This window comes from Aulostomus chinensis, chromosome 20 (genome assembly GCF_037954235.1).
Source record: "Aulostomus chinensis isolate RoL2024-O1b breed Wild chromosome 20, RoL_Achi_v1.0, whole genome shotgun sequence".
Classification (NCBI taxonomy): domain Eukaryota; kingdom Metazoa; phylum Chordata; class Actinopteri; order Syngnathiformes; family Aulostomidae; genus Aulostomus; species Aulostomus chinensis.
The window spans coordinates 7,806,806-8,095,163 of record NC_141339.1 but is presented as its reverse complement, the minus strand read 5'-3'; the positions used below and the strand labels follow the sequence as shown (position 1 = coordinate 8,095,163).

General features: G+C 40.9%; 2 protein-coding genes, 2 long non-coding RNA genes and 2 pseudogenes across 8 annotated transcripts; 2 read left to right on the top strand and 4 right to left on the bottom strand.

Moving 5' to 3' along the window:
- Nucleotides 1–50,118: 50,118 nt before the first annotated feature.
- On the bottom strand, nucleotides 50,119–53,901 carry LOC147242709 (uncharacterized). Its single transcript, XR_015110666.1, has 3 exons — nucleotides 53,829–53,901; nucleotides 53,038–53,485; nucleotides 50,119–50,436 (listed from the first exon to the last, which is right to left on the bottom strand). It is a non-coding gene; the product is annotated as an uncharacterized LOC147242709 (long non-coding RNA).
- Nucleotides 53,902–68,151: 14,250 nt separating this feature from the next.
- Nucleotides 68,152–215,573, top strand: LOC147242704 (leucine-rich repeat and fibronectin type-III domain-containing protein 2-like). Of its 4 annotated transcripts, XM_086188830.1 has the most exons (5): nucleotides 162,800–162,895; nucleotides 163,005–164,934; nucleotides 165,444–165,521; nucleotides 196,588–197,981; nucleotides 211,151–215,573. In XM_086188830.1, the coding sequence occupies exons 4-5, from the start codon at nucleotides 196,594–196,596 to the stop codon at nucleotides 212,112–212,114; spliced, it is 2,352 nt and encodes a 783-aa protein (XP_086044956.1). In that variant the 5' UTR covers nucleotides 162,800–162,895; nucleotides 163,005–164,934; nucleotides 165,444–165,521; nucleotides 196,588–196,593; the 3' UTR covers nucleotides 212,115–215,573. The 4 variants fall into 4 exon arrangements, with proteins under 4 accessions (XP_086044954.1, XP_086044956.1, XP_086044955.1 ...); XM_086188828.1 differs by lacking the exons at nucleotides 162,800–162,895; nucleotides 163,005–164,934; nucleotides 165,444–165,521 and adding exons at nucleotides 68,152–68,541; nucleotides 144,340–144,436; XM_086188829.1 differs by having other exon boundaries at nucleotides 162,808–164,934.
- On the bottom strand, nucleotides 80,278–80,897 carry LOC147242708 (uncharacterized; annotated as a pseudogene).
- Nucleotides 115,955–119,580, top strand: LOC147242707 (uncharacterized; annotated as a pseudogene). Its single transcript, XR_015110607.1, has 3 exons — nucleotides 115,955–116,199; nucleotides 116,668–116,783; nucleotides 116,960–119,580. The product of XR_015110607.1 is annotated as an uncharacterized LOC147242707 (transcript).
- LOC147242706 (uncharacterized) lies at nucleotides 120,255–122,250 on the bottom strand. The gene is made up of 2 exons (XM_086190514.1): nucleotides 121,054–122,250; nucleotides 120,255–120,581 (listed from the first exon to the last, which is right to left on the bottom strand). The coding sequence occupies exons 1-2, from the start codon at nucleotides 121,882–121,884 to the stop codon at nucleotides 120,255–120,257; spliced, it is 1,158 nt and encodes a 385-aa protein (XP_086046640.1). The 5' UTR covers nucleotides 121,885–122,250.
- Nucleotides 132,650–140,226, bottom strand: LOC147242705 (uncharacterized). Its single transcript, XR_015110703.1, has 6 exons — nucleotides 140,085–140,226; nucleotides 139,778–139,949; nucleotides 138,976–139,139; nucleotides 138,570–138,649; nucleotides 135,323–135,393; nucleotides 132,650–132,825 (listed from the first exon to the last, which is right to left on the bottom strand). It is a non-coding gene; the product is annotated as an uncharacterized LOC147242705 (long non-coding RNA).
- Nucleotides 215,574–288,358: the final 72,785 nt, after the last annotated feature.

Sequence of the window (288,358 nt, the reverse complement as noted above, 5' to 3'; positions counted from 1 at the left end):
GCACCCCTAGAGCTGGTACATACTGACTTAGCAGGTCCCATTGAGCCAACCTCTCAAGATGGATATAAGTATGCCATTTCATTCACAGATGATTTTTCAGGTGCTGTGTCTGTTTACTTCCTTAAAAACAAAAGTGACACAGCCCTTGCAACAAAGAAATTCCTTGCAGACAGCACACCATATGGTACGGTAAAGTGTATAAGATCAGACAATGGTACTGAATACACAAGCAATGTTTTTCAGTCACTGTTAAGGGAAAAGAGCATAAGACATGAGACATCATCTCCCTACTCTCCACATCAAAATGGCACTGCAGAGAGACAGTGGAGAACCTTGTTTGAAATGGGAAGATGTCTCTTAATAGAGAAGGGATTACCAAAAGTACTGTGGCCCTATGCTGTACAACATGCTGCTCATGTTCGAAATAGGTGCTACAATGACAGGACCAAAAATACCCCATTTTTCATGTTAACGGGAAGAAAGCCAAATCTGGCTAAAATGTGGGTGTTTGGATCTGACTGTTACACCTACAATCATGACCATAAGAAACTAGACCCCAGAGGTGAAAAAGGAATATTTGTTGGACACAGTAAGAACAGTCCAGCATACCTGATTTACAACCCAAACACAGAAAAGGTGTCAAAACATAGACAGGTGAAATTTATCAGAAGGAACAGTGTTGATCAACAGACACAAACTGAATGTGATTCAGAAATCCAAAAATGTAGTCCTAGATAAAAATGAAAACAGTGTAGATCTAGGACCTTCTCATAGTCAATACCAACATCAAAAGAGAGAAAGGAGAGCACCAAAATACTTGAATGACTACATAACAGATGTTGATGATAAGGATGAAACCCATGTAAGTGTTGATTATTGTTACAAGGCGGTAGGTGAAATTCCCCAAAACTACAGAGAAGCCCTGAGGTCACCCAAGGGTCCAGGATGGGAACGCGCTATGAAAGAAGAGCTCGACTCACTAAATGAAAATGACACATTTGAACTGATCTCTCTACCCAAAGGTAGAAATACAGTGGGGGGGAAATGGGTCTATGCCATTAAAGAAAACGCTGAAAAAGGGAAAATATTTAAGGCAAGATAGGTTGCAAAGGGATACAAACAAACAGAAGGCATAGATTATCACGAGACTTTTGCTCCAACAGCAAACCTTACGTCAGTGCGAGCAATGATGCAGATAGCAGTCCAAAATGACTTAATTGTCCATCAGATGGATGTGTAAACAGCATATTTGCATGCTCCAATAGATGAAGACATTTTCTTAGAACAACCAGAGGGTTTTGAAAAGAAATCAGAGACAGGAGAAAAACTAGTATGCAAACTAAAGAAATCCATTTATGGACTAAAACAATCAGGAAGAAATTGGTATAAACTTCTAAATGACCATCTAGAGGAAAACAACTTTGTGAGAAACCTATCAGACCACTGTGTATATAAAAAGCAGATAGGAAATGAGACTATTGTACTAATCTGGGTGGATGATATTATTATTGCAGCCAGCAATAATGATATACTTAACGTGTTCAAAAACAACATGAAATCCCAATTCAAAATGAAGGATCTGGGAAAAATATTGAACTTCTTGGGCATTGAGTTTGAACAAAAGGAAAAGGAAATCAAAATGACTCAGAAAGGGTACATCCTAAAAATGCTGAAAAGGTTTGGAATGTCAGACTGTAAACCTAGAGCTACTCCATGTGAGCTAAAAACGGAGAGTGACAGCATGAAGGAGAGCGACAGAAATGATGTTGCAAACCCTAAAGAATATCGGGAAATCGTAGGCAGTCTGATTTATGCTATGACTTGTACCAGACCAGATATTAGCTGGATAGTGAGTAAACTGTCACAAACGCTGGCAAAGCCAAAAGCAGAGAACTTAGTGGCTGCCAAACATGTCTTGGGATACTTAAAAGGTACATATGACTTTGAGCTCTGCTTCACTAAAACTGATGAGAACTTAAAACTAATAGCTTTCAGTGACTCTGACTGGGCGTCCTCGGTGGAAGATAGACATAGTACTACAGGGTACTGCTTTAGCTTAACGAAACAAGGACCTGTAATTTCGTGGAAATCAAAGAAGCAACCCACAGTGGCATTGTAGATTTGTGAAGCGGAATACATGGGCATGGCAAACACCACTCAAGAAAGCATGTATCTAACCCAATTGTTAAATGGTATGGATAATAGAGTTTACAGTTGCATTAAGATTCATGGTGACAATCAGGGTGCCATTGCACTGAGTAAGAATCCAGTGCACAGACAGAGGTCCAAGCATATAGATGTGAAATATCACTTCATCCGTGATGCACAAAATGACAGAAAAATACACATTGTATACTGCCCATCAGAAGACATGGTTGCAGACATATTGACAAAACCTGTAACTAAGATTAGAATGGTTAAATTCAAAAGGTTCTTCTTTGGAAATTAAAAGGTGTGTGGACATGGGATATGAGTTGAGAAAATGAGAACAAGTGGGGGTGTTAAATTCTGTGTTCTCATATTATGTTTTTAGTTGCATATTCTCATAAAATAATGTGCTCTCATATTGTTATTCCTGCATGTATTGAAAGAAATATACCTCGACCACGTGATTGTTTATTTTATTTTGTTTTCTGTTGTGGAAATGCATTGTGGGTGATTTTTTTTTTTTTTTTACTTTGAACGGAGCACATGCCATGGCTACTGATGTTTTTCCAGAGCTGTGATGAAACAAATAAAACCACAAAGAAGACGGACCTACTGTGTGATATTTCAGTAATATGGCAAATGAAAATGAAAACTCAACAACTCTTTAATATATCACTCTAAAGTACAATTTTCTGCCCACTCGAAACAATAGAAAGGTATTAAGTTAGTGCAACTCATTTATGTTGGGAGGAGCCGAGTGGACTTGCCCATGCTGTTCTCCCCAGAAGGAGGGAAAACGCAATTTCACACAGACTATTTTGAAGTCAATTTACTCAGTGAGTACTTGTTTGCTTTGCTATATTCACAACAGCTAGTAACTGTATTAACGCACAATCCAAGAAAACGTTTGTTCCTATTGAAATTTAAGCTTATCTTCAGCTAATTCAGCCATTCTATTGCTAAACCTGTAGGTAGTTTGCTGTTAGCTGGTAAATTTAGCTAGCTCGCTGTAGTCAGCCCTAATTTTTTCATGTTTTTTGTTGTGCAGTGGCAGCCAAATTATATCTACTGGCACGGAACCTCTGTAAGGGAACGTGTGACACTGCAAAGGTGAGAAAAAAGGTGTTCTGCTTCATCCAAGTTTAGATTTGGTAAAACTTTGATGCAGGTTTGGTTTGCATGCAGCTGTTCATACATTCATGTTTAACTTTTAATAAGTGAAGGGTTGCTACGCTCTATAGTTATTATGTTTTGGTTTTAAAATCTATGCAGGTTGATGTTTAAACCCTAAAGTTATTTCTGTGTGAGGTTCAAGTTCATTTTCTACATTAACAGATTGTGCCTTTTATTTGTGTTTGTGTTTTTACAGCTAAACCAAGAATTCAGACGGATCACCACTATTGACCTGGAGACCACTTTCATGGCAAAATTGAACCAGTATACCCCGAAAATAATGACCTTGAGGTCCTCAAGAGGAGGGGCTGCAAAAATGAATATTCAGCGCATAAAGAACATGCTGCTGGAGGTATGAATAAATGCAACATGGCTCATTTCAATCAGGGAAATCCACTTTTTCAAGTAGTTGAATGTTTGGTGTATGGTTTATACAACATCTCAGGCTCACAGTAGAGGGAATTTTGGGTTTAAAGTTGTCAGTGGGCTAAAATTACAATTTAAAATGAATACTAACATTGCTCATTGTCTCCTGAATGTGTTAAAATGCTACTGTTTGCAACCCAATACTTACAAAGGGATAATATTCTCACCGGCCACTTCAAGGTAAATGAAAAACAAAACTTTTAATACTTAAGCATACAACAAATGAACAGCGAGGAGATCATAAAAACAAAAGTTAAATTTAAAACCCTTATTAAAATGAAATTTGCTGTCAAAATCGTCTTCATTCGGTCATCAATCAACACTTGTGCCAATAGAACAAAGAAACAGAATAGTGGACAAATGATTTGAAAAATAGGTGTTTTTTTTATATATATATACTTTTCTTTTACCTGATGTGTTAAGATGTATAATTAAAATTTATGATCTGACTTATAACTTTCTTTAAAACTGTCAATATATTATTTGATAAGTAAACACAGTAGAGAGCTGTAATTAGTTTAGTCCTCATAAACTTCATCTTCCAGGCTTTCCCCCCCTATGATGTAATAAAAAACATCCTCATGGAAGAGCAGTTTAACATTTTTCTTCCTCTTCTTAGGACAACTCTGTGGACAGAAGAAGGGAGGTGGCTATCCGTACCTTGGTGGTGTATTCAAGAGAGAAGGAGGAGGACCTCTTCAGAGAGCAGTTGGTACATTAATCAGACAATGAAAGCTACCATAGCCAACTCTGGACAAAGATAGTAGATGGTTGATTCTGATGTGTCATGAAATAGTGACGACCAAAATGTTATATTTCACAACCAGGGGCCTCATGTATCAACGCTGTTTACGCAAGAAAACTTGCATACGCCAGGATCTGCGCTCATGTTCAGATGTATCAACACAAAAAGTTTGTCGATTCTTGTGCTGTTTCATGACAACTCTGGAGCTGCCATAGAAGTTGGCAGAAAGCCGATTCTTGAGTTGACTCACTGCACTTTGGTCGGTTGGCGACACTGTGTGACGGTGTTTAGTAACTGATATTATTTGACAACCACACATACATCGGGCACAATGTTGTTGTTGTTGATGTAATGAATGTGCAACTTTCAACAATGACAGCACTTGCGCTGTTGGAGGACGTGGTAAACATACAAACTTACATATGCCTGCGTTAGGCTACTGTATCACACTTACTTGAACAAGTCCTATTCATAACATAATCACAGAAATGGAATTATTATACCAGACCCCACCATCTATCTGAGCCCATGGCATGTAGGCCTACTAAGACACACAAAATTTAATTTGATCAGTTTTACTGTACACACGCAGCTGTTTACTCCATTCTTCTCACTAACACACATCAACACACACACACACACACACACACACACGAGTGTTGCCTGCCTGTCAACTGGTGGCACCGAGCGGTTCACACAGGCAGGCATCCTGCAGACACACTGCATGCTGCGCAAACAGAAACAGAAAAATATATACATCTGCCCTTTACCGGGGAGGCTGGGACAAACGATGCCCCATACGGGATGCGCCTCTTTTAGCTCAAATACGGGGTGTCCCAGCTAATACAGGACAGTTGGCAACCCGAGGTGCTGAGCACGTTCGGCTTCTCAGCCACTGGCTCCTTCCAGCGGGATGAGTCAGTCGACCCTCAGCCGGGCCATGCCCTTGGTGGTGCTCCTGATCATCTGCCTCTCCCGCAGGTATATTAAATTCCTGTACGGTGCGGTTGCAGCAATAGTCGGATTCTCTAATGTAATCGGAGCATTGACTGCACTCATGTTGCAATAAAAGCGCCATCCCATGAGGAATGCACTTACGTTCATCAAGGGTTTCCACTCATCAATGTGCAGATTCATCTCTGATGCGCAGATGAATCTACTCAACATTGTTGCGAGGTGACCTGGTTCAACGTACGACTCGCACATTCTGTCCAACAGCACTGTTGGAGAGAGGCTGCAGGCAGGTGCTGGCTGCCACTCATCCGGAGGGCAGCTGTATGCTGCTTGACCTCCACCTTGAGGTCCAACCACTTTAATTTATTCTCTACGGGGGTGCGTTGCTCCGAACCCACCGCGTTCACCCTCTTGCACACCTTATCCCACTCACAACGCTTTTTTTTTGTACTGACACCACTGGACAGGCTGTCAAACAAAATCTGCTGTCTCTCCTCCATCTCCTAGACAAGCATCTCCAGCTTGCAGGCTGTGAACTTCTTTTTCTTTGACATTATTTTGCGATTGCAGACCCTATTTAAATAAATTTGCATATTTATAGGTGGGTGTAACGGGGCGGGCCTGGTCACTCCAACATCTGCGCTGAGTTCCACGCTGATTGGGATGTATCAAGCTAACCTGTGTGGATTCCGGCGCTCGCACAGATTGATACATCCCGATTTTTTTGTGCGTACGCAACTTTCGCGATTCTTTCGTCGGCAGTTTTTTAGTATGAGATCCACGCAAGTATTGATACACGAGGCCATAGGAAATGAGTATATGCTTTGAGAAGTATAGGGGAAGTCTACTCAGGAAATGAGAATATACGTTGTTCCTATTTTTAGATATGGTTTCTTACGATACTGATATTGATTCCTATTTGTGGAGGGATGGTGGTGGAGATACTGCCAATGATGTCATGAAAACTGTGGTAACCAGAGGTGCCACAACATCTGACCCAGCCAGTGCAACAATTGTAATCGAGGGAGCAGCAGTCCTTGAGGTCCTGGATGTCCCAAGAGCCTGTGCCTTGCTGATGGGGCTAATTTATGCCCTCAATCTCAGCTACCCAAAACATCTGAGAAACACTTGATGGTCTTAAAGCCAGTCCCAAAGTCATGTCTCTGAAAAGTAAACTCTTGTACTAAAGTGTTGAATTCAGTGTTAATTGTCATTGTGACATATTTTCAGGGGTTTTAGTTTTATGGTCATTCTGGAATCTGTGATGTTGTAGTCCATTGTGTGATATTGATAACTTGGCCTTAGTTACATTGATAACATTGATAATTTGGCCTTTTCCTTTCTTTCCTGTGATCAGTTCCTGAGTTTTTGTTAGATTTTATTCCTTCACATGCACTTAAAGACCATCCAAAACTCCCTTTAGTAATTGCAATATGTTTGTGTTGTGTTTGTTTTATCTTGTTTAACTTGTTTATTTTAAATTAATCTATTTTTGTTTTGTTTAGAACTAATTCAGTTGTGTGTTTATTTATTTATATGGAGGTGGGCAATGTTTATTTGGTGCACAAAGTTGTTAGCATAAACATAACAAAAACTGAAATTTATAAACAAAAATAAACTTTGTTTTTGAAACATATATTGCTATTCTTGTAATTTATTTTAACTGAAGCAAAATAAGTTGATTTGCATGGACATTTCTGAGTAGAGTGGAAGTTAAACAAATAAGTTGGACTAAAATAAATCAATTTAGCTACTTTGTTTGTTGAACTCAGCACTTCACTAAAACTGAGTTATTATAACTATAAAAACCTCACGGAATGAACCTAATAAAGACCAAGTTGCCATGACTTAAAAAGATCCATGCAGATTTTTACCTCCATTTTTTTTTAAGTTGAGCCAGTGTATTCTTTTTTGGAGTGTAGTATCAGTATGGGTATGATAAATGACATGAAGAGCAGTGGTGTAGTGGTCCCTTGAGAAATGGGTATACTCCAAATTTTCACATTTTTTTTTCAAGTAGTACAGAAAAAAGGAGGGTTTTAGAACCAGTGACATGTAAGACTACTCTATTTATCCAAAAATCTGTCATTTCTACTCGCTCACTATTATAAAATTATCATGACTTAATTAGGAGCAGTTTGTAGTTATTACTGGCCACACAAGCAGAATACATGGATGTGAAATGTATTTATCATGAGGTAAACATGTTGTTTCGGTTATTTTTTGGAGGGTCCGACATAAAAGGTAGAAGAGAGGGTTCGACTTTGAATTAATCAGAGTGAGGGTACAATATAAAATGTTGGAGTGAGGGTCCAACAGAGTGACACAAACGGCACTAGTAGGTTTGAGGTCTGGGCATTAGAGTCCCCCGAATATATGAATTGGACAGCGGTAAATTGGCGCTACGGGCTCGGCAGGCTTCTGTGTCGGAGTCCATTGAGTTAACAACTCATGAAGAAGAAGTCACAGAAGAATAAGAGAAGAAGAAATAAGAGAAGTAAAAGATGTAAAAAAAACCAAAACAATAATTTTTTAATGTGCACCGGGAATTGTGTGGGTGATTTCTGAGGCATCCAAAACAGACGAAGTGGGAAGAATAAGTAATGAGACTGTTGCAGTGAGTATCATCTGCCCCTCAGTAAAATCAAGTGGTCGAAGCTTGTTGGGAAAACTGCAACCTCTCTGATTAAAATTACTTACCCAGTCTGTGTGTCTCTGGGGTCTGTGGGAATTTTGGGATTGGACACTTGGTGAGGAGTCAGTAAAATTCTCAGACTTATGTTTCCTCATCGTACTATCTTCGGATAGAAGCATATGAGGAGAGATAACTGAGGAGGACAAGATCCACTGACACCTCTATAAGTGTGTGTGGCAAAATTTTGAACTGTATTGTGTGATTATAATTGTGAAAGACCATGGCAAACAATACTGAAGTAAATTGTGAACAGTGGGAGTTGTGGTGCAAAAGCGTAATATCGCAGGCGATATCTGGCTATTGTGGTGATGAAAAGGGAAAGAAAACATTGAGACAGAACATTGATGAATACACTAAACAATGTAAAGGACAGAAATGGTGGGGAGTCAGTGGACTCCAGTGTATTAGGGACAGATTGTGTGTGGATGAGAAGATGGCGTATGATGAAGTGATGGATCATGACAAACTGAAACCGGGCAGATTGAGCCGGAAGAAGCATGCTAAAGCAGGTCAGAAGAAAGATGAGTGGAGAGCAATGTTGCATTTGATGGCCATGGCAGCTGGAACCAGGTGTCACATACAGACACTGAAAGGGATGCAGGAGAAACTTCCTCTGTAATCATGTCCGTCGGCACCTCCAGCGCCTGCGGCAATGTTGCAGATGCCTTTTATCTCGGTGAGGGGAGATGTACAGGTGGAGTTTGAGGAAGAGGAGGATGAGGCCTCCGGTGGACAGGGACAGTCAGAATACAATGAGGTGAGAGAGCAGTTAGAAGAAGCCAGAAGGAGACTAGAAGAAGAGAGACTGAGAAATGAATGTGGAAACAGGGAACGTCGAGAGGACAGGGAGAAGAGAGAGTGAGATGAGCAAGCATATAGAGACATACTGTAGAAGAAGAAGATGGTGGTGGACTACTACAGAATAATGGTGACAAACCACAGAAGGACAAGACTGACCATGACGCAGCTGAATAAACCCGCTCCTAAGAAAAAGAAAAGCAGATCTACAGTAGAACCCAGACTGTTTGTAAACCCCCTACTGAGACCTGAGTCCCCTAAAAAGTGGAGAAAGATGGATGTCAGTCAGAAAACTACAGACAAGAACAGGAGTAGAATATCATTCGCCTCACTCCAGAGGATGGGATCCCAGAGAGATGCTACCTGACAGACCTCCACTGACACCAAAACCATGTGATAAAGATCAGAAACCTATGCCAGGAAAACTAAAATGTGACATTGTGTTCGAGCGCGAAGACTCTGATGATGACGTGCCAAAACGAAAAAGCCGCCCACCCAGTAGAGCACCCAGTAGACCAGGAAGCCGTTCCGCTAGCCCCGTGTCTGATCACACGCGCAGTAAATCTAAAGGCGGGAGTAGCAAAACAACGACGTTTGCTATGCCGCTGATACAACAACCACGGGGTGGGGAAGTGATATACAAACCGTGGCCACTCGCCAACAGAGACACATTGGTCAGACGCCTCCCCAGTTTGTGGGATGAGGGTGCAGGACCCTGGCTGACAAAGTTACACTCCTTGACAGCGGGAACCACACACTCCATAGGGGACATGAGAGCCCTGGTAGGAGCGTGTACTTCGGTATCACGTGTACTAGACATCGACACAGAAGCTGAAACTAATGGTGCACCTGATAACATGCCTTACACACAAATAGCGAGAGTGTGGGAAAATGCGCTGAGAAGGGCATTTCTGGCCTCATGCACAGCCCATCACACAGTGTTTTCCAGGCAGCCTGGTGAGTCTCCCTCCTCCTTCATAAACAGATGCGAGGATGAGTGGGAGAACAGAACAGGTGAAAGACCAAATCATTCCCCACTAGCAGCCACTCAATTTAAAATGGCTCTGCTAGCAGGAGTGTCACAGGAGGTGCGCAGTGAGATGGAAAATGATCCTCATTGCTGTGGAGATAACTTGGCACAGTGGTGCAGAGTGTTTACTCACAGACTCAGACAAGAAGACAGTGACTCAGCTAAATCTAATAAAGAATTAGAGGACTTGAAGATGCAACTGACTAAACTCCAACTAGGACAAGCCAGAGAACAAGCAACCGGTGCTAAGAAGTCTGCCAAAGCAGAGAAACAGATGGTGCAACAGCAGGCCGTAGGCACCAGTAATGCCTGCACCTGTAGTACCAGCCTTACCATACTACAGTACACTGCAGTACCAGTGGGCTCCACCTGGACCCCAGCCTCAGTACTATCAGGCCCCTCCCCAATGAGGAGGAGGCAGAGGGCGTTGTTACTCTCAACAGAGAGGAGGAGGCAGTGGTTGGGGAGGTGGGAAGGGTAACCAGGGGCCACTGCAGGGGGAGGGATGTTATGTCAGCGGAGCACTAGATCATTGGGTACGAAACTGTCCTAATCAACCTTCGCCTCAGAGGGGACGTGGGCGTGATCAGGGAGGACCACCACAGGGTCATCCGGCACCACAACAACACCTGACTCCACAACAATACCAGATGCCTCAGTGGGAGAGGGAGGACTGGTACCTGCCGCCACAATAGGGGTGCCCAGTTCCAACTGCAGGGGGATTGGCTGACCTCCTGTTAAGAGTGAGAGTAGAGGGAGTAGCTGTTTGACATGTTGGTGGACACAGGAGGAAAATATTCAACTATAAATCATAGCCTCCCAGAAGCTCTTACCTCTTACAGAAAAGTGGAACTAGTGGGTTTTAATGGACAGCCAACTGCCATCCTATTTACCCAGCCCCTCTGAACGGCAGTCAGTGGACAAACTTTGCAGCATCAGTTTGTACACTCTCCATCCTGTCCCCTTCCCCTGATGGGAAGAGACTTGTTGACTAAATGCAATGTGTCTTTTTTGTGTGGTGAAATGGGACTGGAAATATCTTTCCCTAATCGAATAAAGATGACACCTACCAACTCGGTGCTGGCTTCCTCGGTGCCTGGACAATGGTTGATGCATGAACCTGAAGTTAAAGAGAATGTTAACGCTACCATCTACTGGGCAGAACAGTGTCTAGATCAGGGGTAGGGAACCATGTGCCATGGAGAGCTGTGTGTATGCAGGTTTTCCTTCCAACCAAACACTTTCACAGGTGATTCCACTGATTAACACTCTTCTGTGGCTGAAGGTGTGTTAATCAGTGGAATCACCTGTGAAAGTGTTTGGTTGGAAGGAAAACCTGCATACACACAGCTCTCCATGGCACATGGTTCCCTACCCCTGGTCTAGATGAACCTGGTCCCCAAAGTCTGATGACTCTTTTCCATCAATGGCACCCATGGATTAACTCCATGCACCCCTATGATCCTCCTGCTGATCCGTATCATTGTACTCTCATCTATGATCGATATCAGACGAATGAGGTATATGAGGAGGCGTTTGGTCAAGTGAATGGGTCACACTGGATGCTGCAGTTGGATTGTATATATGTAAATAAAACAGGAGTGACAGCCCATGTAGTGTTGACGCCGAACAAGATGAATGGTTTCAAATGTCAGATACCTCAGTCCCCCATATCTCACTGTTGGTGGGAGCAGAGTGGTTGCTAAGGATCTCGGACCAATGACCAAAGCGGCCCATTTAGCAACCAACTGGAAACAGACACAGGTGGCAGGCTTAAAATATTCAGCCTTCCTAGAGACTTATCGCATCACTCATCACACTGTGACCCCATTGGTGTTGCAACAGTGTGAGTTGACAAGACAACTTGGACATGAAAATTCAGATAGTGACATGACTACAGAACTCCTCAGTACCATACCGCCTTCAGTGTGGTCAGAAGGAAAAACAGATGTAGGACACTGTGACCCTGAAACACCAGTAACATTTGAAGTGTCACCCGGACTGCCCGTTTGGATATCACAATATCCACCTAAGCCTAAGCTGTCGGGCCCATCACTCAGATTATTATGGACCTTGAACAAAAAGGTGTTCTGGAGGCTTCCACCTCTACTTGGAACACTCCTATTCTACCTGTAGGGAAACCCAACGGAGATTGGAGAATGGCTCATGACTTGAGAGCTGTTAATGCACGTGTAATTACGCCTCCTATCCCGGTTCCATATCCGCACACTGCCCTGTCTCAACTATCCCCAACACAACAGTTTTTCACAGTGATTGATCTAGCAAATGCATTCTTTTCAATACCTCTGCCAGTTGAACTGCGCAAGTACTTTGCATTCACGTGGAATGGACACAGATATCAGTACACTGTTCTACCTCAGGGATTCTCTTTCTCACCTGGCCTGTTCAATGGTGCGCTACATGAACATTTATCTAAAACCCTCCACCCAGGTTGCATCTTACTACAATATGTAGATGATCTTCTCATTGCCGCACCCAATGAATCTGAGTGTCTACAAGCCACCCAGGCGTGCCTAAAATCCCGAGCCTTAGGAGGCTTTAAAGCGTCAAACTCCAAATTACAATGTGCGTGCTCCTAAGTAACATTTTTGGGAAGATTAGTCGTTGGTAACGCCACTTCCATTTCTGCAGAGCAGCGAATCACCATTCCGAGATATCCCAAGCCTCAAACAATTCGTGACATGATGTCATTTCTGGGCCTCACAGGCTACAGCCGTCATCATATTAGCGACTACACTCACAAGACAACACCGCTTCGCCGGCTAATTAACGAACAAGGACTGAAGAATAAATTTAATCCCTTGGTGTGGACACCAGAAGCAGGGGACTCATTTGTTTGAGTGAAACAAGAACTAGCAATGGCAGCCGCTCTTACAGCACCAAGTTACTCTCAGACTTACACCCACGAGGGGATAAATATGGCAGATCACATGACAGAAGGGCAACCGCACAAGTGCGCCCCGAGAGCCATACAAGACTCGAAACTGAGAGAGGACCTGATGGCAACACCCAATCATGATGCAACATGCACATTGTTTTCTGACGGATGTTGTTTTAGAAAACATGATGGTTCACTCTCTGCAGCATGGGCGGTAGTGAAACTATCTGCAGATGGAACCTATGAAACCCGAGCAACAGGGCAAGTGATAGATGGCCCCTCAGCACAGAAGGCAGAAATTGTGGGACTCACTGAGGAATGCAAATTAGGGAAGGGACAGAGAGTGAAAATATACACGGACTCAGCATATGCGGTTAACGCAATACATGTGCAACTCCCAGAATGGAGAAGAGGAGGCTATTGCATCTCTACAGGCACACAAATCAGAACTGAGACCATGATGAGAGAATTAGAGGAAGCGCGAATGCTCCCGGAAACGGTTGCAGTAGTGAAGTGCAAGGGACATGATACAAGCAGAACTATAGTGGCGAAGGGAAATCAAGCTGCAGATGCGGCTGCAAAGAAAGCAGCAGGATATTCCCCGACATACCAAATGATGACAGCAGAGACCAACACGACTGACCTAAAACCCTGATGGACAGTGACTGAGTTGGTTGAGCTACAACACAAAGCCGCACCAGAGGAGAAGTCAATGTGGGTGGGTAGAGGAGCCAGGAAAGGTATAGACAAAATGTACAGACAGGCAAATGGTTGGGAATGATCAAGAGTGTTCTCTCTGGCATCTTGGTGGCATTTGCATTATTGATTATTGTTGGTTGTTGTTGTATCCCACTAATCAGATCTATGTGTGAGTGTGTCATTTCAGCAGCAGTGGAGAAGAAAGTTAATATGCAGAATGAGCCTCCTCCAGCATACCAGATGTTGTCCACCACTGAACCCTCAGCTCCTCTCCTGGATGAGTATGAACCTGAGCTTGTCTGGGTAGATGAGTATACTGATGAGACCCCACAACTGGACGATCAGCTGTAAATTTATCCAGCTGAAAAATGAGCACTTAGTAGTGCTCAACAGGGGGAAATGTAGATAAATTTATACATATATTTGCTTGAACTGTAGATTAATCCATACATATATATTTGCTTAAACTGTAGTTAAATTTACACATATATTTGCTTAAAACAGAGTGCAGGAAACACAAGGCAGTGAAGCACAGACCAGATTGTATAAGAGTGGACACAGGTGAAAGGTCACAACAGGGAATAGCAGGAGTGTAGCTCATGGCATCACTTCCTCAAGCTAATCAGGTCAGAAGAGAGTCCACAGAATTTCTACGGTACTATGAAGGACTCTCGGCGGGGCAGGAGTTGAGCCAGCCAGGATCCTCAGCGCCGGAACAGGAGTGGGACTCGAGGACCCGAGGCGGCGGAGAAGGTGTAGCAGCTGCTAGGGTTGGGATGAGGGCTGGACCTGGCTGCCTAGGAGCATGAGGGCGACCAGCCTTTTCATCTCCGTGGGGCCGGGAGCTCCTGGGCCTCCCGGATGGGGGCCAAGCTGACCTGCGGGCTCGCTGCACCGAGTGAGGACCCCCGAAGGCCAGCCGGGTGCCTGTGAAGTCCTCCTCCCTATGTGACTCTCTATGCAGAGTCAATCTGGCCTTGTACGCTAAGTATTCCAAGAGAGTCATCATCCGTGGAAGGGAGTTAGTCCGCTGGGTCTCTTTTGATGGTTGAGTCATTCTGTCAGGAATTGAGGGTTGAGGATGATGGAGACCCAATTGCAGACAGTGAGGGCGGTGCACAAAAGAGGTTTATTGAGAGGGAGGAACGGGAGACGGGGGAACTTGACCACTGTAGACATGGCGTGAGAGCGAAGGCTGGAGACGTGGCGTGAGGGCGAAGGCTGGAGACGTGGCGTGAGGCTGGAGGCTTGACGTGAGGCAGGAGGCTTGACGTGACAAAAACTATAACTGTGACGATGACACCAGCAAATGACGACAATGACCCAACACGAAACAAGACACAGGTGGTGCTATCACCCAGGTGAGACACATGAGGTAATCACAGGAGGGAGGACAGGAAGACAGGACATGACTACAAGATAAAACAGGAAACACGAGACAGGGATCGTGACAGCACCTTGGTACAATTCAGAAACCAGACAGCTTAAACAAAAAACCCAGAAGTTGGCGCTCCTCCAAACTGGAGAAGTCTCATATAATCTGGCAAGACAGCCTGAAAAGTTATAAGAAAGCCCTTCGTATAGCTAGAGCAGCCTACAACTCGGCACTAATCGAGGAGCAAAAGAACAACCCGAGGTTCCTCTTCAGTACTGTAGCCAGACTGACAGAGAGCCACAGCTCTACTGAACCTAGCATTCCTGTTTCCCTGGGCAGCAAAGATTTCATGGATTTCTTTAATGACAAAATTGTCCTCATTAGAGAGAAAATTCACCTCCTCCTGCCATCAGCTGACAATATGGCACCTATAACCTCAGAAGCCTTAGAGGCAGCTATAGAACCAGACATACATTTTGGATCAGGTCATATTTACTAGGTCGATCTCAGTTCGTACTAACGAATGATAACCCCTCGGAAACCACTGTAGTCACATAAGGTGTTCTACGAGGCTCTGTGCTTGGACTAATCCTCTTCACCCTTTATCTGCTTCCTCTCGTCACATTATTGGGAAACACTTGATTAATTTTCACTGCTATGCAGATGACATGCAACTGTACCTTCGTTATGAGTCCTCATGCTTCTCCTGTCCCTGCTGTGGCGCCGCCTCAGGCTGTGCCCAGCCGAATAATGCCCTTTGATCATGGGGATTCATCGCAATCAGCTCCCTCTTGGTTCCCAGCTGACCAGCCCAGTAGCAGTCAACACTCTCTGCGTCGAACCACTCGTCCTACTGCTGGCAGTCATTCCAATGACCACCATCTTCCTCGGTCAGCTGGCTCCCAGGGCCATGCAACTGACCGACCCCCAGACCTTGTGTCTAATTCTCAAATGGCTGTTTTTAACCCTGATGTTAGTTAACTGGGATTCTTGTCCATTGTCGGCTCGAGGATTCAAAAGGGCGGGGTAGATGTGACCAGTGTGTGGTTCACTCCTCCTCACAGTGGGGCACTGTCTTTTGTATGCGTACCTATGGGCGGGGAGCACACCTCCTATATAGGGGTCCGGTTCCACCTGACGCACCCCCTCTTCCTCTTCCTGTCTGCTCGGTAGTGGCTGGGCCTAGCGCGGCAGAGCTGGTGTGCCTTGGAGTGCGCTGGCGTTGGAAGCGTACTTGGCGTGTAAGCCATTACGGCACATGCTTTTTTACGCAGGAACAGGTAAGACACAGTAATGCATGCTGCTGCCTCTTCATCTCGCTCGTGTGTTTTGGTGACATGTTTGTTTCGCTGCAGTGTGGCGGACTGCTGGTGCTTGGGGGACTGGGTTGCCACACTGGGAGGCCTTTTGGGGCTGTTATATGACGGTCCCACGTGGTAAGTCGGCGTTGTCTTGCTGTCATCCTAGATTACGTTTTCCAGCGCTCTGTAATACCAGGCCGGTGAGGCCTCCCCTAATTATTAAGGTTGTCCCATGGACCGACTGGTGTTTTGGTGGACTGGAAATGTGGACTTGCTGCAGACTCTTGTGGAGCTGGTGTCGGGGCTCGTTGTAGCCCCAGGAATTTTGTTTGGTTTATTAGTTGTTTATGTTGAAGTGAACAGGATTTATTTTGTATTTATTTTGTGAATTTTGAGTACGTTTATTTACTTTTTTGTTGTTTATTTGGGTTGATTTTTTGTCCTCTCTCACTTAAAATATATTGCTTTGGTGTATGTGTGTGTGTGTGTGTGTGTGTGTGTGTGTGTGTGTGTGTGTTGCGGCGATCTGCCTGGAGGTGCAACAGCATACACAGGCATGTGACGGCCGCCGTTCTGCTGTATGCACGCCTCAGCGTGCGCGATGCCCTGCGGCGCGCCTCAACAGGTGAGCGCAGGTAAACTAATTAGCAGCACATGGACAGAACAATAAAAACAATGCACCAGTCATTTGGTTGTGTGCAACGGTGCTGAGGGCAGTGGAAGACAATCTACAACTCATGGGAAAAAGGACTCAAAATTAAACGGACTACCGGTGAGCTCACTTTTTGCTCTTCTACTTCATCTCTTCACTGGACTCTGTTTGATAAGTGCTGACTGTTTGCATTCATATATATGCATTTCTACCGTCTGTTAGAGTGGAACATTTGTTTGTTCAGTTTAAAAATTAGCAGTTATGGCAACTGGCTAGAATCTTTATTTTGGATATCAATTTGTTAAGATGCGGGTACAATTTGTGCTTGTTTTGGTTCTAAAAATTATTATTAATTTTTTGTTATTTAAATTGTAAAACAATTAGATTGCTTAAAACTTGTAATCTTTAAGTGTAGAAATGGCTATAGTTAAAATATAGCGAGTTTTGCTTATTAAAGTGCAAAGTAAAAACATTTAATTTGTTTAAAAAGAGGTATTTCTGTGGAAAATGTTTGTTAAAATGTACAGTAAAATCAGTTTAAAATACTTGATTGCATTTAAGTTTAAAAATGAGTGTTTAAGTTAAAATTGTGATGTCAAGTTTAAAACTGGATAAAATAATTAAGGTTAAAACTTAAAATGGTTCTAAAAGTGGACCTAAAGTTCTGTTTATTTAATGCCTAATTTGCACCTTATTTATTTATTTAACATTTATTAAAATGCTTAATGTCTGTTAACTACTTACCTTGTTGATGAAGATGACGATGCTGAGTTTTATATTCACATTGGTTTTAATTTTGTGTGTTTTTAAAGGTTTTTCACCTTCCTGATTTCTGGTATAATAAACCGGAAACAAGTGAATCAACCTAAAACGAGTGAAATCGTAAGTCTTGTCAAGTTCTTCCTTTTCAAGTGTGGGAAGCCGTGACGTTTTAAATACACTTGACAGTGTGTGTGTGTGTGTGTGTGTGTGTGTGTGTGTGTGTGTGCCAGAAGAGTTTGTTTGTGTATGGGCTGTGTTCATTGGAGGCCTTTCACAATTTTCTGCTCTTTCTTTGTGGACAGGTGCTGTAGGCCAAGGGGACAACCTAAATCCCTGGTGGTGGTCTTTTTCTTCTTCACGGGCCCCTCGTGTGCGTGTGTGTGGGTATGCAGTGCCACAGGCGTTTTTTTTGTTTTTTTGTTAGTTTAATCCTCCCATGATTTGAGTTTGGGCCGCCATGGTGAGCCCCCAGGCCTGTTCACCCCCTTCACTTTGGCCCCAGTTTCGGTATTATTCAGCCAATGTAAATGAATGTATTTTATTGATTTGACAGTGAAATAAACTATATATATATATATATATATACATATATATATATATATATATATATATATATACTCGTGAAAAATTTCACTTGCAAATGGTAATTGAACTTGCAACTGCCTTTAATAATCCATAATCCATCAAGGCTTTGTCAGATTATTTAACTATTTCCCAGGGCGAAACTCCCCAGGTGGCATTGTCAGCATTAATTATTTCCACCTTCCTCATGCCACATAAACAACTCTGTCTTTCTCCACAGCAACAGTTTATTGAAGGATTTCCAGTCAGGATTCATCATAGCACAGAAACAGCACTAATAAAAGTTACCAATGACCTCCTATTTGCATCAGATAAGGGACTCGTCTCTGTGCTGGTCCTATTAGATCTTAAAACAGCTTTTGATACTCTTGACCACCATATCATTCTACAGAGACTGGAACATGTCATTGGCATTAAAGGGACTGCACTAAATTGGTTTAAGTCATATTTACTACGTTGATCTCAGTTCGTACTAACTAATGATCACCCCTCTGAAACCACTGCAGTCAGTTATGGTGTTCCACAATGCTCTGTGCTTGGACCAGTCCTCTTCACCTGCTTCCTCTTGGTCACATTATTAGGAAACACTTGATTAATATTCACTGCTATGCAGATGACATGCAACTGTACTTAATGCATCCACATGATACAAATCAGCTGACTAAACTGGAGGCCTGTCTAAGGGAGATAAAAACTTGGATGACCCATAATTTCCTTCTATTAAACTCTGATAAAACTGAAGTCACTTTCCTGGGCCCAAAACATCTTAGAGATACCCTATCTAATGAGATAGGTACCCTGGAAGGTATTAACTTGGCCCCCAGCATGACCGTAGGAACCTAGGAGTTCCCTTCGATCAGTATCTGTCCTTTAACTCCCACATTAAGCAAATTTCTTGGACTGCTCTCTTTCATTTACGTAATATTGCTAAGATCAGGCACATCCTGTCTCAAAAAGATGCAGAAAAACTAGTCCATGCCTTTGTCACTTCCAGGCTGGATTACTGCAATTCCCTTTCTATCAGGCTGCGCCAGTCAGTCCCTTAAGACTCTCCACCTGGTCCAGAATGCTGCTGCACGCGTTTTGACGAGAACTAGTAGAAGAGAAGAGTATTCAGTCAGCCTAGTCTGCATGTCTTTGGACTGTGGGAGGAAGCTGAGTACCCAGAGAGAACCCATACAGGCACAGGGTGAACATGCAAACTCCACAGAAAGATCTGGTAACGCTTTATATTAAGGTCCTTGTTATAAGTGTTAGTTAATAGTAATAAGGCCCTGCTTAATAACATTATTATGTGTTTATAAGAATATATAAACATTAATAATGTCATTATAATATAGTTAATATTAGACTATAAGACATTTATTACAACTTATAAGAAACTTGTCAACAGTTTGTAGATGCTTAAGAACATTAATAAAAGCCTCATGAGTATCTTATAATTGTTCATAATAGCGTCCGTCCGTCCGTCTTCTACCGCTTATCCAGGTCCGGGTCGCGGGGGCAGCAGTTTCAGGAGGGAGGTCCAGACGGCCCTCACCCCAGCCACTTCCACCAGCTCCTCCGGGAGGATCCCCAGGCGCTCCCAGGCCAGGCGAGAGACATAATCCCTCCACCTGGTCCTGGGCCGGCCACGAGGTCTCTGCCCGGTGGAACGTCTGGAACACCTCTATCAGGAGGCGTCCAGAAGGCATCCTGACCAGATGCCCAAGCCACCTCAGCTGGCTCCTCTCGGCGTGGAGGAGCAGCGGCCCTTCTCTGAGCCCCTCCCGGATGTCCGACCTCCTCCCCCTATCTCTAAGCTCCTCCCCCAGCTGTAACCCCTCCCCCTATCTCTAAGCTCTTCCCCCTATCTAAATTACAAGAACCGGTTGAATAAATTGGTGTCCATTCGTTACATTCTGTCACCGATCCTAGCTAGCAGGTCATTACACTGGCCAGTCGTCATCCGAAAATACCGCGTGAAGCGCCAGTTATCCAAACGGAGCCCCTGAGTAGCCTAGTTTCTGTTATCTAACAAGCAAAATTTACTGTGTATGCTAACAGACCGGCAGATATAAGGACTTAATTTGTCACAGAAGATGTGTGCAGAGATGGATGCATATTTGTGCTCCATAAACAAATATTCGCAAACAAATCCAACAAGTTATTCATACATATTTAAAAAGTAAGCAATAAGTGTGAATGTGCTTGTGCACATCTGAAACACGTTTTCACAGCGCTCACAAGTATGTTATGTTGTCATCACATCATTAAGGAAACACTTTTAATTATAAAATGATGTAACATGGATGTGTCAAAAGCTCAGGTTGATGTCACATATAGGTTAACTACTGACACAATTTTCAAAAAGGAATATATGAATTAGTGATACATTAATTGGGACTAGTTTCATGACTACATAAATAATATCAGTCATGAGAGCATGGAAAGCAGCAGGGGCAGTCATCCGTCCAAAGGGCATGACGAGAGATTCAGAATCCCCCAAAAGAGTGTGAACCTGTTACGGACGGCGCCCTGTGACGTCCCTGCGCTGTCAACTCCTTCTCCCTTGCCGACCCCCAGAGCCAACCCTGTGCCCTGATTGGCTTCCTCCCAAGCCAATCCAGTCAGCCAGTGGCACCCGAGAGGAGTTAAAAGAAGAGCGGGGTCAGACGCCGGGGGTGACTCTGCGCGGTGGCGGACGTCGTCCATCATGTGGCTCCATCAAGCAATAAAGCAGCAGCTTAGCGTGATCTGTGTGATCCTGAGATCGAGTTACAGTGGTGTGGCAGTTGAGGTGAGGCTGTTGATCCCCTCCCATGCATTTTGGTTTTGTTTATGCTTTTGTTTCTCTTCTGTGTTGCCCTGCGTGGCTGGTCGCTCCGGTGGAATTGTTTTATTTTCTTGTGGTTCTGGGTTTTTGTTTGGCAGGTTTTGGCCCTGCGTGGCCGCAGTTCCTTTCATTTTCTTTTACCCTGACAACTCATGTGGCGTACCATTGACATTTGGAACTAAAACTGCCCGCTATAATAGCACCAGATCTTCCCGTGTTATGTCTCCTTGTCCCTAACCTAGCCGAGTCGTAACAGAACCGCACCCACAATCTCAATCAATCTCAACTGACACTGAGTCAATCAACTCAGCAAAGAACCCAGCTCAATAAACACTCTTCATCAGTGATGTAGTGGAGGGTATATGCCGGTATACGACGCATACCCACTTTCTTTTCAGTAAGCATTGCGTATACCCACTTCTAACCTCCCCCCGATGCGCACCATTCAGTAATATTTAACTGCCAGATTGCCCTTTTCCTTCAAGGCTGGTGAAGCCATGACCCACCATCCTCTCCCTCTAATTGGCTGTTACTCGCTGCCTTCACTGATTAAACTGGTTAACTTTAGGCATGGTTACTGATGAGCCAATCAGAAGCAGAATAGGGGTGCAGTCACTCTGCATCCAAGAGAACTGCTCCGTACACCGACCGTGACCGGACAGCCGGCTCGGGCGTTCATGGCGGCTGAAAGGACCAAGCTGGATTCCTCTTGATGCTGGATGGCTGCAGCTCCGCTAATGTTCGATGAAACTGATTATCTCAATGTCTATGAATCTTGTTTGTTCTTGGAAAGGTCTTAATTGTAATGTTTGACAAGTTACTTAGCCTTAACTAACCTACATGAATCCAGTGGAGAAGTGAAGCCTCACACACTGTGTGTGTGTGTGTGTGTGTGTGAGTATGTGTGTGTGTGTGTGTGTGTGAGAGAGAGAGAGAGAGAGAGAGACCATGCACAGTACAGCTGTGGATACATTGTTTGTTTATGCTGGTCTGTAGCAGTGTGAACTACATTGGGATCAACATGGAGCAAGGTGTATCACTCTCAAGAGAATGGATGAACTTTGAAATTCAAATGTCTGGCCAGGGAAGTAGAACAACAAATCTGTCAGTTTTGAGAAATAAAGTGAGGAAACATGCGTTGTCCAAGGCCCACGAAGGTGGCAGAGCAGCATCAAAAAGCTGCCATTGAGACTGCAATGGAGACTATGACTGAGTCCTACGTGAAGGAAACTGAAGCTGTGTTTCGAACAGCCTACCATCTTGCTAAAAAGAACCGACCCTTTTCTGACCACGAGAGCCTCATTGAGCTTCAGGAACTACATGGTGAAAAATGGGCACAATACTTCATTCACGTTACAGTGCAACACAAATAATAAAACATGGTGCTTGTGAGATGCAGAGCAAAATCGTCAGTAGCATTATAGCATCATCCAGTAAGTTAGCTGTCCTAATTGATGAGGCATCTTCTCTAAGTCGCAAACCTGTCATGACAGTTTCTATCAAAGCTTCAATTCAAGAAGAAAGTCCTGAGTTCATATTCCTGGAACTTGTTGAACTGGGAAATCAGAGAGCTGATGGCATAGTACAGACATTACTTACCTGTTTAACTTATGCTGGCTTCACAGAGGAAAGGCTTTGTGAAAACTGGGTAACATTTGTATCTGATGGAGCCAGTGTCATGCTAGGAAAGAAATCTGGAGTAGCAACCAGGCTGACTTCGAGATTCCCAAAGCTTTTTGTATGGCACTGTATGAACCATAGACTTGAAGTTGCTGTGTCAGATGCAGTTGATGAGGTGAACTCTGTCAATCACTTTAAAACTTTTGTCCAGAAGCTATACACTTTGTATAGTGTGTCACACAAAAACAAATATGAACTTGTAAATGCAGCAGCTGAAGTAGGCTCTCAGCTTCTTCGCATTGGCAGAATCTTGAATTTACGCTGGATTGCCAGTAGCTTTCGGACTGTTCGTGCTGTTTGGACATCCCTGGAAGCTCTTGTGCAGCACTTTAAAAATGCTTCCAGTGATGAGATGAGGTCTACCAAAGAGAGGCAGATGTACAGAGGTTTGTTAGACCATGTTCAAAGTCCAGAATTTATTTGTGACCTTGGGCTCATGTATGACACTCTTCATGAAATAAGTCTCCTGTCACAGGAGCTTCTGTCTCATTCTATAACTCTCCTCAGAGCAGAGCATCTGCTGAAACACTCAATCAGAGTGATTCACTCATTTAAAGAGAGTCCAGGTGAGAAATATGGTGAGGCTTTAGAAACAAAATAGACGAGGTAGTAACGGTCTATAGCCCTGAAAGCAAATGCAAAGTCAAGTCCATTTTATTTACATAGCACCAAATCACAACAAAAGTTATCTCATGACACTTTACAGGTAGAGCAGGTCTAGTACCACATTCCTTCAATGAATTTACACCCAACAATTCTCCATGAGCAAGCACATCCTGCAACAGCGGCGACGAAAACCTTCCTTTGAACAGGCAGGAACGTCGAGCAGACCCAGGCTCAATGGGGACGGCCTTCTGCTTTGACCAGTTAAGGGGAAGAGAGCAGAAGAGTGGGGCAGGGACAAAGACAGATGATGAAGGAAGACAGATATGCAGAAGGAAAGAGTGGGACAGAGATAAAGAGAGAGAGAAAGGGTAGAGACTGATGGACAGATGGGGACGTGAGCAGGTGGAGCTACGGGTGGAAGCTTGAGCCTCTTCAGGTCTGCAGCCTCCTCCAGCAGCACCCGGGATCTGGGATGAGGGAAGCCCGAAGGCTCCGGAGAAGAAGACGAGTGAGTTAGTAATACATATGAGTATGATTTATGGATGACACATACAGGAGGACAGAGGGAAGAGAGGAGAGAGAAGCACAGTGCACCATGAGAGATCCCCCAGCAGCCTAAGCCTAAAGCAGCATATCTAAGGGCTAGTTGAAGCAGCCCTAACTGTAAGCCTGATCAAAAAGGAAGGTCTTTAGTCTGCTCTTAAAGGTCGAGAGGGTGTCTGCATCCTGGACCAAAACTGGGAGACAGTTCCACAGGAGGGGAGCCTGACAGCTGAAGGCTCTGGCTCCCATTCTACTTTTAGAAACTCTAGGAACCACAAGTAACCCTTTATCCTGGGAGCGAAGTATTCTAGCTGGATAATAGGGGACTATGAGCTCTGTCAGGTATGAGGGAGCCTGACTGTTGAGGACTTTGTATGTTCAAAGGAGAATTTTGAATTGTATTCTGAATTTGACAGGGAGACAATGCAGAGAAGCCAGTACAGGACAGACATGGTCTCTTCTACAAGTTCTCGTCAACACACGGGCAGCAGCATTTTGGAATAGCTGGAGAGTCTTTAGGGACTTACTGGTGCAGCCTGATAGGAGGGAATTGCAGTAATCCAGCCTGGAAGTGACAAAGGCATGGACTAGTTTTTCTGCATCTTTTTGAGACAAGATGTGTCTGATCTTAGCAATGTTACGTAAATGAAAGAGAGCAGTCCTAGAAATTTGCTTAATGTGGGCATGAAAGAAAAGATCCTGATCGAAGTGAACTCCTAGGTTCCTTACGGTTGTGCTGGGGGCCAAGGTAATACCTTCCACGGTACCTATCTCATTAGATAGGGTGTCTCTAAGATGTTTTGGGCCCAGGACAATGACTTCAGTTTTATCAGCGTTTAATAGAAGGAAATTATGGGTCATCCAAGTTTTTATTTCCTTTAGACAGGCCTCCAGTTTAGTCAGCTGATTTGTATCATGTGAATGCATTGTTAAGTACAGTTGCATGTCATCTGCTACTGAAAGGAGGAACTTTGCAGATATGACCAGTGTATGGTTCACTCCTCCTCACAGTGGGGCACTGTCTTTTGTCTGCGCACCTATGGGCGGGAAGCGCACCTCTATATAGTGGTCCGGTTCCACCTGGCGCACTCCCTCTTCCACTTCCTGTCTGCTTGGTAGTGGCTGGGCCTGGCGCGGCAGAGCTGGTGTGCCTTGGAGTGCGCTGTCGTTGGAAGCATACTTGGCATGTAAGCCGTAACGGCACATGCTATGTTACGCAGCAGTAACATCCTGCACAAACTTCATTTCTTTGGTCTGTATAAAGGTCACAACACTATCATACAATTCTACATCAGGCTAAAACTTCATGACAATAATACATAAATGTAATAAAACATAAACGTGTCTACATATTTTCTAACAACACCACAAGATGAAACCTGGCAAAAAACATACATAAGAAATCAGAAATAGTTAGGGCGAGCAATTCTTTTTGAACGAGTTTCTGTGTATACATTTTTAGAATTCTGCCAGTTGAATGAGGACAGTCCTAAGAATTTGGGATTATTTACCCTGAATATCAAGAGACAACTGCCAGTCTTTCTCATGTCCCTCAAAGACGTTTGACTGATGGACAGCCCTCATCAACAGCCTCAGGTACTCTCTTGTTGGACTGCCTTCATCAATTGCCCCTTCACCATTGTCGTCTTCATCCACCAACACAACATTCAATTTTGGTTCAGCGTAGAAGTTCTTAAGTATGAATGTGTGCAGGCTACACTGTTAAATGTTATTCCTGCACACATTTATTTGGTTGCTTGTTGGACAGAAGCTTTCATCAACTTTGCTGACCAGTTTTTTCAATATGGTCTGTAGATCAATTCTGCAACCAAAGCAGTTCATGCATTTTATTCATATGCCAAACATGTACCATATTTATAACAGTTTCAAACACCTGATTAAATGTAACAAGAGAGATACAGGCATCACACTGACTATCGACTACTTTAGTTTAGAGAGAGTCCTTTTAATGGACTAGAAAATAAAAACAACATACAAAATAACCCCAAAACAGTCAAGTTAATGACAAACACACTCATCCACAGGTCCTCCGAGGTTATGTGTTGATACGCTGGACAGATTTTGTGAAACTATCTGTTACGTTCCTTGTGGCAACACAAGGAATAACATAAACAGCCAAGTGGAAAATTTTAAGTGCAAGAATTATTTATTTCACAAAAATAGAAGTGATCAAAAGAACAAAAGTTGTGTACAAAGTGGGAGGGAAGGTAGGCCGTGAGGGGATTGTGCCAAACAAATTAACTTAAGATAACAAAACAAGGCCTAACTGAAATCTTCCTGACACAAGAAACACAAGTAACAAAGGGCCTGCCTGTCTAACTAATAAAGGTTGTCAAAAACGTACAAGGATGGCACCAACCCATAAACTAGTGTGATATACAAAAGAAGACTACGTGATGTAAGGTGTGTGGCGTACCCCAATCTAACCTAAACCTACCACCTCCCACTTCCAAATAAGTTGACCTTACAAAGTGGTTTCTCAGAGTCTGTTGCTCAGCAGGCCGCCAGAGAGAGAGCCAGAACAAAGCAGGGGAGTGGCTTATAAAGAGGCCTCCCTGTAACCAGCCAGGTGAAGGGGCAACCAGGCTCCAATCAACTCCTCTCCCAGATGTCATGTGGGAGGGCAGAACAGGAAGCAGCCAGCGTCCCCCTGGATATTCCTCCTAAGAGCAGGAGAGGGAGGAGGGAAACAGAGAGAGAGGGAGAAACCATGCAGGGGCTCTCCTGAGCCAGCTCTACATGTCACACATGTAACACCCCCATCCATACATGGTCCAAACAAGGTTTGGACAGCCTCATTTTACAAACTCCTAAACAGAACGAGACAAGGCATCAGCAAGAACATTATCAGCCCCCTTCTTATTCACAATCTCCAGATTGTAGTTTCGGATGATCAGTGACCATCGTATTAACTGCTGGCTCTGATTGTACATTCTGGACAGAAATACAAGGGGGTTGTGATCGGTAAAAACCCGGACAGGTTTAACACCGGACAACAGGTAAACTTCAAAGTGTTGCAATGCATACAACATAGCAAGGGTCTCTTTCTCAATAGTTGAATATTTGAGCTGATGTTTGTCAAATTTACGTGAAAAGTAACTTACAGGATGATCGATGCGATGTGCATCCTCCTGCAGAAGGACGGCGCCAGCTCCCACAGCACTGGAATCCACCTCCAGCTTAAATGGCACAGAAAAGTTAGGAGCAGACAGGACAGGTTTACAACACAGCAAGCGTTTCAAACTCTCAAAAGAATGTTGGCACTCTGCCGACCAAGTGAAAGCTGTGGAAGGACTGGTCAGAGCAGTCAATGGAGCTGCCACTGATGAAAAGTTCTTACAAAAGTGGTGGTAGTAGCCAGCCATTCCTAAGAAGCGGCACAGCTCTCGCCTGGTGATTGGTACAGGGAATTCAGTGACAGCTGCAACTTTGGCATCCACTGGACACACTTGACCATGACCAACCCTCTGACCAAGATAGACAATGCTTCCTTTTCCAAACTCGCACTTGGGAAGGTTGAGTGTCAGTGAGATGTTCGCCAACCGCTGGAAAACTTCCTTCAATGTAGCAACATGAGAAGTCCAGTCATGCGAGTACACAACAATATCATCCAAATACGCCTTGCAATTTGGGACATCTCCCAAAACTTTGTTCACCAGCCTTTGGAAAGTTGCAGGGGCATTGCACATACCAAAGGGCATAACCCGATACTGGAGGAAACTGTCCGGAGTAACAAAAGCTGAAATCTCAGACGCACGTGGCGTTAAGGGAACCTGCCAGGAACCCTTTAGCATGTCCAACTTGGAAACATAAGTAGCTGGGCCAATCACATCAATAAGAGGTAAGGGGTACGCATCAGGAACAGTCACAGAGTTCACCTTGCGATAATGTGTGCAGAATCTTGGACTCCCATCAGATTTTTGCTCCAGTAGACAAGGCGAACTCCAGGGGCTGGAACTTGGTACCGCCAGTCCATGACTCAAAAGGTTGTTGACTTCCCCCTTCATCAGTTCCCTTTTGGCTGGATTAATTCGGTAGGCCCGCTGTTTAATGGGTCTTGGATCTGTTAGGATAATGTCATGAGCAATAACTGTGGTTCAGGACAAAACATCACTGAGCAAACAGGGGAAACTACGAATCAGTCCCTCAATGTCATGACGTTGAGCATCAGGAAGGTGCGACAAAAAGTGCGACAAGTGAGACAGCAGTTCAGAGTTGTGTAACCTGGCCCCCTGAGGTGTAGCACAACGCATCACCAGCCCATCATCAAAAGAAGTATCTTCAGGACGAATGGGCATGGGTGCAACCATGGCCTGCACAGCAGCAACTGCAGACACCTCCCCCCCCATCCCCCCGAGGGATGTACTGCTTCAGCATGTTCACGTGACAAACCCTGCTCTTTCTCCTGCGCTCAGCAGTTTGAATGGCATAGTTTGTGCAACTGAGCTTCTTCTCTACAATGTACTGACCAGAGAATTTGGCAGACAGAGCAGATCCAGGTACAGAGGAGAGTATCAGAACCCTGTCACCTGGTTGAAATGAGTGAGAGACAGCTTTTAAGTCATAATGCTGTTTCATCCTCACCTGGGAAGAAACCAGCGCATCCTTGGCCAAAGAGCAAGCATGCTGAAGGTGGGCTTTAATTTTGCCAGCATATTCGGGAATGCTGTGAACAGTCTCTTTTGGTAGAAGAAGCTGTTCCTTGAGCAGCTTAAGAGGACCTCTCACCTCATGCCCAAACACTAACTCAGCAGGGCTGAACCCCACAGACTCCTGAACAGCTTCACGTGCAGCAAAAAGAACGAATGGCACACCCTCATCCCAGTCTCTTTGACAGTCCAGACAGTACTTTCTCAGCATGGACTTCAAGGTTTGGTGAAACCGTTCTAGTGCCCCCTGGCTTTCAGGGTGGTAAGGACTAGAAGTGACATGTTTAACATTTAGTGCTCTCAATACCTGACCCAACACACGAGATTTAAAATTGGTGCCTTGGTCAGACTAGACCACTTTGGGAAGCCCATACAATGTGAAAAACTTGACGAGAGCCTTACTGATGGCAGGAGCAGTGACTTTCCGCAAAGGAATGGCTTCTGAAAACCTGGTGGCAGCACACATAATAGTCAACAGGAATTGATGACCAGACTTGGTTTTTGGCAACGGGCCCACACAATCTACTATAACCTTCTCAAACGGCTCCCCCATTACTGGTATGGGACAGAGCGGAGCAGGAGGTATTATCTGATTTGGTTTCCCTGCTACCTGGCAGACATGACATGAGCGGCAGAACTGAACCACATCAGACTTGAGTCCTGGCCAGAAAAAAATGTCTAAGAACTCTGTCATAAGTCATGGTGATTCCCTGGAGGCCAGACCATGGATTATCATGCGCCAAGGTTAATATCTGGGACCGGAAAGCTGTGGGAACCACAATCTGGTAGATCGTATTCCAGTCCTCTTCCTCCAATGTCTCACTGCTCCAGCAGCGTAAGAGCAACCCGCTGTCAGTTATGTAGGCCAACTTCTTTCTTTTTGCTCCTTCTAGGCTAACAACAGAGGACAAACACTTCGCAAGTGTTAAATCGCTCTGCTGGGCTGCAATAAACTCCCCCCTAGTGGCAGGTAGCTTTACTGCTTCTGTACCAAGGGAACCAGGCAGCGCAGTCACACTTAAAATCTCAGGCTGACTTTTAGATCCTGTCATTGTAGCATCAGGTGCCTGATCAGTAATCAAAAAAGAGTCAGCAAGATCAGGGCCATACTTCCTGGTTTGGGCCTGAGTGACAGCACAAGCAGGGAGGACTTCAGACTGAGCATCCATGGCCCAGTCAGATGCCCCTACAACTGGAGTGTCCACCACAATGGGAGTTGGATGTATTTCACCCCCAGCAATATCATTGCCGAGGAGAAAGTCTACACCTGAAACTGGTAATGCAGGGAGAACAGCCACCTCAAACCAACCACTAACTAAGGGACACTGCACATACACTCTGTGTAATGGCGCAACAACACTAACCATTCCCACCCTTTGAACAACTACATTAGAACTACACCAGGTTTCATGTGAGACAGGCAAGATACCTTCCTTAATAAGTGACTGGGAGCCAGCAGAGTCTCTCAGGATGGTGACTGATTTATTATCCTTTGGTATCCTTTATCCTTCTCCAGAAACAGACACAAATCCCTTTGAAATGAAGGGCCTGAAACAGGGATCAGGTTCAAAAGAACCTATTTTGTCAGGCAGCGAAACAGCAGCAGATGCCTGAATTATTTTAATCAAACTCACTTCTTTTGTCTGAGCCTGCTGTTTTATTTTTGGTGCTAAACAGTCAGCTAGGATATGGCCTCTTTTGTGGCAATAAAAGCACTCACGAGACTCCTGTGGTTGTGGCGGTGGACTCTTAGCCTGAAATGACAGACAGGCCAGAATCAGGTCGTACAGGACGTGACACAGGAGCCTTCTCTGGCTGCATGGAAGGCCAAAACAGATTCTTGTGGGTCAAGACAAACTCATCTGCCAAGACAGCAGCTTTAGACAGAGAAGAAACTTTCTGTTCATTTAGAAATACTATCATTTTCTCTGGTAGAGAGCCTTTAAAGTCCTCCAATAATATTAACTGGCGGAGGGAGTCAAAGTCATCTTTCACATCGCTCGCAGCACACAATTTATCAAAGAGAACTGACTTTTCACGTGCAAACTCAACAAATGTTTGAGCTGCACTTTTTTTATGACTGCGGAACTTCCGTCTGTAAGCTTCAGGCAAAAGCTCATAGGCACGCAAGATGGCTTCCTTCAAGATGTCATATTCCAAGCTCTCTTCTTCAGAGAGAGAGGGTGCAACCTCCTGGGCCTTACCAACAAGCTTGCACGATTTATTTAACCAACAAGATTTATTAGACATTAAAGAAAAACCAGAGGAAATTCTCAAAGCTTCATTTCAAGCTCTTTTAATCTAATCTGTTTGTCTGCTTCTATCTCCAATTTACGTATCTGCAGTCTGAAGTCAAGGTCAGCCTTATGTGCCATCTCCTTCTCTTGAGCCTCCAGCTGGAGATGGGCTAAGCGGACCCTAATCTTAGCGCTCATACTCTACCCCTCAAACTGTGGAGAAGATGGGTCAAAACGAGGCAAAGTAGCTGGAGAAACTCGTCGCTCCATCTGTAACCTAGGAGTGGTTGGTGCAGTTGGTTCCTCCACGCCACTCTGGAAGGAAACCTCTGCTGTAGTAGAAGGGAGATCAGCTGAAGAGCCAAGAACATTCATATTAACTAAGTGTTCCACAATTGTGCTCTTTATTTCCCTTTTCACACGATATTTTTGAACAGGTATATCAAAATGGGCCGCAACACACAACAAATCATCTTTGCGACACACATCAAGTTTTTCAAGTGTGGGATTATCCACAAAGTCCTGCAGGTTGAAACTCATGTTCACCTACCTACCCACTCCACAAACAATTCAAACACAAAAACTCACCATCTATAGCTGATTGAAAGGGATATTTAGGTATCCCGGACGAGCCCCCAATTGTGTTACGTTCCTTGTGGCAACACAAGGAATAACACAAACAGCCAAGTGGAAAATTATAAGTGCAAGAATTATTTATTTCACAAAAATAGAAGTGATCAAAAGAACAAAAGTTGTGTACAAAGTGGGAGGGAAGGTAGACCATGAGGGGATTGTGCCAAACAAATTAACTTAAGATAACAAAACAAGGCCTAACTGAAATCTTCCTGACACAGGAAACACAAGTAACAAAAGGCCTGCCTGTCTAACTAATAAAGGTTGTCAAAAACGTACAAGGATGGCACCAACCCATAAACTAGTGTGATATACAAAAGAAGACTACGTGATGTAAGGTGTGTGGGTTACCCCAATCTAACCTACACCTACCACCTCCCACTTCCAAATAAGTTGACCTTACAAAGTGGTTTCTCAGAGTCTGTTGCTCAGCAGGCCGCCAGAGAGAGAGCCAGAACAAAGCAGGGGAGTGGCTTATAAAGAGGCCTCCCTGTAACCAGCCAGGTGAAGGGGCAACCAGGCTCCAATCAACTCCTCTCCCAGATGTCATGTGGGAGGGCAGAACAGGAAGCAGCCAGCATCCTCCTGGATCTTCCTCCTAAGAGCAGGAGAGGGAGAAGGGAAACAGAGAGAGAGGGAGAAACCATGCAGGGGCTCACCTGAGCCAGCTCTACACGTCACACATGTAACACTATCTCATACTCATTATTGAGAATAATGATTGATTCAGTCAGGAAAAAAAGTCAGGATGTCTTGAGGTTGTGAGAACAGAGTGAGCATGGCTGAAGAGAGTTCTCAGATGGCAGAGGCTGGAGAGACTCAGACAGCGGTGGCTGGAGGTTGTGAGAACAGAGAGACTTGGCTGGGTGGAGGTCTCAGACAGCAATGGTTGGAGAGAGGGCACAGAGAGACTTGGCTGGGTGGAGGTCTCAGATAGCGATGACTAACTAGTAGATGTAAAGTGTCAAAATTGTTAACTTGATTTGCAACCACACTTTGAGCCTGGGTACCCTAAAATACAGGGGTGGTCTCATCTTGTACTGGAGCAGTTGAGGCTAGAGAGGGTAGTTTTATCAGGACAGACACCACAGAACACATATGATTGTAGTACGATATGAATCCTTGTGTATATAATTTCATACGTGCACGACAGTGGCCCTAGGCACCATGTATAGTCTGCTTTTTCCGACAGCTGCTTTGAGCTCCCTTACTGAACAGAATTCTAATTTCTTTAACTTGCGTCTTTGCCTGTTCTTGCCAATTAAAAACCAATAAAATTTAAGCTGATCTGGGGGTAGCTCTGGCAAATAATGTTATTTAATTCAGGTAAAGTCAGTTTAAGCCAATCTTTGACTTCCTGGGTCCAGCCTCGGTGAGTTTATGCCAGGGTTTTCCTGAAAATGGAAATGTAACCATGCATAATCTTTTTCTACTGCCAAAGTAACAAAGACAAATGACACAAATCAATGCATCCTAACTGTGTTGTCATATTTTCAGACAATCATTGTGTTGCCAAACCCCAGAAATAGACCTGTATGACTACCATAGTTAACTTACGATCTTTTGTGTTTCTACGACTGCGTATTTCTGTTTTATTTGTTTTATTGTTTTTAACTGTTTTATGTCTCTTTTGTTTTTTACTATTATGTACAGCACTTTGTTTTCAGCTATGGCTGCTTTTAAAGTGCTATACAAATAAAGCTGAGTTGAGTTGAGTCTACTAAAAGTCTTCAGCTTTAAAACTAAACAAACCCTACACTCTTAAGAAACTTGAATATGATCTGGTCTCACTGCCAGAGGCATCACACATTTGAGCCTCTGGACATAATTTGTGAAAGAACAGTAACATACAATATGTAGTGCAGCTTAGCCTCTGCAATGCACCACCCAGATCCTCACACTAAGCAAAACCGCAAATGACTAACTACCACAGATAGCTTCTAAAGAATTCATTGGGAGGTATTCCTGGTTGCTTTCAAAGTGATGCCTTGGAATGAGAAAGTGCTGGAAGGGCATAGGTCTAACTATGAAAATGGCTACATGGAGACTGTTATGAAAATTCATGAAAGAGTAAACAGCTCCACAAAATTTTTGATAAATGTATTTAACATCACCAGGCAGACTCAGGCTAACAAAATTCAAAGCAGCTCATTCCATAGTTTTCTTTGCTAGAGGGTTACGGATAATAAGGTGTAAAAGTTAGTAAAACAGTCAATCTCACATTTACCTAAACCAAGTTCGGCCAGTTCCTCCAGTGCCTTAGTGGGAGGCAGAAAAACATAGTCTGGACCTGGAAGCAATTAAAAAAAAAAGAAAATAACATTAGGCCTAAATATTCAAACATTAACAAGAGCAACACTACTCTGCCCTTGCAGTACGATGTCAGCTTTGTACGGCTCTAGACAGATAGTTAACAGCTAATGAAGAAGGGAAACTCCAGAAGTCATGTTGGGGATTGCTGTTTTATCTTTTGTTTTCTTTTCTTCCTCAGTTTTATTTCTTAAAGTTTTTGTCCATTAAGGTCTGTTAGACTGAAAAAATAAACAGAAAATAAACATTACAAAAGTATGTCTGTTGTGTCTTTTAGACCATAAAATATAAAGTCACACAGTAACTCAGCAAAGTTACACAGTAATCAACATATAAGCCGCATAGAAATGAGACAAACCACAATTCTGTTTCACCAAATTCACTGCGACACTGTCACACACATTATCCTCATGAATCGAGAAATGTAGACAAATCCACAGATTAAACTGAGGCGTAGCGCTGAGGCCCACTGGTGGGCAGATTCGGCTGTGTGTCAGCAAAACAGAAGGATTCAACCATGAGCATAACTCAAGAAAACAGATTATATTACACAAATGTAATAAAATGTGTTACATAAAGTAAACATGTATCACATTTTATTTTATGTTTTTTAAGTATTTTATTTTGATATAATTTATTTTATGTATTCCATCCATCCATCGTCATTTTCCGCTTATTCCTGACTAGTAAGGGTCGTGGGGGGGCTGGAGCCTATCCCAGCAGCTACGGGCGAGAGTCGGGGTACACCCTGGACAGGTCGCCAGTCCATCGCAGGGCCAACATACAGAGACGAACAACAATTCACTCTCACATTCATACCTACGGTCAATTTAGAGAATATTTGATGTATTCTAAGTATTTTATTTTTTTTACTTAATTTTATGTTGTTTGTGTATTTCATTTTGACATTTTATTGTTGTTCTGTATTTCATTTATTCTGTATCTTTTGTTGTATTGAATTCTGTTTATTCTGATTATTTTATTTTGTTGTCTTTATTTTATTTTGTCTTTGGATTTCATTTTGTTGTACTGTATATGTTTATGTTTTCTTGACTATTTTGGAATAGTTTTGTTTAATTTTATGCGTAAAGTCCTTTAAACGGCCTTACTGTAATTTTTGCGTCACCACGGCGATTTGTGGTTTGTTGTAAGATCACGGGCTCAGTAGAGAGCGTCATGCGGAGGTCGCCACAGGTGTCCACACAGACCCTCACCACCCACATCCAAGTTGATGGATTTGTGGCTCGTTGTAAGATCGCTGGCTCAGTAAATAGTGTTATGCAGAGGTCGCCACAGGTATCCGCACAGACACTCGTCGCCCATGGAATTATTTGATGTTTTTTTTCCTTCATTAGCCTGCGAGGACTACATTGCTCTGCCGAGGCTCTAGAGGAGGAGGAGATTCGCCGGCCGCCTCGTTGCCCCATCATCTGTCCGGAGAACAGGAGAACGCGAGCACATCTACACATTCTTCACACGTACATGCACACAAACAATTTTCTTGAACTATTTTTTGGGAGGGTTCGTTGTTTTTGCTGGCCAGCAGTATTTTGTGTTGAACAATTCTGGAAAAGTCCCATACCCCTTTTTGAATAGAAGACTTTGTTTGCTTGTTGAAAATACGAAAAGCATGTGGATATTGCTGTTGTGAGAGACCTGGGAACTTGTTAATTTTCTATGCAATTTGATTCTTTATAGAACTGAAATATCTGATAAAGTGCACTCCGGTCCAAGTATAAGTAAACAGGACTTGATGGTAAATTGCAATCAGGACCCTGAGTTATCTACTTGTTGGTTACAATTACTTACAAACATCTGACCAAGCTCTGTAATGAAGCACACGGGTCCAACTGGGAACTCTGGCTCAACGCCGTAGGGCAGAAGAACTCGGCCCTACCTTAGTGCGTTTCTAAACCGAAAATGATTTGTATACTACACAAATCATGTGGCAGTGCTATCGAGTGTTTATTTCGCGATCATTTCTTTTGCCAAATGATACACTTAGTTACAGTTATCAAAATTTTGGCAAACGATATTTTGTCCCATCCCTGACATTCTGTGGTCTGCGCGGCCTCCGGTCCGCCCCCCTGACTCTCCGTGGTCTGCGCAGCCTCCTGGCCGCCCCCCCTGATTCTCCGTGGTCTGTGTGGCCCCCTGGCCACCCCCTCCCCCCGACACTGTGTGTTTGTTCTCTCCACGGGTGTGGTGACTGTATGGTTTTGTTCTTTTTTTGCTTCTTGGTTGTTTTTGTCCCTTGTAGATATCTTTAATTGAATTAAAGATATCTTGAACTGGAATTATGACTAGTCAGAACCAAATTGTTGATATCTCAAACAGGAATTACTACTAGTCATAATTCAGTTACAGATATCTGCAATTCACATAGAGGATATCTGCAACTCAACTGTAGATATCTGTAATGATGAAGCCCATACACATGAATGGCAGAAGTGACGTCATTTGTCCTAGGAAGAATGTAGTTGTGGATATCTGAAATGAGAATTGTGGATAGGAAGAATGGAGTTGTGGATATCTGAAATGCTCTTTTTGACTAGGCAAATCTGAATTACAGATATCTGCAACACATATCCAGTCTGGCTTTAAATGTTAAATTGGTTTGCCATAGATTTGCTCTACTTGTAAAGAGTCATGAGAACTTTTGTTGTGATTTGGCGCTATACAATTAAAATTGACTTGACTTCTCAGGATGGGTCTCCCAACAAACTTGTGAAGTTTGGATCTGACTGCATAGAGTCCAGTTATTTTTCTGCTCTACGCAGGTGTCCTATTTTAGTGTAATCAGATTGGTCAAGTCTTACCTTTATTGATAGTCAGTATTTTGTGTGTTTTTTGTATATTGATCTACATTATCATTTGAGACATTTGATTTCATTTTTTCATAAAATTTAAACTAGTCTAAACTGGGCATAGACATCCTCCACTTTGTCATGGTGATGAAGACCACATCCAGATTGCCAGTTTGGGCTCCTAATTTCGAAGCAGCCTTGTCATCAAATTAATAAAACTGTATTTGGCAACACTTTAGATTATTGTAGGCAAAATTATGCAGATTCTCTAAGCAGCAAGTGCAAAACTAATCTGGAATGAACTGAAAAGGAACTGACAAAGCAGCTTGTTTGAACTGTGCAAGAGGCTGACCTCGTCTAGATCTTTTTTTTGTTTTAGGCAACCAAATATTTTTTTATTGTCAGCTCCAGCCATGGACCGCAGGCATTATGTTAGCTGTTTTTCTGTCCCTTTCTTACTAACATAACACCTCAAGAGTGGCTGGAGAGAATTTTATTAAATTTTACATTCATTTCTTGTAACTCAAGAAAAAATGTAAAGATTTTGGTGGTCAAATGCCACTATTACATCACATGAAGATATCTCAGGAATGCCTTGGAGAAATTTCTTCAACTATAGGACAAACATCTGTTGGTGCTCAAGGATGACCTGACAACATTCTGGTGGTCAAGGGTCATGGTTCATGTGACAGATACATCCCTAGCAACAATGTGGTATTTCTAGTTTGTCAGATGGTCTGTGAGAGTGTCCCTCCACAATATAACAGTACAAACACAGATCACTGTGGAATCAGGTCATGTAGGAAAGGAATTTATAAATAATCCGACATCATGTTCCAAAGCCCAGGTTTCAGTAGCTGCATACTGAATAGTATGAAGGTCAGTACCTCGGCAGTTGTCAGATGTTGTGCTGACAATTAAAGCAGTGGCTTTAATACTGATGCAGGATAGGAGAGGTAGGTATCTCCTATTTCAGATTGTTTGTGATCCAGATGTGAGAGGATTAAAGCAGCTGTCAATCATGAATATGTGAAAGATAAAGACTGCTGCTGTTTGCTGCTTCTCACAGTCAGTTTGACTGAGAGGACTGGCACCCCTTCTCTCATAATTACATCAAACCACAACAAAGTGTCTCTATCCAAGGAACATAATGTATATTGCATGTAAATTTCTGTTATGGTGTTTAGACTCATGTTGTGAACAAGCCTTACAAACATGACAAGCCTGTAAATTCCTCAGTGTTCTTCTATGTGACTTGTTTTTTGGTATAACCCCCCCCCCCCTCCAAAAAAAAAGTTTTCCTGAAACAGCCTAAAGTCTTTTAATGTGCAAATCCCTTTTCAAAAAGATAAGCTTGAAAGCAGAGTGTCAGCCTTGCATGACAATTAGGAGATATGGCTAAACTGACATGCACCAGTGACAAGCAGTGAACCCTCTGATTACCATGGGATTTGCGTTTCAGGATATTCTTCTGGCACCCTGTCAACATTGTATGAGCTTTCTGTATTAACATGCTGCTGCTTGACATTAGTCTTTTGTCTTTGCTTATATATTTCACTATCTACACATGTTCATCAGTTGTCCATTAATTTGTGCTCTCGTGATTCTGAATCTCTCTTCTTGCATCAACAGCACATGACTGTACCACTTCCAATTGATGAGTGGTTTACCTCAAACAGTGAACATCAACTTGCCCAGGTTGAAGCGTAACTTGAGAAGAAACAGTATCATAAATAGTCATTACATAAGTTTTCTTTTGCTTCTTCCTCAACTGGTATTTTCAAAGGGACAGCTTTACATTTGGAAATGTAGTACACTGAGTTCCATCAACAGAGAGAATGTAGGTAAAAATAAAGTTCTCATTCATGTTCTTTGACTCCCCAAAACAGTCTAATTTAGCACTGAAGCCGAATAAGATAAAAGCTGTGCCAATTAGCCATTTAGGAATCTTTTTCCACATGGTATCTAAAAAAGGGAAAATGTCTGAAGTTCAATGTTCTATTTATTCTCTCTCTCTCTCTCTCTCTCTCTCTCTCTCTCTCTCTCTCTCTCACTCTGTCTCTGACTAAGGATGGATTTAAAGTCCATCCTGTAGCCAGTAGGTCATGACTTCCAGAGCGATGATTATTACAATGAGAAAACATTACCTTCAGTTCTTTCCATGACAAGTGGATCAATATACTGGAAAATCATCCCTCAATATTACCTCTAACACTCTGCTAACCTTCTTAAGGTTAGCCAAGTTCCTCTCCATCAAGAACAAAGGTAGATTGACAAACAAATGGCTGTAGCAAAACTTGAAAATGTCAGACACTTTCATCATGTCTTGCTCATGTTTTTTATTTGATTGAAAGAAAATGTAAAGATCACGTTGACCTCTTATTAGAAACAAACTTTTCCAAGTGCCTAATATGTATGTAATACAAATACAAAGGAAACTTTAGAGATGAAAATACCTTCAAAAGAGATATCTAACGTCATCAATAACTTTCAACAATATGAGCTGGGGGGGGGGGGCAGAGTGTGCATCATAATATCCCTCAGGATGGGTTTCCGAGTTACATTCTAATAAATTAAAAACAAATATGACAGTGTTAATCTGCATGTTTGGGCCTTTTATCTTCTTAACTGATGTTAGCATGGAGAGAGTGAACATCTGGCAGTAGCACTGACATCTGTGAGGCCCCACAGCTTGGTGTACAGGATAGCAGATACAGCTGGTCCAGGTTTCTTCTGCAGTGACAGATGGTGTTTTGATTGTGTTCTGTGCTTAGAAACATGCCACTTCCCCCACCCAACACACATACAAACATACACCTTTCTACTGTCCTTCAGAGTCCAGTACACTGCCGTTTGAAAATAGTAAACACAAGTATTTTAGCCATTTGGTGATTATTTCACCGTTTTACCTTGAATGTACCTGATAATCTCATGGCACAAGACTATGTCCTGGATCAAAAGCCATGAAGGATGTGTTGATAGGATTCAAATTGTGTTATTGTACCATTTGACAAAGGTATGATAGCCAAAATTGCAGACCTGGTATGAAGATCCCTCCTTGGCTTTTAAATGTGTCTTCTGATCCAGAATCTAATTTTCTTGCCCTGTATTAAAAAAAAAAAAACAACTATATTCCTTCAATTGTATTGGGCTCACAAAATATGTCACTCAATTCCAGTGGGGAAGCCATCTAGCTTGGTTGATAATCGTGTAGCCCAGTGACCATGTCAAATTGTCCTTGAGCAAAATACTGAAACTGAAAGTGCTTGTCACCTTGAACAGCAGCCTCCACCATCAGTGTGTGTGAATGGGTGAATGAGATGATACTGTGAAGCATTTAGAGGACCACTAAGGTAGAAAAATGTACAATACAAAAAAAAGGGTCAATTTATCACATTTATTCATGTTCAGGAAATTTGGGGAGTTTTACTGGGGTTGTAGCATGCTCCTGTCATCTCAATTGTTAAATATAAAGTGGTAATCTGTTGTGTTCTGCACTTGCAGGAGTAGACCCAGATGCAGACGGGGACGAGGAGAGTTCACAAAAGAGGGTTTATTAACAATGAGACTGCACGGACACAAGAGGAAAACAGGAAACTGGAGGCTTGAGGCTATAGACGGGTGACAGGAGGCTTGAGACTGGAGGCCTGGGACTGGAGACTTGATACTGGAGGACCAGGACTGGAGACTTGAGACTCGTGAAAACTAACTTGGGAAACCACGTGAAGGCAGGCACTCATGACAACAGACGCAAAACTGAAGTCAATGACCCAACACGGACTAAGGGAAGCACGGAGGTTAAATACACAGGGGAAAATGAGACGCTGGTGGTGCAATCAAACAGGCAAGACACATGAGGTAATCCCAGGAGGGAACACAGGAAGACAGGACATGACAACAGAAGAAACAAGACAGGGATCATGACAGTACCCCCCCCCCCCCCCAAAGGGCTGGCTCCCAGATAGCCCAACAAAACAAAGACCAGGGTGAGCGGAGGGACGCCTGGAGGTGAAAAAACAAGGATTTCTCAGGCCCAGGGCCGAGCGATGAGCTGCAGGAGGAAGGGTGGCGTCGCCCCAGACCACAGGAGCAGGGGTGGCGGTCGCTGGGACAGGATTGATGCCCACCAGGACCCTCAGCACCGGGACAGGAGTGGCACCCACCAGGACCCTTGGCAGTGAAGCAGGAACAGCAGCTGCTGGGACAGGTGCGAATCCTGCCAGGATCCTCGGTGTCAGGACAGGAGTGGTGCCTGCCAGGACCCTTGGCGAAGCAGGAGTAACACTCACCAGGACCCTCGGCGCCGGGACAGGAGTGGCAGCAGCCAGGAACCTTGGTGGTGAAGCAGTAGAGGAGTGCGCTGACACAGGAGTGATGCCTGCCAGGACCCTCGGTGCCAGGACAGGAGTAGTGCCCGCCAGGACCCTTAGCACTGGAACAGGAGTGATGCTCGCCAGGACCCTCAGCACCAGGACTGGAATGGTGCCAGCCAGGACCCTTGGCAGCAGGAACGGCAGCCACTGGGACAGGACCCTTGGTGGTGAAGCAGTAGAGGCGTCTGCCAACACAGGAGTGATGCCCACCAGGACCAGCATGGCACCAGCCAGGACCCTTGGCGGCAAAGCAGGAATGGGCATCCGGTGGCACAGAAATGATGCTTGCCAGGACCCTAATGCTGAGACAGGAGTGGCGCTTAGGACCCTTGGCGTTGGAATAGGTTGGGGACTGGGAGCCCCAAGCTCAGTCACTCCAAAGTTAGAGGTTCAGTGTCCTCGCCCCCTCCTTCGTGCTGACGCAGAGCTAGGTGCTGCACCTTTTGATGCCGGAACAGGAATGGCACCCACCGGGTCCTTCAATGCAGAGACAGGAATGGAATCTACAGGTGGCTATAAGCTGGAATGAGGGCTGGATCTGACGGCTGTTAGATCTTTGGCCAACCTGTCCTTTGCCCGCAGGCCAGGAGCTCCTGGCTCTCCCGGATGAACCCTGAGCTGCGCCGAGGGCTTGCTGCACTGAGCGAGGACTCCCTTCACATTTCTTGTGAACACACCTTTAAGACGCATTCAGTGTACTCACATCTGTATTTAAAGCTGTCCACTTGTGATTGCATTGCTTAGGATAGATCTTACATTTTTTCTTGATTGCTTACACACATTTTCTGAAAGCAAGCCTCATATTTTCAGAACTCTACACAAATCCAAAAACACACACAATGGGCAAAACCCCTCACTTCTCCTGCAAAATGATGCTTTACTTTCAAAACAATGCAATTTCTCCTCAAAATGGTATTGTTTTCAAATGACAAACCCAAACCATCAAATGAGTAGACATTTATAAGAATCAGTTGAACACTGAAGTGCTCAATGTAAAACACTGATGAATGTAAAACACTTTCTGCATTCATCATAATGACTTAGGCCTTTTTTGTTTAGTGTTGCACTTACAGACTGATGTTAAAAATTTAGAATATATAGTTTTTATAACCAGAACAGACAAACAAACAGTAACAACTATATTTTATTTTTCCCCAACAAAACAATGTACACAGTGTACAGCCCAACCAACACAAAGTTGCAAATACAAACAGAAAAATGCAGTTACAGTAAAAACAAACAAACAAACAAAAGTCTATGCTGCATCCTGTCATCTGTTCGGGTCAGGCCACAACACCTCATCCACATCACAGTCAAGGTTTTCCCTGGCCAAGCAGCGGGGGAAAATATCGCCTGGCAATGCGAACCCAGCCATGAAAAGAGTCAACTGTTATCCCCACATGCATCTTTCGTACCTTAGAGAAGGGGTATACATGCCCGGTGGAAACATACATTGTCCCAAATGACAACGTACCTGAGCTGCTCTGGGTTGTCTATCTGATCTGGTGGAATGAGTGTGTTGTGTAGAGGGTCCAGGAATGTGATCAGATGGGCAGTGTTATTGGGGCCAAGGGTAGCATGGCGATGGATGACGCCTTGGTGGGAAATTGCTGCACACATTGTGATGTTCCCTCCACACTGGCCAGGGACTTCAACAATGGCACGCTGGCCTATGATGTTCCTTACCCTCCTTTTAGTGAGGTTGAATCCAACCTCATCAATGAAGATGAACTGGTGCTCCACTGCAGCCACCTCCAGCTCAAGGACTCTCTGAAACACACATGGCAAGATCAGAAATAGACATGGAGTGGTCACTAATGTGAAGCACAATCATTATGATTGCAACACTGAAATATGTATTGTGTATTTATAGTGTTGAGAGTGCATCAGTTGGGTGTTGTAAAGGACTTACAGTACTTGCACATAGTTATATCGCAATTCTTTGACTCTCTGAATTGCGTTCAAATGGCACTCTGTAGACCTGCTTCATCCTCAAATCATTTCTGCGCAAGACATGGTCCAGTGTTGATAAACTGACCCTGTCAATATTTTGAAATATGACATTGTTTTCTATTATTAGGGCCTGAGCCAGAAGGTACTTCTGGTGAAGACCCTATTATGTTTGCTCGGCAGAGAAAACACATTAGCAGCACTAAAAACACTAAAAACACACACTAAACAGTGTCCCAGCCCCCCCCCCAACACCCATGAGGCAACTGGGCCAGACGGCCCGGAGCCAGTTTTCACATACACACCCATTCAAAACCTGGTATTATACTGTTCTTGTTCTCAATGAGTGCGTGCTATATGCGCATAATGCGCATAACGCATTTATTAGGGCCTGAGCCAGAAGGTACTTCTGGCGAAGACCCTATTATGTTTGCTCGGCAGAGCAACACATTAGCAGCACTAAAAACACTAAAAACACACACTAAACAGTGTCCCAGGCCCCCCCAACACCCATGAGGCAACTGGGCCAGACGGCCCGGAGCCAGTTTTCACATACACACCCATTCAAAACCTGGTATTATACTGTTCTTGCTCTCAATGAGTGCGCGCATAATGCGCATAACGCGCATAATTAGGGCCTGAGCCAGAAGGTACTTCTGGCGAAGACCCTATTATGTTTGCTCGGCAGAGCAACACATTAGCAGCACTAAAAACACTAAAAACACACACTAAACAGTGTCCCAGGCCCCCCCAACACCCATGAGGCAACTGGGCCAGACGGCCCGGAGCCAGTTTTCACATACACACCCATTCAAAACCTGGTATTATACTGTTCTTGCTCTCAATGAGTGCGCGCTATATGCGCATAATGCGCATAACGCGCATAATCTAATTTGACCCCCTGAACATGCATGAAATTCGCTGAATTTCGGCACAATCGTTCGGTATGTCTCAACATTCACTAATCAAAAACAAAAACGCCACTAAAGTCTATAGCGCCACCTAGGGAGCCACACAAAAAAAAGATAATTTTTTTTAATTTCGCGCGCTATAACTCCTCACACAAAACTCCCACAGACATGGGACCAACACCGTTGGACTCGTCTCATCAAGACGAACAATTCTTACACTCTGACCCCTCACCTATCTCCAACAGAATGTCCACAAATTGGACAAAACTGTCAAAATCAGGACTTTTTTTACTCCCCGAACAAAATCTATCTCCTCCTAAACCGTAAATGCCAGGGCTTCCAAACTTTCACACATTACTCTCCCAACTGTGCTGATTAAAAGTTCAGTAAGAATAATATACTACGCGCTCGGTTTGGATTTTATAAGCCCTCAAAGTGGGGGAGACACGTTTCACGCTTACAATGGAAGTCAATGGGGAGGCCGTGTCCTCTCATGGTACATACTCTCGAACAAATGCTTCTCACGTCTATACCATACATCGCACAGCTTTTAAAAACATATCACTGTATTCCTGACAAAAATCCCTACAAAAATATGGTATTTTGTGTTACTTTCCACCAACGTAGGCCGAGTTATTCAGCTTTTACACACTACATTTCTCTTAATCCTCCACTCTCTCCACTCTAGCACAGATCAAAGAAAGTGCAGCGGGGGAGGGGTTCTTAATGGGCCAGCTGGCAGCTCTGCTCTCAGCTCTGACAGACATGGCAGACATTTGTTTACTGTAGTCATGGAAACCACAATTGGAGCTTCTCTGCCCTCATGTACATACTCTCAAACAAACACTTGTCGCTTCTAAATTAAAACACTCACACCTTCAAAAAGCACACCATTGAATTCCTGAGAAAAACTCTACGCACTGATGTCTTTACATTCCACTTTTGACCCATATATGCAGAGTTATGACTGTGTTTCACAGTTAAACTGCCAAATCCTCCTCTGCTCTCCACTCTGACACAGACAGCAGAGAGCGAGCAGAGAAGGGAGGGGCTCTTAAAGGGCCGGCTCTCAGCTCTGCAGTCACACTGTGCAGCGCACTGAGGCTCGTATCTCCTAAACTACAAGGCCTAGGGATTTGCCGATTACACCGTTGGATTCGGGCCGGTGTCAAGGACGCGGCCGTAGGCCGCGCGGGGGCTCAGGCCCTAACAACGCTGCTTGCAGCTTTAATCTAATTTGACCCCCTGAACATGCATGAAATTCGCTGAATTTCGGCACAATCGTTCGGTATGTCTCAACATTCACTAATCAAAAACAAAAACGCCACAAAAGTCTATAGCGCCACCTAGGGAGCCACACAAAAAAAAGATAATTTTTTTTAATTTCGCGCGCTATAACTCCTCACACAAAACTCCCACAGACATGGGACCAACACCGTTGGACTCGTCTCATCAAGACGAACAATTCTTACACTCTGACCCCTCACCTATCTCCAACAGAATGTCCACAAATTGGACAAAACTGTCAAAATCAGGACTTTTTTTACTCCCCGAACAAAATCTATCTCCTCCTAAACCGTAAATGCCAGGGCTTCCAAACTTTCACACATTACTCTCCCAACTGTGCTCTTCAAAAATCTTTAAAGGCTAATATACTATGCGCTCGGTTTGGATTTTATAAGCCCTCAAAGTGGGGGAGACACGTTTCACGCTTACAATGGAAGTCAATGGGGAGGCCGTGTCCTCTCATGGTACATACTCTCGAACAAATGCTTCTCACGTCTATACCATACATCGCACAGCTTTTAAAAACATATCACTGTATTCCTGACAAAAATCCCTACAAAAATATGGTATTTTGTGTTACTTTCGACCAACGTAGGCCGAGTTATTCAGCTTTTACACACTACATTTCTCTTAATCCTCCACTCTCTCCACTCTAGCACAGATCAAAGAAAGTGCAGCGGGGGAGGGGTTCTTAAAGGGCCAGCTGGCAGCTCTGCTCTCAGCTCTGCTCTCAGCTCTGACAGAGATGGCAGAGAGCGAGCAGAGAAGGGAGGGGCTCTTAAAGGGCCGGCTCTCAGCTCTGCACTCACACTGTGCAGCACACTGAGGCTCGTATCTCCTAAACTACAAGGCCTAGGGATTTGCCGATTACACCGTTGGATTGGGGCCGGTGTCAAGGACGCGGCCGTAGGCCGCGCGGGGGCTCAGGCCCTAACAACGCTGCTTGCAGCTTTAATTTTTCTTTGTATTTGCTGTAACGTTATGGTGTTATTTTCTAGGACCATGTTGATAATTTCAGTTTCCTGCTCAGGAGACAGAAGACATTCCCGACCACCTTGTGCTGGTTTTCTTTCAGTTCTGCAATACAAATAGTAAAATACTTTAAATACTGTGTGGTTAGGAATACAATGTAGGAATACATTTCCCAAATACTTGAAACACACTTTACTTTTACAACCCAACAGAACAGTCCACCAACACTTCTATACTGCTGTACTCATTGAATACTATATTGATATGCAGTACTGCAATTTTTTAGCGAGAGTCGATTTCTTACCTATTCTCATTTCAGAAAGTCCGGATGATGGATGCCACAGTGTACCTGCTCAAATTTGGCTATACTCTTTGCCCAGCCTCCCTCATTGTTAGACCATGGTTGATCACATGGTCAACCATAGTGGCGCGGATCTCATCCAAAATCACAGTCCTCCTCGTCCTCCTCGTCTCACTCTCACTCTCACTCTCACTCTCACTCCAACTCCCACTCTCACTCTCACTCCCACGCCCACTCTCACTCCCACTCTCACTCCCACTCTCACTCTGACTCTGGTGGCATCCATTGCTCCAAAATAGAAGAGCTCACCTGTTGCCCTTTTATGCCATGCTAATTGTAAAACTCTGTGACAAGTGTTTGCCCATGTGACGAGTCAGTGTGCATTGTAGGGCAATTAAGTTTAGAATTTTGAATGACAGTGTGTTCCTTGTGAAAACAAGAGATTTTCTCCATGAAAATTGTGCCTAATGCAGAGAATTGTGTGTAGTGTTTTGAAAAAAGTGTTTGAGAACTGCAATTTGAGTGTAAAGCAGCAATTGTGCTTGTAGTTTCGCAGAAATGCTTCTGGGGGTTGGCGCATTAGTTACACATTGTGTCTCAAGCACCAGAAAATGTGTGTAAACAATAAAAAAACAGTATAATCAGGTCTGAAGAGTGTGACAGATGGCCTCCAACTAACTGCCTCAAAAATCTTACATTTTGAAGGCAGCACCACCCCTGTTGTCCCCCAAATATGTGAAAGTTCCATTAAGTCCCCATTATAACTGAGGACCTTGCTCTCAACCTCAGTCCCTCCTAATTGAATCATTTTATTGATCGTGCAACAGGCATGGTGAGACAGTGATGCAGTGGTTAGCACTGTCACCTCACAGCAACAAGGTTCCAGATTTGAGTCCTGGCTCGGGCACAGGATCTTTCTGTTTGAAGTTTGCATGTTCTCCCTGTGCCTGTGTGGGTTCTCTCTGGGTACACTGGCTTCCTCCTACAGTCCAAAGAGATGCAAATGGGGACTAGGCTAATTGAATACTCTACAGTGGGGCAAAACAAGTATTTAATCGGCCACAAATTGTGCAAGTTCTCCCACTAAAAAAGATGAGAGAGGCCTGTAATTTTCATCATAGATACACTTCAACTATGAAAGACAGAATGGGGGGAAAGAATCCAGGAAATCACACTGTCGGATTTTTAATGAATTTATTGGGAAATTCCTCAGTAAAATAAGCATTTGGTCACCTGCAAACAAGCAAGATTTCTGGCTTTCACAGACCTGTAACTTCTGTCCTCCGCTCGTTTCCTGTATTAATGGCACCTGTTTGAACTCATTATCAGTATAAAAGACACCTGTCCACAACCTCAAACAATCACACGCCAAACTCCGCTATGGCCAAGACCGAAGAGCTGTCAAAGGACACCAGAAACAAAATTATATGTCTGCACCAGGCTGGGAAGACTGAATCTGCAATTGGTAAGTAGCTTGGTGTGAAGAAGTCAACTGTGGGAGCAATTATTCGAAAATGGAAGCCATACAAGGCCACTGATAATCTCCCTCGCTCTGGGGCTCCACACAAGATCTCACCCTGTGGGGTCAAAATGATCACAAGAACGGTGAGCAAAAATCCCAGAACCACACGGGGGGACCTAGTGAAGAACCTGCAGAGAGCTGGGACCAAAGTAACAAAGGCTACCATCAGGCACACACAACGCCACCAGGGACTCAAATCCTGCAGTGCTAGATGTGTCCCCCTGCTTCAGCCAGTACATTTCCAGGCCCGTCTGAAGTTTTGGTAAAGAGTATTTGGATGATCCAGAAGAGGCCTGGGAGAAGTCAGATGAAACCAAAATGGAACTTTTTCATAAAACCTTAACTTGTCGTGTTTTGAAAGAGGGAATGCTGAGTTGCATCCAAAACCATACCTACTGTGAAGCATGGGGGTGGAAACATCATGCTTTGGGGCTGTTTTTCTGCAAAGAGACCAGGAAAGAATGAATGGGGCCATGTATCATGAGATTTTTAGTAAAAACCTCCTTCCATTAGCAAGGGCATTGAAGATGAAATGTGGCTGAGTCTTTCAGCATGACAATGATCCCAAACACACCGCCCGAGCAATGAAGGAGTGGCTTCGTAAGAAACATTTCAAGGTCCTGGAGTGGCCTAGACAGTCTCTGGCTCTCAACCCCATAGAAAATCTTTGGCGGGAGATGAAAATCTGTGTTGCACAGCAACAGGCCCAAAATGTCACTGTTCTAAAGGGGATCTGCATGGAGGAATGGGCCAAAATACCAGCAATGGTGTATGAAGACTTGCAGAAAACATTTGACCACTGTCATTGCTGACAAAGGGGATATAACAAAGTTTTGAGATGAACCTTTGTTATGACCACTTATTTTCCACCTTAATATGCAAATAAATTCTTTAAAAATTAATGTGATTTTCTAGGTTTTTTTCCTCATTTTGTCTCATAGTTGAAGTGTACCTATGATGAAAATTACAGGCCTCATCTTTTAAGTGGGAGAACTCGCACAATTGGTGGCAGACTGTTTTTTGTTTTTTGCCCCACTGTATATGCAACTCACCCACAGACATAAAAATAAAAATTGGTAAATGGACTGTTTAATAACGCTTTTCTACCTTAGCGGCACTCAAAGCGCTTTACAGTGTCATCTCACTCGCGCACACACACTTACACACTAATGGTGAAGGCTGCCAATCAAGGTGCCAACCTACTCATCAGGAGCAGTTCGGTACTATCTTGCTCAAGGACACTTTGACATGGTCACCAGTGTCTAGGATCAAACCAGTGACCCTTCGGTTGCTAGATGACCACTCTACTCTTTCCTCTACCTTAAATCGGTACCAACACCCTCTTCAATTCTGTACCTTGAAAAAAATTTCCTTAAATTTTTTTAACTGACACGTTTTGACATTCCCTGAGTGTCCCCTCCAAACTGTTCCACAGCTTAGCCCCCACAGATTGAAATACTAAGTTTTTTTTTTTTTTTTGTTGTGTGCCACCTTTGCTCTGAAATTAAAATTTCCTCTTAACTTAAAACCCCATTCCCTTCGAATGAAAAGATTCTGAATGTTTGGCAACAGGTTTTTTTTTTTTGTCAATGGAAAAAACTTTAGAAAAAACACTTATTTTACAGTTTGTCTTTAATTTTAAATTTTTCTATACGTTTAAAAACTACTGTAGAAATTTAGTTAACTAAGATTAGGGTTTGTTTTTTTTTTTTTTGGTGTACTACAGAAGTGGTACTCAAGGGAGGGGAAAAATGTAAAATAAATTGCTTGTGCATTCAAACTTAGCCTCACACCAATGTAGACCTGACATTAGCTGCCATGCAGCTTTTGCATAAATAGGACTGGACTTGAAAGAACCCTAAGATGTCCATGGTGGTATTGCATCTTATAAATCTACGAATCAATCCATGTTTTATAAAACATGATAGAAAAAAGAAACAAAGACTAGAAATATGGCATTGCAGCCCTATTCCTCCTCAATGTGTGTAACAGTAGTCCTGACTTTTTATGTATAACAACAGACTTAAAACCTTCCTTTTTGATAAAGCTTATAGTTAGGGCTTGCTTAGGCTAACTTTTAGATATGCTGTGTAAGGGACCGAGCTGGTAGACAACGGAGACTCGGGTGGTTTTGAAAAAGAGGGTTTTATTTTACCCAAAAAGGAAATATAAATACAAAACATAACTAAGGTTTTGTCTCCATGAAAGAGGTCAAAGAACCATAACTTGACAAAAGGGAACTTAACCCTACAAACAGACCAAACAAAATGAACACAATGGGGAACATATATACTGGCTGATCAGGCAACACAGACAAAAGGGGATGACAGGACAAACAACACTACAAAATAAGCAATAATTAACAAACCTAATAACCCCCTTTAACAAAGATTAACTCAACTAATATTAACCAAACCAAGAATATCAAAACAAAGTATTCAAAGAAACAATGTAACTAAACTGAAAATAGAGTTCCTCCTATGAGGTTGCCAGGATTGGTATAACCCAGTTGGCCACATCCTGCATTTCACTGCTCCACTTTCCTGATGCACATACTTTGCCCGAGCCTGGCCCGATATCCTGCAGGATCAGCACATCACACTGGTAACTTAAAAATATACATTAGAACAACTTAAACAAGTGACTGTACAAAATGTGCGCACTACAAAATGGAAACTACTGTACTGTCAAAACTAAAATTAGAATATGCTATTTGAAACAAAATCCAGTATGTTGTCATGTATTGTATGTAATGTAAAATGTGATTAAGATTAACTAAATGAGGGAAAAAATAACTGCTAATGCAAAGAAACCAAAGTGGGAGTGCAGGCGCACTTCATTAGAGCTGTGTGGCTACGAGTGCGGCCATCACATGCTGCTATGGACTGACCCTGCCAGGGGATCTCCCATGGTGCACTGGGCTTCTCTCTTCTCTCTGTCCTCCTGTATTCATATGTGTCACTAACTTGTTTTCTTCTCCAGAGCCTTTGTACCTCCCCACTTCCCAGATCCCTGACTGATGTTGCTACTGAAGAAGCTCAATCTGCCAACCTTGGCATCACTTGCTCAAGTCCTCGTCTGTCCATCATTCTCTTCCCCTTTCTCTCCCTTTTTTTTATATCTCTGCCCTTCTTTCCTAAATTTGTTTTTCTCTATTATCTGTCTGTCTTTGAAAGCAGATGGCCATCCCCATTGAGCATGCTCAAAGTTCCTGTCTGTTTAAAGGAAAGTTTTTGTTGCTGCTGTTGCAGGATGTGCTTGCTCATTAAAAGTTGTTGGGTGTTAATTCATTGAAAGAGTGTGGTGCTATACCTACTCTACTTGTAAAGTTTCGTGAGATAATTTTTGCTGTGATTTTGTGCTGTATAAATAAAATCGTCTTGCCTTGACTTTTTTGTCCCCTAAATCATGTCATCATGTTGTGCAAAAAAAACAAAAAAACAAAAACAAGATGCAAAAATGCATGGATGGACAACCTGAAAACATTTTGCCAGGCTCTGGCTGTTGTATAAAAAGCACTACACCAAAGCATGAAACAAGTTGATTTTATTAATTAACTGCAAATCAGTATCTGCTAAATTAATTCATTATCTTAGAAAAAGGTTTACCCACCTCTGAATGCCTGGTAACAAATTATGTGTGTATAATTTTTTTTTAACCAAACTTCGAATAAGAACAGTCTCATGATTGACAGGAAGAGGAGAAGTGGTCTCCCAGTGCCTTGCAAAGATAATTTTAAGTCACATGACAAAAGCAAGACTTGCTGTTTGATTAAAAATGTTCTGTAAGAACCATTAGGGCTATAATCCACAACATGACGATCCAGAATATCCAAAATGACTGAAGGGGTGACATGAATAGTGGGGATACAGTTCAAGCCACAACTGTGATGTTTTCATCTTCCAGGAATTTGTGTGCAGATCCTTGTATGGAGTCAAGTTTTCCATGCTACACTGATGGCAGCAGATTAACGATATGTTTAATGTTCTGTGCACTAGGATTATCCTCAATAGCATGCACATGCGCTAATTTATTATTTCATTGATTTACGAGCTGACAAATCACAGGTAAGGCTGAAGATGATCAGCTCTTTGATCCCCTTCCCTGAGACAGATTTTAACAGTTTGGCAGAAATTATTTGATGGTGCAAACCAGTTGTTGCATTTGCTGTCTGGGTGGTCTCGTTGGAGATGCATGTAACCGCAAATTACATGCTACATGTAAGGAAATATAAAGAGACTTGAAAAGAGGAAATGGATGGGAGAAATGACCTAGCTCCACAAACATTACCTGACACTGTTGCTGAGGTGGAGATTGGTTCTAACAGGCTTTCAGATGTTTTTGACTGCTATAGATCCATGCAGTTTCAAAGAGCAAAATTAGTTGCAGATTCTGAAGCTATAGTTTTTGTTTTTCATTGGTAAAAAGTAACTCAGTGATGCTTTGAATCTATTTGTGAATCATTTTTAAAATATGATCATTTTAAAATGTTTTTTTTTTCATGTTTTTACCAAGCCAGCACGCTGGACATAACATTCAAATAGCTAATATTATGGAGGTATCATTGTACCTTTATTATTTGCAAATGCATATCTTAATCTGTGTGTATAATCAGATCTGTGTGAGTATTTTGTCATTTGGTACACCTTTGGTACACTTCTGTCGCGGCAGATCTGTAAATGTGTGCAGCGAGTTGTCTGTCTGTAAAAAAATGTTTTGCCGCTTTCACAATGGCAAACCAAGCTGCTAATTTGCCCGTCTTTTTTGTGGCTTGGTCCAAGGTTTCAGATCTCAGTTAAGGTAAAATTAACTGTATCGCTTTTAGTTGCATTTCTTTTGAAATAAACCACACATTTTGACCACCCTTTTTTTTAAAAAGAAAACAACAAAAAACCTGACAGAGGAAAATTCAATCGTATATGTTTCCATATGTGAATATGGGAAGTTAGCTCATCATGTTAAGTCCTGAGCTTGTGTCTTGCCAATTTATTGCTCAAAGAGCCAGATATACGATTTCATTTCCTCATAGAATTTCAATACAACCATGTAAAAATTCTAGTGGTACATTTGCCTTTTATGTTTCAAGGCAATGTTCAAAACGTGTTTCCAAGGTGTCCCAGTAAGCACACAAGAATTGTTTAAAAATGCTAAATCCACACTAAATTGGGCAGAAAATCATACCTTAAGTGAAGGTCCTATCAACATTTTGTTGCATCACTTCAAAAAGTAGAGGGTGGTACAGTGGTTAGCGCTGTTGCCTCACAGCAAGAAGGTTCCGGGTTCTAGCCCCGGCTTGGGCATGGGATCTTTCTGTGTGGAGTCTGCATGTTCTCCCAGTGCCTTTGTGGGTTCTCTCCGGGTACTCCAGCTTCCTTCCACAGTCCAAAGACATGCAAATGGGGACTAGCCTTGTAGGGGAGCAACTGGGTGCCAGTTGTAGGTTTACTATTGGTTCACGCAGGAGTGTCGGCCGGTACACCACTTAAGGCCATTTACAGAGTATGAGGGGAATAAAAGTCTGAGAGGCTCAGCTGCAATCAACTGTCTTTACTTTCTTCTTATCTGGGTTTAACAGCAGCATGGGTGACAGTATGACTGGGTATTTGTGTGGTGTGTGTTGTGGTTTTTTCTACAAAGAAATCAAGAATAACAAAAACACAAATCAGTACAAAACTCAGTATCCACATTGAAAGGCCACATGTGAAATAACATAAATAATTTAACTGAAAGAGGTAATCAAATGATCACAATGAATTTCTATAATGTAAAGCTAGCGCTAATGCAGACATCACAAACAGCACTTGCGGTTACGATCTTATTCTGATAATCCACTTCCGGTGGCTAATAGCATTAGCTTAATTTCGGCGATAAATCGAACTTAATAAACAAAACGTCCTACATTACGGGACAGTTAAAACTGCTCTTAACATCACCAATAACTTATTAAACATGTATGAAATGTATGGACTTACTCTTATTCACGCACAGATACTTGTATTAACTTATTTTGCCACCCACTGTCGATCACCGCTCACTGTAGCGCACCTCTCCTCTGATTGACTGACGTCATTTAACGACATACATCACGTGGGTGGGCTCACTTCAAAAACACACAAATAAATGAATACACAGAAAATTGGATATAATGACTAAATATTAACCAGATACTAACCAAACATAATCTTAATAAATTTATAACTTTGGGGCCTCTTCTACAAGTCTAATTGAATACTCTAAACTGACTGTCTAGGGTGTACCCCACCTCTCACCCGAAAGCTGCTGGGATAAACTCCAGCCCCCCTGCGACCCTTAACAGGATAAGCAGAAGTAAATGGATGGATGGACTTCAAAAAGTACATTAAATAGTTGAGTGAGGATTGAGACTCATTACTGCAATGACTACTTACTTTTGCAAAACAATTGATATAGGCAACTCAGACACATATTCAAAAGATTTATCATTTGCATCACCACTACACTAAAGTGTGAGTCCTCATACAGTATATATTCTTCATGAGACATATCTTAAGCTGATGCTTATGTATCAAAACTGAACCTTCTTTGTCCTTAGCTCTGTGGTATTAGACAAAGCAGATTGCAGACTTATCTGACTAAGCTATGGTACAGTAGTGTATTGTTGAGGCTATAGATATGGTTTATGTCCTAATGCACAAGATTGGGAGAGAGGAGATCCGGATGATGCAGGTCTGTCAGGTTTCATGATCTGACTGATGAGCGATGCAGGGAACATAACAAGCTTGGGAGTCCCCTCCAGTCCCATCATGGCTTCCATCCACGGCAGGTGCCAGGAAACACAGATGGTTGCAAATGCTGAACCCCAATATGCCCATCCTGTTTCCACAGATGTCAAAGTCCAAAAGCATGTCTTACTTTGATGATACTTGGCTGGAAATAAGAACTTGGCTGCCAGCCTGCTAGCTGACTGCTTATGCAAAGTGGGGAGGATCACCTCACTCTAACCATCTGTAGGCCTCAGTGTTTTGCATATGGATCTTGATAAGAGCAATGATGGGAATAATGGCGTTAAACGGCGTTACTTTTTTCAGTAACGGGTAATCTAGCTAATTATTTTTACTATCGTTACAACACCTTTACCATTATCAACACGTTGTTACTACGCGTTACTGAAGTGACTCATTGAAGCTGCCATCCAGCTCAGCTCACACAGACACAGGAGCCGCAAATGCGTGTTTTTTTTTTTCTCCTTTGGTGCGGGGGGGAGGGGAGGGGCGAGATAAGTGCCTAGGTCATAGTGATTGGCTAAGATAGAGTAAGATTTCACGTTGAGCCAACCAGAGACATCAGGTGGGCGGGTGTTTACACACAAACCCAGCATGTAGCAGCACACACACAAACTACCAGAGATAGCGATTCCAGAGTTGCTAGGAAAGACGGCATTTTCAAGATCGGCACGACTTTACCTTCATGAAGGTTAAAGGTAAAAATGTACATGTTGAGTGTATGTTATGTCGTCCCAGAGCGAAAACAAAGAGGCTGTCAATGTCCAATGTAAGTAACTCCAATGGTCCAAGATGAAGCACCTCTCGACAGCACACGCCTCTACTACACTAGTTGCCAGAAACACCGTTGACACCGTTAATGGTGATAGCAAACCAGGTGCTGTTAAAGTGACCTCCGCTAACAATGAAGGATATGGAGCCACGCCATCCAAGCAGCCAAAGCTGGATTTTTCTGCCCTGCTCCACAAAAACTTGTGACACAGACAGAACTTAACGAACTGATTGGCCGTTATGTTGATGAAAACAAGCTGCCATTGTCAACAGTTGATTCACACTCCTTCAGAGCCTTCATAGGCAAAATACCAAGGAGAAGGGGACCATCTCTGCCCTGCTGAAAGGTATTTTCTAAAAAAAGAAAAACAAATTCTTTCACATTTTTAAACTTGTCAGAAAAAAGAGTAACGCAATTGTTACTTTCCCTGGTAACTAGTTACTTTCATAACTCAGTTTCTAACTCAGTTACTTTTTGGGAGAAGTAACAAGTAACTATAACTAATTACTTTTTCAAAGTAATGTGCCCAACACTGGATAAGAGTGTTCAGAGGACAGGCAAAGGGATTAAAAAAATAGTAGTCAGTTTCCTGCATCTTGTAGATGAATGAACCACAATACCAAAGCATGACTTCATGTCTGTTACAACCCCATCAAATGCTCACAAAACACCACAGGTGGACTAACATAAGAACAAGGATGGAGTGTTATAAATGCAAGAAGTTTATTCAAACTAGAAGAGACACATGAAGTCAGGTGCAGGCTGGACTGGAGAACAAAAGAAACACAAAGAGGAAAAAGGAAAGGACGGCCACCTGAGCCAACCTGCAATGGGCCGTTGGACAGGGCACTGACCCCGCAATGGGCCGTTGGACAGGGCACCGACCCTCTACCCCCTAGCTCAAAACACAACACAACTAAACCCTTAAGCACAAACCAAAGCCCAAAAATATTAACAAACAGCTCTATCAGCCAGCCAGGCGAGTGTGTTTTCCAAGAGCGTGTGGAGAGGGAGTGGTAAGAGGGCACATGTGTGTCCGGAGGAAGAAGAGAAGAGAGCGTGCGCAGGAACTCCGTCCTTCAAATACCCCAGCAGTGATTATGCCCCTCAACACCTGAGACAGAAGAAACACAGAGACATTAAATTCCCAAGCCAGGAGAGGGAGACAATGTAACACACCCACCCAAAGTTACTGAACCATAAACAAGGTTACATCATTGGGGCACTGAGAGGACAGGAACATTTGAGAGCAGAGACTTGGTCTGCTTGAAAGCAATCTGGCAGGGTTAGGTCCACGTAAAACTGACCTTGGGACTTAACAAATCAGTCAAGGGAGAGGCAACAGATGAAAAGTTCTTACAAAACCCACTGTAGTAACCAACCATCGCCAAATAGCAGTGCAACTCAGTTGGAACTGGAAAATTTAGGATGCTCTCAAACTTAGCGTGAACAGGACAAACCTGACCTCCCCCAACCACCTTTCCCAAGTATGTGACCTTTGCCTGAGCGAACTCACACTTCGCCAGGTTAACGGTCAATCCAGCCTCCTTCAAATGGGAAAACACACACGACAAATGATCCACATGATCCTTCCACGAATCTGAACACACAACCAGATTGTCAAGATGCTTCACAACACGACAGACCAGACAAAGTGACATTCATCAAGAGCTGGAACGTGGCAGGCATGTTCCTCATCCCAAAAGCCATGACTTGATACTGGAGAAAATCATGGGGGGTCACAAAGGCGGAGATCTCTTTCGCATGTTCTGTCAGCGGCACCTGCCAGTACCCCTTTAGAAGGTCCAGCTTTGTCACGTACCGAGCCCCCCCTCCACTGGAGGAACACCAACGGTCAAAAAGGGCTTCTTTTTCAAGAACAAACTCAACAAATGTTTATCCTTTTTCTTCTGCAACCTCTGGAACTTTTGCCATTACGCTTCCAGCACCAGCTCATAAGCCTGAAGCTCGGCCACTTTCACCTTATCAAAAAATCTCCACTATCCTCGGGGGGAAGTGAGGAGTGCACCTGCTGGGCTTTACCCACCAGAACACACTGGAGCAATAATGTCCACACGCTTCTAGGCCACTTCAAAGTCGTAGCAACCCGCTCAAACAGCACAAAATATTTATCCACATCACACTCATTAAAAGGAGGTACTTAACAGATGTATTTAGCAACGTCTGCTGGTCTATTAACAAACAGCTCTTCCAGCCAGCCGGATGAGTGTGTTTTCCAGGAGCGTCTGAAGAGGGAGTGGTCAGAGGGCACATGCACGTCTGGAGGAAGAAGAGAAGAGAGCGCGTGCAGGAACTTCATCCTTTAAATACCCCAGTAGTGATTACGTACCTCGGCACCTGGGACACCTAGGACAGAAGAAACACAGAGACATTAAATTCCCAGACCAGGAGAGGGAGACAATGTCACAATGCCTCTTGCAAATATTCAAGTTTCATATACATGTTTTGAAATTCTTAAATGTGATATTTGATGACATAGTATATACTCTGCATTTTGGGGTTTTAATCAAGATCCCACTGCCTTTGAGAGAAAGTATCTGAACATTCAACAACTCCAACTCCAACATATTTCAGGGTTTGGGGACTCATTCCTGCACCACACTATTTAAATGGGAGGGCAGTCTCAGTCTCAGGTAAAAGTAACTGTATTGCTTTTTGTTGCATTTCTTCTGAAATAGACCACAAATTTTGATCATGCTTTTTTTTTAAATCCTCAAAGAGGAAAATTCTATCGTGTATGTATTTCCATAAGTTAATATTAGAAGTCAGCTCATCACGTTAAGTCCTGAGCTTGTCCCCTTCCGACTTACTGCTCAAAGAGCCAGATATACTTTTAATATATATGATTAATGAGATGGAACTGCAAGGCAAGGCAAGCCAAGGCAATTTTATTTGTATAGCCCGTTTTCACAAACAGTTTGTCTCAAAGGGCTTCACATGGCATCATAACAACATCCTCTGCCCTTAGACCCTCACATCGACTGAGTAAAAACTACATAGAAAACCCTTTTAAACAGGGAAAAATCTGAGAAACCTCAGGGTGAGCAACAGAGGAGGGATCCCTCACCCAGGACGGACAGATGTGCAGTAGATGTTGTTACAGACAAGAAAACAGTTTACAATGCAGAATGTGAGAAACACGGAAATGTTAATAACAGCTGAAGAAGGAAGCGTCTGGTAGGGGAGGCAGGGAGAGCAAGCCAGCTTGATGGGGGACTGGATGGCAGACTGGTTCATGGAAGGGGAGCGCAGGCCGGTGTAACAGTAGGGAATAAGAGGGGGGGGGGGGGGGCGATGCAGGCGGCGGTTGGGGCTCTGGTGGATCTGTGGAAACACAGAGAGACTGTGACACCAAGGCCAAACTACAAAGTGCAACAAGTAGTGGTAGTGACAGTTCCAAAAATGTGCAGGGAGGAGAGGAGGAGAGAGGGGGAGAGGAGAGGAGAGGAGGGAAGGGCTCCATGTAACCTGATGTGTCCCCCAGCAGTCTAAGCCTGTAGCAGCATAGCTATCAATGGTTCAGAGCTACCTGAACCAGTCCTAACTGAAGGCTCTGTCATAGAGGAAGGTCTTAAGCCTGGACTTAAACGTAGTTAAAGTGTCTGCCTCTCTGACCCATGGAGAGAGCTGGTTCCACAGTAGAGGAGCCCGGTAACTAAAGGCTCTACCTCCCAGTCTGTTTTTATTGATACTGGGAATCACTAAAAGACCTGCATTCTGGGAGCGGACTGCTCTGGTCGGACAGTAGGGACTAATGAGCTCTTTCAAATAGGATGGAGCTTTATCATTGAGAGCCTTATAAGTCAGCAGAAGGACTTTGAAGTCGATTCTAGATCCTACAGGAAGCCAGTGGAGAGAAGCTAAAGTGGGAGAGATGTGTTCTCTCTTCTTAACTCCCGTCAAAACCCTCGCTGCAGCGTTCTGGACCAGCTGGAGACTCTTTAGGGAGTATTTAGGACATCCTGACAGGAGAGAGTTGCAGTAGTCCAGCCGAGAAGTGATAAATGCATGCAGCAGTTTTTCAGCATCACTCTGGGAAAGGATATTCCTAATCTTAGCGATACTTCGCAGATGGAAGAAGGCGGTCCTAGTCACATGCTTTATGTGGGAGCTGAAGGAAAGGTCATGGTCAAAAATGACCCCAAGGTTCCTTGCAGTTGTACTCGGAGTTAGGGTGATGCCATCTAGAGTAGAGATCCGATTCAAGAGTGTGTCCCTGTGGTGTTTAGGTCCAAAAATTATTACCTCAGTTTTATCTGAATTTAGCATTAAGAAGTTAGAAGACATCCAGGATTTAATGTCTTTCAGGCAGTCTTGCAGATGAGTAAGCTGGCTTGTGTCGTCTGGCTCCATCGACAAGTAAAGTTGTGTGTCATCTGCATAACAGTGGAAGTTGATCGAGTGCTTCCGGATTATGTCACCTAATGGGAGCATGTAAAGAGTGAAGAGAATCGGTCCTAAAACTGAACCCTGTGGTACACCATATGTAACTCTGCTATACTCCGAATGGTCATTATTAACATTAACAAACTGAAACCTGTCAGATAAGTAGGACTTAAACCATTTTAGGGCAGTTCCTTTAATCCCAATGTCATGGTCTAGTCTCTGTAGCAGGATGCTGTGGTCGATGGTGTCAAATGCAGCACTGAGGTCCAAAAGGACAAGCACAGAGACAAGACCTCTGTCTGAAGCTATAAGAAGATCATTAGAGACTCTGACCAGTGCTGTTTCAGTGCTATGGTGTTCCCTGAATCCAGACTGCAAGGCTTCAAACAGCTCGTTGCTGTGCAGATGTTCATGTAGCTGCTCCAGGACAACCTTCTCCAGGATCTTGGAGATGTAGGGGAGGTTGGATATTGGCCTATAGTTGGCTAATACATCTGGGTCAAGAGAAGGTTTTTTAAGTAAAGGGTTGATGACAGCCACCTTAAAGGCCTGTGGCACATAACCTGTGACTAAGGAAAGATTAATTTGATTTAATATAGAAGTGTTGACTAGAGGGAAGGCATCCTTAAGGAGTCTTGTTGGGATGGGATCAAGCAGACAAGTGGCTGACTTGGAGGAACCGACTGCAGAAGTTAATTCTGACAGGTCAATGGGGGAGAAGCTGTCCAAGTATGCACCAAGTCTGGGAGGTGCTTCTATGGGGACTGTAGTCTGTCCTCCATTACTGGCAATCTTCGTTCTAATATTCACAATCTTTTCAGTAAAGAAAGAAAGGAAGTCGTTACTGCTGAGAGTTGGGGGGATGCATGGCTCAACAGCACTATGGTTCTTGGTGAGCCTGCCCACGGTGCTGAAGAGGAACCTGGGGTTGTTCTTATTCTTTTCTATCAGGGACGAGTAGTAAGCGCTTCTGGCATTACGGAGTTCTTTTTTATATATTAATAAACTCTCCTTCCAGGCTTGGCGGACTTCCTCGTGCTGGCTGGAATGTGTCTTCCTTTCCTGTTGTCTGGTCTTCTGTTTTAAGGCACGCAGCTCTGGGCTGTACGAGGGAACTTTTCTTTTCTAGTTGATAACCTTCTTCTTCAGGTGAGCTATGGCATCAAGTGTCCCAAGGAGTGCTGCTGCAGTGCTGTCCACAAGATAGTCTACCTGCGAGGGGGTGAAATCAGCATAACTGCCCATTATATCACTACAAGGTGTGGCAGCAAGCTCTGCTGGAATAAGCTCCTTAAATCTTGAAACAGCAGTGTCAGATAGACATCTACTGAAGCGGGACTTTTTCCCAGGTAGGATATAATTTGTTAAAGTAAATTCAAATGTAATTAAGGAGTGATCAGACAAGACAGGGTTTTGAGGAAGAAGACAGGGTTCTGAGGAAGTGCAGTGCTCTCTGCATTGAATAATATGCAGACCATAGCCTGGGGCTCCAGGTACTCTTGAGAAGAGACAATGCCCGCACCTACATGTGATCTGATCACTTTAGTCCTATAGAATGATTTGATTTCATTTTTAAGTAAAGATGCATCAACAGAGTTTTGTCATGTATTTTTACCTCAGTGCTTTCCAATCAAGCTTCTGCATGTGCCTAAAACCATAATTCCACACATAACCAGTGGGATGAAATAGTTCTGAAACCAGAAAAATACAACAGACTATTTTTATTTCTTGGTAAGTTCTAGACAAATCACTTTTGGACTTTGATGGAGATTAGAATAAAAAAAATTAAATTCTAAATTTAACTACTGCATGAGCACAGAATTAATCTGAAAAACGTATGCAAGATGTGGAACTTGAGGGTCTGAAGGGAGTTATAGCTGAGAAAATGAATGACATTGGACAAATTGAGCTGTATGATGATCAAGAAAAACTGCAGTTGAACAACCCACTGTCACTATGACCTTTGACCGTGACCACCAAAATCTCATAACCTCATCCTTGAGTCCTACTAGATGTTGAATTAACCGAGAAGGCAGAGCATGATAACTTATGATAACATTTTGACTGGTTTGGTAGATGGGACACATCAATACAGAATGACAAACAATAACATATTTTGCATGTAAATTACCCTAATTATACTTGACAGAATTTTAGAGGTGTGATTTGGAGGTACTGTGACTGAATTACAGTTAAATTTGAATACAAACTCAGAGAGCTTCTGGTGAAATGATGCTTCCAAGACCATAATATCATCCATAATTGCAGGTAACTCCATCAGAATCTGAGAGCAGTGTCCATGGGTATTGGTAGAGCACTTCCAGTTTCCTGGTTTCTTGACAAAATCACACTAACTATCGATTTCAAGAGCAGTTTCCTCACGCCAAAGGTTAAATGTCACAGGCCACAATGGTATTTATTACACCTAGCTACATGATACTGAAGTAATGTGTCTACATACACAAGTCACTCTGTCATTGGAAATGATTTCTGTCACTCATTATGATGCAGCTGTAATTCTTTAAATAATACATGATAAAATTGATTAATACTTATTTGTTTTTAATGGAAGTCTATCTGATTTCCATTAGTTTACACTACCGCAGATGATCTTTCATTGTTATTACTACGGCACAAAGATAAGCTATTTTCCTGCAAATGTTTAAGTTAAACTCAGTAATGAAGGAGGATTGATTGTAATTTGCAAACAAACTTAAAGATTTGTCTACAGTCTTAGAGGAGGACTTCAGACCTAATTAGGCATGATATATTTTAACTAGGGATGTTGCAAAATTCCGCGTCACGAAATTTTGAGAAATAAAACATGCCGAAATAGAATTCAAAGAAGCACAAAAATGTAAATGTAAAAAAAAAAAAAAAAAAAGCGAGACGCCTATCACGTATGACAGGACACTGATGATTTTTGACCCTCTCACCAACTGTACACACATATTACAAGAAGAAGAAGAACACTGTAGCAACACCAGAGAAGAAGAAAAAGAAGAAGCGAAACAATTATTTCTAAATGGAGGAAAATGAGGTCGAACAAGTAGTAGATGCTCCTTCATCAAACAGATAGGTTGTGTGGAATTATTTTGGTTTCTCATGTAAAAGACAAGGCAACGGTGAGACGATTGTGGATTAAAAAAAAAACGTGTGCACTGCAGCGAGCACTTATTCATCTGCTGCTTATTTTGTACTGACGCAGCTAAAACTTGTATGTCTGCATATTAAGGAATAAAATAACGAATATTTGATTTTTGCATTTTTGATTTTCTTTAATCTTTATTTCGTATCGTGAGCCTTTTGTATCGTGAGAACTGTTTTGTATTTTGTATCATTTCGTGAGTTGACTATTACGTTGCACTCCAAGTTTTGACTTGTGCAAAATGGGACAACTCTATTTGAAAAATATAACATGTGAATAATAGAAATATTTTACTTGATCAAAAACATATCAAATCAAATTTGTATCTAAATAGTACAATTTGTTTTATGCAAACATATGCATTGTTCATTTCATTGTTACAATATTTCTGTAGTACTTGATCTAAGGTTTGATATGGATTTATTGATAGTGTGCTGTATATTCATATTTGCACTCAGCAGCCTTTGCGTGAGAGGCAGAGTACACCGGGTTGCCAGTCCATTGCAGGGCCAACATAGACAGACAACCACTCACACTCACAGCCACACCTACAGTCAATTTAGAGTATCCAATTAGCCTAGTCCCCATTTGCATGTCTTTGGACTGTGGGAGGAAGCCAGAGTACCCAGAGAGAACCCACTCAGGCACAGGGAGAACATGCAGACTCCACACAGAAAGATCCTGTACCCGAGCCGGGGTTCAACTCTGGAACCGTCTTGCTGTGAGGCGACAGTGCTAACCACTGCAGCACCACGCCGCCTTAACGTTTAATATTTCAATGTTAAATCATCCATACGACAGAGAAATTTTTCTATGTCTTTGTTCACATATACCGTATGTGAATGTGGTCATGCAAAGTATATGACATTTTAATTATTTACCTGGTATGAATTGCTTAAACATTTTAAGCTGAAACATATCCATTGCAGCCCCAAATTCTGTTTTAAATGCATATATGCTGACTCTCATTGTGCATTCACAAGTTGGAAGAAAAGTACTTAAGTAAATTAAACATAAAAACAAAATGTAAGGACTACAATATGATTCAAACTAAGTATAATCTTACCTTGGTATATCTGCTCCCACAGATCTGACTGTAAACCCACTATGGGCTGTTGTGCATCTCTGCTGGATCTATTGGGCCATTTGTCATATCCTTTGAATATGAAAACTTTGTTCAATCTTTAAACAAACAGAGTTAGAATTTTACAGTGCTTAAAGAAAATAAACGATGCATGACTGAAGACCTCATACTTTATAAGGCACCGCAAAACAGTGCCTGTGGACCCACCATTCATAGGAGGAACCAGAAGGGTCTGGTGCATTGTGGTTTGGGGAGCAGTCCAAGGCGGGGGCCTTGGCTGTCTGATCCCCAGGCATGGAAGCTGGCTTTTGGGACATGGAATGTCACCTCTCTGGTGGGGAAGGAGCTGGAGCTGGTGGAAGAAGTTGAGCGTTACCGGCTAGATATAGTTGGCCTCACCTCGACACGTAGCTCCGGGTCCGGAACCCAAGTCCTCGAGAGGGGTTGGACTCTCTCTTTCGCTGGAGTTGTTCCGGGTGAGAGGCGAAGGGCCGGGATTGGCTTTTTGATAGCCCGCAGACTCTCTGCCTGTATGTTGGGGTTTACCCCAGTGGACGAAAGGGTTGCTTCCCTGAGCCTTCGAGTTGGGGAACAGGTCCTGGTGCTTATACGCCAAACACCAGCACAGAGTACCCACCCTTTTTGGAGTCCTTGGAAAGGGTGCTTCACAAACGGTCTCGAAGGGTTAAATGTGATTACTTTCAGAGCCATAATGATGGAGCAGTGATTAGATGAATTTATAGATCTACATCGTCTAAAGTTTAATCTCTGGACACACTGCATGGTATGTTTTTGATGTTTCTTTATTCAAACAGAGGTTTCCCAAAAAGTGGGTGGAGATCAAGCATCAGCTGAGCTTGATGATTGGCAGATTATTTGAACCAGGTCTGTTAGAAAAGGGAAACACTTCAAACATGCGGTGCAGTGGGAGGTGGCATGGTGGTGCAGTGGTTAGCACTGTCGCTTCACAGCAAGAAGGTTCCGGGTTCAAGTCTCGGTTCGGGCACGGGATCTTTCTGTGTGGAGTTCGCATGTTCTCCCCATGCCTGCGTGAGGTACTCCGGCTTCTTCCCACTGTCCAAAGACATTCAATTAGGGACTCTGCTAATTGGATACTTTAAATTGGCTGTCGGTATGAATGTGAGTGAGAATGGTTGTTTGTCTCTGTATGTTGGCCCTGCGATGGACTGGCAACCTGCCCAGGGTGTACCCCTGCCTGTAGCTGCTGGGATAGGCTCCAGCCCCCCCGCGACCCTAAACAGGAATAAGGGGAAGACAATGGATGGATGGTGCAGTGGGTCCACAGGATCATGTTGTAAATACACAGAAATATATTATTATGCGCAGGCTACAAGCAAACTTTTTGTTCAAGTAGAGTATATCTCAACATGGCTGAGAAAGCCAAGGAAAGCCTGTCCCACCTCTTGTGGGACACAGATCAAGCCCACATTATGTCAGTCAGACACAAGTTTACCTGCCACATTCTTCAAACTCAGCCATGACACAGTTGTCCTATGGAACACTGAAAATTCATGAGAAGCAAAGGTCTGTATGTTATATGAAGAATCTATCCATCATAACTCAAGGAAATGGCAGAGCCAGCCACTGACAGAAACACCATTGTGGGCAACATCATGATGTCTGCTGCAGTTTATTTTACAGGTGAATCATACATCCAGGTGGAAAAGGTATACAAGTTACAGTGTTGCTTTGAAAGTATGAAATAAGTTTTTAACTACTGCTGAACTACTGCTTTCTACAGTAATCTCTTTGTTGTTTTCCAGATACTGAAAGCCATGAAAGTACAGACTTTCAGTTAAGACATGTGGCCTGCCTGAAACTATTTGGAGCCTGCCATGAACTATGAAATGAAAGGGAGATCAGCAGACTTTATTCCACCAGCTACAATAGGAAAACATAGAGATGTGAGAGCTGACTCGCCAGGTGAGGAGAGGAACATGAGTGATCCAACTGTATTATGTCAGTGCAATGCTGGATGAGTTTTGATTAAATTTTTATCTTATGTTACAGGACACTCAGCCAAATTTGGCAGCGACACTATAATCCACCTGGCTAGCAACAGGGTCATCGACATTCAGCTAGTACAGGTACATTTCAATTTTTGTACAGAGTGAACAATATTAGTCTATATCTGGATATGTCTTTACTAAAGCAGGTGGACATAATTAGGACAGGGAAGACAATTAGACCAGCAGGAAACACACCGGGGGAAGGGGAAGTTACCTGAAACAAGAGGAAAATTAAATTTCAAAATAAAACATGAAGCCACGAGACAATGAAGACACAAGACATACAAAATAAAATCAGATTACTTGGACACAACAGTAGGGTTGCATAGATGAAGTCAACATTTTTAAAATGCACAGTCCACGTGGTTCTTAGAGTGCAGAGGACTTTGGCATCTGGGTAGTTATGAGGTTAACTTTGAGCAGAGTTCTTGTCACTAACATCAAAAAGTAAATTCAATTAAAACTTTCACATTCTTTGCTGCCTTTGGTTTGTCACACTATTCAAAAGGAGAAACAAAGAGAAAGAAATTTTAAAAAAGGAAGGTGAAAAGTGGTTAGGTGGCTTACTCCTGGGAAGGTTGGAGTGAGCCTGTAGGATTGACACAGACTGGTGTGGGGGCATGAGGCAGAGGACATCCCGTCTGGTCTGTGGTGTTTGTATGTGCCTGTAGATGACATGTGCAGTTATTGCCGTGATGACCCAATCACTAAGGAGGAGCCCGAAGGCAGCCAAACTAACAGGGTGTTCTTTGTAATATGACAAATTGCCGTAGTGACTTGTGAACAAGGGGGTGAGTTCAGTTTTTTTGAGACTGAACTTCACCAATTTGGTCCCTTCAGCCAGGAGCTTCTGTTGAAGGGCGTCATCTATGGAGAGGTTGTGTCCTTGGAATGCATCTATATCTCAATGTCCACATCATGTCTGTCGTGGTTGAGATGATGGAGGACAACATCATTGCTCCCTGAGGAACCATTAAGAACACTGTTTGATTTGGAAGGGTTAGCTTAGTGGCTGTGTCATGGCAGTCGTAAGACATTACTTCGGTGGCAACTTTGCTTTTGTGCCATCGATTGCCAGCCTGTTCAACCTTTGTCCCTGTCTGTTCATCCCAGAAGGACATCCTAGCCTGGCACTTTTGCTCAGGGGCTTGTAACCAAGGCAAGGTAGTTTATTCAGGGTAGTTTATGACATCTCTGAAAAAGGGATTTTCTGAGGCAGACCCAGTGGATGTTCTGAGTTTTTGTGCACATATTTAAGTTAGGAATGAGATGGAGTGAGGGGTGGTTGTCATGAAATGAACTAATAAAGGTGCAATTAGAGCTTTACAGCAAATGTAACCCACTAATCATTATAGAGCAAGACACTGAACCTCTAATTGCTCCTGGAGGCTCCATCATCACTTGCTTGAATGTGTATGAATAACTTGTCCCCTTCTGCCAAGAACAAATAACCATGTGTGGATATAGGCTAAGTGAATGTGTTGTGAAGTTCTTCAGCCTTTCACCTCTCTAAAAGAGAAATCTTCTCATGGGTGGAACTATAGTGATCACCAGTTTGGATTTTCAAAAAGTGGCAGACAAAATGTGTGATTAATTGGTAAAGAGTATTAATCAATGAGTAATTTGTCATTAGTAAGTAAAAAAGGAACAGTTCATCACTTATGCCTTAATAAAAAAAACGGTCCATGAAGGCTACTCTCTCATGAATCAGAAAGTGATGTATTATTCAAGCCTTTAATAAGAACTTACAAAACCAGTATAAATGGTGCCTTGCGTAATCAGTTTACCCTAGACTTTTTAACTTAAATTAAAAACAAAAAACAAAAACAACTAACCCTTTTTCGACGTTATATCACCATTTTTGTCTAAATTAAACGTGCAGCTATTTCTGAACTATCTGGGTGTAACATGAAGCGCGCAGTATTTTTGCATGTCGAATACGTCACATGTCCGTCAATTCCAGTCCAACCACTGTCTCAGTCTGCGTAGGAAGATAAATCTGAATGCCCGCTGCAGACCGGGGGAGAGTGGGTGAGAGAGAGAGAGAGAGAGAGAGAGAGAGAGAGAGAGAGAGAGAGAGAGAGAGAGAGAGAGAATGCGTTCCAGAGCTCTAAAATGATGTTATCTTTCTCTATACCATCACAGCGGTGTGAGTGGGTGTTCACGCAATCAGCATTAAAACGTTTAAGCTCCGTGGAACTTTAATCGTGCCCTCCGGTATACTCAAGCTTGCATATTTGAGGGTATCGTGTGTGAAGGCAGTGGAGTGGTTCGCTTGCTTGCTCAAAGCCAGCTACGGGCGGCGGAGCGGTGAGCGCAATGAGGTGTTTTTTTTACGCGCAAAGCAAAAACGGACTAAGCGATGCATTTACCCGTAACAGGCCAGGAAATGGAAGTTAAAAAAACCATAACGGAATAAAGTGGAAACTGCATATGAGCTGCACCTCCGGAGACAGAGAGAAGGTTATAACGCCTGATACAAGGTAACGAGACACCGCATATTCACACCGCATTTCCTTCAATGATCATCTGTTAATCGGGTTTGGATGTTATAATGTTACTAGGATACAGGCTACAGTGTCTGCCATGTTGATGCGTTCTCCATGTATAGTTAAGTTATTGCTGCAGGGGATCTTTCCACAATTGGAGGGATTTTATCCCCGAATCAACCCTCTTTCATTATCACGGGTCTAGTCGGGGATTCAAGCAGGTCTGATCAAACCGGAAGGAATATCGCTGTTTATACCCCCCCCCCCCCCCATATATTCTAGGGAAATAGATCCTCCAACAATCATACATTACCCCCCTTCCTTCCTCCGCAGCCCTCAGTTGCACAATTTATTTTTGGCTGACAAATGTCATACAATGCTAAGTCTTAAGTCAAAGTAAATGTTGTTTCATAGCACAAATGTTGATACTTATGTAGCAGGAAGTGTTTCTATCTCTGTACAGTCAGATAGTTGAAATGGAGCTCTGTGAAGTCCTAATGGATGAAAGAGTAAATGGGGAGGGTTTTGAAATAATGACCATATCAGTTGGTCAGGAGCGAGCTAAAAAAAACAAAAACAGAAAAAATGTGTGTGTGTGGGTGGGGTTGGGGGGCTACTGCAGGTGAATAAGCTTTATTTGATCATATTTGGAGTGTGATTTTCAAATGGTGAACAAATTTGGAATGAGCTATTAATGTCTTGCTATGTGGCCTTAAGGGCTGAGAACTGTATCGGTGTGTGTGGCCTGTATGTGGACACTTAACAGTTCATGACCTTGACTTTGGATGTAACTGAGATGGAGTACTAAGGGTTGAGGGCTGAAAGATGCATTGCCTTTAACCCCCCCCCCCCCAAAAAAAAAACAAGAACAAAAAAAAAAACAGGCCACAAATATGAGTGGAAGTGTAATAGCTTCAATGGGATTGGGATGTATAGGCAGGTGAAGCTATATGCCATGCTAGGGAACCTCCATCCCTAATCCCACTGTCTACTAAAAGATGACCTTTGGCTCATGCGGATTACAGTGCGACAGTAATTGACTTACTATTAACCCTTGGAACCCATATTTTTTTGTCATGCTAGAAATAGTTGAGTTGCAGGATCCAGGTCAGCCTAGAACACAGCACCATCCTTATTGGTGGGGGAGGGGACATTAATCTACCTCCATCACTGAGTTCCCAGGCTCCCTGCCACAGTGAAACTGGTAATCCCTCAGTAATCATAGCTTAAATTTGTTAGTGCTGTGACTTGCTTTACCTCTCTGGTGTTCTAAATAGAATCTGAGCAGGAATGCACTGGTGCAAAGCATCAAATATGTCATAAGGCAGCTGGGTCATTTCATTTTTCATATTCTGCAGAATTTGTAATGTCACAGTGAGGAGCTGGTTTTCTGCTACCCTCTGTCCATGTTAATTTTAGTGCTTATTGCTGGAGATCAGGTTAATACTGGTCTCAGCACAGTCAATAACGTACAGTTTAATTCTGTTCTGATGATATCATTACTTCTCTTCTGAGAAAGGTGATATATATATATATATATATATATATATATATATATATATATATATATATATTGCTGCTAAATGTCCTTTGTGCTTGTTGGTGGCCACGTTGGTCTTTGGGCTTTCAAATAATACTCTCCCTAAGCAGCCCCTGGTCCTCTCAGCGGATCTGCTGTCTATAAATAATGGCACATATGTCACCATGCTCTTGGCTGACGTACGCTAAGCCCCATGCTGAGCTCTGTAGGTACCAGCAGATAACTGTCTTGACTGAGGCTAGGATACAAACTTTGGCACACCACACGCTTCAGTGACATTCTCCTAATTTTTTCCTCCCATTTCTGTCACCTCTGCTCATTGTCCTGTCACTCATCAGTCAAATCAGTCTCCACCGCACTCCTCTTGAACATGGGAGGAGATGAACATCTCCTGAACATCAACATTAGTGACAGCTTGTTTACCCCTGTTTAACTCTATTTAACTCTGTGTGTGTGTGTGTGTGTGTGTGTGTGTGTGTGAGTGAAAGAGAGCGAGAGACAGAGTCTGAAGAGAGAGCAGGGAGGAGCTGTGCTCTGACATGGATAAAGACCAGTTGTTGAGTCATCAGTTCATTCAAATTTCAACAGGATAATGTACACACATGAATTCTCGTTCTATGGTTGCAATCAAGTTCAACATGAATGAAAATTAACAGCCTCTTTCAGTACAATGGGCTTCCTACTCAAGCACGTTTATAGTAAAGAATTAATTCTGAAGTTTATCATCTCAAATCAATGTTGTATCAATAGCCTGTCAAACTACAAGCAAGCGTAATACAGTGCTGCATCGCTCTCATCATTTCTGACTGCAAATACCAACGTGACAGGCATTACACTTAGCAGTATATACTGACCAACCAAAACATTAAGACCACTCCTCATTCATGTTTGTCTCAAAAAATCTGGTTCATTTGAACTTTGTGATCACTCCACACCATGTGCTTTTGTAGTCCTGGCATGATTGGAAGAGATGGGCTTCATCATGGAATGGATACGCATGAGCACTTAATCTGGACAGCGTCAAAGTGAGTTTTGGCTATACATACAGTAAGTGATTGAACCTTGGAACATGGAGAAAAACTGCCCAGATGATGATGTGCGATGTGCCAGTGTGTTTTGCTCGCTCACTTGATGTTAAACCAAGTAGTGAATCTTCAGTCTGGGGTGCAAACTTGTCCCCTTTGGGTGCATCGTGTGATTGAAAGTGTGTTCTGGCTAGGTCATTCTCCTGCGTCAGTCAAGCAAGGGAATGGGGAGCGGACGCACGTGTGTGCACTAAGACTGCAATCCCATAAAACCCCTGACAATTAAAATTTTCAATTTGGAAGCCATTATTGTTGTGTTTTTACACTATAGTACCAGTTTTTCGACACAGATTGTGTGGGAAAGCTGGTATGTCTGGTCACCATATTTCACCATAGTTCTACTGTTAAGAATTGTCCATAAAAAATGATTTTAGGGTTGATATCAGATATCTAATGACCATAAATTTGTCATATGCAGGCTTTATTTGTTTAGTTAGAATAAGAATCCCTAAAAGGTTGGATTGAAATCCGTTTTATAAGTGTAATGTCTTAATAAGTGATGGGCATAACAAGGATAGGATATCCCACCTGATAAAACACAAACTTCCTCAGAACCAGAAATAACTATATATACAAAAGTGGTTAGGTAGAGATGGATGTGCATGCTGGGCGGCCTAGTGGTGCAGTGGTTAGCACTGTCGCCTCACAGCAAGAAGGTTCCAGATTTGAGCCCCAGTTTGAGCATGGGTTCTTTCTGTGTGGAATTTGCAAGTTCTCCCTGTGCCTGCGTGGGTTCTCTGTGGGTAATCCAGCTTCCTCCCACGGTCCAAAGACATGCAAGAGGGAACTTGGCTAATTGGATTGTCTAAATTGACCATAGGCGTGGATGTAGGTGTCAGTGGTTGTCTGTGTAAATGTGTTGGCCCTGTGATGGACTGGCAACCTGTCCAGGGTGTACCCCGCCTCTTGCCCGAAGCGTGCTGGGCTAGGCTCCAGCTCCCCCACGAACAGGATAAGCAGTAGTAAATGAATGGATGTGAATGTCACTATCCAGTAGTTGGTACTTTTAAAAATAATATATATAAGAAGGACCCTAATAACATTTATGAAGTTGAGGTAGGAGAGGTTTGTTGCTTGTAAAAGTAGGGCCCAGTATTGTGTGTCTCCGGTCACTAGAATAGCTGTTTACAGTGAAGAGGTGCCAGGCAGAAAGGAATACAAGGCTGGAAGTAGAAAGGGCGATGCATAGCAGGCCTCTTCTTTATCCATTCCCCCTCCCAGATACCTATTGATTACAGACTCTCAACTGTTGCAATTGACAACTGTGGTCTCCTCATTTGTAATTGATTTTATAACTCAGTAAACATCCCTGGCATTATGTTGTCATGCCTGCAAGTTATTCAATGAATATTCTCCAATGAAAGCTGTATGAGGGGATTTGTATGTGGGGTGTTCATATTCCTGAGTGATCTCCCTCTGCCTCCCTGAGTGTGTGTGTGTGTTGTGTGTGTGTGTGTGTGTGTGCGCGTGTGTGTGTGTTTTCTCTGGCAAACAGGATGTAGCTTGCAGCACGCCAAGCCTACTTTGCTTCCTGGTAGGTGGCGGAAGCGCCTTTGGGTTTAGTGGTATGTTGCCCATATGCCCTCCACCTGCCTGAACTAACACATAACCATCTGGGTAAGACAAGCAGATCCTGTTCCAGTGTGCAAAAAGGATTACACCGCTGCTTCACATGGCCCATTAACAACTTTATTTAGAAAAGTGCGTGGTCAGGTATGTGACCTACAATCAAATGTGGCATAAGCTATTTGAAAATGAATGAACACTGATTAAAAGCTACTTTGATAATCATTCTGGATCTTTTATTTGCCTGTCTTATCAGGCAGAATATTGGATCTGTTACACAAAAAAACTTCCAGTGTAGTGATATTTACTTCAAAATAAAAGCAGCAATGCTTGATTACTTTTGTGGTTTTGCCAGGGCTGATTGAGAAATTGCTGACTGAAAGTTAAGCTCTTGTCAGTCCCTAAACTATTGTCATTTTCTCATTTGTGCTGCACTGCTTGCTTACTACATAGACGACTTACTTGCCCCTATCCTATACTGTCTTATTTTGTGAAGAGTGAAAAAAAAATGACTTTCGAAATTTTAACTCAGGATGAAAGAGCAAAAGAAGCGTTTTGTTATGTTTGCTGTAGAAAGTACCCATGAAACAGACATTGTTCCTCATTTTTCTAAAACAACAACAAAGCCTAATCTTGTTTTCACATTAAAACATGTCAACAAGCGAAAGCGGGTGTTTGGGCACCCTGAAAAGGGTCGACTCTGACTCCGTGTCGACCGACACGCCAAGCGACCTGGGTGTTAACGGCTCGGCTTGCCTGCAGTGTGAAAAAGGCAACCCGCGTTGTCTCGGGATTCACGCGACTTTTCTGTTGCAATCTGATTTTGTCACTGTGCTGCCTGCCAGGCTGTCATTTTGGAAGCTCCGCAGAAAAAAATGAATGAATCAATAAAAAAGGGCTCACTCATCTCTCAATAAAGTTTTGGCCTCTTCCATAAGATCAGTCTTTCTGTTGATGTCCCAGAGACTCCATTTCACTCCTTTTTTTTCAAACAATTTACACATGTATGATCTTACTTGAATTAATCTATGCTTGCAAACTCCCACCCATCAGGGAACCCTAACATGAACTGGGCAAGCACGACCGAGTTTATAAACAACTTGTATAGCGATGTTGCACATCTTTTTTATCAATCATGGCAGCGCACTGTCAAGATCGTGAAGGCCGTGAGCTGCTTGCGATCCACGGTGAATTGGAGATTCGGCGACAGATTTCTGGCACCGTACAGGACACGGTGATTTATGGGAATGGCGATTTATGGGAACATTACCGGCATTTTGAGACATGGCACACTTTTATGTGTAATGATAACGCGATGACGTACGAGAGAGAAAAACACAGGCACGCAGCCGTCACAGCGGGAGCTCAGACCATCTGCTGGAAGCTTGAATGCGCCCTAATGTCGAGCAAACGTGCTCAACGTACGAAAACCCAAGTTGACACGGGTTTTTCAGTATGAAAGCGGTATTACATTGAGATCCATGCCATTGATGATGGTGGGGACAAAAGTACATACTAGCAAGGCACAATGACAGTGTGAAAGCAAACCTGACATAGCACACATTCAAATTATTTGTAATGGCAGACAAGAGCAGCAACACATATGACTTCACAGTGAACACAAACAAATCACAGTTGCTGTCAGACAGAATTTATATTCTATTTCATGTGTCCTAACATGGGTTTCTTGTCAATGGGTCTCCTTTCCCTGCTCTGTATGCAAATAAACACCATATTACTTCCATTTGCAGTGTTTTAATCAGAGAATTTATGGTTTGTATTTGATACAAATGGCACACTTGAGTAAGGTGTTAAAAACATGCAGAGATGAAACGCATTTATTTTTTGCTATGGATCGTTTAGATTGACACATCCACTAATATTTATCATTGACTTTTTAATTTTAAAGAAATTACTGTCTTGTTTTGGATGATTTCTAGTGTTTGTACAGAGAGATAAGACAGAGAGAGGGAGAGAGAGACATCAGGCTATGGTCAAGTCAAGAGACATTAACAATTTACTAATAGAATGAATGCAGCCAGTGAGCCAGCTGTGGTGTGCTGGGGGGGGACATCCTGGACAATGTCAGCCACCCTCTGCACACTGTCACCACCAGCCTGTTCAGCCAGAGGCTGCTCCTCCCCAAGCGCAGGACCAACAGACTGAAGAACTTCTTCATCCCCCGAGCCATCAAACTGTTAAACTCCTCACTGGAGGGGGGGGAGGGCCAACAGAAGGACTATAGGAGAGGGCTGAGCACCAATTAAAGCTGCAAGCAGCGTTGTTAGGGCCTGAGCCCCCGCGCGGCCTATGGCCGCGTCCTTGACACCGGCCCCAATCCAACGGTGTAATCGGCAAATCCCTAGGCCTTGTAGTTTAGGAGATACGAGCCTCAGTGCGCTGCACAGTGTGACTGCAGAGCTGAGAGCCGGCCCTTTAAGAGCCCCTCCCTTCTCTGCTCGCTCTCTGCCATCTCTGTCAGAGCTGAGAGCAGAGCTGAGAGCAGAGCTGCCAGCTGGCCCATTAAGAACCCCTCCCCCGCTGCACTGTGTCTGATCTGTGCTAGAGTGGAGAGAGTGGAGGATTCAGAGAAATATAGTGTGTAAAAGCTGAATAAGTCGGCATACGTTGGTCAAAAGTCACACAAAATACCATATTTTTGTAGGGATTTTTGTCAGGAATACAGTGTTGTGTTTTTAAAAGCTGTGGAATGTATGGTGTAGATGTGAGAAGCATTTGTTTGAGAGTATGTACCCTGAGAGGACACGCTCTCCCCATAGACTTCCATTGTAAGGCGAAAAGTGTCTCCCCCACTTTGACGGCTCATAAAATCCAAACCGAGCGCGTAGTATATTAACCTTGAACAACTTTTAATCAGCACAGTTGGGAGAGTAATGTGTGAAAGTTTGGAAGCCCTGGCATTTACGGTTTAGGAGGAGATAGATTTTGTTCGGGGCGCAAAATTGTCCAAAATTAGACATTCGTGTCCAAATTGTGGACATCCTGTTACAGTTAGGTCAGGGGTGTGAGTGTATGATTTATCCGTCTTGATGAGACGAGTTCAATGGTGTTTGTCCCATGTCTGTAGGACATTCCTACAGTCTGTGGCGTGGTTTTTTGTGTATGTAGGTGGCGCTATTGAGTAGAGCGCCTCTTTTTTTTTTAATTATCGAATTTTTTGCCGCACCCGATGTGCTTACCAAATTTGGTGAGTTTTCATGCATGTTTAGGGGGTCAAATTTACTTTTGAAGTGGCGAGTGTGACTTCGAAACATAATAGGGTCTTCGCCAGGGACTGGCTCAGGCCCTAATAACCTGCCCCGATAACAACCGGACACTCGTGCAACATAAGAGACTGCATATTATTATTAGGGCCTGAGCCAGTCCCTGGCGAAGACCCTATTATGTTTCGAAGTCACACTCGCCACTTCAAAAGTAAATTTGACCCCCTAAACATGCATGAAAACTCACCAAATTTGGTAAGCACATCAGGTGCGGCGAAAAATTCGATAATTAAAAAAAAAAGAGGCGCTCTACTCAATAGCGCCACCTACATACACAAAAATCCACGCCACAGACTGTAGGAATGTCCTACAGACATGGGACAAACACCATTGAACTCGTCTCATCAAGACGGATAAATCATACACTCACACCCCTGACCTAACTGTAACAGGATGTCCACAATTTGGACACGAATGTCTAATTTTGGACAATTTTGCGCCCCGAACAAAATCTATCTCCTCCTGAACCGTAAATGCCAGGGCTTCCAAACTTTCACACATTACTCTCCCAACTGTGCTCTTCAAAAATCTTTAAAGGCTAATATACTACGCGCTCGGTTTGGATTTTATGAGCCGTCAAAGTGGGGGAGACACTTTTCGCCTTACAATGGAAGTCTATGGGGAGAGCGTGTCCTCTCAGGGTACATACTCTCAAACAAATGCTTCTCACATCTACACCATACATTCCACAGCTTTTAAAAACACAACACTGTATTCCTGACAAAAATCCCTACAAAAATACGGTATTTTGTGTGACTTTTGACCAACGTATGACGACTTATTCAGCTTTTACACACTATATTTCTCTTAATCCTCCACTCTCTCCACTCCAGCACAGATCAGACACAGTGCAGCGGGGGAGGGGTTCTTAAAGGGCCAGCTGGCAGCTCTGCTCTCAGCTCTGCTCTCAGCTCTGCACTCACACTGTGCAGCGCACTGAGGCTCATATCTCCTCAACTACAAGGCCTAGGGATTTGCCGATTACACCGTTGGATTGGGGCCGGTGTCAAGGACGCGGCCGTAGGCCGCGCGGGGGCTCAGGCCCTAACAACGCTGCTTGCAGCTTTAATTATTATTATTATTATTAGGGCCTGAGCCAGAAGGTACTTCTGGCGAAGACCCTATTATGTTTTTATTATTGTTGTTGTTGTTGTTATTATAACTATTGTTATATTTTTATTATATCATATTATATTATCATCATTATTATTGTTATGATTATTATTGTTATAATAACCAATTAAGAACAATTAATATTTTTATTATTCCTGTTACTATGCACATATACATAATCATCCAGGTACACACAGGCACACGCACATGTATGTGTGTATATATATATATGTATATATGTATATATATATATACATATATATATATATATATATATATATATATATATATAGAGTCTTTGTTTTCTCTTCTTTGCTATTTTTCGATAAGGTGTCATTTATGTCTATTCTATGGTAACAGTGCTGCGAATGAATGTTGAGGAGAGTGCAATTTCCCTGGCGGAACGTCCAAAAGGGATTAATAAAGTAGTCTGTCTGTCCGTCTGTGATACTTTCCATCTGTTTATCATTCAGAAATCACAGTGATGCTTGTTTCTAACAAACCAACCCTCCAATGTCGATGTTTGTAGCAGTCATAATTGGCTTTCTGTAAAGGCTTTCTACAAGATCAAATGTTGTAATAGTCCATCGTTCATTCTCAAAAGTAATCAATACAGCCAACTGGAAATCAAATGCTGTTTTAAAATGTTTCTATTCTTTTTATTTTTCAGATGAGTCATTAATTTAACTTTCAAGGAAAAAGAAGGAAAAGTAGTGCTGCTAATGTGTTGCTCTGCCGAGCAAACATAATAGGGTCTTCGCCAGAAGTACCTTCTGGCTCAGGCCCTAAAAATTCAAATACTAAAATGTATAGTGAGAGTGCAATATACACAACGCAGTTTGCAAAGTACATTAATTGCCTTGTACTTAACTACAAACCCTGGGTGTGGACATTTTTCAGCTAAAATTACAAACAATACCAACAATCCAAACAATCACCAGACTTTTCAAAGGGCCATTGAGTTCCATTGTGGAAAGCAAGTTTCTCAAATTTAACCCAAGCCAATCTGTTTGCTAATGGTTTTTATTGATGAACCTAACTTGAAATGTTATCAAATTATTATCATATGTATGAAACAGTATAGTACATTTTTTTTTGGTGAATATCACCTCATTAGCCTGTTTATTCAAATGTAGAAATTTTAATAGGTTAAGTATTTTACCAGGAAAACACTGACATCATGAAGTGATTCTGATTTAAATATATCATATTTGTACATTAAGCAGGCTGTCAGACTTTGTCAGTATTATTCTAATTTGAAATAATAAATCTATCTACCAAGGAGGATTAACAGAATTGTAGTGTGTAAAAGCTGAATAACTTGGCATACGTTGGTCAAAAGTCACACATAATACCATATTTTTGTAGGGATTTTTATCAGGATTACAGTGGTGTGTTTTTGAAAGCTGTGGGATGTATGGTGTAGACGTGACAAGCATTAGTTTGACAGTATGTACCCTGAGAGGACACGCTCTCCCCATAGACTTCCATTGTAAGCGTGAAACGTGTGTCCCCCACTTTGAGGGCTCATAAAATCCAAACCGAGCGCGTAGTATATTAACCTTTAAAGATTTTTGAAGAGCACAGCTGGGAGAGTAATGTGTGAAAGTTTGGAAGCCCTGGCATTTACGGTTTAGGAGGAGATAGATTTTGTTCGGAGAGTAAAAAAAGTCCTGATTTTGACAGTTTTGTCCAATTTGTGGACATTCTGTTGTAGATAGGTGAGGGGTCAGAGTATATGAATTGTTCGTCTTGATGAGACGAGTCCAACGGTGTTGGTGCCATGTTTGTGAGACTTTTGTGTGAGGAGTTATAGCACTGGAAATTTAAAAAAATTATCTTTTTTTTGTGTGGCTCCCTAGGTGGCGCTTTAGACTTTTGTTGTGTTTTTGTTTTTGATTAGTGAATGTTTAGGCAGACCGAACGATTGTGGCGAATTTCAGCGAATTTCATGCATGTTCAGGGGGTCAAATTAGATTATGCGCATTATGCACATATAGCGCGCACTCATTGACAGCAGAACAGTATAATACCAGGTTTTGAATGGGTGTGTATGTGAAAACTGGCTCCGGGCCGTCTGACCCAGTTGCCTCATGGGTGTTGGGGGGGGGCTGGGACACTGTTTAGTGTGTCTTTTTAGTGTTTTTAGTGCTGCTAATGTGTTGCTCTGCCGAGCAAACATAATAGGGTCTTTGCCAGAAGTACTAAGTACCTTCTGGCTCAGGCCCTAAAAAAATAAATCGTAGCACAAGTTCTAGATTGGTGAATCACAATTGAAAAAAAAATATAAAAGCAACACTTAATTTTTGAACTGAAGTGTTTGCTAAATATGGAGTTCAACAGATTTATGAGAAAAATTTGTAAGAAAGAAATGCTTGAATGCATTTTCAAGAAGTGCATGTATGAAGCGTCAAAGTCAGGAAAAAAGAAATGAAACAAGTGTTGCATTTCTATTTTTGTGTGGAGCAAATTCATATCATATCATATCAATCAATATAGAAAAATGACAGCTGATGCCACCAGTGTTTAAATTTCAAAAGAACAACCAAACAATTGCTACAAAACAGCCTTGTTGTTCCCATTGTTTTTTTTTTTTGTATTTGTTTCTTTAGAAATGCCATCACAGAGCAGATTTTCATGGTGAAATTAGGTTCTTCCATAAAAATTTTCATGGTAGAAATGGATTCTACCATTAAAATTTCAGTTACTTTCACAACGTCTTCTCTTAACCCTATGAATCTGTATTACAAGGATCTTATTCAGGCTGACAAGAAACCCTCTTTTCTTGAAATGAGGTCACACAAGAGCGGAAGGGGAAAAAATGGTCAAGGGAATGCTTTTGAGATGTCATATTCTAATCAGAATATGCTTATCAAGAAGATCCCACAGTGCACTACCTCAAAATAGATCATGAAGCTCTGCTTTTTCATTATGTTAACATTCAGCTGAAGCAGTTATTCCCATGCAGCTTTTGATGTTTCTTAAATTTAAGATATTCAGTAAATAACCTGCAGTGTTTGTCTCTGTAGGTGACCCAGTGGAATACTGGAATGCCCATAGAGGTAAAGAGGGACAGTTAGCTGCATGCTTTAGTCATTGCTCTTTCCAGCAGTTGCGAAGCATTATTGATGAAATTTGGGGGTCACTGCCCGTGTGCTCCTCCTATCACGGGGCCCACATCAGCCTTGATCTTCCACATTCATTCTAGCTGTTCTTTTAACCCCTGGTACTTCTCAACCTTCTCATGTTGCTTCTTCCTGACATTGGCGTCAGGTGGTATAGCCACATCTATCACCACTGCTCTCTTCTACTGTTTGTCCACCACTACTATTTCCACCAGTTGTTCGGCAGTAGCTGTTCGTCAGCCTGGAAGCTGAAGTCCAACAGCACCCCTAGCCCTGTTGTTCTTGACCACTTTTGGTGGTATGTCCCATTGGGATTTGGGTACATCTGGTCCATCCAGGGTACAGAGGTTTCTGTACACTATCCCTGCCACTTCGTTGTGCCTCTCCATGTATGCTTTGTGGCGAGCATCTCACACCCCGCGACTATGTGTTGGACTGTCTCAGGAGCATCCTTGCACAGCCTGCACTTTGGGTCTGATCTGGTGTGGTAGACCTTGGCCTCTCTGCCTCTTGCGCTTATGGCCTGCTGTTGTGCTGGCATAATGAGTGCCTCTGTGCTGTCTTTCAGTCCAGCATGTTCCAGCCATTGGCAGGTCTTCTTGATATGAGCCACTTCCTCAATCTGGCTGTTGTACATGCTTGAAAGGGCCTCGTCTGTCCACGTCTGCATCTCTCCCTCCTCACTCTCATCAGATTTCAGCTGTTTGAGGCACTGACTGAGCAGCTCGTCCTGAGGGGCCATCTTCTTGATGTCTTCGTCTTCATCGTCCTCCGCTTCATCCGGTGGGTCCGGGTCGCGGGGGCAGCAGTCTCAGCAAGGAAGCCCAGACTGCCCTCTCCCAAACCACTTCAACCAGCTCTTCCGGGAGGATCCCGAGGCGTTCCCAGACCATCCGAGAGATATAATCCCTCCACCGTGTCCTGGGTCGGCCTCGAGGCCTCCTCCCAGTTGGACATGCCTGGAAAACCTCCAGAGGGAGGCGCCCAGGAGGCATCCTCACCAGATGCCCGAACCACCTCAACTGGCTCCTCTCGACATGGAGGAGCAGCGGCTCTACTCTGAGTCCCTCCCGAATGACTGAGCTTCTCACCCTATCTCTAAGGGAGAGCCCAGCCACCCTGCGGAGGAAACTCATTTCGGCCGCTTGTATTCGCGATCTTGTACTTTCGGTCATTACCCAAAGCTCATGACCATAGGTGAGGATTGGAACGTAGATTGACCGGTAAATCGAGAGCCTCGCCTTTTGGCTAAGCTCCCTCTTCACCACAACAGGCTGGTTTAGCAACCGCAAGACTGCGGATGCCGCCCCAATCCGCCTGTCAATCTCCCGCTCCATCTTACCCTCACTCGTGAACAAGACCCCGAGATACTTAAACTCCTCCACCTGAGGTAAAACCTCCCCCCCGACCCGGAGTGGGCAAACCACCCTTTTCCGGCTGAGGACCATGGCCTCAGACTTGGAGGTGCTGATTCTCATCCCAGCCGCTTCACATTCGGCTGCAAACTGTCCCAGCAAGAGCTGGAGGTCGTGACCCGATGGCGCTAAGAGGACTACGTCATCCGCAAACAGCCAAGACGACATCCTCCTGCCACCAAACTCAACACCCTCCACCACCCGGCTGCGCCTAGAAATTCTGTCCATAAAAGTTATGAACAGAACCGGTGACAAAGGGCAGCCTTGACCGAGTCCAACCCTCACTGGGAACAAGTCCGACTTACTACCGGCCACACGGACCAGACTCTCACTCCTCCGGTAGAATGACCGAATGGCCCTTTGTAAAGGGCCATCCACCCCGTACTCCCGGAGTACCCCCCACAGTATGCTCCTGGGAACACAGTCGTAAGCCTTCTCCAAGTCCACAAAGCACATGTGGACTGGTTGGGCAAACTCCCATGCCCCCTCCAGCACCCTAGCGAGGTCAGTGACAAAACAGTCGAAGAGATTATTTCAGGTCTGAGTTCATCTACATGCTGCCTTGATGAGTTACCCACTAGATTTCTAAAGACTGTGCTGAGCAGCCTGTTACCAAAAGTTACTCATTTAGTTAACACTTCACTAGAGACTGGAACATTTCCAAGGGCCCTGAAAACTGCGGTCATTAAGCCTCTTTTAAAGAAGAGCAGTCTTGATGCCATGGTTCTGAACAACTACCGGCCCATATCAAACCTGTCATTCCTAGGAAAAGTCCTAGAAAAAGTTGTTTATCAACAACTCACTGACTTTCTCCTGTCCAACAATGCTTTTGATACTTTCCAGTCTGGCTTTAGGCCCCACCACAGCACTGAGACAGCTCTGATCAAGGTGATAAATGACATCCGCCTAAACACAGACAAAGGCAAAGTCTCAGTCTTAGTCCTGCTTGACTTGAGTGCTGCCTTTGACACAGTTGACCATGAGATCCTTTTACAGAGGCTAGAGAATTGGCTAGGAATCTCTGGTTCTGCTCTAAACTGGTTCAAGTCCTATCTTGAGGAGAGAACATACTTTGTTGAAATTGGAAATTGCAGCTCAGACAAAATGGCCATGACCTGTGGTGTCCCCCAAGGTTCAATCTTGGGGCCCCTCTTGTTCAACCTATACATGCTTCCACTAGGCCAACTAATAAGCAGCCATAATGTGTCCTACCATAACTATGCAGACGACACTCAGATCTATGTGTCTCTGACAGCAGGTGAACATGGACCTGTGGATTCACTCTTCCACTGCATTCAACATATAAGCATGTGGATGCAAAACAACTTTCTCCAGCTAAACTCAGAAAAAACGGAATTAATCGTTTTTGGGCCACAGAAGCAAAGAGAAAGTGTGATCAGTCACCGTGAATCCTTTTCTCTAAAACCAAAACAACAGGTTAGAAATCTGGGGGTAATATTGGACTCAGATCTGAACTTTAACAGCCACATAAAGTCAGTAATATCAGCAGCCTTTTACCATCTAAAAAACATTGCCAAAATCAAAGGTATAGTGTCTAAACCAGACTTGGACAGACTAATCCATGCATTTGTCTTCAGTAGGTTAGACTACTGTAACAGCCTGCTCACTGGTATCTCTAAACAAGCTGTTAAACAGCTACAATACATTCAGAACGCTACAGCTCGACTCCTGACTAGAACCAGAAAATACGACCATATTAGTCCAGTGCTCAGATCTCTGCACTGGCTTCCTGTTGCTCAGAGAATAGACTTTAAGACAGCTCTGCTTGTATACAAGTCTCTTCATGGTCAAGCACCAAAGTACATCTCTGACATGTTAGACCCATATGAGCCCTCCAGGTCTCTGAGAACCTCAGGTAGAGGGGCCCAGAGTCAGGACTAAACATGGTGAAGCTACTTTTCAATTTTCTGCAGCTAAAATCTGGAACAGTCTTCCAGAAAATGTGAGACAGGCATCAATCTGTGACAATGTTTAAGACCAGGCTGAAAACTACTCCGTTCAGTCTTGCATACGACAGCTGAAAGTATTTTATCTGCACTCTTCTCCTTTTCTTCTCCTTTTCTTTAAATTAATGATTCTATTTATGTTTTATGATTTTACCTGCCTTTTTGTGATTTTAAGATTTTTCTGCAACTGTAAAGCACTTTGAGTTGCCATGTGTATGAATTGTGCTCTACAAATAAACTTGCCTTGCCTTGCCTTGCCTTGAAGAGCTGATCCATGGTTCCACGGCCAGGACGAAAACCACACTGCTCCTCCTCAATCTGAGGTTCGACTATCGCCCTCACCCTCCTTCCAGTACCCTGGCATAGACCTTACCAGGGAGGCTGAGAAGTGTGATCCCCCGATAGTTGGAACACACCCTCTGGTCCCCTTTCTTAAAGACGGGGACCACCACCCCGGTCTGCCACTCCAAAGGCACTTCCCCCGATGTCTACGCAATGTTGCAGAGACGTGTCAGCCAAGACAGCCCCACTACATCCAGAGCCTTGAGATACCCAGGGCGGATCTCATCCACCCCCGGGGCTCTGCCACAGCGGAGTTGTTTAACTGCCTTCTGCCCCGGACATTGGACGACCCCCCCCCCCCCCAAGCACTCCCCAGACTTTGTCTCCTCCACGGAGTACGTGCTGGTGGGATTGAGGAGTTCCTCAAAGTATTCCTTCCACCGCCCAATTATCTCCCCAGTTGACGTCAGCAGCCTCCCACCCCCACTGTAAACAGTGTGGGCAAGTTGCTGCCTTCCCCTCCTGAGGTGACGGACGGTTTGCCAGAACCTTTTTGGAGCCGACCGATAGTCGTTCTCCATGGCCTCACCGAACTCTTCCCACGCCCAAGTTTTTGCTTTGGCGACCGCCACAGCTGCACACCGTTTGGCCTGCCGGTACCGGTCAGCTGTCTCTGGAGACCCACAGGCCAGCCATGCGCTGTAAGCCTCCTTCTTCAGCCTGACGGCTCCCCTCACCTCTGGTGTCCACCAGCGGGTTCGAGGATTACCCCCGCGGCCGGCCCCAGCAGCCTGGCGGCCACAGCTCACAGCAGCCGCCTCGACAATGGCAGAGCGGAACATGGCCCATTCAGACTCAATGTCCCCCACTACCCCCGTGATGTGATCAAAGCTCTGCCGGAGGTAGGAGTTAAAGATCGTTCTGACTGGTTCTTCTGCCAGGCGTTCCCAACAAACCCTCACTACTCGTTTGGGCCTGCCAGGTCTGCGCGGCATCTTCCCCTGCCATCTGATCCAACTCACCACCAGGTGGTGATCAGTTGACAGCTCAGCTCCTCTCTTCACCCGAGTGTCCAGAACATGCGGTCACAGGTCAAATGATACGACTATAAAATCGATCATAAACCTGCGACCTAGGTGCCATGTGCACCGGTGGGCATCGTTATGCTCGAACATGGTGTTCGTTATGGCCAAACTGCGACTTGCACAGAAGTCCAATAACTGAACACCACTCGGGTTCAGGTCGGGCCTGCCGTTCCTCCCAATCACACCTCTCCAGGTCATGCTGTCGTTGCCCACGTGAGCGTTGAAGTCTCCCAGTAGGACAATGGAGTCCCCAGCCGGGGCACCATCCAGTACCCTTCCCAAGGACTCCAAAAAGGGTGGGTACTCTGAACTGCTGTTCGGCGCATATGCGCAGACCACAGTCAGGACCCGTTCCCCGACCCGAAGGCGCAGGGAACCAACCCTTTCGTCCACGGGGGTAAACCCCAACGTACAGGCAGAGAGTCGAGGGGCAACCAAAAAGCCCACCCCCGCCCTCCGCCTCTCACCCGGAGCAACTCCAGCAAAAGAGAAAGTCTAACCCCTCTCAAGGACTCGGGTTCCGGACCCAGAGCTATGTGTCGAGGTGAGGCCGACTATATCTAGCCGGTAACGCTCAACCTCTTCCACCAGCTCCAGCGCCTTCCCCACCAGAGAGGTAACGTTCCATGTCCCAAAAGCCAGCTTCCATGTCTGTGGTTCAGACAGCCGAGGCACCCGCCTGAAACTGCCACCCAAACCACATTGCACCGGACCCCTCCGGTTCCCCCGATGAGTGGTGAGTCCAAGGGAGGACGTGCCTGTGTCTCCTCTTCGGGCTGGGCCCGGCCGGGCCCCACGGACACCCGGCCACCAGGCGCTCGCCTTCGAGCCCCCACCCTGGGCCTGGCTCCAGGGCGGGGCCCCGGTGCCCCTCCGGGCAGGGTACATGTAGCACTTGCTGGTTTTTCCATGAAGGGTCTGTTGAACCATTCTTTGTCTGGCCCTTCGCCGAGGACCAGTCTGCCTTGGGTGACCCTACCAGGGACAAAATGCCCCCGACAGCATAGCTCCTAGGGTCACTAGGGCACTCAAACTCCTCCACCACGGTAAGGTGACGGTTCCAGGAGTCCTGAGGGGCCATCTTCTTGATGTACTCTTGGATTTTCTGTTTCATCCTGGACAGTGGCTCTGATGCTCACTAGTTCTTGTCCTCCCTCTTCTGCTTAGTGTATAGGCTCAGGATGCTTGACATTGGGTGAAACCCTTCGTGCATGGTGAGGAGCTTTCTGGTCTTGATGTCTGTGGCATCTATGTCCTCCTTTGGCCAGCTTATCACCCCTGCAGGGTATCTGATGACTGGCATTGCGTACATGTTGATGGCTTGGACTTTGCTCTTCTTGTTCAGCTGACTTCTCAGTTTTTGTCTTACTGTCTCGAAGTATTTGGTAGTGGTTGACTTCCTTGCTGCCTCCTTGTGGTTTCCATTAGCCTGTACTGGATGTCACCTATATTCCCTTCTGGTAGGTCAACCCCTTCAGTTATATAAATATATATATATATATATATATATATATATATATATATATATATATATATATATGCTCCTTCTTACTCATATTCTCATATTCAGATTCTTCTTAGAGTCTTCAGTACATTCAAATAGTGTTTTGCAAAAATTGGGCAGAGGCCACGGCTACTATATTTTTCTAATAACATAAGATGGGAATCTACACTTCCTCTGTGTTTCAAAGGAGTGTTCCTCTCTATATCTAATCACTGCATCCAAATTAGCATCATATATTCTTCCGATTAATTGGGAGCTTTTTTACTAAAATTTGCTCACGTTTGGAAACGATCAATGAGTACGATGAAACGGGTAAGGCAAGATGTTGAACTTTTCCTGCAAACCACGGTTCATGTTAATTAATTATCAACCCAATTAATTGTTCGGCGTTGTAGCATATAACATAACGTTATATAATTTAAATAATAGTATGATGCCACCTAACTGGGAAACTTTGTCTTGTAGCCCCTCGGAGTCAGAATAATAATAGGTCATGATCTAAAGTGGGCCAGTCTAAGGCATGAAACTCCAGGGCTGAAAATGAGTCCCACTCCGGCTCTGGATGGTTGGAAATCCCTTCAGGCTTTCCTGAGATATCATGTTCACATGAGGTGCTTTAACCACAAAAAGCTTTTAGTTTGTCCTTCAGTTCCAGTGCAATATTTAAAGAAATTCTCTCAAGGAATTGGTTTATGGACACCAAAAATTTATTCTGACAACTGGCCTGCTGATGGTGTAGAACAGTGGTTGGCAACCCGTGCCCGCAGGTCAAAACTGCCGGCTGCTATTAGGGACCCACTGGTAAATTAATGTTGAGATGTGGCACCTTGTACTGTGATGTTGCTGCACTGTGCATAGCTCGCTGCCAGTGCAGTCAGTAATGCTGTGATTTCTCTCTCTTCTCCTGTTAATATGCCTCTAGTAAACACAAGGAAAGTATAATTGGCTTAGCCACTTGCTCCTACTAAGAGGTCATGTCACTTGGCCATCAGCTGATTGCTTACTCTCTATGATCAATGATAACCTACACAGACAGACAGTAGTTCAGTGTTTAAAATATTAGTGATAAACATAAGTGGATGTGAATATAGATACCATTCACAGCAACAATAAATAATAAATATTCCCTGCACAATTTGAATGACAAGACACCAGGTAGGATGAAAATACTTGTCTCTCCTTTTTTCTTGTATACTCTATTTCTTTCAACTTCCCTCTTCATCTTTTTAAGTGACCAATTAATTAAGTGATCAATTTCACATTTTTCACATTGTTTAAGCCTATTTGAAAATCGGATGTTCTGGCACACCATCTAATGGTTTAAAAAAAATTTGGCCTGAGGGAAAACCTAGTCGCGGACACCTGTACTGGAGCCTGTTGGATGCCTTGGGCAGTTTCTTGGTTGGTATTCCATCCTGGCTCTCAAAGAAGGAAAACCATACAAGGACTGCATAAAGAAATAGCTGTGACCAGAACAAACAATTTAGTCACATTAAGAGAAAAACATTGATTAGCCTCATGTATATCCATACAACTGTTAAGCTTCAATATCTCATAAGCCCCTTTCACAGTGCACCAAAAACGTGGGTGAACATGGGTGTTTGGGCACTCTGAAAGGGTCGACTCGGCATTTCGACCTGTGTCAACCGACGCCCTAATGCCGAGCAAACTCGGGTACAAAAACCTGTGTTGACTCATGTTTTTAAGTGTGAAAGGGGAAATAGAGAAGTGGAGTCTGGAAGCAAAAATTGAGCATCTTATATCCCTTTCACACTGAAACACGGAAGTCAATGCGGGTTTTTGTGCCCGTGTTTGCTCAGCATTAGGACGCATTCAAGCTTCCAGCAGACGCAGGTCTGAGCTCCTGTTGTGAGGGCTGCATGCCTGTTTTTTTCTCTCTCGTACGTCATCGCGCTGGCAACGTCATCATTACACATAAAAGTGTGCCGTGTCTCAAAATGCCAGTGATGTTCCCATAAGTCACCGTGTCCCATATGGTTCCAGAAATCTGCCGCCGGATCTCCTCTTCACCATGGTTGATGAGTAGCTCACGTACTTCACGATCTTGCCAGTGCGCTGCCACGATCGATAAAAAGATGTGCAAGATAGCTATACAAGTTGTTAATAAACACAGTCCCGCTTGCGCAGTTCACATTAGGGTTCCTCGATTGGTGGAAGTTCCCAAGCATAGAATAATTCATGTAAGATCATACATATGTAAATTGTTTGAAAAAAAAAAGGAGTGAAATGAGTCTCTGGGACATCAACGGGAAGACTGATCTTATGGCAGAGGCCAAAACTTTATTGGGAGATGAGTGAGCAGCTCTTGTACCCCAGCCCTTTTTTAAAAAAAATAATTTTTTCTGCAGAGCTTCCACAATTGCAGCCTGACGGACAGCACAGTGACAAAATCAGATTGCAACAGGTAGGTCGCGGGAAACCTGAGACAACGAGGGTTGCCTTTTTCACACTGCAGGCTAGCCGTGCAGAGCCGAGCCGAGCCAAGCTGCTAAACATACTTGGGACTCAGTCGACACGGGTCAAAATGCCGAGTCAACCCTTTCAGAGTGCCCAAACACTCACGTTCACTCGCGTTTTTTGGTGCAGTGTGAAAGGGGCTTAATAGAATTGTGTTTGGCTCAGCAGGTCTGCTCATGGGATGTGAAGCATGAAAAGAGCAAAAGAAAAAAAAGATGAGGAAACATTGAGGAAAACATGCAAAGAGCAGGATTTAAAAAGGAAGTGGAAAGATAAGTGTGGGCCCCTCATCTTCCCCTTCCTTCCTGTATAGGCAGCCTATCAGAGGATTACTGTACACTGAAAAAAAAAGTCACATGAAAAAAATATTTACATCGGTTGCACACATTAAAGTTATGTTTACCAAAAAATATTTGTGTTAAGTCTACTCAATCCTTATTTGTTCAAATAACACAACTTTTTTATGTAGATTTTAAGTTTTTCTCTTATTTGACGTATACAAAACTAACCTATGTTAAACCAACATGACTTCTTTATGTATGGTATGTTCAATTACCCTATGTAAATTGACATGACTTTTTTATTTTTAATGTATTTAATTACCATATGTTAAAGAAAATTTGAGTTTTTCATATAAAGTATTTGCAGCATTTTGTTATATCAACTTAACTTTTTTTTTAAGTAGGTCTCACACTATTAAGTTATTAAGCTTCTGCATACTTTGTGTACCCATCCTACATAAAATTAAGCTATTTCTGTACATGGATTAATTCAAATAAATTAATGCAGCCGACCAAAATTACTAGCATAAAATTTTCAATACAAATGAGGCCAGGAGAAAAACATTTCTTTGAACAAGAAGAAGAAAAACTGTATTTTGTAGAAGAATAAAACAACTTCAATATTGATGTACAAATCCAGTTTTTGGTTCCATGAAACTAGAAAATACAATCAGAGCCAAAACCTTCTTGTCAGTGGTATGTAGGTATGTACACCTGTGTACAAACGCACACAATACACAAATAAACAGAATTCATGTGTCAGAGCAACGTACCCTTTTCTTTCACCAGGCTAACGCTTGACTATGTTTGAGTACATGGTAAACATCTGTAAACATCCTTAAAACGGTTTGCTTATGACAATATATCATTAAACAATGTACCACAATATGGTATGTGTGTACAAAAGTACAATGTATCCCTTCCCTTTACAAGGACAACACTTGTTATGTGACTGTGTAGCACAAGCACAATGGTTAAATGTCAGAGTAACGCAAACACTTTTGACTTGACAATTTGTAAGCACACGTTATAAACAAATATAGCCAAAAACATACATGAGGGCAATGCATGTGAGTTAATTAGAATTTTAGTGAGAAAACTTGTTTTGTGATTGGCCTGTTAATTTCTTAATACTGCATTATGCTGTTAAAATAAATTCAACACGATATGTATCTGTTTCCACTGAAAAGCCCTCTACCATTGCTTTTCAGTGAAAAGAATCCCTTAATTTCTTAACAGGACTTTTTTTTATTATGAAATAGTTTATGTTCTGTACCTTAACCTAGAGTTCACAAAGGCACCTCCCTTGCTGCCAAAACTTATAAACATCTGAAATGTGACAAGAGTCACAAGCCAAATAGTTGGGAATCACTGATTTAATCTTTTAGAATTTGCTGTATTTCATTCATGAACTCTTCTTTTTAAATGTCAGTCATTGTGGAACTACTAGTTGAGTAAAAAGTATTCTCTCTCAACTGCAGGTAACTATAATACACAAAAAATGCTGGTTAATTTTTGTTTCAAAAACTTGAGTAAAACTTGTGTACCAATGAAAAGTTTAAGTTAAATCTGAAAATACTGACCCCTAATAAATCATACACACCAGGTACTCTCTCACAAGATTTTCTGGGTCCTCATTTAGGTACACGCACAGTCCCTTGATAATTCATTCCAGTCCTACATCTATATCATCATCCTAGGTCAAGAAGGATAAGCAGAGCAAATCAGTTGGTTAAAATCATTTTTCCTCAATCAAATATGTACACTGTCAAAGTGCATGCTTCCAAAATGCATTCTTACTTCAGTCATGTGTGCCAAAATGCTCTGTAGTCGCTTGCCAATGTGTCCTCCTCTTTTTTCAAAAAGCTTAGAAGTCTGTCCGATAGCACATCTAGCTGTGAGAGAAATCTGGATTGCAGTGGTATGGTGGTAATGCGCTTAAATTCTGCATTTATCTGAAAACAAGATTTATCACAGATAAAGACATAGAAACAGTTATTTAGTAAGGTGTTCATTGAAAGGTTTTATACTGATTGCCCACATTGACTAGTAAGAAAAAGTTAAATTCAAATATTTATACATTATGAGTAATCTTAGGTTTCATAAATTGATTTTTAGTCGGCCTATGTGCATACTGCTTGAAAACCCAAAGCCAAGATCACATTCTAAACAAATTTTATAATCAGTCACCTCACTTGTTTCGAACAGCGCTGGCCATCTTGCCTGAAAGTCTTGTATCATGGGTGTGTCACGAACCACTTCATATCTCCTATAGGCAAATGTCTTCTCCATTTTCATCTTCACCACTTCCCTGTTGTCTGAAAGAAGTTCCACTCTATCACGTTCAAGGCTTGCATCAGATCCTCCATCTGCTTTGACCAGCGGTCTGTTTAACAACCCCGAAAAAATGGAGAATTGACCCACCAGCTTAAATTTAATGTAAATTTTAAGAATGGTGCTTACCGAGAATCATCATGTTAGAAAATGTTATGTCTCCCCCTGAAGCAGCCACATGCCCAGGCAAGCCACCGCGCCGGTTACCACTCCCCTTGCCCTCCCCCACTAAATTAAGCTAACCCACATGTCACTTCATTGTCGTGAACAGCCCTCTGAGAGCGGACATGACCAAATTTAAACTTCAGTCTGAATATTTATGACACAAAAACACATGTTGTGTGTACATTTCAGTGAATATGACCAAATAATAATCGCCAACAGTCGTGTAGCTAACAGAAGTGAGTGGTCATTTAAGCTAACCTTAGCACTGACATTGACTTATTCATGTTGCTTGGTGCTAATGGCATATAACACCTTGGCTCAGTGAAAACAGTGTATAAAGTCACTACCTGTAATTCTGACCGACACTTTATAAGATTTAATTTATCCTTACCTTGTAGAGAGCCCTCCAAAGCTGCATAATTCTTCCAACCCCAGCGATAAAGATGGCCGACTGCAAATTTTGTTCTCCTTCCTAAAGCACCCCAGGAGGCGGAGTTTCCAGACCAAACATAAATATTTCCTTCTTTTTTAACCTGACTGAAACTTATTTACTTTACATCCCTCGAGATTACAAGAAGTCAACATGACTGACATATGTTTGGAGGAAGAATATAAATAAATTGTGTTGTATATGCAAACTACATATTTGAAAATTAAACTGTAATGTTTGGTACTGGGTACGCCTTTATTGTGAAGGTCCTCTTATGCTGATAATCCCCAGACCGGAAGTCAGTGTTAAAAGCCAATGTATTGAGGAAGAAGGAATAAATGGAATCTCCCAAAAAAACTGGGGAATAACGGTTGTACCGGTGTCCATTTATTTTTAGATAAGGCTATAGTACATCTCGTACATAGTGTATAACAACATGGTGTCAGAGTAAAGGTTGCACGACTACGGACCTGCGTGTAACATCTAAAAAAAAAAAAAAAAAAAAAAAGGGAAAAAAAGGCGAAAATGGATGCCTTTGGAACTGGGATTCATCTAACCTACCAGATGCCTGGCGGAGATTCAAGCAACATGCTGAACTTATGCTCTCAGGACCTCTCAAACAGAGAGCAGAAGAGGAAAAATGCAGTTTCCTTTTGGTGTGGATCGGCGACAAAGGGAGGGACATCAGCAATACATGGACGCTAACGGAGGATGAGGCTAAATTGCTGAGGACTTACTTTGACAAATTCTCTGAATACCTCACTCCGAAAGCTAACCCCATATTTGCGAGGTACAAGTTCCATGAAAAGACACAAGGAAGCGGTGAGTCACTTGAGCACTTTGTTACAGAGCTAAAGCTGCTTGTCAAAGACTGCAACTACTCAGACAGTGATGACATGATCAGGGACTGTATTGTTTTCGCTACCAACTCACCTAGAGTGCGCGAAAAGTTACTCAGCCATGGGCCGGAGTTCCCGCTGGAAAAAGCGATTGATATAGCCCGCTCTCATGAGGTATCACAAGTGCAGCTAAAAGCCATGGCTAGCCACAGCCACGTAGTGCATGCAATCCATCGCAAACCAGTTAAGTTGAGCTTCACAAGAGGTGCTAGCAAGCACAATGACAGCCCAAAGACGCATGACAATGCCTGTAGTAAGTGTGGAGGACACCACAACAAATCCACAGAGTGCCCAGCTAAAGGTAAACAATGCCTAAAATATTGAAAATGTAATCACTATGCCAAAGTGTGCAAGACCAAGTCCCACACCCCAGGTAAAACGATGCACAAGGAGATCCACACAGTTGGAGAAAATGATGTTGATGATAACTCTGAGCTGTTTGTGGACACCGTTACTACACAGAAGGAAGATGAGAAAAGTGCATATGGTGACATCGGATTGGGACCACAAAACAGGAAACTGAGTTTCAAGCTTGACACTGGGGCACAAGCAAACATAATACCTGTCAAAGACTTCGATGAGCTCATGCCCGGCACCCAAATAATGGCAGCTGACCGTAAGTTAACCGACACGCACTGGAGGTAAAGGGCTACTGCAAAACATCAGGAAGATACAAAGCCAAGTCAACCACAGACAAGTTCTATATAGTGAACTGCAAAGGCCCACCCATTCTAGGCTACAAAGCATGCAAAGCCCTGGCACTCATTAGAGTGGTGTATGCAGTCAACAGTGACAAGGAGAGCAGCACCCTGTCAACCCACATCCAAAGTGAGTACTCAGATGTTTTCAAAGGCATCGGCACATTCCCAGGCGAGTGCAGTTTCAGAATAGATCCTAGTGTAGCATCAGTTGTCTGCCCACCGCGCTGAGTGCCATTCGCCGTTAAAGATCGTCTAAAGACAGAATTAGACAAGATGGAAAGGGATGGCATAATACGCATGACCGAGCCCACTCAGTGAGTCAATGCCCTTGTAGTGTGCGAAAAGCCAAAGACACACAAACTGAGAGCATGTCTAGACTCAAGACCCCTAAAAGAGGCATTAATGAGGCCACACTACCCGCTGCCCACATTGGAGGACGTGACATCCAAGTTAGCAGGGGCAAAGTACTTCAGCATCCTGGAAGCAAGATCAGGGTATTGGGCAATCAAGCTAAGTGCAGAGTCCTCACTGCTCACTACGTTTAACACCATATTTGGTAGATATCGTTTCCTCAGGCTGCCTTTCAGCAACGTATCTGCCCAGGACGAATTCCAGACGAGGGTGGACTAGACATACGAAGGCCTGAAAGGAGTGGCCGGCATCATGGACGACATCGTTGTGTTCGGAAAAATGAAGGAGGAGCACGACAGCAACCTCTGAGCCATGCTCGACTGAACCAGAGAGAGAGGCTTACGACTGAACCCTGAGAAGTGTCGCATCTGTGTTCCTGAGGTGAGCTGCTTTGGTCACATACTCACAGCTGACGGTTTGAAACCAGACCCGCTCAAGGTGAAAGCCATCAGAGACATGCCACCACCCCAAAGCAAGGCAGAGCTTGAAACCGTGTTAGGCATGGTGAATTACCTGGCAAGATTTGCACCCAATCTGGCCGAGGTGTGTGCACCACTCAGATGCCTGTTAAGGCAGGAGGCAGAGTTCAAATGGGAAACGACACAAGTGTGCATTCCAACAGATGAAGGAGATCATCACAGCAGAGCCAGGGCCAGTGTTGGCCTATTTCGACCCTGAAAAGGAAGTGAGACTGCAAGTAGATGCTTCACAGAATGGACTGGGTGCAGCCATCATGCAGGCCAGTGGCTTATGCATCTAAGCTACTCAACAGCATGGAGCAAAATTACACCCAAATAGAGAAGGAGCTACATGCAGTCCTGTATGGGTGTAAGAGGTTCCATGAGGACCTCTATGGGCGAAACATAACTGTGGAACCAGACCACAAGCAGCTAGAGACTATTCTACGTAAACCCCTAGCCCTTGCTCCACTGCGCTTACAGCGCATGATGCTTCCATTGCAAAAATACAGCATAACTCTCATCCACAAACCAGGAAAAGAGATCCCGGTGGCCGACACACTGTCGAGAAAGTCCATGGAGGAAGAGGACAAGTCTCTATCTGAGGCCATGGAGACACAAGTGCACACTGTCATCAGCAATGCCCCAGTGAATGCAAACAGACTAGATGACATAAGAACAGCTACAGCTCAGGATGGGCATCTCTCCACCTTAAAGCGAGTCATTCGGTCAGGCTGGCCGGAGAAAAGAAAACAGTGCCACCCTCTCATCAGCGGAACCACCGTGATGAGATCAGAGAGGCCGATGGAATCCTCCTGAAAGGTGAGAAAATAATCGTTCCACACAAGCTCAGACCCTACATGCTAAAGTGTATACACACAGGACATTTTAAAGCAGAGAAGAGCAAACACAGGGCAAGGGACATAATGTTTTGGCCTGGCATGAGTCAACAGATCGAGGAAACAGTCCAAAAATGTGACATATGCCAAAAACACCGTAGTGCCAATGCTAAAGAACCCATGCTCTCACACGGCATCCCAGAGATCCCATGGGAGACTGTGGCAACAGATCTATACACATGGAACTCTGAGAATTACGTCATCATTGTCGACTACCTCAGCAGGTATTTTGAAATAGAACGCCTGCACAACATCACTACTGCCGCTGTCATTTACAAAATGAAGGCAGTGTTCTCACGTCATGGAATAGCTCGGACGGTCGTCAGTGATAACAGTCCAGCCTATAGCTCACACGAGTTCAAGCAGTTTGCAGAGTCATGGGGTTTCCAACACATCACCTCGAGCCTGCATTACCCACAGTGCAACAGCCTTGTTGAAAAGACTGTCCGGACTGCAAAGCGGATCCTCACTAAGGCGAAGGAGGACAAGAAAGATCCATACCTCGGCCTTCTGGAGTATAGGAACACACCGGTCGCCGGGCAGATCCCCAGCCCAGATCCTGATGAGCCGCAGACTGCGTTCCATCCTGCCCACGACAACTCAGCAGCTACGACCTCGAGCGACCCCCACGGACATTGTGCGTGCGAGGAGAGAGACCTGCCAGCAGCGCCAGAAACAGCACTACGACAGACCTACTAGACCGCTGTCAGCGCTGCACACCGGAGCGCCTATCCGTTTCCAGCAGAGAGATGGCACGTGGAACCCAGCTACAGTCGTCTGACCAGCTGAGACCCCGCGGAGCTACCACATTGAGCCCGACGATGGACAATCCTTCAGGCGAAACTGACGACATTTACTCGACTCCCATGCATCCACCATGCAGCAACCTGAGACCAGGGAGGACAACCCTGTCATTGCACGGGAGAACCCAGATGCAAAGCAACATCATGATGGTTCTGCCAGTGAACCTGAGCCGTGCCAATGCACACGGTATGGACGTGTCATTAAGGCGAGGCAATTCCTTGACTTATTATTGATTGTAAAGGGTGCGAGCCTCGCGCCACCCTATGACTTCTTCGATGTACGATATACATACTGGATTTGATGTGTTGATTTCTGAGAAGATAATTGTTTATGGTCCAACTGTACTTGCCTGTTATATGATGCTCACCAGCTTGCTACTGCCAATACAGTGTAATTACTGCCTCTAGCTCCAGCTCCACTTAGAGCCAATTACAGCCTCCACTGGCCAGATCTTTTTTTTCTCCAGCTGCCTCTACCTCTCCTGCATAATGAAACTGAGACTCAAAGATGGGATGTCCCTCATATTGTTTGCTTCTCTGTTAAGTTCTGGATACCTTGATCAGCTCAGTGGAAAAACAGGTAGATCGAATAAAATGCAAGTTGCTGTGGCAGAGTGTACTCCACTCAGGGTCTCTTGTTTTGTGTGTGCTTGTAATGAATGGTGCTCTTTCCTGTTGTTGTCTTATCATCCAGCTGATACAATTCATGCACACACATACTTAGACACCCAGGATTATTTTATAAAATAATTGGGAACCACTGGTGTATATTATTCACTATCTCTCAAACTATCTTCTTTCAACCTCAGTGTGTCCTGGCAGGGGTGAAAGATTAGCCAGAGGTTCCAGCCTAAAGAATCCCTTACATCTTCTTGAAAGTACCTATTAGCTTTTCTACAAAAGATTCATTTTTATCTGTGACAAATATTTACTGTCACAGTCCTATAAGACATGACTAAATACCACTTGTCAGAGATCGTGTGGAGACTACTGCCACCCAACCAACGGAGCAAAGATGCCACATCGCCATTCATTCCTCTGCTGTGATATTCAGATCATGTAATTTCAAAAACTGTGAATTTTACACTGTACACAGTGAAAAAGTGCACTGTGTCTTGTTTACTTTAACTGCAGACATACATAGACATAGGCCTGCATTCTTATATTCTCTGTTCTCTATAAATTTGTAAGGTTTCAGATCAGCTCCTGTTTTAATTTGCTGTTAACACAGTTATCCATCAATACACTCATGTTGGTTAGGAGTAGAGTGATCAAATCCTAACTCACCAGATGTGGAACAAAGAGTATGTTTGTGTGGGACAGTGTGGGACATCCTGAACCAGCAAAGGTGTGCATCCGCGTGCTCAGCTGCCTGCCTTTGGGCTTTGGGGGGGGGGGGGGGGGGTGTCAAACCTCTTGAAATGCATAGAGGGGACAGAACAGCCATTTTGGCACAGCTTGCCATCTGGTTGATTTAGAAGCACACAATATGACTATGATAAAAACAACTACTGTATAATAGAACTACTATGTAAATAAAAACTTAACAAAAGAAATTATTTTAAATTATCAATATTTATATATTTACTGGACAAAACAACCTGGTAAATCTGATAGACATGAATTACATTCCATAAGGAGCTCACAATAAAGTCTGTAGTTTTCACTTGTCACAGCAGTGTGGGCAAGTCAGTCTTCAAGTCTCAAGTCTACATGGTAGAACAGCAAGTGCAGTATCAAGTTAGTATATTAACAAAGAAAATTAAACTTTACCGAAGCAGCATCCTTATAATAAAGCAAATGTGAGTCTCGCATTCTGTGTCATTTCAAGTTGTATTTACCTCCGTGTGAAACTGAAAAACTAGTCTGACAAACCTATCACAATCTATCACTCGTCTTTCACTGGCTTCACCCAAGGATGGATAGTTTCCCAGTCCTTGTTGTTACTGCATTTCCTTTTCTTTGTTGTGATAGTTGGTAGTTTCCTGACTTTCCTCCTCCATTTTCATTCATCACAGTTTTTTTTCTTTTTCTTTTTTAAACCTGTCCTGTTCAGCAGCTGGGGTAAGCAGTATAGATGTTCCTGGTGCCTTGTTGTACTGAAGCAGTTTTACTCTGCAAAGGAGGAATCTGATTAACTCCTCCTATCGCCATATGTGTTTAACTTTATTTGGAATGGTATTGGTTCATTGATATACTACCGGACTGAGGCTCAGGAGTGGATAGGAAGAGAGAACAGGGACAGGATAGGGAAGACGGGGGGGGGAGGGGGGGGGGCACAAAAACAACAACAATGGCAAAAAACAACAACAACAACACCCCCCCCCTAAAAAAACAGTAACAACAATAACAGAAAAAAAAAGAAAAACATTGGTTGCAGAATTTCCAGCACAAATTTGCCATTTGGCTTAACATAATTTTAAAATAAATGTCTGAGTGTGTGATTATGGATCAGTTGTGCATCACGTGTGTATGTGTGTGTATGTGTATGCTACGGTTTGTCTTGGATGCTGTGGGTTGCTGACTGTAGCTGATGTGGGGTCCAGAACAACACGCCCCCAGTCCAGGACAGCAAGCAGGTCAGGACCAAGCCACCAGGTCACCCAGAAACCCTTAGAAAGCCTGTGCCATACCATAAGTCTAATGACCATGTGTGATGTGGGAGTGCTAACTCTGAGCTTGTTTGTAGTAATTTTGCTCACACAGAGATATAGTTTGAATGATCTGCTCAATGCATAGCTTTTGACATGGGACAAACCCTGAAAAGATGACGGGGGAGCCCAGGGGACTGGAGTGGCAAAACCAAGTCTTTGAAGTGAAGCTAATGGTTGAGGAAGAGAAACCTACGTACTATACAGTACAGTGCAGCAAAGATCACATGAGAGCTGTTCATGGAATGCTGCTGTTTCTGGGGTCTTTTTTCTCTTTTCCATACCACACCAATATATCCATTTTCAAGGCATTAGTGTTTCTCCTGCACACTCTTCTATAGGCACTGGATCTGGGAAGGGTGACACCTGTGGAGATTTTACAGGTGGAACATTGGCAGTCTAAATAACCAGCAAACAAGCAAGCTTTATGTCACTTAAATTGGCACATACATTGGACATTGTTTTCCAAATTAATTTGGAATAGCCTGGTATGAAAAATGTTAAGTTTTAGAAATATATTTATCAGCAGCATTATTAAATACCTTAATTTTGTTTTTACATTGTAGTAGACCTATAGGGCAATTTTGCAATCACAGCATTGCAGGATAACGTTAGCTGCCAATATCTGCAGTGCCAATTGTAAATGAAAAAAAAAACATCTGTATTTAGATGTGTTCTATATATTCTAAAAAAAGTTGCCATCTCTAAACCATACAATATTTCTTGTGGTGTGATAGTTAAGCATTAGTTTACTTGTGTCAGCCAAGATTCAGAATATTTTTTTCTAAATAAGCATTCCTGTGAATAAACATTAACCACATGTGTTGATCACCTGGTTGCGATGTTTATTTGTGGTTGATTTTGTAGTGTTTTATTTTGAAAATTGTCCTGATCCACCATTACTTAATTAGTTAATTAGATAAATTGTTTATACTTGAAATTGACCATAGATGGGCTGTGATTGAATGGTTGTCTGGCTATATGTGTTGGCTCTGCGATGGACTGGCAACCCATTCAGGGTATACCTCACCTCTCACACGAAGGCAGCTGGGATAGACTCCAGCGCCCCAATGACCCTCAGCAGGATAAAAGGTAGAAAATGGATGGATAGATCATTTACTTTTATAAGTAAGAATAGTACTAGATATTAAAATATAATTTTATCAAGGTGTAGAAGTTAAAATGTGATGCAACAGCAACCCTCTGGGATATAGACACGATAAGAGCTTCATTTTCAGCCACCATGACTCTCTGTGTTAAGCAAGTGTCTTCAGTGAACTGGCTTCTCTTTCCTAATGTCAGCAAAAATCCATGCCAAGATATAAAGCTATGATAACCACAAACATTAAGAGATATTGTGAAGATTGTCTTATTTTTTCACAGAAATATAAAGAAGAATTTTAAATTCTTGGGGTCAAACTGACCCTGAGAATAAAAGATGTCAGTGCATTTGAAGATGTAAAGATGTTTACAAAATTATTAGGGATCTATCTTGGAGTGCTGGTGTAGGACCTTTACCCCAGCAGCATTTCTGACAGTCATTGGAGTATTTTGCTGACATTGCACAGAGGATGATCCTGGGGATTAGTCCCTCTCTGCCTCATTCAGCGTACTGCCATTCAGCTCAGCATGCCAACCATCCTCTTGGTTTGCCCCAGAACAGCACTATGTCTCTAAATCTGTTCATGAAGATCAGAGGAGCAGAATTACACTCTGCATTTTGATATCTGATGAGGTTAAGTTTCGTCTTCAGTCGGGTTCAGTCAGTTGGATGGAATATACTCAGTGTGCCTTGCCCTGTTCTGGGTGTTGATACTTCAGCAACATCACTGAGAAATTCTCAACTAGCTTTGTAAATTGCCAGCATAAGCCAAATGTCTCCTTCTCTTTTTCTGTATAAAGAGGATTTTCAAGGAATTTGTATTCCATGATCGAGCCGGTATATAGCGCCAGCTCATATGGAACGAGCTCTTTTAAAAGAGCTATATACAAAATTCAGCTTTATTGGATTTCAAGAAAAATACATTTTGAAATAGTGGTATAATTATGAAGGGAGCAGAGTAGGATGTCACACACCCATCAATGTGTATTGTTCTCCATCCTCTTGGTTTCATATGGCTGTGCATCCATGTTAGTATATGGGAATCTCGTCCTCCTCCCTCCCTTCCTGAATATGATGAGCAGTCCAGGAAATTCACCTGAAGTTGACCCACAAGGGGCTCAGCAATGAGGACATACATCTAGATACAGTGTACATGTAGTTTAGGGTAGTGTATGTAGACAAAAATATAATGGCTGCACTTGTTTTGTACTATAGTCAGTGAAAATCAGTTATTGACATTACGCAAACTGAATGTAAGTTGGTATACTGTTTAGCACCAAGCAGAAATCTGTGATGATGTTTCAAAATTACATTGTTTCTGAATGAAATTAATCCCCCCATCAATTTTGTGAGAAACATTTTTTATTTACTTATCAAAAATGTATGAACATAAATAATTCAAACATTATAAAATGAGTCAGGTCTCCTGAGCTGTTGCAGGTCCTGACTACCTTTGATGCCCAAATAATGCATGGGTCTGTGAATTTTTGGGTTTGCGTGCACATTACATCCATGTATAAAGCTAGTGTACTGACCATTTCTGTCAGGACACTTGACCATGATGTGCCACACACAAATGCTGGGGATTACTGGGATCCTTGCCCCACTTCACAATGCTGCCAGCAGATAAAAGATCTATATGCAGCTTAAAGGTATTTCCTGTCATTATGGCAGGCTCCCTTGCATATTGATGTTCTCTCTCTGTAGCTCCTGTGATTGTGCAGACTTCTCTGACTACAGATCTTTCAAGGATTCAAAGATTCAAGGATCTTTTATTGTGATTTATTTGCATGTTAGTGGTACGAAATTAGGACTCAGGTCCCTGGTAAACTAAGAGATAGAATTATAAGATTGAGTCAAGTAAAAGAATAGGTATGTACATGTATCTATATAAATAAGGTACAAAATGAAATATAAACTCTCTGTGTAAAGTAAACAGTGCTGTTGAGGGTGAAAGATATTGCACAATGGAGGGGTGTATGTATGTATATAATGTGTGTGTATATATATATATATATCTATATATTTATATATGAATTTAAATATCTAAATATAAACAGTATGTACATGTAAACAGTTCAGGAATATTGCACTTAATGGAGGAGATATTGCACCGAAAGATGGAATAGGGTGGGAGACTACAGAGCACGGCACCAGTTCAATAGTCTGACAGCTGCAGGGAAGAAACTGTTTCTTAGCCTGGTGGTCTTGCTCTGGATGTTCCTCAGGCGACTGCCAGAGGGGAGAGGATGAAACAGACTGTGAGTGGGATTTGTGGAGTCCTTCAGGATGCGGAGGGCCCTCCCCTTGCATCGTGAGGTCTGTAGCCATCTCCTTGTAGTTCTCTCAAACACACCAGGGCAGTTTTTAACACATACCAGAAGCCATGCCTAGTGAAGCAGTTTGATTGTTGTATGTGTTGCAAAAAAGACATAATAAATAAAATTAGAGTAAGTTTTATATTTACTCTGATAAATCAACCTGAAAGAATCTTTATTATCAGAGCAAAAATTCACATCTTCTTTGTAGTGAAATACACTTACAACTAAATGGGGTGGGGCACTGGCAACTTGTCCAGGGTGAACCCCGCCTCTTGCCCAAAAGCCGCTTGGATAGGCTCCAGCCCCCCCCTCCCCGTGACCCTCAACAGGAATAAGCGGAAGAAAATGGATGGATGGATGGATGGATGGATGGATGGGATGGGTCAGGGGTGAAACCCATGACACAAACACAGAAAATGATCTGTCAGCTTCAAATTGGAGAGAGCACTTTCAACAGAGGAAGAAGCCTGCAAATTCCTACAACCATGCACATTTGCCTATGAGTCCAAAACATTTTTGTTGCTTTGATTTTTATTGAATTCAAGAAATTATATTTAAAAAAGCTTTTCAATGTATTCCCCCACTTTCTTAATTGAGCAATATTTTATCTGCTTTATTTGTTTTTATGTGGCTGACTCACGGTTTTCATCTTTGCTTCAGCTGTTTTGTTACTCTCAGCAAGAAAACCTTGTGATCCTTTTCTCTACCTTTACTTGAGTAAGTTTTTTTTTCTCTGCACTTTTCTTCTTGTGGTTAAAATGAGTTTTGTAACCTCTGTTCAGGCTTGGCTCTCAGGGTGACAAAGGAAGTAAACTGATGCAAGAGGGGCACAGAACACTAATGTAGCACAATGCATTAAACATGGCTCTGCAGGCTCCCATTAGAAGCACGCAACCTGCACTTCAAAGTCCTTTTTCCTCTTCCTGTCTGTTACCGCCCTTGTAGACCTTGAGAGAGGTGATTGAAAGTCACAGGTCCAACAAGGTAAACAGTCTGTGGACCCCTGACTGAAGACATGCTTTCCTGGATGAAGCTAATTATTTGTGAATATAAATGAGCTATGGTCATTTCTGAAAGGCCTAATTTCATACACAACTATGAATGTTGAAATTGTTACAAGGCAAAGTTATATAGAATATTTATGGAGGGAAAAGGTAGCCAAAAGACAAATGACCCAAACAATTAAGACACATAAGCAAAAACAGAGTGGGAAAAAAACATGAAAAGCCCAGAAAAAAATAAAAAATAAAACAAGCACCTTAGATAAGATATTTAGATTATTTATTGCTATGATGAAATATGGAATTAATCAAGTTAAGTCAATTTTAATGTACAGCACCAAATCACAACAAAAGTTATTTCATTTCTAGAGTAGAGTAGAGGTCTAGAACCACACTCCTTCAATGAAGTTACACCCAACTGTTCGCCATGAGCAAGTACATTTTGCAACGGTGACAAAAATCTTCCTTTTAACAAGCAGGAATGTCGAGCAGACCCATGCTCAGTGGGAACAGACATCTGTTTTGACGGGTTGGGGGAAAAGAGAGCAGGAAAGCAGGGCAGAGACAAAGACAGATAGTGGAAAAAGACACATATAGATAAGGAGAGAGAGGAACAAAGAGAGAAAAGAAGGGAAGGATTGACAGACACACCGTTAAGTTAACAGACTGCCATGAGATGAATGAGCAGAGAGGAAGATGGAAGGACAGGGGGCAAAGCAAACAATAACAACAACAAGCTACCAATAATAACAACATCTACAGATTGCTCATTTGCATGTTCTCCCAGTGCCTGCGTGGGTTCTCTCCGGGTACTCCGGTTTCCTCCCACCGTCCAAAGACATGCAATTTGGGGACTAGGCTGATTGAATTCTCTACATTGACCGTAGGTATGAATGTGAGTGTGAATGGTTGTTCATCTCTCTATGTTGGCCCTGCAATGGACTGGCGACCTGTCCAGGGTGTACCCCGCCTCTCGCCCATAGATGCTGGGATAGGGTCCAGCCCCCCCCACGACCCTTACTAGTAAGGAATAAGCGGACGACGACGATGGACGATGGACAGATTACTCAAGCAATCAATTTCAGTATCAATTTAATCAGTTCAATCAATGTGATGCTTGTACAGTATTGAGAATACTAATATGAATACCACTAGTACTAATACTAACACTGATACTAAGGGTGGCAGTTTGAACATCTCAGTTCTGTAGCCTTCTCCAGCAGCAGCATCAGTCAGGGTTCTGGGAAGTGGAGAAGTGCATAGGCTTTGGAGAAAAGGTCAAGTTTGTAACAAGAATGGGTAAAGGAGAACAGAGAGGGAGCACGTATCCTGGGAATGTAAGGTTCTAGTTGGATGGTAAGGGGACTATGAGCCCTGTCATATATAAAGGTGTCTGATTGTTGAGGGCTTTGTATGTTAGAAGGAAAATGTTTTGATTATATTCTGAATTTGACAGGGAGCTCATGCAGAGAAGCAAGTACAGTAGAGATATGGTCTCTTCTACTGCTTCATGTCAGTATACAGGCAGCAGCGTTTTGGATTAGCTGGAGAATCTTAAGTGACTTAGTGGTGCAGCCTGATAAGAGGGAATTGCAGTTATCCAGCCTGGAAGTGATGAAAGCATGGACTAGTTTTTATGTTTGTTTTTTTTTGTTTTTTTAGATAGGACATGTCTGATCTTAGTGATGTTACTTAAATGAAAGAAGGCAATCCTGGAGATTTGTTTTATGTGGGAGATGAAGGACAGATCCCAATCAAAGATGACACTTAGATTCCTTGGGGTCGTGCTGGTATCATTAGACAAAGGTGTTTCTAAGGTGTCTTTGGCGCAGCAAAATAACTTCAGTTGGGCAGAATTTAGGTATAGACAAGTTATAGAAGATTTTTAGGTTGAATGTGATGTGGGGAAGCCTTCATAGGTGATCAGCAGAAGCTGGTAGACTCCTCCATCAGGAAGAAGGGGGAGGGGAACTATGTTGAGTATGATGCCAAAAAAATGCCCATTATGTTGAAGAGCCCTCTGTTTTCTCCTCAAAGTGGGGAAGGCAGAGCTCTGAAAGTATGGATGACAGCATGGTCAGGCCATGAGCCTGGAGGAATGATAGAAGGGACACAGTGAGGAAGTCATTGAGGAGGTGGACTAGGCATGGTAGTTTGTGAGTGTTAATCAGGATCCAGCACAAGGTCTCTTGACAGGGAGTCAAGGAACCTGTTGTCAGTTAACTTATCCATCCATCCATCCATCCATCTATTTTCTACCACTTATCTTGTTAAGCTGTTAAGGGTTGTGTGTGTGTGTGTGTGTGTGGGGAGGGGGGGGGGTTGGAGCCTATCCCAGCTGCCTTCGGGTGAGAGGCGGAGTACACCCTGGATGGGTCGCCAGTCCATCGCAGGGCCAACACAGAAAGACAGACAACCATTCGCTTTCACAGCCACCCCTAGAGTACATTTAGAGTATTCAGTTAACCTTTGAACTGTGGGAGGAAGCTGAAGTACCCAGAGAGAACTCACAAGGACAGGGAGAAACTTCACACAGGAAGACCCCATGCTTGAGCTGGGACTTGAAGCTGGAACCTTCTTACTGTTAGGCAGTGTGGTGCAGTGGTTAGCACCTCGCCCCACACCAAGAAGATTCCGGGTTTGAGCCCAAGTGTCCAGAACATATGGCTGCAGGTCAGATGATACGACTATAAAATTGATCACCTACATATAGACCTACAACCTAGGATGTCCTGGTGCCACATGCACCGATGGACATCCTTATGTTTGAACATGGTGTTAGTTATGGACAAATTGTGACTCTCACTGAAGTCCAATAACTGCACACCACTCAGCTTCAGATCAAGCCTGCCATTCCTCCCATTCACACCCCTCCAGATCACGCTGTCATTGCCCACGTGAGCATTGAAGTCCCCCAGTAGGACAATGGAGTCCCCAGCCAGGGCAACATCCTGCACCCTTCCCAAGGACTCCAAAGACTGTGGGTACTCTGAACTGCTGTTCGGCGCATAAGCGCAGACAACAGTCAGTACCCGTTCCCTAACCCGAAGGCGCAGGGAAGCAACCCTTTCGTCCACTGGGGTAAGTCCAACGTACAGACAGAGAGTCTGGGGGCTATCTGACTTTGACGGTTGCCAGGAAAACGGTTGCCAAGTGTAAAGTATGGTGGTGGGGGGATTATGGTGTGAGGTTGTTTTTCAGGAGCTGGGCTTGGCCCCTTAGTTCCAGTGAAAGGAACTAAGAATGCTTAAGCATACCAAGAGATTGTGGAAAATTCCATGCTCCCAACTTTGTGGGAGCAGTTTGGGGAAGGCTGATTCCTGTTCCAACATAATTGTGAGCCAGTGCACAAAGCAAATTCCATAAAGACATAGATGAATGAGTTTGGTGTGGATGATCTTGACCAGTGATTGGAATAATGGTGTTAAAATAAATATGGTGTTACTTTTGTCAGTAACGGGTAATCTAACTAATTACTTTCTCTATCGTTACAACGCTGTTACCGTCAGGTTACTATAGACTCCTTTCTCTGCAATTGATGTGAAAACATCAAAAAACAAAAGAACATGGGTGATCGAATGGATGGGAAGGCTGGATAAATAAGAATATTCACTACATATTGCTAGTGTCCTCTAGGCACAACAACCCTACATGTAGATCCAGGTTGCAAATGCAGAGACAACAGTTCCACCCTCCTGCAAGTTTTTCTTCCAACTATGTCTTCTGCTGTCGTGGCTTTCATGGATGAAGCTTGCTGCAGGTATTTAGCCTGCTGGTGTCTCCGGAATATGGTGCTTTTGTTGAGAGAGTTTTGTTGGTGACCTTAAAAACCCTTTAGTGATTGAAAAATTAGGCTTGTATTTTATCCTATAAAAAAATGCAGTTTGCTGTTCAAATCTATTGACTTTTGAAAAGAATAAATCTACAGTGTGAACAAATATGTCATAGGTACTACAAATATATTAATATAGAGAAAATGTGAAAAGTGAGAGGGAGAAGTGAATGATCTTTGGGTATTACACATGGAATCATCTCTTTGCATTATTTGACAGTAAACATTGCTGTGCAGGGTTTTGATGCGCTGGGAGTGGGCAACATCCGTGGTCTTTTCCATTGACGATGCTGCACAGGAAATAAATGCAGTTGCATTTTCCCATGAGGCTCCTCCTGATATAGTCTGTACAAGTGCATACTGTCATGGTTGCCGTTGCATCAAAGTGTTGCTCCCAGGGTGCCTGTATGAGGATGTAGCACTGTGTGTTTGTGTGTGTGGAGGTCTCTGGATTTAGCCCTGCTAGTCAACTTGGCATGAAAGACACATAGGCCTCAGGCATTAATGTGCTCAACCTACTTAAATGCTTCATTCTCACTCTTAACAGTTTACGGCTGAGAGAAAAACCTGCACACAACTTTAAAAACTGAAAACAGCCACATCAGTCTGTGCTCCAGGGTTTGGTATGGCTGTTACAGACTCATGATGACCCATAAAACTTTTTTAGAGTTGCCATACACCATACAGCAGCAATAACACACAGCCACTTTGTCACTCCTCTCACAGTTATGAATGTTTGGTGGCTGCCAAGTACCACAGGAATCATTGTAATGCCTCAATTAAACAGCCTCTGAAGTACAATGGCTAACTAGCCCTTTTCAGACAGAGAATGCACCAAATTTGTGGCCTGGTAGAGGCCGGAATTTGCTGTCTTGTCTGTGTGAAATGGAGGTGTAATATTCCTCTTTCCAAAAAAGCCACCACGTATGTGGCACAAACATGTGATGTGACGTGAAGCACGTAGTTGTGGACAGTGACCTATACTTCAGGAGAATATTTAGCCTTGTGACTGTCTTGCAAACCTCTTAGTGTTCCCAGTCTAACCTCCCCCGTGCCACTGCTGCTGTTGTGGTCACAGACCTTGTGGTACTTTTTTCATAATTTTTTCAACTTGCTGGTTATGGTCCGTTATCCAGCAATAGCCATGTCGACCACGCTGCTCCGCGACCTTTACATACAACAAGCCATCATTCACAGTCCCGTGAGGTGGTTATCCACAGTCCTCTCGCCAGTGATGTTAGCAGCTCCTTGATCTCAGCGGCTCCCCAGGTGCTCATCTTGCTGAAATGACAATCAGTCCTTCAGACATTTCTAAAACTATCAAAAGAGGATCTAGCTCCAACTGGACATCCTGTATTTCTGAAATGAACCATCCAGAATTGCTCCAGTTAGGGACATCATGCATAGCGCTGTAACAGGTTTGCCTCTGCTGACCTACACTTCTCACACAAAAGAGAGGTCTATGTTGCTTCCCTCTTGAATAGTAGATAGCTACATATATATATATATATACACTTCATTGATCCCAGAGGGAAATTCAATACCAGAGGCAGCACCAATAAAACACAGCACACATTCCACAAATACTGTGGCAATACTAAAACTAAATTAATAAATAAATCTATAAACAAGTCTTTAAACATAAGGCCATAGTACAATGTTGAAAAAGACATATTAAACGAAATAAAAATGCAGATGTAGCTTGATTGTACATGGATGGGATATATTATATCGGGGGGGGGGGGGGTCGGATGAAGCACTGTTCGATTCAGTCCAGGCTCCTCAGAGGGAGCAGTTGAAGGGCCGAATGGCCCAAGGGACAAATAACTTTCTCAGCCTGTCAGTATGGGAAAAGCCTGTCATTGTGGGGTGTGTAGTCTATGTAAAATTTTGAACTGTAATAAACAGTGTCTGGCATTAATGAAACAAGTATTAACATTCAGATTTCCCTTCCAAATGTCATCAAGTATATGGGCACCGAGTTCACGTTCCCACTCTAACTTTATTCTGTTCATATCTGGCTGGTCGATAGCCTGCAATCTGTCATATGACTGTGATAATAGGTGTGCTGTTCCTGCATTTAATCCCAAACACCCATCTAGTCTGTCTGGCTCCATCTTTTCAAACTCTGGAAGCTGCTTTCTGATGTAATCTCTAATTTGAAGACAATTTAAGAAATGGCTACTGGGTATCTTTGCTCCTAACTCAACTTCTCTATACTATACTTGCTGCCATCAGGGATGTAACTCTTCCCACCCTTCAGTCATAAATCGGCAAAAAAGAAACTGTCAGATGTGGTCTACCGAATATGGTTGGTCAAGTGTAATTGTGAAGTCTTCTTCATTATTTGTCTTTTCTCCATAATCTGCCTTTTCGCCATGATCAGTCTCTCTCCATTATCTGTCTTTGTCTCTGCCCCGCTCTTCTGCTCTCTTTCCCCCAAACTGGTCAAGCAGATGGCAGTTCCCATTGAGCCTGGGTCTGCTCAAAGTTCCTGCCTGTCAAAAGGAAGGTTTTTGTCACCACTGTTGCAGGATGGGCTTTCTCATGGTGAATTGTTACGTGTAATTTCATTGAAGGAGTGTGTTGCTAGACCTAGATGTTTACTGCTACAATGCTCTAATTTTTGGGGTGAACATCATTTCATCAATTTTTTTTTCAGAGAAGAACATGTTGAAGAATGTTTCACAATAGAACCTGGAAGCATCTGGAAACAAAAGCAGAAAACCTGTTTCTGGCTTTAACAACAGGAGAGATGACATCCTAAACAAACATGTCTCCACCCAGGAGGTGTTCAAAGCGTACCGGGGGTGCTAGAAACAGTATATATCAATGACTATGTGTTGGTTAGTCTGAAATTGAAATTACTTTGTAATCAATGTACTTGTCTCTATTCATTCATCTGAAGCTTTATTCCATGAGGCTTTCCCATCCTAACACCAGGCTTATTTTCAGAAGCCCTCACACACCTTGTGATGTTGAACAGCATATCTAAGTAAATAGAGGTGGAGAGGGCTTAGAGAAAGCTATAGGTTTATGATGGCATATTGAATGTTGAAGAAAAACTGATGCAATTTACATTAATGGAATGGATCATTGAAATTGAATGATTGTTGCAAGGAGAGAGAGTGAGACTGTGCTGTCCTCACGACGTGTATCTCTGCGCTGCTAGAAAGCCAGCGAACCAAAAAAGAAAACTCCATACACAAGGCTTGCTTTGCTTGATTTAGTGAAGCTTTCTTGTAGTTTTAACATTGAACGTGGTAAAAAGACGAAAATTTCCCAAGGTTCAAACGTTACAAAACAAATAGTTGCAGTTATGAGCCGGTACAGACATCGTTTTTGCTGTCTGGCTAGCTTGTTTTTACCGGCAATACATCAGAGATTGTCGACGATGTACACAAGCACTCACTCTGCCGTAACAAAGACGATCATTTCTAGAGAAGATGTCTCACCTTGTTGCCTTTTTAAAGGTTAACTTTAACATTTTTATCATAAATTTTATATATACATATATATATATATATATATATTTTTTTTTTTTTTTTTACTAACTATGAACTCATCTCTAACTTTAAATCTAATGAAAACAATAATGTCTTTTACCCAAAGACATGACAGAGACAAAGACAGAGTATACATGATAGAGGGTGAGCGATGTTATCCAGATATTGTAGTTGATATTAATACAGAACAGTGCCATACAAGGCAGGATAAGGCTTGCATGTATTGACCAAAGCAAACAGGACCAAATATGATTTTATCAAAGAGAACCTCACATGGGGCAGAAATACAAAATGATTGTGTAACTGCATGGCACCAGAAGACATTATAGTTGTAGAACTAAAAATTGCATTAAACATACATGTATCTGATCAAAAACTTGAACTCTTACAATTGCTGAATTGATAGATAGAAATAGAATAGAATAGACATTTGTTTAATACTCTTAATCATAATTTTCATGGGTTTGTAAAAATGAATGATGATTAAAAAATGAAATTCAGGGTTGGAGTACATTTTTAGGGCACTGAATTAAAAACAGTTGAGAGATAACCATCAAAACAAATTCAGATCATAGTTATAGTGCTCAACAACTTAGCAACCTACGTGCTAGTGTTCATTATTTCTTGCCCATTATTCCAGGTAGTCCATCTGGGAAAGACCGACCAAGTCAACTTTTGCAGATATATACCAGACAAGCTCCTCTCCTAACAGGTTCAACACAGATGAGATGTTAATTTAGAGTCTGCCTCAGCATTCCATCTTGCTCTTTAATTTTCTAGAGTTCCTCCTCTGTGTATATTTCAGTTGAAATAGCTCAGGATCAGGATATTGGTCTGTCCTTAATTAATCCTTCTCAACATCTCTGATAAAGTGATTATTAGCAGCAGTCACTTTTCTAGTCATCATCAAAGATTTTGTTGCCCAAAATTATAATGGGCTGCATTAAATCCCTGCCCCCGGTCAGGAATGTAGTTCTCATGGTGGGTATCTTACGGCCGGATCAGACATATAAATTCAGCCTGATTTTGGCTTGATTGTATTGCTACCAGCCAGCATGCAGCATTGACTGATTATGAATGCGGGGAATGATAAATACCTTTATAATGTGACATAATCCAGGATGCATTGAAGAAGCACCAGATCCCCGTTTCAACAAGGATACCACATTACAAATTTGTTTGCATTTTCTGTCTTTTCTGACACTTCAGACAGCTCTTTGTGAGGGAAAGTCAGCCCATATTGTCCTCTTCTTGACATGTAGAGATGGGTTTTCTTTTTTCCTTTTTGAATTTTTGAGCACAAGAGTGCGAGCATTACTTACAGTAAACCCACGTAGTCGGCTGTAGCAGCCATGATTGACACTCCTTGACCCACCTCCCAGCCCACCTAGATTACATGCACTGCTTCAGATGAGGACATGACAACAACCTAAAACCCTGAGGCTCCAGCCTCCTTAACAGGATAAGCAGAAGAAAATGTTTTTGCACGGAATGGCTCCAACTCAAGCTGATCCAAGATTTATATTAGTTGTCACTATTTTTGACATAATAATATTTGCTGCATAATAATATGTTGATATGATAACAATAGGGACACCATAGGGAATCTTGAAAATCCTTTGTCATGTAGATGTTAGGTGTAGTTGTGTGTTCTTGTAAATAGTTGTGTAATTGTATTTTTTTATTTATCCATTTTTCTTTCAAAATGAATCATACTTTTCATCATGAGCAGAATATGTGTTTATTTAAGTAAAATTGTTTTTATTCTCACCATGCACATACCACATTTTTTTGCAAATTGTGAAGTCATAGAACATCCCACCATCATGGTGCTTATGTTGTCCGATTCAAGGGAAACTCCCCCAACTCAATATGCAAGATATGTGTCCTGAAAACCTTCTATGATGAGAAACATGTAGAAAATCCAACACATTTTGTAATACGATTTTTTTGTGTGTGTGTGTGTGTTTAACATTTTTACATAAAGTATATGTAAGCAGTATCAAGTGAATTGATGGCATGGACTGACTGGATGACTGGATAGCATAATCAATAGACTGTCCTGAAAAACAAGATATAGCATGTAGAGATTGACCTTGTAATGACCAAGATAATAGCTCAAAATCAAAGGATGTAAAATTACCCAGAATTCAGCTTGGGTCCCTAAGGGTTAAATCTGTCACTAGGCAAAAGATGAAAATTATTAAAAGGATAAATATTGTTCCTCATAATTAACATTTCCCTGGGTGCGACAATTATAGTATAGTACAAGGAATATAATTCATTTTGACAGCACTGCAAAAAGTAAAATTTGCCTCAAATATATGTCTTTTTATGTCATCGTGCATAATATTACAGTGACAAATTGCAAATAAAGCGGCTTTTTTCAAGATAATGTAATATTTTGTCCAGGACATTTAAATACATTCATATTGCTTGCTATTTTTTATAGATAATTTAGCATAATTCACCTACTAGGAGCAAAAAAAACCCCTCCATGTTGAATTTCTTTTCTCCTTTAATAAGTGATATTAGAGAAATGTACTTGTAAGATTTGACTTTCCACGCTAAAGCAACTGGCAGGCAAAAGCTGAAACCATGCAAAAGAAGGATTTTACTATCCTGAATGCTATAGTTTCTTTACAATATATTTTGATCTTGGTGCCACCTTGGCTTTTCCATCCAGAAATTTGAATATAAATAAAGACTTGTCTGAACATTCTGAACCCATGCAGGCAGCCTATAATAAACTGCTCTACTCCTCTCCAGTTTCTGTTCTTTGTCTGACTGTTTGGCTGGCAGTAACAAAAGTTCATTTTGTCCTGTCAGAAATGATAACCATGCATCACGCTCAGATTAAAACTTAACTTGCTCCAGTCGGCTTGGCTGCTTTGTCAATTGAATGGCAAAAGCAAGGGGAGGCAATGCAGTGGAAAGCTAAATGGATCTACTCTCTCCATTCTGAAGGGTAGAAAAAGCTCAAAGCCTTTCCCCAAGTCAGCCACAGATACTAGTTTGCCCTGCAGGCAGAAATGCATAAGAAGTGCAAAAAAGATATCAGCTACTTCAACCACATACTAAATCTTTGCTCCTCGTCATGGCCACTTGCTCCAGTTTTGTATTGTATGCGTGCAGATTTCTTCTATTTTAATTCTTAGTTGTGTATGGCTTCATTAATCATGCAGCAGAGTGAGAGCTGGGGAGTGTGTACACAGGTGTTTGTCTTCATGACAGAATGTTAAGTTATTACTTCATCAAGGCTGCTTTGAACAAATGCTGAACAAAATTTACATTAATTTTCTTGACAGAATACTTTGTATGAATACATGAGGCAGTGGGGACAGCACTGTCATAGAATAAACAAGAGTGAGGTTTCTGTTGCAATGTACATGCAAGCATACACCACCAAGCTTTATGAGCAGTTTATCTGCTGTTTTGTTGTGTATTTACCTCAGACCTCATCCAAATAGTCTGACTGGTGACAATGTGAGTGTGACTGATGTTAGGACTTGATTGGACATTGAATGTTGTGTAAGTCTTAACTCAAATTACTGATTAACATTCAGAAGTAATTTGGGCTTTTAGATGTGGCTTGAGATTCCAATGTTGGGATCTTGAGTTAAAAATTTGATCTGTTCTGGTCTCTGGTCAGATCCATGAAACATGCTAAACATTTAGCCCTTGTTCAGATTAACAGTCCAAATGTGAATTTTGGCATTTCCAGATTCTTTTTTAGACAGTCTTGACAGCCAAACACCACAGAAATCAGATTTTTGCAAATCTCATCCAACTCATATTTGGAAATCCTTTTAAATCTGATCAGAATTCTACAAAGAGTCATCTTGCACAGGATTTCAATATCTTTCATATCTGTATGGAAATTGGCCACCTTAAGTTTGTGTGTTGTAGATAGGTTGGCAAGGTACGGTGGCCCTGAGGGGCAAAACACAACGACATTTCACAAAACACAAAAACATTTCACAAAACACAACGACATTTCACAAAACACAACGACATTTCAGATTACGGAAATGGTAGGGACAACATTTTAGTTTGTGACTGGACAAACCCAAGTTTGGCGACAGTTCAATTATGTCATTTCCTGTACCTCTTGGCCCTTCAAACTGAGTTTGAAAGGATGGAAGATGATATTGAAATATAAGGGAATATTTTAAGAAAGGACATTCCTACGACATAATTGTCGATATGCTTTCAACATATTATGACATTAAAATGTCCCATGGAACTCTGAAAGCACGTTTGAAAGATTTAGGAAAGAAAGTTTTTTTTAATTTTACTGTAACTGCATTTTTCTGTTTTGTATTTGCAACTTTGTGTTGATTGGGATGTACACTGTGTGCATTGTTTTGTTGGGAAAAATAATATATATTTGTTACCGTTCTTTGTTTGTCTGTTCTGTACGGAAGCGTATTGCATTCACTTGGCAAAAAAAAAACCCTCCGGTTTTTCGGAGTAATTTTTTCTGTTTTTTGTGGTATTTTTTTGTGCCTTGTTTTTCGGAGTATTTTTTTCTATTTTTTGTGGTAATTTTTCCCCCTTGTTTTTCGGAGTATTTCTTTCTGTTTTTCGCGGTAATGTTTTCGCCTGTTTTTTGGAGTAACTTTTTCTGTTTTTCGTGCAAATTTTTAGGGCCTGAGCCAGTCCCTGGCGAAGACCCTATTATGTTTCGAAGTCACACTCGTTTTCTCCTTGTTTTTCGGAGTAATTTTTTTTTGTACTGAGATACGATCCCGCGAGAACCGCCAACCTGCAAGTGACTTCCGTCGATCTCGTCGATCTATGGCGACTCTGCATATACATGCCTCACTTTCTACTGTCAATAAAAGGTAAGGCTACACACAGGGCATGATACTTTTTGTTATGTTTTAGAGAGTATCCTTCTATTTTAAGCCTACTGCTTAATGTAGCAGGTAAGGAACAGACGAACGATGGGCACCATTTCAGTTGTCAGTAGAAGTAAGCTAACAGTTTCCATCATGCTGGACATTGTTGTTGTTACTCGTCTTTCTTTCCGTATATTGACATGGCAAAAGTAGAACGAGCCGTTCGTCATGACGTTAGGTTATACGTTAATATTATAACTTATAATATAGAGACATAACATGATAATTATAACATAGAAGTTGCTGAACATGCGGCACATAAACATGTAAACAAACGGAACGTTGCGGTAGACTAGTCACTAATTGACGCACCATGACGAGCGTTGTGAGTTGTTGAGTTTACGCGTACATCCAAATGTTTTTCGCAAGTGCAGGGTAAACAGTGAACGTAAAGAAAGAAAGGAAGAAATAAATAAGTAATATATGGGGTCCATCTCATTTGCTGTTTCCTATGTATTTAATACATGCATGCATCCCTGAAACATAGTGAGGAAGAATCCTGCATGAAACGTCAGTGCACATAATTATATGTAATAGGCCTATGTGTTGAATGTAAGATGTACATTTGTTGCATTTGGTTACTGGTTAAGTACAACAATTTACTAATACCCTATGTTGCAAAGACCCAATCTGGATTTTATTGACTATTTGAATAGTAATCATAGTAGTAACAACAATAATACTACTAATGAAAGCCCACTATGAGCTGCTGAGTTTAGTCTTCTATACTATCAGAGTAATTTTATTATTCGGCTTTCATCATAAAAGGACACTACTCAAAACAGTTATGGTGGTAAATTGAGTGAGTATATTTAAATCTTCAATGACAGGTCAGCTTTCAAAGGAGAGAATTTATAGGTCAGCAGTCAAGACATGAAACATCCATTTTAAACAAAATTATTTTATGCTTTCATATAATTTGGCAATATTGGTTTTGGCAGTTTATATAGATTATGCATTTTCCCTTAATTTCTGCAGTGCCAGCAATGGCTACATCCTCAACTCCAGGCCTCCCACAAGATGATGGTCTGTGGATATTTCTTCACAACAGAGGTGTTCCCGAGGAGTGTATTCTGAAAATGCAGCAGGATCATGTAAGTCTCAGCTACAAAAGCTGTTTTTGCAATGTGTCATACTGTCCATTGTGTTATCATCTGCATTAGGCACTTATAATTGGTTGTCCTGGAATTTGGCACAGAAGTAAATAGTCTTGAAGATAACATAGTTTAACCAGTATCATGTCTGATGTATACATTTGTTTTTATTGCAGATTGACAGTTCAGTAATTGGAGAAATAGATGATGCTACCATGGCTTCTTACATTCCAGCCTATGGTGACAGGATTGCCACATGGCGTTTCTGTATGGAAAAAAGGACAAGAGGTGGAGATGATACAAAAAGACTACCCTTATTTAAAAAACTTAAAAAAAAAATGGGCACAATGAGCAACAAAGACAACGAGCAAGGTTTTGAGGGGGAGAATACAGTGCAACCAACCAATATGCATCTAAAAAGTAATAAGAGAGCCTGGAAGACAACTCGAAAAATAGAATTAGGATGGATACATGACAACAAACAAGTCAGAAAACGCGGTGGTGGAGGAACCAGAGTTCTTGATATTAACAAGAAGGACACTAAAACTGAGATTTTGTCACAAGCTAAAACTGTTTTTCCCTAATGGAAATTCAACAATGGGAAAGTGGGAAGAGTTCAGTCATGATATAGTTGACTTTCAGGAAGCACAAGTTCATGAGGATGTTAGTGTGGGAGACTTCTACGAGACACACAAATTGGGGTTGTTAAGATTTTATTTGTTCACAGAGACTCTGACCAGTGAAGACCCAGAGGAAGGAGCAGATATACAGACAGATGAGCAACATGAAAGCACAAAATCTGAACAAGACAAACACATGATGGAAAAAGTCGAGCTCCTGACGCAGAAAGGACATAACGGTGAAAATCAAATAGACTCAGTCGAAGATGAAGAGCAAAGCACCGCCACAATGTCAGCTGTTGTCTCTCCTGCAGCTGTTCAGACTATTGACCTTACTTCTTTGTGTAATACATCAGAAGTTATTTTTGGTCCATTGACAGGAGGGCCGTTTTTAGGTGCTCTTGATGATACATGCATATATGAGCCAATACTTGCAGTAGAAGAGGAACCAATAAACACCCCCACCTACACCTCAACTCCTATTGATGCTGAGACAGCTTCTGCTAGACCACCAAGTCCTGCCAGTGAACTTTTGCATGTGACTGTGAAACTTCACAGAGTTACTCTCTTAGATGAACTGATTGCTCAATTCAAGGATGAAGCAATGATGACATACTCTGTGAAATACAGCTTCATTGATGAAATGGGGGCAGATGCTGATGGTGTGTCCAGGGATGTTTATGCTGCCTTCTGGACAGAGTTCCTAGACTGTGCTGCAGAAGGTGCAGATGTGAGGGTGCCATCACTCTCCCCAAAATGGCAAGAGGAGGAATGGAGGTCTGTTGGCAGGATATTAGCCAAGGGACTGAAGGACCATGGGTATTTTCCATTTCGGCTGGCACAGGCCTTTGTAGCAGCAGTCATATTTGGTGAACACTCTGTTTCACCTGATTTACTGTTGACTCCCTGATGTTGTATCTTAGTCAGTCTGAGCGTGATCTCTTGTCTACTGCTTTGCAAGAGGCTGTTGACGGTGATGACAAGGAAGAGCTTCTCGATCTTATGGATCGCATGGGAGTAAGAACAGTACCAACACAAGACAATTTGAGAGCCGTGCTTGTCCAGGTTGCCCACAAGCAAATGATCCAGCACCCAAAATATGCTCTGGATAATATTGCGGAGGTTGCAGGACCAATACTCAGGAAGATTTTCCTCAGTGTAGAGGATATGAAAATACTGTATGAGGACATCAAACCAACAACACGAAAGGTGATTAAGATGATAACAGCTTCTCCTGCTAGTTCCGCAGAGAACCAAAGTCTGAGATTTTTCCATCAGTACATAAGGGGGTTGGATGAAATAGGTCTCAGGAAGCTGATGAGATTTCTGACTGGGTCTGATGTCATCTGTGTGAAAGAAATTCAAGTCACATTCACCTCTTTGGAAGGTCTTGCACGGCGACCAATTGCCCACACTTGTGGCCCAACTGTGGAGCTGCCATCAACTTACAACAGCTACCCCGAGCTTCGAGCTGAAATGGAGGCTATACTGTCCAGCAACACCTTTGCAATGGACATTGTGTAAGAATTGTTAAGTGACTTATGACCACATAGACATTTTTCTCATCCCCATCTGTGCCAGCAATGTAGGTTTAGACTGTGTGAATGTGGGATAGAGCATGTAAGGAGAAAATGTGATTAGCTCAGGTGCTGTGCGATGAGTGCAAAATGATTTTATGACATTTCAAGATTTTAATTTTGTTAAATCTAGAAACAATAACTTGCTTTGTTTTAAGACACTGTAAGTTATCATAGCATGTAAGGGGAATATGCTCTAGCTAGCTCAGGTGCTGTGTGAAAAGCACAAATTGATTTTTTATTTTGGATATTTTCTTTCTATCATATCAAGAAGCAATCAACAATTTACTTTGATTTAAGACACGTTGGTTATCAGTCTAGGATAAGAATGTTTGGACATTAGAAATACTTTCATTATATTTTCACTGTTAAAGCATAATAGAATTTGAATCTCTACCTCATGTCAGATGTTAAGGCTTACAGTGTTTATGAATCTGCTGTTAAAGGGTACTTTGAGGGTTTTTTTTTTTTTTTTGGCATAACTTTCTTCAAACAGATTGTGTCTCTACGGTTGAGTCAGTCAGGAGTCCTGTTCTTGAGTATGTCACTTTTGTTATAGGCTACTTGTATTGTAAAATGTTAAAGTTATCAAATGTCTCTAAATTCAAGAAAAATGCATGCCACAATAAAAGATAACCATATGCCTCATTTGCTGAAAGTTTAATGATGACTGCATTACACCACACATGTAGAGTGACATTTCATTCAAATACATAAGAATAGTTGATCTGATCTGTTTACATGTTTGAGAGATGACATGATAATCACCAACATATTTTAGATACACACATATTTACCAAATTTAGTAATTGGCTGAAAATGACATAAAGTAACTTCATGGGAGAAGGAATAAAAAACAGGAAGGTATATTTCCAAAAAGCTACCTTATACAAGAAATAAATATCAAAAGAAAAAAGGTTTCACTGCATAGTATTAATAGATATTGTGTCTATTTGAAATTTAGCATACACACGATTGAGGACAAGTTATAACCTGTTTGATTTATAATTGATAATGGCTGTCCTTTTTGTTGGCTGCTCTATTAAATAATACACCCAAGATTTTCCTTTTTTCACATGTAACGTGATGTGATATTTCATGTGCAGCTATTGAACTGCCAGCACTTATTTTGATGTGTAATTTTTCCATACTGAATAGAAAAAGGATAAACAACGCACAAATGGGAAAGGTCCATTAGTAAAGAGTTAACAGTTTTTGCTGTTTAAGCACAATACACTTTACAGTGAAATTCATGGTCCAAAGATTTTCTTCTTTCAAATTTGAGCTCGTATGTAAGCACGTAAGAACATGTAAAGCTCAATGGCTTCCTCTGGAGAGGTAGGTGGATGAAGATTGTTTTCTGCCATGGCAAGGCAGCAAATGTCAAACACTGTATCATCACAGGGATAAGGTCCTCTCTGAAGGCATTCCTCTTTGCAGGCTTCAATCTTTTGTTGGGATACCTCTTTCAGGTATTCTCTGGCACCAAAAAGTTGGGGTAAGGTGTACATTATCACTGGACGCCCACCTGGAGACACAGCATTTCTGCATGGACGAATTCTGTGAGCGTTCCACATGTGAACAACTTCCTGCAGTTCTTTCTAAAGATAAATAAAAATAGAAAGTGAGTGAATCAGTTCACACATTTGCTATACCAACTGCAGTAGATATTATGATCTTTAAGCTTAGCCAGTAGTATAGTATATAATCAGCTCCAACTTAAACATCTGTAATTTTAACTGTATAATACAATTAAAAACATCAAAACATTGACAAGGAACCTTTTATTGCATTTTACTTTCCTGACTTTGAATATAAACTGCTGATAACAATTATATGTTTTACTTTAGTAAGGTTTTGAATAAAGTCTACATAGAGTGAGCTCTTTTTCCATTAATATCAGTAGGCTGTGATATTAGTACCACACTAACCCCTTACACAGAGAGATACTACTGCTTTTTGTGAAGTAAAACATTGTATACTTTAACCATTAAGCAGCTGTCACAGTATTATTCTAACATTATTCTGACAGCACTATGGGAAAACCCATCATAAACATATTGCAGTTCTTACCTCTATAATTCCAAGACATGTGAACTGAATGAGACTTTTGTCCAAAAAGTCACCAGAAAAGGAGTCTGAGTCTTTTAAATCTTGGAACAGGTTCATCCAGAACTGTGCGTGTTGCCTCCTGAAAAAGCCCCACCAGTTCTCTATTCTTTGGTTGTGATTGCTCGATCCATACAAATAACATCTTTGCGAGAAGTTGTCCAGATGATCGTGTCTCAAGAACATCTGCATTTGTTCAATGTAACAGTTCTCGGTCCCGAGGTCCGAACGAATTTGGGCAGCAGTTCCATTCCTTGATGACACCTCATCGATGAAGTATTGCGCAATTATTTTGGGATCACTGTTTGTAGAGTAGGCGTGTAGCCATATCACCATTCTTGAAAACCCATCTATTGCACCATTGATGCAGATCCCGTACGGTTTAAGTTTATCATACAAGTCAACATGCCACAGAAAGTTTGGGCCTGGATTCCGGTACATACGCCACCGAAGTCGATTTCGGTGTCTCAGCTGTACACCGTGCGGATCCAACACTTTCAGCAGTCTCCTGATAGTCTCTTGAGTCACCACGTAGCCAGCTTGAATGCATTTCAAATGCATCATCTTGTATCCGTGGAGCATGCCATATCTGTCCAACTGATCCTGGACAAACATTGCTATGTCTAGGAGATTTGAATGGCCTTTCCTTCTGAACAGCCCCAAAGTTCTCATGTGCCTCCGTAAAGTCGACAAACTAATGGTAATACCATCTATATGACTTAAAGACAGGACTAATTCCCAATGTCTTAAACCCAGATCAAAGTAAATCTTGATTAAACTAAACAAGCCGCTCATTTTTGCTTCATTAAATTAAGCTTGCGATAAAGGAATGAATGTGTCTATTTCTCCAGACGCAGGGGAAAAAAACTCAGGAAATCAGAAAAAAATAGCCCGAAAAACAAACGGTAGAAATAAATTACTCAGGAAAAAAGAAAAAAAATTACTCCAAAAAACAAACCAAAAAAATAAGTTACTCAGAAAAACAGAAATAATTACCACTAAAAACAAAGCTAGAAAAAATAAATTACTCAGAAAAACAGAAATAATTACCCCGAAAAACAGAACAAAAAATAAATTACTCAGAAAAACAGAAATAATTACCCCGAAAAACAGGATAAAAAATAAATTACTCAGAAAAACCGCAGTTTTTTTTTTTGCCAAGTGAATACAATACGCTTCCGTAGTTCTGATTATAAAAACAATATTCTAAAATATTTGACATCTGTCTGTAGTAAGTGTAACACTAAACAAAAAAGGCCTAAGACATTATGATGAATGCAGAAAAAGTGTTTTCCATTCATCATAGTGTTTTACATTGAGCACATCAGTGTTCAACTGATTCTTATGAATGTATACTCATATAATGGTTTGTTTTTGTCATTTGAAAACAATATACCATTTTGAGAAGAAATTACATTGTTTTGAAAGTAAAACTTCATTTTGCAGGAGAAGTGAGGTTTTGCCCATTGTGTGTGTTTTTGGATTTGTGTATAGAGTGTTCCACCCGTGTCCTGGATTTAAGGGCTTATCTTTGAAGGAGGATGTGTTCCACGAAAACTTAACTCTGGATATACAACATTTTCGGGTGATGTTTTTGGGCTTGGCTGAGAAGCTGCAGCCTCTCATAACTGAGTGTGAGAAGGCGTGCTAGCAGTTAGCATTATAATCCATGCCAGTGATAGGCAGTGTGTGTGTGTTTGTGTGTGTGTGTGTGTGTGTGTGTGTGTGTGTGCGCGCATGTGTGTGAGGCTTGAGCTGGATGTGATGAGGGAGTTCTTAGGCCACCATGATCTAAGTAGGCAGCCAACAAGTCTGCGGATTGAGGTCATGTCTGGCCTTCTGTACCCAACAAAATGTAATGTGGCCAATTCAACTACTTTGTGCACTTGAGATGGTTCTCAGTCCATGGCACACTTGTGTTTGGAGGCAGACAGAAAAAGCCTGACAGTTACAGTCCTTTTTTCCTGTCCATTCTCTACTCCATTTTCTACCACTGGAGCCTATCCTGGCTGCCTTCAGGTGACAGCTGGGGTACACCCTGGATGGGTCGCCAGTCCATTGCAGGGCCAACACGTGTAGACAGACAACCATTCACTCTCACAGCCACACCCACAGTCAATTTAGAGTATCCAATTAGCCTTGTCTCCTCTTGCATGTCTTTGGACTGTGGGAGGAAGCACTCAATGAGAACCCACGCAGGCACAGGGAGAACACACAAACTCCACACAGAAAGACCCTGTGTACCAGCAGGGGCTTGAACCCAGTACCTTCTTGCTGCAAGGTGACAGTGCTAACCACTGCATCACGGTGCTGCCCACCCATTTTTGTTCTTTCTACTGGAAATACATGTAGCTTTCTCAGGCTGCGATGTCTCATGCCTTCAAACCAGATCCCTGATGCTTGTAAAGACAAATATGCAAGTTACCTCCTTGATGAAATACATCCATGGAGGAAAAGAGGGGACAGCTTTATTTGTAAAGGGACGTTAAATTTGCTCTCTTGGTCGACAGCCAAAGGCCCATCAGGACTCATTGAGCTGCTTTGTGGTGTTGTTTATCCCTGCCAACAAACTGCTGTGCAGACTCCCTGATCCTCTGACAGCTTTCGGAGCAAAGAGGAGGATCCGCTGAGATTAGACTGTGCTCCAGCAGAGCCCTGGGGAACCCATGTTGTGGCACACCACAAGACATCAATACATTATTTATATCATCCAAACATCAAAAGTCTCTGCCGTTAGGGGCTATTTATTGTATTAAGCACAGTGACACAGGATGCCTCAGTATCAATAGCCCTTCAGCCGGAAGGATAGACAATGACCAGCTTTCTCCATTTAAGTCTGATCAGTATAGTTTCAGTTTTCATTGATCTCTGTGGTAAGTCATCATTCTGAAGTTATGTCTCAAGAGTTTGTCTGCTTATTGTTACAGTAGTCCTACCTTTAGTTCAAAATACAAGGGATCAGCCAGGATACATTACATGCACAAATCAAAATAGATGTGCTTATTGTCACCTCCTGCACACACACAGTACATATCCCCAAAAATACCTAAACCTTGTAGTTTTATTTCTTCAGTCATTTCTTGGAAATATAGGAATGTTTGAGACTCATTCTAATAATTTAGGTCCAATAAAATACTTTCTGGATTTCAATATTCCTCCCCCGAGAATACTGACCATGTGCACAGCGGTGACAAATTATTTAGCTTAGATGTGAACTCCTGCATCTCTTTAATTTGTCTTGCATATTTGTAGAAACTTAATTTTTCTGCTGCTGATTTTATCATCAGAGGTTATAGGCTCTGTGAAGTCAACTGTGTACTTTGTTACAACTGCACGGACATGTCCGAGCTAAAGGGCAGCAATGTGCTGGAAAATATAAATGTATTATATTTATATTTTCCAGCACATTGCTGCCCTTGGCTTCTGTTTGAAAACTGCTGAGATATATTTACTCATCAGATTGGATCACGGGGCCAGTTTATTAGATGTCTGACTCATTCTGCTCTGTTAGTCATATGCCCTCCTTGTGATATCAGCTAGCTTGATGCTGGAAGCTGGAGAAACAAGTTTGCGACACATTAAAAACAATCAGTAAGACAGTAAAACAATAACATATTCATTGTTCTCTTTTCATTTTCTTAATATCTGAAGTAATTTCCACTTTGCCCTTTTTTGATAAATGACAATAAAAGGCTTTTTCCACATAGGACTTGCTTTGTCAGGTTGGCTTTAATTTGAAAGATATACAGTTCGTGGTGTGTTTCATTGTTATTAGCTTTACATCAACTAAAAGAAAGCCAGCACAAAGAAGATTGGAATTAATTAGCAACTAAAAACAGTGTGAAAGGGTGACCCTCATGTGCCGATGGAACTTTTTCTCTGGAGATGATTGGTTAAGTAGGACAAGGTATGTGCATTTCACCCAATGAGACATTTCATCACACGTCTTTATAAATTTTAAATCGTCAAACAAAATGATTCGGCCTTCTCACCAAAGAGACATTTAAATTAACATCGAAAGAATCTATTCTGTAGTTACATGAACATAGACATGAATGTACCTTAAATTTAAATATTGTTTCAGATACATTTGTGAGACAATGTGATACTCTGTGATGGGATCATACTGGGTGATTAGTGACTTTATTTTACTGCTACATTGACACATTTTGCATCTCATGATGTCCCATCTATCTATTAAAACACAACATATTCCACATTTAAAGAACATTTGGTAGTGCGATCTCAAGATCCTTGAGAAGGTTGTCCTGGAGCAGCTACATGAACATCTGCACAGCAACGAGCTCTTTGAAGCCTTCCAGTCTGGATTCAGGGAACACCATAGCACTGAAACAGCACTGGTCAGAGTCTCTAATGATCTTCTTATAGCTTCAGACAGAGGTCTTGTCCCTGTACTTGTCCTTTTGGACCTCAGTGCTGCATTTGACACCATCGACACAGCATCCTGCTGCAGACACTAGACCATGACATTGGGATTAAAGGAACTGCCCTAAAATGGTTTAAGTCATACTTATCAGATAGGTTTCAGTTTGTTCATGTTAATAATGACTATTCAGAGTACAGCAGAGTTACATATGGTGCACCACAGGGTTCAGTTTTAGGAGCGATTCTCTTCACTCTTTACATGCTCCCATTAGGTGACATAATCCGGAAGCACTCGATCAACTTCCACTGTTACGCAGATGACACACAACTTTACTTGTCGATGGAGCCAGACGACACAAACCAGTTTACTAATCTGCAAGACTGCCTAAAAGACATTAAATCCTGGATGTCTTCTAACTTCTTAATGCTAAACTCAGATAAAACTGAGGTCATCGTGTTTGGACCTAAACACCTCAGGGACACACTCTTGAATCGGATCACTACTCTAGATGGCATCACCCCCGAGTACAACTGTAAGGAACCTTGGGGTCATTTTTGACCAGGACCTTTCTTTCAGCTCCCACATAAAGCATGTGACTAGGACCGCCTTCTTCCATCTGCAAAGTATCGCTAAGATTAGGAATATCCTTTCCCAGAGTGATGGTGAGAAACTGGTGCATGTATTTTTCACTTCTCGGCTGGACTACTGCAACTCTCTCTTGTCAGGATGTCCTAAATACTCTCTAAAGAGTCTCCAGCTGGTCCAGAACACTGCAGCGAGGGTTTTGACGGGAGTTAAGAAGAGAGAACACATTTCTCCTTCTTTAGCTTCTCTCCACTGGCTTCCTGTAGGATCTAGAATCAACTTTAAAATCCTTCAACTGACTTATAAGGCTCTCAATGATAAAGCCCCATCCTATTTGAAAGAGCTCATTAGTCCCTATTGTCCCACCAGAGCACTCCACTCCCAGAATGCAGGTCTTTTAGTGATTCCCAGTATCTCTAAAAACAGACTGGGAGGTAGAGCCTTGAGTTACCGGGCTCCTCTACTATGGAACCTCTCCTCTCCTCTCCCCCTCTCTCCTCCTCTCCTCCCTGCACATTTTTGGAACTGTCGTTACCATTACTTGTTGCACTTTGCAGTTTGGCCTTGGTGTCTCGCAGTCTCTCTGTGTTTCCACAGATCCACCAGAGCTCCAACCGCCGCCTACATCACCCCCCCCCCCCCTTATTCCCTACTGTTACACCGGCCTGCGCTCCCCTTCCATGAACCAGTCTGCCATCCAGTCCCCCATCAAGCTAGCTTGCTCTCCCTGCCTCCGCTTCCAGAAGCTTCCTTCTTCAACTGTTAACATTTCCATGTTTCCCACATTTTGCATTGTAAACTGTTTTCTTGTCTGTCGCAACATCTACTGCACGTCTGTCCGTCCTGGGTGAGGGATCCCTCCTCTGTTGTCACCCTGAGGTTTCTCAGATTTTTCCCTGTTAAAAGGGTTTTCTATGGAGTTTTTCCTCAGTCGATGTGAGGGTCTAAGGGCAGAGGATGTTGTTATGATGCCATGTGAAGCCCTTTGAGACAAACTGTTTGTGAAAGGGCTATACAAATAAAATTGCCTTGCCTTGCCTTGCCTTGCCTAGTGCAGCATCAGTGTCTTCACTATAAATTAATATCCATGAGAAAATGAAGAGGAGCGTGGGAGGAGCATTTTGAGCAAGGAAGCACGAATCATGTTCCCGCCTTCAAGTGGTGCAAGGAGAGAAAATGTAGCAAACAGCAGCTTATGAATGCTCCAATTTTGGATGGTCTTTCTATGTAAATGTCTTGTTTTTGTTGGAGACAGGCTATTATTTAAGGGAGCTTTCTGGAATTTTTTTGTTTGTTTGTTTGTTTAATGATTTATGCTCCATACAACCAAAAAGGGGCTGCACGGTGGTGCAGTGGTTAGCACTGTCGCCTCACAGCAAGAAGGTTCCGGGTTCGAGTCCCTGCTCAGGCGTGGGGTCTTTCTGTGTGGAGTTTGCATGTTCTCCCCGTGCCTGCGTGGGTTCTCTTTGGGTACTCTGGCTTCTTTCCACCGTCTAAAGACATGCAATTGGGGACGAGGCTAATTGGACGCTCTAAGTTGACCGTAGGTATGAATGTGAGTGTGAATGGTTGTTTGTCTTTGTATGTTGACCCTGCGATGGACTGGCGATCTGTCCAGGGTGTACCCTGCCTCTCCCCTGTAGACTCTGGGATAGGCGACCCTTAATAGGAATAAGCGGAAGACAATGGATGGACAACCAAAAAGTGAAAATTCATGGTGAAATCGGGGAAAACAATAACTGGATTATTTGTTGGGTATTTGATCTTCCCAACATTTTTAAACAGTATGTTTTTTTTGGATATCATTTGCCTTTGTAAAGAGAAAAAGTGATTAAGTTAGAAGTGGAGCATGCATTTGTTTAAAAAGCAGGAGATTAGTACTCAACAGGATTGAGTAGAGCATTGTAGCAGAGGGAGCACTTGGTTCTTATCAGCTTGGTCAATATTTAATGTGTACAAAGTATGCAAACCAAGCTTTTTGTGGCTTTTGTGAGTGTTGACACAGAATTGTCACCACTTGTTTGGTAATTTCTCTGCTGCTTCTATGAATTTAGGAGGATGGAGTCTCTCAATGTGCACATCAACTTTATCTATCTATCTATTTATCTATCTATCTATTTATCTATTTAGATATCTAGGTCAAAAGAATGACAGAAAAAAGAATGAAGAAATTTTGTTTTGGATCAGGGTTCATGCAAACTGTGTTACAAAGATAGATTTCTTTTTAGCTTGGTTGCTGCTGCTTTATCAGGATGTGTACTCCTCAAACTGCAGCTATTCTGTGTTACTAATAAACCTTTTTAGACACAGAGTGTGCCAAATATGCAGCCAGGTAGAGGTGGGAATTTGCTGTCTTCGTGCCTATGAACATGCAGACACTCATAGACACAAAAATGTTCTTGTTTTTACATCAGTTATGTAGGGGTGTCACTAAAAACACACCAATGGTTTCTACATGTCAAAAAAGGTAGCTGATTGAGGAAATAATTATGGTTTGGGAAAAATTTAAGAAGTACAGAAGTACATGTAACATTTGAAATACAGTCTTTAAAGGTACAACTTACAACTATTCAGCTTAGATTGTCTGTCATCCAGATCTTGGTGTCCCTTAAATATTATGTCATGGGCAACTGGAATTTTTCAGTTTTCTGGGAGACATTCTGCCTCTCATCCAAAAAAATGCTTCTTCAGTTCTGAATCACTGGTAACAGGCTTTTAAATTTCTGTGTCGGTGTGACGTCTTAAAGGCCTGCATATCCCCACCAGTGACTTGGAACTGAAGGAGCCTCTTGGATGAGAAGTGAAATGTCTTCAAGAAAACTGAAACAGTTCAGTTGCCTGTGACACTGCAATTAAGAAATTTGTAAGCTGTGCTCCATTTTCCAATCTACAAATCAGTAAGGGGAAACACAATATTGCAAATCTGGTATGTCCAGTCCTGTAAGAGACACTGAAATATAGGCTAGAATTATAGAGAATACTTATCTTTGTTGGTTTCCAGCCATCAGCTAAGCTACAACACGCTGTGTGGAAACATAAGGAGTTGATCATGTTGTAGCGACTATCAAAATGTTACAATTAGCTGATGAGGTCTGTCCTACATGCTGTGATCAATCAAAGTTTTCTAGTTCAGACACACAAATAAAAACAAGATGTAAGAAGTACTGCTGTTGTAGGGAACTGTCGAAATGAAAAGTCAACAAAAAAAATTGCACCTTCTTCACCCACCCTCTGTATTACAAACAAACAATTAGGTGCTAGTGATAATAAATACTACAACAAGACTCAGATGCTAAACACACAAACATACCATAGCAATGGAACTCAATTAAAGGTGATATTGATAGCAGTGGCTTAAGTGCACAATATAAGGCATATAAACCTCCCTTTGATATAGTTATAATGCCCTACAGATCTAACCTGTAAAGTGCTGAATTGGAATGGCTATTTTACATGTCTCTTAAAAGACATTAATAATGCTCCCTGTGTTTGCTCTTATGAGTTGCATCATTTGCTCTGTGGGGAAATCAAAACACAGTAAATTGAAAATGTCTGTGTCATGTACAATGTTTTCCTGCAGTACCATCCCAAATTTTAGCTCCTGGCCTGTAGTGCAGTGACAGAGATTAAGATACAGCAGCACACAAAGAAAAAGTATCATTTGCAGAGTCAATGCTGAGAAGATATTGTGCTGCCTGAGCAGTTGTATCTGAGGGGAGATGCACACATACATCTTCATGAGCATCTATAGATCTGCTGCAAAATTACCTGAATAAACAATGCTGTCCAAGTTATTCATTGCAGGCCAGACCTGGAGTGTGTCTCTGTTATTGCACCTAAGGGATTAACTCCGATATCTCCTCCAAATCTATGCTGACAACATGGAGGTTAGCTGGATGATCAACGAGTATGGAATTATGAGGATGAATCTTGCTTGTTCAATAATTGTTCAAAGAAAGCAACAATTTCTGGTTGAAACCACACTAACTTCTGGTCTTCTATTTGAATACTGATGAAGATGATTAACTTGGAGAAGAGATAGATGCAATGACACCTCTCTTCATCTCTACTGCTTGCAGGCAATATGCAAGTCCAAGTATTTACTTTTTGGTTTATTTGTTATTTTATTGCCTGCAAACTGCTCTCATCCACCTTCCTCAACAGCTGGCAGACAAACATTCAGTTTCCTATCTTAGCAGTGAAAGCAATGGTAGCAATGGATGAACAACACTTGGCAGGGTAAACATAGAATACATTTCATGATGAATCGCTATGACACAGTTGCATGTTTACAGGTGGCAGATCTGAGGCACCATGGCCACTGTGAGAGTCAGATATCATTATTCAACTGTACTGGGACAATGATCAAGATGTCCTCCTTTTTTATTGTTCAGAATTGTAAGGACCAGTCACATTCATATTTACATGCATGGCAGATATGTGTCAAATGGATCACTTATCTTCTCTTTACGATGAAAGTGTAGGCCAGAGACCAGAACTCGTACCTATAAATTCTTGTGTTGGCCAAAGCAAAATCACTTTTGGACTCTCATATTTGTCTATGGATATCAAGGGACTTAAATAAAACAGTCCATTACTTTCAGTCTTTGGCTCTGATATTCCTGACATGAGATAGCACTATTGTTCAGCTCTTGTATAAGTACATATTCTTTATATTATCCCTAAGTTACACACATCTTTCTTGTGTTTGTCTGTTTCTGTTTTTGTTTAATGGTATTTTTTTCTCATAACTGTGATCACGTTTGTTGAATTCGACCACAGAATGCAACATATTTGGGGTTGGACCCCACCTGGGGAGTTGGAAGGGTATCTAAAACAAAAGGAGAAGAATTTTTCTAAATTTCAGTTCATTTTTTTTTCATTGGTCATATAATAACCTTGATTATTGCATCCTCAAGTCTCATACTAAATGCTTGTCAAACCTAACCTGTGTATACCTTATTTATATACCTTATTGACTGAGTTGCATTTGCTTCTTCTAGAATGTGTGTGTAGGTGTGATTGGGGTTTGCTACGATAACATGCAAGTGTAAATAACAGTACTTGGTTGCAGGCCAGTGTATCTTGAAGGATGTGTGGATACCAAGTGCATTCTTGACATTGGCGTAATGATAGGTTATCTGTGAGGGAGGAGGCTGTGTGCAGAAGACTACTAGCTCTCCTTGAGTTACACAGATTGTGATATCAGCAGTGTAGAGGGAAGCAGATATGGTGTGTGCAGCAGTACAGTGTTTGCTCTACCTAGAGGGAAGGATTATATATATCACAGTAATGAATTGTCAGAGACACCACTGGGGTGGTCCTCTGCCTCATGTGAACAGAGATGACGGATATGTATTTTGTGTCCTTAAGGCATGCAAACTGGCTAATTGGCAGATGAATTACTTAAATATTGTACACACTTATGCCACTGTCAAATAAGTTTATAATATCTATTTGTTTCAGGGGACAGCATAACCCTAAAACGTATCACACACTTGTGCAAAATTCAGAAAAGCTTGAAACTTTTATCAAGGCTGCAGGAGAGAAGATAACAAGGGACCCAGCTTACGTGTCAGAGGAATGCAGATGCATGTCACCTAGAAGCCCTTTTCCCTCTAAACAAAGTGAGTTCTCTATTATAGCCTTCCTCTAAAAGTTGCCCACTTGCAATGCACATCACGTAAGAATCCCTGAACCTGTTCATCCCCATATTAACTTTTAAAATTCAGTAGTGCAATGAATACTTACAACTGTTCTTGCATAGATTAGTCTGACAATTTTTTTCAGTGGATGCACTGACATGGAAATTTTAGGACAATACAGATACTTAAACTAGCAATTTTGCTGATAACAGTGACTGATATTCCACTTTTTTGAGGCTGAAATATCTTGTAAACAAATCTCAAAAACAGTAAGTTGCCATGCTTTCTGCAAGACAGTAATACCCACATTACTGGTTCACTCTTGAGCATAAAATAGGTAGGACTATTGCATATAAATGTTGGTCACCACTTGGCAAAACATAAGAAGAAAGGTGACTGTGTTTGGCAAATGTTCAGACACCTGCCATATTCATCATTAGAAGAAGAACCGAGCCAAGGGACATTGCATATTTGAAAGTGTAAAAAAGACAAAACTAAATATTTTTTACATGATATATTTTAGTGCTTTTAAAAGCTTGTACTTCTGTATTTTAATTCAAGTAAATAGATTTCATCAGTATCTGAACCTCTATTTCAGCAATGAAGGTGTATACTTTAGCTTCCTCTGGAGAATAGTGTAAGGCATTTTGCAATGACTTTATGGTTTTAGGAAGGGGGCACTTGGAAATTTACTAACTGATGAATATTGAAATGACCAAATACCTCCACAGGAGGTCTATATCTCCACAAGTTCCTCATATTCAACCATTAACACACATGATGATGGATGTTTATAGTGGCATCTTTTGTTATTTCTTTACCAAAAAGCTGCAGGGCCTTTTCTAATCTGACACCTCGACATGAAGGTTTTATAATGTTTATTCAAAAAAAAAAAATCCAGTAGCATTGTGAACAGCATTTTTGGGCCATTATTTTCACAGTTTTAGACTCTGTGGGTTATTTTTTTCACTACAACATAATGTCATGCATTTCATTGGAAATAGTACAATTATGTTTTTTAAATACAGATACAGAGAATATTGATGCACCTTTGAAGTGATCAGTGGAGAAGCAAAAAATATATTTTCCACCTGAGAGTCTGTGTCAGTTCTTCCTTTCCTGCTGGATCAAAGAAAATAAACCTTTTAAAACTCAAGGAGTATCTGCAGTGTTACTTTCTTAAGTACAGGGACCCTTTAATCAAATTGAAGACTGTAAGGAAAGAACTTGACACTAACTACAGTCAGATAAACAAACAAGCAGATTGTTGTCAGTGAAGCTGTATTACTAATGCAGCATAAAATATTGTCTCGATGGAGGCTCGTATTCTGTTTTTAACTGCGCATATGGGTCCTTAAATTAGGATTTTTGGGCCAACCACTGATCACTGAAAGCAATATCTGTCAATACGGACACTAATCAACAAACACTGGGTTTATTTGAAGATTTCTACTTGTAGATTTCTACTTCATTTCACATGATTCATCTATTTCAATATTCTTAGCAACACTATGTTCAAGTATAAACATAAGAAATTAGAAAGCATCATTAACTGACAACTGTATTGTACTGTACTGTATTTTTTGAAAGATGGCATTGTTGCAACAACTCTCTTTCTCTTTTGTCTATCTCTATGCAGGCTTACAAACTTAGTAAAATCTTATGAAAATGAAAATTCCAAAAAATACTGATTGTGCACAAAATGCCCTGTCAGAAAAAAATATATAAACTGAGGCAACAATAATCAATTCCAAAAGACATAACAAAACACCGGGCCTGTGCTATCAATGAACTCCAACTATAGAGGATATAATCATCTGAAATGCTGAAAGTAGAGCAGCTGGCCAGAGGCTTGATATGCTCTGAAACCTCTGCATACTTGACTAACCTAAATGTCTCATGATGTTTGTGGTGTGTCTTTACTCTCACACCTCCATGAGGGGCTTCCCTCAAACAAACCTTGATAATTTCAGGCACTGTGCACACCTTCTATTAAAGTGCTTCCTGATGTGATCTAATCACAAGGAGACAGCTCTGAGTGTGTTCACACTTGGCTATATAAAGTGTTTCCACATGTGTCTCCTGTGTTGAGGTCTTACTTCTATGAGTATTGCATGTATAGTTCATTATAATGACATTCATAGTGCATGATAATGCACTATTACTACACTGATAAACACATATAATCTATTATGATCCATTATATCAACAGTTATAAAATATTAAAGATGTGGATTTTTATACATACAGCCAAAGAGTTCAAGATTTTTTCTGCAGTGCTAAATACCCACATTTTTGGCATTGCAATTGCAATTTCAAGCCTGCAATTTCATGTAAAAATGCTGTGAAAAAGGTCTGGTGGACAACAAAAACCTAGTGCTGTCTCTGTGCTATGAGGAAACCTGAAACCTGACTAGAAATCCTCTAATAAGCTACTGCTGGAAAGGAGGTCACAAAGCTGTTTAGCAACTACTTTCTCCAGAATTTTGGAGTGAAAACGAAGATTTGACATTAGTTGACATTTGGACAAAACTGCTGGATCCAGAGTTGTTCTTTTGGTAAGGGGTTGAATTACTGCTACTTTAAAGGACTGTGGAGCTTAACCAGGTAACAGTGATATATTGATCATAGTAAGAGTAAGAGAGAGGTGCTATCTAGGAGACAGGTGGATGGTTTAGAAGAGGAAATCCTTGTTCTAAGTTTTCGAAGGTCAATGGGAGAAAAGCTATCAAGGTATATGCCTAGGCCTACAGCTGCCACTATGGTTTCTGAGTTTAAAGATGACATGGAGTCGACTGATGGCAGGAGGAAAAGAATTTTCTCTCCAAATAGAATTTTATCATTAAAAAAGTTCATTAAAAATAATTGCTACTGAGTAATATTCAACTGATGGCAGGAGGAAACTAATTTTCTCTCTAAATAGAATTTTTATTTATTTAAAAAAGTTCATGAAATAATAATAGCCTGCTCTAGTTTTACGGGGGGATCTCCTATGAATTTTAAGGTTATCTTGCCAGACGGCATCTGACTCTTCCAGTTTGGAGGAGCGCCATATCCTCTTCAGTTTTTAAGTGTTTTTGTTTACGCTTTAGGGTTTGTGTCCCTGCTGACTTTGGATGAGAAGCAGGGTGCACCCTGGACAAATCACCAGTCTGTCGCAGTATTTTTTAAATATGATTTGTAATTATGGGTAATTTTTGACACAGCTGTAGTTGTTCTTATTAGCAACAACACAGATCTCGTAGATTTGGATGACATCAAAGCTGCTACAGGTTAAAGGTTCCAGATGGCTGCCAGTTGGTATATTTTAGTGTTGTACGGAACGGCATGAAAGTGATTATGTTTATGATATCCAAGCACCTCTTTTCTTTAACATCACATGCATACATTTGCACAAGGATTAAATGGTCTCATTGTACTTCTCTCATTTGTTTAACCATAAAACATTCCGGATCTCCTCTCAAATCTCATAAGCTGCTTTGCATGCAGCAGAGCATGCCCGCTTATTCTGCCAAGGCCTTCATTATTTGTTATCTGTTTTGATTTTTTATCCTGTCCTCATGCTGTTCATTCATGCAAGCACAGAGCAACACAATAAAAGGTTCCTAACTTTCACCTTGTCAAGACACCAAATCTCCACCAGCTCCAGTGCTGCACCTCCATTGCTGTAACCACTACTGCTGACCTCTGTGGAAGATAGGGAAAATGAAATAAAGAATACAAGATGCTATTTGTGATGTTACTGGAGCTGAAACACATGGCTCGTTTCACTTGCACTGATTAGAGTGTCCTTCCACTTCACTAGTATTTAGAGCAGTAGTGACTTATAATCTTTTCCATTGGGAAATAAACACATTTTGACAATTGGGCTTTGTTGCACTGCATATGTGAATTCAGTCAAGTAAAGTCAATTTGTATTTGTATAGGCAAGGCAAGGCAAAGCAATTTTTTTTGTATAGCCCGTTTTCGCAAACAGTTTGTGTGAAAGGGCTTTACATGGTATCATGTGTCATCCTCTGCCCTTAGACCCTCACATCAACTGAGGAAAAACTCCATTGAAGACCCTTTTAACAGGGAAAAATCTGAGAAACCTCAGGGTGAGCAACAGAGGAGGGATGCCTCACCCAGGACAGACAGACGTGCAATAGATGTTGTTACAGACAAGAAAACAGTTTAGGAGCAGGCAGCAGTTGGTGCAGAGAGATGGAGCTGCGGTGGATCTGTAGAAACACAGAGAGACTGCAAAAAACCAAGGCCAAACTACAAAGTGCAACAGCAAGCAGCGTTGTTAGGGCCTGAGCCTCCTGGCACCCGTGGCCGGGTGCCAATCATCGGCCCGAATCCAACGTTGTAATTGGCAAATCCCTGGGCCTTGTAGTTTAGGAGATAGAAGCCTTAGTCTGATGCAGAGAGTGAGTGTAGAGCTGCAAGCTGGCTCTTTAAGAACCCCTCCCCACTGCTCTCTGCTGTCTGTATCAGAATGGCGAGCAGAGCATTTGGACATTTTTAGCGTGTCAAAATCAAATAGCTCTGCATATGTTGGTCAAAATTGGAACATAATACCATATGTTTGAAGGGATTTTTGTCAGGAATACAGTGGTGTGTATTTTGAAGCTGTGGGAGTTTTAGTTTACATGTGAGAAGTGAGTGTTTGAGAGTATGTACCATGAGAGCAGACAGGTGCCCCATTGGTTTCCATTGTAAGGTGAAAAGTGTAAAAAGTGTCTCCCCCACTTTGAGGGCTTGTAAATCCAAACCATTTACGCTATATAAAAACCTTTAGCAACTTTTGATCAACAGAGTTTGGAGAGTTATGTGTTAAGTTTTGGAAGCAATACCATGAACGCCCTAGGAGAAGATAGCGTTTGTTCGGGGCGCAAAATTGTCCAAAATTGGACATTCGTGTCCAAATTATGGACGTCCTGTTAGAGTTAGGTCAGGGGTTTCTCTGTATGATTTGTCCGTCTTGATGAGACGAATAAATGGTGGTGGTCCCATGTCTGTAGGACATTCCTACAGGCTGTGGCATGGTTTTTTGTGTATGTAAGTGGCGCTATTGAATAGAGCGCTTTTTTTTGTTATAAAATTTATAAAATCAATGTGTGTACCAAATTTGGTGAGTTTTTGAGCATGGTTAGGGGGTCAAATTAAAGCTGCAAGAAGCGTTGTTAGGGCCTGTGCGGCTGCGTCTTTGACGCCGGCCTGAATGCAAGGGTGTCTTGGTCAAATTCCTGGGCCTTGTAGTTTAGGAGTTAGAAGATCAGAGAGTGAGAGCAGAGCTGCCAGCTGGCCCTTTAAGAACCCCTCCCACACTGCTCTGTCTTTGATCTGTGCTAGAGTGGAGAGCAGAGGAGGATCAACAGAATTTTACTGTGTAAAAGCTGAATAAATCGGCATATGTTGGTCAAAAGTGACACATAATACCATATTTTTGTAAGGATTTTTGTCAGGAATGCATAACGTGCATAATCTAATTCCACCCCCTGAACATGCATGAAATTCGCTGAAATTCAGCACACTTGTCCGGTCTGGCTAAACATTCACTAATCAAAAAGAAAAACACCACAAAAGTCTATAGCGTCACCTAGGGAGCCACACAACTAAAAGATTTTTTTTTATAATTTGGAGCACTATAACTCCTCCCACTAATGTGCCACAAACATGGGACCAACACCGTTGGAATCGTCTTATGAAGACGCAAAATTCATACACTCTGACCCCTCATCTATCTACAGCTGAATGTCCACAAATTGGACAAAACTGTCAAAATGAGGACTTTTTTTACTCCCCAAACAAAATCTATCTCATCCTAAGCCATTACTGGCATCACTTCCAAACTTTCACACATTACTCTCCCAACTGTGCTGATTAAAAGTTATTAAAAACTTTGTAATAAGTTACTCGGTGTCCATTTTAGAAGCTGTCAAAGTCAGGGAGACACGTTTTACGTTACAATGGAAGTCTATGGGGACGCCGTGTCCTCTCATTGTACATACTCTCAAACAAACGCTTGTCACGTCTACACTACAACTCACACAGCATCACTAAACACACCACTTGATTCCTGACAAAAATCCCTACAAAAATATGATATTACATTGCACTTTCAAGTAACATATGGAGAGTTGTTTGATTTTCACACACTAAAAATGTCCATTTTTCATCTGCTCTCCAATCTGGCACAGATGACAGAGATTTGTTTACTGTTGTCATGGAAACCACAATTGGAGCTTCTCTGCCCTCATGGTACATACTCTCAAACAAACACTTCTAGCTTCTAAACTAAAACACCCACACCTTCAAAAACCACAGCATTCAATTCCTGACAAAAACTTCTACGCAAAGATTGCTTTACATTCCACTTTTGACCAACATATGCTGAGTTATGACTGTTTTTCACGGTGAAACTGGCAAAATCCTCCTCTGCTCTCCACTCTGACACAGATGGCAGAGAGCGAGCAGAGAAGGGAAGGGCTCTTAAAGGGCCAGCTCTCAGTTCTGCACTAACACTGTGCAGCGCACTGAGGCTCATATCTCCTAAACGACAAGGCCTAGGGATTTGCCAATTACACCGTTGGTTGCGGGCCTACGGTGCCCATCCGGCCGCGGGTGCGCGGGGACTCAGGCCCTAACAACGCTGCTTGCAGCTTTAAAATATAAATAAATAAATAATAAATAAATAATAGGGTCTTCGCCTGAAGTACCTTCTGGCTCAGGCCCTAAAAACGGAGCAAGTTCAGATACAATTTTTGCCACCATTGGTTTCAATGGGAGACCTCACCCCCCTGTCGTCCCCCCCCCCCCCCCGGACCCCCCTATGTGGTTGTTAGAGGGCTGCGATACTCCTAAGTGTGTGTTTTTACTGTTTTTAGTGCTGACTCCGTGTTTCTCTGCCTTCGAAACATGATAGGGTCTTCGCCTGAAGTACCTTCTGGCTCAGGCCCTAATTAATGGAAGGAGAGAAAGAAACACAAAAATGAGGGGAGATAAATGGGTTAGAGCATTTAACTGTTTGAGGAAGAGAGAACATGGTTAAAAACAGGACAAGTGCAAAGAAGAGAGAACAGCAAGAGACAGAAAGGATGAAGGGAGGGTGTTAGTTGACTTTTATTGTTTAGGAAGGGAGGTTCTCTCATAAATGGGCTAATAAGTCAGTAGAGAAGCATGTTGTTGGTATGATAAGAAGGGCCATTTGGAGGAAGTGGGAGTAATAGAGTTAGTAAGTAAGCAAATAATAAAAAAAAACAAAGACAAGACATCGTGACCTACCTGAAGAAAGTCCCACTCGAAGTCCAGCAAGTTTTTTAACAGTGTGGCAACTTGGGGGTTGACGCTTTCAGCCCTTTTTTGTACCAACATTGCCAGTCCATTTGGAGGTGACCTTTCCATGGGCGGCCTTGCTCCCTCTTTCTGGATTGATACCAATGAACCGTCTTTAAAAAAAAGAAAAAAAGTTGAAGAAAAAGTCCTAATCCTGATGACAGGAAATGTATCTTTGAGTGCTTAGTCTTTGGAAAAACTGATAGCAATTGCAAACAGTGACAATTATTATTTCAGGCACACTGATAATGGTATCTGAAAGGTTCTGTGCTCCAACAACATAGAAGGAGGCACTGCCTTAAATGTCCTAAGAAAGGACACTCTCTCTTGTTTGATGAAAGTTCCTCTTGAAAGTGGCATCTTAATGGATAAACAGTTGAAAATGACACAGGTGATAGAACAAACGCAACCTATTATATGTTACAAATATGGTTAATATAAGTCACAAATATGGTTAATATAAGATCAAGGCCGACTGGATGACTGGAAGAAGAGCTCCCACTCCATAATAGAGAGACTGACTGACTGACTGACTGACTGACTGAGTGTGCGAGCGTGCGTGCAAGTGTTTTGTATTCAGCACTTTGAGATATTTGGGATTGTTGATATTGATATCCTTGATATTGGACATATATACATGATATTCAAGTGGATATCGTCATCCCCCAGTCCTAACCGTCACTTCTTGAGTCACATACAACAGCACAGAGCTTAATATATTAACTGTGTCACTTACACCTGTAATACCAACCTTTGAATAAATTCCAGAGTTTGGGAGGCTACATCTGGATACTGAAGGTTGAAAATGTAGAAGACTGCAAACAGTACAGCCAATCCAGACACAAAGGTTGGCTGAATGCCCTCACAGACCACGTGCCCCTCGATGCTGATCGCCTACTGGCTGTTTGTCCTGGGCTCATCTCCTATGAAATATAGAGTGGAATGAGATAGAATCTCCAGTTCTAACCTTGTCCAGTACCATCTGACAAAATTTTTATTGACACCTCATTCTTCATTAGAAAATAAAGTTCTTTGATAATGTACGCCAAAATACATACCAAGCAAAATAAGCTGAGAACTGGCTGGTAGCAAGATGCTCTCAACGTTAGCGGCAGTGGCAGACACCCGAAAAGTTAAGAGGGGGTACAACAAAATAATAATAATGTTAGTACAATTAAAGTCACAACAATCATATAATAACTGATGAATACTCACATCGGCATGAATCAACAGTCCAGCTGGCCACTCACCAAAATTAGCGATAAGAAGATGAACCACCTGGAGAGGCAAATCCGCATCCAAACCCTGGGAAAACCCCCCCGGACCGACTGAAGGAACGGTGGTTATGACACATGAACTACAATAAAAAACTGTTTTTGAAGGTTAGCAACAAGGCTTGAGTTCAAGATAGCAGCAGAGCTTGCTTTGCTTAATTAGCCCTATTTAGCAACCTGAAATAATGAAAAGGACGTAACAAATCATCTGAAATGTCAACAGTTCAATAATCATGCAGACAAAACAACAATGGACACTACCAATTTTGGGAGATAAGCATAAATTTACTTTATCTGCTCTCCATGCACTGCTCTGGCTGCAATTGAAACTGGTTTCCACTGGTTTGAAGAAAATTCTGTTTTATGCTGTTAAATTACAGTTTGTTTTTGACTGAGCATTAGTTGTTAATCTACATGTAAGCATGGATATAAAACAGTAGTTTACAGTTATTATAAAGTAATGTAATATACTGTTGTAATCCACTGTAAATTTACAGTAATTCATTACAAATACTGTTTAGTGCTGTTGAATTAAGTTATCTTACCGTTATCTTGCTGTTACTGTTAATTGACGATTGTAACTGTTAATTTACACGAGAGGGATGAATATTTAACAGTATTTTACAATTATCATGAAATACAGTACAATACTGTTGTAAATCCACCATAAATACACAGCAATTTGTTACAGTGTAGGGTTTCCCAAACTTTTTACCATGAAGGAAGAAATTACTGCTTCAGTTCAGCCACCTATTGTATGCCCAACTGCAATGTCAGCCTGACATCCTGCACCTGATTAAATTATAACCAAATGATTAATAATTTGGGAACAGAAAATAAAACTTAAGCAGTGATTTGCACGCTGTACACGCTTTTTTAAAATGACTTTTATTACACTTTGGGGAGCCTTGTTGTTGAGGAAAGAAATTTATCTGCAATTCATCTTAAAACCATGAATGTCAACCTCATAGTGACGAGAGAGCTACAGTCAGGTTGTCACACACAATTCTTACATAACTTAAATCCAGTTATTAACAGATTGGAACTGTTATTCACAGACAATCAAGATTAATTATTCTGCATTTCCTACCCTAGATTAGTCACTTGGTAACTGCAGATGCTGGTTACTGGAAAGAGATAGATGTAGTGACAGTTAAGTGTATGGTTGAAGTGGAAATGTTGTTTCCAGTATGAACATATTTTCTCTTGTTCTATTTCTGTCTGGATCTGCATGAGAGTCTTAAAAACATTCCCTGAATGGATCACACAGTAATACTACTATTACAAGGTGCCAAGAGACTTTGAGCCATGCATGTGTTGGAGAAGAATGTGAAGAGATGCAAAGTGTTCTTCTCACGCACACCTCACTGCAGTGTTGCCTGTAGTGAGGCTTGCATGAGCCGTGTATTTCTTACACTTGAAGTGATCCTACTTGGTGCTCAGTTGCTCTCATGCATGTTTAAGGAAGGTGTTCATTTACTGAATAGCTCCTTTGACTTATTGAGTGTTCTGCCAGCTGGTGGCCTTTTAAGGATAAAATAAGTGTAAGATCATTATGACTGAATGTAAACTAAAACGTAAGAGATTAATAATAATGAAATATAATATAATAAAATTTACTTGGGAGTTGTTACTGTCATCAGCTCATTCTCTCAGACACAATTTACAGATATTGACTCAAGGTCAGGAGGTCATTTGTACAAAGATGTTAAAAATAAATTTTAAAAAATCACAGCAAACCACCCCGAGGCAGAATGATGGAAAAAAAAACAACAAAAAACCTCATCTCCTCAAAAGCAATCCATTGGGTAAACTGACACACTGTGACCTATATCTTCATTTGTGCATTTTGATTTGATTTGGAACCATTAAAAAAGTTTGATGGAAAGGTAAATCCTTGACACTGCTCTTCATTTTTTGCTGGAAGATAGCAGTACATGGATAAACAATGAGGTGACATAGGTGAGGTGTTGTATTTCCTGGGTCATGGTGCATTCATATTCTGTGTTGCCTGCCGTGCTTAAAGTTACCTATACCACAATCTCATACTGGAAATACATGATGCTTAGTGCACATTACTACATATCATGTCCCGCTGGTTTAAAGCTGTTATTTCCCTAAACAAGTTAAACATGATACTTTAATAGTTTTATTTAAAAAGTTATGGGGCCCATATAAGATTGATGCAGTGATTTTTTTAATGGGTTATGTGTATGTTTTATATGCTCTGTCACAAGTGGATCATGATTGATTGATGCAATGTTTTTAACATTAGGGGTTATTTGTAATGCCTGAGTAGGTAGATCCCTCAGGGATGTTTCCTCTGGTAAGCAAACTGAGAATAAATCAACGGCTGTTCCCTCTCTTCTCTATTTAATATTAATAAAGCGCTTTTACAATTATTGGTATTATAGCCAGATAAGTGTCTGAATTCACACAGGGGCTTATTTAGTGTGGCTGCACGGTGGTGCAGTGGTTAGCACTGTCGCCTCACAGCAAGAAGGTTCTGGGTTTGAGTCCCAATGCGGGCATGGGATCTTTCTGTGTGGAGTTTGCATGTTCTCCCCATGGCTGCGTGGGTTCTCTCCAGGTACTCCGGCTTCTTCCCACCATCCAAAGACATGCAATTGGGGACCAGGATAATTGGATACTCTAAGTTGACCATAGGTATGAATGTAAGTGTGAATGGTTGTTTGTTATGTTGGCCCTGCGATGGACTGGCGACCTGTCCAGGGTGTACCCCGCCTCTCACCTGTAGATGCTGGGATAGGCTCCAGCCCTTAACAGGAATAAGCAGAAGACGATGGATGGATGCTTATTTAGTGTTCTGAGGTATTCAAGTTTTTAAAAAAAAGGCATCTTCAAAAAGAGCAAAATGATTTTTCCTCCCTCCTCGTTTTATGCCTGTGATCTCAGCTGATTGACGTATTGTTGTGGCTAAAGTCAGGTCAAGTCAAGTCAGTTTTATTTGTATAGCGCCAATCACAACAAAAGTTATCTCATGACACTTTACAAGAAGAGTAAGTGTATTACCACACTCCTTCAATGAATTTATATTCAGTGATTCTCCATGAGCAAGCACGTCCCTTTTTATTCTCAATGCCAATAGCCTTCCAGCCTTTTCATGATATGGATCTATACAGCTGTCTTTTAACTTAAAAGGGATTGACTTGCGAACTTAAGTTCTCACCTCATGTTACTGTTTAACATACCTTGTTTATCACTGATGAAGCACAAAGAGGAAAAAGAGAGACAGAGAATATCAAGTCCATCCAGAACGTTACTCAATTTAAGTCTCAAGTCGGAGGGAGGGGTCTCTTGTGAGGCCAAACTGCATCTTCCAGAGACAGTCCTCAGCTTTAGGATCAAGTTGAAGATCAGGCCCTGGCATATCATCACAAACTGAGCTGTGAGCATCCTGGTATCTATCCATGAGTATTCATGGCTAAAAAGTATGTCTTGACTCCATCAAACCATCGTTGACACGTATCTGCTAATCTGTCAGACAAGAGCCAGATCAGGTGATTTTTACACAGAACTTCTTTCAGTTTCCTGGTTGCGCTCAATGAGTTCTCATGGTCTTTATGGTTCAGAAGTTTCATGATGAATGCTCTGGCCACCAGGGACCCTTTGGGGTTTACCTGGGCTACCTGATGTGCTCTTCCAATGATGGGGATGGGAGCTAGAAAGTCACCAGTCCCCTAAGGAGTTGCAAATGTCAGGAACCTTTTTTTTTGTTTTTCAGGGAGACCAGCTAGTCCCAATTAAAGCATCTTGCCTGGTCCTGGTCTTGAACTTTGTCATTGAACTTCTCAACTGTTTTCTCCAGCTGCTATGATATTTTAACCACTAAATCCCTATACTATAGTTCAGGAAAATAAAGTGAAATTAGATAAATGATCATGGGAAAATGATACAACAGTACTGTTGTCAGGATCTGCAGGGGTTTCTTAGTGCCTACAAGCCTGGCAGCCTGATCCTGTTTTTGTGTGACTGTGTATGTTGGTGCTAAAGGTGTTGTGTCATTCTGTGTTCCCAGGTCGTCTCTCTCTCTCCACTGCTGTGGGAGTAAAGTCATGGAGGTTGTGATGGATGGGCTGAGCCTGTGAGTGAACCTATGGCAGAGCACAGTGCAGGTAGGAAGTGCAAGAAATACAGTCTGTGCCATACTGCAATTCAGCTACACAGGAGAAACTGCATCACAATTTACCAGGGAAGGGGTTTTCTGCTGCAGGCTGTTCTACATTGTCTTATCATGACTTTATGCCACCTAGCAGTGGAAGAGTGTTGTACAGCAAGAACAACATGATCTTAAGCTCAACTCAACCAGCACATAATTTAGAATAACTTGTGAAATAAAACTATTTGCAATGGCAGGGGCTTCTTCAAATGGGAAGTTATTCACAAGTGACGGTTAACAACAATCACATTTTGCATTTCTCTCTTCTACTAGATAAATGCATCTCCTTCGTTTGCTGTTTAACAGAAGTTGTGAACAGCTTTCAGGCCACCACTCGTAAATGCTATCTTCTCTGCCATGTTGTCGCTGTGTTCTCTGCTGCATATTCTCACTGCAAATGACCTTAATGGAAGTACTGTCACCAAGTAGGAGAGAAATAAAAATAAAGTGAATGTACCAGTATTTTCCTCCAATTGTACATTACTTATTTGGAAAGGTAACTAAATAGTGATTTAATTGCAAAACAAATGTGTTATGCTACTTGTTACAGGTCATGCATCAGAGCATTCAGATTATATACAACAACACTCGATGAATGACACTGTGCTTTGCTTAAAGTATAATTAACCCTTCAATAGTACTGTTTCAAGAATGGTAATGCATCCTTATGGTGAGGTTAGTGAAGAGCTCATGAGGAAGCCATGTAGTCAGCTTTTTTTAAAGTTAATGCAAAAAACATTTCGGTAAATTGCCTGAATTATATTGATTTAATCCCATTGAGGCTTTAACTTTTTCCCTCTCATTTTTACATTGTAATAGTTGCCAATCAGAAATAAGCAGGTAATTAAATATTTTGAATGGTATTCCACAATGTTTAAACCTGCTTAGGAGGGATTGACCCCTAGTGCATTTCTTTAGATTGGCAAAACAGACCATTGGATTTATTGTTCATCAGATTGTGACTGCAGGGGCCAACTGCATTCTCTGTTGGATCCACATATCCATTAGCCTGGACGCATCACCAGTCCATTGCAGGGCCAACACATCTAGACAGATAACCATTCACACTCACAGTCACGCCTACGGTCAATTTAGAGTATCAAATAAGCCTAGTCTCCATTTGCATGGATTATGGGAGGAAGCCGGACTACCTGGAGAAAACCCACACAGGCACAGGGAGAACATGCAAACTACACACAGAAACATCCTGTGCCTGAGCTGGGACTCAAATCTGGAACCTTCTTGCTGTGAGGCGACAATGCTCATTTCATTTTTAAACAGAGAAATTTAATGAGCACATTGTCAGTATTTATGTCCCAAGTACTGTATGCTACAAATTGTTTCTTTGCCAAAACAACAAGTCTTCAGACAACTTCACAATTTTAGATGACAGGCATTAAAAAAAACACCATCAGTGAAAAATATGAGCATCTGAAAGCCACTTATGTTCAACAATCACAGTGTTTCTTTGACTGGGATCTTCATTAGCTTAGAATGGTAAAAAAAAAAACTTTTTTGAAGCAGCATCCCTTCGGCTGAATAGCTAAGGTCAGGGGGCACATATGTTAGCTGTATGAGCAACAACCACCCACCACTGGCAAAGTTTATATGGTATGGTAATATTACAGCTCAGGGTTAAGTAACCTCTCAAGATTCTAGGAATTGCAGTAGACCATTGTCACAGCAACAACTTTTAATGGAATGGTTGTGAAAGCAGGGTGTTTTAGTTCAGGGTAGTCACCCAAATTTTTAACATTTCACTACTACAACTAACATGTAGTCAGATACGTGATGTACAATGGAGACCCGTGACAGTCTCAAGGTGCATATTTCATTAATATTAACTTCAAACTCAACAATCTGTGTACTCAGACTGTCTTGACCTGTCCATCACACAGGAGTTGGCTTGCGTGACAGGTTATTGAGTTTTATTAATTTTTACATTAGATTGTCAGTGCTTTGTTATATTGTCATGATAATTCATACATGCTAGGCAACAAGGCTGTAAGTTTAACAAATCAGTATATACAACAATGATGTCTAATGTTTTGTTAGTATTTCCATGTCTGTATATTATGGGTCACATCAGACATCATCAAATTTTAGGGATAAGGTGAATTGTTTGGGGTGTTTTTACTTTAGGAGCACATTTGCTCCATGTGAAGAATGTTAGCATAGATCCCTTTACACAATACAACATCAGTACTTTTCTATGACGAAGAAAAAATGTACACATTCTATCTGTCTTTCAGTAATAAGGGCAGGCCATCTGACTTTCATTTTAGCCACAGGTGGGTCCTCTTCAATGATCTCTTGTCTTCTTAAAGTGCATGTGGCATTCATTGCATCATTGATGTAAGCTGGGTTTTGGGTTGTTTTTCTCATCGACTGGATCATCTTTATCTATCTACTTCAAGACTTCTGCTGTCTCTTCCCTAGTTGAGATCTGGAAGAAAATTTGTTTCATACGGTCTATGTTCCTTTCCTTTGTTTCTCTTACCTCATGTGTCTCCAGCATCTCTTTTCTCAGAAAACCCTTTAGTTCTTGACAGCCCACACCTTTAAATTTCTGTCTGTAATTGCCCATCTTGAACTTTATACTGTGTTTCCATCCATACCATCCAGATTTGAAGCCAGGTTCTGTAAGGCAAGGATGTTTTTCAGTAAGTGCATTGGCCTACACATCCAAAATGTTGCCCCAAACAGTGCAGCCTACACTGAAGTGAAGTAGCCTGGTACAAAACAAAACAAAACAAAACCAAAAAACATATACAGCCATTATAAGTGCAAAACACACTTATTTCAGTTTCCTTACCATTTGTATTTTTAGATGTGCAAAGTAATGTGCATCACTACAACTATGAAAAATTATACAGTTCACAATTTTAAGTTTCCAGATTTTAATGTATCTTAACATAAAATTAACATGAATTTATCATGACATGGACCCACTTGGCCAAGTCACTCAAGTAAATGGTAAGTGATTACATTGTAAAAGCAGCAGCCACATGACACAGTACTGGCAAGACAGCAAGAAAAGAGAGCTTTTCATGAGTGATACATGTGCTGTTACATTCTGTATCTGTGGCACCATGCAGCAGTGGCAGCTAGTGCTACATGCTAAAGTATTTTTTGAAAAAGAACTAAAAATGAAATATTCACCACAGAGTATGTTGACGGACCATTTGAGATGGAGAGATATTAGATGATTAATGCACATTGCCTACAGATGACCTAACTTCATTAAAATATTTCTAAATGTTCGTACTTAGATGGCTTGACTCAGAGGAAAAAAGGATAGCGTTTTTTTTTATTTTCAAAGTTCAACCTTGCGAGTGACATTATATTGCTGGCGCATGCATGTTGGTGGAAATGCCCACCTCAACATATATTCTGAAGTGAACTAAACATATTATTATGGGGTTTTAATGCGTTTCCACACTTTTTTTAATTTGAAGTTGTGGAAACCCTTCATATTTTATTGTAATGGGCAATGAATTCTCTCAGCTTCACAACAATAGTACTCCTAACAAAAAGCCAAAATGCTTTTTAATAGTGTTGTTACTCTTTATCAATATAGTGTGTACAGTCATACCAGTGAGACAGCATGCACTGGACTACACACATGGAACTGAGCTTTAATTTATATAATTTACACCTGTACCTAAACTGCAAAGACCTGTAAAATGGTTTCTATGAAAAATGCCAATTGTTAGAGATATGAGTGGTACTGACTTAGTTAGGCAATTCCAATATAGAATTTTTGTATAATTGAAGCCTTTAACACTAATGAGGAGGGTGGGGGTAGGATGAAGTTAAGGAAATGGTTGTGGGCTTAGTGTTACACTGTTCACCTTCTGCGTTGATGAGACTGGCTTTGTCTCAGTGAGACTACTATATGAATCATATTTTAGATTTTTGTATGAAATTTTTCATGTCTTGTCTCATCAAAGTGTTATGTGCATTCATTAAGAAGAACATAATCAAATTTTGCCGGAACACAAGAAGATCATCACAACAGTGATGGTTCCTAATTTTAAAATTCATTTGGAGCTGACTTATTTATTATAAAGCCAGAGGGAGGGTTAAGAGTGGAACCATGCAGTTCCTCTTTCTGGACAATAAAATGTTCTACAGACAGGATTTAATTAGGGCCTGAGCCTGAAGGTACTTCAGGCGAAGACCATATTTTGTTTGCTCAGCAGAGCAACACATTAGCAGCACTAAAAACACTAAAAACACACACTAAACAGTGTCCCAGCCCCCCCCCAACATCCATGAGGCAGCTCAGCCAGATGGCCCGGAGCCGGTTTCCACATACACACCCATTCAAAACCTGGTACTAGACTGTTCTTGCTGTCAATGAGCGCTCGCACAATATGCGCATAATGTAATTTCACCTCCTGAACATGCATGAAATTCGCTGAAATTCAGCACACTTGTCCGGTCTGGCTAAACATTCACTAATCACAAAAAAAACACCACTAAAAGATCATTTTTGCTAATTTGGAGCACTATAACTCCTCCCACGAATGTCCCACAAACATGGGACCAACACCGTTAGACTCGTCTCATGAAGACGCAAAATTCATACACTCTGACCCCTCACCTATCTACAACTTTGATATGTGCTTCACTGATTGGTGGATTCATTTTTCTGGGCACTATTACAGCTGTTATTATTTTTGATTCTCAGAATCACTGAATCAGACTAGCAATCTCATGAAATCAAAGTTACACTTTTCTCCAGACTGGCGCAAACCCTAGGCAGCACTGGGGTCAAATGTTATGGATAATACTCTCTTACTAATCAGTAGTGCCCCTTCCCAAAGAGAGATTGTTGGTAAAGGAAATGAAGCCGATATCAAATGGAAAAGGGTACATGCAGAAAATAAACCTTGGAAAAAAAGGAGACTAATGTGGCAGATTTACAAAAAAAATTGAGAAAAAAAATCTTTTTATATTTTATATATTTATATTACAAGTCATACTGGACTGAATACTGGACCCATAATTGCTCCTGATGAGTAGGTTGGCGCCTTGCATGGCAGCCTTCACCATCAATATGTGAGTGTGTGGGTGAATGGGTGAATGAGATGACACTGTAAAGCGCTTTGAGTGCCGCTAAGGTAGAAAAGCGCCATATAAATTGAGTCCATTTCCCATTTTTACATTTGCTAGACACGATGTTTAATTTTTTTTTAGTGAGCAACAATGCTTCAGTGCTTTTGTGTTCATTTTAATTTGACCAAATGCTTATTTTTCAGCAGATATTGAGAGTTAAATTAAAACCAGTAATCTGATGAACATTAGTTAATTAAAGAAGTTACTGTCCCTGTAGCATGCTGATAGAGGCCTTCATCACTTCACTTACAGTATTTCACTACTGTGTTTTCGATTTCTTTCCTTCAGGTCAGGCTCCCTCTGCAGCTACATATTCATAATTGCACCAATATAGGTAATGCAGTGCTTCCCACAGGCGGCTTCTTAGATACTCTTAATTGACCATAGGTGTGGCTGTGATTGTGAATGGTTGCCTGCCTATATACTGTATGTTGGCCCTGCGATGGACTGGCGACCTGTCCAGGATGAACCCCACCTCTTGCCCAAAAGCCACTGGGATAGGCTCCAGCCCCCCTGTGATCCTTAACAGGATAAGTGGAAGAAAATGGATGGATGGATGGACAACAATTGATAAATGACAAGACAATCTACCCCTCGCTCCACCCCTGCCATTCCTATATGTTCTCAGACAAACACCTCATGGTCTGCAAAAAATCAAGCACAAACAAGGTCAGAAACTGATAACTGTCAAGTGCCAAATGAGAGACGATTTTCACTTAAGTTAGTAAATCTCTGAGGGAGATACACTATGCTGTAGGTTAAATGTATCAAAATAATAGCAGCAAGGTGTGTTTTTTAAATGTTGAGAACCGAAAGTTGGCGAAAGCAGCTATTTGACTTATAAATGTCATATCGTGATTAGCAGTTTGTGCAGTCATTTGGTCATTTGTATGTGTGTCTATTCCTTTTTTAGTTCTCTTTTCCAATACTGCTCAAACTTTGATTGAAAGAAATTTGATGACAGAAATTTGATGACAAAGTAACAAAAAAAATGTTTTATGTTAAAAATGCATTCCAAACTACCCTCTACGTTGTATTCCGGCTGTCCCTCACCTCTTTTAGGTGTTATTGGTGCAAAAACAAATTCTGTGACAGAACACAACTGTCCCCTGCTCTTTCAGCAAGCCTCTCTCTTCCAGATGCATTTTAAAAATGAAGACATTTCTTAAAATGCGATGTTGGGATCAATATTGGGGCCATAGGCAGAAGGGAGGTACAAAGTAGGACAATGAGAGGAGATCACAGACATTACCCTGAACTTGCCAAGATATCAGCCAATAATGTTAGTGTTACAGTTGTGTTTCCTAGGATATTAAAACTTGATAAAACTAAGATGAGATCAAATATAACTGCTCAGGATTAAAAACCCATTTTGTATCAAAAAGCTTGTACATAAACACCAAGTAAATTAAGGCCAATATTTGCCATAAAACCTCACATGAATATATATGTATGCATACATTGGGTCTAATGTGCAACAGTACAACAGTGACAGTAAGGTCTGTCCTCAATGGGCTCACAGGGAGCATCAGTTGTTGCAACATATACTGTTTGTTCTTATATGAGATCACCATATGGAAGCACAGTATGTGTTTGGCATGACACTATTCTCCTTCTTTCCACTAGATAGAGACCATCAGGGCATGGCTGCAGCATGACAGAATTGCTGACACTGCTGTCTGTATGCCTTTGCTTCAAAAACTATTATTTTACAATTTCTGAACACAAAGGCAGTGAGGTGTATATTTTTTGTGTGAGCTAAGGACAACATTTATGAAAACACAGGATGGATTTATATAACCTACTGCCTTCAGTTAAATGTCACCATTTGCATATGATTCTGTGGGATGAGGGTATTAGAGTACTGCTTGACATGGGACTATGTGTGTGTGTGTGTGTGTGTGTGTGTGTGTGTGTGTGTGAGAGACATTAATTCATCATGTGTGACACACAAGGAACAGGTTCAACGAAAATATTTCTTATGCAAGGGACAAGACACAAGACCTTATTTTGAGGAAAATAAATGCATTTTTATTTGCTGTTATTTTTGCATAACTTTCACTCCAGTCACCTCAGCAGCTTCATCTCTTAACAATAAAAGCAAGAAATCTCTTTATGTATGTCTGTATGTAACTGTGATTAGGTATCAGGCTTACTGTGCACTTTGCTGGTGGCAGCTTTCAGACCAGCATGTAGCAAGTAGATGTAGACAGTTGCCTATCTCAACTCCTGTTTTTGCCAGACTTCAGTGTAAAGCTACATATTCTTGATGTGCTGAATATGAATAATTGCCTTAAAAAGTCTAAATGAACTGGACTTCATTTTCAGAAACATTGAGAAAGCTGGAAAAATCAGTTCTTCAGTTCAGTTGTCTTCACAGCTGCTCCAGGACCTCCTCCACCTGTTGAACTCGCATCCGAGGTTCAGAGTCAATTCCTTCTTTAGGGAGTCCATTTTCAGGGCAACAACGTCATCTCTAACATTTGGAGCTGCAGATTTTCAGTTTGCAGCCCTTCATGTTGTTCACTCAACAATTCCAAAGATGGATTGTAGAGCCAAGGACAGTTATTTAAAGGTCACCTAGAAAGAAAATCAGAATTTTCGTGTTTTAGGTGTTTATTCAACTTCCCCCAGTTGTTGGGAATACACACGAAGTGTGAGGCAGTGTCATAACCTCTTTGAAGTATCTCCCCTTTTTTGAATCGCTGCGGGAAAATGGACCAATGCGATTTTGGCTGAAGTGTTACTTCACAGTTCAGTCAGTGCCCCCCCACACACACACTCGCACACACTGAACCCACCCCTTTCACACACGCCCCTTCGACATATTTCGGGGGGGGGGGGGGGGCGATTATGCCAGCGAGCCGAGTTAGTGCAGCTCTCTCGTGTCGCTCGCTCGCGCAACACAAACTGCAGCACTGACTGACTGACTGACTAAGCAGATTGATTGAATGAATGGCCGAGATAGAATTGAGGCCTTTGTTTTATCTGCGCTGTCTGTCGCTAGCTGGCCTGGCCTGGCTTGAGGGTGAAGGAATCTCACCAGCCACGCAGGCTACCAAGGGGCCTGAGCTTGAAGGTACTTCAGACAAAGACCCTATTATGTTTGCTCGGCAGAGCAACACATTAGTAGCACTAAAAACACACACCACACAGTGTCCCCCCCCCCCCCCCCCCCAACACCCATGAGGCAGCTCGGCCAGACGGCCCGGAGCCGGTTTTCACATACACACCCATTCAAAACCTGGTACTAGACAGTTCTTGCTGTTAATGAGCGTGCGCAATATGCGCATTATGCGCATAACACGCATAATGTAATTTCACCCCCTGAACATGCATGAAATTCGCTGAAATTCGGCACACTTGTCCAGTCTGGCTTAACATTCACTAATCCAAAAAAAAACAACAACAACAAAAGTCAATAGCGCCACCTATGGACCTTGTTTAAAGATAAATGTGAGTAAATCCTTTTTTGTTTGTTTTTACAATGTTGATTTACGAACTTTCACCACATAAGAGGCGGTGGATAATGGAGCCATTTGTTAAAACACTTGTGTCACACGTGCACGTTTCATCTGTTTTCTGATACCCACCTGTAGCTGCCATGATCCAGCGGTGCAAAGCCACTTTTTTCTTTGCCTCCACCTTCAGATTGGACCAGTGCCAGCCGCGCTCCGTGCCAGCCACGGCGTGCAAATCAGTGGCTTTTCGTTTGTTAGTAATTCCACTTGAATGGCCGCCAAATAAAGTTTCCCGTCTCGCCGCCACCTAATCAACAAGCACCTCCATCTCGCTCTTGTAAAAGTTCCTCTTTGTTCTGGTTGATGCCATGATTGAAGGTGAAATGCCGTCGATCAATCATGCATTAAAATGCAAAACACATTCATGAGGTAATATGCATGACCATACAGGGTGAATTGTGGGTGTGGAGAGGGAGGGACATGAATCAAATCCTGCAGCGTAACTTTCCGGCTGGACTGTGATTTATAAAGGGAAAGTGCGTGCAGGTGTGCGTATGCACGGTTTTATAAATCAGTTTTTTTTTTTTTGCGTAGTCACTTTTCAGCTTTTCGCCGTACGTAAACTTTTAGTATGGATCCTTCGCCAGGTTTTATAAATGAGGACCCTGGTCAATTCAGTCTGGCAGTGCATTGGACTACAAAGAAAGCCCCTGAAGGGTCCTTAATGTGTGCACACCATACTTACGAGTTGTGCATTTGAGTAGCATATGAGTGCATGATAATACGACTATGTGACTGTCATGATAACTGTGTCATTAAAGAGCGAAAACCAATGACATCTCTGTCTCGTGTCACGCTTTGACTGGAGTCCCATTGCGCATGCAGAATCCTGCCTAACTTTACAGAGTAGATGTAGCTACCTCACACGATTCTTAATGTTGTAAGCTGGATCCTTCATCTGCAGTGCAACATGGTAGAACAGGGAGCAGCTGCAGCCCCAGATACTAATTGTCAAGTCAAGTCAAGTCAGTTTTATTTATATAGCGCCAAATCACAACAAAAGTTATCTCATGACACTTGACAAGTAGAGCAGGTCTAGTACCACACTCCTTCAATGAATTTACACACAACAATTCTTCATGAGCAAGCACATCAGGCAACAGGAGCGACAAAAACCTTCCTTTTAACAGGTAGGAACATCGAGCAGATCCAGGCTCAATGGGGACGGCCCTCTGCTTTGACCGGTTGGGGGGAAAGAGAGCAGGAGAGCAGGACAGAGACAAAGACAGATAATGGAGGAAGACAGATATACAGATGGAAAGAGAGGGACAGAGATAAACAGAGCGAGAGAAAAGGAAGAGACTGATGGACAGATGGGGAAGTGAGCAGGTGATGCTACGGGTGGCAGCTTGAGCCTCTTCAAGTCTGTAGCCTCCTCCAGCAGCACCCGGGATTTGGGATGCGGGGAGCCCGAAGCCTGCGGAGAAGACGTTAGTAACACATTTGAGTATGATTTATTAAAGGCACATACAGGAGGACAGAGTGGAAAGAGAGGAGGAGAGAGAAGCCCAGTGCACCATGGGAGATCCCCCAGCAGTCTAAACCTATAGCGGCATATCTGAAGGCCAGCTTAAGCAGCCATAACTATAAGCCTGTTCAAAAAGGAAGGTCTTAAGCCTGCTCTTAAAGGTAGAGAGGGTGTCTGCATCCCGGACCAAAACTGGGAGACAGTTCCACAGGAGGGGAGCCTGATAGCTGAAGGCTCTGGCTTCCATTCTACTTTTAGAAACTCTAGGAACCATACGTAATCCTGCATCCTGGGAGCAAAGGATTCTAGCTATTCTAGTATGTTAGAAGGAGAATTTTAATTCTATTTTAAATTTGACAGGGAGCCAATGCAGAGAAGCCAGTAGAGACGTGGTCCTTTCTACTAGTTCTCGTCAACACGCGGGCAGCAGCATTTTGGACCAGCTGGAGAGTCTTTAGGGACCTACTGGTGCAGCCTGATAGAAGGGAACTGCAGTAATCCAGCCTGGAAGTGACAAAAGCATGGACTAGTTTTTCTGCATGTTTTTGAGACAGGAGGTGTCTGATCTTAGCAATGTTATTTACATGAAAGAAAGCAGTCCTGGAAATTTACTTAATGTGGGAGTTAAAGGACAGATCCTGATCGAAGAGAACTCCTAGGTTCCTTACTGGGGGCCAAGGTAATGCCATGCAGGGTACCTATCTCATTAGATGGGTGTCTCTAAGATGTTTTGGGCCCAGCACAATAACTTACGTTTTATCAGAGTTTAATCAAAGGAAATTATGGGTCATCCAATTTTGTATCTCCTTCAGACAGGCCTCCAGTTTAGTCAGCTGATTTGTTTCATGTGGATACATTGATAAGTACAGCTGCGCGTCGTCTGCATAGCTGTGAAAATTAATTGAGTGTTTCCTAATAATGTGACCTAGAGGAAGCAGGTGTAGGGTGGAGAGGACTGGTCCAAGCACAGAGCCTTATGGAACACCAGAACTCACTGCAGTGGTTTCAGAGGTATTATCATTAGTTAGGGTGAACTGAGATCGACCCAGTAAATATGACCTAAACCAATTCAGTGCAGTTCCTTTAATGCCAATGACATGTTCTATTCTCTGTAGAAGGATATGGTGGTCAACAGTATCAAAAGCTGCACTAAGATCTAATAGAACCAGCACAGAGACGAGTCCCTCATCTGATGCTACTACTGTAGGAGGTCATTGGTAACTCTGACTAGAGCTGTTTCTGTGCTATGATGATTCCTGAAACCTGACTGGAAATCCTCCAATAAGCTGTTGCTGTGGAGAAAGTCACAGAGTTGTTTAGCAACTGCTTTCTCCAGGATTTTGGAGAGAAAAGGAGGATTTGATATTGGTCTGTAGTTGGCCAAAACTTCTGGATCCAGGGTTTCTTTTTTGAGAAGGGGTCTAATAACTGTGACTTCAGTCAACTGAAGCTGTGACAGAAGATTGTTCCATTTAAACGGAGAAAAATACTCAAAGGCAGATTTCCCTACCTCAGTCCTAACTTTTGGTACATTAAGAGCCAGGGGAGTATGAGTGCTAATGGAGTAATTGTATAACCTGAAAGCCAGTAAATTTGTTAAATAAACAGGTAGCTGATTAAGCAGAGCCCTATAAATAAACAGAAAGCAGTGTTGCTCTCTTCTCAGAGTTAGAGAGGTCCAGCCTACACTTTGGTAAAGTTGGCAGTGATGGGTCATAAACCCATCACCAGTAACAAATCTAATAGCAGAATGATATACTGTGTCAAGTGGTTTTAGTGTCGAGGGAGAGGCGTGCATATAAATGACAGCTCCATAATCTAAAACTGCTAAAAATGTAGTTAACACTATCTGCTTCCCACAATACTGAGGCAGGCAAGATTTATTACGATAAAAGAATGCCAATAGAGGCTTCAGTTTCTTTTAAAGTTCTGCAACATGGGATTTAAAAGATAACTTATCATCAATCCAAATGCCCAGATACTTATAACAGGAAACTCTTTCCAAGGGGGTCCCATCAGCAGTAGTAAAAGTAGTTATAAAATCATCAGATAGCTCAGTCAAATGTTTTTTTTGTTAAAATCACGTACTTAGATTTTCCTGGGTTTAAAACCAATTTAAGATGAGCAAGAGTTGTTTTGACAGTGTAAATATCAGACTGTAAGTTCTGCAGGGCTAGATCAATTGAAGGAGCAAATGAGTGTATGACTGAGTCATCAGCGTACAGATGAATTAAGCTATTCTTAATACCAGCATTAAAATCATTAATATATATGGAGAAAAGCAATGGTCCTAAGACTGTGCCCTGTGGCACCCCTTTACAGATATTAAAAAAATCTGATTGGTAACCATCAGCCACCACAGCTTGAGTTCTGCCATGTACCATAGTTCTCAATCCATTTACAAGATTTGTTATCAAATCCAATGCTATAGAGACACTCTAAGAGTATAGCATGATCAACTGTATCAAAGGCCTTAGAGAGGTCTATAAAAAGGGCAACACAATCAAGCTTATTATCCAGAGCATGAGCAAGATCATTCACAACCTTAGAAGTTGCTGACACAGTACTATGCCCAGGTCTAAAACCAGACTGACAGGTACTTAACATGTCATTAAGTTGCTTCTGTCCTTTACCCTCAGTTTCTTAAAGGGTGCATGATTATCCATCCATCGTCATCTTCCGCTTATTTCTACACATTAAGGGTCGCGGGGGGGCTGGAGCCTATCCCAGCGTCAACGGGCGAGAGGCGGGGTACACCCTGGACAGGTCGCCAGTCCATCGCAGGGCCAACATAGAGAGACGAACAATCATTCACACTCACATTCATACCTACGGTCAATTTAGAGTATTCAATCAGCCTAGTCCCCAATTGCATGTTTTTGGACTGTGGGAGGAAGCCGGAGTACCCGGAGAGAACCCACGCAGACACGGGGAGAACATGCAAACTCCACACAGAAAGATCCCGTGCCCGAGCCGGGACTCGAACCCGGAACGGGTGCATGATTATCAGAAATAGAATTAAAAATTTTGACAAAATAGTTTAAGGCCACATTAGGATCAGGAATAGCAGTTATGGAGAAAATGTCACTTAGAGACAAACCATATAAGAAATCATGTTCCTCAAACTGTTTAAAAAAGATCTCTTATTAATAAAACAAGGTTTTGATTTTTCCTGTTTAACATTCCTGATGCATGCAATTGGACAGTGGTCACTAAAATCAAGTGGGAAAACCCCAGAGGATTTAAAATTATGTGGCCTGTTAGTTAAAATAAGATCCAATAAGGTGGATTTCTCAGGGTTAGCTGGACTAGGTCTTGTTGGAGCAGAGATTAGTTGAGTAAGGTTTAGGTCAATACACAAATCTTTTAGACCATCAGATGTATTACTAAGCCAGTCAAGATTCAGGTCACTGAGTAAAATTATTTTTGAAGGAAGATGAGATGAAAGCAGACGGGCAAAATCAGTAATTGCAGTAGCCGGTGCAGAGGGAGGATGATGAATGCCCAAAATAAGCAGTTTTCCACAGTTAGCACTGTTACCCAAGGAGACACTTAAGGCCAAATATTCAAAACATTTGGGGATAGACACAAGCTAACAACAGTTACAGAGATTTTTTTCTTAATAAAAATGGCTACACCTCCACCACGCGTGGGCTTACATCTATCAGACCTAAAAACATTATATCCGTCAATGGCAATGTCATTATCACTCACTTGATCTGATAACCACGTTTCGGAGAATACAAAAACATCAGCCTTTGTTTGTAAGGACAAGATATCCATATAATCCATTTTAGAAATCAGACTACGCACATTAATATGAATAAAACCCAATCCTTTTTGCAAAACAAAATCTGCCTGAGATGTAAGGAGTGAAGGTGTGAACACTTGTTGTGACTCAGATCGCTGGTTATCTAATAGTTTAATCTTGATTAAATTGGTAGAATTTCTGTGCATGATCTGTTTACAGTGTCTAGCAGACTGTTTTGTATCCAAAACTGGAATAGTGTAAGTAGACAATGGAGCACAAGCAGCCTCAGCTCTTTCTGAGATCCTAAAAGGAGAAGTGGAATCAGGGATAGCCAAAGGGACAGCGCAAGCAGTAGTAACAGCATTAGTAAAACCAGTAACAAGACAGGGACAGAGCTGTAAGATGAACAGATCACGGGCTGAGTAGTGTCTTGCTGGAGAAAACATCATTGCAGGCTAAAGGCAATGAAATTTATGAAGTTGAAAGCTAATGGGAGAAAAACTATCAAATTGTATGTCTTGTCCTTCATCTGCCTCGAAGGTTTCTGAGGTTATATTTGCTGTGTTCTCAGCAGATGGCTGGAGAATAATTTCTCTCTAATAAAGAGAATTTTGTCATTGAAGAAGTCCATGAAATCTTTGCTACCCAGGGAAACCGGAATACTTGGTTCAATAGAGCTGTGGCACTCTGTCAGTCTGGCTACAGTACTGAAGAGGAACCAGGGGTTGTTCTTCTGCTCCTTGATTAGTGCTGAGTAGTAGACTGCTCTAGCTATATGTAGGGCTTTAGCTTCTTATAGCTTTTAAGGCTTTCTTGCCAGACTACATGTGACTCTTCCAGTTTGGAGGAGTGTCATATTCTCTCTGTAGTTTCTTGGTTTTTTGTTTAAGCTGTCTGGTTTTAGAATTGTACCAAAGTGCTTTTTTCCTTGGATTTATTGATTTCTTTTTTAGTGGGGCAACTGAGTCCAAAGTTGTTCTTAAGGTGCCTGATGCACTAAAGATAAAATGATCAATTAGGGAGGGACTAAGTTTGACATCAGCGTCCTCAGTTAAAATGGGACATGGCACTGAATTTAGCACCAATGGAATCGCTTCCTCAAATCTAGCTATGACATGTTCATCATGTGAGAGACGGAGTAGGCACCTCCCATTTCACCTACACGATTATCTGGTCAGTATATGCCAGCGTATTAAACCCCCTCAACAGTGGGTCAGTGGGTATTTGCCACCCCTATATCGAACCTCACAGATGACCACAGCTCAGCTCCCTTTCATCCATTCCTCAGGTACAGCTGATTCTCAACCTACCAGCTAGAATATCTGTACCATAACTCCCTAGCCTTCCAGTCAGCCATTCCAAGTCAAACTATTCCCCAGCCATTTGCTTGTCGCCACAACCTTCACCAATACACAGCAGCTATGCATGCCTTGCAACGACAGTATGGACAACCGCATCACCTAGCGCAAGCGGAAATAGCATCGATCCTGAATTACCCCTGACATCAGGGCAGGAGACTCCAATGTGTTCCAGAGCTTTGCGCTCTGAGTAGACCTGCAAATAGGGATGCTTACTTTGCTGGAAGGCACAAATGAACTGTAGCTTATGTCCACCAGTAACTTGGGTAGACTCTTGAGAAAACTTCCCAAGTATTTGAGAGACAGTTTTATTGAACATCTCCAATTACATGGTCAATGCAGATGTGCAGTCTTAACCCCTACAACCTGAAGGGTTTTACAGATTGGCTTAAGGTGACAGCTGAAGTGCAAAAGTTATCTTCCAAAATGGCTCAACGGAACCAACCGGAGAAGTCCTCTGGCATAAAGGGAGATAAACCTGTGCAGACGCCAAGGAACCATCCACCCATGATGATCTATCATAAAAGAGATACTCCAGCAGCAGAGTCTGTTCCACGAACACCATCAGTTCCTTCCAATCTCAAGCCTAAGAAGGCTGCAAAGGCACCGATCATTACTTTTCCCAGTGCCCAATCAGCATCACACATACTCCTGAACAGATAGAGATGTGGACTGCAGAAAGAATTGTTGTTGTTATGTTGGAGGTGTACAAGTATGTACCAATGTATGGAAACATGTATACTCATGTATCAATACTTGTGTGGATCTCATACTAAAAAATTGCGGTCGCAAGAACTGCGAAAGTTGCGTACGCACAAAAATATAGCCCGTTTTCACAAACAGTTTGTCTCAAAGGGCTTCACATGGCATCACAACAACATCCTCTGCCCTTAGACCTGCATTTGACACCATCGACCACAGCATCCTGCTACAGAGACTAGACCATGACATTGGGATGAAAGGAACTGCCCTAAAATGGTTTAAGTCCTACTTATCTGACAGGTTTCAGTTTGTTAATGTTAATAATGACCATTCGGAGTATAGCAGAGTTACATATGGTGTACCACAGGGTTCAGTTTTAGGACCGATTCTCTTCACTCTTTACATGCTCCCATTAGGTGACATAATCCGGAAGCACTCGATCAACTTCCACTGTTATGCAGATGACACACAACTTTACTTGTCGATGGAGCCAGACGACACAAGCCAGCTTACTCATCTGCAAGACTGCCTGAAAGACATTAAATCCTGGATGTCCTCTAACTTCTTAATGCTCAATTCAGATAAAACTGAGGTAATCATTTTTGGACCTAAACACCACAGGGACACGCTCTTGAATCGGATCTCTACTCTAGATGGCATCAACCTAACTTCGAGTACAACTGCAAGGAACCTTGGAGTCATTTTTGACCAGGACCTTTCCTTCAGCTCCCACATAAAGCATGTGACTAGGACCGCCTTCTTCTATCTGCGAAGTATCGCTAAGATTAGGAATATCCTTTCCCAGAGTGATGCTGAAAAACTGGTGCATGCATTTATCACTTCTCGGCTGGACTACTGCAACTCTCTCCTGTCAGGATGTCCTAAATACTCTCTAAAGAGTCTCCAGCTGGTCCAGAACGCTGCAGCGAGGGTTTTGATGGGAGTTAAGAAGAGAGAACACATCTCTCCCACTTTAGCTTCTCTCCACTGGCTTCCTGTAGGATCTAGAATCGACTTCAAAGTCCTTCTGCTAACTTATAAGGCTCTCAATGATAAAGCTCCATCCTATTTGAAAGAGCTCATTAGTCCCTACTGTCCGACCAGAGCACTCCGCTCCCAGAATGCAGGTCTTTTAGTGATTCCCAGTATCAATAAAAACAGACTGGGAGGTAGAGCCTTTAGTTACCGGGCTCCTCTACTGTGGAACCAGCTCTCTCCATGGGTCAGAGAGGCAGACACTTTAACTACGTTTAAGTCCAGGCGTAAGACCTTCCTCTATGACAGAGCCTTCAGTTAGGACTGGTTCAGGTAGCTCTGAACCATTGATAGCTATGCTGCTACAGGCTTAGACTGCTGGGGGACACATCAGGTTACATGGAGCCCTTCCCTCCTCTCCTCTCCCCCTCTCTCCTCCTCTCCTCCCTGCACATTTTTGGAACTGTCATTACCATTACTTGTTGCACTTTGTAGTTTGGCCTTGGTGTCTCGCAGTCTCTCTGTGTTTCCACAGATCCACCAGAGCCCCAACCGCCGCCTGCATCGCCCCCCCCCCTCTTATTCCCTACTGTTACACTGGCCTGCGCTCCCCTTCCATGAACCAGTCTGCCATCCAGTCCCCCATCAAGCTGGCTTGCTCTCCCTGCCTCCCCTACCAGAAGCTTCCTTCTTCAGCTGTTATTAACATTTCCGTGTATCCCACATTTTGTATTGTAAACTTTTTTCTTGTCTGTAACAACATCTACTGCACGTCTGTCCGTCCTGGGTGAGGGATCCCTCCTCTGTTGCTCACCCTGAGGTTTCTCAGATTTTTCCCTGTTAAAAGGGTTTTCTATGGAGTTTTTCCTCAGTCGATGTGAGGGTCTGAGGGCAGAGGATGTTGTTATGATGCCATGTGAAGCCCTTTGAGACAAACTGTTTTTGAAAACGGGCTATACAAATAAAATTGTATATTTTATTGCCTTGCCTAGACCCTCACATCAACTGAGGAAAAGCTCCATAGAAATCCCTTTTAGCAGGGAAAAATCTGAGAAACCTCAAGGTGAGCAACTGAGGAGGGATCCCTCACCCAGGACGGACAGACGTGCAGCAGATGTTGTTACAGAGAAGAAAACAGTTTACAATGCAAAATGTGGAAAACATGGAAATGTTTATAATAGTTGAAGAAGGAAGCTGCTGGTAGGTGAGGCAGGGAGCAAGCCAGTTTGATGGGGGACTGGATGGCAGACTGGTTCATGGGAGGGGAGCGCAGGCCGGTGTTACAGCAGGGGATTAAAAAGGGGGGGGCGATGCAGGAGGCAGTTGGAGCAGAGAGATGGAGCTCTGGTGGATCTGTGGAAACACAGAGAGACTGCGAGACACCAAGGCCAAACTACAAAGTGCAACAAGTAATGGTAATGACAGTTCCAAGAGCAGCGGGTGGCGGCAGTCACGGGCAGCACCTCTGTGAGGGGGATTATCGCTGCCACCCACGCTGACGCCGAGAGCCTGAAGGGTAAGTGGCAACTCCATTTCTTATGCAACATTTCCACATACTTTGTCACAGATGTGAAGGCAACAAATACACAGAATCAGCTATTTAAATAAACAATTATGTTTAACAGAATTTGATCCGTCAGCCATGCCGCCGATGTGCAGCACACCTGCTGGCTCAGTCATCCGCCAGGACCAGTGGCATTCGGGCCAGCCCATCCTCACACAGGCGGTCCTGTAGTCGCAGGAGGACATTTTTAGGGGAATAACGGGGACAATGAGCGGCTCGACTGGCTGATAAATGTTCTGGAACGTTTCGTGGACAAAATACATCAATCTGGCTTCATGAATTGTGTAATCACTTCTTACCCTTTCACATTGTGGAAATAAAATTCTGGCGTGCGAGGACGGCTGCCCGGCTGCGTCCATCCCTCCAGCCTTTGCGCATCGATGATCTGCACATTGATGGAGTGGAAACCCTTACGATGAACATAAGCGTATTCCTCATGGGACAGCGCTTTTATGGCAACATGAGTACTGTCAGTGGCTCTGAATACATTGGAGAATCCGGCTCTTGCTGCAATTTTCGCTTTAATATTTCTTATAATATCATTCAATGATCAGGTCCACCACCCAGGGCATGGCCCGGTTGAGGGTCGACTGATGGTCCGCCATCTCCCGCTGGAGGGCTTTTTTGTGCTTGATGAATGTGCGGTTACCAATTAATGTCAGTTACCAAACACCACCACAGGGTGTCGCCAACAGACCAAAGTGCAGTTAACACAAGAATCGGCTTTCCACCTACTTCTACAGCACCTACGGAGTTGGCATGAAACGGCGCAAGAATCGACGAACATTTTGCGTTGATACATCTGAACGTGAGCGCCGATCCTGGTGTACACAAGTTTTTCTTGTGTAAACCTCATTGATACATGAAGCCCCTGAAGCCTGTACACCCAAGAAGGCTTGTCGTGAATGCCAAGGAATCCACCTGAGAGTCTTGCACATCGTAGCCAAACCAAGCCCAGGGGTGTTTTATTTATCAGATCTTATCTTATGGCAGACTGAGGACATACAAAAAGTTAGATATGGTAATCTGTGTTTTTATTGCAATTTACTTGAGTGATGTTGAGGGAATGTATAGTGTTCAAAGGTGCCTTCAATTTCCATAATTTACTAAATTTAGGGTCATATGCTTCCTATTGGTCTTAATTTATGTACATTGTTGTTTATCCAGTCAAAGCAGAAAACAAAAGCATTATTCTTCAAACCAACATTATAATTACTGGCCCTCTATTAGGATAATGTAGTGTAAGTAACACAGTTTTAAAGTTTTGTGTAACTATATTGTGTAGAAACTACTTGATGTGTATTGAGGGTACATGAATTTGTTCGGATCATGTTGGGGTGAAGCGAGTCAGCAATGTAGCAATGTTAATTATTATGATACCCCACATGATCTTGTCTTGCGCGCTTTGCATTGTTGGTAGAAGAAGGCAATCATTTCTCTCACATCCAAGGGCTCACACTATTGGTACGGCACACCACTATTTCGGTAAGTCTGGTTTTTTTGATTGAATAAATGTAGTTTAATGTCTAGAGAGTCACCATGTAACGTTAACATTAAATAAGTGCCGTGAGTTTATTTGCTTGTGCTGTTTTATCACCATGTTTGAGGTTTTTTTTTGAGCGGTAGCCGTGAATTAGTTGTTAGCCTGTTAGTTAATTCCACTTTACTCACTGACATAATCATAAATCATGGAAACTCTTATATAGTCAGCCCAGTGTTTGAACATGGAACGTGGTTAGTCTACCTTATGCTTCAGTAATGAGAAGATATTTTCTGTTCTCATCCAAGAAGCCAATAATCACATTATTTAATATTTTAGTTGATGCAGTGTACCCAAATAAATTGGCTAGTGAGTATTCATCATCAACATGTTTGTATATTGAAATACAGTTTTGCGATGTCTTTTTCTCTGTTTTGCTCCAGATTGACAGACAAACTAATGCCCATATCTCCTGGAGTCAGCTGATGGATCGTGGACTCAAGTTTTTGTGGTGAGAACAGGACGTTGTATTTGCTTTTATAGTTACCATAATTATAATGCCTTTTACCTGTTTATATTGTCAAATAGGTGATAAATATAATTAGTTTAGCTGGTGTGGTGTACTTGGGTGGACTGTTTTGTGTTTTGCAAGTGGTTTTGATATTTTGCCCCAGTCATGTGTGGGAACAGATTGGACATAATATTAAAAAAAAAAAAAAAAAAAAAAGTTCACCACAGCACACTCCATCACTCCATCACTTTTACATGTATTTACTCAACTATCATTTATCTAATCTTTTGGAATCATTAAGTGGTGCCCTGCCCCACATCTGGTTAGCCATTTCACCCCTTGTTAATTGCGGAAATCCTTATTAGATTTAACAGCTCACCCTCTTACTCTTGTGTATACCTCCCCCTTGTTATTATTCTCTATGTTTGATATTTGAAGACTTATTTTTTTAATCAAACACCATTTTTTCCTTACTAGACATTAACCCTTCTTTGTTTCCACATTTACAGGTGGTGAAAGGTGCTAGAAGTATTCCAGTGACACACAGTAAATGGGACAATGCAAGGCTTGCCCTTAAGATTTTCCAAGTAGGTTGCATATTCTGAAGCGTTATCAAGTGACAGATAATTTGGGAATAACAATCATAGTCCATGTTTGCCCATGCATTTTAAGAACTTGGAATGCACTGTTAATTCATTTGAATAGATGTTATGTCATTAAAACTAGTCATCACCTGTCAGAAAGATGATCTTGCGTCTTAAGGCGTGTTCACATGTGTGTTTACATTATCTGTCTTTGTCTCTGTCCTGCTCTCCTGCTCTCTTTCCCCCCAACCGGTCAAAGCAGAGGGCCGTCCCCATTGAGCCTGGATCTGCTCGATGTTCCTACCTGTTAAAAGGAAGGTTTTTGTCGCTCCTGTTGCCTGATGTGCTTGCTCATGAAGAATTGTTGGGTGTAAATTCATTGAAGGAGCATGGTACTAGACCTGCTCTACCTGTAAAGTGTTATGAGATAACTTTTGTTGTGATTTGGCGCTATACAAATAAAATTGACTTGACTTGACTTGAGTTCACACCAAATGTGACGCAAATTTTTTGCACGACAACTTTACATGTAAAGTCTATGTAGAGGGGCGATTAGATTCAAATTCATGTGTATAGTTGCAGGGCGACGCGAATCTCGCAGCTACACACAAACTGAAAATATTCAACTTGCGCGACAAATTCGCGTGACGTTGTGTTGAGAGAGCCTTTCAGAGTTGAGATTACCCTGGCATCAGTGAAGTCACGTCAACAGTCCTGGCTGTAGTTGGTGTCCGTCCGTGATATCCTGACACCGGTCCTTGCTAACAGGTCATCAAACTGGGCCCTCGTCAGCCTGAAGTACTGCGGGAAATGGCCATCGTCCAGGCACTGTTCCCAAAGAAAGCAGTGAAATTACCCCAGCTGAGTGCTCCTCCGGATTGTGCCATGGATCCAGATATGGCGGTGTTTGGTTTTCCACTGTATCTTGGACTTCACAACAGATACAAGCCAGCAACGGTTGTTAGGTCAGCCATGATTGATGATGAAAGAAATGGCGGAAATAAATTGTTCTCGCAGGGAAAAAGTTTGTGCAAATGACAAGAATAAAAATAAATCATCCAGCCATCAAATTTGCGCAAATAAAGCAATGCTCAAATTCACATCGCATTTGGTGTGAACACGCCTTTGGACAGATTACTGGACTCATGTTAATGCACACTTGAAGAAAAATTAGGTTGTAACTTGAATGTTCTTGGATTACAAATTTTAAACAAATGTCTCAGGATCTTTTAAATCTCCCAAGAGCAGGAAACACAGGTCTTATTCCCCCCAAATTTTTAACCCAGGAATTGTAGTATCATCCACCCTTGCCTCAGATACTTCTGATGATGACATTGGTGGGGATGCTCAACCAGGTAGCAGTTCTGGTACTCTAAATGACCTCACAGATGTAATCAAGCACATTTGCTTGCAGTTTTGTTAAAATTAGACATTTTCCCACATACCAAGCAGAGCAAACAATGGATTTTTGGTAGAACTTCACCACTTAGCTGGCTGTCTCTCAAAATCTCATGCTGAAAGTGTTCTAGTGGACATTTTTCAGAAGCACAAGCTCCAAGTTAACACATCTATCAAGCTGTCAAAGAGGAAATAACCCTTTATCTATGCACAGTGAATCCTGTAAATAAGGCTGTAGAGAGGGATGGACATCTGATTTCTGCATATCAACATAAGCAATATTACAAGGCAAAATTTAATGTTGTTGAACCAGTTGAATATATTTTGGATGCAGAAGAGAACAAAACATTCCAGTATGACCCCATCCTAGAATCCCTACAAGTGCTGCTGAGTAGGAAAGATATTGTGGACAAGATAGTTAGTAATCATGAAACACAAAGGGAGACAGACACTGGAAATGAAGTTGGTCTCATAAGGATGGTCTCCAGTGTAAGGAAAATAGTTTGTTGTAAGTTTATCCAAAACTTTGTATGCTGATGACATTGAGGTCTGTAATCCTTTGGGCACCTCCTGCAGAATCCACAAACTTTATGTTGTGTATCGGGTACCAAGTAACCCCCGGGTCTCCCTCTAGTTTGTCTTCGAATTTCCTGGCCATTCTGTGTAAAACAAAATATGTTGAGTCATTTGGTTGTGACATGGAAGTTGATGGCATTTTTGTCCCACATCTGGACAAATCACTGAAGGACACGGTGCAGACTATGGCTGCTGACGATTTAGGAGCACATGCAAGGGTCAAATTATACCCAGAGAGATATGGGGGCCAATTTTTTTTTCCAGCGGGGCCTCCATAGCTCCCCATTTGGCCCTCATAGCTCCCCATTTGGTGTTTAAATTGGGGTCCCTTTTTAAAAAACTTGGCACTTTTTTTCCCGAAATAGTCACCATTTAAAGCCAGTTTAAAAGGATATATCTATTTTAAAATTAACAGTAGGATTTAACTGTTGTGTGATGTCTTTACTCAGTCTTACTCTAGTCTTAACCATCAATATTTGTTGCTTTTCTCACTCACCTCTGATATAAATGTAATGGCATGATATTTACTTCTTTGTATCTGATCAAATACAATTTCATTGTACAAATGAGACAAAATATATGAGAGCAAAGATTGTGCACATTTATTGAACTGTCTTTGTACATATAAATCAAAAACTGCTTTTTTGATACTTCAACATGCAGCAGCTTGTAAATCATAATAACTGTATAAAACTTCTTGGGTCCAGGAGCAGCACTGGTGCCCAGCCTGTAGCTGGTGTTGTCAGCTGTCGCCTTGCTGGATGCTGTTTGTTTTATTTTTTTTGTGAAGCCAATATTTTCAAGGCTTGTTGTCCCTTTTGGTCGCAGTCTTTTTGGTGGCATTCCGTCTGCTCGCTATCACTAATGTGGTCTGACAAATTGTGTCAATAAAGCTTCATTGCATTGAATGGAGCACTCTCGCTAAATGGAAGTGAATGGGGAGGGAAAATATTATGAAGTTAAATGCTGTATTAAAATTAAAAAAGTAAATACACATGAAACAATTTATGGGCAGTAGGAACCAGACTAAAAAAAACCCACAGTCACGCCACTAACCCCTGCAGGGGGTCTTATCTGTTGGTGCCGAGACTTTAGCTATGGGAGCTAAGCCCCATTGAGCCCCCCTTAATTCGAACCCTGAGCACATGGAATAGCAGGCTTGGTGGAGAGCTTTACAGGCCCCTGCTTTTGTCATTTTTGACAGCACCAGCTGTGGACATTCAATCGTATGAGGCTAGGTCAGGAACTTTCAACCTCAGAACAAAAAAAGCATGTTAAACCCATGTCAGAGCAGCCCTAGATGGTGGCAGTAGCTTTTTTTGGAGTTAAAAGAGCCTGTCTTTTTACTGGAGCACTGTCTCATTTTCATGTTGTCAGTGGGTACTCTCCAACATTGCTCATGATCTTTTTGAAGGAATTGTGCCTGTTGATATAGCACATTGCCTCATATTGCAAGTACATCATATTGGATGATATAAACAGTTCCATTCTGCATTTCCCATACAAGTGGACAGACAAAACCAATAAGCCACAATTTTTCCACAATTTTTTCAAGGAGGAAAACCATAGGGGGCAATTCCCATGAAAACTGGAGCTTGATAAGATGCTCCTATTTCTAATTGGTCCCAAGATTCTTGAACATGAGCCAGTATGGCAGGTGTTGTTGGATGTAAAACAAATTGTCGAGCTAGTGGTTGCCCCTGTTCACAGTGTCAAGTCTTTCATGAAACACAAAGGGAGACTTGAGAGCAAAATTTTGGACCAACAACAAAAGATATGAAGAGGTGTTTCCGAACAAAAAAAAAAAATCGCTGCCCAAACAGCACTACATAGAACATTATCCACAACTAATACAACTATTTGGGCCTCTGGCAGAACTTTGGACCATTTGGTGAGAGGCAAAGCACAGTTTCTGTAAAAAAAGTCATGAAATGCACCAGTTGCTTTAAAAAGATGCTCGTCTCTGAAATATCAGTTAATGATTTGTTACCACTTGTCACCTCCAAATAATGATAAACCAGTGCTGGATTTGTCAGTTGTATCCACTGTCCCATTAGATGTTTTGAAGGAAGAGGTTGCTCAAGTTTCTAAACAGATGTTTCTGATATAAACCTTGTAAAAAACATTTGAAGCAAGGGAATAAACTACAGACCAAGTATAATAGTGCCTTATGGTTCTGAGAGTGGCTTGCCTGAAGTTGGGGAAATCCATCAAATATGTATTTTGAAGCAGAGACTATTTTTTGTGTTGAAACTGCTGTGATGATTGTAATGTGAGCATTTTCGAGCTTTTCAGCTGAATCCATTACTAGCATGAGAATTTGCTGTTGTGGAAATCTCTGAACTGGTTGATGAATATCCAATGGCCTCCTCTGTCCAGTATGTCCCCAACCTAGAATGGGGGTCTGTTTGGGGTGTGTGGATGGGGACCTTTTAAGAGATCAATCTGTATGTTTAGTTTAGATCATCTAAAAGTATTTGTGCCTATAGGTGCATACTCTCTTTAAAAGGAAGCCTAGGGTCCTCATGGACACACAATTCCAGTGAAAGCTTTTAACTTGTTAAAAAAAAAAATTTTTTTTAATTATTCTTATTGTGCTTGTATATATATATATATATATATATATATATATATATATATATATATATATATATATATAAATACACATGGCTGTGGGCTCTCTGTCCTCCCCCCTTCTGCTGCTTATCTTACTCCTCCTTTTCTGCTCCTAACTTCTCATCTCTTTCCTCGTTTCCCAACCTCTTTGTGCTTATCCCATCTCTCCCTCCCTCAATCTCATTCTTCCTTAGCCTCCTGTTGTCTTCTCTCCATCTTTGTTCCATCTGTTCCTTTCTCTCCTCCCCTCTTTATCTCTTTAATCCTCATTCTTCTTTTGTCTTCTCTTTACCCATCTCCCTTCCTCTCATTGCTTTCCACTTCCACACACCAGAAGATGATGTAAAAAAAAATTGCCATCTCTGCTGTGATGTACTAATGTGCATGGCAAACCCCGGCACATTAACTTGTGTTATTTGTTTATGTTTTTAACTCAATTTTTATACACATTGAAAAAGTTGATGTTGATTTAATTTGTCAGATTCTTAAAAGTATTAGTGTTTTAAGTCAGTAAAAGATAAGATTTGATGAATAACAACATACAATACAACATTTTATTATTCTTTCACAACAGACAGTGAAGTGACACCATGACAACTCAAGCTATTCTCATAGTTACCCTTGGACCAGACAGTGGTCAGAGGGTCATTTACTGCTGGACTGCCTTCAACTGTGGCTGAACTGGAGATTAAGATAAAGACTGCAGTTCATGGACGCACTCTTTGGCAATGAGTTTCTAAACTTAACTTCTCAAAGTTGTATACACATCCTGCCAACCTCAAGACCAAGGTGAGCAAGGTGTTTCCTTTTTTTTCCTTTTTGTTTTGCTCTGTCAACCAGTGCTCCTGATGACACCTCATCCCGTTCTGGTGTTAGCACCTTGATTCTTTCATCTCCAGAGTCTACTTCATCACAGGCTTCATGGATAGATTTGTTCTGTTTCCTATTTCACATAAGATGCGGAAATTAAGCTGGAGAAGGCCCACGTAGCTTTCAAAGAAAATGGGATGCTGCTGATCCAAAGTGAAAGTCTGACATATTCGAGGGGTTGAGCCAGGAGGTAGCCAAGCATCCATTCTATCTCACAGGCAGTAAGTTTGATCAAGTTGGAGAGGCACTCATCCTGAAGCATCCATGTTTAAAAGAAAAAGGCTCACCCACTGGCTATGAAGGATGTAAGATGAGCCTCAAATACAAGTTGTCAATCTACCGCACACATCTCCGGAAAATAGAATGTCTTGAAGTACGTTCTCCTGCTTTTGACGCTCAGAGACCAAAGAGGGGTAAAGTGGATTACTGCCCCTTTCTTCCACTCGGAGAAAGTGCCCAGTCCCCAGAGAATTTGACAGTCAAACTCCTTTCAGACGGCAAGAAACGCGACAACAGAGAGACAACTATACGGAGCTAGATTTGTGTTTTTATTATTCAATCAATAAAAGGTTGCTTCAATCAAAACATATGTTTTCAACAACAACAACAAAAAAAACACTTTCAGTTTTTTGATTGAATTTTTTTGGTTGGAGTAATGTTTTTTTTGTGTTTGGGCGATATTATTGTTGGACATTTGACATTAGGACATTCAATTAAAAAAAGTTGCTACAAACAATCCCCAAAGAATTCTTCAATCAAAGAAAAGAAAGTGTTTGAATGCATGAAATATATTTGAGACTCAATAAAATGAATAAATTTTTTTCTTTGATTGAAAATCTTTTCTTTGATAAAGTGATATTTTTTGTCTTTGAATCATTTTGACACAAACAACTTAACTTGACTCGTACCACATCCCTTCAATAATTTTACACCCAACAATTCTCCATCGAGGGCTGCATGGCGCTGCAGTGGTTACCACTGTTGCTTCAGAGCAAGAAGGTTCCAGGTTCCAGCCCCCCCGCGACCCTTAATAATAGGAATAAGCGGAAGACAATGGATGGATGGATTGAATTCTCCATTGGCAAGCACATCCTGCAACAGCTGCGACCAAAAACTTCCTATGGAAGGTGGATCTGGTGCATCTGCTCCAGGATCAATGGGAAAGGACGTCTGCTTTGACCGGTTTGGGGGGGGGGGGGAGCAGGAGAGCAGGGCAGAGACAAAGAGAGATATACAGAAGGAAAGAGAGGGGCTGAGATCATGGGAAGAGAAAGGGAAGAGACTGATGCACAGACAGGGACATGAGCAGGTGGTGCATCAGGTGGCAGCTTGAGCCTCTTCAGGTCTGTGGCCTCCTCCAGGAGCAGCATCAGTCGAGGGATCTGGGGAGTGGAGAAGCCCAAAGGCTCTGGAGGAGAAGATATGGATTGTATAGATGAGACATAGTATATTTTATCTCCTACAAATACAATTTACAAAAACACGAGCCCACACCACGCCAACCATCTTCATGTTCATTCACCGCTCAGATTCACCCCTGTTCAATAAATACCTTTTGATGGCACCTTCAACCTGCCTCTGATCTCAGCTTTTGGGTCATACACTAAAAAAACCTGGTTTCATACCATCACAGCTTCAGGCTATTTTGCATGAACTGCCTTCTACAATGAGTCTTTACTTTTTTTAAAACTCTTTCCTGCTGGACTCTCTAGTTTTTCAGTTTGTTGGTGTCTTGTACAATAACTACTAACAAATGAAACCCAAGTCCCTAAATCCTCCATTTTCCTGAGTGTCTGATTAATCTTTTTTGTTAAAGGCAACATTTCAAGTTTTTCTTCATCCTACTGTCACATCACATATTTTAGTGGTTCTTTCACTTAATTAGCTTGTGTTGTCCTATTTTTGTTTGCTCAGTTTATTATTCCCCTTCTATTCCACCTTCATCTTTGTTCAATTATTTTTATTATTTATTTTTATAAGACCACACTTAAAAATATTTTATAGAAAAATGTTTACGAAAATGTACTGCACTATATGTTTAAACAGAAGATAAAAATAAATTTAAGTCAAAAAGCTGTTGACCTACCTCTGACAGCATCACATTTAGTATGTATTTGATCTGACAAGAAGACACCATGGTGTAGACTTCTGGAGAGATGGTGTCACAGATGTCAAGGAAGTCTGACAGGTACTTAACAAGTTTGTCCAGCGGCATGTCATCATCAAAGTCACCTAAGGTTATGGCAAGCTGTAAGTGCACCCTGCTAGCCTGCCTGACACTATGATGGTGTTAAATATCTAAGACAATCACACAAATTGCACAATGTGAACTCAGTAAGCTAGCATTATTTTTAATGGAAATACAGTATATAACAGAGTAAGGTAAAAATGTGATACCAATCATTTTAATACTGTTTTATGCACTTACCATAGACTGGTACTTTAAGTCCACCACCTGATTGCTCCTTGGTTTGCGCCCGACTTTCTGGTTTTAGAACGATGTCATTGGTGTAGACACTTGTCACTCAAAAAAGGCTGGCCAATGAGGAAGCATCCGCCAGTGTCAAAATGATTCAAAGAAAAAAACGACTTCAAATCAATCAGCACACGTTGCCGTCCTTAATAATTCTCAGATATCAATGAATTAACGGATAGCAATCATACATCACCATGATAGAGCACCAATAATAAGAATAAGATTTGTCAGAGTTAGGACAATGACAGTGAAGAGGCAAGGAAAACATGACAACTACAGACAGTGAAACATCCTAAGCATCATGTTTGTGTATGTGTAAAACTGTGTGAGTGTATTTGAGTATAAGTGTCTGTTTATGTGTGTGTGTGTGTGTGTGTGTGTGTGTGTGTGTGTGTGTGTGTGTGTGTGTGTATGGACGAAGTTAAGAGGAATTCTGTGCCAGAGACATCACTTAATACAGAGTCCAGGTTTCCTCCATGGGCATTGATAAATTCTTACTCTTGTACTTGATTTAGCGGTGACACAGTACCCTTCAATCACATGAACATTCTTATTGACTTAAACAGTAGGAATATTGGAATGTTTAAGCACACGTACACCCAGAGAGATATAACAGTCTTGTGATGATCAGGCAATGCTTCTTTAATTTAATGGTCCTGGGTTTTCCCGCCAGATGAATGTTTATGGCATCCTGCGGGGGTGGAAGTTATAGAGAGGTGAGAACCCCCTTTGGCTAACCCTCCTGACTGGAATTATGAGTTCCTGGGTCATGGTAGACAGGAGACAATGAATGCTAGACTGCTACACATCTTGATAATGGGGAAGCAAAAGTTCTTGGTTGATGTAAGTGGTGAACTATCATTAGAAAGGTCAAGAGGGGATTGTTCTGCTCCTCTTTCAGAACCAAGTGTCATGAGGGGGTCACTCCAGACATCCTAAGGAATGTGATGAAAGAAAAGTGGGCTAATACACAACAAAAAATACTTTTTTGATTCAAGCAATGTTTTACTGATTGAATAATAAAGACACAAGTATACCTCAATATAATCGTCTCTCTGTTGTTGCGTTTCTTGACTTCTGAAAGGAGTTTGACTGTCAACTTATCTTCTCTGGCACTTTCTCTGCGTGGAAGAAAGGGGCAGTAATCCCCTTCTCTTTTTTTAAACTCTTAGGCTCCAGCCCCCCCTGCTTTTGACCCTCTCAGCTGATTTTGGCATCATCATCGAGGATGTGGTGTTTCCTCAAGATCTGGAAAATGTACCCACATCATGTTGAAACAGCCATGCTGTTTAAACTTTTTTACTCTTTGAACATGAAGTATCCGTCACAGCTCAGCATACACTTTTGAGGTGATTCAAAAGGTGGTAATAAAGTTGGATATGATCAACTCTTGAGAAAATCCCAAAGCTTTTAGACAAACTGCTCCTGTAAGGAGAACTCACTGTTGTTGTGCACGTGAGGCAGTACAGGATGAATTCATGGCTGGACTGAAGGTCATGTTTGAACGGTTTTAATAATTTTGAAAGTTAATTACTGTAGATTTCACTTTCATATTTTAAAAGCAGTTGCCTCAAAAAGCATGTATATGTTGCTATACACTTGCTATATATTTCATAGTTGGAGTTATAGGACATTTTATTCATAACACCTAAAAGATGGAGAACTGATATTTAGTTTAATTCAGTAAAGAATTTTGAATACTGTTTTGAATCAAGATGCCACAATAAGTTCAGTGTTGGAATTTTTTACTCTTACTGCATTGCTTTTATCCTGTGGCTCTTGAATAAATGTTTTGACAAGGGACTGTTAATTTTTATTATTAATTGGGGTATCAATGGGCAATGTTAATGATTGAGTCAATAGAAATACATAAGACATTAAAATAGACGATTACTGGAATGATAATGGTAACTGATGTTTTTGCATTTCAAATCAGTTATATAGTTACATCAAATTGTTTACAATTACAATTGTTATTTAATTTAATCTTGACCATAGAGGCCTTGAACAGAACTTTTGTATTTTATCTTCCAAGATGGTTGCCTGAAACATTTTACAAAAGAAATGGTCAAATTTCTATGCTGTGATTAAGTTGATAAAAACACTGAATAACTGATATTATTAACTGTTGATTTGTGTTACAGTAAAACAGTCATGTCGGTTCAGTTCTCTACCTACTGTCACTGCAGTGAAATTAGATATTTTGTTTTGAAAGGTTACCAGTGGTTACAGGCAACCATCTTGAAAAAGAAGAACATAAACATCTGTTTCAAGGCCTTCATGAAAAATTTTGGAATTGATATTAGAATATAATACAAAATGTAACATGAAAATAGCATGTATTTAAAATTTTAAGTTAATTGCAGTTGCAGTTATTGAATAGTGCTGGAATAAAGTGATGAAATTGTAAAGGATTAAAATGTTCCAAGAGCTCACTTTACTTTATCAAAACACATTTTAAACACATTGTATCACCACAAAATACACAGGTTTATTGATTATGAATAACTTGTGTTTATTTAACCCAATAGTTTAAGTTGCTGCCAAAGCAAAACATCTGTGTGCGAGCAATGTCCACTATCGAATTAAATAAATCCAACATGTTCCGCTTTTGACCATAGTACTCTTTCAAATAAATTTTTTTCAGTAATGTTTTTTTTAATTCAAGTATTAGACTGTGTAATGAAATAATGACTATAATAACTTTTAAATAAATTCACTGGATGGCATTTATTAATATGCAACAAACTTGTGCAGAAGATGCTGGCCACAATAGACAACATTGTGTAGTTTTGCACATAAACAGACCTTGGTCCCTTTTTTTTTCCCTTTGCTCATGCTGCACCCTTATACAGCTTTTGGTGAAAAATATATTTAGAATGCAGATGGTGTATACATTATAACTCCAGTTCCTGTTCATCAGTTCCAAGCGTGCTGTTTGTGAGCTGGAAATCCATTTCACCAGACTGCACAGCTCACTGTAGTATCATCTCCTGTTATCATTATCTGCAAGCTGTCCATCTAAAATAAACAAGAAATATGATGTTGGCAGACAGAGCTGTGCTGCTTGGAGTGCAAATGATTAGCAGCTGGCTGGCTGCCCAAGTTTATCTGTTGTGCAATAAAACCTTCACTCCTGGCATCAGTTGTGTCAGATGAAATATTTGGACAAGGATCCAGTTCACATTGTGCTGGACTTTGATGTTGCTGCCATTTTCTCAGCAGTTGGACATAATTCTACAGGCAAATACTCAGACCTGTAGTTCTTAAGGGTGTTATGTTCCTTTGGCTTTCACATGATATGCCAGATTTAAGAACATTAAATTAGTTGATGCAGAAATTTACTGGTGGTTAAATCTTAACAGCATATTCAGTTGTTTTTCATTGCAAGCAGAACCTGAATGAAAAATATCTTTTACCCTTTCCAACACTTAAGTCATGTTGCCCTTGGTGCTGACATAGTCAATCAATCAATCTTTATGAATATAGTGCCAAATCGCAACAAAAGTCATCTCAAGGCACTTTACACAAAGAGCAGGTCTAGAACCTTACTCTTTATCTCAGATGAAAGAGGTCCAACATTCCCACATTAGCAAGCACTTGCTGATGGTGGCGAGAAAAAAACTCCCTTCTAACAAGAAGAAACCTCAGGTGGAACTGGGCTCAGAGTGGGCAGCCCTCCGCCTCGACCTGTTGGGGTTAAGAGGGAGAGGAGAGAGATGGGCCTGTGGGTGGAGAGGAGAGTGAGAGAGAGATGGAGGGGTAGAAATGAGAGAGAAACAAGGGCAAGAGAGTAGTTGGTCCAGGACAGGAAGTGATCAACCCAACGTCTACAGCCCCAGGTGACCTGCATGGCGAGAGAGCCCAGACAACTCCTGGGAAGAAGTTTGGGTTAATGGATGCATTGATACATGTGAATGTTGTGAATAAAGATGGATAAAAACAGAGAGGAGGAGAGGAGAAAGCTGAGTGTATCATGGGAGTCCCCCGGTAGTCTAAGTCTATAGCAGCATAAACTAGGAGCTGTTAGGGGTTAGGGTTTAAGCTGTTCCAGGATAAGCCTGACCGGCCCTAACTATAAGCTTTATCAAAAAGGAAGGTTTTAAGCCTACTCTTAAATGTAGATAAGGTGTCTGCCCCCCAGACTGAAACTAGAAGATGGTTCCACAGGAGTGGAGCCTGAAAACTTGAAGGCTCTACCTCCCATTCTAATTTTAGAGACACTAGGAACTACAAGTAGACCTGCATGCTGTGGGCATGGTGTTCTGGTCGGTTCATAAGAAATTATTAGCTCTTTCAGAAATGATGGAGCCTGACCATTAAGAGCTTTAAAAGTGAGGAGAAGGATTTTGAACTTTATTCTGGATTTTACCTCAAACCAGTGCTGCAAAGCTAAGACGGGTGTGATATGGTCTTGCTTCCTAGTTCCTGAATCTTTAACGACTTGTTATTGCAGCCTGATAAAGAGTTACAATAGTCCAGCCTAGAAGTCACAAATGCATTGACTTAGTTTTCAGCATCACCTTGATACAGAATGTTTCTAATTTTAGAGATTTATGGAAAAAGGCAGTCCTAGAAATTTCTTTGATGTGGAAACTGAAGGACAAACTCTGATCAAATATAGCTCCTGTGCTACAGTACTACTGGAGGCCATAGACATGACATCCAGAGCACTAATATCAGGACTTTGGGATTCACATCATGTCAAGATTGTGATTTGACTCATGCCGTTTGAATTATTTAAGACCAACATCTGACTTAACAGTGAACCAAAAACAGGGGTTTGTTAACCAAGTTTAAAAACCATATGTCCATGTGAAAATAAAATTATTGTCCTCTTTCATTTGAAAGGTATGTCTGTCAGGATCTTGTCATGCTTGACCTCATTCAATAGCAAATGTAAAATTCCTTTGTTTTCAGTCTCAAATCAGTTTCTCCAAAATTTGTATAATTTAAGGGCTCTGTTTTGTGTTTTCCCCCCTTTTCAAGTCAAGTTTGGTCAAGTCAATTTTATATATATATATATATATAGCACCAAATCACAACAAAAGTTATCTCATGACACTTTACAAATAGAGCAGGTCTAGTACCTCACTCCTTCAATGAATTTACACCCAAAAATTCCCCATGAGCAAGCACATCAGGCAACAGCAGCAACAAAAACCTTCCTTTTAACAAGTAGGAACATCGAGCAGATCCATGCTCAATGGGGACGGCCTCTGCTTGACCAGTTGGGGGTATAGAGAGCAGGGGGGTGGGGCAGAGATAAAGACAGATAATGGAGGAAGACAGATATACAGAGGGAAAGAGAGGGACAGCAATAAAGAGGGAGAGAAAGGGAAGAGACTGATGGACAGACAGGTACGTGAACAGGTGGTGCTAATGGTGGCTGCTTGAGCATCTTCAGGTTTGTAGCCTCCTCCAGCAGCACCTAGGATCTGGGATGTGGGGCGCTCGAAGGCTCTGGAGAAGAAGACGAGTTAGTAACACATTTGACTATGATTTATGTATAACACATACAGGAGGACAGAGAAAAGAGAGGACGAGGGAGAAGCCCAGTGCCCCATTGGAGATCCCCCAGCAGTCTAGGCATATCTAAGGACTAGCCTAAGCAGCCCTAACTATAAACTTGATCAAAAAGGAAGGTCTTAAGTCTGCTCTTAAACATAGAAAGGGTGACTGCATCCTGGACTGAAACAGTTCCACGGGAGGAAAGCTTGATAGCTGAAGGCTCTGGCTCTTCGTCTGCCATAAGACACTCTAGGAACAACAAGTAACCCTGCATCCTGGGAGCAAGTGGTTCTAGCTGGATAATAGGAGACTATGATCTCTGTCAGATATGAAGGTGCCTGATTGTTGAGAACTTTGTATGTTAGAAGAAGAATGTTAAATTCTATTCTGAATTTGTCAGGGAGCATATAAAGTAAAGCCAGTACAGGAGAGACATGGTCTCTTCCACCAGTTCTCGTCAACACGTGGGCAGCAGCGTTTTGGACCAGCTGGAGTTTTAATGGACTTATTGGTGCAGCCTGAAAGGAGGGAATTGTCATATTCCATCCTGGAAGTGATAAAAGCATGGACTAATTTTTCTGCATCTTTTTGATACAGGATATGCCTGGTGTCCTAGGGATTTGCTTAATGTGGGAGGTAAAGGACAGATCCTGATCAAAGAGAACTCCTAGGTTCCTTACGATAGTGGTGTGGGCCTGGGTAATGCCATCCAGGGTACCTGTCTCATCAGATTATTTTTTTCTAAGGAGTTTTGGGCCCAGCACAATAACTTCAGTTTTGTCAGAGTTTAATAAAAGGAATGGTTCATCCATGTTTTTATTTCCTTTTAAACTTGTTATAGGCTCCATCTCATGCTTCATTCTCTACTTCAACCCAAATCCAGCTAGATTGTGTTTTGCTCCAAAAAAAGAACTGAAATGATCACATTTAATGTTTTTAGTCTTATGGAAAGCTTTTAATTGCTTCCCTGAATATTCATCCTAAAGTGAAAGTTGGTGACAAAGGGAAACTGAGCTTTCAATGTTGAAGCGCCAAAAATGTGCTCCCCTGAACATCAAGTCTGAAAACTCCCTTCAGACTTTCAAGGCTTAAAACTCACTTGTTTTCTGGAGACACTGTCCTCCGTTAGTTGTACTGTTTTAGTTTGTTTGGTGCAATTTATGTCCTTTATGTTTTTGGTCTGTGTGGATGCATTACTGTACTTTGTTTGTATTCTACTCTTCTTGTCCTTCTTTACTTCCTCAGGTTGTGTCGTTGAGATAACAATTAATTGAGGGATGTGATATAAATAATCTAATCATATCATATCATATCATAGTAAAGGATTAAACATCAACAAGGATTAAAAATTTATTGTAAAAATGGACATAAAGGCTCCCTGGAACCGTCACCTTACTGTGGTGGGGGAGTTTGAGTGCGCGAGTGAACCTAGGAGCTTTGCTGTCCAGGGTATTTTGCCCCTGTGGGGTCACCCAAGGCAGAGTGGTCCTAAGCAAAGGGCCACACAAAGAACGGTTCAACAGATCTTTCGTGGAAGTTAGAGCAAGGGATTTGTGCACCTAGCCCAGAGGGGCACCGGGGCCCCGCCCATGGGTAGGCCGGGGGTAGGGGCCCGATGGCAAGCGCCTGATGGCCGGGCCTTAGCCCATGGGGCCCAGCAGGGCCCAGCCCGAAATGGTTGGATGGATTCGTCCTCCCATGGACCCACCACCCATAGGAGGAACCAGAACGGTCCGGTACAATGGATTTTGGGCAGCAGTCCAAGGCGGGGGCCTTGGCTGTCTGAGTCCCAGGCATGGAAGCTGGCTTTTGAAACGTGGAACGTCACTTTTCTGGTGGGGAAGGAGCCGGAGCTGGTGGAAGAGGCTGAGTGTTACTGGCGAGATATAGTCGGCCTCACCTCGACACATAGCTCTGGGTCTAGAACCCAAGTCCTTGAGAGGGGTTGGACTCTCTTCTTCGCTGCTGTTCCTCCGCATGAGAGGCGGAGGGCCGGGGTGGGCTTTTTGATAGCCCCCAGACTCTCTGCCTGTAAGTTGGGGTTTACCCCGGGGGACGAAAGGGTTGCTTCCCTGCACCCTCAGGTCGGGGAACGGGTCCTGACTGTGGTCTCTGCTTACAGACCAGACAGCAGATCAGAATACCCACCCTTTTTGAAGTCGTTGGGAAGGGTGCTGGATGGCACCCCGACTGGGGACTCCATTGTCCTACTGTTGGACTTCAATGCTCATGTGGGCAATGACAGCATGACCTGGAGAGGCGTGATGGAGAGGAACGGCAGGCCCGATGTGACTTCCAGTTCTTGGACTTCTGTGGAAGTCGCAGTTTGTCCATAACTAATGCCATGTTTGAACATAAGGATACCCACTGGTGCACGTGGAACCAGGACATCCTAGGTCGAAGGTCTATGATCAATTTTATAGTCATACCATCTGACCTTTGACCACATGTTCTGGACACTTGGTTGAAGAGGAGGAGGTGAGCTGGGGAAGACGCCACGCAGACCTGGCAGGCCCAAACGAGTAGTGAGGGTTTGCTGGGACCACCTGGCGGAAGAACCTGTCAGAATGACCTTTAACTCCCAACTCCAGCAGAGCTTTGACCACATCCCAGGGGCGGTGGGGGACATTGAGTCCAAATAGGCCATGTTCCACTCTGCCATTGTTGAGGCGGCTGTTGTGAGCTGTGGCTGTAAGGCTGCTGGGGCCCGGTCACAGTGGTAATCCCCGAACCCACTGGTGGACACCAGAGGTGAGGGGAGCCCTCAGGCTGAAGAAGGAGGCTTACAGGGCGTGATTGGCCTGAGGGTCTCTAGAATTAGTCAGCTGGTATCGACAGGCCAAGCGGTGCGCAGACATGGCGGTCGGCAAGGCAAACACTCGTGTGTGGGAGGAGTTCAGTGAGGCCATGGAGAATGACAATTGGTCTTCTCCAAAATGGTTCTGGCAAACCTCAGGGGGGGAAGGCAGCAACTTGGCCACACTGTTTACAGTGGGGATGGGAGGCTGCTGATGTCAACTGGGGAGATAATAGGGTGGTGGAAGGAATACTTTGAGGAACTCCTCAATCCCACCTACACATATTCCATGGAGGAAACAGGTGAGTGGTTGGGTGGTTGGGGGTGTTGTCCAATCTCTGCAGTGGCAGATCACCGGGGTGGATGAGCTCCACCCTGGATATCTCAAGGCTCTGGATCTTGTGGGGCTGTCTTGGTTGACACGTCTCTGCAACATTGTGTGGACATTGGGGGCAGTGCCTTTGGAGTGGCAGACTGGGGTGGGGGTCCTCATCTTTAAGAGAGGGGACCAGAGGGTGTGTTCCAACTATTGTGGGATCACACTCCTAAGCCTTCCATGAAAGGTTTATGCCAAGGTACTGGAGAGGAGGGTCAGGGCAATGGCTGAACCTCAGATTGAGGAGGAGCAGTGTGGTTTTCATCCTGGTCATCGAGCCACAGATCAGCTCTTCACACTCGCTAGGGTGCTGGAGGTGGCATGGGAGTTTGCCCAACCAGTCCACATGTGTTTTGTGGATCTGGAGAAGGCTTATGACCGTGTTCCCAGGAGCACCCTGTGGAGGGTACTCGGGGAGTGTGGGGTGGATGGTCCCTTAAAAAGGGCCAGTCAGTCTGTCTACTGGAAGAGTGAGTCTGGCTCGCGTTTCTGGCAGTAAGTCGGACTTGTTCCCAGTGAGGGTTGGACTCCGCCAAGGTGGCCCTTTGTCACCGGTTCTGTTCATAACCTTTAAGGACAGAATTCTAGGCTCAGCCGCATGGAGGAGGAAGTCGAATTTGGTGGCGGGAGGATGTTGTCTCTGCTTTTTCCAGATGATGTGGTCCTCTTAGCTCCATCAGGCCGTGACCTACAGCTCTTGCTGGGACAGTTCGCAGCCAAATGTGAAGTGGCTGGGATGAGAATCATCCCCTCCCAGTGTAAGACCATGGTCCTCAGCCGGAAAAGGGTGGTTTGCCCACTCCGGGTTGGGGGGGAGGTCCTACCTCAGGTGGAGGAGTTTAAGTATCTCAGGGTCTTGTTCACGAGTCAAGGTAGGATGGAGCGGGAGATTGAAAGGCAAATTGGGGCGGCATCTGCAGTGATGCAGGTGCTTAACCAGTCTGTTGTGGTAAAGAGGGAGGTTAGCCAAAAGACGAGGCTCTCAATTTACCGTTCAATCTCCATTTCAACCCTCACCTATGGTCATGAGCTTTGGGTAATGACCGAAAGAATAAGATCGCGAATTCAAGCAGCCAAAATGAGTTTCCTTCGCAGGGTGGCTGGGCTCTCCCTTAGGGATAGGGTGAGAAGCTCAGTCATCTGAGAGGTGCTCAGAGTAGAGCCGCTGCTCCTTCATGTTGAGAGGAGTCAGTTGAGGTGGTTCGGGCATCTGGGGCCTCATGTATCAACGTGGTTTACACAAGAAAAACGTGTGTACGCCAGGATCAACGCTCACGTTCAGATGTATCAATGTGAAATGTTGGTCGTTTCTTGCGCTGTTTCATGCCAACTCCGGAGGTACCGTAGAAGTTGGCGGAAAACTGATTCTCGCGTTAACTTCACTTTGGTCCGTTGTGTGGTGTTTGGTAACTCACATTATTTGATAACCGCACATATGTTCCAGGGTGAGTCAGTCGACCCTCAACCGGGCCATGCCCTGGGTGATGGACCTGATCATTGAACAGGCTAATATTAAAGCGCAATTTGCAGCAATAGCCGGATTCTCAAATGTAATCGGAGCCACTGACAGCACCCATGTTGCCATAAAAGTGCCATCCCATGAGGAATATGCTTACATTCATCGTAAGGGTTTCCACTCCATCGATGTGCAGATCATCGATGCACAGAGGCTGGAGGGATGGACGCCAATCCCAGCTGGGCAGCCGTCCTCACACGCCAGAATTTCATTTCCACAATTTGAATGGGTAAGAAGCTACTACATGATTCATGAAGCCGGATTAATTTATTTTGTCCGTGAAACGTTCCAGAACATTTATCAGGCGGTTCAGGCTCATTGTTCCCCATTATGTCCTGCGACTGCAGTACCGCCTGTGTGAGGATGGGCTGGCCCGAATGCCACGGGTCTTGCGGATGACTGAGCCGGCGGACGGGCTGGTGCGGGAGCCGGCAGGTGTGCTGCACATCTGCGGCATGGCTGATGGATCAATTTCTACTCAACATATTGGTTTATTTAAATGGCTGATTCTGTGTATTTGTTGCCTTTACATCTGTGGCAAAGCATGTGGAAATGTTGCGTAAGAAATGGAGTTGCCACTTATCCTCCAGGCTCTCTGAGTCAGCATGGGTGGCGGCGACAATCCCCCTCACAGAGGTGCTGCCCGTGACTGCCGCCACTTGCTGCTCAAATTCCGTCAGGTGCCCCTCTCCCTGACCTCAACCTGTCTGGCCTGCACTCCTCTGGAGGGCAGCTGTACGCCGCTTGACCTCCACCTTGAGGTCCTGTTAGTGCCATTTTCTATATTGTTATTTAAATTTAGATTTAAGCCAGTTGATTATTGTAGTTATTGCATTTAGTGATTGTGCAGTGTTGAATTTAGTCATACGTTTAGCTTGCATTGTTTAGGAAGTTAAAATTGCAAACATGCATTTGAAATGGAGAGGAAATCTTTCAGAGCGCTAGCAGTGTTGCAAGGTTATGACGTAGTTATGCTTGCGCAGGTTTACTGAGGAAAACGGTGCTTTATATCACTTTGATCGTTCAGTAAAGGAGGAGCGAACACAGCGACTCGTTCTTTCCGTCATTTGGCCCATCCAAAGACATGCAATTGGGGACTAGGCTGATTGAATACTCGAAATTGACCATAGGTATGAATGTGAGTGTGAATGGTTGTTAGTCTTTACGTGTTGGCCCTGCGATGGACTGGCGACCTGTCCAGGGTGTACCCTGCCTCTCACCCGTAGCCGCTGGGATAAGCTCCAGTCCCCCTGTGACCTTTGGTAGGAACAAAGAGATGGATGGATGGATAGCAAATCTGTTTTTGATGGAGGGTGTATCAGTGTGCATGGAGCAGATTGGACCAGATAGAAAATCTCCACGCAAATGGCATGAAATATCTGGTCAATCTTAAAAAAACAACAACAACAAGGCAATTGGCAAGGCAAGGCAATTTTAATTGTACAGCCCGTTTTCACAAACAGTTTGTCTCAAAGGGCTTTACATGGCATCATAACAACATCCTCTGTAAAACTCCATGAAAACCCTTACAACAGGAAAAATCTGAGAAACCTCAGGGTGAGTAACAGAGGAGGCCTAGACTTAAATGTAGTTAAGAGTGTCTGTCTCTCTGACCCATGGAGAGAGCTGGTTTCACAGAAAAGGAGCCCGGTAACTGAAAGCTCTACTGTACCTCCCAGCCTGTTCTTAGAGATACTGGGAGTCACTTATAGACCTGCATTCTGGGAGCGGAGTGCTCTGGTAGGATAGTAAGGGATAATTAGCTGTTTCAGATAGGATGGAGCTTTATCATTAAGAGCCTTATAAGTCAGCAGAAGGATTTTGAAGTCCATTCTAAATCCTACAGGAAGCCAGTGGAGAGAAGCTAAAGTGGTCCAAGTTTCCTTGTGGTTGTACTCAGGGTCAAGGTGATGCCATCTAGAGTAGCAATCTGATTACAGAGCATGTCCCTGAGGTGTTTTGGTCCAAAAACAATGACCTCAGTTTGATCTGAATTCAGTAGTAAGAAGTTATAAGACATCCAGGATTTAACATTTTTCTGGCAGTCTTGCAGATTGGTGAGCAGGCTTCTGTCATCTGGCTCCATTGACAAGTACAGTTGCGTATCATTCGCATAACAATGAAAGTTGATTGAGTGCCTCCTGATTAAGTCACCTAATGGGAGCATGTAAAGAATGAAGAGAATTGGTCCTAAAACTGAACCCTGTGGTACACCATATGTAACTCTGCTGTACTCTGAATAGTCATTATTAACATGAACAAACTGAAACCTATCTGATAAGTAGGACTTAAACCATTTTAGGGCAGTTCCTTTAATCCCAATATCATGGTCTAGTCTCTGTAGCAGGATGCTGTGGTCGATGGTGTCAAATGCAGCACTGAGGTCCAAAAGAACACGTACAGAGACAAGTCCTCTGTCTGAAGGTATAAGAAGCTCATTAGAGACTTTGACCAGTGCTGTTTCAGTGCTATGGTGTTCTCTGAATCCAGATTGGAAGGCTTCAAAGAGCTTGTTGCTGTGCAGATGTTTGTGTAGCTGCTCCAGGACAACCTTCTCAAGGATCTTGGAGATGTAGAGGAGGTTGGATATAATCCTATAGTTAGCGAATACATCTGGGTCAAGAGAAGGTTTTATAAGTAAAGGGTTAATGATAGCCACCTTAAAGGCCTGTGACATGTAACCTGTGACTAGGGAAAGATTGATTTGGTTTAATATGGAAGTGTTGACTAAGGGGAAGGCATCCTTCAGTAGGGAAGGGATCAAGCAGACAAGTGGCTGACTTGGACGAAGTAATTGCAGAAGTTAAGTCTCACAGGTGGATGGGGGAGAAGCTGTCCAAGTATGCACCAAGTCTGGGAGGTGCTCCTATGCGCACTGTAATCTGTGCTCCATTAGTGACAATCTTTGTTCTGATATTCACAATCTTTTCAGTAAAGAAAGATAGGAAGTTGTTACTGCTGAGAGTTGGGGGGATGCATGGCTCAACAGCACTGTGGTTCTTGGTTAGCCTGGCCACGGTGTTGAAGAGGAACCTGGGGTTGTTCTTATTCTTTTCTATTAAGGATGAGTAGTAAGCGCTTCTAGCATTACGGAGTTCTTTTTTTATATATTAATACACTATCCTTCCAGGCTTGATGGTCTTCTTCATGCTGGCTGGAATGTGTCTTCCTTTCCAGCTGTCTGGTCTTCTGTTTCAAAGCGCGCAAATTTGGGCTGTACTCGAGACCTTTTCTTTTCTGGTAGATAACCTTTTTCAGGGGAGCTACGGCATCAAGTGTCCCAAGGAGTGCTGCTGCAGTGCTATCCACAAGATAGTCTACCTGCATGGGGGGTGAAATCAGCATAACTGCCCATTATATTGTTACAAGATATGGCAGCAAGCTCTGCTGGAATAAGCTCTTTAAATCTAGAAACAGCAGTGTCAGATAAACCTCTACTGAAGCGGGATTTTTTCCCCCTAGGATATAATTTGTTAAAGTAAATTCAAACATGATTAAGGAGGGATCCGACAAGATCTGTGATGCGGTCAGCTTCTATTCCATTAGTAAGTATTAAATCAAGGATATGATTAAAAGTGTCAGTGGTTTTGTTTACCCTCTGAGAGAAGCCAACTGAATCCAGAAGCGACTTAAACGCAGTGGCCAGACAATCACCATTGACGTCCACATGGATGTGAAAGTCACCCACTATAATGACTTTGTCTGAACTCAATGCTAAGTTTGACAGAAAGTCAGGGAATTCTTCTAAGAACTCAGAATAATGTGCAGGAGGACGATACACCACAGCAAGAAAGAGTGGTTTCTCTGCTTTCCAGTCTGGGTGGGAAAAGTTGACAGTAAGGCTCTCAAATGAATTAAATGAACTATTAGGTCAAGGGGGGCTGCACGGTGGTGCAGTGGTTAGCACTGTGGCCTCACAGCAAGAAGGTTCCGGGTTCGAGTCCCGGCTCGGGCACAGGATCTTTCTGTGTGGAGTTTGCATGTTCTCCCCGTGTCTGCGTGGGTTCTCTCCGGGTACTCCAGCTTCCTCCCACAGTCCAAAAACATGCAATTGGGGACTAGGCTGATTGAATACTCTAAATTGACCGTAGGTATGAATGAGAGTGTGAATGGTTGTTCGTCTCTCTATGTTGGACTGGCGACCTGTCCAGGGTGTACCCCGCTTCTCGCGTTGACGCTGGGATAGGCTCCAGCCCCCCCGCGACCCTCAATGTGTAGGAATAAGCGGAAGATGACGATGGATGGATTAGGTCGAGGGTTAATGTGCAATTTGACTGGTAAATTGCAGCTACTCCTCCTCCTCTGCCAGTGGTACGAGGTACATGGTAGTTAATGTAACTAGGAGGGGAAAATTCATTTAAACTAATGTATTCATCTTGCTGCACCCAGGTTTCAGTAAGTGCTAACACATTAGTTAGGTGATTTGTAATTAAATCATTCACTAGGAAAGACTTGGATGGGAGAGACTGAATATTTAGCAAACCACTTTTAATAGTTTTATTGGGTTGGTTTGCTGGAGCAGTGGATTTAATTTTCACTAAATTGCTATAAATTACTCCTCCAGATTTGGGTTTAGGCTTATACAGTCTCGAGGCAGACACAGTTTCTATAGGCTGGGTGACAACACGAAGGAACGAACAGAGGGGCGTGTTAAACTGCAGCTCTGCCTGCCAGTCTGAACTCTGGGTGCTTGTCAGGGATTAGTGTGGCGAATAAACTGCCCTATGTTCCTAGATAAGAGAGATGCACCATCCAAAGTAGGATGGATGCCATCTCTCTGAATCAGACCAGGCTTTCCCCAGAAGGAGCTACAATTGTCTAGAAAAGCCACGTTGTTATCTAAGCACCACCTAGACATCCAGCGATGGAATGAACGCATGCAGCTCAACATGTCGTCACTTACTAAAATTGGGCAGCAGGCCAGAGAAAACTATGGTGTACGACATTGTTTTAGCGTAGTTGCACACCTGAAGCCATGTCAACTTTAGTTAATTCCAACTGGCGAAGCTGAGTGTCATTCGCACCGACATGTATTACAATCTTACTGTATTTAACCTTACACTTTGCCAGCAGCTTTAGATTAGCCTCAACATTGCCCACTCTGGCCCCTGGGATGCACTTTATGCTCGCTTGAGTCTCTACCTTCACATTCAGGAGAACAGAGCTGCCAATGACAAATGCTGGCTTCACAGCGGGGCTGCGAGTAACAGAGATGACATGTTGAGTTTTACTCTCAGCAGGTGTGTCGCTGAGTGGGGAAAAGCAGTTGGAAACATGAAGGGGTTGGTGGGCAAACACAGGCTTACTGTGTCTAGGTTTCCCTCATGATGTCACCCAGCAGAACTAGCTTGTTCCTGGCTGCTTGGGAGCTGGGGGGGAGCTGCTAGCTGTGGCTTGGCTAGGTGGCTCCGCAACGGTTAAGGTGGACTGAGAAGCTCCTGAAGCTAAGGGACTAGCGCTAGCCTTCATGGTGCGGAGCCAGGACTCTAACTCACTGAGTCTTGCCTGCAGGACAACAAAAAAACTTTACTTATTACACATACTGTTAACACTAAAGGAGGCAGAGGAGTAACTAAACATCTGGCACATGTAACAGGAGTGGGAGGGAGAGGTGGGGGGAGTGGCAGAAAGAGAGAGCAACCATAGCTAATATGCTAAGGTAAGCTAGCGGACCTGCAGCAAATACAACAAATTGAACGGGGAATTACAGAGAAATGTCCTATTAAAGACTTAAGTGACAGAAACCTATGTGGTGCTTAAAGCAATTAAATTAGCAGTACACTTGAGGGAGGATTGAGAGAGTCTTCACATAACACAACAACTGTATTACAGGTACAATTTACAAGCGACGTAAAATGCTCACCATAAGTCTCGAGGAGGAACAGACTCCAACAACATGCAAAGGCTTCCAATTACAAAAACAGACCTGAACGGGACACAATATAAAGATGTGGTCTACATGCTTGTGATAGAAGCACAAAAATAAAAAAACAACAACCATATCAACAGAATCTGAGCAAGTTAACAAAGCTTTCAGGAGGATCAACATGATGGGTCTGAGCCATTAATGGTGAAATTTCAGAGTCTATTTGGAAGTTCTTCACTGTGAGGCATGAGGAAGTAAATCCCACAATTTATAAACATGTAAGGGCAAAATGAATTGCAAAGGCGCCACAACAAACCTAATCAGAAACATAAAACTCCATTTTGAGGAAGCTAACAAAGGGAAAGCTTAGGTTCATAGGTAGACTTCAACCCAAGCACAAGCCTGCAGCCTCTCCTATAATTCATCAGATTGCATGCTATCTGTGGCGTTTATTATTTTACTTATTTCAAGTGGACTATCATTTTATATTTGATCGATTGATGTGCAAGATTACAACTATTATTCTGGGAATGACAATAAATGCTTAGCAGGGGACTAATGTGAATTGTATTACACTATTTAAAATCTATGTTATGAACCCAGCATATGTTTATTTTTTTTCCTATTCCTATATTTTCTATTGTTCCTTTAAGTGTAAATAGTGTGCAAGTTCTCACCACAATACTTATTTTTCATCTTTATCTTTGCATCCCTGCCAGAATGTCTAAAACTTGTCTTTGTTGCACTAAATAGTCCATTAGCTCCTGTTTTTTTTTTGAGGAGGAAGTGTCTTTGTTGAAATGACCAAGTATATTTGTTGGAAGCAGCTTCATAGCTGCTATCAGACTGAGGAGGGATGTAAGAGACTGTTCAGACCACTAAAAAAACATTGTTAATTAGCGGTTAATTTAATGATGTCACTTATCCCTTAACTGAAATTATTAATCTTTTGGAGGCCTGGAACAGGGTTTAGACCTAACTAACAGAGAGAGAGAGAGAGAGAGAGAGCGAGAGAGAGAGAGAGAGAGAGAGAGGTGGGGGTTCGGGCAAGAAACCACGGTGAGCTGAATTAGCTATGGGGGTTATTAACAAGAATTTGACAGTGCTTTGAAATTGCTGCCAGGGTGTTTTTCACTTCTTTTTCTTAGCTGAATAAGCTGAACTTTACACCAAGTAGGTCTTATGAAAACCCCTCCATGTCACGTTTGATAAATGAGATTGGTGTTACTAGAAAAAAAAAAACTAAAGCAATGCAGCAGGAATGAAAATGGCACTGCAGCAGAAAGTGAATTCCAAAGTGTGCAGTTCTGCAGGGAAATTTGAGTCACAAACAGCCAGTATGCATTGATGCAGTTGTACCTGTGTATGGTAAAACAGAATGAAAATCAGAATTATAAAATAGTTTCATATTTATGATGATAAAATAGGATATATAGTAGTAGTACTGATATATACAGTAAAAGTGCAATATCTCAACGTGCGTTCACATTTTCTTCCTTCCAAGAAGTTATAACTTTGACTAGAAATGCTTTCTCCTCTTCAGTGCCATAAGTTGAAAAAAAAAACAGAGTCTGTGTGCTGGTGAAAATAAATGCAGTGCAAAACAGTTTGTGCACAATGATGAAGCATTATCCTAATTTGCACCAGTCTTATCTAGTCTGGTACCATGCAGGTACCATGCCTGAGTGAGCGTAATATTACTTTGAGTTACTGTAACGTTACTGTTACATCATTAACGGTGCCGTGACTGACTTGGTTAAATAGTTTAGCAAGGTAGATAATATTTAAGCTAGGTTATCCTAACTTTCTTTAGCTTGCTAATGTATCATGTCATGCTTTAGCATGACTCAAATAATGAAAAACAACAAGAAACCAGTGGGAGAGCACAGCTAGGGGGGGAAAGGAGAGCACACAATGATATGAAGAAAGAAAACAAAGATCCAAGAAGGAAGAGATTACAAAGTAGCAATTACACCTGCAAGTATGTATGAGAGGGGTCCAAGCCTTAACTGCTACTCTTCTCTAGGCCTCTGCACCTCCAATTCCTGTCCTTACTTCACCAGAGTCCTGAGCAGCTCTCGCTCTACTTGAGCCCACTCTGCAGCCCTACAACTTTGCCTTAGAGAATGCTGATGTTGGCTGAAGGGGGGCTGACACACCCTTGCCTTCTCCGCATTCCAAGCCTTAATGTTAGAACTTTATGAGGTGTTTGGAGAAGCTTCCCAAGGTCCTGATTCTGCTGGTGGACTGCTGAGGCTGAGTCCAGGAGAAAGAACTGGTGCCAACTTCGCCATCAACTTCCACGAGGTCCAAGAGCTCAAGTTTCCCCAGTGCAAGAGGAAGAGCTTGAACACAGGAAATTTGCACAAGCAGCATTATAATCATGTGTGAGCACAAACTTTGAGCACAAGCCGAGCAAATTTGAGTGCAAAGCAGAGTGTTTAGAGACAAAATCAAAAAATCTGAATGTGAAATCAATAAATAATGCTCTCAGATCAATATGTTATGCTCTTGAATCAAGATAGGGAATAACCTCCATACAGGTCCATCATGTCTAGCCAGCCCTAAGTGGCTGCTGGGGGACTCACTCTTTGGAACTCACATTTCTCAGCTTCAACACTCTGCTTCTGTCTACTTCCTGCGCTACATTGTAGGGAGGGGGAACATCCAGATGGATCTTGCCTACGTGTTTGCTGGTATTTGCTGAGCTTTTTTTTTCTTTTTTTTTTAGCAATTTTTAACATTTCCTCAGGTTTGCTAATTTCTAACAGAGGTTCATCTGAGGCTATAGAGGTCACAATTGCAGTGTCTCTCATTACCCTACCCTCCTCCTTTCCTGTGGTCTCCACCAGCTGATGCAGCATTTTGGTCTCTTAAGACCCATTTTATGTCAGCCCATCCTCCGGCTCCCTGACCCAGAAAGACAAAACAACAAACAAAAATTTACAAGCTGGCTTTGACTTAGGTCAGATTTAGTTCATATAAGGTAGACCTATGACTTTCATATGACAGAATATGTTTTTGGAACATTCATTGCCATCTTAGTTTGTTGTGTTTATTTTGAACACCGCTGGTTCAAGGAGTTTGAGTTGTAGTTTTGGTGTCCACACACTGTTATTTGCAGGTAAAATTTTATGCTAGTGAACTGGACTCTGGTGTGTTTTTGAGCACACTGACGCTGTTCACATTTCTCCACTGTAAGACTTTTTAATATTCATTTTGCAATGGGTGCCATAGGGTTCTGTCAGAAGATAGACTGCAGCTCTGTATATTTATGCTCTGTTTCTGTTACTATTTTTGTTGTTTAATATTCAGACTCAGGAGCTGTCTGTGTACCCTGGACTCATGCAGATCACAGTTGATAAAAGCTGTAAATGATGAGTAAATCAAATATTGGCTTAAATCTTTCACAGTAGTATATTAGTAGTATTGTAATTGTGGCTATTTGTGGCCTCTCCAAACGACGGTCGTTGTGAGGTGTCAGGGAGTTTCAGGGGTGGTCGTTAGGGAGTTTCACCGAGAAGCCATCCACGTCAAGATAGAGAAACCATCTTTGAACAGAGGAGGTAGACTGCGACATTTCCTTTCACCTATTTACAACCAAGTCCTTTCAAAGCTTCCCCAAAGAGCTCAGCTGAAAGACCCATGTGGAACGGCTGCTGCCAGCACAGCCCATTAGCATCTGAGTGGTCGGTGAAACTCCCTAACGACCACCCCTGAAACTCCCTGACACCTCACAACGACCGTCGTTTGGGGAGGCCAGGTGAGTCTCGGGAGGGTCGTTTCCACCACAATAGCACTGACCACTCGCACATAGGTTTATAAGCTGGAGTTTCCACACTCTTCACTAGAACTGAAGAAGCCTCTCGGATGAGAGGTGAAACGTCTTCAAGATAAACTTACGTCCAGTTGACCAGATTTTACTTCGCTTCGATCATGTTGTCTGTCTATAAATGTCGGCCCTGCAATAGATTGGAAGACCTGTCCAGGGGTTACCCCACCTCATCTTCACTGCATCTAACAATGCTAGGACAGTACAACAGCAAGCATCCGAGTTCACCTGCGATATCGCTCCTTCACCCAAAGTGGGTGAAGGAGCGATATCGCAGGTCCTTCCATCCTGCAGCTGTTAGAGTTTACAACCAGCAGCTGTAGAACCAGCAGACCAAACACCCACCAGGACTAATTTCATAGTGCAATATCACTGTACCTACACATACCGTAAATTCCGGACGATAGAGCGCACCGTTATATATGCCGCAGATGCTTATTTTAGGGGAAAAAAATCAACTTTGTACACGTATAAGCCGCACCAGTAAATAAGCCGCGGTGCACGGCGGAAACACCTTGGCCGCCCATTCTCGCGTGTTGACCCAGTCTTCCAGAGCGTTTTCAAGTCCAGGCCATCTGCTATTATGACCTCTGAAAGCTTTTGTCGTCTTTTTGCATTGGGTCAGTTCGTCATGTTGCCGCCTCCAGCGTCTCACCATCGATTCGTTTATGCCAAACTTATGTGCTGCAGCTCTATTTCCATCTTTAACCGCCAGATTGATTGCCTTTAACTTGAAAGCTGCATCATAAGCGTTCCTTCTTCTGCTCTCCGTCTTGAGGGTGAGTACAAATGACTGAAAATATCGTGTGATGCTCTTTTTACACTGCACCGCGGCATGAACTGGACGCTCCAAGTACAGTACTTTTAAATTACCATAACATTTGGCTAGGAATTTCCCTAAGTACGGTACTTGGAGCTACCATCAGGAACAATAGGGAATTACTGCCCGCTGCCGCTGCCCTCCACACCCCAGGGTGAAGGTAAAATCCTCGTATAAGACGCACCGAAGCATAAGCCGCGGGGCATGAAGTGTCGAAAAAAAGTCACGGCTTATAGTCTAGAATTTACGGTATATTTAAGACTGTACATACTTCTTCCTCTTTACTTTGTGTATTACTTTTATATATTACTTATTTTTACACATTTGCACACTTATTTTTTGTACATTTGCACTATCCCTTATATTTATCTTATTATATTTACCTTATTATATTCTTCTTCTTCTTCTACTTATCTTCAAATACTATTTATGTTAAATTCTCATGTCAATTTCCCCACTGTGGGACGATTAAAGGTTTATCTTATCTTAATGTCATTAACAACCGTCAGAAGTGCAATTTTAGTGCTACAAGTGCGATGATGACAATGAAAGCCACATTGAAGCTTTTCAAAGAGTGAGTGTTCTTTTAGGAAGGATAAAAGCTGAGAACATACCACTTTCTCCTGTACCTTGGAAAGAAAGGGTAATGTAGATATGGGCCTGATATTGTAAAAATTATAGTGACAAGATTAGGTGTCTTCAGCAAAGGTTGCACAATAGCCATATTAAAAACTGAATGGACAACTTGTGAGGATAAGGACTGTTAAAGACTGTTTAAATATCTAAAGCTAAAAAGGTAGAGACCTGTTTAAAATACCTTGGGGTAAAACATCTAATGGAGAGGAGGAAGAATTCATGCCATTTATTGACCTCATTAGCTCTGACTGGAAACTGGATAAAAAATGAAGGTGTGATACAGTTCTCTGTATGGTGAAGTAAACAGAGATGGCACAATTTGGGTTCTGATGTTCAAAACCTTATCATCAAAAAAGAAATGAAAAGATTCACATCTCTCAATAGAAGCTACTTCAACAGTGACAGGAGAGTGGTTGATAAGGGAGTTAATGGTCTCAATAAGCAACTTAGGGATAAGTAATTAGATCTTGCCTCCTTGACAGTTCTGTTAAAATCCTTTAAAAGATCCTTTATAATAACAAGATCACACCTTAGTTTGGAGGCTTTAAATTTCTGCTTAGCATGTCTACAAGCCCTTCTATTGGTCTGCACGTGGTCATTTATCCAAGGAGGAGGTTTAATTGAAGCAACACAGGGTTTTGATTGTTTAAGAGGAGCTACAGTGTCTGGTACTGCCATACAACATTTTAAAAACCTTCTCTTCTGTGAAACATTAAGACAAACAGGTTGATCAAGCTGACGAAAAACTTGATGAATTGAAAAGAAATGCTCAGCAGTCTGGGAAGTGATGGGTCTAAAACATTGATGGCCTCTCTGGTTAGAGACGACATGCACAGGAAGAACATTAAAAAGGATAGCAGCAAGATCAGAAACATGTATATTAATAGTTTGAAGATTAGCTTGACTAAAGCCAAAAGTGCTGACTAAATCGAGGGCATGTCTGTGTTTATGAGTTGGGTCATAGACATGCTGAGAACAGTCATACATGAGGTCGAGGAATTCAGATGCAAGTCTGTCATTCTGATTGTCAGCATGTATTCTGAAGTCCCCTAAAAATAAGACTTTGTCATAGTTGGTGGTCGTGAAGGAAAAGTAAGTGACCAAAATCTGCTATAAAAATCACCATTTGATTGAGGTGAGTGATATAACAGGCCAAAAAAGGCAGCAGTGTTTGAGATAGTAAAAAGAGAAGAGCTCAAAAGAACTAAAATTGCCAACAGGAATAGGTGTACATTCATGGCTGGTCTTATAAATGACAGCAAGTGGGTATGTATAATATTTATATGCATTCTTATTGTCACAAAAACATTCAGCCTTCATGCTGTTTAATCTATTTTCTCCTTCATACCCATGAGCACAACCTAAAAGGCAAGAATAAATCTTAGTTCTACAGCCTACGGTAAGGACATCCACCACAGAGCTGGCTTTGTCTTGTCAGCTCAAAACACCCTAAGACACTCCTGCAGCAGTAACAATTCAGTTCTGGGTCATATCTAAAGCTGAGAAATGAGGCACATTCTCCTGTGAGCCTTCCACAGGAGCATGTAAGATTACATACCATTTTGTTGGTCCCTATGGCCATCAAATAATTATTTGAATGAATTACCTTCCTCTTGAATTATTATAATAATTCAAGAGGTAGATGATTAATTTACTGTTCCATGAAACATATGATTTTTGTGATCTGTGTTTTAGCCTTTTTCTGTGTAAAAAAAAGAGTAAACATTTGTGAATGCTGTATTTTACTCATATGTATTTATTTTCACGTTTCTTGCATAGGTTCCTATGTATGAATTTATTATGGACCACATCATAAGCTGCCTGCTGGTCCTGGGAACCACAGTGATGATTACCGATGCATGCCCCAAGTACTGCGCATGCCAGAATCTGTCTGAATCCTTGGGGACACTGTGTCCCTCCAAAGGCCTTCTTTTTGTGCCTTCAGACATCGACCGGAGCACGGTAGAGCTTCGGTTGGGAGGCAACTACATCCTCCGCATCACACAGCAGGACTTTGCCAATATGACTGATCTAGTGGACCTGACCCTCTCCAGGAACACCATCAGCTACATCCAGCCCTTCTCTTTTGGTGACTTGGAAACATTGCGCTCACTTCATCTCGACAATAACCGCTTGATGGAGCTTGGCCCTGATGACTTGCGAGGCCTGGTAAACCTACAGCACCTCATTGTTAATAACAACCAACTGGGACACATCCATGACAAGGCCTTTGAGGACTTAGCACCTGCCTTGGAAGACCTGGACCTTTCCTACAACAACTTGATGTCTCTACCCTGGGATTCAGTTCGCCAGATGATCAACTTGCATCAGCTCAGTCTGGACCACAACCTGTTGGACTTCATTCCAGAGGGCACCTTCACTGATCTGGAAATGCTAGCCAGATTGGATCTGACTTCTAATCGATTACAGAAACTGCCCCCAGATCCCATCTTTGCTCGTGCCCAGGACTCAATGATCTTGACTACACCATATGCTCGCCAGCTGTTCCTAAGCCTAGGCGGGAACCCTTTACACTGCAACTGTGAGATGCTGTGGCTGCGGCGAATTGAACGAGATGATGACCTTGAGACTTGCGCCTCGCCTCCTGCCCTTAAGGGTCGTTACTTTTGGAATGTAAAAGATGAGGAGTTTGTGTGTCAGCCGCCTCTTATTACCCAGTACACCCACAGAATGTTGGTCTTGGAGGGTCAAACAGCTAGCTTAAAGTGTGAAGCTACTGGGGATCCTTCCCCTACCATCCACTGGATTTCCCCTGATGATCGGCTGCTTGGCAACTCGTCACGTACCGCAGTGTATAGTAATGGAACCCTGAGCATCACCATCACCACCTCAAAAGACTATGGCACCTTCACGTGCATCGCTGCTAATGTGGCTGGGGAGTCTACTGCACCAGTGGAGGTCTCGATTGTTCAGCTCCCCCATCTCAGTAATGGCACTGGGCAACCAGTACAGCCAAAGTCCCGCCTCTCTGACATAACGGGTACCACCAGAATCAGTAAGGGGTCTCCAAAAACCTCACCAGAAAAGGCTGTATCTGTGTCTGAGGTGACAGCTGTGTCAGCACTGGTTAAGTGGACAGTGAAGTCAGCACCCAAGGTGAAGATGTATCAGGTTCAGTACAACTGCTCTGATGATGAAGTCCTGATCTACAGGTATGTGCTTATTAATTCTGTTAAAAACTTTTCAAAGCAAGGCAAAACTAGTTGGTAATAATAATTGATGACTTATTTTTGATTTTGGTTAACTTCATACAACTCAGCTGTTCATTGAAATTGTAGTTTTTTTTCCAATAAACATTCAAGGTTGACGCTCTGATGAATGCTGGAGAAGGACCAGCTGGTGAGGCATGAGACTTGAGTGTGTTGATGGAGTGTGGGGCACAAGGCTGGGGTGAGGGTGCATAGGCAAAGACAGAGGATGCTTGGCTTTACAGTGTGAGGCAGAGGGTGGGCTGTGTAGACCATGGCTCAGGAGCTTGAAGCACTACATTTAGGGTGCAAAAAAATCTGGCAACATGGGTGAGAGAGACCAGGGCTTTTAAGCAGCATCAGATGATGAGATGCAGGTATATGAGGCACAGAGCTCCAGCCACTAAGAAACCATGCCCAGCATCTGCCAAGGCATTTAGTAACCTCTAAATTCCAGTGCAAAAGCATCAAATTCCCCATAACATCACACAAATGCAACCCTTTATAAATCACTTGATCAGAAAAGGAACAAAAGCACATGATGGGATTTGCACCTATGTGTTGATAAGTTGGCTGCACGGTGGTGCAGTGGTTAGCACTGTTGCCTCACAGCAAGAAGGTTCTGGGTTTGAGTCCTGGTTTGGGCACAGGATCTTTCTGTGTGGAGTTTGCATGTTCTCTCTGTGCCTGTGTGGGTTCTGTCTGGGTACTCCGGCTTCCTCCCACAGTCCAAAGACATGCAAATGGGAACTAGGCTAATTGGATCCTCTAAATTGACCGTAGATATGACTGTGAGTTCGAATGGTTGTCTGCCTATATATGTTGGCCCTGCGATGGACTGGCGACCTGTCCAGGGTGTACCCCGCCTCTTGCCTGAAAGCCGCTGGGATAGGCCCCAGCCCTCCCCCCCTTATCCTAATAGGATAAGTGGAAGAAAATGGATGGATGGTTGTTGGTAAGTTGTTAATAAATTCTTCTGTCTGCCAACACCTGTTACAGGGATATGGTTACGATGGCTAGTAAAAAACAGGTGTGGCAATAGACAAAGCGGTCTCCAAAGTCATCAAATACACTGTACTCCAAAATGATCTTGGCTGCATCAAAAGAAGTAGGGTAGTTTCAAAACTGTGAAGGAACAATTCAATATTCAGAGATATTGTAATTTTAGTCACTAAGTTCCTGATTTGGCACAGTGATTTCAAGCCCCATTGTAACTTTGGTAAACAAAACAGATTATTTGTTGATGACTAGAAGAGTGACTGCTGCTGTGTGATGGCCTACATTGTAAGAGTAGATGAAGAGGATTACTTCTGGACAAACAAATATTCTGATCCATTTTACCCGGATAAAACTGCAGGGTTTGGAAGCTGGGAGAGAAAGATGGGACTGGAGGCTGAGCAATCATCGTAGTTCCAGGTATGTATCTGATAAAATTATATCCTCTAATTGAAAAACAAAATACATTTGTTAAATAAAGGTGGCCATATCAGTCATATTAATGCTGCTCATGATTGTTTTGGAGAAGACTGTATTCAATGACTTTTGAGACAGCTTACTAATACCCCACTGCCAATTTATTACTACATGGCAATAATCTCAAATAATACAAAAGGTATAATTTTCTTGTTAGTAATGTTTATTTAACACTTGTATATGTCATATCACCTAGTCCACCCTAGTAGTGGGCGGATTGATCAAAATATCCACAATACCGATACCAACATTGGTATCAGTACTTTAGTTTCATTTTCTGCCACTGCTCTCAAGTGCTCATCCTGTCGCAGGATCACACACTTTGCTCCTCCTCTCCCTCTTGTGTTTTGATGTGACACCGTCAAGTGGCTCAGTAGTGCCAGGCAAACAAGCAAGCCGGCAGGCTCAGCAAGGCCCATCCTCTCAGCTCTCTCTCTCTCTCTCTCTCTCTCTCTCTCTCTCTCTCTCTCTCTCTCTCACACACACACACTGAAGCAGCTTAGAGATGGCAGATGGAGCAGAAGAGTAGCACAGAGGAAGAGGAGCGAGGAGGAACAACAGCAAGCTGTATAGTTTGTAAAAAGGCTGTAAGATGCAGTGGTAACACAACAAATTTTTATATATATACATATATATATATATATATATATATATATATATATATATATATATAGCATATGAAAAACCACAGAGAGGAGGAGAGACATCCCCCACTCCCTGGCCCTGACAGACCCAGAGGGTCAAAGGCCTTTCAGTCTGGCAGAGAATATCCAGGTAAATTAGAGTGGTCATTTTAGGTGCAACCGGTCATATGTCACTTAAGCCAACACAAAAAATATGAATTATGCTAAGATCTTGATATATTACATTTATCCCATTGAAAAGTGTCATCTGAGATAAGATTTAAGATAGAATATAAGATAATCCTTTATTGCACAACAGGGAAATTCACAGAATTACAATAGCAAACAAGCAAGTGTACATCCATTATCTACCGCTTATCCTGATAGGGTCGTGGGGGGGCTAGAGCCTATCCCAGCTTCCTTCAAGTGAGAGGTGGGGTACACCCTGGATTGGTCACCAGTCCAACACATAAAGACAGACAACCATTACCTTTCACAGCCACACCTACAATCAAGTTACACTCTCTGGCTTCTTCTCACAGTCCAAAGACATGCAAGAGAGGACAAGGTCAATCAGAGTACCCAGAGAGAAGTGTAAGTACAATAACATTATGAACAGAACAATTTAACTCCAAGAAATAATTTCATCGCCATACAAGCATGAAATGTGTAGAGTGGTGACAGAGTTAAAAAAATACATAAAATAAATAGATACATTAACTGTAGTGAATTTAAATTGAAACAGGTATACTGAATGTAATATTGCTCAGACTTGATTGAATATAAACATATAATTGACTGTGAAAGAAATACTGAATGATTTTTTTTGATGATACATCAACCTTATATATTAAGACCTATCAGTATCAGTATATTACTTGGTATTGGACCAATACCATGGGTGGCATGGCTCAGAGGTAGAGTGATCATCCAGCAACTGAAGGGTCACTGGTTCAATCCTCACTTCCCTTGATGACAATGTCGAAGTATGCTTTAGCAAGATACTACATCCCTAATTGCTCCTTATGGCCTTGCAACTGACCGGTGACCCGTCCAGGTTGTACCCCGTCTCTCGCCCAATGTCAGTTGGGATATCCTTCAGCCACTCACCCCCGCGACCCTTAACAGATAAGCAGTGTAGATAATGGACGGACAGAAAATTGGAAAAATTAAGTGTAGAAAAATAGGCACAGAAACAATCATTTGTCTATGACTGGCCACTTTTCAGCTATCACCGCCCCATGACCCCGGTTGCTGTGGCCTCCACAACTAAAACATGGATGTATCGAGCACCGAGCGCACAGACAGCTGCAACTCCTGCGCACATTTGTTGACTTTTGCGCCTGGAGTGACATACACGCTCGTGGTGTGGACTTTAGGCATAAATTTGATGCCATAGTGATTTCAACCATTGTTTTTTTCATGGGCTGTAAGTTACATGTGTTTATGCTGCTTTGAAACCTTCTCAACATCTATAAAGTTAACGCCAATTAAAAAGTTGCACTGAGCCAAATTTTACTTTTTTCAAAGTCAAATTTTAACTTGAGTTAGGTTTGTGTATACATGAGAGATTTGCTCATTTCCTGGTGCTTTGTCACAGTTTGTTGTTATAGGAATTCGGGGCTCTGTTTTTATAAGACAGGAGGATAATTAATGTGTACAGACACATCAGTGTACATAAACCAACCTATGTGGTTGCGGTCAGTTAAATGTTAAAGTTTCTGTCGTAGGATGTGATGGTCAACAGTATCCCACACCATGTGCAATATTTAAAGATTAGAGCAGAGACAGGCTATTTGATCATTAATTTTGATTTCATTCACTATGCTTTGGCAGAAATTGTATGTACAATATGTTGTCTGATAAAATCTTACAACTAAAATGTTCATAGCTACTTTAGCAAGTGAAACACCAGCTGTCACAGCTTCTTTTGGCAACATACACTGCCTGCCTCATCTCTTCAGTTTATTTTCAAGCAAAAGGACAAATAAGGATAACATAAAACCAAGTCACATTTTCTAGAAGTGTCCCTGAAATGCATTCACATCATTGATTTCGGTTGTTCAGATATAAAGTGACAGGTATATAAAAGAGGAAGTTGCCTGCGTTCTTCCAATCCTCCATGGATCAATGCGGTCACAATGGAAAGTGGCCTTGACTGTCAGATTGGCTGTTTTGCATCCATCCATTTTCTTCTGCTTATCCTGTTAAGGGTCATGGGGGGGGGGGGGGGGGGGGCTGGTGCCTATCCCAGATGCTTTCGGGCGAGAGGTGGGGTACACCCTGGACAGGTCACCAGTCCATCGCAGGGCCGACACATATAGACAGATAGCCATTCACACTCACAGTCATACCTACAGTCAATTTAAAGTATCCAATTAGCCTAGTCCCCATTTCCAAAGACCCTATGCCTGAGCCGGGACTCGAACCCAGAACCTTCTTGCTATGGGGTGACAGTGCTAACCACTGCACCACCGTGCCACCTCTTTTCTTTATTACGTAATTATAGAAAATGTTATGATCAATTCCGTCTTTGAGAAGGGTAATAAATACATATTTGAGATTCTTTAAAACTGTCAGACAAGCACATAAGCTTGTTGAGACTTTTAAACCTGATGAAACCAAGAAGGCAGATAAGGAACCAGCCAACATGACTTTTTTTGTTTGGAAGACAACTACACAACAACGTTAGCAGATAGTGATGAAAATTGTGGAGACCTGAAACTAGGGAATAACTTAACATTGTTGAACCTCAGGTTATGTTTTTTAAAGCTCCCCAGATTTTAATTTAATGCCTCAAAACCTTGGGTTAACACAAGCTAAACATGATTTTTCTTTCTTTCGTTTTTTTTTATGTTAGAGCACCAAGCTGATTTTGGCATAACTTTACGTCCTTTGCTTTTGAGCTATTATCTTGGTCATCATAAAGTCAATCTCTCCATGCTAGATCTTGTTTTTTGTTTTTTGTTTTTTCTCGGGACAGTCTCTGCTATCCAGATATGCCATATCTTCACTTGGTACCACTTACATGTATTTTATAAAAAATGTTAAAAAATAATTTTTGGGATTTTCTACATGTTTCTCATCATAGCAGGTGTCCAGCACATATATCTTTGCATATTCATCAATTGGGGAAATTATCCTGGAATCTGACAATGTAAGCACCATGATGGTGGGATGTTCTATGACTTCACAATTTGCCCAAACATGTGGTGTGTGAATAAAAGACATTTTACTGAAATAAACACAAATTAGGTTTATGATAAAAATATGATTTATTGTAAATGAAAACATGCATAAATGCTAAAAAATACAATTACACAACTACTTGCTAGAAAACACAACCATATATAATACTATATACATCCAAAGGGATTTTCAGGATTCCCTATGGTGTCCCTATAGTTATTACATCAACATATTACAGCTAGTTACAATTTACATGAATCTTGGATCCATTCCATGAAAAAACATCTCCTCATCATCATCAGATAATCTACTCTCAAAGCCTGAGTCATTATCCAGATCACTGTGACCAAAGTCTGCAGTGGCATCTTTATAGATGAGTTGTGCCACTTCACCTGCAGTATATTTCTTTGGTTGTATTTTCTTCCTGACATTGTAAACTGCTCTGCCAAGCCCATCTTTTCAATGTAGACATTGACCTGTTGTGACCTGACCTGAACATGAACTGATCTGCACATGCACAATTACAGTTGTCTTCATATGCAAAATGTGTGCGCCTGTGCCCTTTGGTTTATGTGGAGAAAGTTTGGAGAGGGTTTTGTGAAGCTCATCATTGTTCGAAGCCTGGATCCCCAAGATGCGCGGGTTGTTTTCAAACCTGCGATGGGCAGGGTTTTGCGTTTCCCACACCATCTGTGCGTACTTTTTAGCTGTACTTTTTAGCCTGCACAGTGGTAAAGTTGCCTGTCCTGCTACGCATAGACACGTCATATCGTATGCTCTCATGCAGGTTGAAAAGGAAGAAGGACTTGAACCCCTGGTCTTCTTCTTCCCTGGTTGATAGCGGCCCTGGAAATAAGCAGCCCTCAGGCGGTTGAAGAATGCCCTTGGGGACTTCTCTCTTTTCTGCTTCATGGCGAAAGCGTTGAGAGCGGCTGACGTCTGGTCTGCGTACAGGCAATACTCTTCCCGCAATGCGGAACACAACCTTGGATAGCTACCTTGCGCGTATGTCTGGGGCAAGGTTCTCAATAAAGTCCCTCACCTGTCATGTTGTGGTTCTCCACACAAGCCTGATCTTCTCATGGGCAGAGGCCTGGGGGACGCTCCTCAAGCAGCAATTGACCTCCTGAAGGTACGCATCTATGTCCGCTCCACGTGCATCGGGATCGAAACAGTCAATGTCCTCGGCAAGGCTTTCAAGCTGACGGGCGTGCAGTCCGCTGATCGAGATCTGCCACGGATCGGCAAGATACAGGTCATTATGAGGGTTGAAGGTGGGGGTTTCCCCCCACCCATATGTTGGGGTGGACTTATCTTGGGGGCGCGGACTCCGTCCCAAGCCCCCTGTTCGTGGGTACCTCCCATAACCTAATGGTCCCGCCCCCTGGTCCGGAAGGGAAAAGGGGCACCGGGAAAGGAAGGACTGCGATGCTCCAGAGGAAGGCGGAGTACCGAAAGTGACCGAGCGGCCGAGTTGTTTGGCAGAGATGAACCTAGGAGTGGGTCGTTGAGCAGGGTGTCCTCCTCTGCCTCACTGGGTTCTCTCGCCTGCACTTCTTCTTCTGGACCAGAGGAATCTGGCCCAGCCTGGTTACTTACTTCTGAATCATTCGTCACCTGCAGATGTGCAACCTGCTCTTGCAGCTCTTCCACTTGCAAATGTTTCCTGCGTAGAGACTGAGCGAGTGATTCCGACTCTTCCAGTCGGGCTTTTGCTTCTGCCCGCAGTTCGGTATTGTCTTGCTGCAGGTAACGAATATCCTCCTCCAGGGCGTGTGTCTCCCTGGCGGCCATCTCCATGCAGCCCCTAAATTCGAGCTCTCTTTGCTCGGCTCTCTGACACGGCAACAGGAGCATTTCGCCCAGTATTTTGGCACTCAACGTATTTAATTTGTCATTTACCAAGCGCTTTAGATTTACTTCGCAGTCTCAGACTCTGGAGTCAGCTAATATTTGCTCATCGCTTTCAGAAAGTGCGATGAGCCCTTTTCGTAGGTCGCGGCCAAGAAGGTCAGTGGGCTTGTCTGCACCCCTCTCGGCCATACTGATGTTACTGTGAAAGTTATTAAACTGCTTTTAACGAGAAGAGGTGCACAGGCGGGCCTATGGCTTACAGGTGGGTGTCTTCCTGGGTGCCTTTCCGTGATTTAAGCCTATACGTAGCGCTAATTAGGGTTTCGGTACCTAAGAGCGGTGGCTGTATAGGTTATCTGGGCTAGCTGTGAAGCACTGGTGCACTTCAACCCGCTGGATATGATTTGGCAGATCGCAAAAGGAAAGGGGTGACAGTTCTGTAAATGAAAGCCAAATTATAAACCAGACAACCAACCAACACATTTGAGGTAGAGATCATGGGGTTTCTCCGATTTGATTTGAGACCAGTGCACTTTAGCCTGGACAGTTGTAGTGGCCCCTTTGTTGCATATTTCAATACTTTGAATATATCCCGCCACTGCATACTATAACTTTTTGCCTCAATCTGGAGGATATCATGCAGGTATTGCTCCAAAAACAGTCACTAACACACACAGGTATACTTCTCCCAGCCATGATATATGTTGAAACTCTTGTCTGTGTCAAGAAGGATGTCAGGCTAGCAACAGTTACTACGGGGGTAGGGCTTTTGCAAAAGGTCAATTACCAAATTCATTTTTATATTTCTGTAATGGTTAATACACCATTATGTAGAAGTTCTTTAACCAAAATTATATTTTTAATACTAAAATATAATCATTATTTTCATACATGAATTCTTATTTCTTGAATAAGTTGTGAAATTACAGCTCTTTTAAATGAAGCAGATGTTTGTCCCCTCAAGACTGTAAGTACAAGAGACAGAAAGGAGACCACTCCTGGGGCCTCATGTGCAATATTTGCGTAGATCTCACACTGAAAAACTGCGGTTGCAAGAATCACGAAAGTTGCGTACGCACAAAAAAATCCAGATGTATCAATATGTGTGAGCGCTGGAATCCATGCACATTTTCTTGATACATCCCAATCAGCATGGAATTGAGCGCAGATGTCGGAGCGACCAGGCCCAGCCCGGTTACACCCACCTATAAATTCGCAAATTCATTTAAATAGGGTCTTCGCTGTCCGCACTCGCAAAACAATTTCACAGAAAAAGGGATTCACAGCGTGCAAGCTGGTCGGGGAGGTAGAGGACAGACAGCTGATTTTGTTTGGCAGCCTGTCCAATGGTGTCAGTACAAAAAAAACCAAACAAAAAAAACGTTGAGAGTGGGATAAGGTGTGCGAGAGGGTGAACGCGGTGGGTTCAGAGCAACGCACGAACGCATGAAAAAAAAAGTGGTCGGACCTATCATTGGCTAAAGTTCCCTTCTAATCACAAGTGTTGTTTATCATCATGTTCATACATCTTAACCACTTCTAATGATGGAACGAACGAGTCGTTACAGTCGTGGGCAGCATCTCTTTGGGGGGGAATTATCACCATCATCCACGCTGTCTCCGAGAGCCTGGAGGGTAAGTGGCAACTCCATTCCTTACGCAACATTTCCACATGCTTTGACCCAGATGTAAACGCAACAAATACACAGAATCAGCCCTTTAAATAAACCAATATGTTTAATGTTTAACAGAAATTGATCCGTCAGCCATGCCGCCGATGTGCAGCATCCCTGCCGGCTCCCGCGCCAGTCCATCCACTGGCTCAGAGTCATCCGCCAGGACCAGCGGCATTTGGGACAGTCCGGCCCCAGCACCAGCACCAGGCCGACAGGTGGCGAACGGTCCTCCAGCCCACCTGGACCCAGTGGCGCATCCTCCAGCCCACACGGATCCAGTGGGACGGTCCAAACACAGGCGGTCCTTCAGTCACAGGAGGACGCTATTGGGGGAATAATGGGGATCAATAAGCAGCTCGACCACCTGATAAATGTTCTGGAACATTTAGTGGACAAAATAAATTCATCTGGCTTCATGAGTTGTGTAATCGCTTCTTACCCATTCGCATTGTGGAAATGAAATTCTGGCGTGTGAGGACAGCTGCCCAGCCGGGATTGGCCTCCATCCCTCCAGCCTCTGCATATCGATGATCTGCACATTGATGGATTACGATTTACGTAAGGGTATTCCTCATGGAACGACGCTTTTATGGCAACATGAGTTAAGTCAATGGCTCCGATTACATTAGAGAGCGCCGGTTGCAGCTCCTCACAACTTTGCAGGAGGATGGCCCGCAGTAGCCGGAACAGGCTCATCAGCCACTCATCTGAATTGTGCAGCAAATCCTCTGCTCCCTGAAATGTTGCTCCCGACTTATTGCACCGTTTGCCACGTCCTCCAATAGTGCTGCCATTGTTGAAAGTTGCACATTCAGCACAATCGTGAAGGCTCTTTTATAGCCACTTCCAACAGGTGTTTGGGTTTGTGTTGATGGCTTTTTTGTGTATGTATGGTTGTCAAATAATGTCAGTTACCAAACACTGCCACAGGGTGTCACCAACAGACCAAAGTGCAGTTAACGCAAGAATCGGCTTTCCGCCAAGTTGTACGGCACCTCCAGAGTTGGCATGAAACAGTGCAAGAATCAACGAACTTTTCGCGTTGAAACATCAGAATTTGAGCGCCGATCCTGGCATATGAGAGAGAGCAGTCCCTTAAGGGGCCGTTAGAGCTTTTGCTCACATAAGTATCATTATATAAGTAATAATTCCCAGCAGGGTCTCAATGTTTAGACTGAATTAAGTGGACAAAAGACCATTTGGCAATTTTTTTCACAGCAAATAGACCTCAATAAATAAATAGGGAAATTAATCATTCTGATCATTGAATTGTTCAATAGTTGTGGACGGGCAAAATGTTACAACACAAAATGATTTTTTTTAATCAGCTCTCTCTGTGAAATGAGAAATATGATAAAATGAAACACTGACTGAATCTCTCACAAAGCTTTGGTAATCCTGACCCAATAACCAGTTTTCTCCTCCGTTCTATATCTATTCTGTTTTTATTCTAATTAATGCTGCTGTCTCACACTACCGTCAGAAACTACTCACCAAATTGCCTTTTACAGCCTTAGGGGTGAGAAAAAACATTTATCTCCCCATGATAAATATTGGCATAGATTTTTCTTGGCCTGTACTCTGTTCCTATGAATGAAAATCAATTGACCTGTCTATGCAGACAGCTTAACATCAATTAGAACAAGACATAGGAGCAAGCACCACAAGGCAAAAATGTCACCTGGCCAAAAAATTTCATTCCTTGCATACCAATTATAACAGAGAAATGGTCTCAGCCACAAGTTGTCTGTGAGGTAAATCCTTCATTTCAAAACAGCTTCTTCTCTTTGAGCTTCGGTGACAGATTGGTTGAGCAGTAATACAGAGAGATGGTAATGGTTTTGATTTTTCTCTCATTTGTTCTCTTTGTTGCTTGTTATATGAATGTCATGAAAATAAAAGAGAAATTGGATGGTAACATGTTGTAGACACTGCAACTTTACTTTTAGATCAAAGATATCGAATTACCTATTTCCTGTATGCAACATGTCTGCATTTTGGGGGATGTCAATACATGACATGACATTGTCTATGATGTGCCCACAGAGAGGAAGAAAAGGGGAGCCTTGGATGCTTTTCTTTCTCACTGAAAAGCACTGACTATTTCCTGTATGCAACACTCACCTCATACTTACATGTTCCATATATATGTTGTTATTTTCCTAATTCAATTTTTTTTGTAGTCTTGTGCTCCAAATTAACATATTTCAAACATGAGAAAGCCTGCATTATGTGTTGCAACGTCTGTGTTTTGTTGTTTTCTGGCCAACTATTCCTGTACAAAAACACACGCTGCATCTTGTAGTAAGGTTTGGTGAATAACTGAACCCACAAATTGCACAGAAAAAGTGAATGAGATTAAGGCTATATGATGGAACATTATGTCACAGGACGCACTGTAACCGACTCTGCTATAATTGTAGTTATAAGAGAGTGGATATATTTTTTTAGCCAAATGACTTATTTAATTATCACATTTTACCCATTTGGTACGACACCATTCCAAAAGTTGAGATGATCCTCACAATAATTTATCCACATTCAAATTAGCAGAGGGCAAAATGGAAGTTTCCAGCAAAGCTGGGATAACTCTTGTGTACATGCTATGCCTGCATAGCATGCTCAGTATGTGCCCTTAGATGCCATCACATAATCAAACTTGTATACTTTATACTTTACTTTAACAAGCCTTTGAGAACTCATTTGGCAAGGCCTCATTGTAAGGGACATTCATTGACAAAAAAATATGATGTACCAAAACTATACACAACAAAATGCTGGTGCTTCTGCACCTCTGTTATGGATTAGAATCAGTTTGGGGGGAATATGACTCACTTTGCTGCTATAAAACTCACAGCTCTTGAAGCCTTGAAGTGGTCTGCACTTTGGGGGACAAAGGCAATATGATGGGGGAGAAAAAGGAATAAGATTAGACACTTTACTTGATTAAAGACAGGAGTTTATCATCTGAAACCCACAATCTACTGCCTTTACATTAGAGGATTTTAGTTGCTAGTAGGCATGATAGGTAGTAGGTCACCACTCTGAGGATTTTTATTTATCTTTTCAGTTTGAATTTAGGGCCACCACAGTGTTGCTCTTATCACACTAGTCTCAGATGAGACACTGGTAAAGTCTATTCTTGTTATCCTGAACTTGTTTAAGTCATACCCTAATGAAAGCTACTGTTTGGTTTTAATTGGTAGCTTTTTCTTTCTACAACATGTAGAGTCTCAAAAACTTCCATGCTTGGACCACTGTTATTTATAATTACATGTCTCTGGTGTCGCTTTCAGAGCACAAAACAATTTCATGTTTAAATGTATACTATACATGTAGCTGTGTTGCATAGTTCACCTTGACCAGTACAAACCTTTGAGACATGTTGCTCTCTTAGGTCGGCTAGCTCAATGGCTAGCTCAATGGTTAAAACTTGTGATCTTGAAACAGGGTTATCCTTACAGCTACCTTTGACTTACTCTATTGTATTATTTAGTATTGGCTTTTTATTTTTTTCTATGTGTTCTCTGTGGCCTTGGCTCATGATATTAAGTTTGGCTGTCCAGTGAGGTGCTTCATAGTTACATTTGCATTCCCTTATTGGCTCTTCTACACAGCCTATGTGTGGGAGGCTATGGGTCTACAGATGAAAAATCAGGGTATTTGCTGCACAACCTCCAATCCTCAGTCGTATGTAATCACACACACACACACACACGCACACACACACACACACACACACACACACACACACACACACACACACACACACACACACTGGTTCTCCACGGCATAACAGTCCATCACCTGACATACCTCACTTGTGATTTGGACCCCAACTGTGCCCACAGGACAAAATCTGTCTTGGATAGGCTCATGTAGAATGTGCTTCACTCTCCAGTTGTTCTCACATTTCCTGGTGTTTCTACTCATTTATTACTGCTCCAGAGATCAGATATCAAATGGACCTGTTGTTCACTGCTGCAAGACAGATGGTTCTTAAAGATAAAGTCAATTACTACTGGCTGTCTATTAAAGCAGCACCCACTCAGACCAGACTCAGCAGCAGAGAGAAGTTCAGGAACGCAATTGGCTGGCCTTGGCTCTCCTATAATGAAGAAGCACCAGCACCAGAACTCCATAGCAGTTGATCAGAGTTCCATGTGCTAAAATACCATGTGTTAAGATCATTCTGTCTTAGCTTATTACAACACTGTCTCTGTGTCACTAAGCAATACAAGGCAAGCTTAATACATCTTCTTGTCTTAATTGAGTAATTCATCTGCAGGTGTTTATTGTTTTTCCTCTCTTTGTTTAGGATGATACCAGCCTCCAGCAAAGCCTTCTTGGTGACAAATTTGGTATCAGGGACCCGCTATGATTTGTGTGTTTTGGCTGCCTGGGACGACACAGCTACAACGCTCATGGCCACCAATGTTGTGGGCTGCACGCATTTCTTTACCCAGGATGACTACCCTCAGTGCCAGTCCTTCCCGAGCCAGTTGCTGGGCGGCACCATGATCCTGGTGGTTGGAGGCATCATCGTGGCCACACTGCTGGTCTTCATCATCATCCTCATGGTGCGCTACAAAGCTGCAGATACTGAACATCCGGTTGGAAAGCTGATCAATGTCAGTGACACACACTCTCAGACTAATGGGGGTCGGTTTAGGCAAAATGGACTTCTCATGCCCCAGTCTCAACCTCAGTCTGAGCCTAAGGTTAAGACAAAAATGACACTGCAGGATGAGGTGGTAGAGTTCAAGTGTGGCTCCCTCCAGAGCAGCCTCACTTCATCCTCCTCGTCTTCAGGCTCCATGGCAGGGGGCTCCTATAGCCCCAACAGCACACCGGCCAACATGCGGAAGTCAGCTCATTCTATGCCCCAATCCAACCTGGATCACCTCCTCGGGGCCTTCACCTCTCTTGAGTTGCGGGGGGCACAGGGCCGAGACCCAGGAGCCTCCATTAATGGTACAAAAGTGGCAGCAAAGCCCTTCACAGATAGAGAGCCACTACTTGGCCGGACACTAGACTCCAGCCTGAACCGGCTCCTCATGCTAGACTCCAAGTTGAAAAGGAGCCTGTCATTTGACATGGGAGAGGTATCAGGCACAGGTGCCACTCAGTTGCATAACAAACCACGCAGGATCAGCAGTATCTGGACTAAGAGAAGCATGTCTGTAAATGGCATGCTGCTGCAGTGTGAGGAGGAGGGTGATACTGGAGGGAGCAAGGGGACAATAGACAGTGCTGACTGGGTGATGGAGAGTACTGTCTAGCAAAGCATGAGGACCACTGCACTGTTTGATACTGCCTGGATTGATGACCAGCTGTTATGCCAAGACAAACCTGCTGGTTTAACAGCCTTTTTTTATGTATTACATACATTCATCTTACACCACTGGGAGGTGAAAATTTTTTCACAGTCAAAGCCAAATACAAACATAAAAGGATTATACCAGTACTGGTAGACCTCAGCCATATTTTCAAATATTTTTTCCATACAAATGGTTTAGTGTGGTGATAGAGACAACACTTATTAGAACAACCCAACTGAATTAGAATGCAGTCATGTCATAACTGTAATCTGTGGCAAAATAAAAGCTTGTTTTGCCATTGACAATATTGTTCTTTTTTTCTGATGGAAAGGACCTCTGATGGACAGATATCTGTCTAAACAGCCCAGTTGGCACCAGACATCAATTCAAACTCACTAAGAAATCAGATGGATGTTCCACTTTTGACCACCAGGTTAATTTTAACAACACAATGTCAAACCACTGTGGATAATTGGGGAGTGTGTTTTGGAATAGAAAAAAATTAACTGAAATTTTAAAAAGGAAGTATTCAACTTTGTTTTTTTTGTTTTTTACAAAATTCCTTCCAGTCTTACAGTTATTTCACTAAGAAAAGGAGAGGGAAAAATTAATACCCTTATTTTGGATGAGCTGTGATGTAACAAATCTCAAAATGAAGGCTGGATACTCTGCAATTTCAGCTGTTTAATGGGTGCAAACACAAATATTAAATTTTTAACACTCATGTCTTCTTTGGAGTCAAAGAAGCAAAATCATGTGAATTGACTGTATGTGCCACTGTGGTCCATACAGAGATTCCCGAACTTTTTTCTTTGTCTCTGGGCAGCCAACCAAAAGTTTTATTCCTTAAGACCTCTTGCCATTTTTCACTTATAGCTCTTCTTCCTCTCTGTATGTTGCAGCCATACTTATGTTCCTGAATGTTTGTGGTGGGGCAATTTGTTTTTTTATCCCAGTCTTCTCCTGAAGTACGAAGTAAATCAGAGAGAGGAATAGAGTAGAGGATGCAACGGGAGTGTAAAAAGATTAAAAATATTATAAAGTGGTTTGTGTTTGTGCATTTACATATTATGGCCATGCTCAATTCTTCTTTTACAAAAAAAAATTGACTATGTCTTGACAAATAAAAAAGAGGACAGCAATAAACAAAGCACTGTTTCTTGAAGGATTTGCTGGTCCAAGATTGGAGAGACTCGTTGTGGACAGGTTAGAGGTCATGTTACCTTAACTTACTGTGTTGACCTGCCATCACATGGAAGTAAGGCAGGAGCACAAAAACAGCAATAAAAATATAAATCAATCACCAATTGGCTAGACCCGAATAAATAACATCCTTGAGGACACTATGTTTTAACAAAAGTTACTCTTTGTAGCATCCTTTCCATGATGTCGGAAATCACGGATCTGAAAGTGTCAGAGGTTAAAACAAGCATACATACTGGTCACACTTTGAAACAGACAATTTCTCTCAACTCCATTTTTTAGTTGCGTATAGCATGGAACGTTTAGTGGAGCATAGCTGTTTACAGTATTCTCATGGAATACTGGACCAGTCTTGTTCCTGCTAATCATTTGGAGCTAAATTGTGTAGATGGAAAGTAGGACTAGGTTTAAAAAGAGGGCCTCTGGAGTGTTTTGGATGAATGGATCAAATATGGCCACAAGAGTTTTAAAGGACATGTGTTACAGGGATGTGTGATCATGTTCATGGACTTTTATGAAATTGAAGATTTATGTATTTTATTTTGCTGGGCAAACACAATGACAGCCAGCCTGTATTTTGACATAAAAGCTAGGCATGGCCAGAACATGCACTATGAAATATTCAATTGTAAATTCCTCCTAATTGTAGTTACCCTCTGCTGCAGTTGACCCTCCTCCGTCTGAATGGTGTGGTATATATAGATGTTATTATTCAACATTTTTTGACAAGGGTATGTGTGAATTTATTTACTTTTTATACAGAGTATATATTTTGGGGGGTCACTAAATAATTCTGTATGCTGTGTCTAAGTTTATGTGACTGGACAGATGGTAAAACCCATCATTTCTTTATCTGTATGATATGCTAAGAAACAGTGAGTCATTCCTCGTTTAAAAAAATGCCAAATGATTGGAGAGGAAACTGGACCAATAATTGATGCTTCATGAAATTGGGCATGTTTAGTCTTTTGTTCATTTACAGGTTTGTAGACCAAGTAGGAAAATGGATGTTTTACTGTTATTCATTTGACAGGAAATTTTTAGCATACTACACTTCCCTTTCTGTTATAACATTCAGCAAAAAAAAAAAAAAAATCACCTCCTAACTTACTATTGTACAAATGATAAATACACTGGAGACACTAATGAATGCTGGGGCAAAACACATACTAATTTTTTTTTTTTTTTTTTATTAAACCCATCCAGGGTATACCCTGCCTCTTGCACAATGTTATTAACATCCAATGTGTTTTCTGGATGAGATCAGAGTACTAATATGAATTATTGCTCTTAATAAAGAGTTAATTTGGCAGATGAAACAGATGAAAGCCATTCTTATAACTGAAATACAATTAAATAATTTAGTTTGTTTAATATAAGATAATTAAGTACATACTGATTTTACGATGTTGCATTGGCTTTTAGATATTTTATTATGAATGCTCTTTAATATATTATAACATGATATCACTTTATCTGTTATTCAGATAACTTTTCCAATATTCTTCATTCTTGCCACATTCTGTTGTTGTGAGTTGGTGGACTGAATTATAAATACTAATATAACACCTGTGTTAATTATTAGCTGGAGTTTCTCTTCAAGTAACATTTGTTTGCTATAGACACAGAAACATTTTCTTTTCCAGTATCAAGTTCTGCACATAAGATCCTGTTTAAACATCTCTGATTGAGTCTTTCTTCCAAGTACACTGCATCTTTCTTATAAGGAAATAATTCATATTAACTGATGGATATTTTGGAAACTGGTTCATAGCAATTCTACTGATGGCATTAACATACTTAAATCTGGGAAATATTTCATTTATAATTAGAGCAAACAATTGACCTAAAACATCATCATACAGACTGTTTTTATAATGCTTGCTCTCATTGTCAGGTGTTAAAGTTGCATGTGTGTTTGTTTGTTTGTTTGTTTTTTTCAAAATTGACCTGAGATGGATTAGCCCAGTGTATAAGCCTTTCCTTTCATTTCTCATGTGTCATCAGAATTTTTGGGGGGGATATGGCTGTGTGTGTACAATATCTCTGTATATTGGATTTCTTTTCTATCAAACTCCAGTTGCAATGTATTGCAGTTAAACAGCTAAAGCACACATGAGGAAGAGCAGCTTCACTGTGGTGTTAATAATGTTCATTTCAAACCTGGAGCTGTAAAATATGTTTGTGTGGTTGAATTTGTTGTTTTTGCTACTAAGATAAAACAAAAAAATCTATTCAGACAGCCTTGTGGTATGTAAGTATTATTTCTCTGACTAGTGCTGGGTTTGGGATGTGAAGTCAGATGATCAAGGTCAGCCAGTTGAGCCCTGGAGAGGTTGATGTACCAAGCTGGAACAACTCAACTCAACTAAAATGAGGAGGTAAATTTGAAACCCAAACTTATTGAGTAAGTTCAATTTTTTAAACAAATTGAACATCAACATAGGGCATGTGTCCTAGTCAGGTGACACTACCTGCATATCTTGCAAGTTCAAGATAAGCCATGCATCTTCACCTTGGACCTTTCTCATCTAACACCACTATGAGAAATAAGGAAAGTCATTGAATCAATCACATTTGCATTGTAACTGCTCCTCTGCCACACAACAGTGATTCAGCTCCTGGTTGGATCTCTTAGTTGATGATGCTCCTGGAAAAACAGAGGATCAGAGAAGTAAGTGCAGTTTTTATAGTAATAGACTAAGCAAAGATGATTTAATGTGAACAGGAGTATCCGTTAATCATGTTTGTGATTGGAGAAGATTATTTTTCTGTTCATCTGATAGGAATTGACATCTGATAGTGTCACATGTTTTGTTACACTGATGACTAAAGGAGCTTATCTGTCAAGGCAAGGACTCTACCCGCTAAAAAATTTAGATAGGAGGAGGCACAGATGCTGCGGTATGGTGTTAAATTTATGCCAAAAGTTCTGTGCTTTTTTCTGCACTTGATTTTTCCAGTGTTTCACATGAGCACGCAGGAACAGATCAATGAGCAAGCAGATTGATGAACTGAGAGCACAGACAGCTGCAACTCGTGCGCATTTGTTGATTTTTGTGCCTGCAGTAAAGAATAGCGCTCGTGGTCACTAAATTGTGCACGCATGGGAGGTTCAATCGGCACATGGAGTGTAATACACGCTGGTGGAGCATAATACATGCTCGTGGTGAATTAAAATAGGTGCCTCTAATGCGTGTGTGGAGCGTAACACGCGCTCGCGGTGGACTTTTGGCATAAATTTGACGCCATTACTGTTGAGCTCAGGTTTTGTGTTTAAGAGACACAAATGATATCACCAGGATACATTGGTCTTAATGTGTAATTTGGGGCAGCTAACATCACAATTTCCAAGAGCAACGTCCCAGATGTTTCTGTTTAATAAACTATCTGGCACATCAGGTGAGTCATAGCCTAATATTAAACCAAATACCAACTTCTAAAGACACGAGTGTCCAGCTGGGTGGGAAACAACCTGCCCAACTCTATCTAAATTTCATTTATCAAAGGATCAATCTCTGCTTGTACTTCAGTAGACTTGTTGTCAAATTCAGCAAATATCTCCTCAGAGGCAACCATTCTGTGTGTGCTGAAAAATCCATGCACTCATAAACACACTAAACTACACAACTGTGGTCTGTGAAAATGGTACAATGTGCCATTATAGCATTTTTCATAAATGATCATTTTAAAGACCAAGACTTGGGACCAATAATGAAAACTACCTCTGCTGACAACCCATTAATTTTTCAATCTGAAGAAGCAACTATCATAAAAAAATTTGTGTGGCACATCAAAGCTGGAAAACCCCCAGGAGATGACACTCAAGCTGTTCAAACAACCAGTGAAACAGAACAGGTAAGTGTGAAGTGTGAAATTGATGGTAGATATGTTAGGACAGGTTTCAGAGGTGTTGTGGTTGTGGTTCACATTACATGGTACCAGGAGTGTTCACGAGTTGTCCAGATGGAAAGTGTGAGACTGCCAGATGTTATGGTCAAGACATGATACAGACGTTGGTTTGAGCTGCCAACCCGTTCAGGTAGAATTAAAGCTAGGGTGTGACACCCTCTTCGCATTCAATATCCATTGAAACCAGAAGCAGAACAAGGGGTAAGTAAAACAATTGAGGGGCTAATTGAAGCAGGAGTGTTGATTGAAACACATAGCATATGCAACACCCCTATTTTTCCAGTGTTGAAGGTGGACAAACTCAGATACAGGTTGGTTCACGATTTAAGAATGGTGAATGATGTAGGAAAAGATCCAACAGCAAAAGTGCTGAACCCTCATACACTCTACTCATGAACTTGCCACCAGAAGCAACATTTTTCACTGTAATTGATCAATGCTCTACATTTTTCAGCATACCACTGTCAGAACGTTTCTGTTATCTGTTTGCGTTTACATACAAAGGTAAGCAACATACCTACACTTGCCTCCCACAAGGTTTTGCGTGGTCTCCACACATATTTAACTTAATGTCATAAAAACAATCTCAAAGAGTTGGAGCTCAAGAGCACACTGTTACAATATGTAGATGATCTGCTGATCATCTTCGCCACCTTGGAAGAATGCCATAGTGACTCGATGAAGGTTCTACAGATGTTGGCTCTAGGAGAACACAAGGTGTCCAAATCAAAACTATTGCTGAACAGGAGTACCCGCAATAAATTATCTCCCATGGCACAGTTGCCATCTCCCTGTCCCATTTAGAGGGTGTGAGTAAAGCTCCACACCCCTAGACTGTTGGACAAATGATGTCATTTTTGGGGATTACGGGATACAACACTGAGTGGATAGAGGATTATGCAGAAAAAGTGGCTCCTCTCAGAGATTTGATCAAACAATCTGATAATGCCACAATGACAACCCTACTTAAGTGGACATCTGATGCTAGGATAGCTTTTGAAACACTGAAACAAGTCAAGTCAAGTCACTTTTATTTATATAGTGCCAAATCACAACAAAAGTTATCTCATGACACTTTACAAGTACAGCAGGTCCAGTACCACACTCCTTCAATGAATTTACACCCAGCAATTCTCCATGAGCAAGCACATCCTGCAACAGCGGCAACGAAAACCTTCCTCTTAACAGGCAGGAATGTCGAGCAGACCCAGGCTCAATGGGAACGGCCTTCTGCTTTGACGTTTGGGGGGAAAGAGAGCAGGAGAGCGGGGCAGAGACAAAGACAGATAATGGAGGAAGACAGATATGCAGAAGGAAAGAGTGGGACAGAGATAAAGAGAGAGAGAAAGGGAAGAGACTGATGGACAGACGGGGACGTGAGCAGGTGGAGCTATGGGTGGTATAATGTTTCTTGTCTAAATGAAGAAACTTGGGTTCTTTCAATTCATTTATTCACAGGACTGATAGCAGACAGAGTGGCAACAGCATCATGTCTCAGTGCATACTACTTGATCTCAAAATGTTTGGGGTGTGGTTCTATAAATAGGTGTTAGTAAAAGAGTTATCAGTGCCATCTTGTGGTCATAATAAATAACTACAATGTATATCACACATCACAACATCCCCCTTTCTTTAAAGTAAACTCACATCAATATATATTTAAACATTTGTTATTTGTTTGACTGTGAAAATTACTCAACAAAATACATTCTACGGATTCACTTTGTTCTGTTGCTACCATTTTTTTTCATGCATTCTACAGATTCACTTTGTTCTGTTGCTACCATTTTTTTATATGCATACCAAATATCAATGCTTTTGTGTGTGTGTGTGTGTGTGTGTGTGTGTGTGTGTGCTCAAATGTCTTTTTTTTTCTTTACCATTTCAGTACCAGTCTGTCAGGTGGTTTTGACTGGCGAGTAGACCTTCTCTGTACAGGCTCAGGTATGGGCTCAGCAACAGGTTCAGTGACAGAAGATGTCTGGTCAGTTGGAGGTAGCAAGTCAGTTCAGCTGGTGGTGCTGCTGTTGTTGTACATAGTTCATCATCAGCTGACTGTTCGAGTGTCTCGGGTGTTTTAAGCAAGCTCCTTCGATTTCTTCTCAGGACTTGTCCATCTTCTGTTCTTACAGTGAAGGATCTCGGAGCAACTTCCTCCAGAACTATGGCTTTCTTGTTCCAGTACTTGGAGTCTTGGAGTCTCACTGTGTCATGTGGTGACAATGACACTAAGCTTTTAGACACTTTGTCATAGTTTGCTTTCTGTCGGTTTTGCAGACACTTTTGTTTTTGTCTCACAATGTTTTTCTTCTGCTTTGCAGTGTATGGAAGTGTCGTTCGTAGTCTGCGTCCCATCAGAAGCTCAGCAGGAGACATTCCATGTTGTAGTGGTGATGCTCGGTAACTCAGTAGAGCTAGATATGGATCAGAACCACTCTCTCTGGCTTTCTGGAGCACTTTTTTCACTTTGTCCACACCTTTTTCTGTTTCACCATTGGACTGAGAATACAGGGGGCTTGATGTTACATGTTGAAAATCATATTCTTCTGCAAAGTTCTGGAACTCTTTACAGTGGTAACATGGTCCATTGTCTGATTGTAATGTTTCACAAATTCCATGTCTCGTAAAGATGGATTTCAGATGTGTGATCACAGAAGAAGCTGTTATACTGGTAAGCAGTACGATTTCTGGATAGTTTGAAAAATAGTCCATTACCAGCAGATAGTTCTTTCCATCCAGGTGGAATAAGTCAGTTCCAACTTTCTTCCAAGGCTTGTTAGGTAGTTCTGTGGTTATCATGGGCTCTTTCTGCTGCTTTGCATGATGTTTCAGACATGCTTCACAGCTCGAGACCATCTTGTCAATGCCATTGTTAATTCCTGGCCAATGAATTGATGTTCTGGCTCTCCTTTTGCATTTTTTAATTCCGAGGTGCCCCTCGTGAAGTCTTTTCAACATCTCTTTTCTCAGAGACTGCGAAATGATAATTCTGTTCTTTCTCAGTAGAATTCCATTGATCACACTCAGCTCTGCTCGGATGTTGTAAAACTGTTGACAGTCTCCTTTAGGCCACTTATCTTTCAGATTTGTCATGACCCTCTGTAGTGTTGGATCTTTTACGGTTTCTTCTGTAATCTGAGCTGATTTTCTGTCTGACACAAGTAGTGATTTGGCAATCAAGTTCACATGTAGTTCAACATCAGGCTCTGTAGAGCTCACTGTTGTTTCACTTAATATTGTTGTAACCCTGTGTGTACCCGTTCTCCTCTGCCTTGTTTCCCTTTAGAAAAGCATTGCTTGGCAAAGTGATTTTGTCCTTGACATTTGTGGCACATTTTCCCATATGCTGGGCACTGTTTTGGTGCATGTCGAGTACCACATCTCTTACAGTGGAAAGTCTCTGATTTATTTCGCTGATTGGACTGCCTTGGTACTTTGTTGTTTGTCTTTCTCGAGACCATGGCAACTGCTGTAGTGTCTCCCGAAAATGTTTTGGTATGCTGCATAGCTAATTCACTGGCGTGACATATTTTCACAGCAGATTCAAGGGTTAGCTCTGTTTCCCACAGTAACCTCTCCCTCAACTTTGGAATCTTGTATGCCAAACACAAGCTGGTCACAGATCATAGAATCATGCACTACTCCAAAGTTACATGTTCTAGCTTTTAGCTTTAAGTCCGTCAGAAACACATCAAAGCTTTCAGCAGTCTGTTGCATTCTTGAGCGAAACACATACCGTTCAAAGGTTTCATTCTTCTTTGGTGAACAGTGTTCATCAAACTTCTTGACAACCTCGTCAAATTTGTCTTTGTCCTCTGCATTGGCAAACACAAACGTGTTGTGTACTTCCACAGCTTGTTGTCCCGCGACGGTCAGAAGCAGTGCAATCTTCCATGTATCAGACTTGTCATCCAGCTCTACAGCCATCAGGTACAGCATGAAACACTGCGTGAAGGTACGCCACTCATAATCCACATTTCCAGCCCAATTCAAAGCATCTGGCAGTCTCACACTTTCCATCTGGACGACTCGTGAACACTCCTGGTACCATGTAATATTTCTTGTCTAAATGAAGAAACTTGGGTTCTTTCAATTCATTTATTCACAGGACTGGTAGCAGACAGTGTAGCAACAGCATCATGTCTCAGTGCATACTACTTGATCTCAAAATGTTTGGGGTGTGGTTCTACAATTCTACAATTTCATTTAGCAGACGCTTTTGTCCAAAGCGACGTACAACACAAGCAAGAATTCAGACTTAAGGAAAAACCCATAGGAAGCGCAAAAGTGCTTCAGTTGTGATTTGGTCACAGTTATTGCCATCTAGTGGCAGAAGAAGTGTCGCCCCCCCCCTCCCTCTTTTTTTTTTTTTTTTGACAAACATACAACATCACACAACACAGTTAGTGCTACATAATTACTAAGTGCTGGGTCTTGGACCCTCTGACTTATTCTACCCCACAGGATAAACAGGAGAAGAGTCAGGTTAAGTGCCTAGGTGCTCTCTGAACAATTGAGTCTTCAATTGTCTCTTAAAAGTAGAAAGGGACTCAGCAGGACGCAAAGAGTTCGGTAGTTCGTTCCACCATTTGGGAACAACAGAAGAGAAGAGTCTGGCTAGAGATTTGGAGCAGCGCTGGGCTGGAAGCACCAGGCGTCTTTCGCATGCAGAGCGTAGTGGGCGAGAAGGAGAGTAGACCTGGATCAGGGATTCCAGGAAGGCTGGAGCCGTTCTTGTGATTGTTTTGTGAGCCAAGAGAAGTGCCTTGAATTTGATTCTGGCTGCTACTGGAAGCCGGTGAAGAGAAACCAGCAGCGGGGTGACATGTACCCTTTTGGGCTGGTTGAAGACCAGACGTGCAGCTGCATTCTGGATCATCTGCAGAGGCTTGAATGAGCATGCAGGGAGGCCTGCCGGAAGAGAGTTGCTTTAGTCAATGTGTGAGATGACAAGAGCCTGAACCAGAAGCTGTGTGGTCTGTTGGATCAGGAAGGGTCTGATCTTCCTGATGTTGTAGAGGGCATAACGGCAAGACCAAGAAACTGAGGCCACATGAACCTTAAAGGTCAGCTGGTCATCAATCATGACACCCAGGTTTCTGGCTGAGTTTGTGGGCACAAGTAGGCTCGAGTCAAGTTGGACACTGACCTGAGGCTTAACAGATGGACAAACTGGAAAGACCATAAGTTCAGTCTTAGACAGATTCAGTTGGTGTACAGAGAGAAGAGAGGGGGACCAAGCACTGACCCCTGAGGAACCCCAGTCGATAGGCCATGTGACCTAGACACCTTTCCTCGCCATGACACTCTGAAGGATCTGCCTGTGAGGTAGGACTTGAACCACAACAAGGCAGAACCAGATATGCCGAGCTCAGAGAGTGTGGAGAGGAGAATCTGATGGTTCACCGTGTGGAAGGCAGCAGACAGGTCCAGCAGGTTCTATAATAGGTGTTAGTAAAAGAGTTATCAGTGCCATCTTGTGGTCATAATAAATAACTACAATGTATATCACATATCACAACAGGTGGTAGCTTGAGCCTCTTCAGGTCTGAAGCCTCCTCCAGCAGCACCCGGGATCTGGGATGAGGAGAGCCCGAAGGCTCCGGAGAAGAAGACGAGTTAGTCATACGTATGAGTATGATTGATGTATGATACATATAGGAGGACAGAGAGAAATAGAGAGAAGCCCAGTGCACCATGGGAGATCCCCCAGCAGCCTAAGCCTATAGCAGCATATCTAAGCGCCGGCCTAAGCAGTCCTAACTATAAGCCTGTTCAAACAGGAAGGTCTTTAGTCTGCTCTTAAAGGTCGAGAGGGTGTCTGCATCCCGGACCGAAACTGGGAGATGATTCCACAGGAGGGGAGCCTGATAGCTGAAGGCTCTGGCTCCCATTCTACTTTCAGAAACTCTAGGAACCACCAGTAACCCCGCATCCTGGGAGCGAAGGGTTCTAGCTGGATAATAGGGGACTCTGAGCTCTGTCAGGTATGAAGGAGCCTGACTGTTGAGGACTTTGTATGTTCGAAGGAGAATTTTAATTCTATTTTAAATTTGACAGGGAGCCAATGCAGAGAAGCCAGTAGAGACGTGGTCCTTTCTACTAGTTCTCGTCAACACGCGGGCAGCAGCATTTTGGACCAGCTGGAGAGTCTTTAGGGACCTACTGGTGCAGCCTGATAGAAGGGAATTGCAGTAATCCAGCCTGGAAGTGACAAAGGCATGGACTAGTTTTTCTGCATCTTTTTGAGACAGGATGTGTCTGATCTTAGCAATGTTTCGTCAATGAAAGAAAGCAGTCCTAGAAATTTGCTTTATGTGGGCATTAAAGGACAGATCCTGATCGAAGGGAACTCCTAGGTTCCTTATGGTCGTGCTGGGCACCAAGGTAATGCCTTCTAGGGTACCTATCTCATTAGATAGGGTATCTCTAAGATGTTTTGGGCCCAGGACAATGACTTTGGTTTCATCAGAGTTAAATAAAAGGAAATTATGGGTCATCCAAGTTTTTATCTCCTTTAGACAGGCCTCCACTTTAGTCAGCTGATTTATTTCATGAGGATGCATTGATAAGTACAGCTGTGTGTCATCAGCATTGCAGTGAAAATTAATTGAGTGTTTCCTAATAATGTGACCAAGAGGAAGCAGATAAAGGGTGAAGAAGATTGGTCCAAGCACAGAGCCTTGTGGAACACCATACGTGGTTTCCGAGGGTTTATCATTAGTTAGTACGAACTGAGATCGACCTCATAAATATGACCTGAACCAGTTTAGTGCAGTTCGTTTAATGCCAATGACATGTTCTTGTCTCTGCAGAAGGATATAGTGGTCAATGGTATCAAAAGCTGCACTAAGATCTAATAAGACCAGCACAGAGACCAGTCCCTCATCTGATGCTAGTAGGAGGTCACTGGTAACTTTGACTTGTGCTGTTTCTGTGCTATGATGAATCCTAAAACCTGACTGGAAATCCTCTAATAAGCTGTTACTGTGGAGAAAGTCACAGAGCTGTTTAGCAACTGCTTTTTCCAGAATTTTGGAGAGAAATGGAAGATTTGATATTGGTCTGTAGTTGGCCAAAACTTCTGGATCAAGGGTTGCTATTTTGAGAAAGGGTCTAATTACTGCCACTTTAAAGGACTGTGTGAACCAGATAGCAGCGACACATTGATCATGTGTAAGAGGGAGGTGCTAACAAGGGGTAGAGCGTCCTTAAGTAGCTTGGTTGGGATGGGGTCTAGAAGACATGTGGATGATTTAGAGGAGGAAATGATTGAACTGAGCTCATCAAGGCTAACAGTAAAAAAACTGTCAAAGTGTGTGAATGGTTGGTTCTACAGCTGCCTCTAAGGCTTCTGAGGTTATAAGTGCCATGTTGTCAGCTGATGGCAGGAGGAGGTGAATTTTCTCTCTAATAAGGACAATTTTGTCATTAAAGAAGTCCATGAAGTCTTTGCTGCCCAGGGAATTGAAACTTATTTTGGGTTTGGGATTTATTACTAAACTTTTGTCAAAAATGGCAGCAACTCAGCCTCCTCAGCCAGAGCTCGGGGAATATGAGTATCAATGTGACTGGGAGGAGTGGATTCATTTAGACGAACATACTCATTATCACACAGCCAGGTTTCAGTAAGACAGAGCAGGTCAATACAATTGGCAGATATCAATTCATGAACCAATTCAGTTTTTGGCATCAGAGATCTGGTTCAAAGATACATCTTGCAGATGCGCTGGGACACATCATCAGTGATGTTGTATCCTGGGATCATCGGGGTTTCGGGTCTTTCAACATCAGACCCCCTCAGCCCAGGCGACCCAACCGGGGTGATCAGTCCCCGGCCTGTGTCTCAGAAGCGTTTGCCCAAAGCCATCTTGTGGCTTTCTCTGCGGCTTCAGTTGTGGATCTGATAGCCTTCCGTTTTGCCTCCGCGACGAGTCCTAGCCGCGTAAATGCTCTGCAGAGTGAACAACCTGCGAATCCCCGGCAGCCCACCTCCAGAGGCTCACAGATGGTCTTCCAGCCCTGCCTCCTGCACTATTCCACCAGCTCCTGGTACTTGGCACGTTTTCTCTCATTGGCCTCGTCAATGCGTTCCTCCCATGGCACAGTGAGCTCCAGAATGATCAGCTGCTTGGTGGAATTCGAGACAATGATCATGTCTGGGCGAAGCCTGGTCAATGTAATCCTGGGAGGGAAATTCAGCTGTCTGACAGGTCCAAATCCAGTTGCCAGTCATTGGCGGAGGTGAGGAGGCCGGCCTTTGCCTTCAAGTTTTTGCATCTTTCTATGCTTTCAGGTTGAAACTTGACTGAAAATTCACTTTCAAAAAAAGTTATAGCTGTTTTGTATCACAGGTCAGAAATAGCGTTTTCTAAGCGACAGAAGGCCAAAATGAACACTTCATGCATAACTCCTGTATTTTGAGGAAAACTGCATGAAATCCACCTTTAAATTCTCTTTTGTGAATCTTTCTATACTTTCAGATTGAAACTTGACTGAAAACTCACTTTGAAAAAAAAGTTATGGCTGTTTTGTATCACAGGTCACAAATAGTGTTTTCTCAGCGAGAGAAGGCCAAAATGAACACTTCATGCATAACTCCTGTATTTTGAGGAAAACTGCATGAAATCAACCTCTAACTTTAAGTTTATGAATTTTTCCATGCTTTCAGGTTGAAACTTGACTGAAAACTCCCTTTGAACAAAAGTTATGGCTGTTTTGTATCACAGGTCACAAATAGTGTTTTCTCAGCGAGAGAAGGCCAAAATGAACACTTCATGCATAACTCCTGTATTTTGAGGAAAACTGCATGAAATCCACCTGTAACTTCAAGTTTATGCATCTTTCTATGCTTTCAGGTTGAAACTTGACTGAAAACTAACTCTGAACAAACGTTAATGCTGTTTTGTATCACAGGTCACAAGTACATTTTTCTAAGCGAGAGAAGGCCAAAATGAACACTTCATGCATAACTCCTGTATTTTGAGGAAAACTGCGTGAAATATACCTGTAACTTCTCTTTGATGTCTCTTTCTATGCTTTCAGGTTTAAACTTGACTAAAAACTCACTTTGAAAAAAGTTATGGCTGTTTTGTATCACATGTCACAAATCGTGTTTTCTCAGCGAGAGAAGGCCAAAATGAACACTTCATGCATAACTCCTGTATTTTGAGGAAAACTGACTGGAATCAACCTCTAACTTAAATTTAATGCATCTTTCTATGCTTTCAGGTTGAAACTTGACTGAAAATTCACTTTGAACAAAAGTTATGGCTGTTTTGTATCACAGTTCACAAATAGTGTTTTCTCAGCGAGAGAAAGCCAAAATGAACACTTCATGCATAACTCCTCTATTTTGAGGAAAACTGCATGAAATCCACCTGTAACTTCAAGTTTATGCATCTTTCTATGCTTTCAGGTTGAAACTTGACTGAAAACTAACTCTGAACAAACGTTAATGCTGTTTTGTATCACAGGTCACAAGTACATTTTTCTAAGCGAGAGAAGGCCAAAATGAACACTTCATGCATAACTCCTGTATTTTGAGGAAAACTGCGTGAAATATACCTGTAACTTCTCTTTGATGTCTCTTTCTATGCTTTCAGGTTTAAACTTGACTAAAAACTCACTTTGAAAAAAGTTATGGCTGTTTTGTATCACATGTCACAAATCGTGTTTTCTCAGCGAGAGAAGGCCAAAATGAACACTTCATGCATAACTCCTGTATTTTGAGGAAAACTGACTGGAATCAACCTCTAACTTAAATTTAATGCATCTTTCTATGCTTTCAGGTTGAAACTTGACTGAAAATTCACTTTGAACAAAAGTTATGGCTGTTTTGTATCACAGTTCACAAATAGTGTTTTCTCAGCGAGAGAAAGCCAAAATGAACACTTCATGCATAACTCCTCTATTTTGAGGAAAAATGCGTGAATCCCACCTGTAACTTCTCTTTTATGCATCTTTCTTTGCTTTCAGGTTGTAACTTGACTGAAAACTCACTTTTAACAAAAGTTATGGCTGTTTTGTTTCACATGTCACAAATAGCGTTTTCTCAGCGAGAGAAGGCAAAAATGAAAACTTCATGCATAACTCCTGTATTTTGAGGAAAACTGACCGAAATCAACCTCTAACTTAAAGTTAATGCATCTTTCTGTGCTTTCAGGTTGAAACTTGACTGAAAACTCACTTTGAACAAAAGTTATGGCTGTTTTGTATCACAGGTCACAAATAGTGTTTTCTAAGCGAGAGAAGGCCAAAATGAACACTTCATGCAGAACTCCTGTATTTTGAGGAAAACTATCTGAAATCCACCTCTAACTTAAAGTTTATGCATCTTTCTGTTCTTTCAGTTTGAAACTTGAGTGAAAAATCACTTTGAAAAAAAGTTTTGGCTGTTTTGTATCACAGGTCACAAATAGTTTTTTCTCAGCGAGAGAAGGCCAAAATGAACACTTCATGCATAAATCCTGTATTTTGAGGAAAACTGAGTGAAATCCACCTGTAACTTCTCTTTTATGCTTCTTTCTATGCTTTCAGGTTGAAACTTGACTGAAATCTAACTTTAACCAAAGTTATGGCTTTTTTGTATCACAGTTCACAAATAGTGTTTTCTCAGCGAGAGAAGGCCAAAATGAACACTTCATGCATAACTCCTGTATTTTGAGGAAAACTGAGTGAAATCCACCTGTAACTTCTCTTTTATGCTTCTTTCTATGCTTTCAGGTTGAAACTTGACTGAAATCTAACTTTAACCAAAGTTATGGCTTTTTTGTATCACAGTTCACAAATAGTGTTTTCTCAGCGAGAGAAGGCCAAAATGAACACTTCATGCATAACTCCTGTATTTTGAGGAAAACTGCGTGAAATCCACCTGTAACTTCTCTTTTATGCTTCTTTCTATGCTTTCAGGTTGAAACTTGACTGAAAACTAACTTTAACAAAAGTTATGGCTGTTTTGTATCACAGGTCACAAATAGTGTTTTCTCAGCGAGAGAAGGCCAAAATGAACACTTCATGCATAACTCCTGTATTTTGAGGAAAACTGCATGAAATCCACCTGTAACTTCAAGTTTATGCATCTTTCTATGCTTTCAGGTTGAAACTTGACTGAAAACTCACTTTGAAAAAAAGTTATGGATGTTTTGTATCACAGGTCACAAATAGTGTTTTCTCAGCGAGAGAAGGCCAAAATGAACACTTCATGCATAACTCTTGTATTTTGAGGAAAATTGACTGAAATCCACCTCTAACTTAAATTTAATGCATCTTTCTATGTTTTCAGGTTGAAACTTGACTGAAAACTCACTTTGAACAAAAGTTATGGCTGTTTTGTATCACAGGTCACAAATAGTGTTTTCTCAGCGAGAGAAGGCCAAAATGAACACTTCATGCATAACTCCTGTATTTTGAGGAAAACTGCATGAAATCCACCTGTAACTTCAAGTTTATGCATCTTTCTATGCTTTCAGGTTGAAACTTGACTGAAAAATCACTTTGAAAAAAAGTTTTGGCTGTTTTGTAGCACAGGTCACAAATAGTTTTTTCTCAGCGAGAGAAGGCCAAAATGAACACTTCATGCATAAGTCCTTTATTTTGAGGAAAACTGAGTGAAATCCACCTGTAACTTCTCTTTTATGCTTCTTTCTATGCTTTCAGGTTGAAACTTGACTGAAATCTAACTTTAACCAAAGTTATGGCTTTTTTGTATCACAGGTCACAAATAGTGTTTTCCCAGAGAGAGAAGGCCAAAATGAACACTTCATGCATAACTCCTGTATTTTGAGGAAAACTGACTGAAATCCACCTCTAACTTAAAGTTTATGCATCTTTCTATGCTTTCAGGTGAAATTAAAACTCACTTTGAACAAAAGTTGTGGCTGTTTTGTACCACAGGTCACAAATAGTGTTTTCTCAGCGAGAGAAGGCCAAAATGAACACTTCATGCATAACTCCTGTATTTTGAGGAAAACTGCGTGAAATCCACCTGTAACTTCTCTTTTATGCTTCTTTCTATGCTTTCAGGTTGAAACTTGACTGAAAACTAACTTTAACAAAATTTATGGCTTTTTTGTATCATAGGTCACAAATAGTGTTTTCTCAGCGAGAGAAGGCCAAAATTAACTCTTCATGCATAACTCCTGTATTTTGAGGAAAAATAACTGAAATCCACCTCAAAATTAAAGTTTATGCATCTTTCTATACTTTCAGATTGAATTTGGACTGAAAACTCACTTTGAAAAAAAGTTATGGCGGTTTTTATCACAGGTCACAAATAGTGTTTTCTCAGCGAGAGAAGGCCAAAATGAACACTTCATGCAGAACTCCTGTATTTTGAGGAAAACTGCGTGAAATCCACCTGTAACTTCTCTTTGATGAATCTTTCTATGCTTTCAGGTGGAAACTTGACTGAAAACTCACTTTGAACAAAAGTTATGGCTGTTTTGTGTCACAGGTCACAAATAACGTTTTCTAAGCGAGAGAAGGCCAAAATGAACACTTCATGCTTAACTCCTGTATTTTGAGTAAAACTAACTGAAATCCACCTTTAACTTCTCTTTCATGCATCTTTCTATACAATCAGGTTGAAACTTGACTGAAAACTCACTTTAAAAAAAGTTATGGCTGTTTTGTATCACAGGTCACAAATACTGTTTTCTCAGCAAGAGAAGGCCAAAATGAACACTTCATGCATAACTCCTGTATTTTGAGAAAAACTGCGTGAAATCCACCTGTAACTTCTCTTTTATGCATCTTTCTATGCTTTCAGGTTGAAACTTGACTGAAAACTCACTTTAAAAAAAGTTATGGCTGTTTTGTATCACAGGTCACAAATATTGTTTTCTCAGCGAGAGAAGGCCAAAATGAACACTTCATGCATAACTCCTGTATTCTGAGGAAAACTGCGTGAATCCCACCTGTAACTTCTCTTTTATGCATCTTTCTATGCTTTCAGGTTGAAACTTGACTGAAAACTCACTTTGAACAAAAGCTATGGCTGTTTTTTATCACAGGTCACAAATAGTGTTTTCTCAGCGAGAGAAGGCCAAAATGAAAACTTCATGCATAACTCCTGTATTTTGAGGAAAACTGAATGAAATCCACCTGTAACTTCTCTTTTATGCATCTTTCTATGCTTTCAGGTTGAAACTTGACTGAAAACTCACTTTAAAAAAAGTTATGGCCGTTTTGTATCACAGGTCACAAATAGTGTTTTCTCAGCAAGAGAAGGCCAAAATGAACACTTCATGCATAACTCCTGTATTTTGAGGAAAACTGACTGAAAATCACCTCTAACTTAAAGTTTATGCATCTTTCTATGCTTTCAGGTTGAAACTTGACTGAAAACTCACTTTGAAAAAAGTTATGGCTGTTTTGTATCACAGGTCACAAATAGTGTTTTCTCAGCGAGAGAAGGCCAAAATGAACACTTCATGCATAACTCCTGTATTTTGAGGAAAACTGCGTGAAATCCACCTGTAACTAAAAGTTTATGCATCTTTCTATGTTTTCAGGTGAAATTAGACTGAAAACTCACTTTGAACAAAAGTTATGGCTGTTTTGTATGACAGGTCACGAATCACGTTTTCTCAGCGAGAGAAGGCCAAAATGAACACTTCAAGCATAACTCCTGTATTCTGAGGAAAACTGCGTGAATCCCACCTGTAACTTCTCTTTTATGCATCTTTCGATGCTTTCAGGTTGAAACTTGACTGAAAACTCACTTTGAACAAAAGTTATGGCTGTTTTGTATCACAGGTCACAAATAGTGTTTTCTCAGCGAGAGAAGGCCAAAATGAACACTTCATGCAGAACTCCTGTATTTTGAGGAAAACTGACTGAAATCCAACTCTGACTTAAAGTTTATGCATCTTTCTATGCTTTCAGGTTGAAACTTGACTGAAAACTCACTTTGAAAAAAAGTTATGGCTGTTTTGTATCACAGGTCACAAATAGTGTTTTCTCAGCGAGAGAAGGCCAAAATGAAAACTTCATGCATAACTCCTGTATTTTGAGTGAAACTAACTGAAATCCCCCTGTAACTTCTCTTTTTTGCATCTTTCTATGCTTTCAGGTTGAAACTTGACTGAAAACTCACTATGAACAAAAGTGATAGCTTTTTTGTATCACAGGTCACAAATAGTGTTTTCTCAGCGAGAGAAGGCCAAAATGAAAAATTCATGCATAACTCCTGTATTTTGAGAAAAACTGCGTGACATCCACCTGTAACTTCTCTTTTATGCATCTTTCTATGCTTTCAGGTTGAAACTTGAGTGAAAACTTACTTTGAACAAAAGTTTTGGCTGTTTTGTATCACAGGTCACAAATAGTGTTTTCTCAGCGAGAGAAGGCCAAAATGAACACTTCATGCATAACTCCTGTATTCTGAGGAAAACTGCGTGAATCCCATCTCTAACTTTTCTTTGATGCATCTTTCTATGCTTTCAGGTTGAAACTTGACTGAAAACTCACTTTGAACTAAAGTTATGGCTGTTTTGTATCACAGGTCACAAATAGTGTTTTCTCAGCGAGAGAAGGCCAAAATGAACTCTTCATGCATAACTCCTGTATTTTTAGGAAAACTGCGTGAATTCCACCTGTAACTTCTCTTTTATGCATCTTTCTATGCTTTCAGGTTTAAACTTGACTGAAAACTCACTTTGAACAAAAGTTTTGGCTGTTTTGTATCACAGGTCACAAATAGTGTTTCCTCAGCGAGAGAAGGCCAAAATGAAAACTTTATGCATAACTCCTGTATTTTGAGGAAAACTGCGTGAAATCCACCTCTAACTTAAAGTTTATGCATCTTTCTATGCTTTCAGGTGAAATTACACTGAAAACTCACTTTGAACAAAAGTTATGGCATTTTTGTATCACAGGTCACATATAGTGTTTTCTCAGCGAGAGAAGGCCAAAATGAACACTTCATGCATAACTCCTGTATTTTGAGGAATACTACGTGAAATCCACCTGTAACTTCTCTTTTACTCATCTTTCTATTTGTTCAGGTTGAAACTTGACTGAAAACTCACTTTGAAAAAAAGTTATGGCTGTTATTATCGCAGGTCACACATAGTGTTTTCTCAGCGTGAGAAGGCCAAAATGAACACTTCATCCATAACTCCTGTATTTTGAGGAAAACTGCGTGAAATCCACCTGTAACTTCTCTTTTTTGCATCTTTCTATGCTTTCAGGTTGAAACTTGACTGAATACTCACTTTGAAAAAAAGTTATGGCTGTTTTGTATCACAGGTCACAAATAGTGTTTTCTCAGCGAGAGAAGGCCAAAATGAACACTTCATGCATAACTCCTGTATTTTGAGGAAAACTGACTTAAATCCAACTCTGACTTAAAGTTTATGCATCTTTCTATTCTTTCAGGTTGAAACTTGATTGAAAACTCACTTTTAACAAAAGTTATGGCTGTTTTGTATCACAGGTCACAAATAGTGTTTATTCAGCGAGAGAAGGCCAAAATGAACACTTCATGCATAACTCGTGAATTTTGAGGAAAACTGCGTGAAATCCACCTGTAACTTCTCTTTTATGCATCTTTCTATGTTTTCAGGTTGAAACTTGACTGAAAACTCAATTTGAAAAAAGTTATGGCTGTTTTGTATCACAGGTCACAAATAGTGTTTTCTCAGCGAGAGAAGGCCAAAATGAACACTTCATGCATAACTCCTGTATTTTGAGGAAAACTGACTGAAATCCACCTCTAACTTATAGTTTATGCATCTTTCTATGCTTTCAGGTTGAAACTTGAACTGAAAACTCAATTTGAAAAAAAGTTATGGCTGTTTTTATCAATGGTCACAAATAGTTTTTTCTCAGCAAGAGAAGGCCAAAATGAACACTTCATGCATAACTCATGTATTCTGAGGAAAACTAACTGAAATCCACCTCTGACTTAAAGTTTCTGCATCTTTCTATGCTTTCATGTGGAAACTTGACTGAAAACTCACTTTGAACAAAAGTTTTTTGTATCACAGGTCACAAATAGTGTTTTCTCAGCGAGAAAAGGCCAAAATGAACACTTCATGCATAACTCCTGTATTTTGAGGAAAAGTAACTGAAATCAAAGTCTAACTTAAAGTTTATGCATCTTTCTATGCTTTCAGGTTGAAACTTGACTGAAAAATCACTTCGAACAAAAGTTATGGCTGTTTTGTATCACAAGTCACAAATAGTGTTTTCTCAGCGGGAGAAGGCCAAAATAAACACTTCATGCATAACTCCTGTATTTTGAGGAAAACTGCGTGAAATCCACCTGTAACTTCTCTTTTATGCATCTTTCTATGCTTTCAGGTTGTAACTTGATTGAAAACTTACTTTGAAAAATAGTTATGGCTGTTTTGTATCACAGGTCACAAATAGCGTTTTCTCAGTGAGAGAAGGCCAAAATGAACACTTCATGCATAACTCATGTATTCTGAGGGAAACTGCGTGAATCCCACCTGTAACTTTAAGTTTATGCATCTTTCTATGCTTTCAGGTTGAAACTTGACTGAAAACTCACTTTGAAAAAAAGTTATGGCTGTTTTGTATCACAGGTCATAAATAGTGTTTTCTCAGCGAGAGAAGGCCAAAATGAACACTTCATGCATAACTCCTGTATTTTGAGGAAAACTGACTGAAATCCAACTCTGACCTAAAGTTCATGCATCTTTCTATGCTTTCAGGTTGAAACTTGACTGAAAACTCACTTTGAAAAAAAGTTATGGCTGTTTTGTATCACAGGTCACAAATAGTGTTTTCTCAGCGAGAGAAGGCCAAAATGAACACTTCATGCATAACTCCTGTATTTTGAGGAAAACTGACTGAAATCCACCTGTAACTTTAAGTTTATGCATCTTTCTATGCTTTCAGGTTGAAACTTGACTGAAAACTCACTTTGAAAAAAAGTTATGGCTGTTTTGTATTACAGGTCACAAATAGCGTTTTCTCAGCGAGAGAAGGCCAAAATGAACACTTCATGCATAACTCCTGTATTTTGAGGAAAACTGCGTGAAATCCACCTGTAACTTCTCTTTTATGCATCTTTCTATGCTTTCAGGTTGAAACTTGACTGAAAACTCACTTTGAACAAAAGTTATGGCTGTTTTGTATCACAGGTCACAAATAGTGTTTTGTCAGCGAGAGAAGGCCAAAATGAACACTTCATGCATAACTCCTGTATTTTGAGGAAAACGAACTGAAATCCACCTTTAACTTCTCTTTTATGCATTTATCTATACTTTCAGGTTGAAACTTGACTGAAAACTCACTTAGAACAAAAGTTTTTCCTTTTTTGTATCACAGGTCACAAATCACGTTTTCTCAGCAAGAGAAGGCCAAAATGAACACTTCATGCATAACTCCTGTATTTTGAGGAAAACTGCGTGAAATCCACCTGTAACTTCTCTTTTATGCATCTTTCTATGCTTTCAGGTTGAAACTTGACTGAAAACTCACTTTGAACAAAAGTTTTGGCTGTTTTGTATCACAGGTCACAAATAGTGTTTCCTCAGCGAGAGATGGCCAAAATGAACACTTCATGCATAACTCCTGTATTTTGAGGAAGACTGCGTGAAATCCACGTCTAACTTCTCTGTTATGCATCTTTCTATGCTTTCAGGTTGAAACTTGACTGAAAACTCACTTTGAACAAAAGTTATGGCATTTTTGTATCACAGGTCACAAATAACGTTTTCTCAGCGAGAGAAGGCCAAAATGAACACTTCATGCATAACTCCTGTATTTTTAGGAAAACTGTGTGAAATCCACCTGTAACTTCTCTTTTATGCATCTTTCTATGCTTTCAGGTTGAAACTTGACTGAAAACTCACTTTGAACAAAAGTTTTGGCTGTTTTGTATCACAGGTCACAAATAGTGTTTCCTCAGCGAGAGAAGGCCAAAATGAACACTTTATGCATAACTCCTGTATTTTGAGGAAAACTGACTTAAATCCAACTCTGACTTAAAGTTTATGCATCTTTCTATTCTTTCAGGTTGAAACTTGATTGAAAACTCACTTTTAACAAAAGTTATGGCTGTTTTGTATCACAGGTCACAAATAGTGTTTATTCAGCGAGAGAAGGCCAAAATGAACACTTCATGCATAACTCGTGAATTTTGAGGAAAACTGCGTGAAATCCACCTGTAACTTCTCTTTTATGCATCTTTCTATGTTTTCAGGTTGAAACTTGACTGAAAACTCAATTTGAAAAAAAGTTATGGCTGTTTTGTATCACAGGTCACAAATAGTGTTTTCTCAGCGAGAGAAGGCCAAAATGAACACTTCATGCATAACTCCTGTATTTTGAGGAAAACTGACTGAAATCCACCTCTAACTTATAGTTTATGCATCTTTCTATGCTTTCAGGTTGAAACTTGACTGAAAACTCAATTTGAAAAAAAGTTATGGCTGTTTTTATCAATGGTCACAAATAGTTTTTTCTCAGCAAGAGAAGGCCAAAATGAACACTTCATGCATAACTCATGTATTCTGAGGAAAACTAACTGAAATCCACTTCTGACTTAAAGTTTCTGCATCTTTCTATGCTTTCATGTGGAAACTTGACTGAAAACTCACTTTGAACAAAAGTTATGGCTGTTTTGTATCACAGGTCACAAATAGTGTTTTCTCAGCGAGAAAAGGCCAAAATGAACACTTCATGCATAACTCCTGTATTTTGAGGAAAAGTAACTGAAATCAAAGTCTAACTTAAAGTTTATGCATCTTTCTATGCTTTCAGGTTGAAACTTGACTGAAAAATCACTTCGAACAAAAGTTATGGCTGTTTTGTATCACAAGTCACAAATAGTGTTTTCTCAGCGGGAGAAGGCCAAAATAAACACTTCATGCATAACTCCTGTATTTTGAGGAAAACTGCGTGAAATCCACCTGTAACTTCTCTTTTATGCATCTTTCTATGCTTTCAGGTTGTAACTTGATTGAAAACTTACTTTGAAAAAAAGTTATGGCTGTTTTGTATCACAGGTCACAAATAGCGTTTTCTCAGTGAGAGAAGGCCAAAATGAACACTTCATGCATAACTCATGTATTCTGAGGGAAACTGCGTGAATCCCACCTGTAACTTTAAGTTTATGCATCTTTCTATGCTTTCAGGTTGAAACTTGACTGAAAACTCACTTTGAAAAAAAGTTATGGCTGTTATGTATCACTGGTCACAAATAGTGTTTTCTCAGCGAGAGAAGGCCAAAATGAACACTTCATGCATAACTCCTGTATTTTGAGAAAAACTGCGTGAAATCAACCTGTAACTTCTCTTTTATGCATCTTTCAATGCTTTCAAGTGAAATTAGACTGAAAACTCACTTTAAACAAAAGTTATGGCTGTTTTGTATCACATGTCACAAATAGCAGTTTCTCAGCGAGAGATGGCCAAAATGAACACTTCATGCATAACTCCTGAATTTTGAGGAAAACTGCGTGAAATCCACCTGTAACTTCTCTTTTATGCATCTTTCGATGCTTTCAGGTTGAAACTTGACTGAATACTCACTTTGAACAAAAGTTTTAGCTTTTTTATATCACAGGTCACAAATAGTGTTTTCTCAGCGAGAGAAGGCCAAAATGAACACTTCATGCATAACTCCTGAATTTTGAGGAAAACTGCGTGAAATCCACCTGTAACTTCTCTTTTATGCATCTTTCTATGCTTTCATGTGGAAACTTGACTGAAAACTCACTTTGAACAAAAGTTATGGCTGTTTTGTATCACAGGTCACAAATAGTGTTTTCTCAGGGAGAAAAGGCCAAAATGAACACTTCATGCATAACTCATGTATTTTGAGGAAAAGTAACTGAAATCAAACTCTAACTTAAAGTTTATGCATCTTTCTATGCTTTCAGGTTGAAACTTGACTGAAAAATCACTTCGAACAAAAGTTATGGCTGTTTTGTATCACAAGTCACAAATAGTGTTTTCTCAGCGAGAGAAGGCCAAAATAAACACTTCATGCATAACTCCTGTATTTTGAGGAAAACTGCGTGAAATCCACCTGTAACTTCTCTTTTATGCATCTTTCTATGCTTTCAGGTTGGAACTTGATTGAAAACTTACTTTGAAAAAAAGTTGTGGCTGTTTTGTATCACATGTCACAAATCGTGTTTTCTCATCGAGAGAAGGCCAAAATGAACACTTCATGCATAACTCATTTATTTTGAGGAAAACTGACTGAAATCCACCTCTAACTTAAAGTTTATGCATCTTTCTATGCTTTCAGTTTGAAACTTCACTGAAAACTCAATTTGAAAAAAAGTTATGGCTGTGTTGTATCACAGGTCACAAATAGTGTTTTCTCAGCGAGAGAAGGCCAAAATGAACACTTCATGCAGAACTCCTGTATTTTGAGTAAAACTAACTGAAATCCACCTGTAACTTCTCTTTTATGCATCTTTCTATGCTTTCAGGTTGAAACTTGACTGAGAACTCACTTTGAAAAAAAGTTATGGCTGTTTTGTATCACAGGTCACAAATAGTGTTTTCTCAGCGAGACAAGGCCAAAATGAACACTTCATGCATAACTCCTGTATTTTGAGAAAAACTGCGTGAAATCCACCTGTAACTTCTCTTTTATGCATCTTTCCATGCTTTCTGGTTGAAACTTGACTGAAAACTCACTTTGAACAAAGTTATGGCTGTTTTGTATCACAGGTCACAAATAGTGTTTTCTCAGCGAGAGAAGGCCAAAATGAAACACTTCATGCATAACTCCTGCATTTTTAGTAAAACTAACTGAAATCCCCCTGTAACTTCTCTTTTTTTGCATCTTTCTATGCTTTCAGGTTGAAACTTGACTGAGAACTCACTTTGAAAAAAAGTTATGGCTGTTTTGTATCACAGGTCACAAATAGTGTTTTCTCAGCGAGAGAAGGCCAAAATGAACACTTCATGCATAACTCCTGTATTTTGAGAAAAACTGCGTGAAATCAACCTGTAACTTCTCTTTTATGCATCTTTCAATGCTTTCAAGTGAAATTAGCACTGAAAACTCACTTTAAACAAAAGTTATGGCTGTTTTGTATCACATGTCACAAATAGCAGTTTCTCAGCGAGAGATGGCCAAAATGAACACTTCATGCATAACTCCTGAATTTTGAGGAAAACTGCGTGAAATCCACCTGTAACTTCTCTTTTATGCATCTTTCGATGCTTTCAGGTTGAAACTTGACTGAATACTCACTTTGAACAAAAGTTTTAGCTTTTTTATATCACAGGTCACAAATAGTGTTTTCTCAGCGAGAGAAGGCCAAAATGAACACTTCATGCATAACTCCTGAATTTTGAGGAAAACTGCGTGAAATCCACCTGTAACTTCTCTTTTATGCATCTTTCGATGCTTTCAGGTTGAAACTTGACTGAAAACTCAATATGAAAAAAGTTATGGCTGTTTTGTATCACAGGTCACAAATAGTGTTTTCCTCAGCGAGAGAAGGCCAAAATGAACACTTCATGCATAACTCCTGCATTTTTAGTAAAACTAACTGAAATCCCCCTGTTACTTCTCTTTTTTTTTGCATCTTTCTATGCTTTCAGGTTGAAACTTGACTGAATACTCACTTTGAACAAAAGTTATGGCTGTTTTGTATCACAGGTCACAAATAGTGTTTTCTCAGCGAGAGAAGGCCAAAATGAACACTTCATGCATAACTCCTGTATTTTGAGGAAAACTGCGTGAAATCCATCTGTAACTTCTCTTTTTTGCATCTTTTTATGCTTTCAGGTTGAAACTTGACTGAAAACTCACTTTGAAAAAAAGTTATGGCTGTTTTGTATCACACGTCACAAATAGTGTTTTCTCAGCGAGAGAAGGCCAAAATGAACACTTCATGCATAACTCCTGTATTTTGAGGAAAACTGACTGAAATCCAACTCTGACTTAAAGTTTATGCATCTTTTTATGCTTTCAGGTTGAAACTTGATTGAAAACTCACTTTTAACAAAAGTTATGGCTGTTTTGTATCACAGGTCACAAATAGTGTTTTGTCAGCGAGAGAAGGCCAAAATGAACACTTCATGCATAACTCCTGTATTTTGAGGAATACGAACTGAAATCCACCTTTAACTTCTCTTTTATGCATCTTTCTATACTTTCAGGTTGAAACTTGACTGAAAACTCACTTTTAACAAAAGTTTTAGCTTTTTTGTATAACAGGTCACAAATAGTGTTGTCTCAGTGAGAGAAGGCCAAAATGAACACTTCATGCATAACTCCTGAATTTTGAGGAAAACTGCGTGAAATCCACCTGTAACTTCTCTTTTATGCATCTTTCTATGCTTTCAGGTTGAAACTTGACTGAAAACTCAATTTGAAAAAAAGTTATGGCTGTTTTGTATCACAGGTCACAAATAGTGTTTTCTCAGCGAGAGAAGGCCAAAATGAACACTTCATGCAGAACTCCTGTATTTTGAGGAAAACTGACTGAAATCCACCTCTAACTTATAGTTTATGCATCTTTCTATGCTTTCAGGTTAAAACTTGACTGAAAACTCAATTTCAAAAAAAGTTATGGCTGTTTTGTATCACAGGTCACAAATAGTGTTTTCTCAGCAAGAGAAGGCCAAAATGAACACTTCATGCATAACTCATGTATTCTGAGGAAAACTAACTGAAATCCACCTCTGACTTAAAGTTTCTGCATCTTTCTATGCTTTCATGTGGAAACTTGACTGAAAACTCACTTTGAACAAAAGTTATGGCTGTTTTGTATCACAGGTCACAAATAGTGTTTTCTCAGGGAGAAAAGGCCAAAATGAACACTTCATGCATAACTCATGTATTTTGAGGAAAAGTAACTGAAATCAAACTCTAACTTAAAGTTTATGCATCTTTCTATGCTTTCAGGTTGAAACTTGACTGAAAAATCACTTCGAACAAAAGTTATGGCTGTTTTGTATCACAAGTCACAAATAGTGTTTTCTCAGCGAGAGAAGGCCAAAATAAACACTTCATGCATAACTCCTGTATTTTGAGGAAAACTGCGTGAAATCCACCTGTAACTTCTCTTTTATGCATCTTTCTATGCTTTCAGGTTGGAACTTGATTGAAAACTTACTTTGAAAAAAAGTTGTGGCTGTTTTGTATCACATGTCACAAATCGTGTTTTCTCATCGAGAGAAGGCCAAAATGAACACTTCATGCATAACTCATTTATTTTGAGGAAAACTGACTGAAATCCACCTCTAACTTAAAGTTTATGCATCTTTCTATGCTTTCAGTTTGAAACTTCACTGAAAACTCAATTTGAAAAAAAGTTATGGCTGTGTTGTATCACAGGTCACAAATAGTGTTTTCTCAGCGAGACAAGGCCAAAATGAACACTTCATGCATAACTCCTGTATTTTGAGTAAAACTAACTGAAATCCACCTGTAACTTCTCTTTTATGCATCTTTCTATGCTTTCAGGTTGAAACTTGACTGAGAACTCATTTTGAAAAAAAGTTATGGCTGTTTTGTATCACAGGTCACAAATAGTGTTTTCTCAGCGAGAGAAGGCCAAAATGAACACTTCATGCATAACTCCTGTATTTTGAGAAAAACTGCGTGAAATCCACCTGTAACTTCTCTTTTATGCATCTTTCCATGCTTTCTGGTTGAAACTTGACTGAAAACTCACTTTGAACAAAAGTTATGGCTGTTTTGTATCACAGGTCACAAATAGTGTTTTCTCAGCGAGAGAAGGCCAAAATGAACACTTCATGCATAACTCCTGCATTTTTAGTAAAACTAACTGAAATCCCCCTGTAACTTCTCTTTTTTGCATCTTTCTATGCTTTCAGGTTGAAACTTGACTGAATACTCACTTTGAACAAAAGTTATGGCTGTTTTGTATCACAGGTCACAAATAGTGTTTTCTCAGCGAGAGAAGGCCAAAATGAACACTTCATGCAGAACTCCTGAATTTTGAGGAAAACTGCGTGAAATCCACCTGTAACTTCTCTTTTATGCATCTTTCGATGCTTTCAGGTTGATACTTGACTGAAAACTCAATATGAAAAAAGTTGTGGCTGTTTTGTATCACAGGTCACAAATAGTGTTTTCTCAGCGAGAGAAGGCCAAAATGAACACTTCATGCATAACTCCTGTATTTTGAGTAAAACTAACTGAAATCCCCCTGTAACTTCTCTTTTTTGGCATCTTTCTATGCTTTCAGGTTGAAACTTGACTGAATACTCACTTTGAACAAAAGTTTTAGCTTTTTTGTATCACAGGTCACAAATAGCGTTTTCTTAGCGAGAGAAGGCCAAAATGAACACTTCATGCATAACTCCTGTATTTTGAGGAAAACTGCATGAAATCCATCTGTAACTTCTCTTTTTTGCATCTTTCTATGCTTTCAGGTTGAAACTTGACTGAAAACTCACTTTGAAAAAAAGTTATGGCTGTTTTGTATCACACGTCACAAATAGTGTTTTCTCAGCGAGAGAAGGCCAAAATGAACACTTCATGCATAACTCCTGTATTTTGAGGAAAACTGACTGAAATCCAACTCTGACTTAAAGTTTATGCATCTTTTTATGCTTTCAGGTTGAAACTTGATTGAAAACTCACTTTAAACAAAAGTTATGGCTGTTTTGTATCACAGGTCACAAATAGTGTTTTGTCAGCGAGAGAAGGCCAAAATGAACACTTCATGCATAACTCCTGTATTTTGAGGAATACGAACTGAAATCCACCTTTAACTTCTCTTTTATGCATCTTTCTATACTTTCAGGTTGAAACTTGACTGAATACTCACTTTTAACAAAAGTTTTAGCTTTTTTGTATCACAGGTCACAAATAGCGTTTTCTCAGCGAGAGAAGGCCAAAATGAACACTTCATGCATAACTCCTGAATTTTGAGGAAAACTGCGTGAAATCCACCTGTAACTTCTCTTTTATGCATCTTTCTATGCTTTCAGGTTGAAACTTGACTGAAAACTCAATTTGAAAAAAAGTTATGGCTGTTTTGTATCACAGGTCACAAATAGTGTTTTCTCAGCAAAAGATGGCCAAAATGAACACTTCATGCATAACTCCTGTATTTTGAGAAAAACTGAATGAAATCCACCTGTAACTTTAAGTTTATGCATCTTTCTATGCTTTCAGTTTGAAACTTGACTGAAAACTCACTTTGAAAAAAAGTTATGGCTGTTTTGTATCACAGGTCACAAATAGTGTTTTCTCAGCAAGAGAAGGCCAAAATGAACACTTCATGCATAACTCCTGTATTTTGAGGAAAACTGACTGAAATCCACCTGTAACTTTAAGTTTAGGCATCTTTCTATGCTTTCAGGTTGAAACTTGACTGAAAACTCATTTTGAAAAAAAGTTATGGCTGTTTTGTATCACAGGTCACGAATCACGTTTTCTCAGCGAGAGAAGGCCAAAATGAACACTTCATGCATAACTCCTGTATTTTGAGTAAAACTAACTGAAATCCCCCTGTAACTTCTCTTTTTTGCATCTTTCTATGCTTTCAGGTTGAAACTTGACTGAATACTCACTTTTAACAAAAGTTTTAGCTTTTTTGTATCACAGGTCACAAATAGCGTTTTCACAGCGAGAGAAGGCCAAAATGAACACTTCATGCAGAACTCCTGTATTTTGAGGAAAAGTAACTGAAATCAAACTCCAACTTAAAGTTTATGCATCTTTCTATGCTTTCTGGTTGAAACTTGACTGAAAAATCACTTCGAACAAAAGTTATGGCTGTTTTGTATCACAAGTCACAAATAGTGTTTTCTCAGCGAGAGAAGGCCAAAATAAACACTTCATGCATAACTCCTGTATTTTGAGGAAAACTGCGTGAAATCCACCTGTAACTTCTCTTTTATGCATCTTTCTATGCTTTCAGGTTGAAACTTGATTGAAAACTTACTTTGAAAAAAAGTTATGGCTGTTTTGTATCACAGGTCACAAATAGTGTTTTCTCAGTGAGAGAAGGCCAAAATGAACACTTCATGCATAACTCATTTATTTTGAGGAAAACTGACTGAAATCCACCTCTAACTTAAACTTTATGCATCTTTCTATGCTTTCAGGTTGAAACTTGACTGAAAACTCACTTTGAACAAAAGTTATGGCTGTTATTATCGCAGGTCACAAATAGTGTTTTCTCAGCGAGAGAAGGCCAAAATGAAAACTTCATGCATAACTCCTGTATTTTGAAGAAAACTAACTGAAATCCACCTCTAACTTAAAGTTTTTGCATCTTTCTATGCTTTCATGTTGAAACTTGACTGAAAACTCACTTTGAAAAAAAAGTTATGGCTGTTTTGTATCACAGGTCACAAATAGTGTTTTCTCAGCGAGAGAAGGCCAAAATGAACACTTCATGCATAACTCCTGTATTTTTTGTAAAACTGCATGAAATCCCCCTGTAACTTCTCTTTTATGCATCTTTCTATGCGTTCAGGTTGAAATTTGACTGAAAAATCACTTTGAACCCTAGTTATTGCTGTTTTGTATCACAGGTCACAAATAGTGTTTCCTCAGCGAGAGATGGCCAAAATGATCACTTCATGCATAACTCCTGTATTTTGAGGAAAACTGCGTGAAATCCACCTGTGACTTCTCTTTTATGCATCTTTCAATTCTTTCAGGTTGAAACTTGACTGAAAACTCACTTTGAAAAAAAGTTATGGCTGTTATAATCACAGGTCACAAATAGTGTTTTCTCAGCGAGAGAAGGCCAAAATGACCACGTCATGCATAACTCCTGTATTTTGAGGAAAACTCCGTGAAATCCACCTGAAACTTCTCTTTTATGCATCTTTCTATGCTTTCAGGTTGAAACTTGACTGAAAACTCACTTTGAAAAAAAGTTATGGCTGTTTTGTATCACAGGTCACAAATAGTGTTTTCTCAGCGAGAGAAGGCCAAAATGAACACTTCATGCATAACTCCTGTATTTTCAGGAAAACTGACTGAAATCCCCCTCTAACTTATCGTTTATGCATCTTTCTATGCTTTCAGGTTGAAACTTGACTGAAAACTCACTTTGAACAAAAGTTATGGCTATTTTGTATCACAGGTCACAAATAGTGTTTTCTCAGCAAGAAAACGCCAAAATGAAAACTTGATGCATAACTCCTGTATTTTGAAGAAAACTAACTGAAATCCACCTCTAACTTAAAGTTTATGCATCTTTCTATGCTTTCAGGTTGAAATTTGACTGAAAACTCACTTTGAACAAAAGTTATGGCTGTTTTGTATCACAGGTCACAAATCGTGTTTTCTCAGCGAGAGAAGGCTAAAATGAACACTTCATGCATAACTCCTGTATTTTGAGGAAAACTGCGTGAAATCCACCTGTAACTTCTCTTTTTTGCATCTTTCTATGCTTTCAGGTTGAAACTTGATTGAAAACTCACTTTGAACAAAAGTTATGGCTGTTTTGTATCACAGGTCACAAATAGTGTTTTCTCAGCGAGAGATGGCCAAAATGAATACTTCATGCACAACTCCTGTATTTTGAGGAAACCTGACTGAGACCCACCTCTCAATTAAAGTTTATAAATCTTTCTATGCATTCAGGTTGAAACTTGACTGACAACTCACTTTGAACAAAAGTTATCGCTGTTTTGTATCACAGGTCACAAATAGTGTTTTCTCAGCGAGAGAAGGCCAAAATGAACACTTCATGCATAACTCCTGTATTTTCAGGAAAACTGACTGAAATCCACCTCTAACTTAAAGTTTATGCATCTTTCTATGCTTTCAGGTTGAAACTTGACTGAAAACTCACTTTGAAAAAAAGTTATGGCTGTTTTATATCACAGGTCACAAATAGCCTTTTCTCAGCGAAAGAAGGCCAAAATGAACACTTCATGCATAACTCCTGTATTTTCAGGAAAACTGACTGAAATCCCCCTCTAACTTATCGTTTATGCATCTTTCTATGCTTTCAGGTTGAAACTTGACTGAAAACTCACTTTGAACAAAAGTTATGGCTATTTTGTATCACAGTTCACAAATAGTGTTTTCTCAGCAAGAAAACGCCAAAATGAAAACTTGATGCATAACTCCTGTATTTTGAAGAAAACTAACTGAAATCCACCTCTAACTTAAAATTTATGCATCTTTCTATGCTTTCAGGTTGAAATATGACTGAAAACTCACTTTGAACAAAAGTTATGGCTGTTTTGTATCACAGGTCACAAATAGTGTTTTCTCAGCGAGAGATGGCCAAAATGAATACTTCATGCATAACTCCTGTATTTTGAGGAAACCTGACTGAAACCCACCTCTCAATTAAAGTTTATAAATCTTTCTATGCATTCTGGTTGAAACTTGACTGAAAACTCACTTTGAAAAAAAGTTATGGCTGTTTTATATCACAGGTCACAAATAGCCTTTTCTCAGCGAAAGAAGGCCAAAATGAACACTTCATGCATAACTCCTGTATTTTGAAAAAAAAATTACTTAAATCCACCTCTAACTTAAAGTTTATGCATCTTTCTATGCTTTCAGGTTGAAACTTGACTGAAAACTCACTTTGAACAAAAGTTATGGCTGTTATTATCGCAGGTCACAAATAGTGTTTTCTCAGCGAGAGAAGGCCAAAATGAACACTTCATGCATAACTCCTGTATTTTGAAGAAAACTAACTGAAATCCACCTCTAACTTAAAGTTTATGCATCTTTCTATGCTTTCAGGTTGAAACTTGACTGAAAACTCACTTTGAACAAAAGTTATGGCATTTTTGTATCACAGGTCACAAATAGTGTTTTCTCAGCGAGAGAAGGCCAAAATGAACACTTCATGCATAACTCCTGTATTTTTTGTAAAACTGCATGAAATCCCCCTGTAACTTCTCTTTTATGCATCTTTCTATGCGTTCAGGTTGAAATTTGACTGAAAAATCACTTTGAACCATAGTTATTGCTGTTTTGTATCACAGGTCACAAATAGTGTTTTCTCAGCGAGAGAAGGCCAAAATGAACAATTCATGCAGAACTCCTGTATTTTGATGAAAACTCACTGAAATCAAGCTGTAACTTCAAGTTTATGCATCTTTCTATGCTTTCAGGTTGAAACTTGACTGAAAACTCACTTTGAACAAAAGTTATGGCATTTTTGTATCACAGGTCACAAATAGTGTTTTCTCAGCGAGAGAAGGCCAAAATGAACACTTCATGCAGAACTCCTGTATTTTGAGGAAAACTGCGTGAAATCCACCTGTGACTTCTCTTTTATGCATCTTTCAATTCTTTCAGGTAGAAACTTGACTGAAAACTCACTTTGAAAAAAAGTTATGGCTGTTATAATCACAGGTCACAAATAGTGTTTTCTCAGCGAGAGAAGGCCAAAATGAACACTGCATGCAGAACTCCTGTATTTTGATGAAAACTCACTGAAATCCCCCTCTAACTTATCGTTTATGCATCTTTCTATGCTTTCAGGTTGAAACTTGACTGAAAACTCACTTTGAACAAAAGTTATGGCTATTTTGTATCACAGGTCACAAATAGTGTTTTCTCAGCAAGAAAACGCCAAAATGAAAACTTGATGCATAACTCCTGTATTTTGAAGAAAACTAACTGAAATCCACCTCTAACTTAAAGTCTATGCATCTTTCTATGCTTTCAGGTTGAAATTTGACTGAAAACTCACTTTGAACAAAAGTTATGGCTGTTTTGTATCACAGGTCACAAATAGTGTTTTCTCAGCGAGATAAGGCTAAAATGAACACTTCATGCATAACTCCTGTATTTTGAGGAAAACTGCGTGAAATCCACCTGTAACTTCTCTTTTTTGCATCTTTCTATGCTTTCAGGTTGAAACTTGACTGAAAACTCACTTTGAACAAAAGTTATGGCTGTTTTGTATCACAGGTCACAAATAGTGTTTTCTCAGCGAGAGATGGCCAAAATGAATACTTCATGCATAACTCCTGTATTTTGAGGAAACCTGACTGAAACCCACCTCTCAATTAAAGTTTATAAATCTTTCTATGCATTCAGGTTGAAACTTGACTGACAACTCACTTTGAACAAAAGTTATCGCTGTTTTGTATCACAGGTCACAAATAGTGTTTTCTCAGCGAGAGAAGGCCAAAATGAACACGTCATGCAGAACTCCTGTATTTTGATGAAAACTCACTGAAATCAAGCTGTAACTTCAAGTTTATGCATCTTTCTATGCTTTCAGGTTGAAACTTGACTGAAAACTCACTTTGAACAAAAGTTATGGCATTTTTGTATCACAGGTCACAAATAGTGTTTTCTCAGCGAGAGAAGGCCAAAATGAACACTTCATGCAGAACTCCTGTATTTTGATGAAAACTCACTGAAATCAAGCTGTAACTTCAAGTTTATGCATCTTTCTATGCTTTCAGGTTGAAACTTGACTGAAAACTCACTTTGAACAAAAGTTATGGCATTTTTGTATCACAGGTCACAAATAGTGTTTTCTCAGCGAGAGAAGGCCAAAATGAACACTTCATGCAGAACTCCTGTATTTTGATGAAAACTCACTGAAATCAAGCTGTAACTTCAAGTTTATTCATCTTTCTATGCTTTCAGGTTGAAACTTGACTGAAAACTCACTTTGAACAAAAGTTATGGCATTTTTGTATCACAGGTCACAAATAGCGTTTTCTCAGCGAGACAAGGCCAAAATGAACACTTCATGCATAACTCCTGTATTTTGAAAAAAAAATGACTGAAATCCACCTCTAACTTAAAGTTTATGCATCTTTCTATGCTTTCAGGTTGAAACTTGACTGAAAACTCACTTTGAACAAAAGTTATGGCTGTTATTATCGCAGGTCACAAATAGTGTTTTCTCAGCGAGAGAAGGCCAAAATGAAAACTTCATGCAGAACTCCTGTATTTTGAAGAAAACTAACTGAAATCCACCTCTAACTTAAAGTTTATGCATCTTTCTATGCTTTCAGGTTGAAACTTGACTGAAAACTCACTTTGAACAAAAGTTATGGCTGTTTTGTATCACAGGTCACAAATAGTGTTTTCTCAGCGAGAGAAGGCCAAAATGAACACTTCATGCATAACTCCTGTATTTTTTGTAAAACTACATGAAATCCCCCTGTAACTTCTCTTTTATGCATCTTTCTATGCGTTCAGGTTGAAATTTGACTGAAAAATCACTTTGAACCCAAGTTATTGCTGTTTTGTATCACAGGTCACAAATAGTGTTTCCTCAGCGAGAGATGGCCAAAATGAACACTTCATGCAGAACTCCTGTATTTTGATGAAAACTCACTGAAATCAAGCTGTAACTTCTCTTTTATGCATCTTTCAATTCTTTCAGGTAGAAACTTGACTGAAAACTCACTTTGAAAAAAAGTTATGGCTGTTATAATCACAGGTCACAAATAGTGTTTTCTCAGCGAGAGAAGGCCAAAATGAACACTTCATGCATAACTCCTGTATTCTGAGGAAAACTGACTGAAATCCACCTCTAACTTAAAGTTTATGCATCTTTCTATGCTTTCAGGTTGAAACTTGACTGAAAACTCACTTTGAACAAAAGTTATGGCTGTTTTGTATCACAGGTCACAAAAAGCATTTTCTCAGCGAGAGAAGGCCAAAATGAACACTTCATGCATAACTCCTTTATTTTTTGGAAAACTGCATGAAATCCAGTTCTTCACTTCAAGTTTATGCATCTTTCTATGCTTTAAGGTTGAAACTTGACTGAAATCTCACTTTGAACAAAAGTTATGGCTGTTTTTTATCACTGGTCACAAATAGTGTTTTCTCAGCGAGAGAAGGCCAAAATGAACACTTCATGCATTACTCCTGTATTTTGAAGAAAACTGAGTGAAATCAACCTTTAACTTCTCTTTTATGCATCTTTCTATACTTTCAGATTAAAACTTGACTGAAAACTCACTTTGAACAAAAGTTATGGCTGTTTTGTGTCACAGGTCACAAATAGTTTTTTCTCAGTGAGAGAAGGCCAAAATGAACACTTCATGCATAACTCCTGTATTTTGAGGAAAACTGCGTGAAATCCTCCTCTAACTTAAAGTTTATGCATCTTTCTATGCTTTCAGATTGAAACTTGACTGAAAACTCACTTTGAACAAAAGTTATGTTTTTTTTTTAATCACAGGTCAAAAATACCGCTTTCTCAGCGAGAGAAGGCCAAAATGAACGCTTCATGCAAAACTCCTGTATTTTTTTGGAAAACTGCATAAAATCCACCTGTAACTTTGAGTTTATGCATCTTTCTATGCTTTCATGTTTAAACTTAACTGAAAACTCACTTTGAACAAAAATTATGGCTGTTTTGTATTACAGGTCACAAATAGCGTTTTCTCAGCGAGAGAAGACCAAAATGAACACTTCATGCATAACTCCTGTATTTTGAGGAAATCTGAGTGAAATCCATGTGTCACTTCAAGTTTGTACATCTTTCTATGCTTTCAGGTTGAACTTTGACTTCGAAGACATTTTGAAAAAAAATTACGTCTTTGATGTCACGGTTCACAAAGACTGTTTTCAAAACAGAAGAAGACATTTTAAACATTTCATGCAGAACTCTATTAGTTCGACCAAAGCTGGCTTAAAACCACCTGCTACTTCAAAGGTTTTCATGATTCTGTGTTTTCACATTTGAAGTTCACTGAAAGGTCAGTGTGATTAAGAGTTCCAGAATTTGTGATCACAGGTCACACAATGCATTTTACCAGCGAGAGTCCTCTGGAGTGAACACTTCTTGCTGAACTCCCTTATTTTCAGGAAAACTGACTGAAATCCACGTGTCATGTCAAGGTAATGTAATTTTCATTGTATTCAGGTTGAAACTTGTCTGAAAACTGACTTTGAACAAAAGTTATGGCTGTTTTGTATCACAGGTCACAAATAGTGTTTACTCAGAGAGAGAAGGCAAAAAATGAACACTTCATGCATAACTCCTGTATTTTGAGGAAAACTGAGTGAAATCCACCAGTTACTTCTCTTTTATGCATCTCTCTATTCTTTCAGGTTGAAACTTGACTGAAAACTCACTTTTAACAAAAGTTATGGCTTTTTTGTATCACAGGGCACAAATAGCGTTTTCACAGCGAGAGAAGGCCAAAATGAACACTTCATGCAGAACTCCTGTATTTTGAAAAAAACTGCATGAAATCCACCTGTAACTTCTCTTTTTTGCATCTTTCTATGCTTTCAGGTTGAAACTTGACTGAAAACTCACTTTGAACCAAAGTAATGGCATTTTTGTATCACAGGTCACAAATAGTGTTTTCTCAGCGAGAGAAGGCCAAAATGAACACTTCATGCAGAACTCCTGTATTTTGAAGAAAACTAACTGAAATCCACCTCTAACTTAAAGTTTATGCATCTTTCTATGCTTTCAGGTTGAAACTTGACTGAAAACTCACTTTGAACAAAAGTTATGGCTGTTTTGTATCACAGGTCACAAATAGTGTTTTCTCAGCGAGAGAAGGCCAAAATGAACACTTCATGCATAACTCCTGTATTCTGAGGAAAACTGACTGAAATCCACCTCTAACTTAAAGTTTATGCATCTTTCTATGCTTTCAGGTTGAAACTTGACTGAAAACTCACTTTGAACAAAAGTTATGGCTGTTTTGTATCACAGGTCACAAAAAGCATTTTCTCAGCGAGAGAAGGCCAAAATGAACACTTCATGCATAACTCCTTTATTTTTTGGAAAACTGCATGAAATCCAGTTCTTCACTTCAAGTTTATGCATCTTTCTATGCTTTAAGGTTGAAACTTGACTGAAATCTCACTTTGAACAAAAGTTATGGCTGTTTTTTATCACTGGTCACAAATAGTGTTTTCTCAGCGAGAGAAGGCCAAAATGAACACTTCATGCATTACTCCTGTATTTTGAAGAAAACTGAGTGAAATCAACCTTTAACTTCTCTTTTATGCATCTTTCTATACTTTCAGATTAAAACTTGACTGAAAACTCACTTTGAACAAAAGTTATGGCTGTTTTGTGTCACAGGTCACAAATAGTTTTTTCTCAGTGAGAGAAGGCCAAAATGAACACTTCATGCATAACTCCTGTATTTTGAGGAAAACTGCGTGAAATCCTCCTCTAACTTAAAGTTTATGCATCTTTCTATGCTTTCAGATTGAAACTTGACTGAAAACTCACTTTGAACAAAAGTTATGTTTTTTTTTTAATCACAGGTCAAAAATACCGCTTTCTCAGCGAGAGAAGGCCAAAATGAACGCTTCATGCAAAACTCCTGTATTTTTTTGGAAAACTGCATAAAATCCACCTGTAACTTTGAGTTTATGCATCTTTCTATGCTTTCATGTTTAAACTTAACTGAAAACTCACTTTGAACAAAAATTATGGCTGTTTTGTATTACAGGTCACAAATAGCGTTTTCTCAGCGAGAGAAGACCAAAATGAACACTTCATGCATAACTCCTGTATTTTGAGGAAATCTGAGTGAAATCCATGTGTCACTTCAAGTTTGTACATCTTTCTATGCTTTCAGGTTGAACTTTGACTTCGAAGACATTTTGAAAAAAAATTACGTCTTTGATGTCACGGTTCACAAAGACTGTTTTCAAAACAGAAGAAGACATTTTAAACATTTCATGCAGAACTCTATTAGTTCGACCAAAGCTGGCTTAAAACCACCTGCTACTTCAAAGGTTTTCATGATTCTGTGTTTTCACATTTGAAGTTCACTGAAAGGTCAGTGTGATTAAGAGTTCCAGAATTTGTGATCACAGGTCACACAATGCATTTTACCAGCGAGAGTCCTCTGGAGTGAACACTTCTTGCTGAACTCCCTTATTTTCAGGAAAACTGACTGAAATCCACGTGTCATGTCAAGGTAATGTAATTTTCATTGTATTCAGGTTGAAACTTGTCTGAAAACTGACTTTGAACAAAAGTTATGGCTGTTTTGTATCACAGGTCACAAATAGTGTTTACTCAGAGAGAGAAGGCAAAAAATGAACACTTCATGCATAACTCCTGTATTTTGAGGAAAACTGAGTGAAATCCACCAGTTACTTCTCTTTTATGCATCTCTCTATTCTTTCAGGTTGAAACTTGACTGAAAACTCACTTTTAACAAAAGTTATGGCTTTTTTGTATCACAGGGCACAAATAGCGTTTTCACAGCGAGAGAAGGCCAAAATGAACACTTCATGCAGAACTCCTGTATTTTGAAAAAAACTGCATGAAATCCACCTGTAACTTCTCTTTTTTGCATCTTTCTATGCTTTCAGGTTGAAACTTGACTGAAAACTCACTTTGAACCAAAGTAATGGCATTTTTGTATCACAGGTCACAAATAGTGTTTTCTCAGCGAGAGAAGGCCAAAATGAACACTTCATGCAGAACTCCTGTATTTTGAAGAAAACTAACTGAAATCCACCTCTAACTTAAAGTTTATGCATCTTTCTATGCTTTCAGGTTGAAACTTGACTGAAAACTCACTTTGAACAAAAGTTATGGCTGTTTTGTATCACAGGTCACAAATAGTGTTTTCTCAGCGAGAGAAGGCCAAAATGAACACTTCATGCATAACTCCTGTATTTTTTGTAAAACTACATGAAATCCCCCTGTAACTTCTCTTTTATGCATCTTTCTATGCGTTCAGGTTGAAATTTGACTGAAAAATCACTTTGAACCCAAGTTATTGCTGTTTTGTATCACAGGTCACAAATAGTGTTTCCTCAGCGAGAGATGGCCAAAATGAACACTTCATGCATAACTCCTGTATTTTGAGGAAAACTGAGTGAAATCCACCAGTTACTTCTCTTTTATGCATCTCTCTATTCTTTCAGGTTGAAACTTGACTGAAAACTCACTTTTAACAAAAGTTATGGCTTTTTTGTATCACAGGGCACAAATAGCGTTTTCACAGCGAGAGAAGGCCAAAATGAACACTTCATGCAGAACTCCTGTATTTTGAAAAAAACTGCATGAAATCCACCTGTAACTTCTCTTTTTTGCATCTTTCTATGCTTTCAGGTTGAAACTTGACTGAAAACTCACTTTGAACCAAAGTAATGGTTATTTTGTATCAAAGGTCAAAATAGTGTTTTCTCAGCGAGAGAAGGCCAAAATGAACACTTCATGCAGAACTCCTGTATTTTGAAGAAAACTAACTGTAATCCACCTCTAACTTAAAGTTTATGCATCTTTCTATGCTTTCAGGTTGAAACTTGACTGAAAACTCACTTTGAACAAAAGTTATGGCTGTTTTGTATCACAGGTCACAAATAGTGTTTTCTCAGCGAGAGAAGGCCAAAATGAACACTTCATGCAGAACTCCTGTATTTTTTGTAAAACTACATGAAATCCCCCTGTAACTTCTCTTTTATGCATCTTTCTATGCGTTCAGGTTGAAATTTGACTGAAAAATCACTTTGAACCCAAGTTATTGCTGTTTTGTATCACAGGTCACAAATAGTGTTTCCTCAGCGAGAGATGGCCAAAATGAACACTTCATGCATAACTCCTGTATTTTGAGGAAAACTGCGTGAAATCCACCTGTAACTTCTCTTTTATGCATCTTTCAATTCTTTCAGGTAGAAACTTGACTGAAAACTCACTTTGAAAAAAAGTTATGGCTGTTATAATCACAGGTCACAAATAGTGTTTTCTCAGCGAGAGAAGGCCAAAATGAACACTTCATGCATAACTCCTGTATTCTGAGGAAAACTGACTGAAATCCACCTCTAACTTAAAGTTTATGCATCTTTCTATGCTTTCAGGTTGAAACTTGACTGAAAACTCACTTTGAACAAAAGTTATGGCTGTTTTGTATCACAGGTCACAAAAAGCGTTTTCTCAGCGAGAGAAGGCCAAAATGAACACTTCATGCATAACTCCTTTATTTTTTGGAAAACTGCATGAAATCCAGTTCTTCACTTCAAGTTTATGCATCTTTCTATGCTTTAAGGTTGAAACTTGACTGAAATCTCACTTTGAACAAAAGTTATGGCTGTTTTTTATCACTGGTCACAAATAGTGTTTTCTCAGCGAGAGAAGGCCAAAATGAACACTTCATGCATTACTCCTGTATTTTGAAGAAAACTGAGTGAAATCAACCTTTAACTTCTCTTTTATGCATCTTTCTATACTTTCAGATTAAAACTTGACTGAAAACTCACTTTGAACAAAAGTTATGGCTGTTTTGTGTCACAGGTCACAAATAGTTTTTTCTCAGTGAGAGAAGGCCAAAATGAACACTTCATGCATAACTCCTGTATTTTGAGGAAAACTGCGTGAAATCCTCCTCTAACTTAAAGTTTATGCATCTTTCTATGCTTTCAGATTGAAACTTGACTGAAAACTCACTTTGAACAAAAGTTATGTTTTTTTTTTAATCACAGGTCAAAAATACCGCTTTCTCAGCGAGAGAAGGCCAAAATGAACGCTTCATGCAAAACTCCTGTATTTTTTTGGAAAACTGCATAAAATCCACCTGTAACTTTGAGTTTATGCATCTTTCTATGCTTTCATGTTTAAACTTAACTGAAAACTCACTTTGAACAAAAATTATGGCTGTTTTGTATTACAGGTCACAAATAGCGTTTTCTCAGCGAGAGAAGACCAAAATGAACACTTCATGCATAACTCCTGTATTTTGAGGAAATCTGAGTGAAATCCATGTGTCACTTCAAGTTTGTACATCTTTCTATGCTTTCAGGTTGAACTTTGACTTCGAAGACATTTTGAAAAAAAATTACGTCTTTGATGTCACGGTTCACAAAGACTGTTTTCAAAACAGAAGAAGACATTTTAAACATTTCATGCAGAACTCTATTAGTTCGACCAAAGCTGGCTTAAAACCACCTGCTACTTCAAAGGTATTCATGATTCTGTGTTTTCACATTTGAAGTTCACTGAAAGGTCAGTGTGATTAAGAGTTCCAGAATTTGTGATCACAGGTCACACAATGCATTTTACCAGCGAGAGTCCTCTGGAGTGAACACTTCTTGCTGAACTCCCTTATTTTCAGGAAAACTGACTGAAATCCACGTGTCATGTCAAGGTAATGTAATTTTCATTGTATTCAGGTTGAAACTTGTCTGAAAACTGACTTTGAACAAAAGTTATGGCTGTTTTGTATCACAGGTCACAAATAGTGTTTACTCAGAGAGAGAAGGCAAAAAATGAACACTTCATGCATAACTCCTGTATTTTGAGGAAAACTGAGTGAAATCCACCAGTTACTTCTCTTTTATGCATCTCTCTATTCTTTCAGGTTGAAACTTGACTGAAAACTCACTTTTAACAAAAGTTATGGCTTTTTTGTATCACAGGGCACAAATAGCGTTTTCACAGCGAGAGAAGGCCAAAATGAACACTTCATGCAGAACTCCTGTATTTTGAAAAAAACTGCATGAAATCCACCTGTAACTTCTCTTTTTTGCATCTTTCTATGCTTTCAGGTTGAAACTTGACTGAAAACTCACTTTGAACCAAAGTAATGGTTATTTTGTATCAAAGGTCAAAATAGTGTTTTCTCAGCGAGAGAAGGCCAAAATGAACACTTCATGCAGAACTCCTGTATTTTGATGAAAACTCACTGAAATCAAGCTGTAACTACAAGTTTATGCATCTTTCTATGCTTTCAGGTTGAAACTTGACTGAAAACTCACTTTGAACAAAAGTTATGGCATTTTTGTATCACAGGTCACAAATAGTGTTTTCTCAGCGAGAGAAGGCCAAAATGAACACTTCATGCAGAACTCCTGTATTTTGATGAAAACTCACTGAAATCAAGCTGTAACTTCAAGTTTATGCATCTTTCTATGCTTTCAGGTTGAAACTTGACTGAAAACTCACTTTGAACAAAAGTTATGGCATTTTTGTATCACAGGTCACAAATAGTGTTTTCTCAGCGAGAGAAGGCCAAAATGAACACTTCATGCAGAACTCCTGTATTTTGATGAAAACTCACTGAAATCAAGCTGTAACTTCAAGTTTATGCATCTTTCTATGCTTTCAGGTTGAAACTTGACTGAAAACTCACTTTGAACAAAAGTTATGGCATTTTTGTATCACAGGTCACAAATAGTGTTTTCTCAGCGAGAGAAGGCCAAAATGAACACTTCATGCAGAACTCCTGTATTTTGATGAAAACTCACTGAAATCAAGCTGTAACTTCAAGTTTATGCATCTTTCTATGCTTTCAGGTTGAAACTTGACTGAAAACTCACTTTGAAAAAAAGTTATGGCATTTTTGTATCACAGGTCACAAATAGTGTTTTCTCAGCGAGAGAAGGCCAAAATGAACACTTCATGCAGAACTCCTGTATTTTGATGAAAACTCACTGAAATCAAGCTGTAACTTCAAGTTTATGCATCTTTCTATGCTTTCAGGTTGAAACTTGACTGAAAACTCACTTTGAACAAAAGTTATGGCATTTTTGTATCACAGGTCACAAATAGTGTTTTCTCAGCGAGAGAAGGCCAAAATGAACACTTCATGCAGAACTCCTGTATTTTGATGAAAACTCACTGAAATCAAGCTGTAACTTCAAGTTTATGCATCTTTCTATGCTTTCAGGTTGAAACTTGACTGAAAACTCACTTTGAACAAAAGTTATGGCATTTTTGTATCACAGGTCACAAATAGTGTTTTCTCAGCGAGAGAAGGCCAAAATGAACACTTCATGCAGAACTCCTGTATTTTGATGAAAACTCACTGAAATCAAGCTGTAACTTCAAGTTTATGCATCTTTCTATGCTTTCAGGTTGAAACTTGACTGAAAACTCACTTTGAACAAAAGTTATGGCATTTTTGTATCACAGGTCACAAATAGTGTTTTCTCAGCGAGAGAAGGCCAAAATGAACACTTCATGCAGAACTCCTGTATTTTGATGAAAACTCACTGAAATCAAGCTGTAACTTCAAGTTTATGCATCTTTCTATGCTTTCAGGTTGAAAATTGACTGAAAACTCACTTTGAACAAAAGTTATGGCATTTTTGTATCACAGGTCACAAATAGTGTTTTCTCAGCGAGAGAAGGCCAAAATGAACACTTCATGCAGAACTCCTGTATTTTGATGAAATCTCACTGAAATCAAGCTGTGACTTCAAGTTTATGCATCTTTCTATGCTTTCAGGTTGAAACTTGACTGAAAACTCACTTTGAACAGAAGTTATGGCATTTTTGTATCACAGGTCACAAATAGTGTTTTCTCAGCGAGAGAAGGCCAAAATGAACACTTCATGCAGAACTCCTGTATTTTGATGAAAACTCACTGAAATCAAGCTGTAACTTCAAGTTTATGCATCTTTCTATGCTTTCAGGTTGAAACTTGACTGAAAACTCACTTTGAACAAAAGTTATGGCATTTTTGTATCACAGGTCACAAATAGTGTTTTCTCAGCGAGAGAAGGCCAAAATGAACACTTCATGCAGAACTCCTGTATTTTGATGAAAACTCACTAAAATCAAGCTGTAACTTCAAGTTTATGCATTTTCTATGCTTTCAGGTTGAAACTTGACTGAAAACTCACTTTGAACAAAAGTTATGGCATTTTTGTATCACAGGTCACAAATAGTGTTTTCTCAGCGAGAGAAGGCCAAAATGAACACTTCATGCAGAACTCCTGTATTTTGATGAAAACTCACTGAAATCAAGCTGTAACTTCAAGTTTATGCATCTTTCTATGCTTTCAGGTTGAAACTTGACTGAAAACTCACTTTGAACAAAAGTTATGGCATTTTTGTATCACAGGTCACAAATAGCGTTTTCTCAGCGAGAGAAGGCCAAAATGAACACTTCATGCAGAACTCCTGTATTTTGATGAAAACTCACTGAAATCAAGCTGTAACTTCAAGTTTATGCATCTTTCTATGCTTTCAGGTTGAAACTTGACAGAAAACTCACTTTGAACAAAAGTTATGGCATTTTTGTATCACAGGTCACAAATAGTGTTTTCTCAGCGAGAGAAGGCCAAAATGAACACTTCATGCATAACTCCTGTATTTTGATGAAAACTCACTGAAATCAAGCTGTAACTTCAAGTTTATGCATCTTTCTATGCTTTCAGGTTGAAACTTGACTGAAAACTCACTTTGAACAAAAGTTATGGCTGTTCTGTGTCGCAGGTCACAGATAGCGTTTTCTCAGCGAGAGAAGGCCAAAATGAACACTTCATGCAGAACTCCTGTATTTTGATGAAAACTCACTGAAATCAAGCTGTAACTTCAAGTTTATGCATCTTTCTATGCTTTCAGGTTGAAACTTGACTGAAAACTCACTTTGAACAAAAGTTATGGCATTTTTGTATCACAGGTCACAAATAGCATTTTCTCAGCGAGAGAAGGCCAAAATGAACACTTCATGCAGAACTCCTGTATTTTGATGAAAACTCACTGAAATCAAGCTGTAACTTCAAGTTTATGCATCTTTCTATGCTTTCAGGTTGAAACTTGACTGAAAACTCACTTTGAACAAAAGTTATGGCATTTTTGTATCACGGGTCACAAATAGTTTTTTCTCAGCGAGAGAAGGCCAAAATGAACACTTCATGCAGAACTCCTGTATTTTGATGAAAACTCACTGAAATCAAGCTGTAACTTCAAGTTTATGCATCTTTCTATGCTTTCAGGTTGAAACTTGACAGAAAACTCACTTTGAACAAAAGTTATGGCATTTTTGTATCACAGGTCACAAATAGTGTTTTCTCAGCGAGAGAAGGCCAAAATGAACACTGCATGCAGAACTCCTGTATTTTGATGAAAACTCACTGAAATCAAGCTGTAACTTCAAGTTTATGCATCTTTCTATGCTTTCAGGTTGAAACTTGACTGAAAACTCACTTTGAACAAAAGTTATGGCTGTTCTGTGTCGCAGGTCACAAATAGCATTTTCTCAGCGAGAGAAGGCCAAAATGAACACTTCATGCAGAACTCCTGTATTTTGATGAAAACTCACTGAAATCAAGCTGTAACTTCAAGTTTATGCATCTTTCTATGCTTTCAGGTTGAAACTTGACTGAAAACTCACTTTGAACAAAAGTTATGGCATTTTTGTATCACAGGTCACAAATAGTGTTTTCTCAGCGAGAGAAGGCCAAAATGAACACTTCATGCAGAACTCCTGTATTTTGATGAAAACTCACTGAAATCAAGCTGTAACTTCAAGTTTATGCATCTTTCAATGCTTTCAGGTTGAAACTTGACTGAAAACTCACTTTGAACAAAAGTTATGGCATTTTTGTATCACAGGTCACAAATAGTGTTTTCTCAGCGAGAGAAGGCCAAAATGAACACTTCATGCAGAACTCCTGTATTTTGATTAAAACTCACTGAAATCAAGCTGTAACTTCAAGTTTATGCATCTTTCTATGCTTTCAGGTTGAAACTTGACTGAAAACTCACTTTGAACAAAAGTTATGGCATTTTTGTATCACAGGTCACAAATAGTGTTTTCTCAGCGAGAGAAGGCCAAAATGAACACTTCATGCAGAACTCCTGTATTTTGATTAAAACTCACTGAAATCAAGCTGTAACTTCAAGTTTATGCATCTTTCTATGCTTTCAGGTTGAAACTTGACTGAAAACTCACTTTGAACAAAAGTTATGGCATTTTTGTATCACAGGTCACAAATAGTGTTTTCTCAGCGAGAGAAGGCCAAAATGAACACTTCATGCAGAACTCCTGTATTTTGATGAAAACTCACTGAAATCAAGCTGTAACTTCAAGTTTATGCATCTTTCTATGCTTTCAGGTTGAAACTTGACTGAAAACTCACTTTGAACAAAAGTTATGGCATTTTTGTATCACAGGTCACAAATAGTGTTTTCTCAGCGAGAGAAGGCCAAAATGAACACTTCATGCAGAACTCCTGTATTTTGATGAAAACTCACTGAAATCAAGCTGTAACTTCAAGTTTATGCATCTTTCTATGCTTTCAGGTTGAAACTTGACTGAAAACTCACTTTGAACAAAAGTTATGGCATTTTTGTATCACAGGTCACAAATAGTGTTTTCTCAGCGAGAGAAGGCCAAAATGAACACTTCATGCAGAACTCCTGTATTTTGATGAAAACTCACTGAAATGAAGCTGTAACTTCAAGTTTATGCATCTTTCTATGCTTTCAGGTTGAAACTTGACTGAAAACTCACTTTGAACAAAAGTTATGGCATTTTTGTATCACGGGTCACAAATAGTTTTTTCTCAGCGAGAGAAGGCCAAAATGAACACTTCATGCAGAACTCCTGTATTTTGATGAAAACTCACTGAAATCAAGCTGTAACTTCAAGTTTATGCATCTTTCTATGCTTTCAGGTTGAAACTTGACAGAAAACTCACTTTGAACAAAAGTTATGGCATTTTTTTTATCACAGGTCACAAATAGTGTTTTCTCAGCGAGAGAAGGCCAAAATGAACACTGCATGCAGAACTCCTGTATTTTGATGAAAACTCACTGAAATCAAGCTGTAACTTCAAGTTTATGCATCTTTCTATGCTTTCAGGTTGAAACTTGACTGAAAACTCACTTTGAACAAAAGTTATGGCTGTTCTGTGTCGCAGGTCACAAATAGCATTTTCTCAGCGAGAGAAGGCCAAAATGAACACTTCATGCAGAACTCCTGTATTTTGATGAAAACTCACTGAAATCAAGCTGTAACTTCAAGTTTATGCATCTTTCTATGCTTTCAGGTTGAAACTTGACTGAAAACTCACTTTGAACAAAAGTTATGGCATTTTTGTATCACAGGTCACAAATAGTGTTTTCTCAGCGAGAGAAGGCCAAAATGAACACTTCATGCAGAACTCCTGTATTTTGATGAAAACTCACTGAAATCAAGCTGTAACTTCAAGTTTATGCATCTTTCAATGCTTTCAGGTTGAAACTTGACTGAAAACTCACTTTGAACAAAAGTTATGGCATTTTTGTATCACAGGTCACAAATAGTGTTTTCTCAGCGAGAGAAGGCCAAAATGAACACTTCATGCAGAACTCCTGTATTTTGATTAAAACTCACTGAAATCAAGCTGTAACTTCAAGTTTATGCATCTTTCTATGCTTTCAGGTTGAAACTTGACTGAAAACTCACTTTGAACAAAAGTTATGGCATTTTTGTATCACAGGTCACAAATAGTGTTTTCTCAGCGAGAGAAGGCCAAAATGAACACTTCATGCAGAACTCCTGTATTTTGATGAAAACTCACTGAAATCAAGCTGTAACTTCAAGTTTATGCATCTTTCTATGCTTTCAGGTTGAAACTTGACTGAAAACTCACTTTGAACAAAAGTTATGGCATTTTTGTATCACAGGTCACAAATAGTGTTTTCTCAGCGAGAGAAGGCCAAAATGAACACTTCATGCAGAACTCCTGTATTTTGATGAAAACTCACTGAAATCAAGCTGTAACTTCAAGTTTATGCATCTTTCTATGCTTTCAGGTTGAAACTTGACTGAAAACTCACTTTGAACAAAAGTTATGGCATTTTTGTATCACAGGTCACAAATAGTGTTTTCTCAGCGAGAGAAGGCCAAAATGAACACTTCATGCAGAACTCCTGTATTTTGATGAAAACTCACTGAAATCAAGCTGTAACTTCAAGTTTATGCATCTTTCTATGCTTTCAGGTTGAAACTTGACTGAAAACTCACTTTGAACAAAAGTTATGGCATTTTTGTATCACAGGTCACAAATAGTGTTTTCTCAGCGAGAGAAGGCCAAAATGAACACTTCATGCAGAACTGCTGTATTTTGATGAAAACTCACTGAAATCAAGCTGTAACTTCAAGTTTATGCATCTTTCTATGCTTTCAGGTTGAAAATTGACTGAAAACTCACTTTGAACAAAAGTTATGGCATTTTTGTATCACAGGTCACAAATAGTGTTTTCTCAGCGAGAGAAGGCCAAAATGAACACTTCATGCAGAACTCCTGTATTTTGATGAAAACTCACTGAAATCAAGCTGTGACTTCAAGTTTATGCATCTTTCTATGCTTTCAGGTTGAAACTTGACTGAAAACTCACTTTGAACAAAAGTTATGGCATTTTTGTATCACAGGTCACAAATAGTGTTTTCTCAGCGAGAGAAGGCCAAAATGAACACTTCATGCAGAACTCCTGTATTTTGATGAAAACTCACTGAAATCAAGCTGTAACTTCAAGTTTATGCATCTTTCTATGCTTTCAGGTTGAAACTTGACTGAAAACTCACTTTGAACAAAAGTTATGGCATTTTTGTATCACAGGTCACAAATAGTGTTTTCTCAGCGAGAGAAGGCCAAAATGAACACTTCATGCAGAACTCCTGTATTTTGATGAAAACTCACTGAAATCAAGCTGTAACTTCAAGTTTATGCATCTTTCTATGCTTTCAGGTTGAAACTTGACTGAAAACTCACTTTGAACAAAAGTTATGGCATTTTTGTATCACAGGTCACAAATAGTGTTTTCTCAGCGAGAGAAGGCCAAAATGAACACTTCATGCAGAACTCCTGTATTTTGATGAAAACTCACTAAAATCAAGCTGTAACTTCAAGTTTATGCATTTTCTATGCTTTCAGGTTGAAACTTGACTGAAAACTCACTTTGAACAAAAGTTATGGCATTTTTGTATCACAGGTCACAAATAGTGTTTTCTCAGCGAGAGAAGGCCAAAATGAACACTTCATGCAGAACTCCTGTATTTTGATGAAAACTCACTGAAATCAAGCTGTAACTTCAAGTTTATGCATCTTTCTATGCTTTCAGGTTGAAACTTGACTGAAAACTCACTTTGAACAAAAGTTATGGCATTTTTGTATCACAGGTCACAAATAGCGTTTTCTCAGCGAGAGAAGGCCAAAATGAACACTTCATGCAGAACTCCTGTATTTTGATGAAAACTCACTGAAATCAAGCTGTAACTTCAAGTTTATGCATCTTTCTATGCTTTCAGGTTGAAACTTGACTGAAAACTCACTTTGAACAAAAGTTATGGCTGTTCTGTGTCGCAGGTCACAGATAGCGTTTTCTCAGCGAGAGAAGGCCAAAATGAACACTTCATGCAGAACTCCTGTATTTTGATGAAAACTCACTGAAATCAAGCTGTAACTTCAAGTTTATGCATCTTTCTCTGCTTTCAGGTTGAAACTTGACTGAAAACTCACTTTGAACAAAAGTTATGGCATTTTTGTATCACAGGTCACAAATAGCATTTTCTCAGCGAGAGAAGGCCAAAATGAACACTTCATGCAGAACTCCTGTATTTTGATTAAAACTCACTGAAATCAAGCTGTCACTTCAAGTTTATGCATCTTTCTATGCTTTCAGGTTGAAACTTGACTGAAAACTCACTTTGAACAAAAGTTATGGCATTTTTGTATCACAGGTCACAAATAGTGTTTTCTCAGCGAGAGAAGGCCAAAATGAACACTTCATGCAGAACTCCTGTATTTTGATGAAAACTCACTAAAATCAAGCTGTAACTTCAAGTTTATGCATTTTCTATGCTTTCAGGTTGAAACTTGACTGAAAACTCACTTTGAACAAAAGTTATGGCATTTTTGTATCACAGGTCACAAATAGTGTTTTCTCAGCGAGAGAAGGCCAAAATGAACACTTCATGCAGAACTCCTGTATTTTGATGAAAACTCACTGAAATCAAGCTGTAACTTCAAGTTTATGCATCTTTCTATGCTTTCAGGTTGAAACTTGACTGAAAACTCACTTTGAACAAAAGTTATGGCATTTTTGTATCACAGGTCACAAATAGCGTTTTCTCAGCGAGAGAAGGCCAAAATGAACACTTCATGCAGAACTCCTGTATTTTGATGAAAACTCACTGAAATCAAGCTGTAACTTCAAGTTTATGCATCTTTCTATGCTTTCAGGTTGAAACTTGACTGAAAACTCACTTTGAACAAAAGTTATGGCTGTTCTGTGTCGCAGGTCACAGATAGCGTTTTCTCAGCGAGAGAAGGCCAAAATGAACACTTCATGCAGAACTCCTGTATTTTGATGAAAACTCACTGAAATCAAGCTGTAACTTCAAGTTTATGCATCTTTCTCTGCTTTCAGGTTGAAACTTGACTGAAAACTCACTTTGAACAAAAGTTATGGCATTTTTGTATCACAGGTCACAAATAGCATTTTCTCAGCGAGAGAAGGCCAAAATGAACACTTCATGCAGAACTCCTGTATTTTGATGAAAACTCACTGAAATCAAGCTGTAACTTCAAGTTTATGCATCTTTCTATGCTTTCAGGTTGAAACTTGACTGAAAACTCACTTTGAACAAAAGTTATGGCATTTTTGTATCACGGGTCACAAATAGTTTTTTCTCAGCGAGAGAAGGCCAAAATGAACACTTCATGCAGAACTCCTGTATTTTGATGAAAACTCACTGAAATCAAGCTGTAACTTCAAGTTTATGCATCTTTCTATGCTTTCAGGTTGAAACTTGACAGAAAACTCACTTTGAACAAAAGTTATGGCATTTTTGTATCACAGGTCACAAATAGTGTTTTCTCAGCGAGAGAAGGCCAAAATGAACACTGCATGCAGAACTCCTGTATTTTGATGAAAACTCACTGAAATCAAGCTGTAACTTCAAGTTTATGCATCTTTCTATGCTTTCAGGTTGAAACTTGACTGAAAACTCACTTTGAACAAAAGTTATGGCTGTTCTGTGTCGCAGGTCACAAATAGCATTTTCTCAGCGAGAGAAGGCCAAAATGAACACTTATGCAGAACTCCTGTATTTTGATGAAAACTCACTGAAATCAAGCTGTAACTTCAAGTTTATGCATCTTTCTATGCTTTCAGGTTGAAAGTTGACTGAAAACTCACTTTGAACAAAAGTTATGGCATTTTTGTATCACAGGTCACAAATAGTGTTTTCTCAGCGAGAGAAGGCCAAAATGAACACTTCATGCAGAACTCCTGTATTTTGATGAAAACTCACTGAAATCAAGCTGTAACTTCAAGTTTATACATCTTTCTATGCTTTCAGGTTGAAACTTGACTGAAAACTCACTTTGAACAAAAGTTATGGCATTTTTGTATCACAGGTCACAAATAGTGTTTTCTCAGCGAGAGAAGGCCAAAATGAACACTTCATGCAGAACTCCTGTATTTTGATGAAAACTCACTGAAATCAAGCTGTAACTTCAAGTTTATGCATCTTTCTATGCTTTCAGGTTGAAACTTGACTGAAAACTCACTTTGAACAAAAGTTATGGCATTTTTGTATCACATGTCACAAATAGTGTTTTCTCAGCGAGAGAAGGCCAAAATGAACACTTCATGCAGAACTCCTGTATTTTAATGAAAACTCACTGAAATCAAGCTGTAACTTCAAGTTTATGCATCTTTCTATGCTTTCAGGTTGAAACTTGACAGAAAACTCACTTTGAACAAAAGTTATGGCATTTTTGTATCACAGGTCACAAATAGTGTTTTCTCAGCGAGAGAAGGCCAAAATGAACACTTCATGCAGAACTGCTGTATTTTGATGAAAACTCACTGAAATCAAGCTGTAACTTCAAGTTTATGCATCTTTCTATGCTTTCAGGTTGAAACTTGACTGAAAACTCACTTTGAACAAAAGTTATGGCTGTTCTGTGTTGCAGGTCGCAAATAGCGTTTTCTCAGCGAGAGAAGGCCAAAATGAACACTTCATGCAGAACTCCTTTATTTTGATGAAAACTCACTGAAATCAAGCTGTAACTTCAAGTTTATGCATCTTTCTATGCTTTCAGGTTGAAACTTGACTGAAAACTCACTTTGAACAAAAGTTATGGCATTTTTGTATCACAGGTCACAAATAGTGTTTTCTCAGCGAGAGAAGGCCAAAATGAACACTTCATGCAGAACTCCTGTATTTTGATGAAAACTCACTGAAATCAAGCTGTAACTTCAAGTTTATGCATCTTTCTATGCTTTCAGGTTGAAACTTGACTGAAAACTCACTTTGAACAAAAGTTATGGCATTTTTGTATCACAGGTCACAAATAGTGTTTTCTCAGCGAGAGAAGGCCAAAATGAACACTTCATGCAGAACTCCTGTATTTTGATGAAAACTCACTGAAATCAAGCTGTAACTTCAAGTTTATGCATCTTTCTATGCTTTCAGGTTGAAACTTGACAGAAAACTCACTTTGAACAAAAGTTATGGCTGTTCTGTGTCGCAGGTCACAAATCGCGTTTTCTCAGCGAGAGAAGGCCAAAATGAACACTTCATGCAGAACTCCTGTATTTTGATGAAAACTCACTGAAATCAAGCTGTAACTTCAAGTTTATGCATCTTTCTATGCTTTCAGGTTGAAACTTGACTGAAAACTCACTTTGAACAAAAGTTATGGCATTTTTGTATCACAGGTCACAAATAGTGTTTTCTCAGCGAGAGAAGGCCAAAATGAACACTTCATGCAGAACTCCTGTATTTTGATGAAAACTCACTGAAATCAAGCTGTAACTTCAAGTTTATGCATCTTTCTATGCTTTCAGGTTGAAACTTGACAGAAAACTCACTTTGAACAAAAGTTATGGCATTTTTGTATCACAGGTCACAAATAGTGTTTTCTCAGCGAGAGAAGGCCAAAATGAACACTTCATGCAGAACTGCTGTATTTTGATGAAAACTCACTGAAATCAAGCTGTAACTTCAAGTTTATGCATCTTTCTATGCTTTCAGGTTGAAACTTGACTGAAAACTCACTTTGAACAAAAGTTATGGCTGTTCTGTGTTGCAGGTCGCAAATAGCGTTTTCTCAGCGAGAGAAGGCCAAAATGAACACTTCATGCAGAACTCCTTTATTTTGATGAAAACTCACTGAAATCAAGCTGTAACTTCAAGTTTATGCATCTTTCTATGCTTTCAGGTTGAAACTTGACTGAAAACTCACTTTGAACAAAAGTTATGGCATTTTTGTATCACAGGTCACAAATAGTGTTTTCTCAGCGAGAGAAGGCCAAAATGAACACTTCATGCAGAACTCCTGTATTTTGATGAAAACTCACTGAAATCAAGCTGTAACTTCAAGTTTATGCATCTTTCTATGCTTTCAGGTTGAAACTTGACTGAAAACTCACTTTGAACAAAAGTTATGGCATTTTTGTATCACAGGTCACAAATAGTGTTTTCTCAGCGAGAGAAGGCCAAAATGAACACTTCATGCAGAACTCCTGTATTTTGATGAAAACTCACTGAAATCAAGCTGTAACTTCAAGTTTATGCATCTTTCTATGCTTTCAGGTTGAAACTTGACAGAAAACTCATTTTGAACAAAAGTTATGGCTGTTCTGTGTCGCAGGTCACAAATCGCGTTTTCTCAGCGAGAGAAGGCCAAAATGAACACTTCATGCAGAACTCCTGTATTTTGATGAAAACTCACTGAAATCAAGCTGTAACTTCAAGTTTATGCATCTTTCTATGCTTTCAGGTTGAAACTTGACTGAAAACTCACTTTGAACAAAAGTTATGGCATTTTTGTATCACAGGTCACAAATAGTGTTTTCTCAGCGAGAGAAGGCCAAAATGAACACTTCATGCAGAACTCCTGTATTTTGATGAAAACTCACTGAAATCAAGCTGTAACTTCAAGTTTATGCATCTTTCTATGCTTTCAGGTTGAAAGTTGACTGAAAACTCACTTTGAACAAAAGTTATGGCATTTTTGTATCACAGGTCACAAATAGTGTTTTCTCAGCGAGAGAAGGCCAAAATGAACACTTCATGCAGAACTCCTGTATTTTGATGAAAACTCACTGAAATCAAGCTGTAACTTCAAGTTTATGCATCTTTCTATGCTTTCAGGTTGAAACTTGACTTAAAACTCACTTTGAACAAAAGTTATGGCATTTTTGTATCACAGGTCACAAATAGTGTTTTCTCAGCGAGAGAAGGCCAAAATGAACACTTCATGCAGAACTCCTGTATTTTGATGAAAACTCACTGAAATCAAGCTGTAACTTCAAGTTTATGCATCTTTCTATGCTTTCAGGTTGAAACTTGACTGAAAACTCACTTTGAACAAAAGTTATGGCATTTTTGTATCACAGGTCACAAATAGTGTTTTCTCAGCGAGAGAAGGCCAAAATGAACACTTCATGCAGAACTCCTGTATTTTGATGAAAACTCACTGAAATCAAGCTGTAACTTCAAGTTTATGCATCTTTCTATGCTTTCAGGTTAACAGTTGACTGAAAACTCACTTTGAACAAAAGTTATGGCATTTTTGTATCACAGGTCACAAATAGTGTTTTCTCAGCGAGAGAAGGCCAAAATGAACACTTCATGCAGAACTCCTGTATTTTGATGAAAACTCACTGAAATCAAGCTGTAACTTCAAGTTTATGCATCTTTCTATGCTTTCAGGTTGAAACTTGACTGAAAACTCACTTTGAACAAAAGTTATGGCTGTTCTGTGTCGCAGGTCACAAATAGCGTTTTCTCAGCGAGAGAAGGCCAAAATGAACACTTCATCAGAACTCCTGTATTTTGATGAAAACTCACTGAAATCAAGCTGTAACTTCAAGTTTATGCATCTTTCTATGCTTTCAGGTTGAAACTTGACTGAAAACTCACTTTGAACAAAAGTTATGGCATTTTTGTATCACAGGTCACAAATAGTGTTTTCTCAGCGAGAGAAGGCCAAAATGAACACTTCATGCAGAACTCCTGTATTTTGATGAAAACTCACTGAAATCAAGCTGTAACTTCAAGTTTATGCATCTTTCTATGCTTTCAGGTTGAAACTTGACTGAAAACTCACTTTGAACAAAAGTTATGGCATTTTTGTATCACAGGTCACAAATAGTGTTTTCTCAGCGAGAGAAGGCCAAAATGAACACTTCATGCAGAACTCCTGTATTTTGATGAAAACTCACTGAAATCAAGCTGTAACTTCAAGTTTATGCATCTTTCTATGCTTTCAGGTTGAAACTTGACAGAAAACTCACTTTGAACAAAAGTTATGGCTGTTCTGTGTCGCAGGTCACAAATCGCGTTTTCTCAGCGAGAGAAGGCCAAAATGAACACTTCATGCATAAGTCCTTTATTTTGATGAAAACTCACTGAAATCAAGCTGTAACTTCAAGTTTATGCATCTTTCTATGCTTTCAGGTTGAAACTTGACTGAAAACTCACTTTGAACAAAAGTTATGGCATTTTTGTATCACAGGTCACAAATAGTGTTTTCTCAGCGAGAGAAGGCCAAAATGAACACTTCATGCAGAACTCCTGTATTTTGATGAAAACTCACTGAAATCAAGCTGTAACTTCAAGTTTATGCATCTTTCTATGCTTTCAGGTTGAAACTTGACTGAAAACTCACTTTGAACAAAAGTTATGGCATTTTTGTATCACAGGTCACAAATAGTGTTTTCTCAGCGAGACAAGGCCAAAATGAACACTTCATGCAGAACTCCTGTATTTTGATGAAAACTCACTGAAATCAAGCTGTAACTTCAAGTTTATGCATCTTTCTATGCTTTCAGGTTGAAACTTGACTTAAAACTCACTTTGAACAAAAGTTATGGCATTTTTGTATCACAGGTCACAAATAGTGTTTTCTCAGCGAGAGAAGGCCAAAATGAACACTTCATGCAGAACTCCTGTATTTTGATGAAAACTGACTGAAATCAAGCTGTAACTTCAAGTTTATGCATCTTTCTATGCTTTCAGGTTGAAACTTGACTGAAAACTCACTTTGAACAAAAGTTATGGCATTTTTGTATCACAGGTCACAAATAGTGTTTTCTCAGCGAGAGAAGGCCAAAATGAACACTTCATGCAGAACTCCTGTATTTTGATGAAAACTGACTGAAATCAAGCTGTAACTTCAAGTTTATGCATCTTTCTATGCTTTCAGGTTAAAAGTTGACTGAAAACTCACTTTGAACAAAAGTTATGGCATTTTTGTATCACAGGTCACAAATAGTGTTTTCTCAGCGAGAGAAGGCCAAAATGAACACTTCATGCAGAACTCCTGTATTTTGATGAAAACTCACTGAAATCAAGCTGTAACTTCAAGTTTATGCATCTTTCTATGCTTTCAGGTTGAAACTTGACTGAAAACTCACTTTGAACAAAAGTTATGGCTGTTCTGTGTCGCAGGTCACAAATAGCATTTTCTCAGCGAGAGAAGGCCAAAATGAACACTTCATGCAGAACTCCTGTATTTTGATGAAAACTCACTGAAATCAAGCTGTAACTTCAAGTTTATACATCTTTCTATGCTTTCAGGTTGAAAGTTGACTGAAAACTCACTTTGAACAAAAGTTATGGCATTTTTGTATCACAGGTCACAAATAGTGTTTTCTCAGCGAGAGAAGGCCAAAATGAACACTTCATGCAGAACTCCTGTATTTTGATGAAAACTCACTGAAATCAAGCTGTAACTTCAAGTTTATGCATCTTTCTATGCTTTCAGGTTGAAACTTGACTGAAAACTCACTTTGAACAAAAGTTATGGCATTTTTGTATCACAGGTCACAAATAGTGTTTTCTCAGCGAGAGAAGGCCAAAATGAACACTTCATGCAGAACTCCTGTATTTTGATGAAAACTCACTGAAATCAAGCTGTAACTTCAAGTTTATGCATCTTTCTATGCTTTCAGGTTGAAACTTGACTGAAAACTCACTTTGAACAAAAGTTATGGCATTTTTGTATCACAGGTCACAAATAGTGTTTTCTCAGCGAGAGAAGGCCAAAATGAACACTTCATGCAGAACTCCTGTATTTTGATGAAAACTCACTGAAATCAAGCTGTAACTTCAAGTTTATGCATCTTTCTATGCTTTCAGGTTGAAACTTGACAGAAAACTCACTTTGAACAAAAGTTATGGCTGTTCTGTGTCGCAGGTCACAAATAGCGTTTTCTCAGCGAGAGAAGGACAAAATGAACACTTCATGCAGAACTCCTGTATTTTGATGAAAACTCACTGAAATCAAGCTGTAACTTCAAGTTTATGCATCTTTCTATGCTTTCAGGTTGAAACTTGACAGAAAACTCACTTTGAACAAAAGTTATGGCATTTTTGTGTCACAGGTCACAAATAGTGTTTTCTCAGCGAGAGAAGGCCAAAATGAACACTTCATGCAGAACTCCTGTATTTTGATGAAAACTCACTGAAATCAAGCTGTAACTTCAAGTTTATGCATCTTTCTATGCTTTCAGGTTGAAACTTGACTGAAAACTCACTTTGAACAAAAGTTATGGCATTTTTGTATCACAGGTCACAAATAGTGTTTTCTCAGCGAGAGAAGGCCAAAATGAACACTTCATGCAGAACTCCTGTATTTTGATGAAAACTCACTGAAATCAAGCTGTAACTTCAAGTTTATGCATCTTTCTATGCTTTCAGGTTGAAACTTGACAGAAAACTCACTTTGAACAAAAGTTATGGCATTTTTGTATCACAGGTCACAAATAGTGTTTTCTCAGCGAGAGAAGGCCAAAATGAACACTTCATGCAGAACTCCTGTATTTTGATGAAAACTCACTGAAATCAAGCTGTAACTTCAAGTTTATGCATCTTTCTATGCTTTCAGGTTGAAACTTGACAGAAAACTCACTTTGAACAAAAGTTATGGCATTTTTGTATCACAGGTCACAAATAGTGTTTTCTCAGCGAGAGAAGGCCAAAATGAACACTTCATGCAGAACTCCTGTATTTTGATGAAAACTCACTGAAATCAAGCTGTAACTTCAAGTTTATGCATCTTTCTATGCTTTCAGGTTGAAACTTGACTGAAAACTCACTTTGAACAAAAGTTATGGCTATTCTGTGTCGCAGGTCACAAATAGCGTTTTCTCAGCGAGAGAAGGCCAAAATGAACACTTCATGCAGAACTCCTGTATTTTGATGAAAACTCATTGAAATCAAGCTGTAACTTCAAGTTTATGCATCTTTCTATGCTTTCAGGTTGAAACGTGACTGAAAACTCACTGTGAACAAAAGTTATGGCATTTTTGTATCACAGGTCACAAATAGTGTTTTCTCAGCGAGAGAAGGCCAAAATGAACACTTCATGCAGAACTCCTGTATTTTGATGAAAACTCACTGAAATCAAGCTGTAACTTCAAGTTTATGCATCTTTCTATGCTTTCAGGTTGAAACTTGACTGAAAACTCACTTTGAACAAAAGTTATGGCATTTTTGTATCACAGGTCACAAATAGTGTTTTCTCAGCGAGAGAAGGCCAAAATGAACACTTCATGCAGAACTCCTGTATTTTGATGAAAACTCACTGAAATCAAGCTGTAACTTAAAGTTTATGCATCTTTCTATGCTTTCAGGTTGAAAGTTGACTGAAAACTCACTTTGAACAAAAGTTATGGCATTTTTGTATCACAGGTCACAAATAGTGTTTTCTCAGCGAGAGAAGGCAAAAATGAACACTTCATGCAGAACTCCTGTATTTTGATGAAAACTCACTGAAATCAAGCTGTAACTTCAAGTTTATGCATCTTTCTATGCTTTCAGGTTGAAACTTGACAGAAAACTCACTTTGAACAAAAGTTATGGCTGTTCTTTGTCGCAGGTCACAAATAGCGTTTTCTCAGCCAGAGAAGGACAAAATGAACACTTCATGCAGAACTCCTGTATTTTGATGAAACTCACTGAAATCAAGCTGTAACTTCAAGTTTATGCATCTTTCTATGCTTTCAGGTTGAAACTTGACTGAAACCTCACTGTGAACAAAAGTTATGGCATTTTTGTATCACAGGTCACAAATAGTGTTTTCTCAGCGAGAGAAGGCCAAAATGAACACTTCATGCAGAACTCCTGTATTTTGATGAAAACTCACTGAAATCAAGCTGTAACTTCAAGTTTATGCATCTTTCTATGCTTTCAGGTTGAAACTTGACTGAAAACTCACTTTGAACAAAAGTTATGGCATTTTTGTATCACAGGTCACAAATAGTGTTTTCTCAGCGAGAGAAGGCCAAAATGAACACTTCATGCAGAACTCCTGTATTTTGATGAAAACTCACTGAAATCAAGCTGTAACTTCAAGTTTATGCATCTTTCTATGCTTTCAGGTTGAAAGTTGACTGAAAACTCACTTTGAACAAAAGTTATGGCATTTTTGTATCACAGGTCACAAATAGTGTTTTCTCAGCGAGAGAAGGCCAAAATGAACACTTCATGCAGAACTCCTGTATTTTGATGAAAACTCACTGAAATCAAGCTGTAACTTCAAGTTTATGCATCTTTCTATGCTTTCAGGTTGAAACTTGACAGAAAACTCACTTTGAACAAAAGTTATGGCTGTTCTGTGTCGCAGGTCACAAATAGCGTTTTCTCAGCGAGAGAAGGACAAAATGAACACTTCATGCAGAACTCCTGTATTTTGATGAAAACTCACTGAAATCAAGCTGTAACTTCAAGTTTATGCATCTTTCTATGCTTTCAGGTTGAAAGTTGACTGAAAACTCACTTTGAACAAAAGTTATGGCATTTTTGTATCACAGGTCACAAATAGTGTTTTCTCAGCGAGAGAAGGCCAAAATGAACACTTCATGCAGAACTCCTGTATTTTGATGAAAACTCACTGAAATCAAGCTGTAACTTCAAGTTTATGCATCTTTCTATGCTTTCAGGTTGAAACTTGACAGAAAACTCACTTTGAACAAAAGTTATGGCATTTTTGTATCACAGGTCACAAATAGTGTTTTCTCAGCGAGAGAAGGCCAAAATGAACACTTCATGCAGAACTCCTGTATTTTGATGAAAACTCACTGAAATCAAGCTGTAACTTCAAGTTTATGCATCTTTCTATGCTTTCAGGTTGAAACTTGACTGAAAACTCACTTTGAACAAAAGTTATGGCTGTTCTGTGTCGCAGGTCACTAATAGCGTTTTCTCAGCGAGAGAAGGCCAAAATGAACACTTCATGCAGAACTCCTGTATTTTGATGAAAACTCACTGAAATCAAGCTGTAACTTCAAGTTTATGCATCTTTCTATGCTTTCAGGTTGAAACTTGACTGAAAACTCACTTTGAACAAAAGTTATGGCTGTTCTGTGTCCCAGGTCACAAATATCGTTTTCTCAGCGAGAGAAGGCCAAAATGAACACTTCATGCAGAACTCCTGTATTTTGATGAAAACTCACTGAAATCAAGCTGTAACTTCAAGTTTATGCATCTTTCTATGCTTTCAGGTTGAAACTTGACTGAAAACTCACTTTGAACAAAAGTTATGGCATTTTTATATCACAGGTCACAAATAGTGTTTTCTCAGCGAGAGAAGGCCAAAATGAACACTTCATGCAGAACTCCTGTATTTTGATGAAAACTCACTGAAATCAAGCTGTAACTTCAAGTTTATGCATCTTTCTATGCTTTCAGGTTGAAACTTGACTGAAAACTCACTTTGAACAAAAGTTATGGCATTTTTGTATCACAGGTCACAAATAGTGTTTTCTCAGCGAGAGAAGGCCAAAATGAATACTTCATGCAGAACTCCTGTATTTTGATGAAAACTCACTGAAATCAAGCTGTAACTTCAAGTTTATGCATCTTTCTATGCTTTCAGGTTGAAACTTGACTGAAAACTCACTTTGAACAAAAGTTATGGCATTTTTGTATCACAGGTCACAAATAGTGTTTTCTCAGCGAGAGAAGGCCAAAATGAACACTTCATGCAGAACTCCTGTATTTTGATGAAAACTCACTGAAATCAAGCTGTAACTTCAAGTTTATGCATCTTTCTATGCTTTCAGGTTGAAACTTGACTGAAAACTCACTTTGAACAAAAGTTATGGCTGTTCTGTGTCGCAGGTCACAAATAGCGTTTTCTCAGCGAGAGAAGGCCAAAATGAACACTTCATGCAGAACTCCTGTATTTTGATGAAAACTCACTGAAATCAAGCTGTAACTTCAAGTTTATGCATCTTTCTATGCTTTCAGGTTGAAACTTAACTGAAAACTCACTTTGAAAAGAAGTTATGGCATTTTTGTATCACAGGTCACAAATAGTGTTTTCTCAGCGAGAGAAGGCCAAAATGAACACTTCATGCAGAACTCCTGTATTTTGATGAAAACTCACTGAAATCAAGCTGTAACTTCAAGTTTATGCATCTTTCTATGCTTTCAGGTTGAAACTTGACTGAAAACTCACTTTGAACAAAAGTTATGGCATTTTTGTATCACAGGTCACAAATAGTGTTTTCTCAGCGAGAGAAGGCCAAAATGAACACTTCATTCACAACTCCTGTATTTTGAGGAAAACTGACTGAAATCCACTTCTAACTTATAGTGTATGCATCTTTCTATTCTTTCAGGTTGAAACTTGACTGAAAACTCACTTTGAACAAAAGTTATGGCATTTTTGTATCACAGGTCACAAATAGTGTTTTCTCAGCGAGAGAAGGCCAAAATGAACACTTCATGCAGAACTCCTGTATTTTGATGAAAACTCACTGAAATCAAGCTGTAACTTCAAGTTTATGCATCTTTCTATGCTTTCAGGTTGAAACTTGACTGAAAACTCACTTTGAACAAAAGTTATGGCATTTTTGTATCACAGGTCACAAATAGTGTTTTCTCAGCGAGAGAAGGCCAAAATGAACACTTCATGCAGAACTCCTGTATTTTGATGAAAACTCACTGAAATCAAGCTGTAACTTCAAGTTTATGCATCTTTCTATGCTTTCAGGTTGAAACTTGACTGAAAACTCACTTTGAACAAAAGTTATGGCATTTTTGTATCACAGGTCACAAATAGTGTTTTCTCAGCGAGAGAAGGCCAAAATGAACACTTCATTCACAACTCCTGTATTTTGAGGAAAACTGACTGAAATCCACTTCTAACTTATAGTGTATGCATCTTTCTATTCTTTCAGGTTGAAACTTGACTGAAAACTAACTTTGAACAAAAGTTATGGCATTTTTGTATCACAGGTCACAAATAGTGTTTTCTCAGCGAGAGAAGGCCAAAATGAACACTTCATGCAGAACTCCTGTATTTTGATGAAAACTCACTGAAATCAAGCTGTAACTTCAAGTTTATGCATCTTTCTATGCTTTCAGGTTGAAACTTGACTGAAAACTCACTTTGAACAAAAGTTATGGCATTTTTGTATCACAGGTCACAAATAGTGTTTTCTCAGCGAGAGAAGGCAAAAATGAACACTTCATGCAGAACTCCTGTATTTTGATGAAAACTCACTGAAATCAAGCTGTAACTTCAAGTTTATGCATCTTTCTATGCTTTCAGGTTGAAACTTGACTGAAAACTCACTTTGAACAAAAGTTATGGCTGTTCTGTGTCGCAGGTCACAAATAGCGTTTTCTCAGCGAGAGAAGGCCAAAATGAACACTTCATGCAGAACTCCTGTATTTTGATGAAAACTCACTGAAATCAAGCTGTAACTTCAATTTTATGCATCTTTCTATGCTTTCAGGTTGAAACTTAACTGAAAACTCACTTTGAAAAGAAGTTATGGCATTTTTGTATCACAGGTCACAAATAGTGTTTTCTCAGCGAGAGAAGGCCAAAATGAACACTTCATGCAGAACTCCTGTATTTTGATGAAAACTCACTGAAATCAAGCTGTAACTTCAAGTTTATGCATCTTTCTATGCTTTCAGGTTGAAACTTGACTGAAAACTCACTTTGAACAAAAGTTATGGCATTTTTGTATCACAGGTCACAAATAGTGTTTTCTCAGCGAGAGAAGGCCAAAATGAACACTTCATTCACAACTCCTGTATTTTGAGGAAAACTGACTGAAATCCACTTCTAACTTATAGTGTATGCATCTTTCTATTCTTTCAGGTTGAAACTTGACAGAAAACTCACTTTGAACAAAAGTTATGGCTGTTTTGTATCACAGGTCACAAATAGTGTTTTCTCAGCGAGAGAAGGCCAAAATGAACACTTCATGCAGAACTCCTGTATTTTGATGAAAACTCACTGAAATCAAGCTGTAACTTCAAGTTTATGCATCTTTCTATGCTTTCAGGTTGAAACTTGACTGAAAACTCACTTTGAACAAAAGTTATGGCATTTTTGTATCACAGGTCACAAATAGTGTTTTCTCAGCGAGAGAAGGCCAAAATGAACACTTCATGCAGAACTCCTGTATTTTGATGAAAACTCACTGAAATCAAGCTGTAACTTCAAGTTTATGCATCTTTCTATGCTTTCAGGTTGAAACTTGACTGAAAACTCACTTTGAACAAAAGTTATGGCATTTTTGTATCACAGGTCACAAATAGTGTTTTCTCAGCGAGAGAAGGCCAAAATGAACACTTCATGCAGAACTCCTGTATTTTGATGAAAACTCACTGAAATCAAGCTGTAACTTCAAGTTTATGCATCTTTCTATGCTTTCAGGTTGAAACTTGACAGAAAACTCACTTTGAACAAAAGTTATGGCTGTTCTGTGTCGCAGGTCACAAATAGCGTTTTCTCAGCGAGAGAAGGACAAAATGAACACTTCATGCAGAACTCCTGTATTTTGATGAAAACTCACTGAAATCAAGCTGTAACTTCAAGTTTATGCATCTTTCTATGCTTTCAGGTTGACACTTGACTGAAAACTCACTTTGAACAAAAGTTATGGCATTTTTGTATCACAGGTCACAAATAGTGTTTTCTCAGCGAGAGAAGGCCAAAATGAACACTTCATGCAGAACTCCTGTATTTTGATGAAAACTCACTGAAATCAAGCTGTAACTTCAAGTTTATGCATCTTTCTATGCTTTCAGGTTGAAACTTGACTGAAAACTCACTTTGAACAAAAGTTATGGCATTTTTGTATCACAGGTCACAAATAGTGTTTTCTCAGCGAGAGAAGGCCAAAATGAACACTTCATGCAGAACTCCTGTATTTTGATGAAAACTCACTGAAATCAAGCTGTAACTTCAAGTTTATGCATCTTTCTATGCTTTCAGGTTGAAACTTGACTGAAAACTCACTTTGAACAAAAGTTATGGCATTTTTGTATCACAGGTCACAAATAGTGTTTTCTCAGCGAGAGAAGGCCAAAATGAACACTTCATGCAGAACTCCTGTATTTTGATGAAAACTCACTGAAATCAAGCTGTAACTTCAAGTTTATGCATCTTTCTATGCTTTCAGGTTGAAACTTGACTGAAAACTCACTTTGAACAAAAGTTATGGCATTTTTGTATCACAGGTCACAAATAGTGTTTTCTCAGCGAGAGAAGGCCAAAATGAACACTTCATGCAGAACTCCTGTATTTTGATGAAAACTCACTGAAATCAAGCTGTAACTTCAAGTTTATGCATCTTTCTATGCTTTCAGGTTGAAACTTGACAGAAAACTCACTTTGAACAAAAGTTATGGCATTTTTGTATCACAGGTCACAAATAGTGTTTTCTCAGCGAGAGAAGGCCAAAATGAACACTTCATGCAGAACTCCTGTATTTTGATGAAAACTCACTGAAATCAAGCTGTAACTTCAAGTTTATGCATCTTTCTATGCTTTCAGGTTGAAACTTGACTGAAAACTCACTTTGAACAAAAGTTATGGCTGTTCTGTGTCGCAGGTCACAAATAGCGTTTTCTCAGCGAGAGAAGGCCAAAATGAACACTTCATGCAGAACTCCTGTATTTTGATGAAAACTCACTGAAATCAAGCTGTAACTTCAAGTTTATGCATCTTTCTATGCTTTCAGGTTGAAACTTGACAGAAAACTCACTTTGAACAAAAGTTATGGCTGTTCTGTGTCGCAGGTCACAAATAGCGTTTTCTCAGCGAGAGAAGGCCAAAATGAACACTTCATGCAGAACTCCTGTATTTTGATGAAAACTCATTGAAATCAAGCTGTAACTTCAAGTTTATGCATCTTTCTATGCTTTCAGGTTGAAACGTGACTGAAAACTCACTGTGAACAAAAGTTATGGCATTTTTGTATCACAGGTCACAAATAGTGTTTTCTCAGCGAGAGAAGGCCAAAATGAACACTTCATGCAGAACTCCTGTATTTTGATGAAAACTCACTGAAATCAAGCTGTAACTTCAAGTTTATGCATCTTTCTATGCTTTCAGGTTGAAACTTGACTGAAAACTCACTTTGAACAAAAGTTATGGCATTTTTGTATCACAGGTCACAAATAGTGTTTTCTCAGCGAGAGAAGGCCAAAATGAACACTTCATGCAGAACTCCTGTATTTTGATGAAAACTCACTGAAATCAAGCTGTAACTTCAAGTTTATGCATCTTTCTATGCTTTCAGGTTGAAACTTGACTGAAAACTCACTTTGAACAAAAGTTATGGCTGTTCTGTGTCGCAGGTCACAAATAGCGTTTTCTCAGCGAGAGAAGGCCAAAATGAACACTTCATGCAGAACTCCTGTATTTTGATGAAAACTCACTGAAATCAAGCTGTAACTTCAAGTTTATGCATCTTTCTATGCTTTCAGGTTGAAACTTGACTGAAAACTCACTTTGAACAAAAGTTATGGCTGTTCTGTGTCGCAGGTCACAAATAGCGTTTTCTCAGCGAGAGAAGGCCAAAATGAACACTTCATGCAGAACTCCTGTATTTTGATGAAAACTCACTGAAATCAAGCTGTAACTTCAAGTTTATGCATCTTTCTATGCTTTCAGGTTGAAACTTGACTGAAAACTCACTTTGAACAAAAGTTATGGCATTTTTATATCACAGGTCACAAATAGTGTTTTCTCAGCGAGAGAAGGCCAAAATGAACACTTCATGCAGAACTCCTGTATTTTGATGAAAACTCACTGAAATCAAGCTGTAACTTCAAGTTTATGCATCTTTCTATGCTTTCAGGTTGAAACTTGACTGAAAACTCACTTTGAACAAAAGTTATGGCATTTTTGTATCACAGGTCACAAATAGTGTTTTCTCAGCGAGAGAAGGCCAAAATGAACACTTCATGCAGAACTCCTGTATTTTGATGAAAACTCACTGAAATCAAGCTGTAACTTCAAGTTTATGCATCTTTCTATGCTTTCAGGTTGAAACTTGACTGAAAACTCACTTTGAACAAAAGTTATGGCATTTTTGTATCACAGGTCACAAATAGTGTTTTCTCAGCGAGAGAAGGCCAAAATGAACACTTCATGCAGAACTCCTGTATTTTGATGAAAACTCACTGAAATCAAGCTGTAACTTCAAGTTTATGCATCTTTCTATGCTTTCAGGTTGAAACTTGACTGAAAACTCACTTTGAACAAAAGTTATGGCATTTTTGTATCACAGGTCACAAATAGTGTTTTCTCAGCGAGAGAAGGCCAAAATGAACACTTCATGCAGAACTCCTGTATTTTGATGAAAACTCACTGAAATCAAGCTGTAACTTCAAGTTTATGCATCTTTCTATGCTTTCAGGTTGAAACTTGACAGAAAACTCACTTTGAACAAAAGTTATGGCATTTTTGTATCACAGGTCACAAATAGTGTTTTCTCAGCGAGAGAAGGCCAAAATGAACACTTCATGCAGAACTCCTGTATTTTGATGAAAACTCACTGAAATCAAGCTGTAACTTCAAGTTTATGCATCTTTCTATGCTTTCAGGTTGAAACTTGACAGAAAACTCACTTTGAACAAAAGTTATGGCATTTTTGTATCACAGGTCACAAATAGTGTTTTCTCAGCGAGAGAAGGCCAAAATGAACACTTCATGCAGAACTCCTGTATTTTGATGAAAACTCACTGAAATCAAGCTGTAACTTCAAATTTATGCATCTTTCTATGCTTTCAGGTTGAAACTTGCCTGAAAACTCACTTTGAACAAAAGTTATGGCATTTTTGTATCACAGGTCACAAATAGTGTTTTCTCAGCGAGAGAAGGCCAAAATGAACACTTCATGCAGAACTCCTGTATTTTGATGAAAACTCACTGAAATCAAGCTGTAACTTCAAGTTTATGCATCTTTCTATGCTTTCAGGTTGAAACTTGACTGAAAACTCACTTTGAACAAAAGTTATGGCTGTTCTGTGTCGCAGGTCACAAATAGCGTTTTCTCAGCGAGAGAAGGCCAAAATGAACACTTCATGCAGAACTCCTGTATTTTGATGAAAACTCACTGAAATCAAGCTGTAACTTCAAGTTTATGCATCTTTCTATGCTTTCAGGTTGAAACTTGACTGAAAACTCACTTTGAAAAGAAGTTATGGCATTTTTGTATCACAGGTCACAAATAGTGTTTCTCAGCGAGAGAAGGCCAAAATGAACACTTCATGCAGAACTCCTGTATTTTGATGAAAACTCACTGAAATCAAGCTGTAACTTCAAGTTTATGCATCTTTCTATGCTTTCAGGTTGAAACTTGACTGAAAACTCACTTTGAACAAAAGTTATGGCATTTTTGTATCACAGGTCACAAATAGTGTTTTCTCAGCGAGAGAAGGCCAAAATGAACACTTCATGCAGAACTCCTGTATTTTGATGAAAACTCACTGAAATTAAGCTGTAACTTCAAGTTTATGCATCTTTCTATGCTTTTAGGTTGAAACTTGACAGAAAACTCACTTTGAACAAAAGTTATGGCATTTTTGTATCACAGGTCACAAATAGTGTTTTCTCAGCGAGAGAAGGCCAAAATGAACACTTTATGCAGAACTCCTGTATTTTGATGAAAACTCACTGAAATCAAGCTGTAACTTCAAGTTTATGCATCTTTCTATGCTTTCAGGTTGAAACTTGACTGAAAACTCACTTTGAACAAAAGTTATGGCATTTTTGTATCACAGGTCACAAATAGTGTTTTCTCAGCGAGAGAAGGCCAAAATGAACACTTCATGCAGAACTCCTGTATTTTGATGAAAACTCACTGAAATCAAGCTGTAACTTCAAGTTTATGCATCTTTCTATGCTTTCAGGTTGAAACTTGACTGAAAACTCACTTTGAACAAAAGTTATGGCATTTTTGTATCACAGGTCACAAATCGCGTTTTCTCAGCGAGAGAAGGCCAAAATGAACACTTCATGCAGAACTCCTGTATTTTGATGAAAACTCACTGAAATCAAGCTGTAACTTCAAGTTTATGCATCTTTCTATGCTTTCAGGTTGAAACTTGACTGAAAACTCACTTTGAACAAAAGTTATGGCATTTTTGTATCACAGGTCACAAATAGTGTTTTCTCAGCGAGAGAAGGCCAAAATGAACACTTCATGCAGAACTCCTGTATTTTGATGAAAACTCACTGAAATCAAGCTGTAACTTCAAGTTTATGCATCTTTCTATGCTTTCAGGTTGAAACTTGACTGAAAACTCACTTTGAACAAAAGTTATGGCATTTTTGTATCACAGGTCACAAATAGTGTTTTCTCAGCGAGAGAAGGCCAAAATGAACACTTCATGCAGAACTCCTGTATTTTGATGAAAACTCACTGAAATCAAGCTGTAACTTCAAGTTTATGCATCTTTCTATGCTTTCAGGTTGAAACTTGACAGAAAACTCACTTTGAACAAAAGTTATGGCTGTTCTGTGTCGCAGGTCACAAATAGCGTTTTCTCAGCGAGAGAAGGCCAAAATGAACACTTCATGCAGAACTCCTGTATTTTGATGAAAACTCACTGAAATCAAGCTGTAACTTCAAGTTTATGCATCTTCTATGCTTTCAGGTTGAAACTTGACTGAAAACTCACTTTGAACAAAAGTTATGGCATTTTTGTATCACAGGTCACAAATAGTGTTTTCTCAGCGAGAGAAGGCCAAAATGAACACTTCATGCAGAACTCCTGTATTTTGATGAAAACTCACTGAAATCAAGCTGTAACTTCAAGTTTATGCATCTTTCTATGCTTTCAGGTTGAAACTTGACTGAAAACTCACTTTGAACAAAAGTTATGGCATTTTTGTATCACAGGTCACAAATAGTGTTTTCTCAGCGAGATAAGGCCAAAATGAACACTTCATGCAGAACTCCTGTATTTTGATGAAAACTCACTGAAATCAAGCTGTAACTTCAAGTTTATGCATCTTTCTATGCTTTCAGGTTGAAACTTGACAGAAAACTCACTTTGAACAAAAGTTATGGCATTTTTGTATCACAGGTCACAAATAGTGTTTTCTCAGCGAGAGAAGGCCAAAATGAACACTTCATGCAGAACTCCTGTATTTTGATGAAAACTCACTGAAATCAAGCTGTAACTTCAAGTTTATGCATCTTTCTATGCTTTCAGGTTGAAACTTGACAGAAAACTCACTTTGAACAAAAGTTATGGCATTTTTGTATCACAGGTCACAAATAGTGTTTTCTCAGCGAGAGAAGGCCAAAATGAACACTTCATGCAGAACTCCTGTATTTTGATGAAAACTCACTGAAATCAAGCTGTAACTTCAAATTTATGCATCTTTCTATGCTTTCAGGTTGAAACTTGACTGAAAACTCACTTTGAACAAAAGTTATGGCATTTTTGTATCACAGGTCACAAATAGTGTTTTCTCAGCGAGAGAAGGCAAAAATGAACACTTCATGCAGAACTCCTGTATTTTGATGAAAACTCACTGAAATCAAGCTGTAACTTCAAGTTTATGCATCTTTCTATGCTTTCAGGTTGAAACTTGACTGAAAACTCACTTTGAACAAAAGTTATGGCTGTTCTGTGTCGCAGGTCACAAATAGCGTTTTCTCAGCGAGAGAAGGCCAAAATGAACACTTCATGCAGAACTCCTGTATTTTGATGAAAACTCACTGAAATCAAGCTGTAACTTCAAGTTTATGCATCTTTCTATGCTTTCAGGTTGAAACTTAACTGAAAACTCACTTTGAAAAGAAGTTATGGCATTTTTGTATCACAGGTCACAAATAGTGTTTTCTCAGCGAGAGAAGGCCAAAATGAACACTTCATGCAGAACTCCTGTATTTTGATGAAAACTCACTGAAATCAAGCTGTAACTTCAAGTTTATGCATCTTTCTATGCTTTCAGGTTGAAACTTGACTGAAAACTCACTTTGAACAAAAGTTATGGCATTTTTGTATCACAGGTCACAAATAGTGTTTTCTCAGCGAGAGAAGGCCAAAATGAACACTTCATGCAGAACTCCTGTATTTTGATGAAAACTCACTGAAATCAAGCTGTAACTTCAAGTTTATGCATCTTTCTATGCTTTCAGGTTGAAACTTGACAGAAAACTCACTTTGAACAAAAGTTATGGCATTTTTGTATCACAGGTCACAAATAGTGTTTTCTCAGCGAGAGAAGGCCAAAATGAACACTTTATGCAGAACTCCTGTATTTTGATGAAAACTCACTGAAATCAAGCTGTAACTTCAAGTTTATGCATCTTTCTATGCTTTCAGGTTGAAACTTGACTGAAAACTCACTTTGAACAAAAGTTATGGCATTTTTGTATCACAGGTCACAAATAGTGTTTTCTCAGCGAGAGAAGGCCAAAATGAACACTTCATGCAGAACTCCTGTATTTTGATGAAAACTCACTGAAATCAAGCTGTAACTTCAAGTTTATGCATCTTTCTATGCTTTCAGGTTGAAACTTGACAGAAAACTCACTTTGAACAAAAGTTATGGCATTTTTGTATCACAGGTCACAAATAGTGTTTTCTCAGCGAGAGAAGGCCAAAATGAACACTTCATGCAGAACTCCTGTATTTTGATGAAAACTCACTGAAATAAAGCTGTAACTTCAAGTTTATGCATATTTCTATGCTTTCAGGCTGAAACTTGACTGAAAACTCACTTTGAACAAAAGTTATGGCATTTTTTTATCACAGGTCACAAATAGTGTTTTCTCAGCGAGAGAAGGCCAAAATGAACACTTCATGCAGAACTCCTGTATTTTGATGAAAACTCACTGAAATCAAGCTGTAACTTCAAGTTTATGCATCTTTCTATGCTTTCAGGTTGAAACTTGACTGAAAACTAACTTTGAAAAAAAGTTATGGCATTTTTGTATCACAGGTCACAAATAGTGTTTTCTCAGCGAGAGAAGGCCATAATGAACACTTCATGCGGAACTCCTGTATTTTGATGAAAATTCACTGAAATCAAGCTGTAACTTCAAGTTTATGCATCTTTCTATGCTTTCTGGTTGAAACTTGACAGAAAACTCACTTTGAACAAAAGTTATGGCATTTTTGTATCACAGGTCACAAATAGTGTTTTCTCAGCGAGAGAAGGCCAAAATGAACACTTCATGCAGAACTCCTGTATTTTGATGAAAACTCACTGAAATCAAGCTGTAACTTCAAGTTTATGCATCTTTCTATGCTTTCAGGTTGAAACTTGACTGAAAAGTCACTTTGAACAAAAGTTATGGCTGTTCTGTGTCGTAGGTCACAAATAGCGTTTTCTCAGCGAGAGAAGGCCAAATTGAACACTTCATGCAGAACTCCTGTATTTTGATGAAAACTCACTGAAATCAAGCTGTAACTTCAAATTTATGCATCTTTCTATGCTTTCAGGTTGAAACTTGACTGAAAACTCACTTTGAACAAAAGTTATGGCATTTTTGTATCACAGGTCACAAATAGTGTTTTCTCAGCGAGAGAAGGCCAAAATGAACACTTCATGCAGAACTCCTGTATTTTGATGAAAACTCACTGAAATCAAGCTGTAACTTCAAGTTTATGCATCTTTCTATGCTTTCAGGTTGAAACTTGACTGAAAACTCACTTTGAACAAAAGTTATGGCTGTTCTGTGTCGCAGGTCACAAATAGCGTTTTCTCAGCGAGAGAAGGCCAAAATGAACACTTCATGCAGAACTCCTGTATTTTGATGAAAACTCACTGAAATCAAGCTGTAACTTCAAGTTTATGCATCTTTCTATGCTTTCAGGTTGAAACTTAACTGAAAACTCAAATTGAAAAGATGTTATGGCATTTTTGTATCACAGGTCACAAATAGTGTTTTCTCAGCGAGAGAAGGCCAAAATGAACACTTCATGCAGAACTCCTGTATTTTGATGAAAACTCACTGAAATCAAGCTGTAACTTCAACTTTATGCATCTTTCTATGCTTTCAGGTTGAAACTTGACTGAAAACTCACTTTGAACAAAAGTTATGGCATTTTTGTATCACAGGTCACAAATAGTGTTTTCTCAGCGAGAGAAGGCCAAAATGAACACTTTATGCAGAACTCCTGTATTTTGATGAAAACTCACTGAAATCAAGCTGTAACTTCAAGTTTATGCATCTTTCTATGCTTTCAGGTTGAAACTTGACTGAAAACTCACTTTGAACAAAAGTTATGGCATTTTTGTATCACAGGTCACAAATAGTGTTTTCTCAGCGAGAGAAGGCCAAAATGAACACTTCATGCAGAACTCCTGTATTTTGATGAAAACTCACTGAAATCAAGCTGTAACTTCAAGTTTATGCATCTTTCTATGCTTTCAGGTTGAAACTTGACAGAAAACTCACTTTGAACAAAAGTTATGGCATTTTTGTATCACAGGTCACAAATAGCGTTTTCTCAGCGAGAGAAGGCCAAAATGAACACTTCATGCAGAACTCCTGTATTTTGATGAAAACTCACTGAAATCAAGCTGTAACTTCAAGTTTATGCATATTTCTATGCTTTCAGGCTGAAACTTGACTGAAAACTCACTTTGAACAAAAGTTATGGCATTTTTTTATCACAGGTCACAAATAGTGTTTTCTCAGCGAGAGAAGGCCAAAATGAACACTTCATGCAGAACTCCTGTATTTTGATGAAAACTCACTGAAATCAAGCTGTAACTTCAAGTTTATGCATCTTTCTATGCTTTCAGGTTGAAACTTGACTGAAAACTAACTTTGAAAAAAAGTTATGGCATTTTTGTATCACAGGTCACAAATAGTGTTTTCTCAGCGAGAGAAGGCCATAATGAACACTTCATGCGGAACTCCTGTATTTTGATGAAAATTCACTGAAATCAAGCTGTAACTTCAAGTTTATGCATCTTTCTATGCTTTCTGGTTGAAACTTGACAGAAAACTCACTTTGAACAAAAGTTATGGCATTTTTGTATCACAGGTCACAAATAGTGTTTTCTCAGCGAGAGAAGGCCAAAATGAACACTTCATGCAGAACTCCTGTATTTTGATGAAAACTCACTGAAATCAAGCTGTAACTTCAAGTTTATGCATCTTTCTATGCTTTCAGGTTGAAACTTGACTGAAAAGTCACTTTGAACAAAAGTTATGGCTGTTCTGTGTCGTAGGTCACAAATAGCGTTTTCTCAGCGAGAGAAGGCCAAAATGAACACTTCATGCAGAACTCCTGTATTTTGATGAAAACTCACTGAAATCAAGCTGTAACTTCAAATTTATGCATCTTTCTATGCTTTCAGGTTGAAACTTGACTGAAAACTCACTTTGAACAAAAGTTATGGCATTTTTGTATCACAGGTCACAAATAGTGTTTTCTCAGCGAGAGAAGGCCAAAATGAACACTTCATGCAGAACTCCTGTATTTTGATGAAAACTCACTGAAATCAAGCTGTAACTTCAAGTTTATGCATCTTTCTATGCTTTCAGGTTGAAACTTGACTGAAAACTCACTTTGAACAAAAGTTATGGCTGTTCTGTGTCGCAGGTCACAAATAGCGTTTTCTCAGCGAGAGAAGGCCAAAATGAACACTTCATGCAGAACTCCTGTATTTTGATGAAAACTCACTGAAATCAAGCTGTAACTTCAAGTTTATGCATCTTTCTATGCTTTCAGGTTGAAACTTAACTGAAAACTCACTTTGAAAAGATGTTATGGCATTTTTGTATCACAGGTCACAAATAGTGTTTTCTCAGCGAGAGAAGGCCAAAATGAACACTTCATGCAGAACTCCTGTATTTTGATGAAAACTCACTGAAATCAAGCTGTAACTTCAACTTTATGCATCTTTCTATGCTTTCAGGTTGAAACTTGACTGAAAACTCACTTTGAACAAAAGTTATGGCATTTTTGTATCACAGGTCACAAATAGTGTTTTCTCAGCGAGAGAAGGCAAAAATGAACACTTCATGCAGAACTCCTGTATTTTGATGAAAAATCACTGAAATCAAGCTGTAACTTTAAGTTTATGCATCTTTCTATGCTTTCAGGTTGAAACTTGACAGAAAACTCACTTTGAACAAAAGTTATGGCATTTTTGTATCACAGGTCACAAATAGTGTTTTCTCAGCGAGAGAAGGCCAAAATGAACACTTTATGCAGAACTCCTGTATTTTGATGAAAACTCACTGAAATCAAGCTGTAACTTCAAGTTTATGCATCTTTCTATGCTTTCAGGT

Coding starts and splice junctions, on each gene's coding strand:
- LOC147242706 (XM_086190514.1), bottom strand. CDS start 121,884: ATGAGCGGCTTGTTTAGTTTAATCAAGATTTACTTTGATCTGGGTTTA. Junction 120,582..121,053: donor CATGTCTTGGAATTATAGAG/GTAAGAACTGCA, acceptor ATTTATCTTTAG/AAAGAACTGCAGGAAGTTGT.
- LOC147242704 (XM_086188828.1), top strand. CDS start 196,594: ATGTATGAATTTATTATGGACCACATCATAAGCTGCCTGCTGGTCCTG. Junction 197,982..211,150: donor GATGAAGTCCTGATCTACAG/GTATGTGCTTAT, acceptor CTCTTTGTTTAG/GATGATACCAGCCTCCAGCA.